Source organism: Talpa europaea (assembly GCF_964194135.1).
Source record: "Talpa europaea genome assembly, chromosome: 14".
In the NCBI taxonomy this organism is placed as follows: Eukaryota; Metazoa; Chordata; class Mammalia; order Eulipotyphla; family Talpidae; genus Talpa; species Talpa europaea.
In genome coordinates this window covers 296047-566480 of record NC_140082.1, presented here as the reverse complement: position 1 = coordinate 566480, position 270434 = coordinate 296047, and the positions used below count along the sequence as shown (strand labels likewise).

At 67.8% G+C, this 270434-nt stretch overlaps 9 protein-coding genes across 13 annotated transcripts; 7 read left to right on the top strand and 2 right to left on the bottom strand.

The window, feature by feature from the left end:
• Positions 1–30963: 30963 nt before the first annotated feature.
• Positions 30964–60620, top strand: SFSWAP (splicing factor SWAP; the record flags this gene model as incomplete). Of its 2 annotated transcripts, none has more annotated exons than XM_084253446.1 (18): positions 30964–31178; positions 32862–33031; positions 33614–33745; positions 37309–37394; positions 39559–39784; positions 40450–40556; positions 41948–42086; positions 43341–43596; positions 44239–44370; positions 44703–44788; positions 46882–47070; positions 51298–51525; positions 52093–52283; positions 53689–53954; positions 55806–55931; positions 59588–59752; positions 60223–60295; positions 60555–60620. In XM_084253446.1, the coding sequence occupies 18 exons, from the start codon at positions 30964–30966 to the stop codon at positions 60618–60620; spliced, it is 2853 nt and encodes a 950-aa protein (XP_084109572.1). The 2 variants fall into 2 exon arrangements, with proteins under 2 accessions (XP_084109572.1, XP_084109573.1); XM_084253447.1 differs by having other exon boundaries at positions 44703–44796; positions 46899–47070.
• Positions 60621–68655: 8035 nt separating this feature from the next.
• MMP17 (matrix metallopeptidase 17) lies at positions 68656–76154 on the top strand (the record flags this gene model as incomplete). The annotated part of the gene is made up of 9 exons (XM_084253373.1): positions 68656–68695; positions 69135–69261; positions 69835–70118; positions 70274–70450; positions 71021–71120; positions 72079–72161; positions 72247–72399; positions 73941–74198; positions 74587–76154. The coding sequence occupies 9 exons, from the start codon at positions 68656–68658 to the stop codon at positions 74904–74906; spliced, it is 1542 nt and encodes a 513-aa protein (XP_084109499.1). The 3' UTR covers positions 74907–76154.
• Positions 76155–87169: 11015 nt separating this feature from the next.
• Positions 87170–100852, top strand: ULK1 (unc-51 like autophagy activating kinase 1). The gene is made up of 28 exons (XM_084253239.1): positions 87170–87332; positions 87500–87592; positions 87686–87727; positions 92490–92522; positions 92730–92766; positions 93405–93578; positions 93663–93736; positions 93821–93922; positions 94336–94394; positions 94482–94564; positions 94931–94981; positions 95181–95269; positions 95604–95754; positions 96321–96381; positions 96540–96629; positions 96894–97019; positions 97259–97407; positions 97505–97591; positions 97808–98076; positions 98286–98479; positions 98566–98675; positions 98757–98900; positions 99225–99418; positions 99495–99667; positions 99755–99873; positions 100000–100157; positions 100589–100724; positions 100791–100852. Exons 1-28 carry the CDS (start codon positions 87222–87224, stop codon positions 100844–100846), a joined length of 3165 nt encoding a protein of 1054 aa, XP_084109365.1. The 5' UTR covers positions 87170–87221; the 3' UTR covers positions 100847–100852.
• A 4920-nt stretch (positions 100853–105772) lies between these two features.
• On the top strand, positions 105773–111267 carry PUS1 (pseudouridine synthase 1; the record flags this gene model as incomplete). Its single annotated transcript, XM_084253159.1, has 6 exons — positions 105773–105855; positions 105925–106144; positions 107178–107315; positions 108599–108701; positions 108850–109541; positions 111019–111267. 6 exons carry the CDS (start codon positions 105773–105775, stop codon positions 111064–111066), a joined length of 1284 nt encoding a protein of 427 aa, XP_084109285.1. The 3' UTR covers positions 111067–111267.
• Positions 111268–121829: 10562 nt separating this feature from the next.
• On the top strand, positions 121830–176086 carry EP400 (E1A binding protein p400; the record flags this gene model as incomplete). Its single annotated transcript, XM_084253538.1, has 53 exons — positions 121830–123146; positions 124340–124450; positions 133072–133162; positions 135056–135163; positions 135856–136241; positions 137701–137991; positions 138577–138762; positions 139194–139334; positions 139684–139762; positions 140228–140277; positions 140528–140585; positions 141267–141356; positions 143699–143806; positions 144157–144347; positions 144499–144676; positions 146801–146937; positions 147565–147734; positions 147896–148070; positions 148144–148280; positions 149016–149202; positions 149524–149690; positions 150471–150634; positions 151226–151462; positions 152910–153074; positions 153981–154136; positions 155132–155226; positions 155531–155787; positions 158864–159066; positions 159146–159315; positions 160250–160446; positions 161660–161771; positions 161885–162028; positions 162945–163079; positions 163811–163891; positions 164169–164303; positions 164540–164584; positions 164661–164814; positions 164919–165160; positions 165242–165415; positions 165508–165644; positions 165732–165788; positions 167267–167345; positions 167430–167690; positions 168475–168523; positions 168622–168731; positions 170069–170276; positions 170382–170560; positions 172101–172319; positions 173373–173568; positions 173828–173952; positions 174679–174825; positions 175282–175359; positions 175817–176086. The coding sequence occupies 53 exons, from the start codon at positions 121830–121832 to the stop codon at positions 176084–176086; spliced, it is 9339 nt and encodes a 3112-aa protein (XP_084109664.1).
• Positions 176087–180321: 4235 nt separating this feature from the next.
• On the bottom strand, positions 180322–184395 carry DDX51 (DEAD-box helicase 51; the record flags this gene model as incomplete). Its single annotated transcript, XM_084253158.1, has 14 exons — positions 180322–180348; positions 180451–180585; positions 180658–180721; positions 180808–180909; positions 181021–181331; positions 181407–181596; positions 181675–181820; positions 181896–182004; positions 182130–182236; positions 182309–182380; positions 182451–182596; positions 182689–182839; positions 183970–184077; positions 184132–184395. 14 exons carry the CDS (start codon positions 184393–184395, stop codon positions 180322–180324), a joined length of 1932 nt encoding a protein of 643 aa, XP_084109284.1.
• A 128-nt stretch (positions 184396–184523) lies between these two features.
• Positions 184524–187971, top strand: NOC4L (nucleolar complex associated 4 homolog; the record flags this gene model as incomplete). Of its 4 annotated transcripts, none has more annotated exons than XM_084253752.1 (15): positions 184524–184631; positions 184742–184862; positions 185161–185267; positions 185553–185660; positions 185900–185992; positions 186071–186170; positions 186260–186294; positions 186414–186464; positions 186560–186671; positions 186753–186813; positions 186933–187043; positions 187195–187355; positions 187435–187517; positions 187636–187749; positions 187836–187971. In XM_084253752.1, the coding sequence occupies 15 exons, from the start codon at positions 184524–184526 to the stop codon at positions 187953–187955; spliced, it is 1485 nt and encodes a 494-aa protein (XP_084109878.1). In that variant the 3' UTR covers positions 187956–187971. The 4 variants fall into 4 exon arrangements, with proteins under 4 accessions (XP_084109878.1, XP_084109880.1, XP_084109877.1 ...); XM_084253754.1 differs by having other exon boundaries at positions 185843–185992; positions 186620–186671; XM_084253751.1 differs by having other exon boundaries at positions 185843–185992.
• A 1207-nt stretch (positions 187972–189178) lies between these two features.
• GALNT9 (polypeptide N-acetylgalactosaminyltransferase 9) lies at positions 189179–208256 on the bottom strand (the record flags this gene model as incomplete). The annotated part of the gene is made up of 11 exons (XM_084253667.1): positions 189179–189715; positions 190630–190797; positions 191051–191146; positions 192028–192165; positions 192859–193044; positions 193578–193695; positions 195849–196046; positions 196946–197120; positions 197381–197547; positions 199522–199702; positions 208028–208256. 11 exons carry the CDS (start codon positions 208254–208256, stop codon positions 189569–189571), a joined length of 1803 nt encoding a protein of 600 aa, XP_084109793.1. The 3' UTR covers positions 189179–189568.
• A 15255-nt stretch (positions 208257–223511) lies between these two features.
• Positions 223512–231992, top strand: FBRSL1 (fibrosin like 1; the record flags this gene model as incomplete). The annotated part of the gene is made up of 3 exons (XM_084253371.1): positions 223512–223790; positions 229957–230169; positions 230698–231992. 3 exons carry the CDS (start codon positions 223512–223514, stop codon positions 231988–231990), a joined length of 1785 nt encoding a protein of 594 aa, XP_084109497.1. The 3' UTR covers positions 231991–231992.
• Positions 231993–270434: the final 38442 nt, after the last annotated feature.

Below are 270434 nucleotides of genomic sequence, written 5' to 3'. Positions count from 1 at the left end.
TCAGGCTGCTGTGGGCCAGCCCTGGCCGGCGAGCGCCGCCCGGGAAGGCGGGGAGCGGCAGGTTGACCAGGGGTGCTCGCACTGGTGGGGGGCTCAGCACCAACCCAGCTGGCCCGCGTCCCGTGGCTGCTTCAGGGGAACCGTGCCTCGGCCTTCACGCCCTGTCACCCCCGAGACACCCCGCCGCGCAGGGTGTCGGACCCGCGGGCCAGGCTTCCGCGGCCCCTGTGATGGGGACAGCGCAGGTGCCCACACTGGCCTCTGCAGTGACCGGTGGCGAGTGTCCGCCGCCCCTCCGCCCCTCTGCCCTGCCGATCCTTACGCTGTTTTCCAGGCTGCGAAGCCAAGAGGGGTTCCTGCACCTGCGATCCCCCGACCGAAACACTTTGCCAACCTGCCAGCCGGAAGGGGGGCCGGCAGGTGTCACCCCAGGGGACATTGTTGCTCCTGCCACGCCTCGCCAGGAAGCGTGTCAGCAGCAACCTCAGCGCCAGCCTGACCCGGGGCTGCCGCGACCGCTGCTGTGACGCGCTGAGGCTGCGGGGGCTCAGGTGTGTCTCCCTGGGGAGCCGGGTGTTCTGGGAGGGGGCGTCTCCTTCCTCTCCGGCCTTTCCCACCTCCCGGGGTGACTGCTCACAGTCAGGTCACCCTGAAAAACTCCCCACACCTTGGTGCACAGCCGTGGCCCTGGGCAGACAGAATGCCGTGGGGGTAGGGGTGGGGGGTGGGGGGACTTGGGACCGCCCTCGTGCGAGGGCTCGAACTCCGGGGGGTGCAGCCATGGCCAGGGCTGCCTCCCTGCCACCCCCTCGTCCTGCCCCTCACCCTCGCTCCCCACAGCCTGGGGCGAACCCCCCAGGAATGTGCTTCCTGCCTCAACCCGGTAGCTGGGCCCTCTCGGCCAGAGGCAACCGCTGCGCTGCTCCGTGGCGCCCGGCTGGCAGGTTCCGCCTCTTTCCCCGTCCCGCTGGGCCCAGGGCTCCTCACGGAGCGGGTCACGGGGGCGGGGCCGGGGCCGCCTGCTGGTGGGGGCGCAGGAGACCAACGGGGCTGTTGTCGGGTGGGGACAGGGCGTGGCCCCCTGGGGTCGCCGGTCACTGCCAGTGGGACAGAGGGCCGGCCAGCGCTGCCAGGGCGTCCGCCGTCCCCGTGACGGGTGGGGACCATGGTGATGGCAGAGCCCAGCCCCTTAGACCACCGCTCCCACCGCCCTCTGCCTGCATGGGCACTGCTGCCAGATGGGGAGCAGCGCAGGAGCAGCCGCCCCTCATGGAAGCACTTCGGGCCTCCAGGTGACCTGGGGCAGCAGGACGTGCCAAGACGCTGGACACCGCGAGGCCTGATGGAGGGGCTGGGCTTGGGGGCTCCGTCTGCCAGAATGTAAGGGCTGTGCCCGCCGCTGACAGGGCCAGGTGGCAGGGATGAAGGCCGCCCCTTCTCCGGGCGTCCCCACGCACAAGTGGAGGAAACGGGGAGACACGTCCCAAGGAGCCGGTCCCCAGCGCTCACGGGGACATCAGGCAGCCGCCCGCCCGCCCACTCACCGTCCCTCGGGAGCCGAGACAGGTTAGGGGCGCAGGGGCGCAGGAGCACAGCTCCCTGGGGGCCGGGACTCCAAGGTCGTGGCCGCGCAGGCCAGGCCAGTTGGCTCCTGGTGCGCTAGGGACAAGGTCGAGTGCCAGGCGGACAAGCAGCTCCGGAGCGCGATGAGACCCCGTCCTGGGCGCTGCATGGACACAGCCGGGAGGCAGACGTCTGGTCCGGGCGGGCTGCTGGCAGGGGGCAGACCTGGCACCCCCGGAGAGCCGGGCGCAGGCGGGAATCAGCCTGGGGCTGGGGATGCACGGCCACGTCTCGATGGGGCGCGTGAGCCCCGGGTGCAGCCCTGCCTGCAGGCGTGCCCGAGACCCCGGGCCTAAGCCGGTCACTCCGGCCCGCAGCGCCGCCGCCGGTCGTGTGTCTGTCGCGTGGGGCTGCTTAAGGCAAAGTAAATCTGCCTCGTGTGTTTCAACCCCTCGCCTGCGTCTGGCTGGGGCTTGGGCGTGGGGAGGAAGCCCGGGCCTGCTCTGGGCCAGCGTTCCCGGGGCTGCCGCCCGCACGGAAAGGGCCCTGCGCCAGGAACAGCCGGGGCCGGCCTGGCCGGGGCCCTGTCTCCGGGTCCCCGGCTTAGAGGCTCTGGGAGCTAATGTGCTCCTGGCCCCGTCGGGAACAGGGATGGGTCCCCGCCCCAGCGCTGGGGGCTGCTCCGGGCCACACACGGGGCCGGGCCGCGCACGCTCTGAGCGCCGGGAGCCTGGTCCTGGTCTGCGGCCCGCTCCGGCTGCGAGACACCGCGTGGGGAAGGGGGGGTGGAGCCCCCCACACTGCACCCACCCCAGGGGCTGCCAGCCTGGCCCATCACACGTGGTGACCGCTGGGCAGGACGCGGGCCCGCACATCTTGGTCACATCACCCCAAATGCAGCTAGTGCAGCAAACAGATGTGGGGGGGACAGACGGACGTCTGTGGTATGACGGGGCCCCCACGGACCCAGGGCAGGGCTACCCCCCGGCGTCCCCCACATCAGAGACACCCTCTGACCCCACACGCCCTCAAGCTGCCTCCAGGTCTCTTCCTCACCCTGTTTCGTGATTTCTAGAAGAAAGAAACCTCAGCAAAGAGAAGCCGGGTTGCATCGCAGCAGCAGCCGCGGCCCAGCCGACCACCCCCCTCCCCGCGCTGGGGACCAGTCCTCACCTCCTCGGCCTTTATCGCAAACGTCCTGCCGCCGCTTGGCCTAGCTGGCTGCGCCCATGTGTTGTTTCCAGCCTGGAAGCTTCCGAAGGCTTCTCACTGCAGGAGGCGCCTCCAGCCTCCCGTCGGGCGAGACCCGCGCTGGCCGGCATCCAGGGTGGCAGGCGGGGCCGCCAGGCAGGGGACCTGGAGCTGTTCCCCGTTCGCTGGGGGTGAGGGGGTGGTGGGCAGAGCTACTGTCCCCTGAACCCGCTGGCGTGCCCCCACCTCCCTCGCCTAAGATTCCCAGGCCCCCTTAGGTGCGGGCCCTTCTGGGGCCACTTCTGCTCACAGGACCGTGGAGGCTCCAGGAGGGGTCCTCAGAGCCGGGGGCGCAACACCTGGGTCCCCAGAGATCACCACTGCCCTTTGTTTCTGGTGCCCGGTCAAGCTCTGAGGAGGCTGGCGCCTGAGGCTCCTTGAAGGGCCGGTGGCCGTCCCGGTGCTGACCGTGGCCCTCGCCCGGCTCCTTGTGCACCCCACAGGCTGCAGAAGGGCCAGCAACTGGCTCCATGTGAGGAGCGTTTACGGGATCGGGGGCCAGGGGCTGCCTGAGCCATGGCGGGCTGGGGTTAGGGTGGCTCCCGGGGCAGGGGCAGGGCTGCTGAGTGGGCTGCAGGCGCCTTCCCTGGTCCCGCCCCGCCCCATAGGGAAGACAGCCAGGAGGCAAAGCAGGCCCAGGGCCCGGCAGTGCAGGTCAGGGGGCGGGACCCCAAAGCTGTAAGGGAGCGGGGCCTGACCCCCCTCCCGGGGCCACCGTGAGAAGCACCAGGAGCAGCAGCATCGCTGGTCGTGCGGGGGAACCAGGGCAAGAGCCTGGCCGAGCCCCGAGAGGCCCTGTGGACATGCGAGGGGCCCCGCCGGCGGGTCTCTGCTAAGGGTCCCCGAGACCATCCCTCTGAGGGTTCCCCAGGGTTCACAGGTCGCCAGCCCCAACCCTGACCCCCGGAGCCGGGGCTGCTGCGACTTGGTCTCCCTGCGGGCTGCTGGCTACGGCCGCCATGCGTCCTGGCCTCTTCCCAAACTCACAGGTTGGGGACACGGCAGGTGAAGACGACTGCGGGGCTGGACGGCGAGGCCTGGCCGGGCTGGGCCTCCACGGCCCGCCCCACCTCAGGGCCTGTTCTGACCTACAGGACCCTGTTTTGGGTGACCTCGGTGACCTCGGCACCCGAGATACCGGCCTGAGTCAGTCATGGTGTTACAGGGCAGCCCCGATACCAAACGGGGTGCCTGACTGTGGGTCCCCACCCGCGCTTAAAAGGACTTGTCCACGCTCCACGGCAGGCGCACGCGGAAGGTTCATAAAAGGTTTATTCACAAGGGAAGGGGAGATGAGGAAATGCACAGCTCAGGGACCAGAGTGGGAGACAAAGTTGTTTTTTTTTTTAATTTTTTTAAAGATTTATTTATTTATTTACACAAGCACTGGGTACAGTCAGAAGCGCGGGAGGCTGAGAGAATCCACCAGAGCCAGAGCGGGGAGCAGAGCAGGCAGAAAGACCGAAGGACACTGCTGAGGGGAGCAGTGGGCAGCAGGAGAGGTCTGCGCGCCATGGGGGACCCTCCTCCGGCGGCCGGGGAGCAGCCGGGGATCGAACCGGCGCCTCAGAGGCCGCGGGCAGCTTCGCAACCCAGCGCTCAACCGCTGCGCCACCGGGGAGGCCCTGGGAGACAAAGTCTTAAATGCGTCCTACCCGATCCGCCGATCAGGAATCCCAAACGGCACCTGAGAGCTGCCCGCGAGCCAGGAGCCGTGAAGCCAGGAGGCGAGTGAGAGAGCGAGACCCCAAGGCCCACGTGTTTGGTGTTTATACCCAACCTGGCTGCTGCACCCCACCCTCAGGTCCCAGCCACCTTCCCTTGGGTGGGGATGGGATGTGGAGTTCCCAGTGTCTTTGGCTTGGGCCTGGGGTGGGGGTGGAGTCCACAAAGCCTGCGTGGAATTAGCTCAGGACATCCTCTCCCCCTAACAATGGCACCCTAGTTCCTTTACGCGGGCGCGTCCCAGCATGCAGCATTCAGAAATGAGGCGGTCGGGGCACAGCCCTCTGAGGGATCCTGGCCCTGCAGCGGCTCCCCAGTGCCCCAGCCCTGTTGGGGTCCCCTAGGACTTGGCGGAAGTGCCCAGGGCCCACTGTGCCCGCAGCTCCTCAGCACCCTCGGGGCCCCAGCCACAGGGTGAGGGCGGCTGCCCTCCTGGCCTCCCCGGCGCTGGGGTCACGGTCACTGCGGCCGCCGCAGCTGGCCGGGGCGCCCCGTGAAAGGCCCTCAGAAGCCACACAAGGCGGCCTTGTCTGGGGAACAGCCTCCCCCGCAGGGTCTCCTGACGTGAGCAGAAGTCGGGGACCCCGGGTCAGATGGCGGCTCTGGGGGGGGGGGTCACAGCAGTCCTTTTCCAGCTCAGCCTCACCCCGAGGCCTGGAGGGCAGCTGTTTGCCAGGAAACATCCCCGTGGCGCCCCCCCACCCCACCCGGGCCTCCCTGGGGCAGGGCTTCTGGGGTGCAAGGCGGTGGGGTAGGCTCCGCCTCAGCCGAGCTGGCCCAGGGTGTCCACACCCTCCTCGCTGGAGGTCTCCCTCCCTCCCACCCTCAGGCTTGCCCCACCTCCCCGCAGTGGGCCCTGAGGGTCAGCTGGGAGGCTGCGCCCCGAGGCCAGTCAGACCCCCACGGCACCAGGCGTGGCTTTGGGGCCCCTGGGCTGGGGTCCTGCTCTGTAAGGTGGGGAGAGCCGCCCGAAGGGACCTGCTGTAAGCGGCTGCGCACCAGCTCCAGGCCGTCATCTGTCCCACACGCCGCCCCAGCAGGCTTGGGGCTCCCCACCCTCCCTCCACAAGCCTGTGGCTCCACCCCGGTGCCCACCTTCGGGCTGCCCCCCATTCTGCCTGGGTCTGGGCACTCCCTGCTCTGCGGGTGCCTCTGAAGACGCGCCCCCGCAGTTCTCAGCGCACAGAAGCCTCTGCACCCCACCGCGGTGCCGGGCGTGGTCAGCTGCAACCTCCCCGGCTCTGAGTGGCTGAGGGGCGGGGGGAGCTCAGAACAGCCCATCCCCCGCTCAACAGACAGGCGGGAAATTCGCATTTTCCTGGTTCATCTGCCATCTCCCCGCTTTCAGGCCGCCCACGCGGAGCACTGAGGCGCGAGCCCTGCACTCGGCCTCGTCCCCGGCTGCGCACCCGCGTGCCGCCCTGTGCAGCAGAGCGATGCTTGTGTCTAAAGTTCTCCAAGTACTGAAAGTTTTCTGGGCGGGTGATAATCGTATTTTAATAGTAATCAATTCATCCAAGAGAAGCACAGTCATTGAAATAATCACTTAAAAAGTTAAATGGGAAAACAGGCCTTTATGGAGATGGGGGGCGTTCAGAGGCCTTCCTGGGGGTCTCTAGCCTGCCCAGGGCTGCCTGCGTGGTCTTTGTCCCCTCCCAGGGCAGCACTGCCGGGCTCTGGGTGCGGGGTCGGGACCCCGAGACTCCGAGCTCACCCCGTCACAAAGGGTCCCTCTCCCTTAGGGTCCCTGCCCGCACAGGCCCGGTGCTGCCTGCAGGGTTGCTGTCAGGGGCTGAGCGATGCCCGCCGCGGTGCCCACGGGGAGAAGCTCTCACCACCAAGTCAAGGACCACCCGAGCCTGGGCACCGCCTGCCCCCCAGGCCTCCCGGCCGGACCAGCTCAGGGATTCTCCCTCCGAGCTCGCTCCCTGGCGGGTAAACAAGAGGCCACACGCCGGGGGCCTCCGGGCCCAACCACTGCCACCATGACTTTCCTGGGCCCACTGTCGAGGCTTCCCATCCGGCGCGGGCTCCGCAGCTTGTCCCACGCTGCCGTGGGAAGGGCAGGAAGAAGACAGAAGAAAGGGGGGTCGGACTTGAGACCAGGGGCTCCACCCGGAGCGGGGGCTCAGGGCGGGGGAGGGTCCCCGGGGCTCTCCCCCAGCTCACAGTGTTCAAAGCGGCTGCCTCTGCTTTGCCGCACGGAAGGTCTGTCCCCGTGTTTTCTCATTTTTCAAACTGGGCCTGTTTTCTGCCGCGGTGAACACGAAATGCAGCATTGACCGTGCGTGCGTTCTGGACCGGCCCCTGCCAGGTATCTGAGCGCAGCTGCTTCTCCCCCGCCCCGGGCTGGTCTTATCTGTGCTCAGCAGTGTCTTTCGCAGAACAAAAGTTTACATTTTGATGAAGCCAAATCTGCCGCCGTCTCCCTCCCAGGCGGCGCGCTCGCATTGTGGAGGCCCCGCACAGGGTTCTCCGCGGCTCCGCTTCTAAAACAGGAGGCTCAGCAATTCCAGGCGACAGGGACAAGCACACAATCAGCTTATTGTTCACTCAGGACATGGGAATTAAGATTCTCAAAGACAGAAAAGGGAAGTCGCACCCAACACCGACGCGGACAGGAGCGTTGGCTCATGCTGCCCCGCCGGGCCGAGGGCGTCCCCAGGGAAGGGCTCCTGGACACCAGCCGGGCCCGTGGAGGCCAGGACAGACACCGCAGCCAGTCTGGACGGCTGTCTCTCCGGGGAGGGGGCAAACGGGCCACAGTCCCGCTGGGCTGCAGGACAACGGGCCGGGCGCGGGCAGAGGTGGGCCCGGGAAGCAGGAGACAGCACACGGCTCCTGGAGGAGGGAGGGCCCGGCGGCCGGCCTGGTCCATGCTCCAGGACTTGTCAGAACAAAGGGCTTTGTAACCCGGAGCCCCGGGCCCCCCAATGCCAGCCTGCGAGGGGCGGGCGGCAGCGTGGGGGAGTGTGGGGGCCTCAGGGGGAGGCCACTGCTGTTAGCCCAGCAGGGGCGGAATGGGGGCTCCGAAACAGGCGTGTGGCCCCAGCTGCAGAGCCATGAGGGCAGCCCCTCCCCGGGGCACCATGGGGCTGGGGACAAGCTGGCAGCACCTGCGGGGAAGCCTGTGCAGCCCTCCTGGGGGCTCCAGGCCCCGTGGCACGGCCTCAAGAGTGGGGGGCGGGGAGGTGCATGAAGGAAAGTGCGTGGGGTGGGGTGTGGCCAATGAGGTATATCTGGGTGCTGGGGCTCCAGGTGGTAACCAATGGGGGGCAGCAGCGCAGTGTCTGTGGGGCCCCGGGGTCTCTGGTGTGGGGCCCTGTGGGCGGAGGCAGAGGCGCTGGACGAGGGCTCAGGATGCCGGGCCAGGCCCAGTTCTGTGGGGCCGGTTGAGGTCCAGATGTTCACTCCAGGTCCACAGGCAGCCCCTCCAGGAGCGGAGGCCCAGCCTGAGCAGCACTGAGCAGTGGCTCCTGTGTTGGGGGCCAGAGGGAAGAGCAACAGAGACCAAGCCCATGGGGCCAGCTGCCAGGCAGGCTGTACCTCACACTGGGACCGTCTCCTCCAGGCAGACTCTGTCCCCAGAGGTGGGGGGCCTTGGGAGGGGACAGGAGCCCAGCGGGGAGGCAGCTGGGGAGGGAAGGGAGGTGGAGGCAGGGGTGGGAGAGTGCAGGGCTTGGAACTTGCAGATGAGGGGAGCTGGGAGAAACCGGGGTGCCCCCAGTGGGAACAGGCCTGTTGGTGCTGAGATACAGATTTCCAGGGAAATCCCCTCTGACCATCTCCAGGCCCTGATCTGGGGGATCCTGAGGAGGCCGGCCCCAGGCCTGTGTGGGCCTGAGACCCTCATGGGCCCCCAGGGGGGGACAAAGACCATGAGCCCAGGGGCAGGGATGAGACCCCCAGGAAGCCTCAGAATCCCCAGACCGTTTTCCCCTTTTAAAATACTAATTTATTTTTTTTTAATATTTTCAATGCACAAATACATCCTATATGCTCAGTGTTTATCCCGCAGATGATGTAAAATCCGTCTCTGTTATGTAGACATAACACGTGTGCCGTAGAAATAGCCGCGTCCTATAAACGTTAGATTTAGGTCACCTTGAAGAATTATCTGCGGCTGGAAGTGCAGTTACAGCTGAAGCCGGGAGAATACCGGATCACTTGGCGCCTTTCAGGCCCAGAACTTGTTCCACGTAACCGCAAGCGCGGGCGTGGGGCTGCCGTCCGGGCTGCCGTCGGGGCTGTGAGCGGCACAGCAGTGTCAGGAAGACGCTCTCGGGCCCAGAGGCCGCGGGGAGGGGCCGTACAAGTCTGGGTTGCGGCAGGAGGACCCATGGCACCCCAAGGACATGCACCCCCACCCTGCCCTGTGTCCCCTCCAGGGGGGCAGCCCAGGGGCTGCTGGAGGGGGCTGGGATTAGAGCAGGTGCTGGACAGGGTCCTGGTGGGGCCGCCTCAGCGGGGCGGACGCCCACTCTGCCGACCCTCTGGGCTGCGCAGTCAGAAGGGCACCCACAGACCCCAGGCAGCAGGGCCTAGGAGGGTTAAGCCCCCCGCACCTTTAGGACGTCTGTGCAGCAGGAAAGGGCTGACACCGCAGGCACTGGTCACATGTGGGGGCCCCTCCTGGGCCCGCCACCCTGGACAGCAGGGCCGGGCCTCACCCCACTCTCCAGGCGGGAAGCGGAGGCCCTACCGCCAAGGCCGGCCGGCTTGCTGGCCCTCTGAGCCCGCCGCCGCTGCCCCTTGGAGGCCGTGACAGGCAGGGCCTGCCTGGCCTCTGACCAGCCTGGCTGGAGGCTCCACGGCCCTGGGGGCCGGCTCCCTCCCCCTCCCGAGGCTGGGGGGCTGGTGCGGAGGGGCCCTGCCACCGAGGACCCCGCAGGCGGCCACCAGGGCAAACCCCGGAACCCAACACGCCGGCCCAAAGGTCTCCCGTGCGCCCCGCGCAGCCCTCTGCTCCTGGGTCAGAACCCGCCCTCCCGAGTGTGCCTGACAGTGACCCCGCCGGCGCCATCAGCGGGGCCTGGCCGCGCAGCCCCTCGAGCACAGCTGGGTGGGGCCAGAGCCACCCGCAGGCGCCACCCAGGGCCCCCACCTCACAGGGCAGGACCCCAGTCCGAGCGCCCCCACACCCGCAGCGGCGCCCCGTGCCCTGGGGTCTGGCTGGCCTCGGGGCGCGGCCTCCCGCTGACCCTCGGGGCCCACTGCGGGCAGGTGGGGCGAGCCCGAGGGGAGGGGGAGAACCCCAGTGAGGAGGGCGTGGGCACCCCGTCCAGCAACGATGGGGCGCTCGGCTGAGGCGGAGCCTGGGCAGGTCCGCGCCCACCGCCTCGCACCCCAGAAGCCCTGCCCCGGGAGGCCCGGGGGCGCCACCGGGGTGTTTCCTGGCAAACAGCTGCTCTCCAGGCCTCGGGGTGAGCCCAGGCTGGGAAAGGACCGCAGTGACCCCCCAGAGCGGGGTCCCCGGCTGACCCGGGTCCCCTGCTCTGCTAGTGCTGGGAGACCCCGCGGGGGAGGCCGTTCCCCAGACAAGGCCGCCTTGTGAGGCTTCTGAGGCCCTTTCACGGGGCGCCCCGACCAGCTGCGGCGGCCGCAGTGACCGCGACCCTTGGGGGGGGGCAATGGGGCGGGGGCGGCCCCCAGGAGTCCACCGCTGCCCTCATCCATCCCGTTCCAGGGCAGGGGTGTGGGGTGGTGGGGGACTCGGGGGCCGGGGGAGTCGGGGGGGGGCGGGGGTGTCCCCTCCCCGCAGGGGGTGCGCGCAGCAGAAGGTTCCAGCAGGCGGGCCTCCCCCTGCGGTCTCTGGCCGAGGCGGGTGGGGCCAGGGCGGGCCCCTCGAGGCGCCAGGCCAGACCTGCACGGCCCCACGGGGTGTGTCGAGGACTTCGTCAGTGACAGAAGCGCGAGCCACGGTATTTTGAAGCAAAAGTGGTTTATTCTGTGGCCCACGTGCTGTGACAGGTCCGCAGACCCGCGGCTTCAGGGGCGCTTGGCCCGGCGTGCAGCCGCCTCACCAGGCGTAGCCTCCGCTCTGGGCCAGGGCCTGCCGGCCACCACCCCACCCTCCACCCCCCACCCCGCACACAAGCGTCACCCCAGACCGTGTCTGGCCGGTGCCCAGGAGGGAGAGCGGGCCCAGCGGCGCCACCGGCACCGGTCGGTTCTCGTGCCCTGAGCAGGCGCCGCCAGGCAAGCTGCCGGTCCTCGGGGCCTGGCTGCCCAGCTGTGCCCCCCTGGGGTGGTGCCCGCGCCCCACTGTGGATGGCAAGTGGGGGGGCCCTGGAGAGACACTCAGGCGCCTCGAGAGGAAAGGGCGCAGATGCGGGCGGCAGGGCCCGCGCTGAGGTGAAACGGCCGCCGGGGTAAGGACGATTTGGGGCCGAAGGCAATTCTGAAGGAACGCTTGCCAAGAAAAGGTCTTCACCCGCTGCCTGTTTGCCTGAAAAACAGCACCTGGATTTATGAAAGCTCCTGCCCGCCCCTTTCTGCCGGGAGAGACAGACGTCAGTCGCCAGAGAGAAATCCAGAGGCCCGCACGGCCTGGCCCCAGAGGGGTCTATGTGGCGAAATTCACCCTCTAGGCCTCTCTGCCAGGAGCCCCGGTGTGTTCACTTGCCGCCCCACAATTTGCCACCCCAGAACCTCAGTGTCCTCGTCTTTCGTCCCTTCTCTCCGCATCGTCCTTCTAGCCGAGATGCCGTGCGAGCCCCGGGCCTGCTTCCCCCTGGAGCTGCCGGTCCAGGGAACGCGGAGGCACAAGCGCATCACTTCTGCCCTTGTCTTGTTTGGTCTCACCGGCAGGACGCACCCTTGATCTACGATGCTGTAAGGGCAGGAACAGCCACGGAGCGGGTTTTCTGACCCAGCAGACCGGGTGAAGGAGGCGTCAGAGCCCTCAGTGGCTTTGCGGGTCTCTTATGCAGACTCACCAGCACACGGCAGGCAGGGGTGCCGCGGGGCCGGGGTCTGGCAGGCCTCCCAGCCCCCCGCCAGTCCTCACTCTAGCTGGGCTCTCCGGCCTGCTCGCTGCTTCTCTTGGCTTCTTCTCTCGGCTTCTCCTTCTCTCGGCTTCCGTTGGTTCTTGGCTTCTCTGCTCCTCTCTCGGCTTCTGCTGGCGTCCCCGTGACGCCGCCCTTGAAAGCCCAGGCTCAGCCCAGGTGAATCCCATCTCCCTAGGCCCACCCCCCGCTCCAGGAGTCGCCATCAGGCCTGCAGTGGGGACCGCAGGTCCCTCATCCATCCTGATGGCGGGAGGGCAGGGAAGCCTGATACTTTTACCTCACCCTACAGATGTGTAGAGAAGAAGAGCCCCCCAGCACCGCCATGCTGCTGTGTATCTCGCCATTTTAGAGTTAGGGAAATTAAGATTCAAACAGAGTAAGGGACCTCCCCAACGTCACGCGGCTGGTCTCACGGCCTGCTGGGATTCTGCTCCCAGGTGTTCTGACTCTGCCTTTATGACCCTCTGTTAGGGGCCGCTCCGGGCCACCTGCTGGGCCGCAGCCAGGTGGGCTGATGCTTGGGGGCAGGGACGGCCGTGCTGCCCTCGTGGCTCCTGTGCTCCCCGGAGGTGCCAGCAGCCTTAAACAGAGTAGGGCTTAGTAAGAGTGGGAAGCTTATCCAGAAGGGACCATGCCATCATTTGAAGTTGACTGTTGAATGTCAACCCTGTCTTCTAGCTGAACGCCCTCCCTTGCGATTCCCTGATGGCGCCCCTGATGGCGCCCCTTTCGTCTCCAGGGATCGCCGTGGCAGTGACTCTCAGAGGCGCCGGTGCCCGCAGCCCGCCGGCAAACTTCCTGGAGGAGTCGCCGCCCCTCTCCGGAGCGCGCCTGCCGCCGCCAGCCGTCTCCCGTGGGGTAGGTGCGCTGCTCTTTGCTTCTCCGCTGGGAAAGTCACTTTCCCTGCGATTTTCAAGAGTCTGTGATGGCGGCGGGAGCTGAGTTGGCATCTTCCCCCAACACACATCCCGCCCCCCGCCCCCCCCCCCCGCCTTTCTGTGCCCCCTGCAGATAAGCCCCCCGAGGGCGGTGGCCCTGACCTCACACGCGAGTCCGCTGCGAGCAGCGAGGGGAACGTGTCTCTGAACAAAAAGTCAGGAGTTTTTGAGGGGGGTGGCCGGCCGGGGGGATGGACAGTGGGACAAAACCTTTGCCGTCCGTGGAGCACTTGCTGACTCTGAGCTGGTGGTGCCGAGACAGCTGCTCGGGGGAAGCCGGTGCTTTAGGAAGGGAACGCCGTGTTAGAGGAGAAGCCTTGCCGAGCGCGCAGAATGGAGGGCAGGGCTGAGGCCGGGACAGGCCACTGGGCAGCCGCACCCCTGCGCGCACTGGCCTGGCGAGGGCACCGGCTTGGCCACGGGGCTGTGGCAGAGGTGGGGTGGGAGGAGGAGAGGGGCAGGGTGTGATCTCCGGCTTCCCAGCAGAGGCCCCGCGGCCATCCGGGCGGCCCCGGGCCAGACGGCACCTGCGGGGCGGGCGGGGCAAGCGGCTGCCTCTGCTACGGCTCCCGGAGGCCCCACGCCAGGCCCGCTGTGGCCAGCTCTGTGGGCCCCGCTCGCCGGCCGGGGAGTGCTCAGCGGCGAGGCCGGCGGTCAGGCCAGCGGAGGACGGGGCCCGGCGCCGCAGCTCCGCGAGGTCTCCCCGGCTCCTCCTCCAGCCGAGGTCCGGGCGCCCTCGTGCCCAGGCTGCCACCCTTTGAGCCTGATGGGCCTTAGCTGGGCGGCCCCGTCGCAGCTCCAGCTTGGAGGTTTGCTGCCCCGTGTTAGCATGACTGCCGGGGCGCTCCCGTCAGGTGGGACGCTTGCTTTCTCTTTTTTCTTTTTAAGATGTATGTATCACGCATAAAGGACTGGTGCGGTTGGAAGCTTTGTGAGCCTGTGCTTGCGTCACAGCCCAGGAGGGGCCGGGGCTGGGAACTGCGCCAACTGGGAACCCTGAGGGGGGTCCAGCCCAGCTGTCTGATCGTGGCTGGTCAAGCTCTAGTTTACTTGGTCCCTTTGTACATGCGTCCTGGAGCCTGGCGTAAAAGGGGAACCAGCCCCTGCGCAGCCTGGAGCTGCACTGAGGTCGGCAGGCCCCTGGGCTGGAGGCAGACTGCGCCGATGCCCCTAGGTGGGGCTGGCTTTATGATTTGGGGGCCTCTGCTTCAGTTCCCCACTTCCAGATCACGTCACCAATTCTACGGTGGTGATTTGGCAAGGCCCTTAGTGTCGTGTCCATAAACTGCGATATTTTACAACACAAAGGGAAAGTTATATAATCATACAACATCGGTTAATAAACAGACTTCTCAGAGTTTTATCAAATTTAATCAACATTTGACAAAAGGAGAAAGATGAACCTTTCTCATTCTCTTTTTTTTGCATGTAGAAGAGCTGGGGTGCAGGCCAGAGGTGGGAGGTGAGAGGACTCCCCAGAGACAGAGCGGGGAGCAGAACAGGCAGATCCACTGAAATCCACTGCTGAGGGGGGCAGCGGGGAGACAGGTGAGGTCTGCTGTGCCCTGGGGTCACTCCCTGGCCGGAGATGGGCTCACCGCTGTGGTGGTAGCCTGAGACTTAAACCCTGCCCCCCCAGGGAGGCCTGACCTTTGTCATTCTTTTAGACAAGTAAAATGGGCAGTACAGCAGGAGGCTGGGATGCCAGGATAAGCCAGCAGGGCCACAGTGCCCACATGCCTGGGCTCTAGGACAAGGGTGGCCAAAAAGCCCCAGAAGTGGAAAACCAAAACCGAGGGCTATCGCAGTATGATCCCCACACAGCAGGGCCTGTGGACTGTCGCTGAAAAAAGGACAGGCCCCGGAGAGGACAGGGCACCATCTGTGGGCCTCACCTGCGCAAAACTGCAAGAGACCTCAGGCGCCGGGAATAACTACTTTGTAAACGGGAAACAAAGAGCTTACTGTGGCCGCAAGTTGCCGGCCATCTCCCCCAGACGGTGTCCACCAGACGCACAGGCCGAGCACTGGTCACCTGTCGACAGAGCTGGACCACACTGACCGACAGTGGCCAACAGTCACGGCCACTACTGGTGCCCAGAGGCGGTGTCGGAGACTCCCCGCGTCCGCGGCTCTGTGAGTTGCTGGGCGACACCAACAGCTCTTTGGGACGCCAGGGGGGGCCTCTGGGGCTCCCTTCAGGGGCTGTCCGAGACGGACCCAGTCTCCTCCCTCCCGGGAGGCCGGCTGCCGGCGGCCGCTTCTTCCGTCCTCTTTCTCCGGAGGCCCGGAGCGGATCTTGCCTTTCCTTCTGAGGCTGGAGCGGCGTCCCTCGGCGCCAGCCGGCCCCGGCTCCCGTCCTCTCGGGGAGCCCCGCCCACGGTCTGCCTGGACCGTTCCTCCAGCCTGCGGCCGGCCGGACCGTGAGCACCAGTCGGCTCAAGCTCGCACCTGACCGGTCCACCCCGCCTCCAGGACGAGCACACGAAAGGGGGGTTGCTGGGCTCCAGGGAGCCACTCGAGAACCGGCCTGTGGGGGAGCCGCACATGAGAGGCCAGCCTGCTGCTGCCGCCCCCGCTGAGGCTGCCGGTTCCTGGGACACTTGCCCACTTTCAGTTTTTGTCACCGCGTCTATAGTGATGGGTCTGCTCGGCCTCCGTTGTCTGACCCACAGGTCACGGCCTCGCACAGCACGGACGGCACGGCCCGTGCAGTAGCGGTCACGTCGGCTTTCAGCTCAGCTGGTTGCAGATCCAGTCCACCTTTTCCAGCGAGAGAGGCCGGGCCCCTTTCCTTCTCTTCAGCAGTTACTTCAGGTCCTCGGCAGGTCCACAGGTGCGGTGAGTTCTGGTCTCGGGTCACCCTGAAGCAGGGGCGGAGGCCATAGGCTCTCTGAGACAGGAGCCACCAGAGAGCCCCAAAAGGCCCAAAACCACGAGCTCTAGACTGCCCAAGGACAGGCCGGATGAGAGGACGGGCCTCTGTCTGCGTCTCCTCCGCGCTTACAGGAGACCAGGGACGCCAGGAACCACCACCCCGGGCTTCGTCTCAAGCGGGGTCAGCGAGCTCGCTGTGCCCGCACGTGGGGCTGCTCACCGGGCACCAGCCGCAAACAGCTCTTTGAGGCGCCAGGCCCGGGGCCTCTGAGGTCCTCAGGGAACATCGGGGACAGCCCCGAGCCCCGTCCAGCCCGAGCCCTTCGGCTCTGGCCCGCCTCAGGGGCGGCCGCTTCTGCTTCTCCTTCGGAGGCCGGGACCCTCGTCCTCTCCTTCGGGGCCCCGGTGCTCCTCTTTCGGGCTGGGGGGGTCGTCTCCTTCCTTCGGGGGCCTCCCTGGTCCTCTTCTCTCTTCGGGGGCCCCGCAGCTCCCTCCAGCCCTGGCTCATCTCCTCTTTCACCCGCGGGTCTCACTGGACCGCTCCGCTCACCGCTCGCCCGACGGGCCCGTCACAACGGCAGGAACTGCGCTCTGAGGAGCAGCGGCCACAGCCGACTTGTGGCGGGCGCAGGGCGAGCAGCACCCCCGTCCTGCCGCCCCGCCACAGAGACCGCAGGTTCCCGCTACACACTCACCGCCCGGGCGTTTGCTGGAGCGTCCGGGCTTACGCCGTGTGTGTGCCGCACGCCTGCGCCACGCGTTCAGGGAACTCAGACTCTTGGCTCACCTTTGCTGTGCCTCTGGGGACCCCCTGCCTTAGCCCCGCCGACAGGCCCCTTCGGTAGCGCCCAGCATTTCCATGTCTCCGATACGGGGGTCCCCGTGAGGGTCTACCAAAGGCACAGCCTCCTCCAGTCCTGGGTTCCCTGTCCTCCGCGTGGAGACGGCCCGCGCTTCCCCAGCCTTCCCGAGACCGCCCCTGCGCATCACACGCGACAACAGTCTCATGTGGACTGTGGGTCTGCCCGGCTTGGCCGCGGGCGGCAGAAGTGAATGCAAACCAACCCCCCACCTTTGGAGGGCCGGCCGGTACGAAGGGACAGGGTTGTCCAATGCAAGAGCTCCCCAGGGACAAAGGGACGAGTAAACCCAGCGGCCTGAGCCTGTGTGTCCAGTCTTCCCGCTGCGAACCGGCAGAGGGACTGGCCGGCCCCAGAACAGCCGCTGTGACCAGCCTGGCCCTCGCCTGCCGAGAGGAGCAGGCGTCCGAGTCACTGCTGGGGCGTGGGGCTGTGGAGCCTCCGGCCTCTTGAGGCGCGCGCTGCCTGCGTGGAGGGGCTCTCCACTGCTGGGCTCCACGCTGCCGTGGCGTGGCTTCCTCTTCTGGTGCCTCTGGTACCAGCGAAAGGGCAAGGCTGGTCCGCTCTCCTCTGTGCCATCAAGTGGGTGCCTACCATCCCCAAATCCAGTTTCCGGAAGGCCGCCCGGATCTGTTCTTGCAGAGGCCGAGGGAAATCCTCCTGTCGGACGAAATACCACGTGCACCAACACACCCGCAAGTTCCCCGGGAGCATAAATCCAAAACGTAGCTGTAGACGAGGCCCAGCCATGTGCCCGTGCAACCTCCAATGGCGTAAACGTGGGCTGGCTTACCCCAGACCTTACGAACCCGGGACGCCCAGCGGTGGGAGCCAGCGTGGGTGCAGCGCCTTCGCCAGAGTTCCCTCGGGCGCTCCTGCCGGCGCCCTGCGGTTGCCTTGGGGTTTAAGGTGACCACGGCGAGGAGAGGCCCCCTGGGCTGGTCAGCCCCGGTGTCTGGTCCTGTCGCGGCCACCAGCTCCCGGAGGGACCGTCCCACACGCTCGTCCATTCTTTACGGCCCTCCCGTCCTGCTCCTGGGCAAAGGGCCCGAAGACCAAGCCCAGCTCAGAGCTTCCCTCACCCGTCTGGTCCTCTCAGCCGGGAACGAAGGGGCTTTGGAGCAGCAGAGCCAGAAGGTGACTTGCCGAGAGGATGGGGGCGCGGCCAGGGCTGTGAGGGGGGGGTGGGGGCCTGGCGGATAAGGCCGGAGAGATGCTCTGACCCGCTCAGGATTCAGCCCCAGATGCCCCCACTGGGGCTCCAGCACCCGGACCCACCCGCGGGGCCCCCCTGCTCCCACCCTCCCCTTCACTGGAGGGGGCTGGGTCTGCGCTGGGATGTGACTCACCGTGGAAACTGCCAAGTCGCCCCCAAGTTGCTTAAAAGTATGATTTCCCGAGAGTTTCCTGGACTTTCTACAGAACATTAAATTCATGTATTTTGCATAAAATGTTAATATTGAAAAAGGATGCTAGAATTGTTAAAATTAAGATTTCCTAACAACCAAGAGAAGCTAATTTAAATAATTTAGTGGGAGGCAGGGACATCAAGCAGGAGATATTTCTGCTTCAAGTCAGCATATTTAAAGATTTATGGATTATTTATTCCTTTAATTTCTCCTCAAATGCAGCCATAAATCCACTCACTAGGTCTCCCGTGAACACTAACTTCCCGGAGCCCGTGTGGGGCCGGGGCGCCCTCCGTCCCCCGCAGGTGTGCGGGGCAGGGACTGCCGAGGCGTCTTCAGGACCACAGCCAGGCCGTTATCCCGCCGCCCCCTGCAGTGACCACCTTTCCGGAGAGAACCGTCGGGCGCCCCCAGAGCTTCCCCAGAGCTTCCAGCAGGACTGCGGCGCGCTGGCCCGGCCGAGCTGCGGTGCTCAGGTGTGCGCTGGCCCTCGCCCTCGACCATCCACCCGCGCCTGAGCCCGGCCCCAGCCTGCTCTGCGCTGCGCCTGCCGTCCCCGCAAGACGCCCGCGCTGGGCCACGGTGCGCGCTCCGGCATCCACTCCCCGCCGCAGAGCACGGGGCCTCCCGTCCTGCTGTCGTGACCAGTGAAAAGGGACCCCGGTCCTGTTTGCACCCCTCTGGGCCATGGCGGCCGCCTGGCACGGATGCTCCTGGCCGAGGACCCTCCGGGCCACGGTGCCCCCGGCGCCCTCCACGCTCCCACCCCTTGCTTTTGGGGGTGGCCCGTCTAGCAGGCGCTCGGTGCGAGCTCACTGTGGCTTTCACACGGGTCCCCCAAGTGACGATGAGCGTCTGGCAGCCTGTGGGCGCCGGTCTGCTCTGGAGACGGTGGGCGCTGGTCCTCCGCCTCCTTCAGTGGGCTGGTCCCAGGTGTGCTTTATATTGTTTGGACACTGACCTCTCGCTCCATGTTGGCGTGTTGCAGATCTACCCTCCACTCGATGAGCTGCCTTTCCGTTGCGATGTCTCGTTTCGCGCTGCAGGAGCTGCTTGGTTTGACGTCATCCCATTTGGTGGTTTTTGTTTGTTTCAGTTTCTCTTGCTGTTGCAGCTGAATCCCCCCAGCCCCAGAGGAGGCCAGTGTCAGAAGGCCCCGCCTGTGTTTTTCTCATCTTACAGTTTCAGATCTTACATTTAAGACTTTAATCTATTCTGAATTAATGTTTGCATATGATGCAAAACAGTGGGCTCGTTTCATGCCTTTGCAGGTGATTTTCCAGGTTTTCCACCCATTGGAGAGATTTTCTCCGTCGTCTGTGGCTCCTTTGTTATGAATTAGCTGTCCATATGTGTGGGTTAATTTCTGGGTTCTCATTTTTATTCCATTGATCTGTGTGTCTGATTTTAGTCCTGTGCCATGCTGTTTTTATCACTGTAGTATTGTGCGATAGCTTGAAGTCAGGGAGCGTGATGCCTCCATACTTACTCTCTTCTGTCGGGATTGCTTTGGCTGTTCACTCTTTTTTTGGATCGTATAAAATACACAACAGTCCGTTGTGTTTCTATATGCAAACAATAAGCTACCAGAAAAAAGAAAATAGGATGACAATCCCATTTTAAAGCTCTTTTTTTTTTTTATAGAGGCATGTTTTATTTATTTATTTGTTTGTTTTGTTTTTTGGTTTATACAAGCTGTGGGTACAGTCAGAAGCGCGGGAGGGTGAGAGAATTCACCAGAGCCAGAGCGGGGAGCAGAGCAGGCAGAGGGACCGAAGGACACTGCTGAGGGGAGCAGCGGGCGGCAGGAGAGGTCTGCGCGCCATGTGGGACCCTCCTCCGGTGGCCGGGGAGCAGCCGGGGATCAAACCGGCGCCGCAGAGGCCGCGGGCAGCTTCGCAACCCAGCGCTCAACCGCTGCGCCACCGGGGAGGCCCGACAATCCCATTTTAAAAATACCTAGAAATTTACCAAAGGAGGTGAAGCACTTGTACAGTGAAAACTGTAAAGCATTACTGAAAGAAACGGAAGAAGACACACAGAGACGGAGGGATAGTCCGGATCATGGGTTGGAAGCATTAACGTGGTTAAAAGAGCCATTTTCCCTGAGGTAAGACACACATTTCGTGCATCACTCTCAAATCCCATGGCATTCATCACACAGCGAGAACGGAAGTTCCGACACGTGCATGAAACCACAAAAGATCCCAAGGCGTCGAGGCAATCCTGAGGAAGAAGACAAATGGAGGCCTCGTGCGCCTTGACCTTAAGGCATACGCCCCAGCGAGAGCGGCAGAGCGGTTCAGCGCAGAGGCAGAGCAGAAACAGACCCGTGGAGCAGGGTTCGGAGCCCAGAGACGGACGCGCACACGCGCACACACACATGCGTGCACACTCACGCGCGCACAGCTGGCGTGGAAGCAGCGGCCCCAACAAACGCTGGACAACGAAATTCTCTTCAGTGTGGTGGGGGGGCCGTGGTAGTGAAGCTGGGGCCCAATGCGAGGTGGGGTGCTTCACAGGCTGGCCCTGGGCTAGGATCACAGCCCCCAGCAGCACCGCCCATCAGGGAGGGCAGGAGAAACGACCTCTCCGCGCCCTATGACGGGGAAGCCCCCCTCGGGCCCTGACACAGGCAGGAGCCAGAGCGCCTGGGTGGCGCGTCCTGGGTCATGTCAGGGGACGGGTGGAGGGAAGGAGGGTCTTGCATTGGAGGGACAGCCAGGGTGCCCCCAGGCCCCCTGCAGACAGAGAGGGTGTTGCCCTGCAGGCACGTGGGGCCCTGGGGCAGCGGACCCCCTGGCAGCGCTGGCCGGCCCTCTGTCCCACCGGCAGTGACCAGCGAAGCAACCCTGCAGGGCCACGACCTGTCCCCACCCCAACGACAGCCCTGTTCGTCTTCTGTGCCCCCACCAGCAGGCAGCCCCGGTCCCGCCCCCGTGACCCGTGCCGCCGTGAGGAGCCCTGGGCCCAGCAGGAAGGGGGAAGAGGCGGAAACCTGCCAGCCGGGCGCCACAGAGCAGCGGATGCCTCTGGCCGAGAGGGCCCAGCACCGAGGTCACTGTCCCCACCAACGCCACACCCACAGCTCCAGGACAGTGTGTCTGGCAGACCCCAAAACAGCACGTGGGAGAGTCCTGCTGGGGAGAGCCTCTGGCAGAACAATCTCATTTCAGAAAGTGCCTGTGTCCAGGCTGGGCTTGGTGGCCGTCCAGGGGCCGGCCCAGGGGGCAGGGGGCAGGGAGAGGCAGCAGGGGCAGGCGCCCGAGCAGAGCTGGGCCCTGCAGCTCACCCCATAGAGCTGGAGAGCAGCTGGCTGTGGGGTGTCCCTGGGGCTGGCGGGACAAGCCTGGCCATCCCTACGATGAGCCCTGACCCCAGCTGAACACCCGCACCGGCTCCACAGGGGCGCACACCCCCACCCCCAGGCTGGCGTGAGCCGTGTCTGCTGTGATTGACCCCATCCATCCTTGGGCCCATGGCGCTGAATCTTCAGGAGCTTCTTGGCCACCTCAGCATCTTCTCGAAGCGATGCCTGTTGGAGGCCGCTGCCCGGCTTTGATTTGGCTTTTGCCTTGAGCTGTGGCAGCAGTGCTCTGGGCGTCAACCCCTCCCGACAGGGACCCAGGAGGGCAGGCGGAGCGCGGCCCCTGAGGGGTCACCGCTGAGGGGTCATCACCTGCACCTCCAAGCCCCCCAGGCCTCTGGCAGCGGGTCCCCTTAGGACCCCTCCCGGGAGCAGTGAGAAGTCAGGGCGCGGTGTACACATGGGGGAAACCGGGCAGTCCAGCCCCACCGCGCTCCGGCCAGCTGCAGCCCAGACAGGGTGCTCGAGGCATCAGGGGCCGCTGCCCTAAGGTCCCCCCCGGCCACACGCCTCAGCTGCAACCTCTGCCCAAGACAACCCTGCTCCTGAAACCGCAGATGTGGGGGGCTCACCCCACTGTCCCCTGCACCCCACCTCCCACCCTCGCCTCACCTCTGCCAGCCCCTGCCTCCCGCCCCCTCTGGGCCCGCTGCGACCCCACAGATGCTGACCGAGCAGGAGCTGAGAGCACCCAGGCCTGACCCAGGGCCTGGCCTCTCCCTGCGAGATCAGAGCCACCACGTGCTTCCCGTGAGAAATTAATAGTCATTAAAAACCTAATAATAAGGATTTATGATTGCATGTGGGGGGAAATTGAAGAATAAATAATCCCTAAGTCTTTGCGTTGTTGCTCTTAAGCAGAAATACGTCCAGCCTGACTTGCTGCTTCCTACTAAATTATTTAATTCTACTCAGTTATTAGGAAATAGTCTTAATTTTAATAATTCTAGCGTTCTTTTCCAATATTAAATTTTTATGCAAAATACATGAATTTAATGTTCTGTAGAAAGTCCAGGAAACTCTAGGGAAATCATCCTTTTTAGCAACTTGGGGGTGAATCACATCTGAGGCCTGAGGGTCACTCCTCAGCGGGTGCAAGTGGCTGGGCTGGCGGGCGAGGGAGGAGGTGCTTGCTAAACAGGGCCGAGGCGTGCGCCTGCCACCCTGGCGTCCTGCCCCCTCCCGGGTGGGCACCCAGGCCCGTGGGGCAGGGCGGGGTGGGTCTTTGTGCCCTGCTCCTCAGAGCGTGGCCAGTGGGTTCAGCACCTGGGCAAGGTGGCCCCGGGCCCGCCCCGCTCACTTCGTCGGTGGCCAGGGCTGGGGATGACAGGACCCCAGGGGGGCGGCGAGCTGGCAGGGCGGGCAGGTGTCAGGACCGCTGGGCCGAGACACGACAGGGGCAAGGAGTGCGAGGGACCCACGTCCCTCTGCAGGGGTGTCCTGAGGCGCCCCCAGGGAGGGGCCCGCGGAGCAGCAGCGGAGCTCAGGGCCCGAGCTGGAGGCCCTGTCCCTCCGCAGCGAACTCTGAAACACGCCTGTCACCCCACACTCACGCCAGGCCCTGCAGGAAGGTCATGGGGCCGAGGGCTGGGTTCCCCGACTGTGCTCAGTCCTGCATGGCCGTGTGGATGATACAGGGACCAGCTGATGGACAGGCAGGGAGACAGGTCAGTGACCACTGATGACTGGCAAGGTGGGCTGCGTTGATGCCCGTCCGGCCACCCCCGCCCAGCATGAGCCATGGGCTGTACACAGAAGAAGGGTGGGCAGCAGCGCGGGCCACTCCACCAGCCACTGAGTGGCCCGGCTCGATGCACAGGCCACATGCTGGGGCCTCCACGGGGCCTGGGGCGCCATCTGCAGCGTGGACAATTCCAGCCATTTGCAGCCGCTGCCCCCCCCAACACTGGCGATGGTCTAAGCCTGGGTCACCTGCGCGGGGTGGGGGGTGAGCCACTGAGGCGGGAACGCCTGCGTGACCTCCGTGCAGGGACGGCGCCTCCTCCCACACTCTCCCGGGCCACCTCCCGCAGCCCCAGACCGCTGCCTGCCAGCCCACAGCCCGCCCAGGGGGCAGGCGGCCGGGGGAGGCCTCCGTCTCGCAAGGACACCACACCCCCGTGCCGGAGAGGCAAAGAGCACCGGGCACAGGGACCCCCACTCCTGCCCCTGCCAGCACCCCAGGAATGTTCCCAGCCTGAGCCCACGCGACGCTGTGGGCCCTGAGCCCTCTGGCCTCCAACTTCCCTCCTGGCCAGCGCCCCGACGGGCAGCAGGGCGGGCAGGCCCCTGGGCTCCTCTCGTGAGGCCTCCCAGGCCCCTCTGGGCAGGGCAGCATGAGGGGTCCATCCTGTCAGAACCGGCCTGGCCACGCCCCGGGGTGCGGCTCCTCCGTGGGGTCTCGTGCTTCTTGGTGCCCCTGCCCGGGAGCCTTTTCATCTCACAGACCCCAGCCCGAGTCTCCCCTCCGTGACGTCGCCCCCGAGCCCCCAATCTGAAGACACCCCACCCCACTGCTCATTGTGGAGGCTCCGCCGGCATCGCTCCATTCTGCAGCTGGACCGCGCGGCGCCCCCTCAGGCCGCCCCCGCCCCGCTGCCCTCCCGCCTCCCCCCCAAGGGTCGCGGTCACTGCGGCCACCGCAGCTGGTCGGGGCGCCCCGTGAAAGGCCCTCAGAAGCCGCACAAGGCGGCCTTGTCTGGGGAACGGCCTCCCCCCCGGGGTCTCCCAGCACTAGCAGAGCGGGGGACCCGGGTCAGGTGGTGGCTCTGGGGGGGTCACTGCGGTCCTTTCCCAGCCCGGGCTCACCCCGAGGCCTGGAGAGCAGCTGTTTGCCAGGAAACACCCCGGTGGCGCCCCCGGGCCTCCCGGGGCAGGGCTTCTGGGGTGCGAGGCAGTGGGGGCGGACCTGCCCAGGCTCCGCCTCAGCCAAGCGCCCCATCGTTGCTGGACAGGGTGCCCACGCCCTCCTCACTGGGGGTCTCCCCCTCCCCTCGGGCTCGCCCCCACCTGCCCTCAGTGGGCCCCGAGGGTCAGCGGAAGTCCGCGCCCCGAGGCCAGCCAGACCCCAGGGCACGGGGCGCCGCTGCGGGTGTGGGGGCGCTCGGGCTGGGGTCCTGCCCTGTGAGGTGGGGGCCCTGGGCGGCACCTGCGGGTGGCTCTGGCCCCACCCAGCTGTGCTCGAGGGGCTGCGCGGCCAGGCCCCGCTGATGGCGCCGGCGGGGTCACTGTCAGGCACACTCGGGAGGGCGGGTTCTGACCCAGGAGGAGAGGGCTGCGCAGGGCGCACGGGAGACCTTTGGGCCGGTGTGTTGGGTTCCGGGGTTTGCCCTGGTGGCCGCCTGCGGGGTCCTCGGTGGCAGGGCCCCTCCGCACCAGCCCCCCAGCCTCGGGAGGGGGAGGGAGCCGGCCCCCAGGGCCGCGGAGCTCCGGGTCCCTCTCTGCACCGGCTCCTCCATCCTGACGGGCGTGAGGTGGGTTCCTCTCGGCCTCAGCCTGGCCTCCCTGGGGCCCTGGGACGCTGGAAGCGCCTTTCCCGGCCGCCGCCGTCTGCGCGTCCCTGGAGAAATGTCTGTTCGCAGCCATTGCCCCTTTTGAGCTCAGCGCGTTGCCCCTCGCTGTGGCCTGAAGCTGCCCGTGGTGCTCCGGCACCAGGCCCTCACCAGACGGTCCGGCGCTTCCCCACCCCGAGGCCCCTCGCCCCAGCCCCAGGGCAGGTGGACAGGCAGGCAAGCCGCAACCCGGGCTCGGCCACTCCTGCCCACTTACCCCCGCCTTGTCCCCTCCCTGCGTTTCTCTCTTGAAAGGTTCTTAGGTGGATGCGACGTTCTCGAGGCCCTGGCGCGGGCGCGTGTCTGTGCCCGGCTGGTAACCGCGGGCGTGTGGCTTGGACCCGCCGGCGCTGGAGGGGCTCCTGCCCGGGGCTCCGCGCCGCGTCTCACTCTGTTGCCTGTGCTTTGGGATCTGAAACGCCTTGCCAAGTCCAAGGTCATGTGGATTTTCTGGGGTTTCTTCTGTGAGTTTTATAGTTTCAGCTCTTCAGACACTGGGTCTTTAGCCTGTTTTTGCGTGTGGTGAAGCTCAGGTCCAGCTGCACTGCTTTCCATTCTTTCTCGAGAGGCTGTTCAGTTCTCCAACTCCCTTTCCTGAAGGTTGTTCTGTCCCCACTGGGTGGCCCGGGTGCCCTTGTCAACCTGCTGGTCAGTTGGCCTGTCAGTCCGCTGCTTTGGTCTTCATGGCTCCCTCCCTGTGATGATTTCTGAAGCTTCGTGGTAAGTGTTGGAATCAGTCAGTGTGACCATCCACTGTGTCCTTTTTTTTTTAAGATTGTTTGGCTGCTCCGGCTCCCTGGCGTCCCCACAGGCATTTTACTTTATTTAATTTTATTAAAGATTTATTTATTTATACAAGAACCGAGGTACAGACCAGAAGTGCGGGAGGGTGAGAGGATTCCCCAGAGCCAGAGCGGGGAGCAGAACAGGCAGACTGACGAAATCCACCGCTGAGGGGAGCAGCGGGGAGACAGGAGAGGTCTGCTGCGCCGTGTGGGTCACCCCCCTGGCCAGCCGGGGATCGAACGGCACTGCAGAGGCTGCGGAAAGCTTCACAGCACTGTGCTCAACCCGCCGCGCCTCGGGAGAGACCCCCCCACAGCATTTTAGAACCAGCTTGTCTGTTTCCGTAAGGAGAGAGTCAGAGTTTGATAGAGATTGCATTGAATCCGTAGATTGCTTTAGGGAATAGTGACATCCCAACCACAGAACCTTCCAGAAGCAAGTAGCCTCTCCTCTCTGGATTCTGACAGCTGAGGGGATGTTCAAGCAGTGGAGCAGAACCTCACTTAACATAAAAAAAACGGGCCTTCTGGGAGACACAGGCCTCATTACCAGAAAAGAATGCTTCCCGCAGAGGGTGAGACAGCTGGCTCTGAAGAATCTGTAAGTTAAGGGAAACTCTGGGATTTAAAAGAAGCATGAACTTGAGCTCCTCATAGTCCCCAGTCTCTTCCCGAAATTTTTCTCCCGCAGAAACAATGGAACATGCCTAGAATGTGCTTACGGACACAAAATCCTTGACTGGGAGTGAATCACCACCGGAACGGGGCACGCGGAGGTGACAGGGTGCAGGGGGCATGAGGCTCTTCCCACGCCAGCGAGCCGGCGCACACCGGGGCCCGCTGCCAGGAGCCGGCGCCATCAGCGGGAGCCTGGCCCCCCGTGGGGTTTGGGCAGAACGCTTCAGATCCCTGGTGCTTCAGAAGGTCCTTGCCAGGGACCCGCTCAGACACCAGCTGAGGACCTGCCCGGTGACACCTTGCTCGTCCTGCCACTGCCGGGAGGGGGTCGGGAACAGGCACCTCGGGGAACCCGGGAGCTGGAGCTGGTGCTTTCTTCTCTCGCCCCTCGCCCCTCGCGCAGAGTCTGACCTTTGTGAGCACAAACACCGGCCACCACCGGCACCCCCAGGCCCAGGCCCTGGCCCTCAGGCCTGTCTGGGAGCTGCAGGGAAGCAGGCGGTGGCTGTGCAGAAAGTCTGTCCCTATGAATGGGTCCATGACCTCTGCCGAGTCCCTCTGGGTAGTCAAGGACAAGCCATGGAAGCCTGCGTGACGCCAGGGCCCCCCGTGGTGGCCGGCACCCGCTGCGCCACCCCTCGCAAGTGCCTGCTGATTCAGGCCTCAGTTTCCCCCTCGGCTCCCTCCAGACAGCAGCCCCAGCCAGAGGGACACTGTCCCTGTCCAGGGTGCTGACACCCGCAGGGCCTGGGAGGTGCAGCCCCACTCCTGAGCCGCGTGGACACAGCGGCAGAACAACCCTCACTCTAAAGCTCCCATTGTGCCTCAAACCCAACACAGAGCAGCTGGAATGTTCCCGATGGGCAGTTTCCTTTTCTGAAAGATGCTTCTGAGTTGAAGCTGAGAGCGTGCTTTATCCTGAATAGCCTCGGGACGAATCCAGACTGCGAGACTCGACACACCTTTAAGTCCATTCAGGTGCTCGCAGATGTGCGGCCGTGGCGGCGGGAAGACTGGGAGCTGATGACCAGTCACTCAGCAAATGTTGATCAAAATTGTTCCCTAACATGGGGCCTCCCCGGTGGCGCAGCGGTTGAGCGCTGGGTTGCAAAGCTGCCCGCAGCCTCTGCAGTACCGGTTCGATCCCCGGCCGCCGGGTAAGGGTCCCACATGGCGCGCAGACCTCTCCTGCCGCCCGCTGCTCCCCTCAGCAGTGTCCTTCGGTCCTTCTGCCTGCTCTGCTCCCCGCTCTGGCTCTGGTGAATCCTCTCATCCTCCCGCGCTTCTGACTGTACCCAGTGCTTGTATAAATTAATAAATAAATCTTTAAAAAAAATTGTTCCCTAACATGGCATGCTGGGCACCTGGGCCTTGTCAGGAGACAGGCTGTGGCGACAGTGTTGGCAGTGGGGAGGACAGTGCCAGTCACGACGGTGGTGACGACGGCGAGGGGCCGTAGTGGTGCTCACAGAAGAGCCACCGTGCTGGGGGTGGGGGTCTTGGAGACCTTCCTGGTGGTGATAATGGCGATGGGGGGGATCCTGATGATGACGGGCCTCCTGCCAAGGACAGGAGGAGATGGGATGAGGTCACGGCCAGGCTCGGAGCAGTTTGGGGCTCCTTGTACAACAGATGCGCAATAAGCTGTGCTGTCATCACTGCTCTCACGACGGCTGGCCTCTCCTCTCCCAGCACCACCCTGTCCAGCACCTGAAGGGCCCCCCTTAGAAGGCCAGGCCAGACCCGCCCCCTCCAAGAAGGCTCCCTCCCCGGTGGCTCCTCCGCAGCCTCTCTGCAGAAGCTTAGGGGGGGACATGGTGATCCCCAGACCCTGTGCCAAGGGGCCCTGGTACCACCACGTGCTGGTGCCCAGGGGCGGCTGGGAGCACAAGGAGCCCCGTTTCCTGGCAATGGATCACCATCTGCTCCCGACGGGCCGGCTGAGGGCAGCCGGGTGACGTCAGGGGCTGGGGCCGGAGCCAGCTCTCTAGCTCACGCACCTCGGGACCCCTCGCACGCCGCGGAGCTGCCTCTGGCCGGGAGTGGAGCTGTGTCGCCCCGGAAGCACATCCGCGCAGACTGGAGGCCGAGCCGCAGACCCGCTTGGTGGGCACCGCTCGTGTGGAGCGGGACTTGTCTTTCCGTGGGTGCTGCTGGCCATGCCATCCGCGTGGCCATGGGGTTTTCTCGCTGCGTGTAGGCGGGGAAGTCCGAGGCAGCGGCACACCACCCCTCTGCGACTTGGACTCAGCACACAGGTGCTTCCCTCGTCTCTCGGGGAGGGCTTGGGGCTTCCCGAGGGTCTGCCAGGATCACCAGCCTCAGGGAAATTCGCTGGCACCTCAACCTCCTCTCTGCTTGCCAGCCGCCACGGAGACTGCCCAGGGCCAGGCTCTGCACACCAGGAGCACCGCCACCCACTAGAGCAACCGTCCTGCAGGTTCCGCTGGAACGCATGTCCCCGGGGCCCGCTGTCTTAGTAGGTTTGGGGTGGGTCCTTGCCGTGGGCACCTGGAGCGCTTCCGGCGCGGACTGCCCGTGGGGTGGCTGGGATCTGAGAGTCTGTGGAGCAGCCAGACCACTGGGAAGGGCAGATAAGTGGCCTTGAGAGGTGCCTGAGGCTGAGCCTGTCTGCTGGGGCCCGTCCCTGAGCCCCAGGGGCCTGCCCGGGTAGTGCAGCTCCGGCGGCTTTCCCTGCGGCCGTCCCTGTGAGGGGTGGTGTGGGCAGAGCAGCGGTGCTGACGGTGAGTGATGCCCTGTGCCCACTGCACCCTGAGCCGCAGAGAGCTAGGCCCCCGGGGCGAGGACCCGTGGGTCCCTGGGGAGGAGGCGGCCAGCCGCCATGTGCAGTCGTGCTGGGCCACAACACCGCCCTGGGGCCAGGCTCGGGGTGCCTCCTGCCCAGCGCGGCTGACGGAGGGAGGACTCAGTCAGGCCGGACGGCCGAGGGGCCAGGTGGGCAGCAGGGCGCGGAGCAGCCAGAGCGGGCGTGGCAGACGGCGTCGCCCAGGCCGGGTGCAGGGAGGGGCCGCCCGCCGGGCTGCGGGGCCCAGTCTGGAGTCAGCAAGAGCCGTGGCTCCGTCCGTGGCTCCCTCCACGCGGCGTGGAGACTCTCCCGGAGCCCCCCGGGGCTTGGTGCCCAGGCGACTCGGGGCGGCCGTGCCCCGTGCGGCACACGCCCAGACGCCAGACCCCGGCGGGGCAGCGCCAGCCGTCCACAGCCAGCCGTCCACTGCCGTCCACAGCCAGCCGTCCACTGCCGTGCACAGCCAGCCGTCCACTGCCGTCCACAGCCAGCCGTCCACTGCCGTGCACAGCCAGCCGTCCACTGCCGTCCACAGCCAGCCGTCCACTGCCGTCCACAGCCAGCCGTCCACTGCCGTCCACAGCCAGCCGTCCACTGCCGTCCACAGCCAGCCGTCCACTGCCGTCCACAGCCAGTCCGTCCCCGCGGCGCCAGGGAGGTCGTGGGGCCCGCAGCCCGGCTGCCGGTCCTGCGCCGCCCGGAGGGCGCCCGAGGGCAGAGCGGCCGCAGCCGCCACGCGGGCGCCGGGCGCGGAGAGGCGGCCTGCGGGGGGGGGGGGGGGATACCCCCGGCCTGTCGCGCTGGGGGAGGAGAAGGCCTGGGGGGGACCAAGGGGGACCGGGAGGGGCGGGGCCTGGCGGAGAGGGGCGGGGCCTGGCGGAGAGGGGCGGGTGGGCGGGCCTAGATGAAGGGCGGGGCCGGGGGGGCCTAGATGAATGGGGCGGGGCCTAGTTGAACGGGGCGGGGCCTGGCGGGCGGAGCCTAGATGAGCGGGGCGGGGCCGAGCGGGCCGGGGGCGGGGCCGAGCCCCGGGGCGGGGGCGGGGAAGCCCCGGCGCAGCTGCGCGGGTCCGGCCCGTCCCGGCGGGGTCGCGGGCGTCCGGGTCACCACCCGAGCGAGACGCCGCCCCCGGCCCCGTGTGGACGGAGGCGCCTCTGAGGCCCCCGCGGCGCCTCGGCGAACGCGGTGCGCCCCTCTGAACTGGGGGTGCCCCCTCTGAACTGGGGGTGCCCCCTCCGAGCAGCGGCCGCAGAGCCGACCAGGACGCCGTCCGGGGAGCCACCGGGGGGCTCGCGCGGCGCAGCCCCAAGTCACCCCGCAGCCGGGGCCGGGGCCGGGGCCTGGCAACGCCCCCCGCCCCCCCCGCCCCCCGCCCCCGCGCTCTCTCCCGCGAGGTCAAGACCCTGGGGCTCCGGGGAAAGGAGCGACCGCCCCGGGAAGAGCCAGCCCGCGGGCCCCGAAAACTCCAGCCCCCGACATCCCCGGCGCCCGCAGCGCCCCACCTCGGAAGCCCCCGACGCCCGAGCCTCAAAAGCACTGGCGTCCCCGGAACCCCGCCCTGAGCCCCCGCGGCGCGCCCCCGGCCCCGCGCGCCCCCGAGCCCCCCAGCCCCAGCCCCCTGCCCGCGCGCCCCCGTGCCCCCCAGCCCCAGCCCCATGCCCGCGCGCCCCCGAGCCCCCGCCACGCGCGCCCCCGAGCCCCAGCCCCTAGGCCCCGGCCCCGCGCGCCCCCGAGCCCCCAGCCCCAGCCCCCTGCCCGCGCGCCCCCGAGCCCCCGCCACGCGCGGCCCCGAGCCCCAGGCGCGCGCACGCCCGGGCGTGCCCCGGCCGAGGCGCCGGTTCGGGGCTGCGCTTTCGCCACCGCCCGGGCGGCCCGGGAGCCCCGCGGCGGGAAGAGCGGCGCGGCCGCCCCGACGAGGCGCCCCCGGGCGGGGCGGGGCGGGGCGGGGCGGGGCGGGGCGCCCCGGGCCGGGCCCGCGACGCCGCCGAGGCCGCGAACCTGCGCCGGAAGCCGCGGGCCGGAAGCGGCGGCGCCGCCATTTTGTGGCCCGCGATGGCGGCGGCGGCGCGCTCGGGGCCGGGACGCGGCGCCCGGGACTGAGGGGCGGCGGCGGCGGCGGCGGGACTGCGGACGCGACGCCGCCATGTACGGCGCGAGCGGGGGCCGCGCCAAGGCCGAGCGCAAGGGCGGCGCGGAGGAGGCCGGGCCCGGCGCGGCGGGCGCGGGCGGCGGCCGGGCGGAGCTGCTGGTCTTCGGCTACGCCTGCAAGCTCTTCCGCGACGACGAGCGCGCGCTGGCGCAGGAGCAGGGACAGCACCTCATCCCCTGGATGGGGGACCCCAAGATCCTCGTCGACAGGTCGGTTCCTCCCCGCGCCCGCCGCTGCCCCCGCCCGCCCCCGCCGCTCGCCGGCCCGGACAGGCTTCCGGGCCCGGCCCCCAGGACCCGGCCCGGCCCGGCCCGGCCCGGAGGCGTCGCCGCGGCCGGCGGGGTCCGGGCGGCTCCGCGCCGCGGCCAGGGGCCGCCCTCGCCGGCCCTGCGCCCCCGGGCCCGCCAGGCCGCGGCCCGAGCCCCCCGCGCCCGGCGAGCGCGGCGGCGGCCCGAGCCCCCGGGCCGGAGCGGGGCGCTGCCGCCCGAGGCCGGGGCTCCCGCAGGCGCCGCGCGCGGAGCGGGTCCAGGGCGGCCTCGCCGGCGCCCCGCGGGCTGTTCGCGCCCGGAGCCCCGCCCCGCGCTGGGGACCCCGCCGCCCCGCGGCTCGGGCCCGGCCCGACGGCTCGCCCGACGCCCGTCTCCGCGGGGGGCGCCCGGCGGGGCCGCCCGGGGGCCGCCCGGGGGCCGCCGGGTCCCGGAGCGCGGGCCCGACCCGGCCCGGGGGCGCCGCTCGCCCCGCCGCGCCCGGACGCGCGGCCCCTGCGCGCTCTTGTCCGGGGCGCCCCGGCGGCCGCTCGCGTCCGACACGCCGCGGGCGCGCGTGGGCCCGGCCGCCGGAGCCGCGGCTGCTCGTCGCCGAGCTTGTGAGTTAAGGAGGTTTACGGCGGAGTGAAAATAAAATTGACGCTTAACGAAATCCGTCGCTCGTGTGCCCTGGACTCCTGGCCTGCCCCTCGAGGGCGGGCCTCAGCCCTGTCTGCCAAAGGCCGCAGGAAGGACGAGGCCGGCCGGGTCGTCGCTCCTCGTTTCCGCGACCCTCGATCCGAGCGTTACTGAGAAAACCTCGCCGGCTCGCTCGTGCGGGGCCCGACGGGCCCGACGGCTGTGTCGAGTCGTTCGTGTTCAGAGCAGCCGCCAGGGCCCTCTGAGGCCAGCTCGGCTAAAGTGCCGCGAGCCGGGCGGGCACACGTGCGCGGCGCCCTGGGTGTTGTCCTGGGCTGCCGCCTGCGGGGAAGCGTCCCCTGCCTCTTCGAGGGCGCCGCTCGTGCCCAGTGAACCTCCTTAAACTGCATGTCCATGTCGCTGTTCCGATGTATGTGTGTCTCTCTATCACGTAACCCAGCACTTATTTCCTCAGCCAAGGGGCTAGGGGCGAGCCTAGCCAAGATTTTACCTCCCATGGACGCGAGTTTCTTTGGTGAAGATCTCTCCTGAGAGTTCGGGACTAGCAGAAAGAAGCGAGGAAATTTCGACCGTTGGGTTCTTACGGATAGGTATTTATGTATTCGGTTTGTGTGAATGTAAGCTATGATATTTGACTTTTCAGAAAAAAAATTTTTTTGTTTTTTTATTTTTCTGGCAAATGGCATTGAATGGTTGACCAAACCGTAAACGGTAAGAACTGCCGGCGAAGTGGGCGCCGCTTGCGCGGCTGCGCGGCTGCTTACCTTTCTCGGTCTCATGTCGTGTGAAGGGATTGAGGCTTTGCTAAGAGAACTCCAGTTTAACAGTAGGTGAGATGTGACTAGCCGAGTTAAATGTAAATTTGAGAAGAGGTTTTCTGTTTGTTTTCATGTTTTTCTTATTTTAATCGGTAAGTATACCTCTCAGACCTCACACGCCCAGCCGCGTGTCGCGTTCTCCCCACTGACCAGCGTGTTCACATTGCAGATACGACGGGCGTGGTCACCTGCATGACCTCTCTGAGTACGATGCCGAGTATTCCACCTGGAACAGAGACTACCAGCTTTCTGAAGAGGAGGCTCGAATAGAGGCCCTGTGTGATGAAGAGAGGTATTTAGCCTTGCATACGGACTTGCTTGAGGAGGAGGCAAGGCAAGGTACTGCTCAAGAAAAACTTACTTAAGCAACAAACTTTAAAAAATTTTTTAAGTATTTAAAAATTTACTCCCATTCATTTTTTTATACTCACTCTTTCTGATATTATCTTGACAGTACCCAGTGGATTGGAAAAACAGGAGTCTTTGCGTTCTGAGAGGACCTCAGGATAGTTTATATATAGAGCCACAGAGAATTTTCCCAGCTTTTGAGGGCAGACTGGGATTTGAAAAAACAAAAACCAAACTCTTTAACTGTTCTCCTTTAACAGTATCGTATAAATTAAAATCGATGTTCTTGTCTTTGCCGTAACGATCTTTACTACAGTTCTTAATCCCCAAGTTTCTCAGCAGGACGAAATTTTTCACAAAAGATGTGTATTCTGCTGTCTGTGGGTAAACATGTACTGGCACGAGTACATATTGGTAGATGTGAAGTGTGAATTTTACAAAGATTTTTGCCTCAAAAAGAGGCTGACAAACAAATGCGTTGTATGCTTTACTGGTAGCAACGACTTTAGCAATATGTAAAATTTTTCTCAGTAAGTTTCCGTTTTGTTAATAAAGTTCTCGTTTTTATTCAAGAGGAAGAATACAAGCGGTTGAGTGAAGCCCTGGCAGAGGACGGGGGCTATAACGCAGTGGGGTTCACCTACGGCAGCGACTATTACGACCCGTCAGAGCCGACGGAGGAAGAGGAGCCTTCCAAACACAGAGGTGAGAGGCCGCAGGCGGGCGGGCGGGCCTCGGCACACTGCACCGGACGCGCGCGCGCCCTGTGACCCGGGCGCAGCGGTCTCCTCCCTGCAGCAAGACGGGACTGGGAGCCAGTGGAGGCGCCGCTGCTGGAGATGAAGCGAGCCCAGACCTCAGGTTCTGCATTGGATCTAGACACCTCGCATCGTCTCTCACCCTGGATTCCACTGCTGGGCTGCTGTGTTTGCACGGGGTCCTCCGGCCCCGGCTCGGGGCCCTTGCAAAGCCAGGCCTTGGCTGCCCGGTGCCGAGCGGCTGCGGCTTCCGGCTGAGATGACGACGGGTCCCCGGAGTCTGGTCACCGCGAGGAAACAGCACGAGCCGTCCTGCTCAGGCGGGGGGTGCGGACACATCCACATCGGTACTTTATGATGCGCGATGAGAGCGTTTACCTGGCTGCTTCTCCGAATTAACTCTCTGGGTTTTGAATGTTAAGAAGATAGCGATGGGGCGGGCATGTCGTCTGAGCTGTTATGGGCAGCGAGCAGCGTGCGCCCGCCGACAGCGGGTCAGCGACAGCGTCCTGTGGCGGACGCAGCTCGGGGCGGCCGGCACAGGCAGCACGTCCCACACCCTTCGGCACGCGGTGTCCAGACAGCCCTTGGATGAAGCACTGCGCTGAGAAGGTCAACTAGGTGGACGCGGGCGCCTGGGCCACCTTGGTGAGCCTCGAGCGCCTTTCTTACATCCCGCAGATGGCCCGAAGACGGATAATCAGCAGCAGTGGCACGAACCTAACTCGCTGGGGCTGGAGCACCGTAGTCGGGGGTTCCATTTGAAGAGCAGCGTGGAAGGAAGGACACTGGCGTATCTAGACTGCCGCGTCCAGGCATCTGTCTCTCCGGCTCACTGATTGCGCTGTTGGAACTTTTTTGGTTTCTCCAAACAACCATGAAGAGCTTCCTACAGTTTAATGGCAAAGCCAGATGCTGCCACCCTGTATCTTACAGCTAGCTGCTCTGGGCTCCCGTCCCATGAGCGGGGCTCGGGGCTGACTACCCAGAGGCGCGCCTTGTTCTCTTCAGCTCCTTTCCTCGTGGGTGGAAGAACCCTCATTCGCCAAGCTTCAGAGCCTTCTCAACGGTCACTTGGCAGCGTTGGGTGGAGCCCTTGTCACGTCCACATGTGCACCTCAGTTTGAACCTGACTATTCCCCACAACGGAGGTGCTCTGGGAATGTTCTCGAAGGTCTGAGAAGTGGCCTCTCGTTCCTGTGACCCGATTCCGTTAACCACGCTAGGTTCTGCTAGACCGCAGCTGGGGTCCTGTGACCACCTCTCTGCCGTGTGCGTTCTGCCAGCTCACATGGGCAAGCGTCGGGCCAGGAAGAAGGCTCGCGGGCCGCCCCCACCGCACTTGTGGACTTGAGGTCTGTGACAGCCAGCAAGGTTGAGCCACACTGGGAAGATCCACAGTGTTAATCCCTGAACTCTGTACAGGTTAGGGGCGGGCCTTGTGAAGCTGTGTGGGCACACCCCCGCCAGCCAGCCACTTGCTTCTGCCCCTTGGTGGCAGAAAGCATGCGGCCCCGAGCACTAGAAATATTTGCCACCTGGCGCCTTCCAGAAACAAGTGGACAGCCCCTATTCTAGGCGTGGAGCTGTTGTCTCTGTGTAGTCGTGCGCTAAGTGACGAGAGAGGCCTCGTTACAGCCTTGGACCACTCCTCTTGCCGGTGGCCGCCCAGGGCGCATGTTCACGGTGGAGTTGGGCCCCCATCAAATCCACGGCTTCACCTTTCATGTCTAACTTCCACTGGCACGTGTGAATTGTGTGTGCACGCAAAACATTGTGCACGTCCACGTGTACACACGCCCCATCTCTGTGCACACGTGTGATAGGGCTCAGTTGTGCGCCCAGTACCGCTAGCGGTCAGATGGCATCTGTCTAAAAATTGGGCTCTACTGTTGTCCTCCTGAGCCGTCGCTGTGTTTCTGAATGTCCCTTGGCCTTAAACTCCCATGTCCCCGCAGGCTTCAGGACCCTGAGACCTCGCGAGGGCCGAAGCAGCCTCCGGCACCTGCGTTTCTGGGAGAAAGCTCCTCTTTCGGCTTACCGTTTTCAGGCTGGCTGCAATCCTCTAGGCTTTCGTGAATTGTCACCATTATTACGGGTTGTTTTCTTTTTGCAGTGAGAAAAGGTCACTAGAAATGGTTTCTATCGCTGCTGCTAGGGCCATTTGTGTGCACGTGCGCGCGTGTGAGCCAGGAGACAGCGGAGGAGGGTGGGCTGCCTGGCCCCAGGACGCCTCTACCTGGGGGTGAACCAGGAAGGGCCTCGGCGCATTGTTTTAGGAGGCGGCAGTGAAAGTGACATTTTTACACACGCGCTCTGGGCGTCCCCAGAGAGCTTTGAGGGGATGAGTTGCTAGCGAATGTGTTGCACGTCGGTGTGGCTGGTCTCCCCGGGTTGCAGGGTGGCGCTGTCCCCGGGGGTTTTCGGGCAGCAGTGCAGCTGCTCCCACGTTCACCCCAGTTCTTCAGTGAGAGCAAGGTGTGCTTGGCAGCTCCCACCGCATAACCTGTGAGCCTCCGCCCAGCCCCCGCTGCCAGGCGCTCTGTCCTGGCCTCACGGAGGACCAGCTTGGCAGGGGGCGGGAGTTGGTCTCCTCAGCGGCCCCATTGTGTGTGGTGGGAACATTTGATGCAGGTTTAGTTGATTTGGTGGTTTTTCTTTAGGATTTATTTTGTTCATGCATGCAAGAACTGGGGTGCTGGCCAAAGGTGTGGGGCTGAGATGACTCACCAGAGGCAGAGTGGGGAGCAGAACAGGTGGACTGACTGAAATCCACTGCTGAGGGGGGCAGCGGGGCGACGGGAGAGGTCTGCTGCGCCCTGCGGGTTGCTCCCTGGCCGCTGAGGAGGAGGATAGAGCTCATGCTGCAGCGGCTGGCGACAGCTTGATAGCACAGACTTCACCCCTGCGCCACCAGGGAGGCCCACACGTCATGTCTTTTGAAGTGAAACCCGTGTAGATGTTGAAGTCCCTTCAATTGTCAGCGTCACAGCATCCCCTCAACCGGTGCACATCTCGCTGTGTGTTTAAACCGGTCGGCTCCTAAGCAGTTTTGGCCCAGAGAGACACCTTAGGAGCCGGAGCTTAGAGGGCCTAGTGCCTTGCCTGGCTGTGGTGGGAGGTGTTCTGATGCGCGGCTGGTGACCAGGCCCCCCGGCGTGAGCACACTAGTACAAGGGAGGTCAGCCTTGGGGCATCTGGCAGTCGCTCCTGGTTACGACTCACCGCGACGACGGCTGGTTTTTGTGGAATTAGGCGCCTGTGCTCTGCCTGGTGCTGGGGGCGGGGCGGGGGGGGGTGCAGCGCGCGGGCCTGGATGCACTCTGCGCAGCGAAGGGACGGCTGGCCGAGCTGAGGCCTGCCTGAGCAGGCGCCGCCCGCCCCGCCTCTGTGCGCCAGTGCTGGTGTCACCCCCGAGGGTGGGGCAGAAGCCCGGAGGCGGTGCTGGGGTCTCGCCAGGCCCTGCACGTACTGTGCTGTTCTCAGGTCCTGTCTTTCTTTTTCATTCAGAAAAAACCGAGGCTGAAAATTCAGAGGAAAACGAGGAGCCTTTCGTTGCCCCTTCAGGATTGAACGTGCCACCTGACGTGGAGCTGGTACGTGCGTCCGCGTTGCGCTCCCAGGCCTCGGTTATGTCATGTTGCGTGCAGCCTGTGTGGGAGCCATCGCCCCACAGCTGCCCCCGGGGCTATGAGAATTGCTGCGATGGGGTCAGATTTGTGGGGAGAGTTGTGCCCGCCAGCTCCCCGCTGACCAGGAAGAGCTGATGCTGGAGATCGCTGGGCCGCAGGCCAGGCGGCATGCCTGGGGGACACGCCAGCACTGGTGCTGGGCGGGCTCTTGGCTATGTGGACCGAGGGCCACCATCAGCCCAGGCCCTGGGCCCTGCAGTCAGGTGTTCTGGCTTCTCCTCGGGTGACTCTGTGGTTCTCAGCCTGTCATCTTCTGCTTGGTGTCCTCCTTTTGGCCTGGGGCCTGGCGACCCCCCAGACCCTGCGCCGATGGGAAGCCGGGCGGGGCCTCCCTGCCCGCCTGCTGCAAAGTGAGCTGGAATTTCAGCAGGTGCCCTGGGCTCTCTGCGTCCCAGGCCACTCCTCGTCCTCTCTGTCCCTGCTGGCGGCCCCACGCGGGAGCCCGAAACTGCCCCTGTCAGGATAAAGGCCGGGGCCTGCTAGGACATGCAGCCGGACTCATCCCGGCACCCTCTGTGGCACCCGGGAGCCCCCTCTTCATGCGGGTCTTTATACTTCTTTTTGCTGCGCGAGCGTGTCTGGGAGGGCCGCGTGCTCGACATGAAGGGTTTTCCTCGGCATGTTCTGGCTGGACGCAGGCCCCGGGGAGGTGCGGCATCTCTACGTGAGGGTTGTGTCAGTCCCCAGTCCCTTGCATCTCTGTCCCCTTTGTGAGTGTGTGTCCACCCCGGCGCACACCCGAGCCTGGCCGGGAGGTGGACGAGCCTGTCACGCCGCCCTCTGCTCCGCCTCTCCCCGCACTGAGGCCACCGCTGGGCCCTGGCCCCGGCCCCAGGCCTGCTTGGTCTCCCATCCGACCCCAACCACCAGATTGCCCCTGCTCCACAAGCCTCCAGCCCTGTTTTGGAGGGAAACTGGCTGCTTTGGCCACATCCTGTGGACAGGGAAAGGCGGGCAGGACACCAAGCTCAGCCCCCGGGCGCGTGCCCCTCCCTGCGTCAGCTGAGTGGTGGCAGCACAGCAGCCCTCACCCACGACGCCCCGTGAGACAAGGGCCTGGGGCTGAGAGGCCGAGTGGCTGTACCCCCCGGGTTACGACCCGGTGAGGGGCTTGACTCCGGCCCCAGGCTGTCTCGCCTGGTCAGGGCCGCATGGATGGAGAGCGCCCCGGGCGCGGGGCCTCCGGCTGCTGCTGCCTTGCCGGCCTGTGAAGCACCCGGTGTTGCTGTCGTGCCCGCGGGCCTGGTGCCTGGGTGCTGAGGACGCCTGGGGTTCGTGTGCGTGTGGCGTGCCATGTTGCCAGGGAGTGACAATCGCACGGGGTGTGGGTCTGTCCCTGGAGCAGCATTTATTTGGGGGTCAGTTCATTCTCCTCTAAGTGCGAGGACGACCCGCGTTCAGGAGCGAAGTTGGAAAGTCAGGGCAGCTCTGTTCTGTGCAGGCTTCATCCTGGACCCTTGGCTCCCTGTTTTTTATGAGGAAAACTCCGCGCCCGCCCCCCCCCCCCCCCCATTCACTGATGTCTCGGTGTTGCCCTCTCCTGTGGCGTGGAGACGCGTAGCTGTGGCACCATGGGGGTGCGGGGTGCCTGAGGTCAAGTTGCCCACCAGCGGGGGAGGCGGCCTCGATTCCTGGTCGTGGCCCCCGTTTTGGCCAGCCACACAGGAGCTTGGTGAACTGGAGCCCCGTGTTCGGTGGAGGTGGGCGCGGGAAAGACGGCGTGAGCTCGCGGCCCAGAGGGCGGTTTCCCGAGCCTGTGTCGCTGCTCCCGCCTGAGAAAAGGCAGGAGTGACTCTTAGACCCTTGGGAATCCTCCTGGGAAACGCGAGCACACACACGAAATCTGGGGGTCGCGCCCGAGCCCCTCTTAGAGCCCAGATGAGACCCTGTTATGTGGAATGTGCTGATCCCCCCTCCGCTCTCCTGGACCAGGCTGGAATGGCCGCCCCGGGAGAGGGTCGGGTTCTTACTTCCAGTCAGCAGCAGCAACCCCGGGTTCTCTGACAGCCTTATTAAGCCCTATGGCGGTGGGCAGGGAGGCTGACCCCGCCAACGTGTGTGCCCGCAGCCGCCCACGGCCAAGATGCACGCCATCATCGAGCGCACCGCCAGCTTTGTGTGCAGGCAGGGTGCGCAGTTCGAGATCATGCTCAAGGCCAAGCAGGCCCGGAACTCCCAGTTCGACTTCCTGCGCTTCGACCACTACCTCAACCCCTACTACAAGTTCATCCAGAAAGCCATGAAGGAGGGGCGCTACACGGTGCTGGCCGAGGGCAGGGCCGACGAGAGGAAGAGTAAGCGGCACGGGCGGGGCGGGGCGGGGGAGCGGGCAGCCTCGGAGGGAGCTCCTGCCTCAGGGCGGGCACACGTCCGCACACCCTCATGCGTGGGCTCGAAAGCCTCACAAGTCTTATTAACCTGACATCTGCGGACGGGGCAACGCTAGTGCTGTGTGCTCAGACCGCACAGCCAGGTCGGGCATTTTCCCCGCACTTTGGCTGCGGGGGACACTCGGAACGTCTCTCTGGGTGCTCCCTGCTCCCCGCGGCTCCCCGAGGGCCCAGGCATGAGTGATGCTAACTGCTCTCGGCCTGGCCGGCACTTTGCCACCACACCTGCCTCTGGAAGGGTCCGCGCACAGAGCGGCCTCCCTGGGCGGGCCTGCGGGCGGGTCTCCTCGGCCAGAGTGGCTTCCAGCTTGCTCATGCCGGTCCCACCACAGAGCTCAGCTCCCGCGGTGCTCGTTCCGGGTTGATGGAGAGCTCTGCTGGCCTCTTATTCTCACGGGGCAGCTGTGACTTTCCCTCTAAGGACAGACACACCGGCTCCCTGCTGAGCGGGAGAGGCCGGGAACCATCTGGGGCGGTTGGGACAGCAGCGACCGCCGGCTCTGGCCTGCCTGCTTGCCCGGGTTTCCGCCTTGGCTGGCCAGGGCCCCAACTTGTGCTTTCGCTTCCAGAGCCAGGGCTCAGCTCGGATGAGGAGGACGAGGAGGACGATGGGAACTACCTGCACCCCTCGCTCTTCGCCTCCAAGAAGTGCAGCCGCCTGGAGGAGCTCGTGAAGGTCTCGCCTTGTCCCGTACTCGCTGCCGCTCTAAGCTGTGCCCCCACAGGGCGGGCGAGGGAGAGAGCCACGGAGCCGCTCCCATGGGCAGCTGCCCCTGGGGTGTTCCCGCTGGGGTGGGGGGCTCGGCGGCAGGGCCTGCCGTCTCGTGGGCCGTTTCGTAACCCTCACGAGCAGGCTGCGTCCACCTGCTCTGACTCCACGGGGCTATTCAGGATGAGCGGGACGGTGGGCAAGGCTAGGAGACTGGCCACGGAGACTGTGGCTTCACAGGCCCTGCGTGTTCAGGCAGCAAGAGCATGTGCGGCGTGAACTCCCCCCTTCTCAGGTAGCTCTGTGTCACCCCAAAGTGGGAGGTTTCCCGGCTCACTCCCCCTGGGGAAGGGCTGACCCAGCACGGCCGGCCAGCCGGCTGACCACAGTCGCACCTGCCTTCTCAGCAGGTCTGGGGCGTGGTGTACTCTGAGGGCAGGCTGCTGACAGGCGGACTTAACCCTTAGTGGTTAATGATTAGAAATAGCTGGGGGGCAGAGGGGCCTCCCTGGTGGCGCAAGGGGTTAAGACGCAACCTATGAAGCAATCCGCAGCCTCTGCGGCACGAGTTCGATCCCCGGCCAGGGAGCTGACCCACATGGCACAGCAGACCTCTCCTGTCTCACCCGCTGCTCCTCTCAGCAGTGTATTTTGTCAGTCTGCCTGTTCTGCTCCCTGTTCTGTCTCTGGTGACTCCTCTCACTCCCTGCACCTCTGGCCTGTATCCCAGCTCTTGTATCCATAAATAAATAAATCTTTTAAAAAAAAAAACCAAATACCTGAGAGGGGGCCTCTGTGGTGGCGCAAGGGGTTAAGCACCGCACTATGAAGCAACCCGCAGCCTCTGCAGCACGAGTTCGATCCCCAGCCAGCCAGGGAGCAACCCACATGCCGCAGCAGACCTCTCCTGTCTCCCCGCTGCTCCCCTCAGCAGTGGATTTCAGTCAGTCTGCCTGCTCTGTGTTTCAGTCTCTTCCCTGCTGTCTCTGGTGGATCCTCTCCCCCTTCATGTCTGGCCTGTACCCCAGCTTTTAAATATCTTTAAAAGCAAATATCTTTATTTGCTATTAAATATCTCTGTTACACGTAAGTAAATAAATGTTTAGGAAAAAGAAATAGTTGGGAGGACAGATGCCCCAAAGCCCGATGAGCTGGTAGCTGCCAGGGCCTGCTCGCCCTTGTCACGCTCAGTGGGAAGCGTCAAGTGGGAGTGCTGAGTCCCTCCAGGACTCCCCTAGCTTGACTCACCACAGTTTGAGCTCCTGAGGGGTCAGGGGGTTGTGCTGGGCCTGCTTGCCATGGGAGAGCTGCGTGTGGCTTAGACGGTGAGGCCGGTGTGAGCATACCCTCTCTTGCAGCCTCTGAAGGTGGTGGACCCAGATCACCCCCTGGCCGTGCTGGTCCGGAAAGCCCAGGCTGACAGTCCAGCCCCACCCCAGCCCGCCGTGGAAGGCGGCGCCGCCGCACAGCCCCCTGTGGAGGAGTACGCGGCTGACTGTGAGTACCTCGACCCCCCACACACACACTGGGCGGCAGCTGCAGGTGTCCCCTGAGGTGCCTTGGCCGGCAGGGCAGCTAGCAAAGAGGCTGCCGTCCCAGGCCTCCCTGGCCTGCTCTGCGGCTGGGCGGGGGATGGAGTGGAGGGCGCGGCAGGGAGCTGGGCCAGCTGGTGGCTGCGGTCAGCGCGCCCTTGTTGAAAAGAGCTGCTTCGGAGGGGCCAGCCCAGGACCTGGTCCACTCTCCAGAGGCCGTGGGCTGCCCTGGGGTGGCCCCTCAGGCCTGGTGGCAGCGGTTTCTGGGAGAAGCCACGCCCAGAGCTTGATTATGGGGAGGGGCGGGAACCCCATGCTTTCCAGGATCACGTGGTGCCTTCCACGAGCGTCTGTGCTTGTTCAAAGGCCCAAGCTGGTCAGGGGCAGCTCCTTTTTGAGCACAGAGCTTTGTCCCTCGCCTAGGGCCGGGCACACCCCGACCCCACCACAGAGAGGACCGGGCACACCCAGACCCCACCGCAGAGAGGGCCGGGCACACCCCGACCCCACCGCAGAGAGGGCCGGGCATACCCCGGCCCCACCGCAGAGAGGGCCGTGACTGATGGCCGTGGAGCTGGCGGCAGGGGCAGAGCCGGATCTCGCATGGCAGTAGTTGGGCACCGCGCAGCCAGCAGCCAGGGGGGATAGGGCGGAGGAAACAACCCTGACCCCTGGGACCCGTGCACCATGTCCTGCTGACGGCCCCGGCCCGGCCACGGCGCTCCCGCAGCCCTTGGCCAGCCCCCGCTGAGCGTGGGCGGGTCTGTTCCAAGTGAATTAACTGAAAACCAGAGTAAGGATTTTAATTAGAAAATCATTTCGGTTTCTCCGCTGGCGAGGAAATGAAACTTCTAGTCAGAGCCAGTTCATGAGAACTTAAAAGGAAAAGGTCTCAACCGGAGCACTGAATTTTGTGTGACTTCTTTGCTTTTAAATATCTCTGTTAAATATCTCTGTCCCAGAAAACATGAGTAGACCTGAGGCCTGTGGCTGTGGGGAGAGCGGCTGTGGCCCGCGGGCTGGCGTGGGTGGCCCACACGTGTGGGGACCCTGGGCATTGCCGGGGCCCTGGGGCGGCGTGGCCCCACCGGGCGGTGCCTGCCTTCGTCTCTCGGGCCAGGAAAACGCAGAGCCGCGAGGCCCCACAGACGCCTCCGCGCTGGCCAACTGCGGCAGAGACCCTGCCCGGCCTCGCTGCTCCAGCCCCCTTTCTCCACAGCGACGGTGGCCGCCATGTACTACAGCTACTACATGCTGCCGGACGGCACCTGCTGCCTGGCTCCCCCCCCGCCCGGGGCCGACGTCACCACGTACTACAGCGCCCTGCCTGCCGGGGTGGCCGTGTCCGGCTCGGCCGGGGTGACGGCCGCCGCCCCGCCCCCTCCCGGGACCACACCGCCGCCACCCCCCACCACTGCGGAGACCAGCACTAGCGGCGGCAGTGGCGCAGGGACCCCCACCACCATCACCACAAGGTGGGTGCTGTCCCAGCCGCCGGAGGGTCTCTACTGTCCCAGCTGGCAGGGCCGCGGGAGTGGTCAGGGCGAGGCCGTTAGCAGAGGCCGGAGCACTCACAAGGCCCATCCGCCCCTGCCGTCTCGGTCAGGCAGGGCCGGCGGCAGAGGAGCCGTGGGGTGTCCGGGGCCTGGCCATGGCTCTCCGTAAACAGCGCCCGTGTCCAACCCATGAGTCCTGGGCAGGGGATCGCTGGGAGGGGATCCCAGCCCACACCCCCGCTCCCTGACTGGCCGCACAGAGGCTCTGGGGAAGCATGTGGGAGCCCCCGGTGTCCCTGCTGACCCAAGCACGCTCCGATCCCCAAAAGACAGGCACCGAGCTGATAGGAGGCACCTCCCATCAGGCACCTTCTCTTACCCTAAACACACCCAGCCAGCGCTCGGCTCGCTGAGCAGGCTGAGAGCTCGCGGTCGAAGGGCATGTCGGGAGGAGAGCAGGCCCGTCCCCGTAACCTCGAGTCTCGTCTCCGCGAAGCTCCCCTTCCCCCTGGCAGCCTCTGGGCCCTGCTCAGCGGGTGCTGCCCTTGGCCCGCATGGTAAGGGCCTGCATGTGGCGCCATGCGGGGGCTGAGACAGACCCTGGTGCCCCTCTCCCCGCAGTGCCCTTGCTCCCGTGGCAGCCATCATCCCCCCGCCGCCCGACATCCAGCCGGTCATTGACAAGCTGGCCCAGTACGTGGCTCGCAACGGCCTCAAGTTCGAGGCCAGTGTCCGCGCCAAGGACGACCGGAGGTGAGTGGAGCATCCGAGCGGGCTCCCTGGTTCCCGCGTCTGGTGCTTTTCTTCCCTTTCCTGCATCTTCGGGTTCAGGGTAATCGTCTTGTTCGGTTGCTCAGAGCTAGCAGCGTTTTGTGGCCGTCTGGGTGTTTGGTTGGGTCTTGCAGGACGAGCGCGGGGCCCTGTCCTGCAGCTGGCCCTGCAGGTCCTGAAGGTGGTTTTAAGTGGGGTGTCCCACAGTGGGGCCCGCCTGGGTCTCCCTCACTGGTAGGACGGGGCCTGGGGGTGGCCCTCGGTGGGCCGCAGGTGTCCGGAGGGCGGCTCACGCCTCCGCTCCCTCATCACAGGTTCGAGTTCCTGCAGCCCTGGCACCAGTACAACGCCTACTACGCGTTCAAGAAGCAGTTCTTCCTCCAGAAAGAAGGGGGCGAGAGTGCACAGGTACACGCCTGGGGCTGGGCTGTGGCCTCACACTGGTTCGAGTGTGGGGTGTGTCTGGGCTCGGCTCTTTGTCCACCTTCAGAGTTGAGGCTTGTTCAAATATGTGGAAAATTCCCTCCCGGAAAATTCCCTCCCTCCTCGATCGTTAATGACCAGTTACCACCATGTTCTCTCCCAAAATCCTGTGTTTTCATATATTGGATGTTTTGTCTATCAATTTTTTTTTTTTATCTAAAGATGTATTTATTTGTGCATACAAGAGCTGGGGTCCAGACCAGAGGTGGGGGGTTGAGAGGATTCACCAGAGACAGAGTGGGAAGCAGAGCAGGCGGGTCCACTGAAATCCACTGCTGAGGGGAGCAGCGGGGAGACAGGAGGGGTCTGCTGCGCCCTTTGGGTAGCTCCCTGGCCGGGGACCAAACTCATGCTGCAGAGGCCGCGGACAGCTTCACAGTGCTGAGACTAACCCTGCACCACCAGGGAGGCTGTCAAATTTTTCATTTTTCTATTTTTTTTTAAAGATTTATTTATGCAAGAATTGGGGTACAGGCCAGAGGTGTGGGGGTGTGAAAGGACTCACCAGAGGCAGAGTGGGGAGCAGAACAGGCAGACTGAAACACACTGCCGAGGGGAACAGCGGGGAGACAGGAGAGGTCTGCCACGCCATGTGGGAATCTCCCTGGCCGGGGATCGAACCTGCATTGCAGAGGCTGCAGACAGCTTCACAGCGCTGTGCTCAACACGCTGCACCTCCGGGGAGACTCTGTTGTCAATTTTTTTTATTTTTTAAGATTTATTTATTTATACAAGCACTGGGTACAGTCAGAAGCGCGGAAGGGTGAGAGGATTCACCAGAGCCAGAGCGGGGAGCAGAGCAGGCAGAAGGACCGAAGGACACTGCTGAGGGGAGCAGCGGGCGGCAGGAGAGGTCTGCGCACCATGTGGGACCCTCGCCGGTGGCCCGGCGATCGAACCGGCGCTGCAGAGGCTACGGGCAGCTTCGCGGCCCAGCGCTCAACCGCTGTGCCACCAGGGGAGGCCCTGTTGTCAAATTTTTTAATGCAAAATGAGCCTAAACTTACAAACAGTAAATCACCTGGTTCTGTTGTGACGTAGCAAAAATAGGAAACAACTTCCTGGCAGTGTCCGTGAGCCACGTGGGGGCCGTGGCACAGCAGCGTGCGGGGCGCAGGTCCCCAAGGGGCACCAGAGCTCGTCCTTCACCCCAGCCTGGGAGTGGGGTGGGCCCTGGTCTCCCTGTGTGTGCCACCCAGCCCTGAGCTCGGCTTCTCAGCCCCAGAGAGCCAGACTGGCATGAGGCTGGCGCTCTGCAACGGGGCGGCCTCCACCACATTGCCCATCACCCCGGAGCTGGCCCCGCAGCTCTCACGTGTTGTTCTCCCCTGTGGGGACTGGGGCCCGGGTGTGGAGAGGCGTCCCTCTGCAGGTTGGTGTCACCTCAGTCCTGAGGTCTCCCAGTGGGCGAGAGGCGCACGGCCGCCCTTCCGGCCTGGGGCGGCTCAGGCCATCCTGAGGACGCAACCCGCCCCGCGGGGGCCTCTCCACAGGTGCTGCTGCCAGAAAGCGCCATTTCCTTCAGACCCCTCCGTCCCGGGCGCTGGTGAAGAGTCCCCGGGGTGTGCGCTGCAGGGGCAGGCGGGGTCCGCACCAGGCTGTGCACTTGGGGTGGGAACCGGAGCTGGACTGAGACCCGGGGGTGCGCCTGTGTGGGGGGCAGGCGTCTCTGCATGTGCGGCACCCGGAGGCTGCTGCACAGGGTGTGGAGGTGCCCCCCACGCCCGCTGCGCCTGTGGGGTCTTCAGGCCTCTGTCTCTGGGGGCTCAGCCTGAAGGAAACGGTTCCTCCGCTGGCAACGGGAGGACCAGGTTCTCTGAGGACGTCGGGTCTCAGTCTCCAGGGGAGGGCCTGAGCCGCAGTCTGCTGCTCTAGAAGGGCCCCCTCCAGCCAGGGGAGTGGGTGGAGCCGGTCTACGTTTGGGCGGAGGTGCCACAGCCCGAGAGCCCCTGCCGGTCACGTCTCCCTTTGGGCCTCGCAGGGCGGGGACTGCTCCTGGGGCGCTCACAGCTCGCTCCCCTCTGCAGGCTGCTCCAGCCCCCGAGGAGACCCCCGCGGAGGCGGCCCCCGAGCAGCTGGGCGAGGCCGGGGAGGAAGGTGCCCCCGAGGACCCGGCCGACGGGAGTGGGAGAGGCGGCACTGGTGGAAAGAAGGAGGCGTCTTCTGCCAAAAGCCTGGCGGACGGGAAGCTGGTGAAAGGTAGGGGCTGCCGGCCTGGCCCTGGTGCCTGCGTCCGGGCACCGGGTCATTCGGTAGCACCTGCCCCTGGTTGTCTTTCAATTTTAAGTTTTTATTTATTTAATTTTTTAAAGACTTATTTGTTTATGCATGCAAGAACTGGGGCGCAGGCCCGAAGTGCAGTGGGGGGAAGGAGGTGAGAGGACTCCCCAGAGACACAGAGGGGAGCAGAATAGGCAGAGCCACAGAGACACACTGCTGAGGGGAGCAGCGGGGAGACAGGAGAGTCTGCCGCGCCCTGTGGGTAGCTCCCTGGCAGCAGAGTCCACGAACAGCTTCATAGTGCTAAGATTTCACCCCTGTGCCACCAGGGAGGCCCAATTTTAAGTTTTTATTATAGAAATTTTCAAACATTTGCCAAATCAGGCAGAGTAATCTGTCTGCCACCCCGTGTCCTTAGTGACGGCCAGCTGTGCCACGTGTTCCCTCGGGCCTCACCCCAGCTCGTAGGAAGGGCCCAGCACCCCGTCCTAACTTCATGGGTGCCCTTGGCTGCTGAGGGGAGGTTTGCTTTTGACATAATCACTTCATTTTCACAACTAAAAATACTTGACATCAGACGCTTAGATTTTTCTATCTCTAGTTGTTTCTTAAGGACAAATTTTTAATTTATTTCCTTTTCCCACGTCAGTCTTTCAGTCTTTCAGCGCCTGTGTGGCTTAGAGGCCTGGCGTCTCTCCTGCTCAGATGGGGCCTCCCTCCCCCGCCTCTGGCACCTGCAGGGGCCCGTTGCTCCTCTGGGCCCCTCCCCGCGGGCCCCTCCCCTCCGGTGGCCTCAGTTCCCCAGACGGGCCTCTGGGGTTTGAGCCAGGCCTCCCTGGTCACGGGTCTGTTTTTCCACCTTCCACTGTCACAGCCCCGCTGGCCCCCCTGGTCCGTCTCGCTGGGCATTCTCCCCTCCAGTTCCAGCCACCTTGCAACAGGCAGCAGTGTTTCCCCTGTTAGCAGCCGGGGCAGGTTCCCGTATGTGCAGCTGGCCCTGAACCCACGCCCTGGGCATGTGGCTGCCGTGGCTGGCGTGGTGGGAACCATGCGGCAGCCCTGGGGCGGGTGCACCTGCGCCTCCCAGTAGATGCAGCCACGGGGTTGCTGGGTGCCGGGGACGATGTGTGCTTAGTGCTTGGAGGAGCTGCTGTGCTGTTTTCTGGGGACCAGCCCGCCATGCCCCCAGACGTAAGAGGGCCGCCTCCTCCATGCCCTGCCAGCGCTGGAGCCCGCAGCCTGCTTTTAGGTCTGTTTGCGTAACAGCCCGTCCTAGCATCTTCCAGAAATGTTTGCAATACTCTCAGTGATCTTGCACACCCCCGTGCTTGTAACACTATTTCTGCCTGGAGGGTGGCTTTCCCTGTTCAGGCGAGCCCGAGGCACCCTGGCAGCTGTGCTGCTCGCTCCGTCTCATCGCCGCTCATGCCTAGCCAGGCGCTGCTCATTCCCCAGGAGCACAGACAGAGGAGAGGCGGCGAGCAGGACAAGGAAAGGCTCTGTGGCCAGGCCAGAGCAGGGGCAGCCCCTGCTGACAGCTCCCGGGGGCTCTGTCCACGGGCTTGGGCTGAGCTGCAGGGCCAGTGGAGGCTGCTCGGTGCTGGGACCACGACCGCCTGGCACAGGCCCGGCCTCCCGCAGGCCAGTTGAGTGGCCCTGTGGAGAGACTGAGGTGGTGGTTTGGGCGGGACCCGGGCTGGGGGCTGTGAGTCCCAGGAAGGACGGAGCAGACCAGCATGGGGGCTGGGGTGGCGAGGCACCTCTTCTCTGCACTGGATGCCATGTTGACGGCAGGCGATAAGGAGGACCAGGCCCCAGAGGAACAACTGAGCAGAACAAGGGATCTTAGGGACATTCACCAGACCGCCTCAGCCTTGTCCGCTTCCCAGCTGCTTCCACCTCTCACTGACATCACCGAGTTTCTGAATTAGAACGGTGTTGCTGCAGAACAGGGGTGCTCCTGTGTCCCAGAACGCACCTTGGGTGTTGGCAGTGACCCCAGAGTGTGGACGGGCTGCACAGCACCCCCCGTCCACCTTCTCATCAGGGCCACGTGGCCTGCACCTGTCAGGAGGAGGAACAGACGCCCCTGCAGGTTCAGGAGGCCAGAAGGGCACCCCCTGCAGCCTCGGAGTTGGGGGTCACCTCTGGAACAGTGGCTGAGTCACGGAGGCCGGCGGGTGTTTAAAGCTCAGTTACAGTGTCACTGACCGTCGGCCTCTGGGAAAGGTCGCTTTGAAATAGGTCGCATCTCTGAGAAGCAGCGAAGGCCTGAAGGTCAGTCTGCAGAAGAACACGATTCAGAATTCCTCTCAGGCCCCGGAGGCGGCTCGAGGTGGATGAGGACACGCCGGGGGAGGAGCGGGCGGCCAGGCCCAGGTCACGTCGACTGGGGGCACGTGGACTGGCGGCCCTCCCAGCGGTCTGGGGGGCGGCGGGAGGCTTGCGGCCGTGGCGAGAACACCGCTCGGGGCGCCCGCGGCGTGCGCGCTCACGTCTGTAGGAGGAAGAAAACGCGTCCAGCACGAGAACTGAGGGAGAGACGGTAGCGGGTCTAGGGAGGCACAGGGGCCGTGACGGGGCAGTCGTGGGGGCCGGCGAGCAGCAGCCCAAGCCCAGCGTTCTCTAGAGCACGAGGGGACGCGTGTGACTCTGCTTTGGAATGAACTGGAAAATAATCAAAAATTCTTAAGAAGATACACAGGAGAGGTGCTGAGACGTGTATCTGCGGGCCTGGGTCAGGCTGCGAGGCTGCGAGGCCAGCCACCTCGCTGGGACGGCCCCTGCGGCCCGGCCGTCCTGAGACCAGCCCCAGGCGTGGCCCTCACCTCTGACGGAGCCCAGGCAGCAGCCACGTGAGAGCTGCCCAGAGACCCTCTGTGCTCCGTCAGCGGACGCCGGAGCAGCAGCGCCATCGCCCGAGGATTTCATGATAAACCCTGCTCAGCACGGCAGGAGCTGACTTTGGAGAAAAAGCTCTGCTTGAAAAGAAGTGACTCGTACGTCACCCTGGCGGCAATGCTTGAAAAATTAAAGCATGACAGAAGGCAGTGGGGTAAGGGTTACGGTCTCGCCGTTGGCGGGAAGGCTGGCCGGGCTCGGGCAGGCCCGACATGAAGCTGAAAGACCAGGGTCAGCGTGGAGGCGACTGCTGACCTGGCCGAGGCCAGCGCCGCTGTCCCCCTGCAGAGAGGGCTGCTGCAGCCGAGACCTGGGACGTGGGAAGCGCTTGCGAAGAGGACAGGCGTCGCGTGAGCCTGCAGAGCACGTCCTCAGCCACGGCGTGCTCGCCAGGAGGCCACACGTCGGGCCGGGGCAGCGCAGCTGCAGGGCCCGGCGGGTCTTTGGGAGGGTCTTGGGGTCGCCCCCGGCATCTGCGCAGCGCCCACCAGCCTTTAGGACCCGGGAAGCAGCTGCGGGAGATGGGTCGGCACGCCAACCCCGAGGCTGCTGTGGCCGCTCTGGTCCAAGCTCCTCCCGATGGGGACGCCCGTCTTGCCACGGAGGGACGTTGCCGTCTACGGGAGTGTGGCGGGTCCGTCGCTGAGCCAGGGTGGCCGGGCCTGGGAGCGGAGGTGCGGTCCGGGTGGAGCCAACCCTGACCCAGATCCTGTCGCCCCACCGTGGGGAGCCTCGCCCCTCCCAGCCCAGGTGTCCGTGTCCGTGGTGGGGCCCTGGGAGTGTCTGCTCTGGGGCTGTGCCTGGCGGCCAGGCAAGGCCTGAGGGCGGGGGCCTGGGAGCTGGGTGCACGTGGCATGACAGCAGCTGCGGTGTCTGAAGGCGCCTGGGCAGCAGGCGGCATTTGCGGTGCTGGACACTGCAGCCCACTGCACCCCTGCTGTCCCGAATCGCGGGGGGCGGGGAGGGCTGGGCCCGACTGCTCCCTGGGGGTTGTGTTGTGCTGGGCTGCCGTTCCCCAAATCCCCCTGGGCAAGGGCGGGTTCTCTTTTGGTGAAGTGACCCCTTCCAGGCTCTCTTTTCGGGGGGCGGTTGAGGCTGGTGGTCCCAGTGGAGCCGCCGTCTCAACGCACTGTGCTTGTGTTACTTGCTGAGCCCAGAGAAAGAAGGAAAAAAGAAAATAATTGGCATTGTGAGAACTCGGGGCCGGCACCACGCAACGCGGCTCATGGCGGCCAGGGCCCTGCGGCGCTGTGCGGGCGGCGTGGGGCGGGGCCTGACCCGGGTTGCTCTTCTTGCCTCCCACAGCCTCGTTTGCCCCGATCAGCTTTGCCATCAAGGCTAAAGAGAACGACCTGCTGCCCCTGGAGAAGAACCGCGTGCGGCTGGACGATGACAGTGACGAGGACGAGGAGAGCAGAGAGGGCCATGAGGGAGCCAGCAGCGCCCCCAACCCCAGCCCTGTCACCCCGCCCTGCGCCACCGCCGAGGAGAAGCGGCCGCAGCTCACCCAGGAGGAGCTGGAGGCCAAGCAAGGTCTGTGGTGCCCTGCCAGACGCCAGTCCTGCTCTCTGGGGGGGCTGTGGGGCAACCTGGGGTCAGGCACCCCGAAAAGGCCTTGGGGAGCCACTCCCAGCAGAGCCGCGTGGCCTTGCTGCCCTGGCATGTCTTGCCCGGCGGTTGCTCTGCGCATTGGCCCTTCTGGCCTGCTCGTCCCTTGTAGGCCCTCCCGGCCAACGCGCTGAGTGAGCAGCTCTGTGCTGTCCGCCTGCAGGGAGGTGACAGCTGCCGGTGCGTGGGACGAGGCCCTTCTGGCGCTTCCCTGCGTGGTCTGACATGTAGGCCTGCATGTGAGAGGCCCTGTCCCCGCTTCCTCCGGGTGGGGTCCCCGACCTGACCAGCTCTGAGAGGGAGGCGGAGACATGAGCGCTATACAGGGGCCTCGCCCCGGGCTGCCTGTGTGTCCGCCTGCCCTGAGACGGCTCCTGTGCACCTGCGCAGCGGCCCCGCCCTGCATCTGGGTGCTCTTTGCCTGCACGTGACGGCGACAAGGAAGAGCATTGCTTGCTGCGAGCTCATGCTTGTCTGCGCTTATTCCTGAAGCCAAGCAAAAGCTGGAGGATCGGCTCGCCGCCGCTGCCAGGGAGAAGCTAGCCCAGGCGTCCAAGGAGTCCAAGGAGAAGCAGCTGCAGGCTGAGCGCAAGCGGAAGGCGGCCCTGTTCCTTCAGGCCCTGAGGAGCCCGCTGCCGGAGGCGGAAGCCGGGAAGGTGGAGGAGAGTCCCTGCAGCGTGGAGGTGAGCTACCCCTGGCCGCCAGCACCAGGGGGCACTGCAGGGGCGGGAGGGGGCCCCGTGCCCGCGGGCCAGCCCGAGGGGACGAACTCGACAGGAAAGCACCGTCCATGGGCTCATCTGTTGGCAAGCGCTGCAGGACCGGGGCCAGTTGGCCGTCCCAGCGCTGGCAACGTGGCAGGCAGCGGTTTCTAGAAACTTGTGGCTCTTTCTCTGTTCCCCAACATTGCTAACGCCAGCCCGGGCCTGCCCCTCCCATGGGTCACGTTTTGAGCATTTTTGCCAGAAAAGCGACAGCCCCGGCGAGCAGGGCCGGGGGTAGGGGGGAGCCTCCCTGGCTCGGCCAGAAAATGCGTGGCCCGCACACAGACGTCACTGCTTTCCAGACGTGCCCTCCTTGGTGCTCTCGGGTCTAGTTGTGGGTGTTCTAATGTCCCTTCAACGCTTTTACGGCCAAAAGAGTCCACGCAGGAAGTACCTCAGCGCAGCCGCAGAGGCCGCGCCAAGCCGGTCCTCGCCCCGCGGGAGGGGGCGTCTTCTCCAAGCAGCACTCACGACTGGTCACGAGTTGTGTGTTGAAGGTCGATCCCGTCACCCCCAAGCGCAGTACCCCGCGTTGGCTGCAGCGGTCTGGCCGGCCTTTCACAGCTGCCCGCGGGGCCCAGGGTATCCGTCCCCCCTGCAGGGCACCTTGCCTGGATACCCCAGCCTGGTGTCTGCAGGGCTCCCGGGCGCGGAGCTGGGGAGCGGCGGCTGTGGCCTCATCCCAGCCCCACCTCGCTTTGTGGGACTTGCGTTCCCGGCTAGGAGTTGCCGCCAGCAGTTTTTGAGGCGTGAGCAGAGCTGGTGTGTAAAGCACACGTCCCTGTCAGCTCGGCTGGTGGGGAGGGGCGGGCACGGGCCCTCGTCCCTGAGTGTGGCGGCAGCGCACGGGCCCTGGACTTGCAGGGGCAGGGAGGGCAGCGGGCGGGCAGGCGGCTGAAGGCAGACGACACGGCAGGGCTCGGGGCTCAACTTCATCTTTCCCTTGCTCGAGAGCACCGCCTGGTTTCCACAGTGGGAAGGCTTCCCTCTGTCGGGGGCCCCGGGCTGCCCACCTGGGGACTGCTTCCTGGTGTGGACCCCCTTCGGGGCATCTGCCTCACCTGGACAAACGGCCCTTGCATCAGAGAGGAGCCGCCTCTGGCTTCCGCCTAAAATGTTCCCAGAGCGACACTCCCCTGGGGCTCGTGACGGGCTCCCTGCCCCGCGACATCTGGGAGGACAGTCCCCCCAGGGTGCTGGGCAGACCTTCACGAAGTGAGGTCCAGGCAGGAGGCTGGGGTGTGCCCCCCAGCTGCAGTCCACAGCAGCATCCGGGCACCTCACTTTCCGGAAACCGTGACCCCCGATGTTGCTCTGTCTACAGGAGTCCAGTGCCATGCCCGGCCCTGTGCTGAGTGGAGGCCGGCCTATGCCGGCTGCTGACATGAAGCCCCCGGAAGGGCCGTCCAGCAGGAGCAGAGACGCCCCCAGGGAGGAGGAGCGTGAGAGGAAGAAGAAGAAGCACAAGAAGCGCTCACGGACGCGGTCGCGCTCCCCCAGGTGCCACGCGTCCTCCCGGCCCCGCTGCCGGTCCCGCTCCAAGGCCAAGCACTGCCTGCCCAGCGCCTACCGCACAGCCCGGCGCTCCAGGTGGGTGGGCCGGCAGGCACCCGGCCCCGCAGCAGGACTGGGGTGGGGCGCAGGGGGAGGGCGATGTGCTTCCTGCACCCCAAGGGGGTCCTTTCAGCTGGCTGAGCTGCGAATGTGGCTCAGTGGTCAGGTGTTTTTGGACTGGACATGTGAGGGTAAAGCTGCAAGCTCAGTTTCCGTGCCGCTGGCCCGCGGCCCTGGTGTGGGCCTGGCAGGTATGGGGTCCTCACAGGCCGTGGCCTTGTGTCCAGCGTCCGGCCTGGTGTCTTCATCGACGTGTACGTCGCTTTGCGACGTGCGCTCCGAGGGGTGGCGGGGTGTTCGCCAGACCTTTCTTTTTTTTTTTTTTTTTTAAAGAGGCATGTATATTTATTTATTTGTTTGTTTGTTTGTTTGTACATGCACTGGGTACAGTCAGAAGCGCGGGAGGGTGAGAGAATTCACCAGAGCCAGAGCGGGGAGCAGAGCAGGCAGAAGGACCGAAGGACACTGCTGAGGGGAGCAGCGGGCGGCAGGAGAGGTCTGCGCGCCATGCGGGACCCTCCTCCGGTGGCCGGGGAGCAGCCGGGGATCGAACCGGCGCCGCAGAGGCCGCAGGCAGCTTCGCAACCCAGCGCTCAACCGCTGCGCCCCCGGGGAGGCCCCGCCAGACCTTTCTTGACAGTTTTCTTTTTCAAAAGATTTGTTCATCTGGGCCTCCCCGGGGCGCAGTGGGTTGAGCGTTGCACTGTGGAGCCGTCTGCAGCCTCTGCAGTGTGGGTTTGATCCTGGCCGGCCGGCGAGGGTCCCACATGGTGGGGCAGACCTCTCCTGTCTCACCTGCTGCTCCCCTCAGCAGTGCTTTCGGTCCATCTGCCTGTTCTGCTCCCCGCTCTGTCTCTGGTGAATCCTCTCACCCTCCTGCGCATCTGGCCCGTACCCCGGTTCTTGTATAAATAAATAAACCATTAAAAAAAAAAAATTTACTTATCTGTGTACGAGAACTTGGGCCCAGGCCAGGGCGCGGGGGGTGAGACGTGCAGGCGTCTGTTGGCCTCACCGTGTCCCTGTTCTGCAGATCTCAGTCGGCAGCAGTGCCCTGGGGAGACCCTCTGTGCGGGGCCAGCGCAGGTCTGGGGCAGAGTGGGGGGAGTGGCCTGGGGGACCGCAGCGTGTGTGGTGTTTTCACAATGAAAATTACGCAATATGTAATTTTTAATGGCAAAATCAAACTGCTCTTCCCGTTCCTGTTTTTGGAGTGGGTTGTTATAGAAACAGAAGAAGAAGAAATTGTTGTTTTTCCCCCAATTTCTGCTTGTGGCGTCTTCCCACAACAGCCCTTTCACCGCAGGACAAGCCCGGAGCAGAGTCCTTTCCCGCGGTGCAGGGACCTGCTTGAGGGCCTGGACCCCGGTCAGCCCGCCTGCGCTGGACCCGTTTGGGGACCCTGCGGGGTCGAGAGGGAAGGCCGAAACACTCCGGGCGGCTCTGCGTCCCCGCGGCCAGCACTCAGAGCCTCAGGGACGCCTCCCACAGGGCTCTACGCCTCTCCTTGCCTCGCTTGGAAAGACGTCCCGATAAGCTGGGGTTTTATTAGGACAAGAAAGTGGGCAAAAGCAGGAGGGAGGAGAAGCCGCAGCCTGGGTCTGCTGGATGCCGGGCGCTCAGACCCGACTGCGGGAGGCGGCTGCCGGCCACTTACTGGCCACACGCTCTGGCCTCCCGTGCCCTGGGCCCTGGCTGGGAGCAGGGCGTGGGCGGAATGGCCCGGAGGGACAGCGCCATCCTGGCTACAGGCTCAGACCAGCGCTGCCCCCGCTAGTGGAGGCCCCTGCCTGCCAGCCTGTGAAAGGCCTGGTCTTCTCTGCCCAGGTCCCGCTCCCGGTCCCCTCGGAGGAGGCCTCACTCTCCAGAGCGGCGGCGGGAAGACAGGAGCGTCCCCACCGCCTACCGGATGAGCAACAGCCCCGGCGTCAGCCGCAAGCGCACCCGGTCCAGGTAGGCACAGCGCCCAGGGGTTCCCGGGGTGGGGGTTCTGCAGGCTCTGACCCCAACTGCAGCGCCCCATGCCCTGGGCCTGTGCACACAGCTCCTCAAACCATGGGTGCACGGAGGCCCTGTGCCCACTGCGGGCATCAGGGCTTGGGTTAGAGCCCCTGGAGGAAGGCCGAGTGTGAAGCCTTGCTCCTGCACAGACAAGCCGCCGCCTGCACGCCCTTGCCGAGCTCACTGGGCAGGTGTGGCAGGTGTGGCCCCTACTTGGGACAGAAACCCAGCAGAGGCCTGCAGAGCTAGGGGTGTCCGCTGAGGGCTCCGTGCAGTCTCGGCAGTGGGGCTTTGTCCCCAGTCCCGGCACCGGCCAATGTCTGCTCTGCGCACTGGTCCTGCAGCCAGTGTCCTCGGCGCCACAGACTCAGATTCACCCTCACCTGCACAGTGCCAGGGCGCCAGGCGCAGCTCCATGCAGAGACCTTCGAGCGCAGGGCTCTGCCCTCCTGCGGTCAGCCCCGGCACTACAGACCCAGGAGCGGTGGCGACTGTTGGGACCGTCTCCCGGACCCGACAGCCACCCGGGCGAAGACTCAGTGGAGTGGCCAGCTCCGTCCCTAGGGCCCTGCGGCTGCACTGGCTCTGGGGCTCAGGCGAGGGTGGCCCAGCTGGTGCCTGGATCGTGTCTCGGTCATCTGTCCAGGACACCCTCTGTAGGAGCCACGTCCACCTGGCGCTCTGCCCCACCCTTCCCTCAGGCGGCTGTGGGCCTCTGCTGCAGCCTCTGGCCTCCCCCTACCCGGCCACCACCCTGACTGTCTGGCCACTCCAGGAGGCGCTACTGGGTCCGAACGGCTTCTGCGCCGCCCTCACTGACTTCGCAGCGTGCCACTCCGCTCGGACGAGGCCTGCGGGCACCCCGTGTGCCGTGCTGATGCTTGCGCTCCCCCGCCCACGGCGAAGGCCGAGGGGGCAGGGGGTTGCTGCTGTCCCTGTGGACACCTGCCGTGGCCCCATCACTGGGGCGCTGAGTGTGCCCACTGACACGAGGTTGCGCCAGCACATGGTCACCAGGTTTCGGGGTGGTGCTGAGACCCCAGCCTGTTCCCAGCAGCCACCTCTCCTGTCCCGTCACCCTTGGGTGTCTTGACGTCTGTGAGGCCTGCAGGTGTGGCTTCCGCCTCTGCCCCCTCCAGGGGGCCCTGCTGGCGCGGGCCCTGGGCCTGGCATGGGAGGTGCCGGCGGTTCTTCCTCTCCTCCAGGGACACATCTCGGGCCTGTTGAGGCCGGCGCGTCTCTGGTTCTGGACCTTGGCTGCTTTTTGCTGCGAGGGGCCACCCCAGGCTTGGCTGGTTCCTCCCCCACCCCCCATTTCTCTAGGGAACCTCAGCTCTTCGCAGCAGTGACTGTCAATCAAGTGGTGCGTGTTAAGATTTGTATGTAAGAGTAAAGCCTGGCTCGGTGTGAGGGCAGCACAGACAGCACAGGGCGTCTTGGGCACAGACACTGGATGTTCGGCCCTGTCCGGGGCTCAGTGCCTGGAGTGACCTGGAGCCTGGTGCCCGCACCGCACTGGCCCCGCAGACTGCTTCTGCCCCGCGGCGCCAGGGGCAAAATGGCAGATATAAGCTAGAGCCTCAGTAGTGTTTCCACACCAGGGAAGGCAGAGCAGCAGGGAGGGCAGGGCGGTGGGCGGCTGGAAGCCCGGACGGCGGGTCCACTCCAGCGCCAGAAGGCAGAGCCTCAGCCCGGAGGCTGGGCGGGGGCACGGCCCAGCGAGGGGGGAACTGCAGAGGGCGGGGGATGAGGCCCGGTGGGCATGGGGGGGGTGCTGCGGCCCGAGTTCTGTGTCCCTGGAGCCGGAGCTCGTGGACTGGAGGACCAGGGCTGCCTGAACCGTGCCCGGTGGTGAGACACCGTATAAGGCACACAGAAGCACCCGCGTGCTCCCCGGGTAACACATGAACTACCTCCAGCTCAGGAAAAATCACAAGAGAAAGTAGGAAATATCTGGAAATGATGGCAGCGCGGCGTCCAGGCTGCGGGACAGCGTTAGGGGCTTGTGAAGGGGTCAGGCCGAAAGTCAAAGAAACTGGAACGTGAAGAACAAGTTAAACCCAAAGTCAGTAAAAGCCAGGAGCAGAGCAGGCGACCTCGGAGTGGACAGCACAGGAAACAGACAGCGGGAAACCGCGAAGGGTGGTTCTTTGGAAACAAAGAAGTCGAGAAATCTGTGTTGACCCGCCAGGAAGGAAAGGCCTGCGGCCGCTCCCGGGGCGCTGCACGCAGGAGTCTCGCTCCGGTTAACTTGGCGACTCGGTGAGCCGGACAGATGCCCTGAGAGGGGCAAAATGCCAGCCGAGCTGACGGCACAGGAAGTCTCCGTGATGTCACGTCCGCTGCGGAAACTGAACTGATGGTCTGAGGCCTGGCCTGGCCTGGCCTGCCTCGCAGGCACTGGGCCGCCAGAGCGGGGGCAGGAGCGGGCGTGCTTGGGCGTGCTCGGGAGAACTCTCAGGACCGGTGTGAGAGTCCTCACGGCCCAGGAGGGCATTCGAGGGTGACAGCTTGGTGGTGGCGCCTGTCTCGGGAGGGCAGCAACCCCAGAGCCGGCTGCTGGGCTTCAGAGCAAAGCAGGAACATCTTGACCGACGCAGCGACATGCGCCAGGGCCCAGGACGTGTCTCCCTAAGAAAAGCTTTCATCTTGGAAGGCGGGCAGGGCGTCCGGGCAGCTCCGGGAACCCACCGGCAACGGCACCCCGTGGTGTGCTGGCCAGTCCCTGGCGGGGCAGGGGCCGCCACACTGGAGGGGGACACGGCCTTCTCAGGAGGGGCAGAGCATGGGTTCCCGGGTGTCCCGCCAACAGCTGGGGATGGGGCAGGGCGGTGTCAGGAACGCAGAGTGCACGTGGGCAGGCGGGGCAGCGGTGTGCGGGGGCCGGGGGCCCGGGCAGATGGGCGGGTGGGTGCCGGCCTGGAGGGTGGCGCCGCAGAGCCCCTCCCAGGTCCGGCGCTGCTGTTTTGACAGTGTCTGCTCAGAGACGCGCTGCCCGAGGGCCGTTTGTGTCCAAGGGTCCCAGCAGCTCCCGGCACCCCTGAGGGCGAGCCCTGGGGGGCGGGCGCAAAGATCACAGTGGAGCCCAGTGGGGGACCCGTGGAGTCCGCCCAGGATCCTCCGAGAGCAGGGCCGGGGGCCTGGCGGGTGGGCGCGGCCTGTCTCCACACGGGGTGTCCTCTGCAGGGGAGGGGCCTCAGGCCTGGTGTGGGTAGGTCTGTGGGGTCTGGTGCTGTGGGCGGGTGGGGCTGCCATGCAGCCCCCAAAACCCCGCCAGGCAGCGAACTGCCGAGCTCGTGGGGGCTTGCGTTTCTGATTTTCCGTCTCTGCCTGGAAACCCTCGCTGAGTCGGCCTGAGCCAACAAGCACCTCGGCGTTTCAGGTGCAAAGTGCTGGTCAAGACCAGTGTCCCAGAGGCTGTGGGGGGCAGAGGGGCCTCCAGGAGGGCCGTGCGTGTCCCTGCCCGCCTCCGGCTCCCGACACCCTGCGCTGGGCCGTGGCGTGTGGCGTCCTCCCTGCAGAGGTGACGTCATCCAGCCGCCCCTCAAAATCCCCGGAGCCTCCCGCACAGCCAGCCGGGGCCCGTCCTGACCCTGCTCTCCTCCCAGAAGCCCCCACGAGAAGAAGAAGAAGAGGCGCTCGCGGTCCAGGACCAAGTCCAAGGCCAGGTCCCGGTCGGGGTCCCCGAGCAGGCAGGCGGCACGCCGGCACTCGGCCCACTCGGCCAGCGTCTCTCCCGCGGAGAGCCGGGGCTCCAGCCAGGAGCGCTCCAGGTAAGCCCAGCCTGCGCCCACGCCCCTCCCCAGGTTCGCCCTGCTCTGCAGGCCCTGAGGGGCCCGGCACCCCACCTCCCGTGCAAACGGCAGGGCCCAGCCGGCACTCCCCCACCTCGTAGGCATCCCTGCGCACCCCTCGGGAAGCAGATGCCCCCACAGATGGGGTGGGGGCAGGGGGCCGCGTCCAGAAGCCTGCCCAGTGTGTAGGGGCCAAGCCCGGCACGGGGGGCTGCAGTAGGCTTCCGCCTGGCGTTCATGGACGTGCTTGAGTCTGGCGGCGTTTAGAGAGCGGCTCGGACGCGCAGAAAACCGCAGGCGGGAAGTAGGTGTTGGGGCGTCGACTCCCTGTAAAGAGATGCCGCCGCTGTCGGCACCCCGGTCCTGCCAGCACCGGCTCCCAGCTGGTCAGGGCTGGCTCGGCTTCAGCCTCTGACCGCGCTCTCGCTCTCGCTCTCTCCCCGCCACAGGGGGGTTTCTCAGGAAAAAGACGGTCAGATCTCTTCAGCGATTGTCTCTTCCGTGCAGAGCAAAATCACTCAGGTGAAAGGGCCACTCCCTCCCCATGCCCATGACGGGCGCTGCCTCTCCCTGCTCCTCTCACCCGCCTGCTCGCAGGCGGCCCCGGGGTGGCTCTGCCCTGGCACCCCCCCTTCCCAAGTTCCCAAACCCCTCAGCAGCGCGCAGTTTGGAGCCAGCCCCGCCCTTTGGGGGTTCCCAGCCACACCCCACAGGGCCCTGGGAGCAGCCTGCGAGTGCCCCAAGGCCTCTGCAGCTCACGCAGCTCCGTCTCTCCCGACAGGACCTCATGGCCAAAGTCAGAGCGATGCTCGCGGCTTCCAAAAACATGCAGACCAGCGCCTCCTGAGGGCGCCCCGGCCCGGGCCGCCTGCCCGGCTCCCTGGGCCGCCGCTGTTTTGTAAATTAACTTTTGATGACATTTTCAGTTTAAGATTTTTGACCAGCAGTCTCTTACCTGTATATTTGTAAATAATATCATGTTTCTGTGAAAATGTATTAACAAATAAAATGGGGAAAAAATATTTTCTAGCCAGGGCTCCGGCGCCTTCGTCCTGGTCTGGCTGGTGAGTCTTTCCTGGTGGGTCGGCAGCTGCCACGTGGGCATCGTGGGAGCCGGGGGCACAGCTGGGGGGGCTCTGGCCAGCTAGGCTCCCCCACCAAGCCCCAAGGAAGGGTGCCAGATCTGCACCCTTCTTGGGGTGACCCTACCGACACCCCATCCATGTGCCTCCGCACTGAGCCCCTCGGCCACGCATCTAGTGACAAAGATGCCTCCCAGGCCTGGGCGCGCTGCCGTGAGGCGGGGCACATGGTAGAGGCTGAGGCTCTTCCAGCTGCGCCCCATGGGGCTCAGGCCTACACCCAGCCCCCACTTCGCTCGTTTTGAGCGGCCATTAACACGCCCTACAATTCGCCCTTTGAAAAAGTCTGTGGTTCGTTGGGCTTTATGTGGGGTAGAGGGTGTACCTGCTGTTCCAGAACATTCCCTCACTCCCAAGTCAGCCACCGACACCGCCAGCCCGTCCCCAGCCGCTGGCAACACCAGTTCTTGCACCCCCGTGTCTGCACGCGCCAGCGGCCTGGGTCCCTGCTTCCCGGAGGACCCCCTGCTTCGGGGCAGCGCCACCCCGCTGCCCCGCGCACCTCCGGGGGGCTTCTGCCGGGCAGCTGCGAGGGACACTCCCAGGCCGGGGCTGGGTGGGCCCGGCCTCCGCCGACTCCCCGCATCAGCGCGCGGAGCTCGGCATCGGGAGGGGAGCTCCGGAGGGGGCGGGGGGAGGGGAGCTCCAGAGGGGGCGGGGGGGAGGGGAGCTCCGGAGGGGGCGCGGGGGGAGGGGAGCTCCAGAGGGGGCGGAGGGGAGGGGAGCTCCGGAGGGGGCGGGGGGAGGGGAGCTCCAGAGGGCGCGGGGGGAGGGGAGCTCCGGAGGGGGCGCGGGGGGAGGGGAGCTCCAGAGGGCGCGGGGGGGGAGGGGAGCTCCAGAGGGGGCGGAGGGGAGGGGAGCTCCGGAGGGGGCGGGGGGAGGGGGCGCGGGGGGAGGGGAGCTCCAGAGGGCGCGGGGGGGAGGGGAGCTCCAGAGGGGGCGGGGGGGAGGGGAGCTCCGGAGGGGGCGCGGGGGGAGGGGAGCTCCAGAGGGGGCGCGGGGGAGGGGAGCTCCAGAGGGCGCGGGGGGGAGGGGAGCTCCAGAGGGGGCGGAGGGGAGGGGAGCTCCGGAGGGGGCGCGGGGGAGGGGAGCTCCAGAGGGGGCGCGGGGGGAGGGGAGCTCCAGAGGGCGCAGGGGAGGGGAGCTCCAGAGGGGGCGGGAGGGAGGGGCGCTCCAGAGGGGGCGCGGGGGGAGGGGAGCTCCGGAGGGGGCGCGGGGGGGAGGGGAGCTCCGGAGGGGGCGCGGGGGGGAGGGGAGCTCCGGAGGGGGCGCGGGGGGGAGGGGAGCACCGGAGGGGGCGCGGGGCCGAGGCGCCTGAGGCTGGCTCACCCCGCCGGAGCCTGCCCGCCCCGGGACGGCTCGGCGGGGGGGGGGGGGGGGGGACGCGGGCGCACAGACCCGAAGGCCGTTTCTGGACGTTTTCCCCCGTCCCTGCGTCAACCCGCTCGCGCGAAGCCGGGCGGTGGTTGTCGGGCGGGCGCCCACCGCGGAGCCCGGCCGCCGCCGAGGGGAGCCCGCCCAGGCCCGCGCGCGGAGTTCAGGGGCGGCGTGGGGAGGCGCGGCCGCGGCGCCTGCGCCCCCCGGCTCTGGGGCGCCCCGCTCCCCGCACCCCGCCACCTGCGCAGCGGCTCCCGAGGGCGGGCTCGCCGCGGAGCCTCCAGGGCGCCTCCCAAGGCCCCGGGGCGCGCGCGGTCAGCGCCTCCGAGGGCCCCCGGCCCGGCCCGGCCCGGCCCTGGCCGCCGCGCCCCTGATTCCTCACGGGCGCCCCTCCCCGGCCCCGCGGCCGCCGAGCCCGAGGCCGTGGGGCGTTCGCGGGGCGCCCGGGACGGCGGGGGCGGGGGGGCGGGGGCGCCGTCGAGGCCCGCGGCCCGCCCGGCCGGTGCGCGCCCCACACGCGCCCGTCGCCCCACGCCTGGGCCAACTCGGGGCGCGCTGTCCCGGGCGCGGGCCCCGAAACGGGGAGCAAAGCCCGGGAGGGCGGCGGGGCGGGCTGCGGGCGCCTCGCCCCGGGCACCCACCCGGAGTCCGCGGGGCGCGGCGGGCCCTTTAAGGCGGGGCGGGGCCCGCGCGCTCATCAGCATAGATCTGCATGCCCCGCCCCCGGCGGCGCGGCGCGGCGGCGAGCGCAGGGCGCGGGCGCGGAGCTGCTGGGCGCGCACCGCCCGCGCCATGGGGCCCCGCGCCGGCCCCGGCCCCGGCGCCCCGGCCCCCCGCGCCGCCCCGGCGCCCGGCCCGCCGCGCCCCCGGGCCCCGCCGCCGCGGCTGCCGCTGCTGCTGCTCGCGCTGGCGGCCCGCGGGGGCTGCGCCGCGCCCGCGCCCGCTCCGGCTCCCGCGCCGCGCGCCGAGGACCTCAGCCTGGGGGCGGTGAGTGCGGGCCGGGCGGGCCGGGCGGGCCGGGCCGGGCCGGGGGCGGGGGCGGCGCGGCCGGGGGGCGGCGGGGGCCGGCGGGGTCGGGGGGCGCCCGGGGGCGGCGGGGTCGGGGGGCGCCCGGGGCCCGGGCGGCGGGGCGTTCTCCCCCCCGGGCGCGCAGCCGAGCCCCGGGCGGGCGCCCCGGCTCCAGACCCGCGGGCCCGAAGGGTCGCCGCGCCCGGCCGGCCCGGGAGGGGCCCCGGCGGGCGGGGGGCGCCCCGACCGGGGGCGGGCTGCGGAGCGGGGCGCCCGGGAAGCCGGCGATTCTCGCGCTCGCGCCCGTGGGGGTCGGCGCCGGCCCTTGGGTCCCGCGTCTCCCGCGGCCTCCGGGGGCGGCGCCCCCGCCCGCGCCCCCGACGCCTGGGCCGGAGCCAGCCGGGGGGCCGTCGGGTGCGCTCGGGGTCACCCGCGGCCCCGGGATGCGGCTCGGCCCTGCTGCGGGGTCCCGCCTGCGGCTGGGGCTCCCGTCAGACTCAGACTGGGGCGCGCGCCCGCACTGCTGGGGTCTCCGCGCCCGGGTCGCCTGCCCTGGGGCCTCGGGTTTGCGGCGGGCGCCCCACTCCTGCCTGCGGCCCCCAGCCCGGCCACTGGCCGCAGAGGGCCCGGCTCTGGAGGTCCGTCCGGGGGCCGCACGCCTCAGGCCTGGAGCCCACGCGCCTCCGTCCCTTCCCGGCTTCCTGGGCCGCATCCCGGGGCCACCCACCCCACACTCTGGCACGGGCCAGGGACGTGGCTCAAGCCCCTGCCAGACGCCCCCACCTGCTGGGGGGAAGCAGCTGCCTCCAGCCGGGGTGCGGGCGGCCTCGGGGGACAGCGCTTCAGCCTCAGCCGGCCCCCGCCCCAGGGCCCCCCCACTCAGGTCTGGGCGGCCACGAGAAGGGCCCCTTTGTGCGCCCCGCTCGGCCAGACAGAGCCAAGTCGATGGCCCTGAGGGGGGGGGGCGGCCCCAGGGGTCCTCCCAGCCCTCGAGCAGCCACCCTAGAACAAAGGGCGGGATTGAGCGCAGAGCCCGGCTCAGGGACTGGGGGGGGGGCGAGCGGGACAAAAGAGCCCGCGCTGTGCGGGGACCGGCAGGCTGAGCCGCCCTGCTGCCCGCGCTGCCCCACGCACGGCGCTCGCCCACGCCCGGAACCCCGCTTCCTGCACGGGCCTCCCCCTTCCTGCACGGGCCACCGCTGCCTGCTCAGCCCCCGTGCCAGGCCCGCCGGCTGCCCTCGCACCCACACCTGCTGCCCCGCACAGCTCCTGCCGCACGGGCACCGGCTGTGCCCGCAGCCCGGAGCTGCCGGCAGGCTGCTCCCCGCGGTGTGGGGCTGGATGCCCAGGCAGGGCCGACACCAGGCTGGGGGGTGGCCGACTCTGCCGCTACAGTGCCCTCCGTTTCCACCCAGAGCCGGGTAGTGTGGGCGGCCGGGCGGCCTGGGGCTGGGCGGCGGGGGAAGGAGGACCGGCCGGGGGATGGGACCTCGCCAGGCGCGGCAGCCCCGTGCCCCTCCGGGTCCCGACCCTGGTCCCTGTCAGCGGCTTCGGGTTCCTGCCCCTGGCCCGGCTCCCCACTGCCCACGGGGGCCCGCGCGGGCTCAGGACCTCAGACCCGCCCTGGGAATGGCCCAGAGCCCAGCCCTGGCCCGCGCCCGGCGAGAGCTGACGGCGAGTGTGAAGGCCCCGGGCCCAGCCCCTTCCCGGCCGTTCTCACCCCCAAAGCGCTGGGGTCCCGTCTTGGACAAATGAGCCCTCCCTGGGCGTGCCCTTCTGGGGTGGCCGGGCGCCCGCGGGCAGGTGGGGCGGGCGGCAGGGCCCTGCGGGCCTCCTGGCCTCTGCCCAGGCACCATGGCGGCGACTGGCCCCACCGCGCGCGGGTCCTGCTGCCGCTGCCCCAGTGCCTGGCGGCGCCCGCCCGGCTGTGCCCCGGGGCCCTGAGAGGCGGTGGCGGCTGCAGGGCGAGGCTCTGACCTCAGCCCACAGCACCCGGCAGGAGCGAGTGCGGGAGGCGGAACGGGGGGGCACGGGCGGCCCCAGAGGACTTGGGGTCCCGCAGGGCTTGGACCCCCACGGCACAGAGTGCAGCGAGTCTGCCTCCCGGCAGCGGGGTCGGAGACCTGGGTGCCCTCTGGGCACACCTGAGGGCGCCGCCTGCCAGCTGGCACCCCCACCCAGGCACCCCCACCCGTCCCGGGCTCGCGCCTGGCTGTGCGGCTCCCAGGAGGGCCTGGCCCTGCCCTCCCCCTCCCGGGTCCCCAGCTCCCCTCCCAGAGCTCCCAGCCGGCCCGGCCGGCCAGGCGGCGCCCCCCACCCCCCCAGACAGCACCCCAGCCCCCCAGCCCCTCCTTCCCAGTCTAGACCCAGCGCCCCGGACGGCCGCCCCCACCCCTCTCCCTCCCGGGCGGGCAGCTGGGGCGCCGGCCGGCCCTGCCCGGACGCAGCGACCCGACCCGGCCCGGCGAGTGTCCTGCCCGCCCGGCCCGAGCCCCGCCTGCCCGCGTCCCAGCCAGCGGCCCCGCCTCAGACCGACCACGCGGGGCCTGCTGCGGGGGGGGCCTGCTGCGGGGGGGCCTGCTGCGGGGGGGGCCTGCTGCGGGGGGGGCCTGCTGCGGGGGGGGCCTGCTGCGGGGGGGCCTGCTGCGGGGGGGGGCCTGCTGCGGGGGGGGGCCTGCTGCGGGGGGGGCCCTGCTGCGGGGGGGGCCTGCTGCGGGGGGGAGGGCCTGCTGCGGGGGGGGCCTGCTGCGGGGGGGAGGGCCTGCTGCGGGGGGGGGGGCCTGCTGCGGGGGGGAGGGCCTGCTGCGGGGGGGGCCTGCTGCGGGGGGGGCCCTGCTGCGGGGGGGGCCCTGCTGCGGGGGGGGCCCTGCTGCGGGGGGGGGGCCTGCTGCGGGGGGGAGGGCCTGCTGCGGGGGGGAGGGCCTGCTGCGGGGGGGGGCCCTGCTGCGGGGGGGGCCCTGCTGCGGGGGGGGCCCTGCTGCGGGGGGGGGGCCTGCTGCCGGGGCCGGGCGCCTCTGTTCCCGCGCCCTCCCCGGGACCCAGCCCTCGCCCCCGTCCTCCGCGGGCGCACCGCGCCCCCGCCTGCCCTGCGCCCCCAGGCCGGTGAGGTCCAGCCGGGGGGGGGGGGGGGGGGGGCGCCCCTCGGAGCCCGTTCTTTCCCGGGGCGCGGCGTCAACGCCGCCCCGAGGAGCAGCCGGCTCGGGCCTCAGCGGCCCCGTCAGCGCGGGGCGGGCGCGCGGGGCGCCACCGGGGCTGTGCGGGCTGGTCCCGGCGCCCCCGCCCCCCCCTTCTGGAAGGTTCCCCGCTGCTCCGCCTCCACCTCGTTGCCCTAGAGACGCCTTCGCCGTGGCGACGGGGGGGGGGGGGGGGGCGGGGGGCGGGGCGGCCCGGCCGGCTCCCCAGCGGGCTTTGGGGGGGGGGGCGGGGGGGCCGCGGGGCCGGGCTGCGGAGCGGCCTCCCACGGCCAGGGAAGCGCGCCCCGAGGCCCAGGCCGCCCCAACGGCCGCGTTCCTGCCCCCATGGGGCGGGAAGAGCGGCACCTCGGGGCGCCCCCCCCTCGCCGCCCCGACACCGGGGCCGCTGCGCCCAGGGCCGGGCTGGGGCCGAGGGGAGCGCCGGCTGTGCTGCGAGGGCGGCCCAGCCTGTGGGGGTGGCAGGCCAGGACCTGCCGGCTTCCCCCCCCCATTCCGAGCCTGGAGGGGTGCAGGGGTGCCCCTGGGCCAGGCAAGGGGAGCGGCACCGCGGGGGGGGGGGGGGGTGGGCCCTGTCCAGCGAGTTCGCACAGCCCGGCCGTTCCGGCCTGCAGCTCAAGGCCGGGACACTTGGGCAGCCCCTGGGTGCTCCTGTGGCGGGGAGCCAACCCCCCCGGGGCCAGCCGCACACGGCCCCAAGGGGGGCTCCTCCTGGGCCAGGGCTCAGCATCCTCCCCTGGAGCCACACGTGGCCTGGGGGACTCCGAGGCCTTCCTGGAGGCGGGCGCCGCAGCTGCACCCCCAGTCGGGGCCTCCTCCCGGTTAGGACCGTGCGGGGTGCGGGGTGCGTGCTCTGATGCGCGGAGGAAAAAACCTCAGAATCACCTCAGAATCAAAACTTTACGAATTTTGTGCAACAGAGCAAAGCGCGTCGCTGCAAATACACGTGTTGAAAGCTGAGCGCCCCTCCAGGACTCCAGGGCCCCCGGGCCCCGCTGGGGACCCCTGGGGGGGCCGTGTTTGAGTGCTGTGACGGCGCCTCCCGGAGCGAGGGTGCTGGGTGCCGGCGGGCTGGACCCCGAGAAGGCAGAGCCCAGAGTGAGCCGCGGGCCTGTCCTGGCCGGCACCCGCCTCGCCTGCCCACGGAGGCCCCCCAGCGTGACCGCACCCCGATGATGCCCGTCCCTGAGGAGCAGGTGTCCATCCTGTTCTCCAGCCTCATCAGGACCCCCAGACCCGGGGCCTCTTGGGCTGGGGTGGGGGGCAGTAGGGGCTTGAGCGGGGACGGAACAGAGAACCCAGAACGGGCTCAGTGCTGCCTGGAGGGGCGCCCAGCGAGTTCTCTACGGGGGCATGCCGAGTGTGGGGGGCCGTCCCCGGCCGCGAGGGGCTGGGGCCGGGCTGCGGGGGCTGGGGCTGGGGTATTGCAGGCAGCTTGGCTGAATCAAGCATTTCTCAACCGCGCACGCACCCGGGGCTGCCAGTGCAGGCGTGATCCGGGAGGGGCGCTGCTGAGGGACCTCACCTCAGAAACTGCCCTGCCACCTGTGGGTGCTCCTGGGCGGGCCCGCAAGCCCCCCGACACCGCATCCCCGGGGCCGTTCATGGGCTTGTCTGGTCGCCCGGGATGTGGCTCGAGCGCCCCCTGGTGCTGGAGAACCAGCCTGCAGGTCTCCCCAGCGGCACCCCGCCCGGCCTGCGGGTGCCCAGCGCTGCGGGGAGCAGAGGGCTCCCGTGGCACAGCGCAGAGGCCGGAGGTGGGAGCTGAAGCCTGTATGTGCAGCTCACGGCGGGATCCCCAAAACTGCAGCCTGTGCGCCTTGCCCTTGGGTCAGATGGACCCCCAGCTGGCAGCTCAAGGCGTCCTGGGCCTGACACTGGCGCTGGCCTGTTAAGAACCTTGGCAGAGACCGGGGTCTCCTGGGCATCTGCTGCCCCGTGCAGCGGGCGGCTGCGCACCGCACAACTCCCTCCCTCTGGGGCGTGGAGCCGGGGCTCCCCGGAGGGCAGCGGGCGACCAGGATGGGGGACGGGCCTCTCCACCCGCCCTCACTCTCCCCTCTGCCCGCAGGAGTGGCTGAGCAGGTTCGGCTACCTGCCCCCCGCAGACCCCGGCACTGGGCGGCCGCAGACGCAGGAGGAGCTGGCGCCGGCCATCGCCGCCATGCAGCGCTTCGGAGGCCTGGAGGCCACAGGAGTCCTGGGTCAGTTGTGGGGGAGGCTGGAGGCCAGCACTGAGCCCTCCCCAGGCCCTGTGCCCCTCCCACCTGCCAGTGGACCTCGTGGCGCCCCCCACCCCCGCATCCCTCACCCGGGGTCCGGCTCGGTCTTCTCTCCAGCTGTGCATGGTGCTTCCGGCCCTGCCCCTGGGGCCTGCCCGCCAGCAGGGGTCTGGTCCCCCACCAGTGCCAGCAAGTGGCCAGGACCCCACTCGCCGAGAGACCTGAAACGTGGGATGTGTGGGCGGCCCAGGCGCGCGTCCCACAGGGCCAGGGTTCATGCCAGGGCAGCCAGGAGGGGTCTGGGCGTGTACCCATCGTGGCCTAGGGCTGGCACTGAGCCTGGTGCCAGCTCTCGGGAGGCTATGGGGGCCATGGGGAGGGGGGCGCGCTAACCCAGCTCCTGACACACCCACCCTTGCAGACGAGGGCACCCTGGCACTGATGAGAACCCCACGCTGCTCCCTCCCCGACCTCCCGGTGGCCTCTGCAAGGCAGCGGCGCCAGCCCCCAACCCCCACCAAGTGGAACAAGAGGAACCTGTCATGGAGGTGGGTGGGGCAGGGCGCCGCCTGGCCTGGCCCTCCCCGGCCTGCAGCCTCCTGGGGCTGCCGAAAGAAACCCCCACACACGGGGCCCCAGGACATGGGGTGGGCCCCCTCTGCAGCCCTCTCTCCCGAGTCCGCTCTGCCCTCCCACACCCTCACAAGGACGCCCCCGGGCGGAGGGTCCACCTACCCAGGCGACCTCCTGGCAGGCCTTACTGCTGTCCACTTGCAGACACCCCCGTCCACGTGAGGCCGCGCCTGAGCTCCCCAGCACCCAGGAGTTTGGGGGAACACTTTGGCTGACCCCAGAGCCTTGCTGCTAGTTCCTGGGGTCGCCACCCAGGCACCGGGCCCCGGCCAGGGGGTGTTAGCAGGGCAGTCGGGCGGCCGCAGGCGCCTGGGGCTGCTGGGAAGGGACTTGGCCATCGGGCCCCACTTCCATCCACTGTCCGCCCCTCCCAAGTGACCACTGGGCTCTCCCAGTCAGGGCTCCAGGCGCCCTTGTGCGCCAGAGGGGCTCACTCTGGGGGCAGGGGTGAGGGCACCCTCCGCACGGTGATCACCCGCCGCCCCCAGGGTCCGTTCTTTCCCGCGGGGCTCGGCCCTGGGCCGCGACACGGTGCGGGCGCTGGTGTACTACGCGCTCAAGGTCTGGAGCGACGTTGCCCCGCTGGACTTCCACGAGGTGGCCGGCAGCGCCGCCGACATCCAGGTGGCCTTCTCCAGGGGCGCGCACAACGACCGCTACCCCTTCGACGGCCCGGGCGGTGCCCTGGCCCACGCCTTCCTGCCCGGGGACCGCCTGTCCCCCGGGGACGCCCACTTCGACGACGACGAGGCCTGGACCTTCCGCTCTGCCGGTAGGCGGGCCGCGCCCCGCGCCCTGGGCCAGCCGGGCCTGCGGCGGTCACTGCGGGGGGTGCGGGAGGCGCCCATCCCGGGAGGGAGCGCAAGGCGGGCCCCGGGAGCCCCATGACAGCCCCGCCCGCCCCCGCTCACGGCTCCTCTTGCCTAGATGCCGGCGGCCCGGACCTGTTCACGGTGGCCGTGCACGTGTTCGGCCACGCCCTGGGGCTGGGCCACGCGGCGGCGCCGGGCTCCATCATGCAGCCCTACTACCGGGGCCCGGCGGGCGACCCGCTGCGCTTCGCGCTGCCCTACGAGGACAGGGTGCGCGTCTGGCAGCTGTATGGTGCGTGTCCCCGCCCTGGCCGGGACCCCAGACTAGGGCCCCGGGGAGTGGCCCGGAGGCCCCTGTGTGTGGAAGGCTTCCGGGGGCTCGGCCTGCTGCCGAGGGGAGGAGAGGCGGGGAGGGGGGCTCCCCGCCCTGCGGCAGCGCCACACCCGCTGGTGTGAGGTCCTCCGCCCCCCTCCCCACCCTGCCCGGGCACCCAGATGGGCAGCCTGACCCTGCACAGCCGTCTCGGCCCCCCCACACCGCCACAGTCCGGCAGCAGCCTCTCCCCGGGGCTCACAGCGAGCCGGGCACCCCACTGCGCGGGGCCAGACCTCCTCTGCACCCCACGGAGGCCGCCCTACCGGCCCGGGCCCACCAGGCTCGCTTCCCCGCCGATCCCAGGGAGTGAGGGCTCAGTGGGGTGCCCCGCCCGCCCAGGGCTAGAATGGGGGGCTTGCGCACTGGCTCGCTTGCGAAGCCCCGGAGCCCCCGGGCTGGGGAGGGTGGGAGAGCAGGGCGGGACCCCCGGGACCGGGGCAGGGGGCGGCGGTGGGGGTGGGGGCTGGAGGCTCCTTGTCCCCGCAGGCGTGCGGGAGTCGGTGTCGCCCACGGCTCAGCCGGACGCCCCAGAGCCCGAGGAGCCTCCTCTCCTGCCGGAGCCCCGCGACAATCGGTCCAACGCGCCGTAAGCCGAGCCCCCGCCCGCCTCCTCGCCAGCAGCGGCCGCGGCTCTGGGCCCCCAGGCTGGAGCAGCGTTCTCGGGCCGCGCCCCCAGAGACAGACCCCTTCCGAGTCGGGAAGCCCTGCTTCCCCCTCTGTCCCGACGTCTCCTGCTGCGTGGACACCCCGGCGCGCGGGACGAGCCCTGCTCTAGCTCCAGGCCCCGCGGAGGAGAGGGACAGGGCTGGGCTGCCCGCGGCGGGGGGCGTGCCCCGGGGGCTGGGCGGCGCACGGGCACCTGTCTGGGCCCACCTGAGGTGGTGTCCCAGGAGGGAGTGACCAGAGGCCGGCAGGAGCCCCAGGCCCGCAGAGGCCACCCCCCGACCCCCGTGCAGGCCCAGCCGCGGCCTCCGCGCCCCCCGGAGACTCGGGAAAGGCTGCACTGCCCTCGGCCGCACGCGGCTGCTTCAGGGGGGCGGCTAGCGCGCCTCTTAGCTGTGTCCACAGTGTCTGCCCTCGGGCTGGCCCTGGCTTGAGGGAGCGCCCCGGGAGCACCCACCGTGCTGGCCGAGCTCACCGCAGCCCTTCCCGGGCAGATGTGGGGTCTGGGGGCTCTGCTTCTCGGAGAAAACAGCCCCAACCTCCCACCCGTCCCAGGGGCTGCTTCCCTCTTGGGTGCGGGTCCCGGGGCGCCCCACACTGCGCCGCCATGGCTGCGTGTGGGCTGTGGCTGCTGGGCCTTGCTGGGGTCAGCGGAGATGGCCCCCAGCACCTCCGAGGCTCGTGTGCACTCCCCCCTGGCTCGCCGCTGCAGGCTCCAGCCCTGCCGCCCAGGAGGGATCTGGGGCCCCCTCCTGGCGCTTGCCCGTTGGGCGGGGGTCCTACGGCCATGAGGCACGGCCCCCCCCCAGGTTTACAAAGCCCAGCTCTCCCTGGGCACTCGGGGACAGGCCGGGCAGCCCACCAGGCTCTCTCCGCCCCAGGCCCCAGGGGGACGCGCCCCATAGGTGTGACACGCACTTTGACGCCGTGGCCCAGATCCGCGGGGAGGCCTTCTTCTTCAAAGGTAACCCGCGGGGGTGGAGGGGGGGCGGGGGGCGGGGGGGGGCACTGCCCCACCCTCGGGCTCTGAGTGCCTCCCTCCCCCGCAGGCATGTACTTCTGGCGGCTGACCCGGGACCGGCACCTGGTGTCGCTGCAGCCGGCGCAGGTGCACCGCTTCTGGCGGGGCCTGCCGCTGCAGCTGGACAGCGTGGACGCCGTGTACGAGCGCGCGGGTGACCACAAGATCGTCTTCTTCAAAGGTGGGTGACCCGGCGCTGGCTGCGTGGCGAGGCTGTGCGGCTCAGGGGCCGGGGAGCACCGTGCACGCGGCGCCGGGCCTGCGGCTGCCGTGAACACCTGCTGTGCGCCCCATGCCAGGGCAGGCCTGGCAGTTACCCGGGGGCAGGAGACTGTCCCCGGCCGCGGAGCACACGTGAGCACACATGACTCTGCCCCCACCTGAGCCGCACGGTGCTCGAGGGAGACAGGACCCGCCCCGGCCGAGCGCCCCACGCAGGCTCCCCCGTCGGCCCTGCCTCCCCAGCCCTGTCACAGCCAGCCCATGCAGTGCGGCTCCGAACGGGGGTGAGTCACCCACATTTAAACTCAGGGACCTGGGGCCTCCCTGGTGGCGCAGGGGTGACAGCACCATGAAGCTATTCGCAGCCTCTGCAGGATGAGTTTGATCCCCGGCCAGGGAGCTACCCACAGGGCGCGGCAGACTCTCCTGTCTCCCCGCTGCTCCCCTCAGCAGTGTGTCTCAGTGGATCCGCCTGTTCTGCTCCCCACTCTGTCCCCAGGGCGTCCTCTCACCTCCTGCACCTCTGGCCTGCGTAAATAAACCAATCTTTAAAAAATTAAAGACATAAATTTGGGGACCCCCATTAGAATCTCCAGCCCCCGCCTTGGGACGGCCGACCAGCCACCTGGGCTGCCCTGGATCCACACCCCCAGGGGATCCTCAGTCCCTGTGGCCAGTGGCCTGGATGGCTCCTTCCTCATCCCGGAGGGCAGCAGCTCCCGCTGGTCTGTCTGCGACTCCGGGGTGCTCCTGCCTCCCTGTTCATGGGGCCGGCCGGGCCGTGAGCTTCCCTGGCTTCGCCCGTCACCCTCCCAGGCATCTCCCCTGCTCCAGTCCCAGCGAGGGTTTTCCCGGTGTTTTAATTTACTTTCAATTGTGGTTAAAAAGAAAATAATCTAGAGCTCATCACCTCAGGGCCACAGCCCACGGCTGAAGCTCACCCCGTGGCTGCCCGGCCCCGCGGCCATCCCAGAGCCTGGTCATCTTCCCCAGCGGACGCTGGCCCCGCCGGGCTCTGATGGGGACCCCAGGGCTGGCGTGGGCGGGGCCACACGGTGTCCCCAGGGGCGCCTGGGGCCGGGTCCAGCCTCTTGGCCCCTGGACAGCTCCCCCTGATGCTGCCCTGAGCATGGGTGCAGCTCCAGGGGTGTGCCTGGAGGTGGGTGCCCGGAGCACAGTCTCGGCTCCTCCCCCTCTGGAGCACCCGTGCCGTGCCCTGCAGGTGGCCGACCCGGCCCCGCGGCCGCTGCCTCGTCTGGCCTCACTGTTTGTCCTGCTGCCGCGAGGCGGCTTCTGCGCGGTTCTGGGCCGCATCCCCTGACGGCGAGGGACGGCGGCATCTCCTGCCTCTGACCCGAGCCAGCCGCATCCCCCCCGGAGACGCCGAGACGGGACAGTGGCTCTCCGGGGCCCCAGGCCGCTGCCCGATGCCGGGGAGGGGCCCTGGGAGTGGGCAGCGCGCTGGGGCAGGCTCGCCCGCCCACGCTCTCTCTCCCGCAGGAGACAGGTACTGGGTGTTCAAGGACAACCACGTGGAGGAAGGCCACCCGCGGCCCATCTCCGACTTCGGCCTCCCGCCCGGCGGCATCGACGCAGCCTTCTCCTGGGTCCACAGTGACAAGACTTATTTCTTTAAGGACCAGCTGTACTGGCGTTATGACGAGCGCACGCGGCACATGGACCCCGGCCACCCCGCCCGCAGCCCCCCCTGGAGGGGCGTCCCCAGCACCCTGGACGACGCCATGCGCTGGTCCGACGGTGAGTGCGGGCCCGGGCTCGCCTGCCCTCCCCCCAGCCGCAGGCCCCACGGGTGCCCACCCCCCCAGGCTACCCGCCCCGCCCCTCCCCGCACCCCAGGCCCCAGCCGTCTGCTGCCCCTCGCCCCTGGGCTCCCACACCGGGAGCGGCCCTCTCCCCGGGGTGTCCCCACAGGGACTCTTGCAGCACCTGGGACAGCCGCACCCAGTGGCTCCTCTTGAACAACCAGGAAGGAACCTGGGGGCCACGTGACCGCCTCAGGCGACTGCCCACCAGGCAGCCCCCGAGGCTGGGCGTGACCCTCAGGCAGGAGCTTGGTGCCCCCGTCCTGCTGCCCAGCCCCAGCCCAGCGGCCCCCGCCCCGCGCTCAGCCGCCCGCCTCCCCCAGGTGCCTCCTATTTCTTCCGGGGAAAGGAATACTGGAAGCTGCTGGACGGGGAGCCGGAGGTGGCGCCCGGATACCCGCAGCCCGCCGCCCGGGACTGGCTGGTATGCGCAGACCCCCAGCCCACCCCCGAGGGCTCGGCCGTGCCCGGGGAGGCTGGGGCTCAGGCGCAGCCGGGCCAGCGAGGGCACAGCCGCTCCGAGGACGCCTACGAGGTCTGCTCCTGCACCTCCCGCGGCCCCCCGGCCCCCCTGCTGGACGCTGTGGTGCTGCTGCTGCCGCCAGGCCTGCTGTGGACAGTGGCCCGGGCCCCGGTGCCCTGACGCTGGGGTTGGCTGCCTGGCACGGCCTGGGCCACAGCGGGGAAGGACAAGGATGCGGGGCGAGGGCGCCCGCTGTGGTCAGGGTGACCCCAGCGGCGCCCCCTGCAGAGCGCATGGGCGCCCCAGCTGTTCTGTCTCCTGGTCCGGCTGTGAGTTGGGAGACTGCTGGGCAGGGCGGGGTCTGGAGCACTCAGGACGGGACTGATGAGCTGAGCGCGCCCACCGGCCTCCCCGCCCGGAAGGACAGCCCGGACGCAGATACCGCCTCTGTCCGCTCCCCCCCCCCGGGGCCTTGGTGCCCGTCCAGCTCCCGTCGGGGGGTCTTTGGGGCCCCCACGCTGCTGCCCCACTTGCAGACCAGCCCGAGGGGCTTCAGCCCACCCCCCCACCCCGCACCCCTGTCTCAGACGGACCCCACTTGTCCTCTCCCTGTTCTGAGAGCTCAGCGCAGCCGCGGCCCAGGTCGCCAGCCCTGACTCCGAGGTCTCCCAGCAGGCCGGGCGGGGGGCCCTGCTCCCCGTGGCTCCGTGCCGCGGGCCAGGCCTCCCGCCCCGCACACCCCCAGCGCTGGGCAGGGCGCCTCCCTGAGGAGGGGGCCGCTCAGGCTGCCGGACCCGACCCATGACGAGTTGCCTCCGCTCCGGGCCGAGCCACGGCCGCGCCCAGAGGGCCCCACAGGGGGTGCAGAGGCGGTGGCTGCCCCCGCGTCCTACCTGGGCCGCCCTTTGCTCAGCGGCCCCCTCTGCTTGTCCACCGCCCTGGCCGGCGTCTCCCTGAGGTGTGTGGACGTGGGGCCCCTCGCAGGTCACCCAGGCCGACCCCGGGATGAAAAGCGGCCGCCCCTTCCCGCGCCCATCTGCCTGCTGGTGCCCGAGCAGCAGGGAGCAGCTGGACGCGGCCTCCAGGCCAGGCTCTCCGGGGGGCCTCAGGCCCGGTCAGGCCAACTCGCTTCCAGCGCCCCCGCGGCCGCCCCTCCGTCCCGCTCAGGTCTCAGGTCGCGGGTGCGGCAGCGAGTCCTGAGGGACGCGGCCGGCCCCCCCCTGCGGCCACGCCCGCCCGGGGCAGCCTCCACGCTTCCTCCCCGGCGCCCCCGCCACGGCTCTGCTGTGCCGCCCGCCCACGCTCCTGCCCGCACGCCCTGCCCGCTGCTGCCCCCCCAGGCCTGCGAGGGCGGCCCCGGGCCGCGGGCCGCGTCCTCACGCCAGCCCCATCTCTCTGGGGAGGGCGGGGCCAGGTGGCGCCATTGGAACAGCTGGAAATTCATGTGAAATTCTTCACTTTCTTAGTGTCTGTCTTCGTTCTGACATGCTGGGGGGCGGCTGTGCCCCCCACCACAGGGGCCCCCAGGAGGTGGCGGCGGGCGAGTCCCGGCCTCGGTGAGCCCAGCTGCGTGCTGACCACCACGTGACCGGCCATGAGCGTGGACGCCTGGCCCCGCCTTGCGGATGGGGAAACGGGGGCGCGGCCCTTCCGGTGTCTGAGACCAGCCACAGACCTGAGTCTCAGGGGCGGGGCCCCTCTCTGGTGGGTGCAGGCCCGCAGCCGCGCAGCTGCTCCTCCAGGGCCCACAGCCCCTCCTCACCCCTGCCTGCCCCTCGGGGCCCTACTGGCTCTGGCCTCCCAGCAACCCAGAACGTGCCCCACCAGCCCAGCCTGAGTGTCCTGTGGCCCCCGTGCTGGCCTGTGGGGTGATGTGGAAAGCTCCCTGAGACCAGGGCCCTCTGGGCTCAACGCCCCCCTCACCCCCGGAGCCCGGCCCCTATGGCCTTGGTGTGCAGACCAGCCCTTCCCACCCAGCTCGGCCCCTCGCCCAGCCCCCTCCACGTACCCAGCAGCTCCTGCCTCAGGACCTTTGCACAGTCCAGTGGGTCTCCTTGGAGCAACGCCTCTGCCCCCTGCCAAAGTGGCAAACGGCACCACCGCCTGACACCCCAACACCCCGCCCTTGACACCCCAGTCCCCTGACACCCAGCTCCCCCCACGCCCCAGCCCCCCGACGCCCTGCCCACCCGCTCCACCAGCCTGGACTCTGCGCCCAGGCCGCCTCACCCAGCCTTCAGCTGCCCCTTTCCTGGCCTGCTTCCATGTCAGTTTATTCAGGTTGGTGGCTCCAGCCCCCAATTTTTTATGGCAAGTCGCGTGTGTGAGTTCTAGGTGCACCCCAGCCCCCTGCTCCCCCGCATCTGGCCTGGAGGGCCAAGGGGACGGGTGGGGGGACGGAGAACGGGCCGCAGGGTCTGAACCCTGAGAGCGTCCAGGCGGCCAGCGTGTCCCGGAGGGTGGAGCAGGGAGGAGGTGCACGGAGGCGGTGCAGGCGCCTGTGGAGGCTTCACCGTGAGGTCAGGGGCGTGGGGAGCTGCGGGCGGGAATGAAGAGGCGTGGGGTGCCTGGTCTGAGTCACGCGGGCGTGAGGCTGCCGCGGCCCGTGACCTGCTGACGCGAGCGGCGTGGCCGGCCCGTGCAGTCACAGCTGCGGGCCCTCGGAGGACATGGGGTGCTCCCGGCCCAGCTTCAGCCCCCAGCAGCAGGACGACTGACCCCCGAAGCCCAGAGCTGGGAAGCGGCCAGCAGCCGGCTCCGGGGAGGGACCCCATGGACGGGCAAAACAGCTCCCAGGCAGCACCTGGCCTGGGGCGGGCAGACGCCCTCTGACCCCCCACCCCCAGGATGTGGGGTGTGGCCGCCTGGAGGCCCCCGAGTCTGCAGGCTGGGATGTGCCTCTGCACACCTGCTCCCTCAGCCCCGCCTGCCCCCGCCCTGCAGACCGGGCCTATGCGAGGTGAGCCAGAGCCACCTGGACCCCAGCGTCTGCTTCTCCCCTAGAGGGCCGTCCTGCTGTGCCCCCACACGCTGCCCCTGGAGGCCCGGATGCCCCTGAGGCCCAGCTTTGTGGCTCAGCCAGGGGAGGCCCAGCTGGGCACCCCCCAGGTCCCTCTGCAGGGGCAGCCCCAACTCCCCGGCCAGTGTCTGGGGAAGGAGGCACCGTCCAGGGCCTCCACGCCGACTGCTCGCGGGCCGGGCTGGACCAGGTTCTGAAGGCCCTTTCCTGCTGGCCCGTGCAGGGGCGATTACCTGACGAGCCGTGCGGAGGGCGCCCCAGAGGGCTGTGGCCGCGGCATGTTCTGGAGGGGGCAGAGAGCAGGGCCGGGCCTGCGCGGGTGGCGGTGCCAAGGCCAGGGGCGGCCATGGAGGACCCAGAGCCCCTCGGGGACAGGGAGACTCCGCAACCCCAGGCGCTGCTCCGACCGCGTCCGTGGGCTCGTGCAGACGGAGGGCGCGGTCCCGGGGCAGCGTGGCCTCCAGAGGAGAGGGTGCAGTCGCAGGACACAGCACGGACTAGGGGCGCAGTCGCAGGACACAGCACGGACTAGGGGCGCAGACACAGCCAAGGCCAGGGCGCCCAGAGCCGGGCGGGGGCGGGAGCGCCCAGACACCTCCGGAGCGGCATGCGACCGCCTCTGGCTGGCAGCCCCACGCTCGCTGGCTGTCGTGGCCGCCGGGAAAGGGCTCCAGGCGGTCAGCTGGCGGCTCCGGCCCCATGAGTCGGGGGTGTGGGCTCACGGCCGCCGCCTGACGCGGGTCAGCGGTGCTGGGCAGCTGGAGTGCAGCCCCTCGCGGCCCAGCCGCCCGGCCCCCAGCCCGCCTCGAGGGCACTGCCCCCCAGGAAGCCCCGCCTGAGCTGCCAGCTGTCGGCACACCGCTCAGCCGCTCAGCCGAGGGAGCGTCCCTCGGGTGACTTCCAGGGGGCAAATGAAAGGGGGCGATGTCGCCCCAGAAAGTGCGCGCAGCCCTCACAGCCGCCCCCGCCTCTGGGCTGGGCCCTGGGGCCCACTGGCCTCTGCGCCCCGCCGGCCCCGCCCCGCTGCGGTCTGTCCCCCGCTCTGGGAGGAAACCCGCGGGCCGGACGCGGCCCAGCATCCCGCCGGACTCTGAGCTGAGCCAGACCCCGGTGGGCCTGCAGGGCCGGCTTCCCGCCGGGGAGTCCAGGTCAGACGCCCCCGAGAGGAAGGCGCAGGCCCTGCCCTCCCAGCCGCGCCCAAAGGCCCCCTGGGTGACACCACCCCGCGTGTGACCCCGGGGAGCGGCTGGGCGGCCACAGCAGCGCCCCCTTCCATCGGGGGCCCCTGCCCTTGGGTGCCCACGGACCCGTTGTTGGCTGGAGGTGGCTCCTGCTCGCCCGGGCACCCGGGGGACAAGCCTCAGGCAGAGGAGCTTGCTCGGCCCCCACCCCTGGGGGCTCTGCCGTGGGCGCCCGTGCAGTGGGTGGTCCCCAGCCCGGAGCTGGGCAGGCGCCGGAGACGGCCCCGGGGCTGCCCCGGGCTCCTGCACCCGCCTGCCGTGAACTGGCCGCTGTCCTGGCGAGCGAGCCGCGTGCGCCTGCGGGTCCTCAACCCTCCCCGGGGTGCCCCGCTCCCGCCCTGCTGCCTTGGTCTAGGCGGGCGCCGGACCCCATCTCCAAGCCTGTCCGCGGCCGAGACCTGCTCGCCTGCGGGTGCGAGCGGGACTGGCCGGCAGAGACCAGGCTGTCCTGGGAGAAGGCCGGGCCCCTCCCCCCTCCTCGGGGGCTGGACGGCAGGTGTGGCGGTCGGAGCCGCAGCACGACGTGCAGTGGCGGGGGGAGGCCCCGTGAGGGCGGCGGAGCGGGATGCCCGGTGGCCCTGGTGTCCGAGCAGCCCCGGACGGCCCCGCGTCACGCCTCGAACAAACGGCTTAGGCCGCTGTCGCCAGGTTCCCGGGGTCTCGAGCCGGACCAGGTGCCAGCCCGGATGGGGGGGGCTTCCCCAGCTGCCCCCCTGGCAGCCCAGAGAGAGCCACCACCCCCGGGGCTTGGTGTTTCTCCCCAGAGCTCTGCCAGAAGACCAGGAGCCGCCTGACAAGGGCCGTTCCAACACCCTTAGCCGCGCAGGGGACGCACCGGGCCCCGACCCGGGCTCGGCCCCTTCCTGGGTGAGGGAGGTCACCTGCAGGGCGGCTCGCGTCCGCAGGAAGGTGTGTGAGGAGGAGCCGCCCGGGTCGCAGAGGCCCCCCGCCCGCGCCCTCAGCCGGCCTGGGTCTGGAGCCCACCCGGCGGGCGCCTGCACCCACACGGCACGGGCAGCGCGCAGGCCCCCGGCCGGGACCGGGCAGGGGCGAGGGCAGGACCGGGAAGCGGGGGAGGGCAGTCCAGGGCTGCTGGTGGCTGGGAGGGGAGGGAGGGCGGGGGGCGCCCCACGGAAACAGCCGGGGGCGCTAGAGCGAGAGCAGGCGTGCCGGGCCCGCAAGCAGGGCCTGGTTCTCGAACTGGGGCAGCTGAGGGCGCCGGGCTCCTGGTGGCCCATCGCTGGGCAGCCACCGCCGCCGTGCCAGGCTGAGTCACCCACGGGCAGGGCCATCCACCGCGGCTTCTGCAGAACCAGTCTGGCCGGCTGCAGGCTCGGGGCCAGCGTGGGCCTCGCACAGCAGCTGCTCCAGCTCAGGGGCTGGGGCCTTCAGGGTGGAGGCGGGACCCAGCCCTGCCCCCTCCTGCTCCCCGGCTGGGGGGCTCTCCTCCGCCTGGACTGGAGGGGCTGCCAGGCGGCCTCCCAGGCCCGCAGCGCCGGCACCTGCACCTGTTCTCCGTGGGCTGGCGGGGCCCAGAGCTGGTCCTGGCAACAGCCTCCTGCCTCTCCTTCCACCCTCCTGGGTTCGGGGGGGCACCCGGCATGCGGGCAGCTCTGCAGGGCGGGCAGCGCGGTTGGCGCGGTGGCCAGTCGTGCCGGCACCCCTCGCCCCAGGCGTTCTCACCACGCAGAGGAGCAGCCGCCACCGCGGGCCCGTCCCCGGGGAGGGCCGGTCTGGACGGCCCCCGGGGAGGCAGACACCGCCTGGCCTTTGCGCCCGACCCCTCCCGGCCCGCGGGCAGCCAGCTCCTCTCCCGGACATGGACGTCACAGGCCACACCGCGCGTTTCAGGGCGCCGTCCATGGGCTGACTGCCCGCCCCGCCCCGGCCCCTGCCCCAGCACAGGACCTACAGGGCTCTGTCGCCCGCACCGCGGGCAGCCTTTCGGGGCCCCCACGCTGAGGCCAGAGGGCAGCAGTGTCCACTGGCCTTCATGGCCGCGGACCAGCACAGCAGTGAACGATGAGGCCGTCTCAGGGTTGAGAGGCCCCGCAGGGTGCTCAGGGATTCGGCTGAAGAAATGACACACACACTTCAAGAGAGAGTAAATCTGAGTGCGACTGTGTTTGAGTCCGTGGCCAGTGTACATGTCTCCAGAAGCACAGAGCAGGGAATGGCTTTAGCTTATCGCTGAGTGATTTACCTCATTCCTAAGTAGACAGACCTTTAGTTTTGTTTTTAAGCTGTATGGTCGCATTTTCTGTTTTACTAACTACTTTTTTCACTAAACCATGTTTTAATTATTACAGGGTTTAGTAACGTTTCATGGGAGTCAGCCTTGTGTTAAGGATTCATATGATTTTTTAATGAACAAGCAATGACCTTTATAGAAGAAAGAAGGAAGTTTAGAAAGACAATGAAGGGATAAAGTTTGTAGTTCTAGAAAGACGAGATAAGGTTTCAGCTCCTGGTGGTCGTCATCCTTTGATAGGCTTCTGTCTTATCTGTCTTCAGGGAACTTTGCTGTACTCCCCTGCCTCAGGCAGTGTTGCTGTTCTCCCCCTGCGCGCTGGTTCCTTGCCCGGCCCGACCTAGGGACCTTGGCGAGAGCCATTAGCCCTAAAGGTCACTGCAGGGGGAGGTGCAGCACTTCATGGCTCTGGCCCGCTAGGAACTGGGCATCAGCATGGCCTCGGGGTGCCTTTGTGTGGCTGCGGGGTGCTGGGCCCCAAAGTGAGTTCACACTCAGGGTCCTAGACCGGGGCCTGGCCGGGCGGCGGGCCGAGCCTCCTGTCACGCCCCAAGCTTCCTGGCGCGGGCAGGGGTTCCCACCACCCTCCCGAGGGGCCGGGGCCAAAGGCGTCCTTTTGTTTGAACTAAAACTGCAGCTCCAGCCCTGCGGCCGAGGACAAAGCCCTCCAGAAAGGGCTGGCGGCTCTGGGCGGCCTCTCCGGGGCCCGTGCAGGCCTGGGTGGGAGGCTGAGCGGCCAGGTAGCCTGGCCCCCAGGAAGGGGCGTCCTGCTTTCTGGTAACGCTCTCCTTTCCCAGGAAGACAACACCCCCCAGTTGGGGGTAGGTGGGCCTCCCTCCAGTCCCTGCCCACCCACACCCGGGGAACCCTCTCCCCACACAGCCAGATCTAGGGGGGACCCGGGGGCCCCAGGGGCCCCAGCGCCTGCTGTGTTCAGGGCCCCTAGGAGGACAACCCAGGCCTGTCGTGCAGGCCGCAGCAGCACTGCCCGCCGCCCAAGGGGTGACCGCCACATGTCAGGCCCCCACAGCCTCTGCTGGGACCAGCACGTGGCAAACCCCCCAAAAGCGGCCGACGGATAGGCCAGTGAGGCCGGGGTCAATAAAACTGTATTTGCTGAGACAGGCAGGTGCATCCAGAACCCCTGAAGAATCACGACTCCACGAAAAACACCGTCCTGGCTGCAAACCAGTCAGGGGGCTCTGCAGACAGAGCTCCAGAAGCGGGCTTGGTGGCCAAAGGCCCAGGAAAGGCACCCCACACCCTGCACCCCCCACACAGATGCAAATGGAGCCACAGGGAGAACCACTTCGCACGCACTGGGAGGGCTATTTTTAAAAAAGCAGAGAATAACAACTGCTGGGATGGCGCAGCCTGGGCTGGGGCGCTCCTGAGGGGGAAGAGCCCAGACTGCGCACGCACGGGACCGCTTCCGGGCACACTCCCAAGGGGAGCTGCACCCACACTCGGGAGATGGGGGAGGGGCCCCCGGTGGTGTCCACACCGCACCAGGCACATCCAGCCCGGGGGCGCCCCGTGGGCTCCGTGGGGCCCCGCCCACGCCAGCCCTGGGGTCCCCATCAGAGCCCTGCAGGGCCGGGGCCGGGGCCCGTGTCCGCTGGGGAAGATGGACGCATCCGGGGTGAGCTTCGGCCGTGGGCCGTGGCCCTGGGGAGGGGAGGTCCAGGCCGTGTGCATTTTCCACAGTTCCGAAGAAAGCAGAAGACCGGCTCCGCCCTCCCCCGGCCTGGTCTGCAGCTGACCGTGGGGGAAGGCTCTGGGTGCGCGGGGTTCTCTCCAGGTGAACCAGGAAACCGCCCCCGCCCGGGCCAGGGGAGCTCCCTGAGGGAGAAAAGCCGCTCGCCGCGGGGAAGGGACGTTTATCCCTCAGGGCCGGTCCCCAGAGCTCTGCTGAGAAGCAGCCCCAGACTCCACCCGAGCCGCCCTGGCCTCCCAGGGGCCGCGCGGGCCGGTGAACCCTATTTGTGGGCGTTAAGCTTCAGCCTTTTGAAGATCGCACCCGAGTCGCAGGCACGCGGGAGAGCCCCAGGCACCAGCCTGCCCCGCGGGCCCAGGTGACTCGGCCGGGCCGTCCCTGGGCACAGGGCGCGCTTGCAAGGGACGCCTGCCGGCGCGGCCGACAACCCTCCGCTCCCCGGCTCCTGGGCCATCTGTAGAAGGCTTAGCACGCGGCCCACCCATCATCCCTGCCCATCCGGGGCGTCTGCCCCTGTGGCCGCCAGCCTGACTTTCTCTGCTCCCGGCTCCCACCAGCCTGCCCTTGCGCTGGGGACAGACTCTGCCCTCCACAGACCACCAGCCTGGGGACCTGGGGGCGAGGGGGGCTGTGGCTACGGAGCCTCAGCTCTGGGAGCGGCAGGCTTGCCGGCACCTCCTCTCCAGGGCCCTCAGCAGCTCCTCCAGGGAGGGACAAGAGACAGACCGGGCTGGTGGGGCCCGGGAGCCCCTTCCTACCATGCGGCCGCCCTCCCCGCGAGGCCCACCGCAGCCTTCTGCTCGGCCCCGAGGCCTCCAGCTCTGGGCTCAGGTCTTTCTAAACCTGCGTCTGCCTCATTGCTCCCTGGGCTTGGGGGCAGGGTCCCTGCGGGGGACCAGGCCCAACATGGCAGGTGCCCACCCATCCTCCATCCTGTCCTCACTGAGCCAGAGTCTCTTGGAGCAGAGAGGCCTGGGGGATAGGCGTCCAGTAAGCATTGTGGGTAAACAGGACTGGACCTGTAACAGGGGGGTCCCCAGGAAAGGGGGAGGTTCCAGGCTCCCTGCCCCACCCAAAGGAGGGTGGAGCTGAGCAGGGAGAGAAGAAGCTGCAGAGGCGATGGGAAGGGAGGAGCAGGATGGAGCCAGAAGGAGCCCTGGAGGAGGCGCGTGGAGCCGAGAGACACGTGGAGAAACTGTGCTTCCTTGTGGGCGTGGACGGGGTGACACAGATGTGGGTGAGACCCGTGGGGAGGGGACCATGGCGGTTTTTGTCTTGATTTTGATTTTGCTCTTTTCCTCCCAGACTTGCCTGGTTGTTTCTGACCCTTTTCTGTGGGTCCCACTGGAAGGTGCTTCAGACTTAGGGCAGCTTTCGGGCCTTGCTCTGGGCCAGTCCTGCTTGGGTGGACTTTCACCCACGAGGGGACGGGTCACTTTGGGTGCTTGATTTGGAAACCATATTCTTTGCCTTTCCTGTATTGTTTCCTAATTCTATTAAAGTTCCTTTTCATAAGAGTCTTATTTGTTTCATGTTGATGCAGCGGATGGCAGAAACTATTTGGAGCAGGCAAGTTTGGGGGCTCTGGGGTGCCCCTCTCCCTGCCCTGTAACACAGGTGAAGGAGGGCCCCCTGGGGACTGGTGTGGGGGGCCTCGAGTTTCCAGTCCCCTCCTAGCCCTGGTGGGCTAGGCCCTGGCCAGGACAAGCGCCCTCCCTGCTTGGGGCTGGAGGAGAATCTGGGTGCAGGGAAGGGCCTTCAAGAGTTGCCAAGCGGGGTTCTCCCCAGAGAAGTTGGAGGGGCCAACGGGGGACCCTGGCCAGACGGCCGCCTGCACTCATGCGCCTGATGGAGAACAAGACTGGAAAGGAGGTGCCCCAAGACCAGAACCTGACTCACACAAGGAGGTGGGGGTAGAGGGAAGTAACACGACCATTAACCCAGTGGCAGAGGTCGGACCCTTGGGCACCAGTGCCCTATCATAAGGCATAAGGCCCAATGCTGCACCTCCCCCTGCAGTGACCTTTAGGGCTAATGGCTCTCGCCAAGGTTCCTAGGTCCGGCTGGGCAAGGAACCAGCGCGCAGGGGGAGAACAGCAAAAACTCCCTAAAGCAGGGGAGTACAGCAAAGTTCCCTGAAGACATGGATAAGACAGAAGCCTATCAAAGGATGACGACCACCAGGAGCTAAAACCTTATCTCGTCTTTCTAGAACTACAAACTTTATCCCTTCATTGTCTTTCTAAAACTTTCTTCTTTCTTCTATAAAGATCATTTGTTGTTAATTAAAAAATCATATGAATCCTTAATACAAGGCTGACTGAAATGAAACGTTACTAAACCCTATAATAATTAAAATATAGTTTAAGTGAAAAGGTAGCTAGTAAAACAAAAAATGCGATCATATAGCTTAAAAACAAAACTAATGGATTCTCTACTTAAGAAAGAGGCTAGGTCCAGATGTAAACCACTCAGCGATAAGCTAAATCCATTCACTGCTCCTGTATAGATACTGGCGACTAACTCAAATAAAATGGCACTCAGATTTACACTCTCTCTTGAAGTGTGCCTGTTTGTCATTTCTTCAGCCGAATCCCTGACCACCCTGCGCCGTCTCTCAACCCTGAGACGGCCTCATCGTTCACTGCTGTGCTGGTCAGCAGCAGCCCAAGCAGGACCAGATGCTCTAGGGAGTGGAGCGCAGGCCTGAGGGGAAAGACAGGGAGACTGGGTCCATCTGGAACCTGTGGCCCCTTCCTAGTTTTGCCAAGTTATCCAACACCAGCAACAAACAGGCCACTCCACAAAGGAGGGCGGCCTCCCGAAGAGAAAAGGAACACAGCCGCGCAGTCTCTGCCCTGGCGAGGGGCAGCGGACCCTCTGCCCACCCAGGACTGTGCAGGTGCTTCCTGTCGCAACTCTCTCCTCTGCAGGGCAGCAGCCTCCTGCCCGCCTGTGACCCGCACCTGCTGGGGTCTCTCCTCACTGACCCCCTCAGCGGAGGCCGCTCTCCTCAAGGCCGCCTGCCTGCAGCCGTGCAGCCCTCTCTCCGCAAACCTGCTCTTTCTGGGCAGCTCTTCCTGCCCGCGTGTGTCTGTGCAAGTCTCTTTTACTCTTTTGTCCGTTTCTCTAACAAACCTGCTCTTTCAATACAACCAACGTCTCTGCCTCCTGGAGAAACTCGCCGGGAGAGTCGCCGCGTGCTGCCGAAACAGGATCTCTGGGGAGGCCTTTCCCAGCGTGAACCCCAGGACCCCACATTAAGTCCACAAAAACCTCGACATGCCTGCCCCAGTGCCTGCCGAGCGCTGCGGGGCCAGGCGTGTCCAGAGAAGGCTCTCAGGCCATAGCTGCAGTGACTAGCGCACCCCAGGGCAAGGTGCCCGCGCAATGGCCACTCCCGAAGCCACCCCGGCCTTGCCGAGGGCCCCCCAGGCCCTCCTGGGCTGTGGCTTCAGCGCAGCCCCTGGCTCCTGGGGCCTCCCTGCGCTCCCCTGTAAAGCGGGGCCCAAGCCCCTCGCGGGTCCCTGCGCGGAGCAAGGGGCCAGTCCCGGGAGGCGCTGGCGGCGGGCACCCCACCAGCCGGGGCACACTGGGCCGGGCACGCCCGCCCCGCCGCCGGCTCCTCTGCCCTCCGCGGCGCGGCCTGTCGGGCCCGACTCACTCCAAGCCGAGGCGGCCGGGGAGAGCCCAGCGCGAGGCCGCGGGCTGTGCCCGGGTTCGGGCGCGGCTCGGACGACAGCTGGGTCCCCCACCGCACGGCTGGGGCGCAGCCTGGGACGCAGCGTCGTCCTCCCAAGGTGCTCGGGGCAGCGCCCTGCCCTGCGGGGCACGGGCCGCGAGCAGGGGCCGCCCGGCCGGGGGCGCGGCAGGACAGACGGCTCGCCGGGCCGCTGGCCGCCCCGGCCCCGCCCCTCCCGCCGGCCCCGCCCCTCCCGCCGGCCCCGCCCCTCCCGCCGGCCCCGCCCCTCCCGCCGGCCCCGCCCACCGCGCCGATCCCGCCCCCGCCGCCGCGCCGCCCGGCCCCGCCCCGCGCGCGCTGCGCCTGCGCGGGCGTCTGGGCTCCGGGGCCGGCGGCCGCGGCTCTTTTGTTTCCCCGCCGGGGCGCGTCGGAGCGTCGGGGCCGCCGCAGCCGCGCGACCGCGATCGGCGCCGCCCGGGCCTGCGGGACGCGGCGCGCGCCCACCGGGACCGGCGGGCAGGCGGGCCCCGCCGCCGCCCCCCCGCCCGCCATGCGCCCCCCGCGCGCGCGCCGCGCCTGAGCGCCATGGAGCCCGGCCGCGCCGGCCTGGAGGCCGTGGGCAGCTTCGAGTTCTCGCGCCGGGACCTCATCGGGCACGGCGCCTTCGCCGTGGTCTTCAAGGGGCGCCACCGCGAGGTGAGCGCCCCCCGCCCCGCCCCCCCCGCGGGACCCCGGGACGCCTCGCGGACCCCGGCCCCAGCCGCCCCCGCCCCGACGCGCCGGCCGGCCGGGCCCACAGCCCCGCGGGGCGCAGCCCGGCCCCCCCCCCCGCCGGCGCGGGGCCTGAGCCGCTCGTCCCGCAGAGGCGCGAGCTGGAGGTCGCCGTCAAGTGCATCAGCAAGAAGAACCTCGCCAAGTCGCAGGCGCTGCTGGGGAAGGAGATCAAGATCCTCAAGGTGCGCGCGGGGCCGGGGCCGGGGCCGGGCCGGGGGCGGGCGGGGGCGCGGGCCCGGCTGACCGCCGTCCGTCCGTCCGTCCGTCCGTCCTAGGAGCTGAAGCACGAGAACATCGTGGCGCTCTACGACTTCCAGGTGAGCCGGCGGGGCGCGGGCGGCACCCGGTGTCTGGCGGCGGCCGCTCGGGGCCTGGGCCTCCGGGGCCGGGCCGGCGCCGCCTTCGGGGTGGGACTGGGGGGCGCCCCCCCCCCCTCGCTGGCGCCCCCGGGCCGGCCGCAGCGGGGTCCTGGGGCAGCGTCGCACTCAGCGGCCCCGACCCCGGTGCTGGCCCAGCGCGGGCAGCACCTGCGGGCGGCCGGGCCACCTGTCGGGCCTGTCTGTTGACACGGCCGCGCGGGCATCGGGCCGCCGCGTCGGGTGGGGACGGCAGGCGCGGGCGATCCTCCTCCTGGCTGCGCGCCGCCCGGGGCCTGGGGCAGAGCCGCGGCTCTGCCTGCCGTCCAGCCGGCCCCGGAGGCCCGGGCCGCTGCCCCTGCCACCCCCAGGCTCGGCCCAGCCAGGGTCTGGGCCCCGCCGCGGGCCTGGGGGCTGGGAGCCCGAGGCAGCTGATCTGCCGGCCAGACTGCTGACTAATGGTTTTGAAACCTGTTTACTGAGGCCACGGGACCAGCCCCTGGCTGGGGGGAAGTTCCCGGCTGGCCGGCCGGCTGTGTTTGGGTGGCCTCCTCCCTCCTCCTGCGGAGCTGGGCCGTGGCCTTGGGGACTGGGGCATGACGGGACGTGATGGGGAGGACCTGGCCCAGGGTGGCAGCTAGTACCTGGAAGTCTCGGGGGCGGGAGGGCGGCCCTGTTCTCCCGCCTCGCCGCCTCTGTGCGCCCTCCTCCGCCCCACCCCCTGGGCCGCACACCTGGCTGTGGGCAGCTGGCTGTGGGCACCTGGCTGTGGGCAGCGCCGCTTCCTGCCACGGCTTCCTCTGGGGAGGAAGTGCTGGGAGCCAGGCCCGCCCGCCAGCTGTTCCTGGGGCCTTGGATTCTCGTCCAAGACTCTGGACCTGGGACGCACGGCTTGGACGTGGGTTGGGTTGCAAACGAGACGGGACAGGGTGGAGGGGATTTGCATGAGACACCTCTGCCCGTCGGGTGGAGCCTGCACCCAGGCTGGTGGCTTCTGGGTCGGCTGCCCCTGTTTGGCCCGGGGCCCGTGGCACCGCTCACTGCGGGGCAGGGAGGAGGCCTCCACCGTGGCTGCCTCTTGCCGCATTGCACTCTGAGCAGGGAACCCTAGGCCCCTGGAGGCTGCCCCTCCAGGCGCAGCGGGCCAGCCAGGGCCCTGAAGCCAGACCCCTCGGCCATCAGCGTAGGTGCGGAGCCCCAGGTAGGGCCAGCCGGGTCTGCGCAGGCTGAGTGCCCTGGCTCCTGGCTGTCCTTGCTCACACCCGTCCTGGGCACAGGCCATGTCGTCCTGCTAAGGCTGCTGGTGGCGTGGGCCTGCCTCTCCCCATCCCTCTCCACGGGGATGTTCCCGGTGCCCGCGTCACTGTGCGGCTGCTGTGGGGCAGTCATGTCGCCAGCCTGGGCGCCTGCACATGGTGTCATGTTGACCCGCGGGCCCGTGTCGTGGAGAGCTCTGGGCGCTGACGCCTGGGCGTCCCTGTGCTGGGGGCTGTTCTGTGCCTGTTCGTGGACTGTGTGGAGCAGGAGTGTTCTCAGGCCAGCGCGAGGCTGTGAGGCCTAGCACGGTGCTCTGTTCTGATGCCAGGCTGGGACGGCTGGGCCTGGGCCCTGGGCCCCTGGGCGAGAGGGGTGGGCTCTGGCCCTCGCTGGGCAGACCTGCACCGGCCTGGGAGGACGGGCCTGCAGGGCCTGGCTGACAGCCCCTCCCCTGCAGAGGCCAGCACGCTGTCTGGCCGGTTCCTGCAACTGGACGTGACTCGCGCCAGCCCTGCCCGCAGCAGCGCCTGAGTGACGGCCACTGGGGCCGCCTCTGCTGCCAGCACAGGGCCCTCTTGGCCTTGCTCCCAGTGACAGGTGACGGGTGATGCCACAACCTGCTTCCCCTCCCCTGGGGCCCCAGGGCAGTCCTGGCGTTTTGGAAAGGCCTGCACCTGGGTGGCGGTGGGTGCGCCTCATTAACATGGGGCTGCTCAGTGTGGGTCACATGCCAGCAGTGGACATGGTGGGTGGGGTCAGTTCACTGTGAGGACTCAGCGCCCCCAGAAGTGGGACCCTGCCCTGCCCTGCGGTGGCCCCCCGCCGCCCACCTGGCTGGGCCCTTGGTGTCGTGGCGGCGGCTCCCTGCAGCCTCGCAGTCGGGTGCAGGCAGCATCCGCCCTCAGCACCACCGTGGTGCGTCTCGAGGGTGAGTGGGGCCTGGGTTTCCCTGAGGGGCAGGCGTTGCAGCTGCCCACACTCCTCACCTGAGGGTGTCCCCTGCTTGTCCTGAGTCAGGTCACTGGAGAGGGCCTCCCTTCTGAGGGTGGGCCGGCATCCCCCGTGGCAGTGTCCGGAGGGCTGGCCCGCCACAGCAGCTCTGCCCAGCTCGGTGGTGGCTTTGTCACCGTCTGGGCCAGCATGTCAGCTGGCCAGCAGGGAACTGGGTCGGGGCCCGTCTGCCTGCACGGCCGGCCTGGGCATACCAGGCAGGAATGGGCTGGACGGCGGTGTGGCTGCCGGGTCCCCTTAAGGAGAGCTCCTCAGCTTGGGGTAGGGTGGCTCCCATGTGCCCAGCTGCCCGCGCCGGGCTGCCCTAGCCCAGTCCTCGGGTGTGCTGCAGAGAGCCTGTGTCTCCTTCCTGGGGTCTTGCAGCGCAGAGACCAGGGCTCTGCTTCCAACCCCGCCCCATCGCTCCCCACCCTCCATGCCCTGTTACCAGGCCAGCTCCACGCTGGCCCGCGGTAGGGCTGATGTGAGGCCCCGGTCTGGCTCCTGTTGCCCTGGAAGCCCCGTGCAGGAGTGTGCCCCCGCTTCCACGCACCCCCTCGCTGGGGCTACGTGCAGACCTGGCCACCTCCAGCGTCTGGGCTGACCCGAGACCGACCCAGGCAGCGGTCTGACTCCTGCACCCCTCGGCCCCCCGAAGCATGTGAAAAGGGGGGCTGTTCACCCAGGTCTGGGTGGGCGACAGCCTGGCAGGGGAGGTCACCTCCCCAGGGGTCCAGAGACAGAGCCACCTTCCCTGGGGAAGGGGGGCAGGGCTAAGGCACCCAGCCCCCACCTGCCCTGGCACTCGAACCCCCGCTAGAATGGTGTCAGGGCCACTGCTTCCGGGACCTGTCTAGCGCAGGCTTTGGCACAGGGGCTTCTGCGCCGTTTGCTCCTCTGAAATAGCCGCCGCTGGACCTCGCGGACCTCCCTCCCATGAGGCAGCCCTCTCTCCCCGAGACGGGGCCGCCTCCCAGCACAGCCTGTGCCCTCCGCAGGCCTGGGAGGCCCAGGCAGGCTCCAGGGTGGCCTTGGCAGGTGACCTGCAGGGAGCACTGGGGAGCGAGGCTGTCTCAGAGGCAGCAGGTGGGGAGCTGGGGCGTGGGGTGGGGTGCGGCAGGTGGAGGCTCGGGCCTGGAGCGGGGTGGGGAGCAGGGCCTTGGCGTGGGTCTTGAGCGATCTTGGCACAGAGGAACCTTGTCATGTCTGCAGGTGCACCCCGTTTCTCAGGACTGGGGGCCTGAGAGCGCATTTAGGGGCGAGGCGGGCTCATGGTCCTGATGGGAGACTCAGGCGTCCTCTGTGTCCTTGTGATGTGGTCCCTGCCTCTCCCGGCCCCATGGGCGAGTTGGGCTTTCTCGGGGTAGGAGCTACGGTTGGGGAGAGAGCTGGGCCCGGGCCTGGCCGGGTGGCGGAGAGACGGACGTCCCGGGCTGGCTGGAGCGGAACTGGGCTGGAGGTGGCCACGGGGTCGGGGTGTGAGAGCAGTGGCCTGGGCGCCCCGAGGCCCAGCTGTTGTGATGTCCTGGGCGCTTGTCTCTGGCGAGGTCCTGTCAAAGCGTCTGCTGACACGGTCCCCGGCTGTCTCCCTGCTGCTGGCCGGCCTGCCCTGCCGACGGGGTAGCTGGGCGTCTGCCATGGGGCCCTGTGGTTCTCTATCTCTCCCTGCAGCTGGGGGCTGGCGGGGCCGGAGCTGCGCACGCCTGCCTCTGTGCTTCTGTCCCGCCCCGGCCTGCCCCGCTGTGTACTTGGAAGGGCTGGGCTGCTCTTGGGAGCAGGCCTGACAGCCTCATGCTAGGGGCCGCCCCTGTGCCAGGGGCGGCCTCCCCAAGGCCACGGGACGTGAGTCCCCCCCAGAGGCTGATGCCCGGCCCCTTGGCCCGGCTTCCAAAGGAGCTCTGGAGACAGCTGCCCTGGGCGCCCCGCTGGTCAGCTCCGGTTCCTACTGGCTGGAGCGCTGGTCCCTCCCGGAAGGCCCACCAGGGCGGAGCTGGGGGATGCCGCGGGGGAAGAGTGGAGAGGGTGAGGCCCTGCAGCTCCACGCTGAGCAGAGGAGCCCTGCCGGGCGGGGCACAGCATGGGCGCCCAGGCCCTGGGGTTAGCATCTCTCACTGCAGCGGGGTCAGGCCCTCAAGCCTTGGCAGACTTTCCTCAAAGGTGGGCTGGCTCAGCCAGGACCCTTCTCAGGAACACAAGCGAGTCCGAGGAGGCCTTGGGGCAGGGCTGGCCTCACTGATCTGGGCAAGATGCAGGCCCTGGGGCCACCCTGGGGGTGCTTCTCGCCTGGCCTCACCCGGCTCTCAGACACACACGCTCGTTACCCGGCCTCTGAGAGACCAGCTGGTGTCCTGCCCAGGTGTGTCTTGAGGGCACCTGTGGGTGCTGCACACTCGGGATGCTGAGGCCCCAGCATGGGCTCCCCAGGGGGCTGCAGGGGCTGGCCCTCCCCGCCCTCATGGTGCTTTGTGTCCCGCAGGAGATGGCCAACTCCGTCTACCTGGTCATGGAGGTGAGTCCCGCGGCCTCGCCTGGACGGGGCTGGCGCTGGAGTCCCGAGGCCGCAGCAGGTGCCTGAGGGTGGCGAGGCTGACGGATGCCATAGGCCCTGTCAAGCGCAGATTGCGGGGGACCCGCCCTGGGGAGGAGGGGGTCCCGGGGGTAGGTGTCCAGGCAGGGCCTGGCCCTCGGGGCTGCTGACATGTCTTGGTCTCGGCAGTACTGCAACGGCGGGGACCTGGCCGACTACCTGCATGGTGAGTGGGCCCGAGCGGGGGCTCAGGGTGTGCCCGCAGCTGTTGACGAGTGCGTCCCGCAGGGGTGGAGCCGGCGGGAGGAGCTGGGGGCGGATGTCTGCGCGGGCTGGAGCGGGGTCTGGCTATCCCAGGTGGGCTCAGCCAAGTGCCGGCTGGCAGCAGGCACTGGGTGGTCTCAGCCACAGGTGTCCCAGTCGGGGTGCTGTGGTGCCAGCAGGGACAGCCTTGAAGGGCAGGCGGCTGGGCTGCTAGGCACTCTTGTCATGCCCGGCCCTCGGGGTCCTGCCGCAGCTGGCCAGCTGCCCCCCCGGTGCTCATGGTTGAGGCCCTACTGCAGGCGGGAGACAGCCCCTCACACCCCGTCTGTCTGGGCCTCAGGGCTGGGCGAGGGCTCCCTGGGCAGCTGGGCCGCGCTTGCCTGCGGGGTGAGGGAGGCGCTGGGAGCGTGGGTGGACACGGCCCGGGATGGGGGAGGGTGTTGGAGAGCAGCCTGAAGCAGGGGGGGTCCTTGGTCACAACAGGTCCTGGGGTGTGAGCGAGGGGGCCGCAGCCGAGAAGCTAGGGCAGGGCCGGGCGTGAGCGTGGGTGGTGGGGGCAGGCCTGGCCGAGCTGCGCCCCTGAGCGCCGTCTCCCCGCAGCCATGCGGACGCTGAGCGAGGACACCATCAGGCTGTTCCTGCAGCAGATCGCGGGCGCCATGCGGGTGCTACATAGCAAGGGCATCATCCACCGCGACCTGAAGCCCCAGAACATCCTGCTGAGCAACCCTGGCGGGCGCCGAGCCAACCCCAACAACATCCGTGTCAAGATTGGTGAGCCGGGCGGGCGGGTGCTGGTGGGCCCAGGGGCGGCCTCGGCTCCCCGCTCACTCCCCGCTCACTCCCCGCTCTCCCCAGCCGACTTCGGCTTCGCCCGCTACCTGCACAGCAACATGATGGCCGCCACGCTCTGCGGCTCGCCCATGTACATGGTAGGTGGGCTGGGGAGCCAGTAGGGCCTGCCTCCGGGGCGCCCCGACCTACTCCCGCACAGCACGGCTGTCCCCTCGCTGCAGGCGCCCGAGGTCATCATGTCCCAGCACTACGACGGCAAGGCGGACCTGTGGAGCCTCGGCACCATCGTGTACCAGTGCCTGACGGGCAAGGCACCTTTCCAGGTAGCTGCCCCGCGCCGTGCCCGCCTCCCGGCCCTCTCCCACCCCCCAGCGCTGTGCCCCCGCTCCACAGACACCGGGCGTTCCCCACGTTGGAAGGCAGTGGCTGCTCTGCATGGGACCTGGAGCCCAGAGTCCGGCCACGCTGCCTGCCTGTGGGGCCGCCTCGCCTGGGCAGCCCTCCCGGTTGCCCTGCCTGCTGCATGGGTGAGGGACACCGTGCCCAGGAGGGCAGCCCGGGCGCGTGCACTCGGCTTCCGCTGTATCGCGTCTGGGACAAGCACGTGCAGGCTCCGCCGGCACCCCCAGCTGTGGTGCCCACCCGCGGGGCAGTCCCGTGAGGGCGCTGTTTGGGCAAGAGATGGCAGGATACGGACACTGAGTGCGCGGAGGGCGGGCACCCTGTCTTCCCCCAGGCCAGCAGCCCTCAGGATCTCCGCCTCTTCTATGAGAAGAACAAGACCCTGGTCCCCATGTGAGTGCCCCTAGCCCCAGTCTCTGCGCCATGACCCTACCCCAGCCAGGCGGCCCTGGCCAATCTGAGGTGGTCTTCTGCCCCCAGCATCCCGAGGGAGACCTCTGCCCCGCTGAGACAGCTGCTCCTGGCCCTGCTGCAGCGAAACCCCCGAGACCGCATGGGCTTCGGTGAGTGGGGGGCTGGCATCCCGCGGCACCGGTCAGGACCAAGCCCCGCTCGCTCCCCTTTCGCGGCCTTTCCCCGCGCCCCCTGCTCCGCCCGCAGCACCAGCTCCTGAGGGCCCTTTGGTGGTGCAGCACGTGGGCCTCCAGGGTGCCTGGAACCCCGTCCCTGCAGCGCAGCCTGTGAAGCCCGTTCCACAGTGGAGAGCTCCGGAAGCCGCCGTCTGGGCGGGCAGCTGGTGCGCTGCAGCGGGGCCGGCTCCCTGGAGTGAGGCCAGCTGGCACCCAGGTCCGGCGAGGCTGGGGTGGCCTTCATCCTGAAAACCTGTGCGCTAGGGCCCTTTCTCAGGCCCTGCCCTGCTTGCTCTGCAGATGAGTTCTTCCAGCACCCCTTCCTTGACGCCAGCGCTGCTGTAAAGAAGTGTGAGTTGCAGGCCCTGGACACGGTGCCACAGTCTTGGGGGTTGGGGGCTGGCTCCCTTCCCGGCCCTGGGGTCCTGTCGCCGGTGGGTAGGCGTCTGCTTGGGGGGAGACCTCTGCCCTGACCGCTCCCCACTCCAGTGGCGGGGCGGGTGGCGTCTCCTTGGGGGAGCCCTGGCCCTGACCATCCCCCGTCCTGTAGCGCCGCCCGTGCCCGTGCCCTCCTACCCCAGCTCGGGCTCCGGCAGCAGCTCCAGCAGCAGCTCCACCTCACACCTGGCCTCCCCGCCGGTGAGTCGCCCGCCCAGGGTGCGTGAAGGGGAAGCTTTTCTGTACTCATTGTACTGCCCACTACCACATCCACGCCCTGTGTGCCGGTGCCCTGCCTGCAGGCTTTGCTGTGGGGCAGGGTGGGGCCTGCCTGGGCGAGGGTGATGCCTGAGTGGCCTGCAGAGCAGCAGCCCCCCATGTGCTACCGCTCTGGCCTTCCCAGCACGAGGGGCCCAGTGGGGTCTTCCCGGGGTCTCTGGGTGGCGACCACATCCCGTGACGGACCCTGTGCACTGGGCCTGGCCTGGGGCTGCCGCTTGTTCTGAGCCAGGCCTTAGTGGGTCTCCGCCCCCAGTCCCTGGGGGAGATGCAGCAGCAGCTGCGTAAGACGCTGACCTCCCCGGGCGAGGCTGCTGGCCTCCTGCAGGGCTCTCGGGACTCCGGTGGCAGCAGCAAGGACTCCTGCGACACCGATGACTTCGTCATGGTCCCGGCCCCATTTGCAGGTGGGTCAGCACGGCACGTGTGTGCGTGGGTGCCCTCTGTAGCAGAGCCCAAGCCGGGTCCTGCCTGCTGTCCGCGGCCTGGCTGCCTCCTGTCCCTGCCAGGCTCTGAGCTCTGCCCTGGTCTGCTTCTCGGGAACCGGGGGCTGTGCAGGCTCAGGGGGTGCCTGGGAGGGCGCGGGTCTGGCCTGGGCCCTGGTGGCTCCCACGCTTCCGCGGGCCTGGGCTCCGCTGCTGGGAGAGTGAGCCCTCGCCCAGCCCCTCAGCTGAGCTCCTGGCCCCACACAGGGCAGCTGGGGCCCAGGGTCCGGGCGTGGGCCCCGAGCAGGGCTATGGACCCTCAGCCTGGAGGTGGCTGAGGCGGGAGCACGGGGAAGAACCCAGCCTCCCCGGAGGCCCTGAGGTGCAGGCAGGTCAAGGGCCGCCCCCGTACAAACGCCCCGGGGATGTAGGCTCGGGGATGTAGCCCGCCCACCCAGGAGGACGAGCCTTGGTCTGGGAGCCACCCCCTTGGAGCGTCCAGGTGGGGTGGCCCCGGGAGGCAGCGGACAGTCCTGTTTCACGCACAGGTGACCTGGTGGCCGAGGTGGCTGGGGCCAAGCCGCCGCCCGACAGTCTGATGTGCAGCGGGTAGGTGCCTCCTGCTGGAAGAAGGGGTGGCTGTCGGGGGGGTCTGCTGTGCCTCAGCCCCCCACACCGCCCTCCTGCTTCAGCCCACCAGTGGGCGTGGGCAGGGCTTGGTACCAGGACTGGCTAAAGCTTCAGTCCACCTGTGCCTCTGCCCCCAGGAGCTCACTGGCGGCCTCTGCTGGCCTGGAGAGCCGCGGCCGGACTCCCTCTCCCTCCCCGCCCTGCAGCAGCTCCCCCAGCCCCTCAGGGTAAGCCCTTAGCCTGCTGCACCCAATGGGACCCTGCCCTCAGGTTGCGGGGGAGTGTGGGGGGTGGGCTCCTTGGACCCGGTGTACTGTCCAGGTCTCTCCTGCGTGTCCCATGGCTGCTGCCACCCCAGAGCCGCCAGGGCCTATGGGAGGGCGGGGCGCACACCCTCCTGTGCCTCGCAAGCTGGTGGCCTCAGGGTTCCTCTGCGGGCTGTGGCCTGGCTCGCCCTCAAGGCCGCCTGCAGTGACCTGTCCTTTCTCCAGCCGGGCCGGCCCGTTCTCCAGCAGCAGGTGTGGCGCGTCTGTGCCCATCCCGGTGCCCACGCAGGTGCACAACTACCAGCGCATCGAGCAGAACCTGCAGTCCCCGCCCCAGCACCAGGTCCCCCGGTGAGTGTGCGTGGCTGGCCCTGATCCCGGGACAGTGCTGGCTTTGTAGACGTCGCGGCGGCAGAGCCTTGTGCACAGTCATGTGGGCAGGTGTCCCCGGCGGGACGGCAGCCTGAGGCCGCGCTGGGGACTTTGAGTCTCTGCACCCGAGTTGTACTCCAGGCAGAAAACGGGGGTCGAGCTTGGTGGCCACGCTGGGCGGGGCCAGGCCTCACCTCCCCGGCTTGCTGTGTCCCCAGGCCCTCCGCCATCCGCAGGTCTGGCAGCACCAGCCCCCTGGGCTTTGCCCGGCCTAGTCCATCGCCCCCGTCCCACGCCGAGCACGGAGCTGCCCTGGCCAGGAAGCTGTCCCTGGGCGGGGGCAGACCCCACACACCTTCCCCGCAAGGTGAGCTACTGCTTGGATGCAGTTCAGGGTGGGCGGCAGCTCCAGGGCTGGGCGGGGCACTGCTCGCCCAGAGCTGACCCCGGTCTCCTTCCTCAAGTCGGAACCATCCCTGAGCGGCCGGTTTGGAGCCGGACGCCCTCCCCCCAGGGAGCTGAGGTGCGGCCCGGCAGGTCTCCGCGTGCAGGTGGGTGCTCGGGCTGGGGGCCGGGGCTGGGGGCCGCTTCCTGACCCAGCTGGCTGTCGCGGGCAGCGCTGCCTCCCTCTGCACTGTGACCTGGGGCTGGGTTGCAGCTCCTGCCCGTGCCTGGCACAGGGCCCGGGGCGGGTGAAGGGGTCGCGGACAGATGAGGGGCTGCACTAGCCTGTTGTCCGGTGAACGTCGCCTGGCTGTCCCACGCAGGCTCCTCCGTGCCCGAGCACGCCCCCCACGCCGCTGGGCTGGGCTGCCGCCTGCACAGCGCCCCCAACCTGTCTGACCTGCACGTCGTCCGCCCCAAGCTGCCCAAGCCGCCCACAGACCCCCTGGGCACGGCCTTTGGTCACCCGCAGGCCAGCCCACCCCAGCTGGCCCCCGGGCTGCAGTCCTGTCGGCCGCTGCGAGGCTCGCCCAAGCTACCCGACTTCCTGCAGCGGAACCCCCTGCCCCCCATCTTGGGCTCTCCTACTAAGGTACGGGCCCCGGTGTGGCTGCGTGAGCTGGGTGAGGGGGGCATTCCTGGAGAAGGCCAGAGCTGAGGCCCTCGACGCCTGTTTCCTGCCTGGAGTGGGCCGGAGCTGGCTGCTGCCCGTGGTGTCTGAGGGCCAGGGCCAGCCTGTGCGGGGAGGACCCGGGCCAGTGTCCGGGCCAGCTGTTCTTAGCACCCCACTTGCTCTTCTAGGCCCTTCCTGCCTTCGACTTCCCCAAGACCCCCAGCTCCCAGAACCTGCTGACCCTTCTGGCTCGGCAGGGCGTGGTCATGACGCCACCTCGGAACCGGACATTGCCGGACCTGTCGGAGGCGGGGCCCCTCCCGGGGCAGCAGCTGGGCCCTGGCCTGCGGCCCGCGGAGGACACCAGGGGCCCTTTTGGCAGGTGGGTAGGCGAGGTGCAGCGTGGGGCCTCTTGCTCTGAGCTGGGGCCTCTGGTCCCAGGGAGCTCAGCGCTCCCTCGCCCCACAGGTCGCTCAGCACCGGCCGCCTCACAGACCTGCTCCTTAAGGCTGCGTTCGGGACGCAGACCCCTGGCTCGGGCAGCACGGACAGCCTGCAGGAGAAGCCCATGGAGATTGGTGTGCTGGGCGGGCGCCGCTGGGGGGTGGGGGGCAGGGGCCTGGGGAGGAGGCCTGAGCTCCTGTCGCCCCCTCCCCCAGCACCCTCCTCTGGCTTTGGAGGCAGCTTGCACCCGGGAGCCCGCGCGGGGGGTGCCAGCAGCCCCGCCCCTGTCGTCTTTACCGTGGGCTCGCCCCCGAGCGGGACCACGCCCCCCCAGGGGCCCCGCGCCAGGATGTTCTCAGGTGAGGTCTCGGGCGCAGAGGCTTGGCGCCCTGTCTCCTCCGGACGCCCTGGGTCGCGGCGGCGCCTGGTCTGCAGCCTCTGGGCCTTTCTGTGGGGCAGACTGCCAGGCCGGCAGATGCCCTATCCGCTTGGTCTGGCCTCTGGACTGGCGTCCTGGTCAGGAGGAGGGCCCTGGTGGGGCGCCGGGTTGGACTCCTGCGGCTCTGCTCGGGGAGGGGCAGAGCCGGGTGAGCCGAGGCGCAGCTGCCGGGAGGGAGGCGTCCCGGGTGGGGCAGGGTGTGTGTGGCCGGGCGGCATGTCCAGACGGCGCGTCTGCCCTGCAGTGGGGTCTTCCAGCTCCCTCAGCTCGGCCGGCTCTGCCTCCACCCGCCCCCTGGCGCCCGGGGCCTGCGGCGAGGCGGCCCCTGAGGTCCCTGCCCCCGGGCACTGCCGCGGCTTTGCCGACCCAGTGGCCGCCAACCTGGAAGGGGCCGTGACCTTTGAGGCCCCCGACCTCCCCGAGGAGACCCTCATGGAGGTGAGGGCAGCGGGGCTGGGGGTGGGGCGGCCAGGCAGGTATGGTGGGTGTGAACCCCTGGCTGCCCTGCCCCCAGCAAGAGCACACGGACGCCCTGCACAGCCTGCGCTTCACGCTCGTGTTCGTCCAGCACGTCCTGGAGATCGCCGCCCTCAAGGGCAGCGCCAGCGAGGTGGCCGGCGGGCCCGACTTCCCGCTGCAGGAGAGTGTGGTGGCCGACCAGATCAGCCTGCTGAGCCGCGAGTGGGGGTGGGTGCCCCAGGGCCAGGGCGGCGGCACGGGCCTGAGTGGGGGCGCCAGGGCTTCTGTGCCCCTCACGTGCCCACTGCCCCGCAGCTTTGCCGAGCAGCTGGTGCTGTACCTGAAGGTGGCCGAGCTGCTCTCCGCTGGGCTGCAGACGGCCATCGAGCAGATCCGGGCTGGCCGGCTCTGCCTGTCGTCTACTGTGAAACAGGGTGAGGCAGGAGCTCTGGGAGGCAGCGGGAGGGTAGGGGCCATCTGCACCCCCTGGGGTGGGGCGGGGTGGGAGCCTGGGGCTGGGGACCCTCGCGCCCTGGAGTGCTGACGGGCTGTGCCCGCAGTGGTGCGGAAGCTGAACGAGCTGTACAAGGCCAGCGTGCTGTCCTGCCAAGGCCTGAGCCTGCGGCTGCAGCGCTTCCTCCTGGACAAGCAGCGGCTACTCGACCGCATCCAGAGCGTCACCGCCGAGAAGCTCATCTTCAGCCACGCGGTGCAGACGGTAGGTGGCCTGGGCCGGGGCCGGGCCCGGGCCCTCCCCCACCTGAGGCGCCGTCCCTCCTGGGCTGGGACCCACAGCTCATGCCCCCTCCTGCGGTGATGGCAGGGCCTGGGCGCTCCCCTGGCTTCGGGTGACGGCCGGGGGAGGTGTTGTAGCTGCTCTGCCCCAGACTCAGTGTCCCCGGCTGGAGAGCCGGAGGCCTGGTGCCGAGCTGCTCAGCAGAAGGCTGGGGGCCGGGTCCTGGGCACCGGTGAGCTCCCCCGAGGTAGGCTAGGATCCTCGCGTGTGCGGGGATGGGGCTCCCTCTCCCTCGGCCCCCAGGGTGACCGGGAAGTGCAGCACTAAGGGTGCTGGTGGCCCCGGGCCGCACTGTTGAGGGCACTGCCCGCGGGGCGGCCAAGTCCTCACCCAGAGCCCCGCTGTCCGCACAGGTGCAGTCGGCCGCCCTGGACGAGATGTTCCACCGCCGGGAGGACTGTGTCCAGCGCTACCACAAGGCCCTGCTGCTCATGGAAGGGCTGCAGCAGATCCTCACGGACCAGGCGGACGTGGAGAACATCGCCAAGTGTGAGTGCCGCCCCGGAGGGGAGGCTGCCGGCCAGGGCCGCCCGCTCACACCCCTCCCTCCTGCAGGCAAGCTGTGCATCGAGCGGAGACTCTCGGCCCTGCTCACTGGCATCTGTGCCTGACCCTGGAGGCCCGGGCACCAGAGCTGAGGCCAGACCCTCTGACGACCCGGAGGGAGCCAGACCCTCGGCTTGCTGGCTGACTCGGAGACGTGCCTGCAGCCTGGACACTGCTCGCTGGCGCAGAGTATGCCGCCTGCCCTGGTCCAACGGGAGCTTTGGAGACTCCAGGGAAGACGCCAGGGCGTGGGGGTCCTCACAGAACCTCAACTCTGGCCAGTCCCGGCCTGGCTGACGGGTCAGTTCCCGCCAGGACTCAAAACGCCCTCCCCCCGGCAGATGGGGCCTCAGGCGCCACCAGCCCTGCCGGAGCCTGTGCCAGAGCCCACCCAAGCCAAAGCCGCCAGCTCAGCCGGGGCTCCGCCCAGGAAGAGGCTTTGCCGAGACCGCCCTTCGCTTTGTGACCACCCAGCACTTTACAGCGGGCCCGGCCGGCCGCCTTGGCCCTGGCCGCTGGTGCGGACGCCTCAGCGAGGACACGTGGCAGGGACAGTGGGCGGGGCGCCTGCTCTGCCCAGGGCTGGGGAGCGGCGTCCATGCCGCTCCTCAAATGTGTCTTACTTTTTGTAACTTCTTTTTTTAAAGAAGAAAACAGCTGGTGTTTAGGGTGTTTAGTTGGGGAGAGGCGGGCAGGATGTGGGGATGCGTGTGGCGCCTCCCGTCCGTGGCAGGCGGGCGAGGGGGCGTTTCACGTGAGCCCCACGGCCAGCCACTCCGCAGCCGGTGTCAGCCCCTTCCTGGCTGCCACTGCGGGTCAGCGGATGCCCCGGAGCCGCCCTCTCTGGTCCGCCAGCCCCACAGACACAGCAGGACATGCAGGAAGCCGCGTGCCTGGCCCACGTGGCCTCGGCGCGAGCCAGTGTTACCACTTAGGTCAGGCTGGAGCCAGCGCTGCCGGGAGGCTGGTGCCACCGAGGGGCCCCCTGGACCTCCGGCCCTTTGTCACGTGCCAGGCGTGGCTCGGCCCGGGTACACACGCCACCCCAGTCCACTTCAAAGAGACAGTGAGCGGCTCCCCCTCCCACACTGACTGTGACATGACTTCAGGAAATAAACCCGGCGCCGCGCGCCCCCGGCGGGCCTCGTCCGCGTCTGTTGCTTCCTCCCTCTGGGGCGGGCCCCTGTGGCCAGCTCAGGGCCCCAACTGGAGTCCTGCGCCCCAGCGCTGGGGGCAAATGCACAGGGTGAGACTGGGTGTCATCTGGATTTCCCTGGGCCTCTCCTTGCTGGGGTGAGCTCCTGGGCACAGACGTGAGTCGGTAGCAACTCCTGACTAAGCCACCAGGGCCCGGGCACCCCACCTGCTGCCCTTGCACTGGCCCTCACGCCCGCTGCAGCTGGCTGGCTTGCGCTGCGTTTCCCTGATGCAGGCATCCCCACATGCCCGGAGGTTTCTCTATCGTTGAGTTGTAAGGTTTACATTTCTTACTCAGGTGTTTTGAAAGTAGTCACTAAATGGACCGCTGGGAAGAACTAAGCACAGAAGGCAGGGCTGGGGACCTAGGTAGCCGCCCCCCCTCCCCAGCCCCTCAGGCCCCAGGAGACGCGGACATGGCGTTGCTGTCCCCGAGTCTTTGAGAGCTGCCTTGCATCACAGAAAGCAGGAGCAGGGCTCCTGTGTCCTGCCCACCATGGTGTGCTGCTGCCTATGTCTGGGCTAGAGGTGTCGGGACCCTCAGGGTGGGGCTCTCCCTCCAGGCCCCTCGGGGCCGAGAGCTCCTTCCCGCTCGCCCGAGCACAGGAACAGCTGCTCCTGGAGTTGCTGGACAGCCCAGTCACTCTGCTCGGGGCATCTTGAATAAAGCTGCTGGGGTGGGGGGTGGGGGTGGTGTGGCTCCCGCATTGTAAGCACCTCATGTTTCGGGCACATTCAGGCTCCCACCACGGTGCCCAGGCCCCAGGGCTCCTCAGGGAACCCTGGGGGCCTGTCCCAAACCCTGGGCCTCAGTTTATCCTCCACGGGAGATGCTCAGAAGCGGGTGGGTGCGTGTGGTGGTGGCTCCCAGCACCTCGGCAGGAGCTGCCTCAGACCTCTGGCCCTCCCTCCCTCCTCGGGCTGACCCTTTACCTGGCTGCACGACCTGCAGGCAGTTTGCTGGCTGGCTGGCGCCAGGCTGCCCCCACAGCCTGGGGCCTGTTTTGGCCGGATTCTTGCCACGTTGGGGTGGGCACAGGCCCACTCCCTGCCCCTGTGGGGTCCGCCGCCTCACCAAGGAGTGGCTGCACTTTGTAAAGCTGCTGCACTAAGAGGGTCACCTCCCAGCTCCCCTCTGCAGTAGGCGGGGGTCCCGTGGGTGGTCAGCCCAGCCACCCACCCACACAGCTGGCCCAGGGATGTAGAGGGGCGACCCCTCACATCCTCTGTTCCCATCTCACTGGAGATCAAGTCCTACCCCCCCAGCTTGGCGCCCCAGGGCAGGCAGCTGGGGAGGGTGAGGAAGGGGTGTCCCAGCTTTGCAGGCTGAGGCCCCACTCATTTCCCTGGCTTGTTTCTCTGCGTCCGCAGCCCCCTCTGCAGGCAGGCTCCTGAGCACGGGGGTTCTCGGGTGTCTGCCCACCCTGTAGGTTGAGAGCCCTTGGAGCGGACAGGGGTGTTAACATGTGCTAGCGCCTTCGGTTTCAGACGCTTGTCCTGAAAGCTCATTTCCGACAAAGCTGTGGTTTGAGCTTGCTCTGAATAACCTGTTTAGATGATACTGTTTTGAAGTTGGACCGAATCACACTCCTGCATCTGGAGGGCCCATCTCCTCACCAACCGGGTCCCGGCAGGGGGGCCATCACAGGAGGGCAGTTGAAAGGTTAAGGGCCTAGAGGTGTGACCAGCAACCTCTCTGCTGCTCCAAGCAGCTCTTCTGAGCACAGGTAAGCAGAGCGACCCCATGGAGACCCTTGGAGAAATCCTGCTTGAGCCAAGAGCTGAAGCTGAAGGGCAAGTGTGGCCTTGGAATGCACCCTGGCCGAGGTCTGCACCTGGCAGCAGGTGAAGGGGCAAGACCTGGGCAGCGAACCTTCCCCGATGCCCCCCCGCGGAAGACGGAGCAGTCAGTTCTCACAGGGCCCTGCAGACCTAGGCCTTCCGGCCGGCTGGCCCAGTCCGTGGCCCCGGCTGGCCCCCAGCGAGGCGACGACGCGTCTCCACCGCCGCCCCTGGGCTCGCCTGGACCGGCCTCCCTCCCGGCCTCCCCTGGACCGGCCTCCCCTGGACCGGCCTCCCTCCCGGCCTCCCCTGGACCGGCCACCCCTGGACCGGCCTCCCCTGGACCGGCCTCCCTCCCGGCCTCCCCTGGACCGGCCTCCCTCCCGGCCACCCCTGGACCGGCCTCCCCTGGACCGGCCACCCCTGGACCGGCCTCCCCTGGACCGGCCTCCCCTGGACCGGCCTCCCTCCCGGCCTCCCCTGGACCGGCCACCCCTGGACCGGCCTCCCCTGGACCGGCCTCCCCTGGACCGGCCTCCCCTGGACCGGCCTCCCTCCCGGCCTCCCCTGGACCGGCCTCCCCTGGACCGGCCTCCCTCCCGGCCACCCCTGGAACGGCCTCCCCTGGACCGGCCTCCCCTGGACCGGCCTCCCCTGGACCGGCCTCCCCTGGACCGGCCTCCCTCCCGGCCACCGGGCGGGTGCGGCGCCCGGCCCAGGCCCGGGGGGAGTTCGGGCGCGTCCCGCGGCTAACGCGGCACCTGGCGCCTGGCACCGACCCGCGAGAGGCTAGACCCGCCAGGGCGCCGCTCGCCCCAGCCCGGCGCTGGGGCGCCAGGCCCCCTCCGCGAGCGCGGGGCGCAGCACGGCGCGCCCCCGCCCGGCCCAGCAGGCGCGCAGGACAGCCGGCGCAGGCGCAGACCCGGCCTGGAAGCCGCGGGCAGCCCCGCCCACCGCCGGCCGCCGAGACTTTTGTCCTCGCGCGGCCGCCGTACGGCAGCTCGCTTCCGCCTTCGCCCACGTGGTGTGTCCGTCTCAGTCCGCCGCGCCGTGAGTGGGGCCGCGGGGGGCGCGCCCCTCTGTCCGATCGGGGGTGGCCGGCGTCTCCCGACTCTCGAGGGAAGGCCGGTCCGGCGGGGCGGGAGGACGAGGGGCGAGCAGCAGGGACTGGGGAGGTCAGAGGTCAGCGGGGGTGTCAGGGGGCCTCGGAGGTTAGGCGAGCCTTGAGCGTCGGGGGGTCTCTGGGGAGACCCGGGTGCGGGAGGGGCGGGGCTGAGCGTCCCCCAAGGGCAGCATTCGGGACGCGCGGCCCCGGGGGGGGTCAGCGTTCAGGGGGCGCGGGGCCCGGGGGGGGTCAGCGTTCAGGGGGCGCGGGGCTCCTGGGGGTCAGCGTTCAGGGGGCGCGGGGCCCCGGGGGGTCAGCGTTCAGGGGGCGCGGGGCTCCTGGGGGGTCAGCGTTCAGGGGGCGCGGGGCCCCGGGGGGTCAGCGTTCAGGGGGCGCGGGGCCCCGGGGAGGTCAGCGTTCAGGGGGCGCGCGACCCCGGGGGGGTCAGCGTTCAGGGGGCGCGGGGCCCCGGGGGGTCAGCGTTCAGGGGGCCCGGGGCTCCTGGGGGGTCAGCGTTCAGGGGGCGCGGGGCCCCGGGGAGGTCAGCGTTCAGGGGGCGCGCGACCCCGGGGGGGTCAGCGTTCAGGGGGCGCGGGGCCCCGGGGGGTCAGCGTTCAGGGGGCGCGGGGCTCCTGGGGGGGTCAGCGTTCAGGGGGCGCGGGGCCCCGGGGGGTCAGCGTTCAGGGGGCGCGGGGCTCCTGGGGGGTCAGCGTTCAGGGGGCGCGGGGCCCCGGGGAGGTCAGCGTTCAGGGGGCGCGGGGCTCCTGGGGGGTCAGCGTTCAGGGGGCGTGGGGCCCCGGGGGGGGGTCAGCGTTCAGGGGCGCGGGGCTCCGGGGAGGGGGGTCAGCGTTCAGAGGGCGCGGGGCCGGGGCAGGTCAGCATCCACAGCCCAGCCCGGGCGGGAGCCATGTGGCCTCTGCGGGCGGCGGCCAGGGCCCTGCGGAGCGCCTGCGGAGCGTGGACCGCGCGCCCCGGACGGCGCCGCCTCTGGTAATGTCGCCGCGGCCCCCCGGGCGGGACCCGCGCGCCCGGCGCTGGCTCACGCGTGCATCTCTCCAGGGTGCCCCGCATGGCCGGGACTGCCCCCGCCCCCGCCCCCGCGGGCGGGCCGCCAGAGCAGGCTCGCAAGGCTCGCAGCTGGCCCGGGGCCCGGACCTGGGAGGAGCCTGAGCTGGCGGCCAAGAAGCTCAGGAGCGAAGGGGAGCAGCCCCCCAAGCTGCCCAAGCGCAAGGTGGTGCTGCTCATGGCCTACTCTGGCAAGGGCTACCATGGCATGCAGGTGAGAGCCCCTGGCAGGGGCGGGGTCAGGTGGGTCTGTGAGCCCAGGTCAGGGGTATCCCCTCAGCCACCCCGCAGGCTGGCCTAGGCTGCTTCCCGGTGAGCCCCAAGTGCCGGCTGTCCCGGGGCGGTCACAGCTGCAGTCTTTGCACTCAGGTGCTTCACCTTCAGGCTCTGCCCAGAGGCCCCGAGCAGAGTCCCTGTCCCCCACATTTAGGTGACAGTCCTGGGCAAGTGGGCACCCTTTGGATGGCCTGATTGGGTCATTTTCTGGAACCGAGCCAAGGCGTGTGGTCTTGCTGCCGCTCCAGCAGCTCAGGGCCAGACGCGGGGTTCCCGTCCTGTAAACTTAGTCACCGCTGTGGAGCGTGCACCGCAGTCCCCCTGACTGGGCGCTGCAGCAGCCTGGACAGGAGGAGTGGCCAGAGGCATCTTCCTCTTTGCTTCCTCAGATCATAGTTGCACTCCAAAGCTGACTCCTGCGCTGCGGTGAACGGAGACAGCGCCCGGAGGGGGTGTGGTCCTGGGCCGCCCTAGGGGGCCCCTGGTGATTGAAGGGCCTGGTTGAGGCTGCCGTTGAGAACAGGTGTTTGTGCCGAAGCTGCTCCGGTGTCCGCCTGGCTCCCCAGCAGGGCGGGTTAGCGTTGACGGCAGCCCACAAGGCTGACCTGTTACTCTCTCCGCTGTTACTCTCTGATCCCTGAGGAGTACTGACACCTTTGTGCAGGGGCACCAGGAGGACTCTGGTGGCCTCTCCCCGGGGCCCTCTGGTCCCCCCCTGTGGGGGTTTCCCAAGGAGGGTCAGGACGGATATCCCATGACGTCATAGTGTGAAGTGGGCTGCCGAGGCAGAAGCTCTGGGCTGTGTGTCCTCACGCCCATTCTTGGCTGTTTCCGGGTGGGGCTTCCGAGGCGGGGCCCTCGGCGGCCCCTTCACATGGCAGCAGAGCTGCAGGTCTCCCCATGGACGGCGTCTCCCTGGGTCCGTGGGAGGCGGTGATGCTGCAGAGGCTGTTTTCTCGTTTCTTCCTCAGAGGAACTTGGGGTCCTCACAATTCAAGACCATCGAAGACGACTTGGTGTCAGCCCTGGTGAGGGCGGGCTGCATCCCCGAGAACCACGGCGCGGACATGAGGAAGATGTCCTTCCAGCGGTGCGCGCGCACGGACAAGGTGGGCCCTGGCGCCCCTGCCCCGGCACATGCGGGCCTTCTCTCCCCCGGCCCCGATCCTCAAGGCCGGTGGCCGTGGAGCGTGTGGCCTGTGTTGGGCTCTGCTGGCCACGTCAGTGGGCTTGGGAGTCAGAGTGGGAGTCATTGCTGCCCCCCAGCTCCAGTGGGAGCCCTGCTGTCCGGCTCGCTGGGGCACCAGCCCAGTCACTGCAGGTGGGACAGGCGCGGGCAGGAGGGTGTCCCCCAAGGTGAGGCCCGGCCTGGCAGGGGCTGCCGCAGCGCTCAGAGTGGTCTGCCCTGGACAAAGCTTCCAGCAGGCGGGGCCTGCAGTCCTCTTGCTTTCAGAGACGTGACCCCTGGCGGCCCCGTCCAGGCACAGCGTCCTACTTGTGTGCTTCGCGTGTCACCCCTTGGCTCTTGCACCTATAGTTCCTGCTGCTTCTCAGGCAGAAGAATCACAAACATTTGCCGGCACCCATGAGGAGAGTGTGTCAGACGTCCTAGCGTGCGCTTGAGCGCCGCTGTGATCAGAGACGATTCTGTTCTGACACGTTTTCCTCCTTAAAATCCAGAGAGCCTAGAGATAGAAAATCTGCAACATGACATCCCAGCCCCTGGGCGGCCCCTCCCTCTCCCGTCCACGCTGCCCGCTGTGCCCGGCTGCCTCAGCCCTTGGGCATCAGTCTGCCTTCCCGCCGTGCCCCTGCGCCTCCCAAGAAGCCTGGCCACCGCTCAGCTGCAGCCTCGCCTTGCGCTGCCTCGCATCTGGCATCTAAATTTTTTTTTTTTTTTTAAAGATTCATTTATTTATAGAAGAACCAGGGTATAGGCCAGAGGGACTGGGGGAGGGTGAGAGGATTCACCAGAGAGAGCGGGGAGCAGAACAGGCAGACGGACCAAAGACACTGCTGAAGGGAGCAGCGGGTGAGGCAGGAGAGGTCTGCCGTGCCATGTGGGCATCTCCCTGGCCGGCTGGGAATCAAAACTGCGCTGCAGAGGCTGCGGACCGTTCCAAAGGCTGTGGCCAACTCGCTGTCCGACTGGGGAGGCCCTAAGTTTAGTTTTTGTGCCCCGAGTCCTTGGTCTGGCCCAGCAGGGCTGCCCGCTCTCTATGTCGCTGTGAGTTTGTCTGCTCCTGTTGCTGCACCTGCGCTTGCCTGTTGGGGCGCTTGACCCCTCGGAGCAGGGCTGACCGCTCTCCCTTAGGCCCCGGCTGCCAAGTGGGGCCTGTTTAGATGGTGCATGTGGGGTGCGTGCACCGCTGCCTATCTGTTCCCTCCGCAGGGGGTGTCTGCGGCCGGCCAGGTGGTGTCCCTGAAGGTGTGGCTAGTTGAGGACATCTTAGAGAAGATCAACAGCCACCTCCCGTCTCACATCCGGATTCTGGGTGAGCCAGTGTGGGGCGCGGGCGCCAGCCTGGTGAGGGGTCTCTCACCTCTGCTGGAAGCTGCCACGGCCCAGCGCACCGCGCAGGTTTGTGGTGCTGGGGGTGCCCTCAGCGTGGCTCCCCAGCCTCACCCGCTCCTCTCCACCAGGGCTGAGGAGGGTCACGGGCGGGTTTAACTCCAAGAACAAGTGCGACGCCAGGACCTACTTCTACATGCTGCCCACCTTTGCCTTCGCCCACAAGGACCGCGACGTGCAGGACGAGACCTACCGGCTGAGCGCTGAGACGCTGCAGCGGGTGAACAGGCTGCTGGCCTGCTACAAGGGCACCCACAACTTCCACAACTTTACCTCACAGAAGGGGCCCCGCGAGCCCAGCGCCCGGCGCTACATCCTGGACATGTTCTGCGAGGAGCCCTTCGTGCGTGAGGGCCTGGAGTTCGCCGTGATCAAGGTGAAGGGGCAGAGCTTCATGACGCACCAGATCCGGAAGATGGTGGGGCTGCTTGTGGCCATCGTCAAGGGCTATGCGCCCGAGAGCGCGCTGGAGCGCAGCTGGGGCGAGGCCAAGGTGGACGTGCCCAAGGCGCCGGGGCTGGGCCTGGTGCTGGAGCGGGTGCACTTCGAGAAGTACAACCAGCGCTTCGGCAATGACGGGCTGCACGAGCCGCTGGACTGGGCGCGCGAGGAGGCGGGTGCGGCCGCCTTCAAGGAGCAGCACATCTACCCCACCATCGTGGGCACCGAGCGCCAGGAGCGCCTCATGGCCCGCTGGCTCAGCACCCTGCCCGCGCATGACTTCAGCGCCACAGCCCTGGCGGCGGCCGACCGGAGGCCCCAGGTGGGTAGGGCTGGCGGGCTGGCTGGGGTGGGGCGGGCTGGGCCCCCGGGGACCGCTGTGACTGTGGCTGCAGCTGCACCTGCACCGGCCCTGCTCCCGCTGGTGCCACCGCACCTGGAGGACCGAGCCAGCGGAGCCCAGGGAGAGGCCTCTTGCCCCAGATGCGTGTACAGAGGAGGCCTGGGCGGGCTTGGGGCCTGGACCTGCGGGCTATTCCCTGCAGAGCACGAGGCACTAAGCGGGCCCAGCACACCTGCTGCCCGGCATCCTCCCTGAGGACATACTGTCCAGCCCCACGGCCCCTCCATCTGGGAAGGCAGGCTTGGCCCATTGGGTGCCTGCCCTGTGGGTGCCCATGTGCTGCCCGCTACCTGCCTGGCCCCAACTCCCAGCACAGCTTGCTGTTGGAGAATGGCCAGCATGTTTTAAGGGGAGTGTTGGGGACCCGAGGCACTGGACCCTAAAGCACTCTGTGGTTGGACCTTTACTTGTGTCTGGTTGGGGTGAGGCCTAAAGCTGGACTGGTGGGTTTGCAGAGGGTGAGATACCCTCCTGGGACATACACAGCAGATAGACTAGTGGGCGGGCATGAGAAAGCAGGTGGTCAGGTCCAAGAGTGACCCGCAGAATCTTCGGGAGGCGATAGGGACTGGTGGGCGGCAATGGTTGAGTCTTGTTCCTTCAAAAGCAGGGTGCTGCGGTGCGGCCAGTAGTGGAGCCACACATATTTTCTTTTTTTTTTTCAGAGTTTTGTTTTGTTTTTTTTTTTTCATATAAGAACTGGGGTGCAGGCCAGAGGTAGGGGGGTGAGAGGATTCACTAGAGACAAAGTGGGGAGCAGAACAGGCAGGCCCACTGAAACACACTGCTGAGGGGAGCGGCGGGGAGACAGGAGAGGTCTGCTGCGCCCTGTGGGTAGCTCCCTGGATGGAGCTCAAACTTGTGCTGCAGAGGCTGCGGACAGCTTCACAGTGCTGTGCTTAAGCCCTGCACCGCCAGGGAGGCCTGCGCATATTTTCATAAGAAACTGACGTCCCAGAACTTTCTGTTACTTTTGTTCTCTGTCACTGCTGGCAGCTGCCTTTCTCCTCAAGCACGGTGAGGCCCACGGAGCACTGCTGCAGGCTCCATGCAGCCGGACCTGGCCCTCGCCTGACTCCTCAGCAGGCTTCTGCCTGCTCATTCCACTTTTTGTCCTTTGTCGAATGCTTTCTCAGCATCTATTGATATTATCATACGGTTTTTATTTTTCTTTCCACTTTTCGTCCTAAGGTCACTGCAGCCTCTGGGAGTTGAAGGAGCCCCCAGGGACCCCCGTCTTGTCCCCAGCCCTTGGCCTTCCCAGCTCATGTTAGGTTCTTGAACCAGTTGAGAAAATAAGGGTTCACCTTGATTTCCAGTGGGGGCTCCGGGGCCCGCGGTGGGCTGGCCTGGGAGGGCAGCACAGCCCCTGTGACCACCTGTTCTGCTTCAGCAGGCCCCCGAGCCCCTAGACGGCAGTGAAGGGGACAGAGACAGCGATTGAGGGTGGCCACCCCTGGCCTGTGGCAGCCACCGGAGCCACCCCCACTGCTGTGGGCCGCCTTGCCACGATGGGGGGCCGAGACGTGGCCTTGGACCTCAGGTTTCCCTTTGAGAGTTGACCGGGGACATCCTGCTGCAAATCCGATACCGGCTCACACATGACGTGCTCACGCTCGGCTTGTCAAGAAGCTATTTTTTTTAAAGGAGCAGTTTTCTTACTCAATAAATACCATTTATTCCTTGCACCTTGCTTTGGGGCGTTTCCTTCACCTTTCGTTGAGGTTAGTGGGGCTCCATGAAATGTTGGGAGCTGGCTTGGACCCCCCGCTGGGAGGCGGCGTGACCTGGTGTGGCCAAGCAGCAGAGGACAGCAGGACACAGGCCCTGGAGGACCACCCTCTCCTCACCTGGTCCTGTCCACACCCAGCTCTGTGCGCCCTGCCACCAGGGAAAGGGCTGGCTTTGTGCATGCCCCCAAGGGACACTCCTTGGAGCCCCGGCAGCTGTTCCTTGGCCCAGGCCCAGGCATGCAGACCCTGGTGCAGGAACCCCTGGGAGCAGAGGACTGGTCTGGGAGGGGTGGCAGGCGACTACGTGGGGCAGCAGCAGCAAGGGCAGGAGGCTGGAGGGGTGTGGGGCATGTGAGGTGCGTGGGTGCATGGGTGCATGTGTGGGGTGGGCGATACCTTCCTTTCCTGAGCAGAAGGGGCGAATAGAATCAGGGCCTGTTTGGAGGGCAGTGGTGAGGTGCGGAGGTGATGAGGGCTTGGGTCAGAGACCAGGAGGGGGTTGTGGCTGACTTGGCCTTGGGTTTGAAGAATTGATGAGCTGGGCCATCCGCAGATGGGGCTGGGAGAGACGGGAGGTGGGTTTTAAGCACCTTAAACGCCTGTGATCAACAGGGAGGAAGTACCCACGGGCTGGGCCACCTGGTTGTCCCAGGAAAGGCTACGGTCTTGGTTGCGGGGTAAATTGAGGCAAGTGCTGAGCAAGTCCCCACTTGCACCTTTCCCGAACAGGAGGGCGGGCGGAAGGGGGGAACCTCCCCACCCGGTGGGTTTAATGGGAGACGGTTCCTTTGGAGATGGCAGCAGGGACAGCCAGCTCAAGACAACCGCAGCCCTCTGTGCGGCGAAGACCAGCGGGCCAGGAGCAAATGCAGGAAAGCCCAGCGGGAGGCAAGGAAAGACGGTGACGGCTCTTCCCTCACAGTTCAAGACTCGGTTTAGCCAGGGGCTTGCCCTCACCTCACTTCCCCGCATGGGAGGCCACAGCACCGCAGCGCGGCTGGCTGGGGCCCAACCTCGGCGCGCCACGGGCGGGAGCAGAGCAGCCGGCCCTGCGCCCCCGCCCGCCGCGGCCCAGGCCCGCAACGGCCCGGTCCGCAGGCGCGGAGGGCACCGGCCGGCTGGTTTTACGCTCTCCCCTCTGCCCAGCTCCTACTGCCAAGCTTCCTTCTGGCTCTTGCAGGCAGCGGCCTCCGCCTCCGGGGGCGCCCCCCGCCCGGTCTCGCGCCAGCAGGTGGAGCACCTGGCGAGCCCGAGCCGGGGCTCGCGTGCCCGAGACTCAGCGCCTTCACCCCGGCGGCGGCCACGGGGCCCACGGGGCCCACGGCCGGGCCGGGGCCGGCGCCGGCGCCCTCCGCCTCGCGGCCCCTGCCGGGGGGTGCAGGCGCGTGTCCGGGGCGCCCCGCCGCGCGCCCCGCCGGGAGTGGGGCGCAGCCGTCAGGGCGCTCCCCGCGTGGCCGCTGGCGCCGCGCCCCCCGCGGCGGGGTCCCGGCGGGGCGGTCGACCCTGCCCGGGGGCGGGGCGCGCCCCCCCGGCCGCCGGCGGCTCCCCGCGGGCCTGCGGACGCCGCCGGAGCCGCCCCCGGGCCGGGCTCCCCGCGCGCCCCGCCCCCGCGCGCCCCGCCCCGCCCCGCCCCGCCCCCGCGCGCCCCGCCCGCCGCCGGCCCGTCGGCCGCCCCGGCGCCGCTCTAGCCCGCGCGCCTCTCGACGCCTCCGCGACGTCACCCGGCGCGCGCGTCCTTCCGGCCGCCGTACGCGCGCCGCCGCTCCCTCCGCGGCCCCGGATGCGCCGAGCGGAGGCGCCGCCCGAGCCCGCCGGCCTCGACGCCCGAGCGGGTAGGTGGGCGCGGGCGGGCGGGGCTCCGGCGCGGCTGGGGGGCCCCCGCCGCCGCGGCCAGCGCGCCCCGGGCGTCGCGACGGGAACGGGCCGCGGCGGCCGCTCGAGCGCCGCGGGGGGGGCGGGGGGGCGGGGCGGGCCGGGGCCGGGCGGGCGGGCGGGCGGGCGCCGCGGCCGGGGCGCGGGGGCGGGGGCCGGGCGGGCCGCGGGGGCGGGGGCGGGGGCGGGGGCGGGCGGGCCGGGCCGGGGAGGCGGGGCGGGGGGCGGCCGCCCGCGGCGCTTTGTTTGGCGCGAGCGCGCGGCGGGCCGACCCCCGGGCCGGGCCGGGCAACGACGCGCCGGGCGCGCGGCGCCGCCTCTGTCCGCCTCTGTCCGCCGGGCGGGCGCGGGGCGGGGCCTGGGGCGCCGGTCTCCGCCCGCGGGAAGTGCCGCCTCCCGGGCCTTTGTTCGCGCGCGGGGCTCCCTCCCGCGGCCGCGCCCCCCCCCCCCGCTCGCGGCCCCCGCCGCCCTCCCGCGCCCCAGACCCGGCCTCCGCGCGCCCGGCCCGGGGTGCCTGGCCGCAGCGTGGCTCTCCCGCCCCCGCTGCCGCCCCTCCTCCCGCGCGTCGCGGGCAGCGCCCTCAGAGCTGGCCCCGGCGCCGGCTCCAGGGTCGGGCCCTCAGCGTGGCCCTTTGACCCGGGCTCTCGGCCGCCGCTTCCCGCGCCCCGGCCCGGTGTCTGCCTCGTTTCCAGCCAGCGCGCCCTGGTTCCGGCGCGGCGTGCTGTGGACACGCGGGCCGGAGTCGGTTTCTGTTCTGAGCGGAGGGGAGCGTCTTCCCAGGGCCTCGCCCGCCGGCCGGCGGCGTGCTTCTCCCTCCCGGCGTGCTTCTCCCTCCCGGGGTGCAGTCGTGGCTTCAGCTTTTTTGGGTTTAGCGTTTGGACACGTGTGCGATTTCCATGGCAACCCCGGCAGGAAGTGGTTCCTTCGGGCCCGGTGCCCTCACGCTGCCCTCAGCCGCGTGCTGTGTCCATCTCCAGGGAGGTCTGCCGGGGCCTCTCACTGCTTCGCTGTTGCAGCACCTGCCTCAGTCGTTTCTCGGGGTGGGGCGGGGCGCCAGGCACACGCATGGGGATGGACCCGTCCTTCTCTCCAGGACGGCCCCCCAGGACCGACACCTGCCACCTGCACATGCGTGAGAGCCGGTGTGTGTGTGGGGGGGGTGCAGCATCTCCCGCGGTTGACTAAACCCCCCAGTGGTTCTCACAGAGCCTGTGGCGCTGGTCATGGCAGCAGGATTGGTGTTTCCTGGGAGATGGCCAGGAGAGGAACCCCAAAAAGGGCTGCCTAGGGGACATGGGAAGAAGGTTGAGCGCCCGCAGGGTGTGCTTGTCCGTGTGCCTGGGGAGGGGCCCGTCAGCCAGTCCGGGAGACCGTCCTGGCCTTTGCGGCGCCCCCTGGTCTGCCTGTGGCCCTGGCCCGCAAGTCAGGACCCGCGCCACCACATGGGCCTCCCGGGGCGTTGCCACTTGTCCTAGAGGAGGGGCTTCAGGGACAGCGGGGCCGCACCCCTCTCTGTGCTCCTGGCAGGCGGGCGCTCGGCCTCCCAACGCCCTTCCACTCCCCTTACCCAGCTGGCCGTCTGGAGCCTGCGCCTTCAGGAGCTGGCGAACCTTCCTGCTCTGCCCCGCTGGCTCGTGGTGGTGCTTTTTCTTCGGTTAACAGGGTTTTGCACCCTCAGCACTTGGCTTATGCAGCCTGAGCTGTGGCAGCGCAGGGTCTGGTGGGGGAACACCCTTGTCTCAGCCCCAGATGGGCCGCCGCGCCCCTGCTTTCTGTCCTCTTGGCCACTGGAGGCCGCCATCGTCTTCTGGACTGAATGGGGGGGACCTTTAGGAGATGCAGGAGCGAGCCCCTTGCCTCATGGGCTGCCCGCGCGCCACCCTGTGCCTCCCAGGACCCCCGTTGACAGGGAGTCGACCGGGGCGGGTTGGGCCGGACGCCCCTTCCCCTCCTGGGGCGCATGTACTGCTGCGAGCGCTGGCAGAGCTCCACAGGGCAGGGCGATCACTGTGCGCTCTGGCTCTCACGCGGTCCCTTGCTGTGTCCGCCACCTCCTGCCTGCGTCCAGCCGCCTCTGGTGCCTTTCCTGGGGGGCGGATGTCTGTGACTCGGGGAAGCAGTTTGTCAAAGCCCTGGGGCGGGGTCCCTGGGGGAGTGGAGGGAGGTCCTAGAGGGGGGAGGTGCTTTTTGGGGAAAAAGGAGTTTTCACGTGGCTAGACCTGGGGTGTTGGGGTGGCAGAGAAGGTGACGAAGGTCCCGGTGGCTACTGCCTGAGCGCAGCAGGCTTCTGCCTCCAGGCCCGCCTCGCTCACCCCGCTGCCCTCTGCAGGAAGGCGCCTGCCTGCCTGGCCCGCGCGCTTGTCCAGGCCGCTGTGTCCGCTCCTGGAGGATGCCCACCTATCTGTGGCCCATGACCTGTCGGTCTGAAAGGCAGAGGGCGCTAGAGGAGGGGTGGCTGCTCTGTGCCTCTCCTCCGGCCCGGCCCGCCGGCCACCTGTGGGTGCTGCGGGAACGGGCCCCCAGAGTTCTGCCCCCGTCTCGCACCTCTTTTTGCTGGAAACCAGCTTTCTTGGAACTGCCTTCCGCAGGGATCGTCACCCCAGACACCCATGTTCCAGGTGGGCAGAGCTGACAGGGAAGCGGTGGTGCCCCTGCTTTGTCACTCAACGCTGGAGTCGGCGCTTAAGGCAAAAGATGTGGGTGATTGAGCAGGGTTTTTCAAAACAGAAAGCGAATTTGGTTGAAAAACACATTTGTTCACTTTTTCTTTTTTCTTTTTTTAAAGATATGTTTACTTATTTGTACAAGCACTGGGTACAGTCAGAAGCGCGGGAGGGTGAGAGGATTCACCAGAGCCAGAGCGGGGAGCAGAGCAGGCAGAAGGACCGAAGTACACTGCTGAGGGGAGCAGCGGGCGGCAGGAGAGGTCTGCGCGCCATGTGGGACCCTCCTCTGGTGGCCGGGGAGCAGCCGGGGATTGAACCGGCGCCGCACAGGCCGCGGGCAGCTTCGCAACCCAGCGCTCAACCGCTGCGCCACCGGGGAGGCCCTGTTCATTTTTTCTTTTGCAATTCCAAATTCTTCTGCGGTTTCAAATCTCTAGGAGCTGGTCTTTCCTCTGAAAAGCTTAAGCTTGCTGGGCCTCCCTGGTGGCGCAAGGGGTTAAGCACCACACTATGAAGCTGTCCCCAGCCTACAGCACGAGTTCGAGCCCAGCCAGCCAGGGAGCTACCCACAGGGCGCAGCAGACCTCTCCTGTCTCCCCGCTGCTCCCCTCAGCAGTGGATTTCAGTAGATCCACATGTTCTGCTCCCCACTCTGTCTCTGGTAGATCTTCTCACCCCCCGCATCTCTGGCCTGTACCCCGGCTCTTGTGTGCATAAATACATCTTTAAAAAAAACAAAAACGTGAGCTTGCTGAGAAGCCACGGAAACACCTTTCTCCTCGAGTCCTGTGTAGCAGTTGCCGTGTCTGCCAGCTGCCTTGTTACCTGCTTTCCCTGCCGTGTGCGAGTCTGTTGTGGCGCTGTCGCCACTCCTCGTGTGCTGCGGGCATGGGGCCGCAGTGCTGCCATCAGACACAGGGTCTAGTGCCTTAGTGGCTCACCTGCCCCTCCCCCTTCCCCCTCCCCCCTCCCCCGTGGTGTTTTTGGCATTCCGTGCCACCGTGGTTCCTGCCTGTCCTGCGGTCCTGGGCCATGCTGGTCGGGGGCACTCGGGTGCATGTGGAGGCGCACGGAGTGTCACTTGCCTCTGCGCCGGCCCTGCGCATGCCCGCGTGGGCGGGTGTGGCTCTCCAGTGTTGCTCACGGTGCGCGGCCTCACGGTGCGTGCACATCCTTGCTGCTCTCCAGGGGCTGCCTCTGCCGTGCTCTCTCCCGGGCTTCCCGAGCCCCTCGTTGGAGGGCGGCGTTCACAGCGCCATGCTGTCTGCTGCTGGGCGTAGCGTGGCAGGGCACCGGGACTGCTCTGTGCGCGTGGTTCCACTCCCGGGAGTGGCGTTCCTCGGCCCCTGCGCCATGGAGTGGCAGGCGCTTCCGGGCCGCCCCCTGGGAAGCGAGGGCTTCCCTGCCCGCCGCCCGCCCGGCTGCTGGGCGGCATCGCTTGTGTCTGTGAGGAGTTGCGCGTTTCTGACGCCCTCTCCGGCTGGCGCCTTGCGGGGTGACAGCTTTGTCTTCCTCTCCGGGCACTTGACTGTGGTTCGTGGGAAGCCGTGTTCGGGAAGCCCTGCTCCGCCCTGCGCTGTTCTCCCGCGCACTTTTTTTTCTTTCTATGTTGGAAAGGGAGGGACAGGTGTGTCGGGAAAGGGGAAGGGAAGAGAGGGGCCCCGCGTCGTCTGGGGCGGCCTGCTGCCTCCTGTGCGCCCGGCGCCTCTGCGGTGGTGCCCTCCGGGGCGAGTGTGTGAGCCTCGCGGCCTCGGTGCTGGAGCTCGGCGGGGGGGCTGGACTCGGAGCGTGTGAGGTAGGAGGTGGGTTGGCCTGCTTCTCCAGGGTTACCGCGCGCTCTCGAATGACCTCTCAGCTGAAAAACACCTCCCTGGCAGCTGGAAGCTTCACGGCAGGCTGTCGTTGGGAGGCAGCTTTCTCTTGGGTCTGCAGGTCTTGGCGAGGTACAACTCTGTGGACCCCACAGAGCCCCTAAATGCTCGCTGGGTGAGCAGTGCTGCGCGGCGCGGGCAGGCACAGGAGGGAAGCAGCCTCACGGGCGAAGGCGCCAGCTCCTCGCAGTTGGCGCCCTGACACTGGGGAGCCTGGCTCTGCCGCTTCCCAGATCCAGTGACTTCCAGCTGGGACTGCGGTGCTTAGGGGTGCGGGTGGGGCCTGCATGCCGCACTGTGGCTGGAGGACCCCGGGATATTTGCCAAGCAGCACGGCCAGGCCTGCCCAGGCGTGACTAGGAAGCAGAGGTGGGTCAGCCCGTCTGGATTTGGACCTGATGCCCGTGATGGCCACAGCCGCCTACTCGGTAGCTGCTCCCCTCACTGGGGTACCCCGCCCTCCCCTGGGGCCCTGGCCGGTCGGGTTCCGCTGCTTCTCTTGGAAGGAGGCCCCTCGGGGACCCAGCACCGTGGAAGCAGCTGGACTGCGGGGCTTTTTCCCCACGTGTCTCTCCCCGGCACACAGGGAGGCCCCGACTTGCAAGCGTCCACCTGGCTCACCTCAAAATAGACCTCCTCCCACCCCGGCCTCGCCTTTCTCCTTCTGAAGACGCTGTCCTCGCGGCTGCTCCGCTTCCTCCGTCCTCTGGCTCTCAGCCATTTTGGGTTAGGAGCGCTCTCGAACCCTGGCGCGGGCTCCCAGCGGGTTGGCGGGCCCCAGGGCTGCTCCCGCCTCCCTGTGAGGTGGTAAGATCCCTCATTTGCACACACGGGGGTGCTGTCCCATGGCTGCTGCCCCCCTCCAGGCCGCCACCCTTAAACCCTCTGACCCTTGACTTCAGAAGCCTCATTCGTTTCGCCTGTCAGTGCTGCTCCTTCGTTAGCACTCGCGTGGTCGAGGCCTCTGCTGCGAGGACCTAGGCTGTCCTCCCGCCCTCCGGCCCCCATCCCGCTGCGGAAGCCACGCTCCCTCCCTCCGCCTGGCAGAGTGGCACCCGTGGCCCGACGCCCGTCCTCCCGCCCCGCTGGACCCCAGGCACACAGGCCCACGTGCTGGCTGCGTGACCGCTGCTGAGGCAGCAGCGTGTTCTGGGGTGGGGGGAGGCCTTGTCCTTTGAACACGTGGACCCAAGACAGGGCTCCCAGGCCTCGTGTTTCCACATCTGATTTTTTGAGGTGAACCGGATGCTTCCAAGAGGGCTGCACCTGCTCTCGTCCCTCTGCAGCGTAATGTGCCTCCTTTCGCCCCGTCCTCCCCAGCCCTTATTGGGGGGCCTGTTTGACCGGCGCCCTCGTGTGGGCCTGAGCTGGGGTCTCGGCCCGATCCCAGCATCTCCCTCAGCCGGTGAGGAGCGCCCGCGCCTGCCAGCCCCTGGGTCTCCTCACAGAGGGTCTGTTCTGTCTGCCCGTACTGATTGGGGTGTTTGTTTTGTTGTCGGTAAGTTGAATAAGTGTTTTGTGTATCTGGGGTATTAATCCTGTGTGTAGCGTGTGAACATTTTCTCCTACTCAGCGGGATCTGTTTCTTATGTTACGTTTTGCCGTGTGAAAACTTCCTAACTCGAGGTCATCCCAGTCGTTTGTTTCTCCTTTTACTTCCCTTTCTGCGGGGGTTGAACTCCCAAAGGCATCTTTACCGCTGCCGTTGTGAGACGTGGCCCCAGTGTTTTCTTCTGTGTAGCTGCTGCAGGTCTGGTATGAGAGTGTTTGATCCACTGAGAACTTACTTTTTTGTGGGGCTGAGCCAGCCCCGTCCGTCTTTCCAGCATCGTTTGTCCCGGCGACCCTGCGGCCCTGCCCAGTGGTCACGGCTCCTTTGTCAGGAGGCTCCACTGCTGCATGCGTGGCTTAGTGTCGGGCCCTGTCAATGTTCCGTGGGCCCACGTGTTTGCGCCACACTGTCTTAGTTACTGTTGCTTTGCTGTGTGGTTTAAAGTCATGCATGCTGATGCCGCCATTTCTCTCCTCTTCTCTCAGGATTGCTTTGGTCACTTGAGGCCTTTTATGGATCCACGTACACTTTAGTGGCAGTTGCAGTGTGTTTGCGTGTCGCTCTTGGTGGAATCTGTATGTTTACTGAATTGGTTCCCCTGTCCCTCAGTGTGGACTGTCCAGCCAACCCCCTTGTGTTGTGACCTTTACCTTTTATTTTTTAAAGATTTATTTACTTAATTGTACCAGAACCAGGGTACAGGCTGGAAGTGTGGGAGGGTGAGAGGATTCATGAGAGACAGAGCGGGGAGCAGAACAGGCAGACTGACGAAATACACTGCTGAGGGGAGCGGCGGGCACGGCAGGAGAGGTCTGCGCGCCATGTGGGACCCTCGCCGGCCAGCCGGGATCGAACCGGCGCTGCAGAGGCTGCGGACAGCTCAACTGCCTGCGCCACCAGGGGAGGCCTGACCTTTGTCTTTTAAAAGTGGCTTGTGGTTTTCACCGTGAAAGCCCCTTGTCTCCTTAGCTAAGTTAGTTCGTAGGATTTGATTTTTCTTGATGCAATTGTGACTAGAGTTGTTCTCCAAAATTTTTTTTCTGTTTGTTCTTTGCATCTAAAAGCACAACAGGTTTTTGTATGTTGATTTTGTCACCTGACATTTGTCATGTTACTTGATTCTGATGACCCTCTGGTAGGGTCTTTCAGATACCGTGTCATTGTCTGCAGATGGTGGTTTCCCGCCTCTTCCAACCTGAGTTCCTGCTATTTCCTGTTGTCTGGCTACTCAGGCTGAACTCTCTACTGCTAATTAAACAAGAGGCGGTGACAGTCTTGTCTTGTCCTTCATGGGAAAGCCTTCCATCGTTCGGTGTTACATCGGCTGTGGGTTTGTGGTGTGTGGCCTTAATTAAGTCCAGGTATGTCCTTCCGTTCCCCTCTTGTTTAGACTTTTCATCATAAATGGGCGCTGAGTCTTAGCAAATGCTTCTCCACACTTTGAGTCTAACCGATTTTTATTTTTCCTTTTGCTAATGTATCCCATTGGCTAGGTGTACTGCGCCATTCTTGCGTCCTCGGGACCCAGCCACGTGGGCTGGCTGCATAGCCCTTGCACTGTGGCGCTGGGCCCGGCTGGCTGGTGTTCCGTGGCCTCTCGCATCAGCATTCTTTGGGACCGCGGGGCTGTGGTTTTCTTGTGCCGTCTTCGTCTGGTTCTGGTTGTTGGGTAATGCTGGCGTCGGAGATGTTAGGGCACATCCCCTCTCCTTGGAGGGTTGGAAACGCTGCGAGCCAGCTGGGCGTCCATCTTCTGCAAAGGCGCGGTGGAACGTGCTTGTGCGGGCTGCTGGCCCTGGGCGTCTGTGTCAGGGTCTTTTTGTTACGGTCTCAGTTTCCAGGGTCGTGCTGCGTTTACTCAGCTCTGCTGTTGCCTCCTGGTGTGGTGAACTGTTGCTTAACTGTGTCCGTTTTGTCAAGGTTCTCGAACTGGTCGAGGTGTAGCTGTTCATTCAGGTTGCCACGCGTTGTCCTGCTTTCTGTGACAGTCCCAGGCCGGCCCTTTCCACGGAAGCAGAGGCCTGTGCTGCTGCTGCTCGGTGCATATGCACTCAGGTCACATGGCGGCGGCCAGGGGCTGCGAGGCTGAGGGCTTCCTGGTGACTGCTGTGCTTCGCGGGTGTGTGCTCGGCCTGGCTCTTGGGCGCCCCGATGCTGCCCCTCCCCGGCAGCTGGCCCTCAGGGCAGGCCGGACTGGTGGAGGCCTGGGAGCGTGGACAGGCTGGACTTGGCGCTAAGTCCTTGTGGGGCTGGCTGGCGGCCCCTCTCCTCAGGCAGCAGTGCCCTGGGAAGGGCCACCTCCCACCTGCTCTTGGCTTCCTTTCCCGCACAGCCGGAGCTGGTTGCCCCCCCCCCCCCCCGGAAGGGCGTGGGGTGTGCGAGGAACGGCCGGTGGCGCTGCCGAGGTAGCCCTGGTGAGTGGTGATCGCACGCTGACATCTGCCTTTCAGTAACTTGATTTTAACTTTGATTTTTCAGGAGGACATTAAGTTGGATTAAAAAGGGGGGCGATAATGCACCATGGCAACGGTCCTCAGAATGTCCCGCATCCGCTGCAGAGGTCCAGGGCCTTCGTTGGCAGCGAGGAAGAGCAGCAGGCCCACCCAGTGCCACCCCAGTCCCCTGCCACGCCCTTGGCGCCGTCGGCGAGCCCATCTGCACCCCAGTCACCCACTTACCAAGTCCAGCAGCTGATGACTAGGAGTCCTGCGGCGGGGCAGCACGTGAACATCTCCCTGCAGAACGTGGGGCCAGTGGTGGCGGGGAGCCCCCAGGTCACACTCGCCCCTCTGCCGCTCCCCACCCCCACCTCTCCAGGGTTTCAGTTCGGCGGCCAGCAGAAGCGCTTTGAGCACGGATCGCCGCCCTACATCCAGGTGACCTCGCCGCTGCCCCAGCAGGTGCAGACTCACAGCCCCACGCAGCCCAGCCCTGGGCCGGCCCTGCAGGGCGGGCGGGCAGGTGCCCCAGGCCCGGGCCTGGGCCTCTGCAGCAGCAGTCCCACGGGGAGCTTCGTGGACACCAGTGTGCTGGTGCGGCAGATCAGCCTGAGCCCGTCCAGCGCCGGGCACTTTGTGTTTCAGGACAGCTCAGGCCTGGCCCAGATGGCGCAGGGCGCCCAGGTCCAGCTGCAGCACTCGGGGGCTCCCCTCGCCGTCCGGGAGCGGAGGCTCTCCCAGCCCCACGCACAGTCTGGAGGGACCGTCCACCACCTGGGGCCCCAGAGCCCCGCCGCCGCAGGGGGCGCCGGCCTGCAGCCCCTGAGCGGCCCAGGCCACATCACCACGGCCAGCCTGCCGCCCCAGATCAGCAGCATCATCCAGGGGCAGCTGGTCCAGCCGCAGCCGGTGCTGCCGGGGCCACCGCTCAGCAGACCGCTGCTCTCAGGGGTGGGGGTGGGGGTCGGGGGGACGTCGGCGTTCGGGATGACATCCCCGCCGCCTCCCAGCAGCCCTTCCAGGACAGTGGTGCCCCCCGGGCTCTCTAGCCTCCCCCTCGCGCCTGCGCCGAGCGCGGGGCCGAGAAAGGCTCCCAAGAAGCTGGAGGAGGTGCCCCCGGCCTCGCAGGAGCTGGCGCAGATGCGGAAGCGGTGCCTGGACTACCACCACCGCGAGATGGAGGCGCTCAGGGAGGCCTTCAGGGAGTGTCTGATCGAGCTCTTCTTCCTGCAACACCTCCAAGGCAACATGATGGACTTCCTGGCCTTCAGGAAGAAGCACTGCGCCCCGCTGCAGGCCTACCTCCGGCAGAACGACCTGGACCTGGAGGAGGAGGACGAGGAGGAGGCGCCGGCCGCGGAGGCGGAGAAGGCGGAGGTCATCAACGACGAGGTGAGAGGCGGCTGCGCGGCTGCGGTCTAGGCCTGGCGAGGCGCGCGGGGCCCGGAGCCCGACGCGAGGCCGAGGACCCTTCCGCCCCCCTTCCCCGGGCAGGGCCGCCCGGGCGCTGTGGGCGGTGCAGGTGCGGAGCCGGAGTCTTCTGGGTGCCCAGAGCCGGGCTGCGCCGCCGGCCCCCCGGACGCAGCGCGAAGCCAGAGGCCCGGCTCCGCCCCCTGCTCGCCTCGGCCGCTGTCCACGTCAGCTTTACGCCGGGGCATTCGCTCTCTGGCCGTTTTCAGTTTCCCATAGTTGCAGATTCCCGGATGCTCACGGGGCACGTTAGTGACGAGCCTGTCGTCACGGCGGGATGTGTCTGAGAACGTTCTCCGTTTTCAGACGTCATTTTAGATGTCAGGTCGCACTTGCCACTCTCGCTTCTACACAGGCCTGTTAGGTGACATTTCGAGTAGACTCTCGCAGGCAGATTTGGGGCGCCTGCAGCGGCGCTTGGCAGCCCCCAGGCGAGCCTCCTCTGCACCCGCGAGGCTCCCTGGCCCTGCGCCTGGGCTCTGCCTGCGGCCCTGCCCGCTGCGCTTCGTGCCTTCGTGTTTGTGGCGTGCACTGTGTCAGCCCCTCTGTCTCACGGCGCTCAGTACCGGGTCCTTGTCCGTCCTCCCCGCAGAGAAAGCAGCCTTGGGAGAACCAAGGCTGGTCTCTCTGCCACGCCGTCCTCCCTGGTATTTATGGGCGTGTCTGTGTGGCTTTCCCATTTTGTGTTCCTCAGCACCCTCGCCAGGATGACCTTTATTTTCCAGAAGGTTGCTAGGATCATTTTGAGGGGCGGCCCGCATGGCCACGCAGCGGGCAGCACGGGTCTCTGTCTGTGCCCATGCTGTGGGGGTGCCCGCCCCGTTTCCTGCCGGCTCAGCCGTCGCCCTCCCGAGCGGCAGGCAGGGCCACGCTGCCCCTGCGCTCAGGCGTTCCTGGGGCTGCCCCGTGCTCACTGTTTCCAAGGTGGCGCCCCTGCCAGCCCACAGTCGAGTTCGCTCGGTAGAGTCAGTTCAGCGTCCAGATACTGGATTGGATGCGAAGACCTTCCATTTTAAAAGCGCAGACGGCAGTGAGCTTTCAGCAGTAAAATTCTAACAGGATTTTGAGCAGTCTTAAAAATTGTTACCTTTTTTTCTCAAAATATTTCCTCTCAGGTAAAGGTTGTGACAGGAAAGGATGGGCAGACTGGTACTCCTGTTGCTATAGCAACCCAGCTTCCGCCAAATGTTTCTGCTGCTTTTTCATCCCAGCAGCAACCATTTCAGGTACTTTTTGATGGTTCTAAAATGTAGTCTCATCCCAGACTTTGCCTTCATCGGATAGTTGACCCTTCAGTTCACTATTTGCTCTTCAGCGTTTTTTTCCCAGAGCCCATTCCTTGTTTTTAAGAAGCGCAAGTCTTCCCGCATAAGCATCGTGAAGTTAAATTGCATGAGTGCGCGGCCACGCGGCCCTGAATGCCTCGCCGGGTCGCCCGCGCGGCGCAGCCTGCATGCCCCCCCGCTCTGTCCAATGTGTGCCAGGCCCGTGTGCTGCGTTTTACATGTTGGTTCTCTTGTGTCTTCTCTTTGTGTTTCTGAGAACAGTGCAGAACAGAGCAAGAAAAAGAAAGAGATAAGCTGACGGTAACTTGATGCTTTCTGTAGCTAGAAGCACTGACGTGACGGCCTGGAAGCGGCAGGACCTCAGGCCTCTGAGTGGACGTGGCGTGACTGCACACTGGCCATGTTTAACTTGGGGACAGTCAGTCAGTCACGCCGGGAGCCTGACGGTAGCGCTCGAGCCCACTGCCTTGGGGGTGGGGATGGTGTTGGGTTCTGAAAGCGGGATCTTCGTGGTGATTTTTTTTGGGTGTTACTTTCAATCTCCATGAAATTTCAAACGTGTGTGGAAGTGGTGACAAGAAGAAAGCAGAGCTCGCCCCAGAGCCTTTGCCCAGGCGCACAGCTGTTCCCTTTTTGCCCCATTTGCATTGTTTTCATTCTCTCCCCCTGTCATCTTCACACACACACACACACACACACACGCTCACGCTCGCTCTCTCTCCTCTGCCCCCCAACCTCCCCACCAGTGTGGCCTGCGGCCTCCGGTAACCACCTACACCCCAGGGTGCGAGCTGGGTGCTGACCTGCCCGCAGTGCCCAGAGTCCACACCTGGAGATTCTCAGCCACACCACACTGGCCGGGACCACGCGCCCATGCACGCCGGGCCTCTCCTGGTGCTGCCTGGGGCTGTGGCACCGGGTCTCTGGCCCTGTGGGGCCGGCCCCACGGTCTCGGGACCACCTGTCCTCGCGGCACTGGCCGTTGCGGGCGGGACCCCCTTTGATGCTGTGGTGTCGGACGCGCCGCGGGCCCCTGCTTCGGAGTGGTCCCGTGGCGCCGGCCCCCCTGTGGGTGCCGGGCGGTGAGGCCGGGCCCCAGCCAGTGGGGTGGGCGCTGCGGCCAGTGCTGGGCGCGCTTTCCTGCTGCGGGTGGTAAGTCCCAGGGATGAGACTCCGGGACCGTGTGGACATCTTGGTCCTCCAGGGACTTTCCACCTAACCCTTGCCCCGCTGCCGGGCCCCGAGGCGCTGAGTCTGCAGACCCGTTGTCCCCCAGGCGTGCTGCCTGCCGGGCTGCGGTGGCTGCTCTCCTGCCCGCACGCCTGTGCGCACGCGTGCCCTTCCTCGTGCTCGTCCTGCCGCTGCCCGCTCGGTGCAACTAACCTGTTCCCTGCGGTTGCGCTTTCTGCCCGGCGCTCGGGCTCGGTGGACGCCGGTGCGTGAGCACCACCCGCGGCCGCGTCGCCTCTTCAGTCTGCCTGTCGCCCGCTTGACCGGCACTTCTGGGCCCCCAGGGCGTCGCCTCCCCGGCGTCTGTTTCTGCCGTCACCGAGCGGTGTCCTCTGCTGGGCAGTCGGGTCAGCCGTTGTCCCTTGGAGACCGTGCGGCCGGTTTCTGGCTTGGGCCCCGCGGAGTGAAGGTGCGGGGAGGGTCGCGCCGGTTTCGCATGAGCGCTGGGGCTCACCCGTGCGTGATGCGCCGGCCGGCGGCGTCGTGCTGGGGGATGTCCCCCCTCATGGGGCTTGGCGGGAAGGCCAGGCTCCCGGTGGCCGCCTGCGGGCGTGTGCGGGGCTCGTCCTGCCCTCCGCGCCCCTCGCCTGGCTGTGCCGCTGTTCCGGCCCGTGGCCCTTGCGTTTCCACTGGGTTGCTTCATGGCCGTCCGCTCAGGGATCGCACTGGTAAATATTTCCCTTCCCGGCCATGGCTTGTTTTCCCTTCTTTTGATACTGTCTTTCACAGAACGAGAGTTTAAAATTTTTACGGTCTGACCTCTCAGATTTTTTTATTGTAGATTGTGCTCTTGCCTTCACACCCGAGAACTCTGCTTATCCCGAGGCCACCAGGTCCTCGTTCTGTTCTCTAGAAGCGTCTAGTTTTGGGTTTCACATTGCGATCGCGCCCGGGGTTGCTTGCGAGGGAAGCTCTGTGAACGTGGCAACCCTGAGGGGTTTGCGTCTTTGCCCGTTGATGCCAGTTAGTTGTCCAGCGCCGTTCTTACGATGACTGTCCTGCGTCCATTGAATGGGCTCTGCGGTGGCCCCGTGTGGGGCCTCCCCAGCCTGTGTGTCTGTCTGCCTGCTGCGGCCACGCAGGCTTGGGGTGCCTCTGGAGCCCACCCTCTGAGCGCCTGGACTGTTCACTCTTGAAATTGACTTGGTCGTTCTAGCACCTTGCCCTTCAGGTGGGTTTGAGAGCCGCTTGCTGACAGCTGCAGAGCCCCGCAGAGCTGCTGGGGTGGACCGAGGCCCTGCGCTCAGGGCGATGTCCTGCCCCCAGCCAGCCACCCGTCACGGATGTGGCGGGTTTCCTGTGGCGGGTTTCCCGGTGTTTTGTAATTTCGAGCGTGGCATTTCTGCACGTCTTGTTAGGTTTATCCCCATGTGCTCCCCTTTCCTGCGGGCATCAGTGGTGCTGTGAAACACCCGGCTACCCTGCAGGCGCGCGGGAATGCGCTGGATTCTTTGGATCTCTCTTTTGCAACCTTGCTAAGCTCGTTTATTAGGAGTTTTTTCTCACAGATTCCATGGGACTCTAGAGAAACATTTCTGCAAGGAGAACAAGATACAGTTTTTTACTTCTGTGCTTTTTAATTTTTTTTTTTTTTGTGGCCTCATTGCGCTGGCCCGGTCTTCGGGCGTGATGCGGAAGAGCGGTGGGGGGAGCAGCATTCTCGGCCCTCAGGAGGTCAGGGTGAAAGCAGTAAGAGGCTTGCTGAGGATTTTGTAGGTGTCTTTTATTTATTTTTTTAAGGTTTATTTTTTATTTATTTATGCATACAAGGGTGAATCCCCTCACCCCAGGCCAGAGGTCGGGGGGGTGAGGGGATTCACCAGAGACAGAGTAGGGAGCAGAACAGGTGGATTCACACACTGCTGGGGGGAGCAGCAGGGAGACAGGAGAGGTCTGCTGCGCCATGTGGGTGGCTCCCTGGATGGAGATCAAACTCGTGCTGCAGAGGCTGCAGGCAGCTCGATAGCGCTGCTAGCCCTTGCGCCACCAGGGAGGCCTCTGGACGTCTTCTATCACGTTAAGGAGCTTTCTTTGTTCCTATACTATGAGTGGCTTGTTCGTTGCTGTTTTTGTGTCTGTGCACGTGGTCTTTGGTGTGTGGAAGGGGGCATCCTGTCACGTGGAGGTGCAGTTTATTAAAAGGAACATCCTTCATCCCCTCCCACCCCCCCCACCCCCACCCCCCCCCCGCCGTCTTGCTTATGTTGATGCTCAGGTTTGCTGTGATCACACCCGTGGAGCCCCTGCGCTGGCTCTCGTGTCCTCTGGCCCTGTCTCTCTGAGCACCCTCGCTGTCTGGCACTGGTCCCAGCGCAGGAATCAGTCAGTCTCCTGGGAATCTTGGCACAGAGTAACCATCTGAACCTGATATGTGAGTGCAGTTGAGGAAAAGATTTCTTAAACTGGATGTTGTCAGAGGTTGGTTAGTGGGGTGTTTCTGCTGTCACAGCACAGAGGGATGGGTGCAGAGTGTGTGACAGTCCCCACTGACGAGTGTTTCCCAGTCACTGGCACAGGAGGCCGCAGGCTACTCGCAGAGACGCCGCTGCGCAGGGCACGCCGCCCCGTCCACCCGCACACGCAGCAGGGGGCACAGAATCTGTAGGTGCAGGTCACCCACTTTGCTTGGCACGAGCTTGGGGACACTTGTGGCCTCCGTTCCAGTTTTTCAATACGATGAGAAGAGAGCAAGGGCACCCCTGGACCTGCACCCCTCTGGGACGGGTCGTCCTGGGCACCAGCAACCACTTGCCTGCTGCTTCGGCAGCTTTGTCTGTGACGGCCCCGGGCTGGAGGGAGCCAGACGCTCGTGGGCTGTGGTTCCCACATAGAGACCGTGCCCAGGAGCGGCCCCAGCACCCACCCAGACATGGGCCTCAGTAGCACCTCTTGGGGTAGGAAGCCACAGGGGAGCACAGCTCCACTGTAGAGCATGGGGGGGGGGGCGGCCAACGACCCTGGTGGAGGGGAGGGCAGCTGGCAGGCAGGGGTGGGCGTGGGCACGTGTGCGGGTTCGCCTGTAACCCGGCACAGTTTCCAGGACGCAGACCTGCCACGCATCAGCAGATGGGACCTGGCGTCCACCGTCGGCAGGTGGACAGTACGTGCAGAGAGCCGCAGGCGCCTGTGGGGCTGGCCCAGCCCCGTACCTGGGTCTGCGTCCTCCCACTCCGCTTTGGACATGTTCTCATGAAAAATTTTGAACAGAGACGAACAGCGCGCTCGGTAAGCACCTGTTGCCCTCTCAGTGCCGTGGTGGCGTTCACTGTGCTTGTTTTTTAGCCTGCTCGTGTTTTGAAAGGATAGGCCAGTTGGAGAAGGCGGGGAGGGGCGCCCAGAGGTGCGGGCAGGAGGCCTCAGGGCTGGGCTGGCTTCGTGCTGGCACCTTCCCAGCAGACGCTTGAGGGGGAACCAAGGCCTCTGCAGATCGCAGGCGTCAGAGGAAACGTGAAAATGGAGTCTGTCAAAGAGTTGAAATGAAAAATCATTTTGTTTTTTGGGGGGGACCGCGATAAGTTTTACTCCTGACAGCCGGTGGCAGTATTTTGAGGGGGCTGCGTGAAACCGCGGGAGGGCCGGTGCAGGGGGCCCCGCCGGGCTGGGGCTTGTGCACAGAGGGGCTGCGCGAGCCTTCTGTGGAGAGGGTGGGCCCTTGTGCTCACGGTGCGCATGGAAAAGGCTATTTCATTCGCCTTTTTTTTTTTTTTTTATAGAGGCATGTTTTTATTTATTTATTATATTTGTCTGTTTGTTTTGTTTATACCAACACTGGGTACAGTCAGAAGCGCGGGAGGGTGAGAGGAGTCACCAGAGCCAGAGCGGGGAGCAGAGCAGGCAGAAGGACCGAAGGACACTGCTGAGGGGAGCAGCGGGCGGCAGGAGAGGTCTGCGCGCCATGTGGGACCCTCCTCCGGTGGCCGGGGAGCAGCCGGGGATTGAACCGGCGCCGCAGAGGCCGCAGACAGCTTCGCAACCCAGCGCTCAACCGCTGCGCCACCCGGGAGGCCCTATTTCATTCACCTTTAAAGGCTCCCGATTTAAGGACAAGCTCTTGATAGCGCATCGTGTTGAGAAACCAGAACGCAGCACCCCGTGGTCCTGGCTCGGGCCGCGGCTGCTGTTCTGGGGCCTGGGCGGCTCCACTCTGGCCTGCTGGTCTCAGACACCTTCTCGGGAGCCGTCTGCCCTCTGCAGCCAGTTCGAGGACCTTAGGACAAACGGGTCTTTGCTGACGGACGCCGACGTCCAGATCCTCTGCGTGTGTGGGTTTTGCTTCAGGCCGCCCCTGGAGGCTCGGAGGTGCTGCGTGAGCGCAGTTGCTGTCTGCACACCCCCAGTGAGGGTCACGTTAGCCCAAGCGCCCTGTCCCGTGCCCTGCCCAGCTCGCTCTTTCTTCCCCATCGCACGCGGTGTCTGTGCTGGTGGTTCACCATCCGCGGCGGGCGGCCCAGCCAGGGGCAGGCGGCAGTCTGGACGGCGCGCGGTCCACTGGGGCTGCCTCCCTCCAGATTGAGCCTGGGGCCTCCATTGCAGTCACCTGCTGGCGAGTCCTCCGCTGGCGTCAGGCAGGGCAGCGCGTCACCCCGGCCAGTCCCAGCCTCCAGGGGTGGTGCGCACTGCGCTCGCTGGTTCTGGCTACTTCAGCTGGGCAGCCTCACCCTGGTGACTGCCCAGTCCCTGCCGCCCTTACCGCGTCCTCCAGCATGACGCCAGTCGCTTCCTCTTTTAGGCCTTCTTATTTTTTTAATTTGAAAGGGCAGGTTTATCCGAAAGGGGAGGGGGGGGGAGGGCGCTGCAGACGCCGGGCGACGAGCTGCCCCGAGAGGGCAGGTTTGCCAAGAGGCTGCACAGACCCAGGGGCTGGCTGCCGGCCCAGCCTTCTGAATGGCCCTTCGGTGGGCTGCATCCCTGGTTCCCTCAGCTCTTCTCTTCCTGGTGGTGTCTCTAGACTCCCTGCACATCACGTCGCGCCTTCTGTCGGTGAATTCTTCCTGATCACGTCTCTCTGAGAGGGGCCAGAACTCAGAGCCGTGTAGCTCGACTGGGACTTGGTTCCCGTCATAGAGCATAGAGCAGCCTCTACTCTGAGTGCTTTTTTCTTTATGAGGAGCTTTAATAAATGATTGCGGGGGCCTCCCCTGGTGGCGCAGCGGGTTGAGCGCAGCGCTGTGGAGCTGTCCGCAGCCTCTGCAGCGCGGATTCGACTCCCGGCCGGCCGGGGAGCTACCCACATGGTGCGGCAGACCCCTCCTGTCTCCCCGCTGCTCCCCTCAGCAGTGGATTTCGGCCAGTCTGCCTGTTCGGTTCCCCGCTCTGTCTCTGGTGAGTCTTCTCACTCCCCCCACCCCCCCCCCCACACACATCTGGTCTGTACCCCAGCTCTAGTATAAATAAATAAATCTTAAATAAATAAATGGTTGCGGGTGAAATTGTATTTTAAGGTGACATCTTCCTTCGACGTGCTCGTGGGAGCAGAAGTCAGCGTCTGTCTGTCGCGGGTGGGGCCCCTCTGCTGGTCCTGACGAGGACCTGTGTTGCTGACGTCGTCTGCTGGGCCAGGCGCCCGCGCGGACGGCCGGGCTTCACGCACCTTTCTGTTGCAAAGGCTCTGTTCTCCTCGGGGTGGGGCCCTCAGGCCTGCCCTGAGCGTGTGTTCTTGTGAGGCTGGTCCTCCCACGTGCCCTCTCCGGACACAGACCTCGCAGCTCTCTCCGGAGCCCGCTCTCCCGGTACTTTCTCTGACTCACCGTGGGTTGTCATCGGGATTTCCTCTTGGCCCTCGTGACCACGTGCGTCTTTACACCCTGGGCATACTCCTCAGCTGCCGCGAAGCCCTTGCTGCTGGCCCCCGGCTGGGCCACCAGGCCGCTGCTGAGGACAGTGCAGACCTTGTTTCTTTGTGTTCTGGGGCGATTTTGAATTGGGTTTCGGACGCTGGAGGCCAGGCGGTGGGGACCGTGGGCTGCTGCTCTCCTCTGGAGAGCACTGATTGTTGTGCGCCCACGTGAGTTGGCTCAGTCGAGGCCGCAGCACCCGTGGTGCGTTGACCCTGGAGCCTGCGCGTGGCTGGGGCAGGTGGGGGCGCAGCGAGCCCGCCGTGTGCTTCGGCGAGTTCTCTTCTCTTCTTCTGAGCGGTTGGCCTGCTCCCTCCTGGCGACTCTGGTGAGACTCTGCTGGTAGGAGCAGCCCAGATGAGGCAGGCGCCTGAGGCCAGGCCTCGCCAGGTCCCACCCCCTCGAGCAGGTATCGGCTCATCCTATAACCGCCGGCTGCTTGACCATTCTTGCATGCAGAGTGCTTTATCAATTTCTTCTATTAAAATCCTCCTTTTTTTGGTGTTTATAACTGCTGCATGGTCGCCATGGAACATTTGGACACTAGAAACACGCGCACACGGACACAAGTCACCTGGGACCCTGTCCCGAGACCAGCACGTCACTCGCTCTGTTCTCATCACTCTCTCCCCTTCCTCCCGCTCCCTCTGTCCACACCTGCCTCCCTCCTTTCCCATCTTTGTTAAATGTGAATGGGGGTGCTCGTTCTCCCTTTCAGTTAGCTAAGCCCCTTCCCCTTCTGAGGCACCACTGTGGCTTGGCCGGCACGGTGGTGTCATGTCCATCCTGGGGCCTGTGCTCGAGCTGCCCTCCTGAGCAGACACTGCGTGGCAGCTCTTATGCCCGGAGAACACTGCTCTGGTGCAGCGGCCGCAGCCGAGTCCCGTAGAGCCAGCGCTGAGCTGAGCACCCCCCAAGCGTGCTGCGGCACAGTGCAGGGCAGAGGCCGGTCCCCTGCCTCCGGCCCTTCTGACCAGTAGCTTCTCACCACGTATGACCGGGGATGGCCCGCCTCTCTGTGCCATGTGGGGTGCTGACACTTGGGGATCCAGAGAGGGGTTGTTTTTAATTGGGGTTTAGCATCATTTTCCAGCAGGATGACTAACCCTCCTTTGTACCCAGTTCTCTGCCTTCTGGTAAGTGGTGAGTGGCTGGCAGCAGGCTCAGCAGCACCTGAGCCTCGACGTGGCCAGAGCTCGGGCCCCTGCGCTGGTCCGCGCGCACAGCCACATAGTGTCTGAGGGACTGTAGGTGTGCATTGCTCAGAAATTTCATTTAAAACCAGAAAAATATCTTTCCAATTCCCTTACCCTTCCAGAGGTAAGTTAGAGCTTCACTTCCTGTGTGTAGTGCACGTTCTGACGGGTGTGCCCGCCGCCAGGGCGCTGCCTTCTCTCGTGGAAGGAAGGAGGTTGGTGTTCGGGCTGACTGGGTGGGTTTGGCTCCTGTTCATGCTCATAATGCACTTAGGTTATCAGAATCTCATTTTCTTTCCAGCAGCAAGCCCTCCCAGGAGCCCTGGTGGCGGGGGCCACGGGTGCAGTAGAAACGGACCCCTTTAAGAGGCAGCCGGCAGGTCCCCCGGCAGGTATGTCGTGGCCCCGGGGTGCCGTCTCGCTTGGCTGGGCTTAGTTTCTTCTCCTTTAAGCTTCGCTTTTCTTCTGGGTGTCAGCCGAAGAGAGTGTTACGTCAGGCTCGGAGTCTTGTCTTGAAGTCAGAGGTTTGTCCGTTGGGTGGGGGATGGGGGTGTTTTATTTTGACCCCCTGTGCGTTTGCAGGCTGCGTATGCTGGCATGCTCACGTGGGACACCCTCTGCTCTGTCCAGTCGTCGTTCATTTTTCAGTCAGACTGAATTTTTTCTTCAAATTATAAACGACACACGTTTAATGTAAGAGATTCAAACAGCCCAGAAGGGTAGAAGTCAGTGTACCCGTTTGGGGGTTACCTGCCCTCTCCCTGGCCACAGAGCTGGCTGTTACTAATGTGTGTTTTCAGGGTCCGTCTTCTCCACACGCAAGCATTGCTCCGTGTTATTCTGAAAAAGTTAAATTTTGATCACATGCACATTTTTTGTGTTTCTGGAACAGTGACTTGTTAGGCGCCTTCCGAGCACAGGCCTTGCTCTTTTTTTTTTAAAGTTTTTTTTTTTTTTAATTTTATTTATTTTACACAAGAAACCAGGGTACAGGCCAGATGTGCAGGAGGGCGAGAGGATTTACTAGAGACAAAGCGGGGAACAGAACAGGCAGACTGACAAAATACACTGCTGAGGGGAGCAGCGGGCGCGACAGGAGAGGTCTGCTGCACCATGTGGGATTCTCGGCTGCCAACCGGGATCAAACTGGCTCTGTAGAGGCTGCGGACAGCTCCACAGCGCTGTGCTCATTCGCCTGCGCCACCAGGGGAGGCCCAAGCCTTGCTCTTTTTTTTTTTTTTTTTTTTATATAGAGGCATGTTTTCTTTCTTTCTTTCTTTCTTTCTTTCTTTCTTTCTTTGTTTTTGTTTACACAAGCACGGGGTACAGTCAGAAGCGCGGGAGGGTGAGAGAATTCACCAGAGCCAGAGCGGGGAGCAGAGCAGGCAGAAGGACCGAAGGACACTGCTGAGGGGAGCAGCGGGCGGCAGGAGAGGTCTGCGCGCCATGCGGGACCCTCCTCCGGTGGCCGGGGAGCAGCCGGGGATCGAACCGGCGCCGCAGAGGCCGCGGGCAGCTTCGCAACCCAGCGCTCAACCGCTGCGCCACCGGGGAGGCCCCCAAGCCTTGCTCTTTTTGACAGCTGCCGTGTTGCTCCTGCTCGAGCAGCCACTTTATGTGTTTATTCACCAGACTTTTGCGTTGGTTTATCAGCGCCCCTTGTTCTGTAATAATAGGCACAAGCTAGATTGGATATGTTTTCATGGGTAGCATTTCCCACAGATGACCGGCACCAGCGTGCTAGTCTGTCCTGAAGGACAGCTTCCTAGAGGCGCACGTGCTAGTGGTGGTAGGAGGGTAGGGCCCTTTTTCACACCAGGCGGCACTTTCTGCTTCTCTCCCTTTTTGGCCTTTTTATTAAGCATGGTCAAGCCTTAGTCTTTGCTGGTCTCGTGAAAGATTAAGACTTCTGATGTGGTTATATCAGTGCTGAGCAAGGCCACAATGTCTTTGCAGTCTGTGGGCACAGGGAGGTGCCCTGAGGGTGCTGCTTGGCCGCTGCTCCTTGGGGTGAGGCTGCTGTGGGTCGGCTCTCCGCCCTGGCTGCCCGTGCGAGGTGCTGCTTGTGCTTTGCCTTTTATGACACCTTTTCTTATGTTCGCAAGTTGTTAATGTGAATGTATTTTTAAAAAAATATATCAGCCTTAACCTTTCAAGGCTTCTGGATTTTGATTCACACACAGAAGGGCATCCCTGGTCAAAGATTGTAAAAACTCACATTTTCTCTATGATTTTTGTGGTTTCATTTTCCCATCAAATTACCCCTTTTCTGAAAATTATTGCAGAGCCGCCTAAGAGACCTCGACTTGAAGTGGGCCACCAAGGCGTGGTTCTGCAGCACCCGGGGGTGAGCACAGGCGTCCCTCTCCAGCAGTTGATGCCAACAGTCCAAGGTAATACGAGGGCCAGCTCCACTCTGGCTCGCGGGCAGGGAGTGTGTCAAGTCCTGGAAGCCAGAGTCCCAGGGTGTGGTTGCAGGAGGGTGTCTGCTTGGCCTTCTGGAGGCAGGGGTCTCTCCTTGCCCCAGCTGGTGTGGGCTCCAGATTCCGAGAGATGCACCAGCGCACGTCTCTCTTGCCCAGAGCTTTCCAAGCCCCGCCTCCTGGGTTTCTGAGTCACCCTGTTGAGGAGGGCCCCTCTGTCCAGCACACAACTTCCCGAGGACAGCCTGTAGGAGAGCCCCTTTTCTGCCCTCGCGTGCTCGTCGACAGGTGTAGCTGGGCTGGGTGGTATGATGGCGGCCCGCGCCGAGTGCAGGCCTGGGCTCCGCTTCTTCCTTTTTTTTTTTTTTGAATATTTACTTATTTGTACAAGTGCTGGGTACAGTCAGAAGTGTGGGAGGGTGAGAGAACCCACCAGAGCCAGAGTGGGGAGCAGAACAGGCAGACTGATGAAATACACTGCTACGCCATGGGGGACCCTCGCCGGCGGCCGGGGATCGAATCGGCGCTGCAGAGGCTGCGGACAGCTTCACAGCCCAGCGCTCAACCACTGCGCCACCAGGGGAGGGCCTTGGGATCCGCTTCTTGCTGGGTGGGCGCCCGGGCTCTGTGGTCCAGCGCCGGCGGTGTCCCCTCTCTTGCAGGAGGAATGCCTCCCGCCCCGCAGGCCGCGCAGCTGCTGGGGCAGAAGCAGAGTCAGCAGCAGTATGACCCATCCACGGGGCCACCGGTGCAGAACGCAGCCAGTCTGCACACCCCACCTCCCCAGCTCCCCAGCAGGCTGCCCCCTGCTGGCCTCCCTGCTGCCCCCCTCACGGCCACGCTGCAGTTCTCACAGCCACCGCAGATGGGGGAACCCCCTCCGCAGCTCCATATCCCAGTGAAGACGCAGCCACCTCAAGCCTCTGTCTCTGCGCCCCCCACCAGCCAGCTCCCCACCCCTCCTGCACAGCCCACCGCGCTGGCCCACCATGGCCCAGTCCCCGGGAAGGCCCAGCTGCAGAGCCTGCAGCTGCCATCCCAGCCCCAGGTACTGGGCACATGTGCTGTTTGGGGGCTGGGAGTGGAGGGAGGGCCAGCTGTGCCGTGGCTGCCCGTGGTCCAGGCAGTGGTGGCTGCCAACTCCGGCTCTGGCCCAGGCACCATCCCCAGAGAAGCCCAGCACGCGCTCCTCCCTGCTGGCCCCATGCGGCCGAGGCGCGTTGCCCATCCCCACGCGACGGTGGGCCCCGCTCTCCTGTGGCCCCTCCGCGTCCCGGTGTGTGGACAGTGAGCCATGGATGGCGAGGGGCTCGACCGTGGAGGGGTGCTGATAACCCCTTCTCCGCCAGTGGTTAAATTTATGCAGCAAACTGCTGCCGTCCCTCAGGTGTTTGGGTCCCTGCCACCGGGGCTGCTGGGGCAATGTGGCCAATCCTCTGGGTGGGATCTGCTGGGGCCCACCCCAGAATGCCTGCCACCCTCTTCCTCAGCTAGGGTTTCCCTGGTGCACGTGAATTCAGGTTTTTTCTGGTTGCTTGAGACTTACGTAGAAACAGGAGGACAGCTTCCTCTGCTCACTGCCCACTGGACACCGGCACCGTGATCCCTCCGCTCTGCACTGTCTCTGCCCTGCCTGTGACAGCAGTGCGGGGAGCGGGGTGGGGGGGGTCATCTTCACTGTCCCTGAGACCCAAGCTCAGAGACCAGAGAGGATAGACAGCAGCCAGGTCTCCAGCCCATGTAGGGGCTCTGTGTGCTGTCCGCAGCCGCCTGGAGGGGTCGGCCCCCGCAGCAGTGGGCCCCCAGGCCACTGTGCTCGGGTTCTGTGGACCTGAGTCTTCCTTGGAGCCACCCTCCTGCGCCACGCTGGGTTTCGGGTTAGCTGGTCTGCCTATGTTGCTCAGAATCTGCTGGGTGGGCTTGGCAGGCTGCAAAGACCTCAGCAAGGGGGTGCGGGAATACTCGAGGCCCTGCACCCGCACAGATCTTCCGAAGTGAGAACTGAGGAGTGACTCCAGTGCAAAGCAGGAAGCCCTTGGACACAGTGGGCCCTGCTTGCCCCACACCTGCCCCCCAGCAGGGTCCCCTCTGTGTGATGGAGCGTTCTGTCCAGGACAAGGGAGGGGATCCTCCGACCTTGCCTGCCCGCGCCTGGCCAGCACCCGAGGGGGTTCTCGCCAGGTTCTGCCTGCCCTGTGGGCAGAGCCCAGAGCCTGCCTTTGCCCATCAGGGAGAGGCATGGGGTGGCCTCGCTGTGGATCCCTCGAGCAGGGCCTCCTGCGAAGACAGCCCTGCAAAGACCTGGAGGAGAGCTCCCTTGGCCTCTTGGCTGAGGTGGAGTGTGGAAACATAGCAGGGAAAAGAGAAAAGGCTGATCCGCCTCAGGCCACCCGTGGCAGTCTTGGGGGCACCCTCTGGGCTTTTTGGGGGGTGGATTCCAGGACGCATGCGCCCTGACACTGGACCAGGCATTGGGTGCCCAGCTGAGGTCTCGTTTCACCCTCCAGGTGGTGGCGTCCAGACCACCAGCAGACCCCGCTCAGCCCTGCCAGCGCCCACTGCCCTCCTCTTCTGCCTCGTCCACGGCTCCGGGGGTTGGCGCCAGCCAAGGACCCACGCCCGCAAGGGCCTCCCCAGTGAGCAGACCCTCTTCTGCAACCAATAAGTCGCTGTCTCCAGTTACCTCCCGGTCCCTGGGGACAGCTGTATCTGCTGTCCCGAAGCCACAGAGCCCAGCCCAGAGTGCCGCCCCGCCCCAAGACAACTCTCAGGACAAACTGGCAGAGCAGATAGCGCTGGTAAGTGCGGCGGCGGGCCAGGCACTCGTGGGCGTCCTAAGGCACCTCCGGCAGTGAATCGTCTGAATAGTGGGGGAGTTGAGCGTGTTGGTGACAAGTGAGACTGAGGTGGCGGCTGGGTGGCCTGTCCTGACTGGGGGCTGGGGGGACGTGCCCTTCCTGGTGCTGAAGTCAGCGACCTCGTGCGGCTTCCCAGAGCTACAGGCAGGCACGTGCTGACAGCCACAAACTAGAGTGAACGTCTGCAGAGCCCCTGGCGCCCACGTGCCTCCCTAGGGGCTGGCAAGCAGCCTCTCATGCCAGGTGTGTCCGGCAGGCCCCTGCCTGGGCCTGACAGTGGTCAGCTCCGGCCTGTCTCACTTGGCCTGTGCCCCCTGACTGTCCCCTAAGTGCCCAGGCGTGCACCCTGGATCCTGCATGCGCGGGTCAGGGCTGTCATTCCAACTGCTTCTGGGATTCCAGGGAGAGTGGCCTGCCCCCGCCTTTGGGTCGTGTCTCTCTTGCCGAGACTGCACCTGTGCTGCCTGCATGCGTGGGGTCAGCCTGCAGGGCGTGCACTTGACTGATGCATGGGACACCCCACAGGAGAACCAGACACACCAGCGCATCGCAGACCTGAGGAAAGAAGGCCTGTGGTCGCTGCGGCGGCTGCCCAAGCTGCAGGAGGCCCCGCGGCCCAAGTCGCACTGGGACTACCTGCTGGAGGAGATGCAGTGGATGGCGGCTGACTTCGCCCAGGAGCGGCGCTGGAAGGTAGCTGCAGCCAAGAAGGTGGGTCAAGGTGCAGGGCCCCCGTCCTCGTGCTGGCTCAGGCCTGGGGCATGGCGGGTGAAGTGCGCGGGTAGACGCAGCCTTCACACCGCAGCGGGGCTGCCCTCGGGCTGCCTCGGGCCACATGCTATCGGGGATGCGGCTCACTGCAGCACCCCAGGCCAGACTGGCACCCAGAGGTTGGTGTGGGGGAGGGCGAGCCCTGGGAGGGGCAGAAGCCACTCAGCTTGGGGTGACCTGGGAGCCCAGCTGGGCCTGTGCCGCCCCTGCTGCCCTGGCCAGAGCTGGTCAGGGCGTGCCCTGGGAAGAAGGCAGAGCACCGTGCCCTTCTGCCGCGGCTGGGGAGGCAGTGCTCACCAGAAGCCAGGCCGCATGGGCCGTGTCCCGTGGGTGCTGGCCATGCCTGAGCTCCCTCCACCATGTGTCTGTAGCTGGTCAGGACCGTGGCGCGCCATCATGAGGAGAAGCAGCTGCGCGAGGAGAGAGGAAAGAAAGAAGAGCAGAATCGGCTGAGACGGATTGCTGCCTCAACCGCTAGAGAAATAGAGTATTTTTGGTCAAATATTGGACAGGTGAAGCCCGTTTCGCGGGTCCCGCATGCCACCTGTGAGCTGGGCATGGGGTGGTGGGCCGCCATGGCCAGCTGTGCCCGCACTGGCCGGCGGTGGAGGGTGTGGGGCCTCCCCAGGGCTCCTGGGCTGGCTCCTTACTTCCCGATGGCTCCTCTGCCTCGCGCTTCCTTTCAGAACAGTTCCCCTCCCACTGCCTGCCGGAGGGGAGGAGCTGTGGCCAGGAGAGAGTAGCCGCTGAGGGCCGCAGGGCAGCGTGCACCCGCGGGCTGCTGATGGGTGTGGGAGCCTCTGACGTGCGCTCGCTGCAGCTGTGTCTTCACCAGCGTCTCGTGTGACTCTTTGTGTTTAGGTCGTGGAAATAAAACTGCAAGTAGAATTAGAAGAGAAAAGGAAGAAGGCCTTGAGTTCACAGACGGGCTCCAGGAGAGGTACGCAGGCCTTCCGCGGCCGCCAGCGCCGGCTCCTTGGGGCATCGCACTGTGCTCCGGGAAGCTTTCCCAGCTGTGTGTGGACTTCTTTTGGCGTTTGCCCAGATGAGTCGGCGCCCCGGGCTGATGGACCAGCTGGGGCTGCTCCGGGGAGGAAGGCTGGGCCTGCACCTGTGGCCCGTCCCAGGCGGGGTGGTGGTGACCCCCGTAGCCCTGGGTGCAGGCTCTGGCAGCTCCATGGAGATGCCTTCCTGGGGCGGGGGGGAGGGACGGTGGAGGGGCGCCGCTGGAGGCCTTACCCACGAGCGCAGGTGTGTCCTGGAGAGAGCCCTGTGTCGTGCAGCTGCACCCTCCCTGTCGGCCAGGCCATGGGGGCGTGGGCAGGGGCAGCCTCTGCAGGCCGGGGTGCCCTTGAACCAGCCCCCTGGACTCCAGCGAAGACGGACCCAGTGACCTTCTCTTTAGGTAAAGACTCGAGACCCAAGGGACTTGACGTGCTGCCAGAGAATTTTTTGGTGAGTTGGGGACTTAACTGTGTGCAAAGAGCGGCACAAGCAGCACGCTGCGCCAGGAGCAGGCAGGGACTCGTTCGTGCAGAGACTGGTTGGTGTCAGTCAGCTCTGGGAGGAGAGTGACCCTGGGCTCATGTGGGCGTCGCAGGCGGCCCAGCCTGCCCCGCTGGGTGCGTTAGAGGCACGTTCCTCCGCTCTGCTCCCTGTCCTGTGTTTAAGGTCTCATGGCTGCAGTTTTGGTCCTGTGTTTCAGGATTCAGGAATGTCTGTGAGAAAAAGAAAAGCCAGCACGTCTCTGACTGATGACGAAGGTCTGTCCTGCCCTGTGCGCGCTGAACTTCCTACCCCTGGCCCCTCTGTCAATGTCGTTGGGGCTCCTGGGCCTGCACAGCTGGCCTTGGCCAGTAGCCCGGGGTCGGTGTCCTTGGGGGTTGGTGCCCTGGCGGGCACTGGGGTTTTGCAGTGAAGAAGTGAGGCGTGGGAGGTGGGTGGGCAGATAGGCAGTTGTGGGCACCCCTGTGTAAGGGTGGCCGGGAGGGCGGTGCCAGCGGGAGACATGCTGAGAGGCCTAAGGTTGCAGAAAGTGGGCATGTCCGCCTGGTGAGACCCTGGCAGGGCTAATGCTCAGAGTTGCAGGGGAGGGCAGGGCGCAGGCAGAGCTGCTGACCAGACAGGAGGGCCAGGGGCTGGGCCCTGGAGTAGGCAAGGAGCGCTGAGCTCGGCCATGAGGAGCTGCTCCTGGGGCCTGCCTGGGGCTCGGCAGGTGGGTGGCTGTGCAGCTCCAGTGTGAGCCTCAGCAGGCCTTTCGTGCCGCCTGAGGGGAGAGGAAGGGCCCGTCCCCACCTCCTGCCTAGTGCCACTTCCCTCTGCCTGAGAACGTGGCAGGCTGAATCGCACCTCTCCAGCGGCCGGATGGACTGCGTCCCTGTTCCCCTTGGGGCCGTGGCTGCGAGGCAGGCCTGGTGTCCCACAGCTCTCACTGGTCATTGCAGTGGAGGACGAGGAGGAGACCATCGAAGAGGAGGAGGCCCGCGAAGGGGCCGTGGATCACCAGACAGAACTGTCCAACCTGGCGAAAGAAGGTGGGCTGCTGTCCTCGCTGGGAGCTGGCGACCGCAGGGACGCGTGCAGGCCGTGTTCTCGCCACGTCTGGGCACACACGTCGGGCTTTGCGTCCCGGGATGAGCTGTGGGGCAACTGGGCAGCTGGGGCGGGTGCGGGGGTCCGCGTCCCAGGGCGCCCAGTGCTTGGGATGCGGTGAGCGTGCCTCCCGCCGGGGCCCTGTGGGCTGCCGGCCACTCTGTCGGGCTCCCGGGCCTGGTGACGGCAGGCGCCCGGCCGTCTCAGAGTGCAGTGCCCGGCCAGCAAGCCCTGCCTGTCTGCTGCTGAGGACGGTCGGACTGGGCCCCTCCCCGACATGTAGGCGTTCTCACGTAGCCGGACACGCGCTGCCCACCACACGCATGGGAAGGCCACGGGCTCCTGACCCCCGTGTGGCTGCCCAGCAGGCAAAGGGCGCCTCTCCTGCTGTGCTGCTGCCCACGCGTGCGGGTCTCCCCGCGTCGGCGGACGTGCGGTCGGGCCTCTGGTGGCCCGTCTCCAGGCTCTGTGCTGCTTGCGGTCAAGGCCAGGGGCGGGTTCTCCCGCTCCTTGCGGACTGTTGGGGTGGGCGGCGGACGCGCTGCCTCCTGGTGCTCTCCTGCCTTGGCGCGCCGAGCCCTTGTCAGTGCCTCTGCGACCTGGGGCCTCCCTTAGCCCCGGCACCTCCTTCCTTCTTGCTGCAGAGCCCGGCCGGAGGTCAGCGGCGGGCGCCGTGGGCCGGCTGTTGGATGGGGGACGCTTGCAGACAGTGGTTGGTGGCCGCCCGCGGCTGCCTGGTTCCCACCTGGGCTCTGTCTCCCGGAGCCAGTGACCTGCAGGCGAGCTGGCTAGCCGCTTGCTCGCCTCCCAGCCCCTGATGGTCATCTGGGCGCCGTGGGTCCTCCTGGGAAGGCACTCCCTGAGGTGGGGTCTTGGCCTGTCCCCAGCTACCCCGCTTTTCCAGCTCCCGTCTCTCCCTACTGAAGCGCCTCACCACAGTCACTGTCAGTTGTTTCCGTTCTCTCTGCTGTGCCACCGCTGCATGGGGCGAGGGCGCCTCCTGGCTCTGTGCTGTGGGAAGCCGGCGTCCGGAGCCCCGGGGCTGCACCCAGGTGCGCCATTGGCGGCTGCTGGCGTGAGGCTGTGCATCTAAGAGCAAGTCGGTTCGCGGCGCTGCTGTCCGTCACAGGCCACGGCCCTGGTCATGTTGTCGAGGGACAGCCTGGGCCCTTGCCGCTGGCGTGTGACACAGACACAGAAAGGTCAGCAGCCTCAGGGGCCTCCCGCCATGCTGGATGCGGCTACCGCGAGGGGCTGTGGCACCGCCCTGGGCCACATCTGGCCATTCCCCCGAGGACAGACAGAGTGGGGCGTGTGGAATGTTAAAGCTTTGTTTAGGTTTCCAGAAAAACTAAGCCAACGTGTGCCGTTTCCCTGCCGTGACGGGGGCGGAGGAGGGGGCACGCAGGTCGTGCACGGCCTCATGCTCTGGCCTTGTTCCCCGGCCTTTCCTGCTGCTGGCGTGGCCGTGCCTCTGTGCCCGGCCCAGTGTGTCAGTGTCCGGGCCTCGGGCTGCGAGCCTAAGTCTTTTGTTGTGCTTTTTATTTTTTATTTTATTTTATTTTATTTTTTTTTTTTTTTTATAGAGGCATGCTTTATTTATTTGTTTGCTGGTTTGTTTGTTTGTTTTGTTTATACATGCACTGGGTACAGTCAGAAGCGCGGGAGGGTGAGAGAATTCACCAGAGCCAGAGCGGGGAGCAGAGCAGGCAGAAGGACCGAAGTACACTGCTGAGGGGAGCAGCGGGCGGCAGGAGAGGTCTGCACGCCATGTGGGACCCTCCTCCGGTGGCCGGGGAGCAGCCGGGGATCGAACCGGCGCCGCAGAGGCCGCGCGCAGTTTCGCAACCCAGCGCTCAACCGCTGCGCCACCAGGGAGGCCCTGTTGTGCTTTTTAGTCATTTACTTCTGTCGTGTTTTTGTTTGAGTCGTTTGCTGGTCTGTGTCCGCATCCATCAGTAATTTTCTATAAATGGTATTTTAGGATTTTCATTGGCCTACAGGTTTTACTACATGTTTATCACATGATGTCGGAAATTCTTGTTCGTTCTCTGTGTCAAAGTGGAGCGTCGTTTAAAGATCCCCGTGTTTATCGAGAGACAGTTTAGGCCTTGTTGGTAAATGGGCAGTTACTAGCTTTTAGGAAATAAATAAATGTGCTTTTGGAAGACACACGTTTTCCAAGGAATCATTTAGCGCCAGGAAAGGCGTATGCGAGAGAAGGGCCTCCGTGCGCCTGCGGCCGATGCTCCTGCCCGCGCAGACACGCTCTCTCCTGCCCCAGCGGAGCTGCCCCTGGCCGACCTGCTGAGGCTGTACGAAGGCGCCTTCCTGCCCGGCTTCCAGTGGCCCCAGCCGCCCCCCGGCAGCGAGGACACCAGCGAGGAGGAAGGTGCGGCCGCCAGAGCGGTGCCTGCGGGTGGGGGCGAGCCCGTCACGTCCGCCCCTGCGGGTGGGGGTCTGCTGCGGGGACCTCGGTGCCGTCGCTGGGGCCTGCGGGCAGCATGCCGGTGCCTAGGGCTTTGCTCTGCTTCTCTGTTCAGCATCCCGCCGTCCCCTCTCCCGGGGAGGGGGGCGCGTGCCATGACCGAGTTCGGTCGCAGTAGGCACTTCCTGGTCTTCCCCGTGGCTGCGCAGCGCGGCCGGCCACCACGGGTGGCCAGCCGCCCGCCAGGCCGGTGCGGTCAGCTTAGGCAGCGGGTGGAGCGGGGCTGACTGCTCGCCGCGGCGCGTTGCTCACAGAGGCGGAAAGCTGCCCTGGGGACCGCGAGGGCCGGAAGGACGTGGTGCTCATCGACTCGCTGTTCATCATGGACCAGTTTAAAGCCGCGGAGAGGATGAGCGTCGGGAAGCCCCACACCAAGGACGTGGCGGAAGTGACCGCGGTGGCCGAAGCTGTCCTCCCCAAGGGCAGCGCTCGCATCAGCACCGCGGTGAGCCGCTGCCCGCGGGCGCCTCCGTCGGGGGAGCGCGCCGGCCTGCCGCCCCGCCCCACCTGCTTCTGTGGCCTCCGGGCGGCCGCACTGACTGTGCGGGGGCGACGTGTGACTGCTTGGCTAGAGCGTGCGCTTGGCCCTCCCGCAGGTGAAGTTGAGCGTCCCGCCCCTGCTGTACGGCGCGCTCAGAGACTACCAGAAGATCGGCCTGGACTGGCTGGCCAAGCTTTACCGCAAGAACCTGAATGGCATCCTGGCCGACGAAGCAGGGCTCGGCAAGACCGTGCAGGTCATAGCCTTCTTTGCCCACCTCGCCTGTAACGAAGGTAGGCCCTGGCTTCCGTCTTCCCCGTCAGCCCGCGGCAGGCATTAAGGGGAGGTGAGAGGGAGCGGGAGTGGCGCCTGCACGGCGGGCAGGGAGCTGCTTTTTGTAGGAATAAGTTGAAGAGAGAGACCCGCGTAGATGCAGACAGGCAGGGTGTGGCCATGGGCTTGCCAGACATCCCGTGTGGGGCGAGCTCAGCGTGTTGCGCTGCCGCCTCCGCACGCAGCATCACACCTGCCCTGGGTCCAGCCCGGCCTGGCTGTGCTGCAACAGTGGCAGCTCTGGCCCCTCTGCAGGCGGCCTGCTGCCCCTGCAGCACACCGTGCTCCCGCCGCAACCCCCTCAACACCCTCTGGGGGCAGTGCAGGTGCCCAGGTGATATGCAGGGTGCCGCGTTGCCCACAGCCCTGTGCACTGCCAAGGTCAGGGTCCCACCCGTCCTGCTCCAGGCTGGTGGAGGAGGGTCTCCCGAGGGCCTGGGGGTGTGGCTGAGCCTCACACCCCAGAGCCAGGGGCTCCTGGGCCACATGGGGAGAAAGGACCACGTCCATCTGTGCAGGGGTCTCAGGGTGAGGAGGCGGCACTGGGGTCAGGAGGAGTCGGGTAGGTGGGTGGAGTCAGAACACTACACCGTGGGGAGTCGTGGGGTCCTCCGTGGGTTCCTCCACCACCAACGTTGCTGTGCTGTTGTCTTGCGCCTCATTTGCCTTCCACGTGGAAACGCGTCATCAGACTCGTGATCGATTTTAAATAGAAATAGAGCAACATTTGGGTGCCTTGTTTTCTCCATTAGTTTATTTCTGTTGCTCTAATACCCCAAAGTTTTAAACGTCGTGCTTCCAAATAGGTCACGACCCACAGAACAGGTAGAGATGGGAAAACCGCTTACCTTGCCTTCCACTTTACTGTCGAGGGGAAAGGTGTTCATCAGGCCATAGCAGCGAGGCGGTGGAAGTAGCCTATGTGTCCCAGCACTTGAGAGAACGATGATGGTTCGGGGACTTGCCTGGCGCCACCCCAGGCACTGTTCTAGGTGCCGGGGCTGCAGCCGTGAACAGAGCCAACCTCCCCACCCCCCGCCATCCCGCCATCCCACCTGGAGGAAAGGGCCTTGAAGGAAATCGCGGGCGGGCAGGATGTGGGTGGGGAGCCGTGCTGGCTGTTCGCATGGTGCGCCCCTGTGGGGGAGCTGAGGAGTGGGTGTCGGAGCGGGGCCTCTGGGCACATGGCCGGGTGCAGCGTTTGAAGAAGTTGGAGCCGCAGGCTGCTGCCCGCTGCCCCTCCAGGCCGCTCCCCATGCTGCACACCCAAGCTGCCGCTTCGGAGGAGACTCGGCCCACCCACCCACATGGAGGCTCCTCCCCATTGCAACCGGGGAGCCAGAGCGCCCCTCCCAGAGCTAGCTCCCACATAAAACAGAAACTGCCCACAGACTCATCCCATTTCAAGTAAACAACCAGCCCACCTCTACCTGCCTGCTCCCCTGGTGGGCACGGATGGTGGGGGATGCCGCTCCCCCTTGGAGGCAGAGCTGACGCCCCTGCCTCGGCTGGGCCTGGCTTTTCACCGGGGTCAAGATGGCATCTGGGCATGTGACCTTCCCTACTGGTGAGGTGCAGCCTTTGAAGAGTGTGCACACTGGCTGCCCCTGCCCTTGCTCACTCACGCCCCTGCGCCGTGTCCTCTAGGGACAGGGAGGCCTCGCGTGTGACCACGGGCATCTCCCCATGTCTGCTCTGTGCTTCTGAGCTTGGCCTGTGTGCGTGCGATGCACGGTTGGAGTTTGTGCCATGTGATTGCTGTAGCGGTTGTGAGTGAGTCCTCAGAGGGGTGGGATCGCAGCCGTGGGGCACCGTGGTGCCTTCTTCCCATGCTGGCCCTCTGCCCGGGGTCGCTGCTCAGGTGCGGCTGCAAATCTCAGAAGCACACGTCCGCTGCCTGGGGTGACTGTGCTTCCACACTGTTTTGTGGAGCCCCTTTGAGGCCTCACCCAGCCTGGGCTGGCCTGTAGCAGAGCGTGAATGGTGGCTGCACCCTGGACCTCGAGGAGCCTGCCTGGCACTCTGCTCAGAAGCAGCGCTGGCCCCGCCCCACGGTGGAGGGTAACAGCCTCTTTCCTGCACAGGCAACTGGGGCCCGCACCTGGTGGTGGTGCGCAGCTGCAGCATACTCCGCTGGGAGCTCGAGCTGAAGCGCTGGTGTCCCGGGCTTAAGATCCTCCTGTATGTCGGCAGCCGCCGGGAACTCAAGGCAAAGAGACAGGTACCTTGTTGTCAAACGCGACCAGTGCCCGAGCCACTGACCAGACGCCGGCCTGGCACTCAGGTGCCGGCAGCCCCACTCCCTGCGCGGCACTGCCGGGGGCCCTCCAGCGCTAGAGGGCTCCGTGGAGACACATGAGAGGCCCCCGGCTGGCCACTTTCTGGGGAGCCGCCCCACCTCTGGGTCCACCCAGCACCGGAGCACCAGGTTCTTGGTGACAGCAGCCGCAGACCCAGCCGGCCAGCTGTACTGCGGTTCTTGTGCCGCTTGCGGGGCCTGTCTTCCTTTCACTGTGCCTGGCTGTGGGTTTGTTTTTTAAAGACCTGGAGTGAGGTCGATGGTGGGGTGGAGCTCCATACCCCACCCGCCGGCGTCCATTCTCTCTGCCCAGGGTGTGCAGTGCAAGCCCCTCCCGGCCTGCGCACCTGGCCGTCTGCCTCCCAGAGATTGTGTCCGGGCAGCCCTCCACGGTCTCCAGGCCCCGAGGCAGAGAGAAGTATAAACCGGCCATCTTCTAGGCGGCAGTGGCAGCTCCTTGGCAGGGCCCGGCGGAGCCCCACCCCACCTCCCTGCGCCCTGGCATGGCCTGGGGGCTCCGCCGGTGCCAGCCTGGTATCTGTGCTGCAGGGGTGGGCCGAGCCTGGCAGCTGCAACGTCTGCCTCACGTCCTACAAGCAGCTCTTCCGGGGCCACGCGGCCTTTGCACGGGCGCGCTGGCGGTGCCTGGTCATGGACGAGACGCAGCGCGTGAGGGCCATGAGCGAGCGACACTGGGAGGCCGTGTTCGCCCTGCACAGGTCTGCCCCTGTCACGCACACCCCGACGGTCTGGGGGGTGGTTTAGGGCCCCAAAACCACCTCAGCCGTGACCCTCCCTGTGGCCGCGTGCTGGGCTGTAGGGGCTCCGGGCTGCCCAGGCTGTCCCGCGGCGCCTGGTCACCGAGGCCCTCTCTCCGCAGCCAGCAGCGCCTGCTGCTGATGGACGCGCCCCCACACAACACCCTGGCGGAACTATGGACCATGGCGCACTTCCTCATCCCCGGCATCTCCCGGCCCTACCTGCACTTCCCGCTCAAGGCCCCCAGCGAGGAGAACCAGGATTACTACCACAAAGTGGTCATCCGGCTGCACCGGGTCTGTGGCGCCCCGGAGGCTGGGCGGGCGCGGCATGCACAAGGAAGGGGAATGACGCGGCTCTGTTTCTCAGGTGACGCAGCCGTTCATCCTGAGGAGGACTAAAAGGGACGTGGAAAAGCAGCTGACCAAGAAGTATGAGCACGTCTTGAAGTGCCGTCTGTCTGCGCGGCAGAGAGCCCTGTACGAGGATGTGATCCTGCAGCCCAGGTGAGCGTGGGCGCGGGGCTCGCGGTGCTGGCCTCCAGGAGACGCGGGATGGCCCGTGCCGGCTTCTTGGGGCCTGCCACGTGGCTTGTCCGGCTTTTCCACCACCCTATTTCCTGGTTGAACACACGAGAGTACAGGCCCGAAGGCAGCGTGTATGCGTGTGCGGTCCTTAGACCGCGGGTCTCCTCGTGGGCCCAGTCTCACACGGCCCCGTCCCTGCTCCCAGGCGTCACCTCGCGCCAGGCTGTGGGACTGCGCAGGGTGGTGGCGGTGCTGCGGGAGGGCCGGCGGGCGCAGCGTGCCAGGAGCCACATGGCGGTGGGGTGCATCCTGTTGTCTGTCTGCACCTGACCTCAGGTGGGCCTGTTGGGGCTCAGGCTTGTTCTCGGGGCAGTGCTCAGAGACAGCGGCACAGAGGCATCACGCTGCCCTCCTGTGGTTTTCTGTGCCTGCTGTGCACAGGGCCACCTCCACTCGCCACAGTGCCCTGGGGCTCCATGGGCGACACGCAACACTGCCCAGCGGGGCCCGTGGTGGTGCTGGTGTCCAGTGTGCTCTCTGGAGAGCATGTCCTCCTGCTGTGGAGCCCTCAGCTGGCCTGCGGTGGCCGCTTGCTGACTCCTGGCCACTGGCCTGCAGTGGAGTGGCCTGAAGGTGTGTCCAGGCAGCTGTAGTGCTGGCTGCCCCAGCAGTCCTGCCTCGGGGGCACCCAGTGACCCGCTGTTCCCTTGGCAGCACGCAGGAGGCATTGAAGAGCGGGCACTTCGTGGACGTGCTGCGCATCCTGCTGCGGCTGCAGCGCATCTGCAACCACCCGGGGCTGGTGGCGCCCCGGCTCCCGGAGTCGTCCTACACGGCGGGCCCGCTGCAGCTCTGCATGGCCTCCCTGGTGCTCAAGGCCCTGGATAGAGACTCCTGGCAGGTGAGGGTGCGGGACCCTCTGCTTGGGCGCTCTGCAGACTCGGGCAGCAGCACCCATCTTGGAAGGCTGATGCTGGGCAACTGGTGCTAGTGTCCACGCCCCTGGTTTCTGGGCAACCCCCTCTGTTGTGCCAGCCGGTCCCGCCCCTCCCTCCTACTCACCCGATGGCCACGCGCCTCTCCTCACTCCCAGTGGGGAAACCAAGGTGCGCCGTGGCCACATGAGCATGAAGTGGCAGGGCTGCGTCCTCCCGCCGGTAGTGGGTGGGGCTTGGTCAGGGCCACTTCCTGTTACCTGGTGGTGTTTTCTCTTCCTGCCCAGGACACCGATCTCTCCATGTTTGACCTTGTTGGCTTGGAGAACAGAATGACTCGCCACGAAGCCGAGCTGCTGAGCCGGAGGCAGGCCACCCGGAAGCTCTTCGAGGAGCTGCTGACTGCGCCCCCGCCGCCCGGCAGGCCGGCCGCCTTCAGGCTGAAGCCCAGCAGGTATGTGGGGGCCTCACTTTGCTCCCCAGGGGACTGGCTGGGCCCCCAGGACAGGCACACAGCCCCTCAGCAGCAGTGGCTTGGGGATGCTGGGTGTGTGGGTGCCTGAGCTGGGTTATGAATGTGCTGGTGAAGTGCTGGAAACCCCACTGACCTGAGGTAAGTCCAGCATGTTAAAATAGACAGGACTGCCTCAGGCAGCCTGAGGGGAAGCCAGGGAGCAGGTGCTTCCTAGGGAACAGGGCCGACTGCCTCGCCATGGTGCCATCAGTGGTTCCTGGCTAGCCAGGGAGCCCACACCCCTAGCCCCTGCTTGCTGGGGCCCTCAGCCTCTGGTTAGACAGGGAGGGGCGGCCACGCTCCATCCACTCTGCGCTCTGTGCCTCCCCTGGGGCAGCCTCCCGTGAGCCACTCCCTGCTGCTGCACCCCCCGCTGTGCCCAGGCCACGCTGCGCCCGCTTTGCACACTGCCCGCACGCCACTGCCCTCCTTCCTGGAGGAGGCAGCCCGGGCTTGGTGTTAGAGGTGCTTTTACCTAGTCCACGCTGGGGACGGAGCTGAACCGCGCCCAGCTCTCCTGCCCTCAGTGGAGGAGGTGCGGCTCACAGTTGTCTCCTCCATTCTCTGCCAGCCGCACAGTGGGGGTCAGCAAGCCCCCGCCCTCCGTGAGCCAACGTGGGAGTGGGACCCCCGCTGATCCCTGCAGCCCCCTCACCCATCCCCAGACCACACAGGCCACGCCCTGTGACACGCACCCTCTCCCGTACCACCGGCCTCTAGGTTGTTCCAGCCTGTGCAGTATGGACAGAAGCCCGAGGGCCGCACGGTGGCCTTCCCCAGTGCACACCCGCCCCGCACGGCCGCCACCACCGCCACCACGCCCCAGGGCCATGTGCGAGGACGGCCCCCCATCGCCACCTTCTCTGCAAACCCAGATGCCAAAGGTAGGCTTCCTAGGGGTGCCCTTGAGACCGCGGGCACAGGCTTCCTGCGCGGGCGGGGCCGTCCGCCCGTGCTGCGTGAGCGTCAGGCTCCTGTTTGTTTAAAGAGGATTCGACCCTGCACATTGTCACCTTGCCGGGTCACGGTCACACAGTGTGACCAGCAGCGGTGGCGTCTGCTCACAGAGGGACACACGTGCCCGCCGTCCCCTCGCCCCGCAGCTGTGAGGGCCACACAGCCGCGCTCTGCCCGAGCGGTGGGGCCGGTCCTGTGGTTTCTGCACTCAGCCTAGTGTCCCATGGGGGAGGCAGCTCTGCACGCCACGCTTAGGAAGAGCTTCTGACGGCGGCTCACGGGCTGACCCGGCTCCCACTGACCTGAGAAGTGCTGGCTGCGGCTGGTGTGGAAATGAGTGCCCAGCTGTCGAAGACCCATCATCCATGGGCACCGTCGGCCCCGCCTCCTAGAGAGGGCGTCTCGGTTGAAAGACTGCGAAGTCGTGTTTGTTTAATATTTTTAAAATTTGGTTTTGAACACTGCACTTTACGAGGACCCTCTAACAGCTTTGCACAAACAACCCTTATCGATTGCAGCGGCCCCGTTTCAGAGCTCTCAGGCGTGCACCAGCGCTCCGCGACACCCACCCGCCTCGACCTTCAGCCCAGCGCCTAGCCCAGCCCGTCCTGCGAAACTGCGGGCACAGACCACTGCCCAGGCGCCGGCCCCAGGCCCGTCCCAGCCCCAGCCCCAGGCCCCCCCGCTCCCGACCGGGCAGAGCGCACTGCCGCAGGGGCTGGTGCTCACATCGCAGGCCCAGGCGCGCCTGCCCAGTAAGTGGCCTCCATGTGGTTCTGCCGCCTCTTTACCACGAGACCCGGGGCAGCACCTCTGCTGTCCGCCCCACCCCCGTCTCCCGCTCCCTGTGCTGAGTGCTGCAGCCTTCCGGGAGGGGCCTCTCTGAGCCCCACGTCCAGCCCTCCTGTCTTTTCTCTCCTGTGCTTCCCGCCTTGCTCTGCCTGCGCGCTCTCGCGCTCACTCTGCCGGCCCAGGTCTGTCCACCGGCCACAGGCGCAGCTGGAACAGGGGAGGAGGCACATGGTGTCGGGGAAGGTGGCCGCCCGGCGTGGAGAGCCAGATTTGGGCTGCAGATGCCGTGGCTGCTGCTTAGTCTCTGTCACCTCCAGGTTTAAACCCTGAACTAAATCCTGCTCAGCCCAGATGGCTTGTGGCAGCGAAAGCGCCTGCATATAGCCCCTTTCCTGCGGCTCCGCTTTCCCCGGGACCGGTGCAGCTAGCTCCCCACTCCCGCCCCCACCCCAGGCCTCCTCATGCCTCACTCCTGGTCCCTCAAACACCATGGGCACAGGAGCCGCTGTTCAGGCTGATTCTCTGCCGACAGAGCTCCCTGGTCAACTGCCCTGCGGCCACTCCCTAGCTCAGGGCTGTGGCTGGGCCCACGTGCAGGCCGCACTCCGCCTAGCCACTCCTCAAACGCCCTCCTCTTCCCGGTGCCTGTCCTGGTCACGGCCATGCTGTGGACAAGATCTCTGGGTGTCTTTTCACCTCTGCTAACTGCTCTCTCCAGTAAACCACTAACGGCGCATGCACTCTCGGCGCCTCCGGACTCGCGTGCCGACCCGCCAGAAAGGCTAGCCAGGGGCCCGCCTTGGGGGCCTTTCTGAGCCGGTGTGTCTGACTCCATTGCCATCAGCGTCACGTGCGGTCACAGCAAGTGACGGGGATGGAGTGTCCCACGGTGCAGCTGAGTCACCGTGGGGCTCTCTTCACGTCACCTTCTGTGATGTGTGTGCTGAGCCGCGTCCCCAGACTCTGGGCGGTCGCGGGTGTGACGGCACGCGCTGCCCTTGTGCCGCGGTGGTGAAGCTGTCTTGTCTCCCACCGAGGGGTAGACTGGACGTGCGCTTTCTCACGTTTTGGGACTTTCCTGAAGGTGGATTAGTGTTTCAGAGCGTGTCAGGAGCAGACTTCGGCCGCTTAACGACGTTGGCAAGGCAGGCGACACGCTCCTCGGTGCGGTTGGCTAATTAGCACCTGGCACCTGCGCTCTCCCGGTTGGGGGTGGGCGAAGCGGCTGTGAGACCTGATGTCCGCGCCCTCGTCCCTCGCCCCGCAGCGCCTGTCGTCTTGAAGCCGTGGGGCGGCGCCGTTTCCGAGACGGCGGTTCACCCACTCAGTCCTGCAGGCTCAGGCGCCGTCACGCCACAGCGGCCGGCTTCTCCCAGGATGGTCACGCGCCCTCCCTCTGCCTTTCTGCAGGTGGAGAGGTCGTCAAAATCGCCCAGCTGGCTTCCCTCTCGGGACCACCGAGTCGCGTGGCTCAGCCAGAGACCCCCGTGACCCTGCAGTTCCAAGGGAACAAGTTCACCCTGTCTCACAGCCAGCTGCGGCAGCTCACGGCCGGCCAGCCCCTGCAGCTCCAAGGTAAGGCGGCTGAGGGCGCGTGCCCACTGCTCTCGCTGGGAGCGAGGCTTGCTCGGACTCAAGCCAACTGGGAGTGCAGGCAGCACCACCCAGCCCTGTCCCCGGGGCCTGCTCCGCAGCTGCTGCCCATTTGGGGGTTATTTCTTCCCCTTGCAAAGAGGTCCCTTTTTTAAAAATCGCTTCGGAGGCCCCGGGATCACTGTGGCGCTGGCCCCGTGTCCAGGAGAGGTGCTGTCCACGTGCAGGCTGTGTCCCGGCAGCCCGTGGGCCGCTGGTGAGAGCTGTGTGTCCGCTTCATGTCTGCCTTGAGGCCCGCGAGGGCGCCTTGTGAGTGCCATCAGGGCGAACCCTGAGTGACGGCCAGTCTGCTTGTCCCCACCGCGCTCAGCTGTAGTGCGGCGTCTTGTGAGGGCGCCTTGTGAGTGCCATCAGGGCCAGTCTGCTCGTCCCCACCATGCTCAGCTGTAGCGCTGGAGGTGGTGCTGTCAGTGAGGGGTGCCGGGCACGCCTGACCTGTTTGGACCCGCGTCCCTCTGTTGTGGGGCCAGGCCTGCGAGCAGACGCTCGAGCCGGGCCAGCCAAAGCCTTTCTCCATCCTGCCTGGGCACACGGAGCGAGCGGCCACACCCGATGGCTCGTGGCAGGCCGCCTCCGCCTGTTCCAGTGAGGGCCATGAGGAAAGGTGACCTGAGGCCAAACAGGCGTCCGTCCGAGCGGCCGTAGCGCGCGCGGGCCTTACGGCTGAGACGCTTCAGCTTTTCTCCAGGTGGCCAGACCTTGGCTTTGCTTGGCGGAGCACAGCAGCCACGGGTTTCAGTGCGGCACCTGCTCTGGCTGCACGTGGGAGGGGAGTGAGGTCCCTGGGAGGGCTCGCGGCTGCACTGGTCCTCTGCCCTGTGCTTGCAGGCAGCGTCCTCCAGATCGTGTCCGCGCCCGGGCAGTCCTACCTGCGCCCTCCGGGCCCTGTGCTGATGCAGACCGTGTCTCAGGCGGGCGCCCTCCATGCCCTGGGGAGCAAGCCCCCCACCAGCGGCCCGGGCCCCACCCCCTTGGCCCCACAAGGTAGGTGCCCGAGCAGCAGGTGTGACGGGAGGCATCCTGTGGCCCCAGGGAGGGTGGGTTCTGCCCCCGAGCTGCCCAGGCACTCGCCTGGCTGCCTGGCTTCCCCTAGGCCCCCGAAGGTGCGACAAATATACTTCCTCTCCACAACATTAGCCTGGTCCTCCTGCAGGAGACTGGGGATCACGCCCTTTGGCTTATCAGCGTCAGAGTGGCTGTGCTCACCAGACTCCTGGGCAGGCCTTCTGGGGCTCCTGCTTCCAGCTTTGCTCACGGGCCTCTCTGCTGGAGGCGGGGGTCAGATTGGCATGTGGAAACAGCAGGACCCAGAGCAAAGAGACCCCCGCTGTCCCCAGCCAGGCCCTGGTCACCAGCCCCCCAGCCCTGCCCTGTGCCGTTGGCCATTTTGACGGCAGGCCCTGCACCCACCCCCTCGTGGGGGCCCTAGCCACAGCTCTGCCCCCGGTGGCCGCGTCCCTGCCGCGGCTGGCCCCTATTCCAGCTGTGCTCCCGCTCCCAGGATTGCAGTCGCCCTCCCAGGGGTGTACGCCCTGCTCTGCTCCCTCTGGACTTGGGGCCCTACCCCTGCACAACCACTGGACTCCCACCCAAAGCCTCCACTGTGGGCTCTCAGGCTCAGGTCCCTGTGCCCGGAGCCACCGGGACCAACAGCCTGGCCCTGGCTGTGGGGGCGGGGCGGGGATGCCTGCCTTGGTGCTCAGCCATGCTGCATCCTCGCAGTGGGCGGGGGTGCTCAGGGGCGCCGGGAGAGGCACGTGCCCGCACCGGCCTGGTGGGGAAGGGCCCTCCGAGCACGCTGGGGGTGGACCAGGGGATAGCAGGAGCCAGCCAGGCCCGGCTGGGACCCCGCCCAGGAGTGGGGGACCCCCTCGCTGGTGGCTCTGGCCGCTGAGCTTGCGTCCACAGGTTCTTGTGGAGGCTGGCTCTCTAGGCGGGGCAGCCCTGCCGTCTTCAGCTCCCCATTTCTGCCTCTGTAGGTGGTGTGCCCGGTCGGGTGGCAGTGAACCCCATGGCTGCTGGAGAGCCTGGAGTGGCCCCCAAACCTGCCTCGCCGCTCGGCGTGCCTACCCAGGTGCGGGGCTGGGCAGGCTGCAGCTCCTCCTCCTGGGGGTCAGGTCCCGGCATAGACTTGCCGGCCTCTGAGTGCGGCTCTGAGAGACGCTTTCTGTAGGAGGAAAGGAAGCTGGCTCCCGCAACAGCCCGACCTCCGCCCGGCCTCCGCCTGGGCCACACTGGCTGGGTGTGTCCTGACCACTGCTCCCCGCGGAGGCCAGGGATGGCATGGTCCCATCCTGACTCACGGGGCCCGTGGCGTGGGAGGGGCCGCTGCTCTGTGCTTCCCCCACTGACGTTCTCACCACTTGTTTCTGATAAAGGAGGACAAGGCCAGGCTTCTGAAGGAGCGGCTGGACCAGATCCACCGTGTCAACACACGGCGCTGCGCCCGGGCCCCTGTCTACGGCCGAGACCTGCTGCGCGTCTGCTCCCTCACAAGGGCGGGGGCAACACCCTGGCTCAGGCCCGTGCACAGCAGCCGGGGCCGGGGCTGTGACGTGCTGCCTGCAGACATGCGGAGGGGCCTGATCCTCACGCTGGCAGAACGGCAGGAAGCCCTGCGAGACGTCATGGCCAGGCGAGTGCTGCGTTCTGGGGCTGCGCTGCGTTGCCATGGCGCCTACGCCCCATGTCTCTGGGAAGCCTGTGCTGGCATCACATCCTGGGTCTTGGGTCCTGGCACCACATGGGCTTGCGGTCGGTGTCTGCCCTCCAGGAAGCCGGCCAAGACCCAGGTTGAGTTCTTCCCTGCAGCCCCGGCTCTGGGAGGGCCTCGTGCCGGCTCTGCCCAGGGGGTTGGCGTCGGAGGTGTCGACTTTACTCCTTAGAAACAGCATCTGATGAAAACCCGCACGGGTCGCTCAGCGTTGAGTGATAAGATGCATGTCTAAGATTTGAGCTCAGAGACCAGCTGTGTGGGCGGGAACACCCAAGTCCAGATGCGTGGAGGCGGGAGCCGGCTTCTCTGCTCCGGGAGCGTATGGGGCCCTGGGGCTTTTCCTGCTCTCTTCTGGCTGGAAACTTTCTCCAGGCACGGGAAGCTGCTTCTCCTGCTCTGCTTCAGCCAAGAGCGGCAGTTCTCCTACCTTCCACGCGGGATGGGGTGCGGGGGTGTGGAGATCCAGGCCTGCCGAGCTTCCCTGTGCACTTGTGAAGGCCCCTCGGGCCTCCGATGACTGATGGGGAAGGCGCCCGGCCAGCGTCGTGGATGATGTGGAGGGAAGACTCGGGCTACAGAGCAGCTTCAGAGTCACAGCAGATCCCCAGACAGCCCCTGCCCCCACGCACGCTCCCTCCCCATAGTCAGCACCCCACAAGGGGGGGCTGTCGCGTGGAAGCACCTCATGGACACGTCTTCGCCCCCCCAGAGCCCAAGACAGCTTCCGGGCTCGCCCTGGGACTGACCTCACGTGGGTCTGACTGTGTCTGGTGGCCTGTGGCCCCCGCCCTGCATGCCCTCCCTGCAGCCCGTCCCTCCCCCGCCCACACCCCGCTCTCTGCTGCTGTGGTCATGGGGTGCCCTTTCAGAACGCTGTGCAGTTGGAGCAGACGGGCTGGGGCCCCCCGGCCTGGCGTCCCGTCCTTGCGGCAGTGGCGGGGGCCCCTCCGAGTCGTCGCGACGCCGGTGCGTTCCTGGGCGTGCTGGTCCCAGGCCTGCTGTCCCTTACTCCTCACCTGTCGGCTGTTTCCAGGCTTTGGCAGTTTGGGGTTCATTGCTGTGAACATCCTTGGGCCGAGTTTTGGGTGGACCCAAGCGTTGGCCCCCGTCGGGAACCACAAAGAGCACAGCTGCCGCCTCGAGGTGGAGCGGGTGTGTGGTGAGGCGCCAGCTGTCTGCAGAGCCCCTGGCACCCTGCACCCCCAAGCATTGGCTCCTGAGGCCCCGCGGCCCCGCCTGCGCTCTGGCCGCCGGACGGGCTTGTGGGGCATCTCGTGGGGCTTGACTTGTGTCTCCCTGGCAACGCGGCGGGGCCCGTCCTCCATGTACTTCTCTGCCCCCGCCCCCACGTCGTCCACGGCAAGGCCGCTGTGACGGTCTTCGGGGTTTGTGGCTGACTGTTGGGTAGGGTTCTCGGTCATCAGGTGTGCGTTCTGCCAGCATTTGCTCCTGTGCTGTGGGCTGGGTTCTGGTCCTTCTGACAGTTCAGCTTTGCAGAGAAGTTCTTGCTTTTAACAAGGTACGGTTTATCGAGTGTTTCTCCCTTGCTACTTTGGCTAAAAAGTCACTGTCACGCCCGGGGTCATCCAGGCTGGTTAGCTTGTAGGGCTGTGTGGGCCTGTGTTTGCCTCTGGGCGAGTGACCACTGTGAGCCAGGGTTTGTGAAGGCCCCTCCCTCACGTGCCCGTCCAGGTGTCCAGGCTCCCTGGTGCGCGGGCTCCCCGTGCCCCCTGCGCCCTTTGCTCCAGCACCCGGGCCCTGGACTCGCGTGTGTGCGGGTCTCCTCTGGGCTCTCTGCCCGCCCCGCCTGCCTCACCAGCCACCCCTTGGCCGCTGTGACTATGGAGAAACTGGAGGCTGTGCCGGCTCGGCTCTTCCGTGCCTCGTCAGCTGCGCAGGAGGGCCTGGGTGTCGACTTTGTGGGCCCCGTGGGAAGCACCAGCCCCTTGGTGCTGTTCAGCCTTTCTGCCCATGGTCGCAGAGTGTTTCCATCTGCCCAGTGGATGGAGGCGTCTGTCGGGGCTGCGTGGACTGCCTCAGTGTGTGTGCAGTGGGTAGCAAGTGCGGGAAGCAGCTTCCATAGGCTCTGGGATGGGCGTGTGTGCCTAGGAGTGAGGGGTCGGGTGGCGTGAGGGCGGCGTGCCACTTTCCACAGGCCCCTCGCCCCCAGGTCCCATCCTGGAGGTGCGCTGGCTGCAGCAGCTCTGGGGTGCCCACTGTCCCCAGCCACCAGGAGCCAGCGCCCCATCCCCACCTGTGCTCCTGCACCCAGGCACCCCCTGCTGGCTCTTCCTCTGGCGGCCTTGGGGCCTGGGGCTGGGCTGGGCAGTGTGGCCAGGTGGCAATGCCTGTGCTCAGGGCTCTGTCCTCCTCCTGCTGGCCTCTGCCCATTTTTTTTTTTTAAGATTTATTTATACAAGAACTGGGGTACAGTCAGAGGTGCAGGAGGGTGAGAGAATTCACCAGAGACAAAATGGGGAGCAGAACAGGCAGACTGACTGAAACACACTGCTGAGGGGAGCAGCGGGGAGACAGGAGAGGTCTGCTGCACGCTGTGGGTTGCTCCCTGGCCAGCCGGCAATCGAACCAGCACTGCAGAGGCTGCAGACAGCTTCTCAGTGCTGTGCTCAACCCGCTGCACCACCAGGGAGGTCCCTGTTTTTGTTTTATTTTTTTAAGATTGATATATTTATGCATACAAGAGCTGGGGTATGGGCCAGAGGTGTGGGGGGTGAGAGGATTCACAGGAGTGGGGAACAGAACAGGCAGACTGACCGAAATCCACTGCTGAGGGGAGCAGCGGGCGAGACAGGAGAGGTCTGCTGGGCCATGTGGGTCAGTTCCCTGGGCGGGGATTGAACTCGCGCTGCAGCGGCTGGCGATAGCTTGATAGCACCATCTCTAATCCCTGAGCCATGAGGGAGGCCCTTTGCCCAGTTTTGAACAGGTGGAGAGGCCATGGAGCCAGGTGGTGACGGTGACTTTCTGCTTCCAGGGTGGCCTGTGTGATCCCTACAGTGGTGGCTGCGCCCCCGTCTCTGTGGGTAGCCCGGCCGCCCCCCATCTATAGCCACAGAATGCGGGTGCTCAGGCACCGCCTCAAGGAGCACATGGCCCCCCACGCCCAGCAACTGCAGCGCCTGACTGCCCCACGCTCCCTGCGCTTCCCGGAGCTCAGGCTGGTCCAGTTTGACTCAGGTACCAGTGGCGCCGGGGGTGGGGGGTAGGGGAGGGTATGCGTGTGTGGGCAAGGGGAGACGCATGCTATCGCCCGCAGGGAAGCTGGAAGCGCTGGCCGTGCTGCTGCAGAAGCTAAGAGCGGAGGGACGCCGTGTGCTGATCCTGTCGCAGATGCTGCTGATGCTGGACATTCTGGAGGTGTTCCTGGACTTCCACTACCTCACCTACGTGCGCATCGATGAGAACGCCAACAGCCAGCAGCGGCAGGTCGGGCCCTGTGGCCCTGCAGGGTGGGCGCTGGGCCTCGCGGCTGCTGGAGCAAACAGGCCATACACCGCGCCTTTCCGGGCTGGGGGACAACTTTCTCGTGTCCGCGCGAGGCTATCTGGTCCCGCCTGGTTCGTCCCTTGGCTCTGGCAGGACGTCCAGGTCACACAGGCCACCTGAGCCCTCAGTGCCCGCGGGAGGTGGCTGTGCCGAACCCGAAACACAGGCGGCCCCGTGCCTGCCACCATGCACCCAGTGCTTGATGCCCAGGCGCAGCCCGCAGCCCCCAGCGTGGGGCTGGTGCAGGTGGGCGCCTCTGGACACCGCCGCCACAGGCTGTGTGTGTCAGTGCCACCCACACAGGCCCACCTGGGAGCGGCCGGCCCAGGGCTCTGCCACAGGCACCGCTCAGGGGTGAGACGTGGGCGGCGTCCACCTGCCGGGCACAGGCCTGCCCCATCCAGGCACTGGCAGAGACAGCTGGCGGGCGTGGGCCACGCGGTCTCTTGAGGGTGCTGGCACGCGTGTGCGTGGAGGCCAGCGGGAGGACCCCAGCGCTCGCGGTGACAGGCGGCGATGGCATCTGGCCTGGAGGGATGGTCAGCCTCATAGTCTGCTCGGCGCCGCCGTGACGCGTGGGAGGGTGTGGGGCAGGCCGCCCGTGCGGTCTCGCTCACGCCGTGTCCCCTGCCCCTCAGCCTTACTCTGGGGGCTTTTGCCGTAAAGCGCCCCGGCATTGCCTGAGGGTAGAGGAAGAGCACTCATCCCTCCCCGGGGAGCCCGTCTTCCTTTGGGGCCTGCAGGCAGGGCTGACAGCTCAGGCAGCGCCTGGCATTCCTCGCCGGTGCCCACGGTTGGGTCACAGGTGGGAGGCAGGGCGCAGAGGCGGGGAGCGGCGCCAGCCGTCCTCAGGACTCGCTCTCGCCGCCCTCAGGAGCTGATGAGGAGCTTCAACAGGGACAGGCGGATCTTCTGCGCCATCCTCTGCACTCACAGCCGCCCCGCGGGCGGGAGCCTGGTGGAGGCCGACGCGGTGGTCTTCTACGACAGCGACCTGAACCCCGTGATGGACGCCACGGCCCAGGAGTGGTGTGAGCGCATCGGGAGGCGCCGGGACGTGCACGTGTTCCGGTGAGGCCCGCCCCACCGCCCCGGCTGTCCCGGTGCCCGTGGTGTGTCTGAGCCCAGCCGCGCGCCCGACCCTGGGTCGGTCTCTGCTGCGCTGCTGGCCCAGCTGTCCTCTCGGCATGCACTCGGGCCTCATCCCGGGAGCCGCTTCCCCCGAAGCTCACGGGGCTTCTGCTCGCACGCGCCTCTAAGCCCAGGCGCAGGACGGCCCGAGTGTGTCCCTGCGCAGCCTGCCCGCCTCCCCAGCCTGTGGGCGGCACTCACAGCGAGACTGCGCCTCCTGGTGTGACCCTGCCCCCGGGGAGGGCAGGGCCGGTCCAGAACCGGGCCGTGGGCCCTGGCGCCTCCTGTGTTCTCGAGGCCGCGATGCTGTCGCTGCACAGATGCTGCGTCGGGCAAGCTCCATGCCTGCCTGGTTGTCGACACGTTGCCTGTTCCTCGGGAGGAGAGAACAAAAACATGCAGCCTAGTTGATGTGGGCCCCTCCCCCGTGGCGCTGAAGGCTCCCTGTGTGACCCGTCCTGTCACCGGCCTTTTGGCCGGTACTGCCTCAAAAGGGTCACACTTCCTCCTCGGTGCCGACCCGGCTTAATGGTTCAGGAAGTCGAGCTGGTTTGTGGGGGTCTGGGTGGGGCGCAGCCTGAGACCTGTTTCCAGGAGCTGCGGCTCCCGGCCGTGCTGGAGCAGGTGAGGCAGCAGGGTTTCAGAACAACGCCGCGCCTCGTGGTCGGAGGACCCGCCTCAGCTGACAGGCCCCGCAGAGCAGAGAGCCTGTGCTGGGCGGGAAGCGCGTGCATTTCTCACGGTCACGCGGAAGAGTGGCTCATGAATCGGGGGGGGGGGGCCTGCAAATACAAGCGGCGCTTCCTCGTGGCCGAAGCTGGGCTCGGGGGTGCCAGCAGGGCCAGTGCTTCTTGGGCAGCAGTGCGGGGAGGCGGGGCCGCACCCAGTGGGGTTGCGTGCCAGGCCAGCATGGAGGACGACGGCACACGATACCTGGGGGTGCAGAGTAGGCCTTGCCAGCTGGCGGCAGTGCAAGAAACAGAACCCATGTGGGGTGCCCAGGCCCACCACATGCCGCCCGATTGGCGGGTGGCTCCTGAAGCAGCAGGCAGGGCCGTGGACCCCTGCGGAGCCAGCGTGGGGCTGTGAGAACTCACAGGGTGGGCGCTGTGGCCGGGTGCCCACCGCCCGCTGAACCCGCGTGTGCCTGTAGGCTTGTGAGCGGCAACTCCATTGAAGAGAAACTGTTGAAAAATGGAACCAAAGACCTGATCCGGGAAGTGGCTGCCCAGGGCAACGACTACTCCATGGCCTTCCTGACGCAGGTACCTCTGTGCGCGTCCCAGGGGCTGCTGGCGTGGCGCGGGCCCCGCCTCGTAGGCCTCAGGCTCACCCAGGCGGCCCTGGTGCTCACCTCCCCGTGCGCGTGTGTGTTTAGCGGACGATCCAGGAGCTGTTTGAGGTTTACTCGCCCATGGACGACACGGGCTTCCCGATGAAGGCCGAGGAGTTTGTCGTCCTTTCTCAGGAACCTTCCGTCACAGAAACCATCGCGCCCAAAATTGCTCGGCCGTTCATTGAGGTGAGAGCCTGCAGCCCGCTGGCCTCGTGGCTCAGCCCAACGAGAACGCTCCCTCCTCTTCCCCGGGGTCTCCGGCTGCAAGGAGGTGCAGGCTGCAGTGGGGTCGCAGGGGCTCTCTCGGCATCTGTGGGGCCTTGGTGGGGGGCGCCAGCATGGCGCTGCAGGGAGAGAGCCAGCCTCTCGTGGGGCTCCTGCCTCTGGGAGCTCCACGTATGCGCCCCTCGCTCAGGCCGCCACAGCTCCCATGCCGGGGCGCGGAGACCTGCCGTCCTCGTGAGAAGCAGCTGGCCGTGCCAGCGGCGCAGCGGGGCCCAGGGCAGGCTGCCGGCCGAGGGGCTCCTTCTCTGCCTTGGGTCCCTGGAGGTTGCGGGCGGGTCTTCTTTACTCCCCGTTTCTGGGTCCGTCTGCCCACCCACGAGTCCATCTGGCAATTGTTTCTGCTTGCGGTGCCAGTTTTAAACTTTGGCAGATTTTGCCAAAGGGCCCTGAAGAGAGGTTGCACTACCTTGAGTGGGGAGCCTCTAACCGAGAGCCGCGTCTGCGTGCGAGCATCTCTGCCTGTGTCTGCATGTCTTGGCTCCAGGGATGGGCACGTGGAGCTGCCCGCTCTTGGCAGTGCCGTCCGGGGCAGGTGTCCTGTTGGCCTGTGGCGGCCGCCCGGCCAGACTATTTGGCTCCCGGGTCTCCTGCTGCTGGCATGTGGGGGGTGTAGTGACTCCCGTGCATCTCATTCAGGCTCACGGCCTGTGACCTTTACTTGCCAGTGACGTATCTGTGGGTCGTGGGTCCCCATCTCTGGAGACCTTGGGGCCTGGGAGCGCCAGGGATGGCGGCGCCCAGTAACTGCAGCGGGGCTCTTGCTCAGAGCCCGTCCACGCAGAAGACAGTGGACATCACCTGCCCATCGTTTCTTCAGGCCCTCAAGAGCATCGAGTATCTGGAGGACGGTGCGGATAGGCCCACAGAGGAAGCAGTGCCGGGGGGCCCTGACAGCCCACCGGGGGATCCTGAGCCCTCGCCCTCGGAGGAGTTGGCTGACTTCATGGAGCAGGTTTGGGGTTTTCTTCTCAGCATGTTTTTGTGGGTTTTTTGCCCAAAGGTTTTTTATTTTTTTAAGATTTATTTATTTATTTATACAAGCATTGAGTACAGTCGGAGGTGCGGGAGGGTGAGAGGATTCACCAGAGCCAGAGCGGGGAGCAGAGCAGGCAGAAGGACCGAAGGACACTGCTGAGGGGAGCAGCGGGCGGCAGGAGAGGTCTGCGTGCCATGCGGGACCCTCGCCTGACGGCCGGGGATTGAACCGGTGCTGCAGAGGCTGCGGGCAGCTTCACAATCCAGCGTTCAACCGCTGCGCCACTAGGGGAGGCCCCCCTTTTTTTTTCTTAAAGATTTATCTATGCACGCAAGAGCTGGGGTGCAGGCCAGAGATGCGGGAGGAGAGAGGATTCACCAGAGACAGAGCCGGGAACAGAACAGGCAGACTGACTGAAAGCCACTGCTGAGGGGAGCAGCGGGGAGACAGGAGAGGTCCATGTGGGTAGCTCCCCGGCCGGCCGGGGATCAAATTCGTGCAGAGGCTGCTGATTGCTTCATAGTGCAGTGTTTAACCCCTTGTGCCACCAGGGAGGCCCTCACATGTTTTTTACGTAATTTTTATTTCAGACATTTGCTCCTTACAAGATACTTACTTCCTTAGACTGGGGCGGGAGGGCAGTGTATAAAGAACTTAACCTTCATTAACTTGCTGTTAACCCTACTCAAAAAATACTCTTGGAACAGCTTACACCTATCGAAAAGTACGCTCTGAACTACCTGGAGTTGTTTCACACAGCCACCGACGACGAGGCCCAGGGCCGGGAGGTAAGTGCCTGTTCCGTGGGGTCTCGGCCTCGGGGCTTCCTTCCTTCCTTTGCTTCCAGGTCGGCGGCACTTGCCCAGAGTTAAAGGAACAAACCCGGACTCAGCAGAGTGGGGTCTCGGAGGCCCCTGTGTGGGGAGGGTTGCCTCCCTGGAGCCCCCCCGTGGCTGGGGGGCTGTCTTTGGGCCAGCAGCTGGCCCAGGAGCTGGCAGTGGTGCCCGCCCCTCTTGGGCGCGCGGGGCCCCGGGCGCACCAGCCCGACGCGTGCTCTCCCGCCAGGATGCGGTGGTGAGCGCGGTGCGCGCGTGGGAGTGCCAGAACGCCAGGGCCCTGCGGGAGGAGGCGGCCAGGGCACGGCGGGAGCGCGAGCAGGAGGAGCTGCTCACCTACACGCGGGAGGACGCTTACCGTGCGGTATGTGCCAGCGGCCAGCACTGGAGGGCCATCCCCCAGTGCTTTGGGTGCTTCGGGGTGGGGGGGCAGCCGCCCATCGTGTCCCCCAGCATGGCTGCGCCTGGGGCTGCGGTGCGCTCAGCCCGTGGTGGCGCTGCTGTCGCTGCCAGAAGACCTGAGAGCCCGGGGACGGAGGAGGGCGGCCCTGCAGGCGCATGAGGCTGGGCCGGCTTGGAAGCCTGCGTCTCTCCCCGCAGGAGTACGTGTACGAGGGAGCCGATGGGCAGACAGAAGCCATGCCGGTGAGCGCCATCCCCTCTGCGCGGGGCTCAGCTTGCTGTGGCCTGTGCCGCTCACCGGCTCCCCTTCTTGCGGCAGCTCTGGACCCCGCCCACACCCCCCCAGGACGACAATGACATCTACACCGACTCCGTCATGTGCCTCACGTACGAGACCACCCCCATCCCGGAGTCGAAGCTGCCCCCTGTGTACGTCAGGAAGGAGCGCAAGCGGCACAAGACGGATCCCTCAGGTATGTGCAGGCCCCGCCGCCCCCCACCCCCGTCACCCCACTGCCCCCCCACCCCGTGCCGAGGGGCCGTGTCCCGCGCCCCAGATGGACACCTCTCTGCTCAGCTGCAGGCAGGAAGAAGAAGCAGCGCCACGGCGAGGCGGTGGTGCCACCCCGCTCGCTGTTCGACCGCGCCGCGCCGGGCGTGCTGAAGGTGCGGCGGGAGGGCAAGGAGCAGAAAAAGAACATGTTGCTGAAGCAGCAGACGCAGTTCGCCAAGCCCCTGCCCACCTTCGCCAAGCCCACGGCCGAGGCCGGCGCCGACAACCCCGAATGGCTCATCAGCGAGGACTGGGCGCTGCTGCAGGTGAGGGGCGGGCCGGCCGCCGTCCTGGGTATCCCCTGCCCCTGCCAGGGCCCGCCCCTCACCCGCGCCGGCTCCCCCCAGGCCGTGAAGCAGCTCCTGGAGCTGCCCCTGAACCTCACCATCGTGTCGCCGGCTCACACGCCCAACTGGGACCTGGTCAGCGACGTCGTCAACTCCTGCAGCCGCATCTACCGCTCGTCCAAGCAGTGCCGGAACCGCTACGAGAGCGTGCTCATCCCGCGGGAGGAGGGCAAGGTGCGGGCGCGGGCGGGCGGGCGGGCGGGCGCGGGCGGGCGGGCGGGCGGGCGGCCCCGGCACCGTGAGGCGCTGACCCAGTGTCCTTGCAGAGCAAGAACAACCGCCCGCTGCGCACGGGCCAGATGTACGCCCAGGACGAGAACGCCACGCACACCCAGCTGTACAGCAGCCACTTCGACCTCATGAAGATGACGGCCGGGAAGAGGAGCCCCCCCATCAAGCCTCTGTACGCCCCCACCCCTGGGCCTGACGGAGGTGGCAGGACCCGCCTGCTGCCCCTCGCTGAGTGTCGTTCTCCCGCTTTGTCCTGCAGGCTTGGCATGAACCCCTTTCAGAAGAACCCCAAGCACGCCTCCGTGCTGGCCGAGAGGTACGCCGCGTGCCCCCGCTCACCCCCCGCCCAAGCTGCCTTGCGTCTGACCCGCCCAGAGCCATAGCGCTTGTGCCGAGGGACGGCGTGTGTGGGCTGGGGTGCGGCCTCCCTTCCGCGCTACCCGGGGCACTCGTCCGCGGGGGTGCCCCGTCTGCTTACGGATGTGTTGGTCCTTTTAGGACTTGATGAGCTGCTTTGGGATTGAGCAGAGAGAGCCAAGGATGCACGGTGGGGGCAGGGAGACGGGGTGTGGGCAGCAGCCCTGGCGGGGGCTGGCCCTGTGGCGGGAGGCCCTGAGTGCAGGCCTGGGGCGGGTAGGGGAGGGCAGCCGCCCTGTGGGTCAGGCCTCGTCTTCACCCAGCCGGGCTCGTGGGCACCGGCCCTGCAGCCCCTCAGGATGCCCTGGCCTCGCTGGTCACTGTGGCCTCCCGGCCCCACGCTGCTGCATCGCAGACGCGCTGGGTGGTCTCCCTAGGCTGGGGGCCGCGGGCGCCGCGATGCAGGGCTCGAGTCTGGACCCAGAGCAGGTGTTGACCGGTGCCTGCCCCACAGGGGCGCACCCTGAGCAGCCGGTCCAGGAGGGGGCGGCTCTTGTCCTGAGCACAGAGGCTGCTGAGGGTTCAGGGAGAGGGTCCGTGAAGGGGTGGTCAGAGCAAGCCAGGTTGCGGCTTGATTCTGGCAGAGCCCAGGCAGACAGTTCCAGGCCTGCTGGTCCAAGCTGGTGGGCCAGGCTGGGCGGGGTGGGGGGGGTGGGGGGGGTGGGGGGGCCCCTATGGGTCTGTTGCTCTGCCGCTTGGGGGGCCAGGCTGCGGGCCTCAAGAGTGTGGAGCAGGGAGGGCTGCCAGCAGCCTGTCGCAGGGCGGGAGGAGGGGCGAGGGAGGCGGCTGCTCTGAGTGTATCTCCAGCCTGCAGTGCTGGGTGTTGTCTGGGCAGAGAGCGGAGGCTGGAGCAGCTGGGGGTGGGGGGGCGCGTGCGCAGGTCTCTCGGTGCCTTGGACTGGTGTCTGTGAGAGAGACGTGTTCCATGCCGGGGGCAGGATGGAGGTGGACAGCTGGCAGGAGGGAGGTCCTTGGCCGGCAGGAGAGGGATCCCCAGCCAGGTGAGAGGGAAGGAAGGTGGAGCCTCACGGAACAAGAGCCACCTGCAGGGTGGGGGTCGTGCTGCCTCACGGCCCAGGTGGCTTTCCCTGCAAGGCCCTGCGGGGCAGGCGCAGGTGGGGTGGAGGGACAGGCCAGGGAGTGGGCACAGGGCAGGCAGGAGTGAGAGGCGAGCACCGCGTGGCTGGGGCCCTAAGTGGACCGGAGGAGGGTGCGTGGGCATGGCAGTGGCCGTCGTGGTGGGATGCAGAGCCTCGTGGGGCAGGGCACGCGTGTTCTTGCTTGCCGGGTGGGCGGGCCTGGAGCACATTGGGCAGCAGTGGTGGGAGGCTGGTGGCGCCGCGGGTGGCTCTCCTCAGTCCCACTCATGTCTTTCAGCGGGATCAACTATGACAAGCCGCTGCCCCCCATCCAGGTGGCCTCGCTGCGTGCAGAACGCATCGCCAAGGAGAAGAAGGTGGGGCCCTGGGCTCCGCCTCTGCCGGGGAGGTGCCGGGGCGGTGAGGCCTGCCCCGGACAGCCTCTTCCTTCCCACCCACAGGCGCTGGCCGACCAGCAGAAGGCTCAGCAGCCGTCTGTGGCGCAGCCCCCGCCGCCGCCCCCGCCACAGCCGCAGCCCCCGCCCCCGCAGCCGCCGCCGCCACCGCTGCCCCAGCCCCAAGCGGCGGGCAGCCAGCCCCCAGCCGGGCCACCAGCCGTGCAGCCCCAGGCCCAGGCCCAGGCCCAGGCCCAGCCGCCGCCCACCCCTGCCCCGCCCAAGGTGCCGCCCGCCATCACCACAGTGGGCAGCGCTGCTGTGCTGGTGAGACGCCCCCTGCGGTGGGCCGGCGGGCGGGCAGGGGGCCCCTTGGGGGGGCCCCATTCACGGACTCACAGCCGGGTCCTGCAGGCGAGGCTGAGCCGTCTCCGAGAGGGAGGGGCTGCCTGGAGGGCCCTTCCCATGCACACCGACCTGCGCCCCAGGCGGCTGGGCTGGGCTTCTCCAGCGGGGGCAGGGGCGGGACCGCTGCTCTTGGACTGGTGGCACAGAGCGGGCAGCACCTGCGACAGGCCACCCCAAGGGCCCCACCTGCCCTCCTCGGAGCCTTGCCCTGCTCAGGCGTGCCCCAGAGGAACGTGCTCGTGTACACAGGCGCGTGTCCTCTCGCCCAGGCGCGCCCACGTCACCCCTGCCCCTGGGACACCAGCTGGGCAGGCGGCACCACCGCGAGGGGTCCGTGCACCCTCCGCTAGAAAGCGACCTCACTCAGCATGGGCTCAAGGAAATACTCTTCTTCCCGGGAGGCTCTCCTATGGGGTGGGGGCAGCTGACCAAGGGCCTCTCTGCAGAGCCAGCTTTGGCCAAGGCCTCCTTGACGGGAGTCACCAAAAAAAAGAGTGAAACAGCAGAGGCCCCGAGCTTGGCAGACGCGAGGGGCAGGGGGCAGACCCTGGTGTCCAGGGACAGCCAGGGTGGAGTGGAGTAGGGCTGGAGAGGCCCAGGTGGCCAGTGCCCTTGGTGTCAAGAGCTGGGATTTGACAGAACTGGGAAGCCTGGAGGCCTTGCTGCGGAGCGTGGCTGCAGCTGACAGGGCTGCTTTCTTTAGCAGGCAGGTGCCATTAAGACGTCCGTCCCTGGGTCAAGCATGCCGGCTGGTAAGGCCTCGCCTCAGAGAGCCCTCTTGCCTCCTCCCCGCGCCCCCGGGCAGCATGGGCAGCCTGCCGGCCTCATCCTCATGGGCCTCTCCCTACAGGCACCGTGAGTGGGAACGTGATTGTGAACACCATCGCTGGGGTGCCCGCGGCCACCTTTCAGTCCATTAACAAGCGCCTGGCTTCACCTGCGGCCCCGGGGGCCCTGACCGTGAGTTGCCCTGCTCCTGGCCCTTGCTCGGTGTGGGGCCCAGGGCACTGGGGGGGCTGCTGCTTTCTAAGAGAATTCTCTGTCGATAAAGAAAGCGTCGGTCTAGTTCGAGCTGCGTGAAGTGAGGTGAATGTTGGGAGCTGTCTGCAAGGGCGCCACACCCCAGCCTGCACAGACCAATCACGCACTTGCATCCAACCGGGAGGGTCCCTGCGGGCCCCAAAGACGGGATGCGTGTCCGCACTGCGCCCCAGGTGCGTTGGCTCTGTGCATGAGGCGCAGCCTGTGGTCGCTGGCATTTCGCTCTCCGTGGGGACCAGAAGAGAGTTTTGAGAGTCTGTGGACAACAGGAAGTTAGATTTAAAGGATGCTGCAGACTCTGAGAAATACCAAAAAGTCGTCACCAAAGGTTCAAGCCACCTGGCACACGTCTGAATTTACGCACAACTGAAGAGGGGACACGTGAACTGGACGATAAGCCAGAAGTTGTTACCCAGGCAGCAGGGGTCCTGGACGACTCTCCCGAGAAGGGAATGGGGGGGGGGGGCGCAGGTGTGCACAGCGCTCCGGGTGGCACAGGCAGGACCGCCGGGCCACGTGGGCCGCAGACAGGCCCAGCCCCCCGGTCAGGGCCGCCCGCCCAGTGGGGTGAGAACTGACCTCGGGCCACAGCAGCCTGCGGGGCCGCAGAGACAGCCTGGACCCTGGGTGCGGCAGACGCGGCCTGATTTCCCAGCTCTCCGTTCAGGAAGAATGTGAAATGCCCGTGGCAAAGTTCCCGTACAAGTGGCCAAGGGAAGGAGGTCAGAGCGTTTCCCTCCCAGGCTTTGGGGAGAGAAAAGACTGATCTGAAAGAAAGCAAGAGAGGAGCTTCTGAGAGCCCCCAGGAGAAGGGGCTGGGCTTGCACCTGGCTGTCTGGAGACCACATTGACATGTGGAGGACGTGGGATGGTCTGCCCCGGCGGCGGGGTGGGGAGGGGAGTGCCAGCCCGGAGCTGCCCTGCAGAATTGGGGGATGTGGGGAAATCTGGGGTGCATGGGGTAGGCGCAGTATCCAAAGAAGAGTCACACATCTCAGAATGTTCCTGGGCGCCAAATTGCTTGAGGACAGGCTGGGGCCTGGGGTGGCAGTACCTGAGGGGCTGTGTCCTCTCCTCGGGGTGCCCTGACGATGCTGGGGCTTGCACAGGGGTTGTGAACGTGTGGTGAGGCTGGCCCTAGCGCCCCGGTGTGTGTCCTGGCATGTGCCCTGCTTCCTGGCTTCCTTTGCCCTCGCCTGGCGCTGCAAAAGGCTTGGACCCGCTGCAGAGCCCGACAATCCCTCCCTCCCCTCCAGGCCTCCGGAGGCGCCGCTCCTGCGCAGGTGGTGCACCCACAGCCGCGTGCGGTGGGCTCCCCAGCCACAGCCGCATCCGACCTGGTGTCCCTGGCGCCCACCCAGGGTGTTCGTGCTGTCACCTCTGTGGCCACCTCGGCCGTGGTCACGACCAGCCTGACCCCCGTGCAGACGCCAGCCCGGTCTCTGGTGACTCAGGTGTCCCAAGGTAGGGGCAGCCTTGAAGCAGGTCAGGACGCCGGTCTCGGCTGTCTGTGGGTGGAGAGGGAGCCTGTGTTGCGGGCGAGCGGACTGATGGGGCCTCTGCTTGCAGCCCCAGGGGTCCAGCTCCCCGGGAAGACCATCACCCCCGCACACTTCCAGCTGCTCCGCCAGCAGCAGCAGCAACAGCAGCAGCAGCAACAGCAGCAGAGCCCTCAGGTGCAGGTCCCGCAGATGCAGGCCCAGGCCCAGGCCCCCACGCAGATCAAGGCCGTGGGCAAGCTGACGCCGGTGAGTGCCGCCAGCACACCGCCCTCGCGTCTGCGGTGACGCCATGGCGTCCCGCGCTGCCCCACACGGGTCTCGTCCCTGGTCCCGTAGCCCCGTTTCCCGACGGTGTCCCCCGAGTCCTTGTGCTTCTCGGCACTGTGGGTCCAGACAGGCCCCAGGTGCCAGTCCTCTGGTCCCAGACGGGCTCTGGTGCCATCTCCGCTTGGGCGCCGGTGTCCGGACCGTGCCTGTCAGCCGTGAGCCGGCAGCGGCGTGCGTGGTTGTGATCCCTTTAAAAGGAAGCGTCACGTTCCCGCCATGGAAGGGTCATGTCGGTGCTGGCGCAGAAGCGGCCCGGGAACACGCGCTGAGCGCACACGTGGGCTCCCGGCCGCCTGCGCCTGCCACCGCTGCTGCCTGCACACGGCCTCCCGCGGCCACCGCCAGGGCCCACGCCCCGACCGGGGTGGAACGCAGCCACAGAGGCAGCCATGGTCCTCTCGGCTGTGGCGGTCGCCGGTGGACACGGCCCGCGGCGCCGGGGCTGGAGATGGCGAGTCAGCTGTGCAGCCCGGCGGCGGCCACGGGCAGGCCCTCGTGGGCGGAGGCCAGGTGAGAGGGCACCCGGTGTGCGCCTCACTCACGGCCACCGTGCTGGGCAGCCTGGATCCCCAGCAGGCCGCTCCGCAGACAGCGCTCACAGGCGCACCCGTGGGCCCCACAGAACCGGGTGTCAGGAGCCCGAGTGGGTCTGCACCCCCAGGCCGGCCGCCCTCTCGCCCCCTGCCTCCCCGCCCAGCACCTGGCCCCTCTGCACGGGCCAGCCCGCGGGGGCCCTCTGCCTAGGGTGGGCCAGGTAGGGGCAGCGCAGGGGGGGTTTTCTGTGACACAGCGTCTACCGCACAGTTTCTGTGGTAAACGGAAATCCGTTCCAGCGTCTTCTCAGGCTCTGACTCTGCGGTCGTTACTTGGCCGGAGTTGTTCCTCGGGCCGCTGCTGCTAGGGGTGGTTACTTCGCGGTTACCGGTAGGAGTGACGAGCACAGGGTAGGCCCAGGGCGGGAAGTTGAGCCGAGCTCTGGAGGCTCGCTTGAGGGCGCAGAGTCTGCCCTTGGCGTGGCCCTGCGCCTGGGGCTGCTGCCCTGGAGGCCTGATGGTTTGACTTGTAGGGATGCAGGGTTTTTTTTTTTTTTTTTTTTTAATTAAATCTTCATCTGGGGACAGTTGGAGTAAAACGTTGAGCCGATTTTAAGTGTTCAAGAAGGACCGTGATTGTTAACACTCTAGATCTAACCTGACTGGTTTGCCAGGACAGGAACCCAGGAGTCTTGCCTCGGCGGCGGCTCAGCCAGCTCAGGCTCTGTCTGGCGGCGGCGTGCTCCTGCTCGGTGGGGGCTCGCCGGCAGGGTTGCAGACGCCAGGACACCCTGAGGGTGGGTGCAGGCGGCGACGGCTCACTTGGGTGTGACACTAGCAGCAGAACGGTGACTCCCCGCCCCCCCGACGGTGTGTCGGCGTGAATACGGTCCGTGTGACGAGAAGCTACTTTATTTGGGTTTTAGGAGCACCTGATCAAAATGCAGAAACAGAAGCTGCAGCTGCCCCAGCAGGCCCCCCCACCACAGGCCCCACCGGGGCCCCCGCCAACAACTGCTCAAGTGCAGGTGCCGCCCCCGCCGCCCTCCCAGCAACAGAGCCCCCAGCTCACGACGGTCGCGGCCCCGCGGCCCGGAGCCCTGCTCACAGGCACCACCGTGGCCAACCTGCAGGTGGCTCGGCTCGTAAGTCCCGCTGGGCCCTTTGCTTTCCAGAGCTGGACTGCTGGCTCGGGGTCCTGCCGGGCATCACCCCCAGCCCACGGGGGAGGAGACGCCACAGCTCCCCGTGGCTGTAGCCCTGGGGGGGGGGGGTGGAGCTCGGCGCGTGGGGCACAGGGCAGCACTCAGTGCACCGACGAGAGCCGGGCCCATCCTTGGCTCCACCCGGCCCTGGCTGCTGCCCTGTGTTCAGGGGCCACTTTGCGTCATAGGTGCGGAGACCGGGGCCATCCAGATCCCCCAGTCCTGTGCCAGCCCCTGGCAACCTTGCAGCGGGGTGGGGGGACGGGGGCAGGGACTCTGCCCCGCTGCGAGTGTGCTTGGCCCCTCTCCACCCATTAGGGAGGTGGGAGCGAGACGGCTGCCCCCCCAGTCTGGTTGCCCCCCAAATTCACACACATGCCCCCTCGCACCAGCAGACACCCCCTCGAGGCACCAGTGCGGGGGCAGCGGTCCATTCCCCACCTGCTGGGTGGGAGATGGCCGCCGCGGCGGAGTCACCGGAGTGCCTGTGGGATGCACACCCCTCACCCTGCCACTTGCCACCCGTCCTGGAGAAATGCCTCCAGCAAGTGCGAGGGACGGGTGTGCGGGCCGTGGCCTCGGGCGGGTGTCCAGTGCTCTGCGGGCACCGTGCGGGGTCCTTGCCCAGGGCCATGCAGGAGGGCCCGCCTGGGGGGCGAGGCACTGGTCACACGTCCCGTGGATGGTCCTTTCTGGGCTATCACGTGCACAAAGGTGGCTCATTTCCACGTTTTCACATTTTAAAAGGGTGGCGTAACTGGACCAGCCACGTGCTGTGTCGGTGGGTAGTGAGGGCACCACAGCGGGCGTGGGGTTGAGGGCCTTAGGCCAACGGTGCCCACGGGGCAGGGGCTCAGGGGAGACTCCAGGCCCAGGCCATGCATGCAGGTCACCGGGGTGCACCGCACTTTAGGGGACTCCCTGCTGGCCCCCTGGAGAGCCCCTGCAGATGCGCCGCCCGAGCCCTGACTCACTCCTTGTCTCCCTGCTCAGACTCGAGTGCCCACATCACAGCTGCAGGCGCAGGGGCAGATGCAGGCCCAGGCGCCCCAGCAGGCTCAGGTGGCCTTAGCAAAGCCCCCGGTGGTGTCTGTGCCCGCGGCCGTGGTCTCCTCACCGGGCGTCACGACGCTGCCCATGAACGTTGCGGGGATCAGCGTGGCCATCGGGCAGCCGCAGAAAGCCACAGGTGCCAGCCGCCTGCCCACTGGCCCCGCATGTCCTGGTGGGAGGTGGCAGGTGTGCCCGCGGGACTGCCCTTGTGCACACTGGGCACCACCCCCACCCACTCATCTTTTCTGGCCCAGAAACCCCCGTATCTGCCAGGGCAGACACGTCATTTCTGTGCAGGAATCTGGCCCCTGGACCGGGCCACTCAGGGACCCCAGGTGGGTGGGTGCCCTGGCCACTGCTGCCCCGGGACTCAGCACCTGCGTCGGTGTTCACAGGACAGACAGTCGTGGCCCAGCCCGTGCATGTCCAGCAGCTGCTGAAGCTCAAGCAGCAGGCCGTGCAGCAGCAAAAGACCATCCAGCCCCAGGCCGCCCCCAGCCCGGCCACTGTCCAACAGAAGGTACTGTCACCCGCCTCTGCGCTGCCGGGCTTGCTGCCAGCCATGGGCTGCCCGGAGGACACCAGGGTCCTTCCTGCACCCGGGTGGGGGTGCGGGAGGCCATTGCTTGGTGTGCGCCACCCGCGGGCCCTGGGCTGTGTTGGCAAAGGGCTGCCCGGCCGAGCGCCGGGAGGGGCGGGGAGCTGTGTCTGAGGGCGCGTGTCCTGGTGCCGTGTGCCCAGGTCTGGGCAGCTCTGAGCTGGGTTAGGTCCCACGGGGACGCGCTGCATCTCCGGCCTGTCCTGGTGACGGCTGCGTGGTCAGCATGAGCACGGCCCTTGGCTGGGGCTGTGTTGCCGCCTGGCGAGAGGAGAGGCCACGGCTGCGGTGCTGCTTGCCGTGCGACACACGCGAACGGAGCTCCCGGGACATCCGGTGCTCGGCGAGCACAGGGCCCTGCTCTGGGCCTCGGTGCTCCTAGCAAAGGCCTAAAAATCACGCTTACCGCAGAGGCGCTCCTGGGCTTCTGCTCCTCGTGCCGAGTGTGCGTGGGTGTTTGCCATCTTGACGGTGGGGTCGAGAGAGTGGAGGGGAGCGGAGTATGTCCCGGCGCCGGGCTGTCTTGGGAGGAGAGGGGGCTGTCTGGCAGCCCAGGCCATAGAGGAGGGCGGGGTACTCAGGTGATTGGGTAGTCAGGGGCCCTCCAGAGAGGGCGCTGGGCCTGGCTCGATCCCAGTGTCTCCCCAGATCACGGCACAGCAGATAGCTGCTCAGGGCCAGCCTCAGAAGGTCACCTACGCAACCCAGCCGGCCCTGAAGACCCAGTTCCTCACCACGCCCATCTCGCAGGCCCAGAAGCTGGCCGGGACGCAGCAGATGCAGACCCAGATCCAGGTGAGCAGAGGCCGGGGCACCAGAGCCCCCTGTGCATGGGGAGGTCGGGAACATGACCCGGCGAACCCTTTAAAACTTGGCCCCTCCAGACGGGCCTGAGGGGTCCAGCCGCCTGCAGTCTTCCTGGCTGGCGCTGGGGGCGGCACCTCCGGCGGAGGGGCGTTGCCCTGAGAACTGTGGGGTGCTCCGTGCCTCCCTGTAGCCTCAGTTCTCACGCCACCTTGAGGCACTTGTTTTTCTGAAGCACGGGACGAAAAAAAGCAGCTTTGGATGCAGGTGGTCGTAGACTCGGAGGGCGTGGTCGTTTGGGTTGGGGGGGCCCTCTGCGTCCAGGGGAGCAGCTCCAGGAGCTGCCTTGTCGCGTGGCCGCTGTCTGCCCTCTCCCCACTGCGAGGGGGGGCGGGGGGAGGGCAACCTCGTCACGCCTGAGTTCTCCCCGACTCCGTATGGTCCCAGGTGGCAAAGCTCCCGCAGGTGGTCCAGCAGCAGGCGCCGGTGGCCGGAGTCCAGCAGGTCGGCGCTGCGCCCCAGCAGGTAGGCCGGGGCCGGGCGATTTCTGTAACAAACCAGGGAATTTCCTTTGAGGGAGTCGCTGGATACTAGGTGAGCAGGAGGAGGCCGGGAGGGGAGCCCAGGCGGGGCAGCCGTGCTGGCGGGGCCATGCCCGCTCGCCCAGGCCCCCTGCCCGGGAGAGCCCCGCAGACAGGGCGCTCCCTGGAGAGCGGGAAGGAACAGTCCGCGCCTCCCTGGCCGCCGTCCGCTCTGCAGCGCAGCCGCACGGCCGTCTCTTCCTCCTGCTCAGGGCCCCGCCGCCCTGGCTCTCAGGCGGCCTGGTGGACCAGAGGTGGCTTCCGGTGTCACAAAAGTCTTTGAGCTGAGGAGGTTTCTAGCCCCCCCACACCCCAAGCTTGCCGTGAGGTGCACTTCTGGGTGGGTAACGTGTGGGTGTGTTTGGGGGAGCGAATGTTCATTTTGGACTGTGTCACTTCAGGCCTCCCCACAGACAGTGACCCTCACCCAGGCGACCTCGGCCGGGCAGCAGGTCCAGATGATCCCCGCGGTGACGGCCACAGCACAGGTGGTCCAGCAGAAGCTCATGCAGCCGCAGGTGGTGACCACGGCGGCCCAGCTGCAGGCGCCAGGGGTGCCCAGTCCCGCACAGGCGCCCGCCAGCTCCGACAGCCCCGGCCAGCAGCCCAAGCTGCAGATGCGCGTGCCGGCCGTCAGGCTGAAGACCCCCACCAAGCCTCCGTGTCCCTAGCCGGGCGGCGGGCATCCGCGGGCCATCCCGGCGTCCAGGCAGATCAGGCCGACGCTGTCCTCCGAACCGTGGGCCGGTGTCCTGGGGCGTGCCAGGCGGCCGTGGGCCCCGTGCTGTGGCGCTCGTTAAAATGCGCCCGCGCCGTGGGGCAGCCTCCTCTGCGGCCGACCCCCTCCTGTACCGTGGCGCGGGAGGCGTGACAGTGGCCGCGTCTCTGCTCTTCTTCCCGCGGCAGTGGCGCGGGGCCCGAGCGCCTGCGGGGTGTCGGCGTTCCCTGCCCAGCCCGCCCCGGTACCATGGGAAGGGCCGCGTGTGGGGGACGGGGCCGAGGCGCTGCCTCCCGCGCCTGCCGAGGCCCCGCCGCGCCGTGGCGTTAGGTCGCAGGTGTCCCTGCCGCGGGCAGGGGCGCCTCGCTCAGAGCCGGGTGGCGCGCCCCAGCCCCGTGTCCCCCCTCCCCCCAGGGCCCCTCACGCACCCGCACGTCCCCCCGGCCTCGGGGGGGTGAAGGGCCGCACCCTTGCTGGAGGCCTCGCGGGCATCCTATCCTGGGGCCATGGGCCCGCCAGGGCAGCCCGGCTCCTGCTGCCTCCGTCCACTGTCCAGAACCACCCCGGCAGCGTCTTACTGGCTGGGCGTCTTCTCCGGAGGCGTCCCCGGGCCGGGAGGGCCCCTCAGCCGCCTTAGCCCGGCCCGAGCGCTGCCCCGTGCGCCCGAGCTGCGTGGCGGCGCCCGCCCTGCGGGAGACTCACTTGAGTCCTCAGAGAAACCTGGGGAAAGCGCAAATGGCCGTGCAGGGGCGCCGCCTGACCCTTGTCCTTGGGGAGCTGCGCCCCAGAGGCAGACGTGGGGGGGAAGGGACGCCCCTCGGGAGTTTTCAGAGGAGCCTGTCTTGGGGGGGGTCGTCTCGTGCCTCACACGCCCCCACAGCGGGGCGGGCGCTCGGCCGTGACCCGAGCCCCCCGGCCACCCGGGGTCCTCCTGCTGCCGGAGGTTACGCTTTGCCAACCTGAGAGTTAGGGCGCGCCTGGGGCCACGAGGGCGCCTCCCCGCCCCGCGCCCCTGCGGTCAGCTCGCCGCGTGGACTCCCCGGGAGCAGGGCCGCGGCTGTAAATACTTTGTAAACGACCGTTTGTACTTGAACAGTGGTTTTAAAGCGCGCCGACGTCCCGCCAGGCAAGAGGTGTAATAAACGGCCTTTTTATAGACGCGCGCGCTGGTCGTCTGCGGAGGCGCGCCGTCCCGTGGAGTGTTGGTCGTGGTTATTCCATGGGCGTGAAGGAAAAACGAAAGGGGAGCCAGTGGGTGGGGCGGGGCGCCGTGGCCTCCCTGGGGGGGGCGGCCTCAGCTTCCCGCTGCCTCCACGGTTCCCTTTGAAGAAAAACGCTCCCGGTTGCAAGGCGCCGGCCTCTTCCAGAGCCGTGGACGGCGCCCAGTAGGTGGTCTGCCTGGAGGAGCGGTCGGCTGGTCTCTGCGTTGACGGCAACGTGGCCAGGGGCCTGGGCGCTGGGGGGCCTGCCTGGCAGATCGCTTACAATGCTGCTGTTTTGAAAATCAGCTTTTCCCCTTTCGTGGTTTGCGTGCACACTTTAATTATTTGTGCATACAAGAATCGGGTGCAGGCCAGAGATGCGGGTGGTGGGGAGTGAGAGGATTCACCAGAGAGAGCGGGGAGCAGAACAGGCAGAGGGACCGAAGACACTGCTGAGGGGAGCAGCAGGGAGACAGGAGAGGTCTGCTCGCCATGTGGGTTGGCCCGCGGCTGGCGGGGATCGAAGGGGCGCTACAGATGCCACGGACAGCTTCACAGTGCTGTGCTCAACCGCCTGCGCCATCAGGGAGGCCCCTGCACGGTGTTTGGACACTGGCAACTCAGCTGTCCTCGCAAGGCCACCGTACCCCCTGACCTTGGACACTGGCCATACCCCAGGGGCACAGGCAGGCAGGGCCAGTTCATGTCTGTAACCAGCTTCCCAGCTAGAGAGCAACGCCCTCATCCCAGCAGCACCCACCCCCACACAGGGTCGGCACCAGGGCCCCGGGCTCCCCAACCCGGTGTCCATTAACAGGCAGCTACCCTGCAGGACATGGACCTCCCCCGGTGGCACAGCGGTTGAGCACTGCTGGGCCCACAGCCTCTGCAGCGCCGGTTCGATCCCCGTCCACAGGCAAGGGCAGACCTCTCCTGCCGCGCCCGCTGCTCCCCTCAGCAGTGTACTTGGCCAGTCTGCCTGCTCTGCTCCCCGCTCTAGCTCTGGTGGATTCTCTCACCCTCCCGTGCTTCTGACTGTACCCAGTGCTTGTATAAATAAATCTTTTAAAAAAAAACCCACGGGCCTCCCCAGTGGCACAGCGGTTGAGCGCTGGGTTGCGAAGCTGCCCGCAGCCTCTGCAGCACCGGTTCGATCCCCGGCCACCAGGTGAGGGTCCCACATGGCGTGCAGACCTCTCCTGCCACCCGCTGCTCCCCTCAGCAGTGTATTTCGTCAGTCTGCCTGTTCTGCTCCCCGCTCTGCTCTGGTGAGTCCTCTCACCCTCCCACACTTCTGACTGTACCCAGTGCTTGTATAAATAAATATTTAAAAAATAATAATAATAAAAAAAAAAAAAAAACCCACAGTCGGGCCTCCCCGGTGGCGCAGCGGTTGAGCGCTGGGTTGCGAAGCTGCCCGCAGCCTCTGCGGCGCCGGTTCGATCCCCGGCTGCTCCCCGGCCACCAGAGGAGGGTCCCACATGGCGCGCAGACCTCTCCTGCCGCCCGCTGCTCCCCTCAGCAGTGACCTTCGGTCCTTCTGCCTGCTCTGCTCCCCGCTCTGGCTCTGGTGATTCTCTCACCCTCCCGCGCTTCTGACTGTACCCAGTGCATGTATAAACCAAACAAACAAATAATAAATAAATAAATAAGAAAAAAAAAAAAAAAAACCCCACAGTAACAGGCAGCTGCCCTGAAGGCCTGGCCTGCTGCTGGCAGTGAGACCCATGTTGCAGGCGAGCACCCATGCTGCAGTCCTGGCCAGAGCCAGGACCCCCTGCAGCCACAGGTGTGACTTGGAGAACAGCCAGGCACTGCCCACCCTGCACCCACACGGCCCCTCCCACCTCCGCCCCAGTTAGTGGGCAGCAGCAGCGAGAGTCAGGTTTATAGACGCGCGTCCACCCTCCGCCCTCTGCAGCCCCTATGTCGTCCCATCCACATAACTCACTGGCAGTGCTGGTTTTGCTGCAAGGGCCCAAGAGCCCCGTCCATCCTGGGACCCAGGGCCAGCCCCTAGGGGTGGGGTCTCCAGCAAGACGTCGCTGGTTCCAGGCTGCACCCACCAACCCACCAATGTGCAGCTGGCACATGCCTGACGGGCCCTAAAGGCGCCAGGCCAGCCGGGCTGCAGCGTGGGTGCTCGCCTGCAGCATGGGTCTCACTGCCAGCAGCAGGCCTGGGTGGCAGCAGTGATCATCCCCGCAGACGGTGGCCTAGGCAGGCAGAAGCTGCCTGGGGTCCAGCCAAGGGAAGCAGCCAGGGACACAGTGGTGCTGGCCCGTGGCCCACAGCATCCGGGCCTGACCGGGCACCCTGGCTCCCCAGGGCCAAGAGGCCACCGGGCCAACAGGCCCCGGACCCGAGGGAAGGCCCTGCGGACAACCAACCGCCTCTGCTCGGGTGGCCATGCCCCCACGGGGCACCGCAGCTTCCGTTTCTCTGCTGGGCAGGTGACGGGGGGTTGGGGGGGAGCAAGGGCCACGGCGCCTGCCTGTTCTGTACGTGTTTTATTTAACATCCTCATGCGAGCCCTGAAGGCGCCTTCGTCAGGTCAGCAGTGGAGGCCCCAGGCCCACGTCACCACCCATGAAGATGCCCTGGGGTGGCAGGACCCACAGCAGGGTCTCGGGTCTGCAACACCACGCGCGGAGGGCACACAGGGAGCATGTGGTCCAGCCGGTGCCCCCCCCCTTCACATGCACCGGGGAGGTCCGGGGATTCCAGCTGACCCCGCTGCGGCTAAACACCCACCAATCCTGGGGTCGTGCTGAACAGAAAGCGCAGTCCTGCTTGAGGCTGACCCGCCTGTCCCCGACTGGCAGGAGCCTGGATGGCGGCCCTTCCCCCTCGGGAAACCGAGGGACTGCGGTCGGCTCCTCGGCCAGCGCCCAGCAAGCAGGGCTTTCCTGAAGGGAAGATGGAGGCGCCACCCTTGGGGTGCAAAGGGCCAGCTCCGTTCTGGCCGCCTGTCCTCTGAGCCCATCTAGGCCGCCTTCTGAGCTCGCTCCTCCTGTGTCGGGTGGGGAGAGGCTCAGCTCCACAGTTGTCCCCCGCCCCCACCCGCGGGGCCCTGACTTCCCTGGGAGTGCCTCCCGCGACACCCGGCTCCCACCTTGACAGCCTGCTCCAGCTGGGCCAGGGCCGCCTCGTAGCGCGGGGCCAGTGGCTGCAGGTCCTGGCTGGGGACCTCGTGGCGCGCCAGCTCGGGCACCCCAGCTTCTGCCAGCATGCGGAGGAACCGCCTCTCCTGGAAGCAGCACACGTGTGGGCGGGCGCCCCAGCAGTGCACCCTGAGGGCCCGTCCCAGGCCCGGCCTGACCTGCACTTTGAGGAGCAGCGTGAAAGCCTGTCCGCTCTTCCCGGCGCGCGCCGTCCGTCCGACCCTGAAACCAGCACAACGTCTCTGGGCACTGCCCAGCCCCCAGGGTCTCCCACAAGCCCCCGAGCTGGTGCTCAGCTGGTGCCCTACCGGTGCACATAGGTCCGCAAATACTGGGGTGCATCATAGTTCACCACCAGCTGCACGCCTTGCACGTCGATGCCACGGGCCACGGCGTCTGTGCTGATGAGACTGCGGGACACGAGGGGCTGGGCCAACAGCGGCAACAGCGGGACCCCCTTGCTGCTGCTGCTGCCGGCGCCGCTGAGGCAGGAGGCCCACCCGGGAGCGCCCAGCACTCACAGCCGGATCTTCCCCTGCTCAAACTGCTTCAAGATGGCCTTCCTCTGGCCAGGCCCGTAGCGGGAAGAGAACTCGGCCACAGTCACACCCCCGAAAGCCTGGGCGAGCAGGAAGAGCCTGTGGGAGAAGCCAGCGCAGGTGGGCAGGACCGGAGCAGCCGCCCGCCCACCTGCACCTGCCAGTGGGAGTGCCGACCTGTGGGAGTTCTCCCGCGAGTTGGTGAAGCAGAGGACCCTTGAGAGGTTCATCTCCAAGATCAGATGCAAGACGATCAGCGGCTTGAAGCGGAGACGACAAGGCACGTAGTGGTGCTGGGGGGAGAGGGTGGGATTGGCGCCGCCCCCCCAGCACCTGGGCGCCCCACCACACCCCAGGCGCCCCCTCACCGTGAGCCCTGTGGGGAAGGCATACTTCCCCCCCAAGTCCTTGTCCCCGGTGTCTCCGGGGGCACTGCCTGCCAGTGCAGCAGAGAAGAGCCGAGGCTGGTAGAGGCCAAGCTGCTGCAGCTTCTCGGGGTTCTGGGTCAGCGTGGCCGAGAAGAGCAGCTTCTGCAGGGGCATCTGGGGGCAGCAGGAGCTGAGAGAGGTAGGTGAAGACCTGTCACCCCAGAGCAGGTCTGCCTGGGGGGCGGGGGCGGGGGACTCCGGTGGGTACCTGGCAGCAGTCACAACCGGGGTCTGCCTTCGCTGCAGCAGAGCCAGGGAGTCCTCGGCACCCGCACTCGGGAAGGCTGCAGCTACCACCCGTGGCAGCCAGGACTGGTGCATGCTGTCGAGCATGCGGTCGGCCTCGTCGATGACCTGGGGGCCGGGGAAGGGGGTCTGGAGGCTGCTGAGGGCAACCTGCTCCCCTCCCGCCTCAGACGCGTGACCTACCAAGAAGCGGAGCTGCTGGAGGCTGAATCCTGGGGTCTGGTCGATGTGGTCCACCAGGCGGCCCGGCGTGGCTACCACTATGTCGGCCAAGCAACGGAAGCCGTCCACTCTGCAAGGCCGAGCTGGCTCAGCACAGCCGCCCCCAACTCGGGAGCCGGCAGCGGCAGCGCCCCACCACCCACCCTGGCACGAGCCGGGTGCCTTCCAGAAGAGCCCAAGGCTGGCAGGACCTACGTCTTCTGGACGAGGCTCTCTTGCTCCCTGGCCAGTGACTTCTGCCCGGTGACCAGAGCAACTCGCAGAGGGGTGGCGTCCGTGTAGACATTGAAGACTTTGCTCACCTGCGGAGGAGCAGCCGTTACCACCGGCCCGTCCACCGCGGCAACCAGGTCCAGGCCGCGCCAGGCACCTACCTGCTGGGCCAGCTCCTTGGTCGGCAGCACCACCAGGGCGCGGACCTGGCACACAGCACGAGGCAGCAGGGCCTGCGGGGAAGGTGGGTCAGCCGGGCCGGCACCCCACCTGTGGCACCTATGTGCAAGGGGTCACACTCACCTGCACCACGGGGAGAACAAAGGTCAGCGTCTTCCCGCTGCCGGTTGGGGCAGAAACACAGAGGTCGCTGGGCCTGTAGCCACCCCTGCCCACCAGAAACCCGCCGGCTGCAGTCTGCAGGAGCACGGGGATCACCGCTGCCTGGACTGGACGGAGGGTGGGGAGCCGAGTCAGCCAGCACCGCGCCAGCAGCCCGGGCCCGGGCCAGACATCTCCCAGCACCCCCAGGCCAGAGCACCTGGAAAGAAGGATGAGATGCCCTGTGCCCGCAGCTTCTTCTGCAGCTCAGGGTGCACTTCGGGGACGTCCGCCACAGGCACCAGGCCTTCGGTGACGCTCTTCCCCACGCAGCTGGGCTCGGCCAGCCATGCCGGCAGGAAAGGCTGGACCTACATTCCAAGGGAAAGCAGAGGCTGGTGAACGTTCCTGGGGCTGCCCACCCCCCCCCAAGGGGCAGGGCTCCCAGAAACCCACAGCAGGGCCTGCCCAGGCTGAAGAGGCTATGAGCAGGAAGCACGCATGCAGCTCCTCCTCCGGCCCGGCACCCTGGGCGAACCCCCATCCCACCCACACCCCACTGCTCACAGACTCACTGCCAGATGGCCTCGGCAGGAGTCCCCACCACCCCTGCAGCAGCTGTTTCTTCACCGTGACCCTGCCACCAGGTTTAGTATCATTTTTTTTTTTAAGATTTATTTATGCACACAAGAGCTGGGCTACAGGCCAGAGGTGTGGAGAGTGAGAGGACTCCCCAGAGACGGAGCGGGGAGCAGAACAGGCAGATCTACTGAAATCCACTGCTGAGGGGAGCAGCGGGGAGCCAGGGGAGGTCTGCTGCGCCCTGTGGGTAGCTCCCTGGCCGGGGATGGAGAGGCTGCGGGCAGCTTCATAGGGCTGAGACTTAACCCCTGCGCCACCAGGGAGGCCCCTAGTATTCTGAAGGACACAAGAGCTTTTGGAACCAAGATCTGCGGCAGGGTATTAATTCAACTCAAAAGTTAGGTGAAAACAGTAACCCAGGCACAATCAACTTCTTTTTAAAAACCGGAGTCGCTATCAGAGCCACCCTAAAAGCAACGGCCCGTCAAGCGTTCAGACGCAACAAACAGCACGTCTGTGTTCCTCCCCGAAACGTCCACCGAGTGCGAACTCAGCGCCGGACAAACTTCAACAACCAATGAGCCGCTCGCGGCGGGCCTCCTCTCTGCGCAGCCCCGCGACAAGAGAACGGGTTCGGCCGCATCCCCGCCCAGAGCCGCGGCTCGCGCGGCCCCGGCGCTGCCAGGGGAAGGTCCTCAGAGCACAGGGAACTCGGGGCGCCGGCAGACGCTCCCGCCGCGCGCCCCAAGTCAACACTGAGGCGGCGGCCGCGACAGAGCGCCCGGCCCGACCCCACGGAACGAGGCTGAGGCGCGGAGGGGCAGGAAAGGCCGGGCCCCCGCCTGAGGCGTCCGCCCCGGCCACGCGCGCAGCCCGGCCCGCCCGAGCCCGCCCGCCCGGCCCGCGCCCCGGCGCTCACCCTGGGCGCCCTGGTCCGCCCGAAGCCTCCGAGCACCGGGCCGGGCGCGGGCCCCGGCGCCTCCTCGCGGCTCTCCGCGCGGCAGAAACGGGGCGGGCGGCGCGTGGGCTCCGCGCGGGCCGGGCCCGGGTCCGGGTCCGGGTCCGGGTCCGCCCCCGGGGCCCCCGCGCCCCCGCCGTCCGCCCTCGGCCGCTTCCTCGGCGGCGCCCGCGGGCTCCCCGGCGCCCCGGCGCCCTCGCGGCCCCGCGCCCCGCGCCGCCGCCGCCGCCGCCCCGCCGCCGCCGCCGCGGCCGGCGCCGGCTCCCGCGGCGGCTTCTGCCGCTCCCGCTCGCGCGCCCGGCTCTGCAGCCGCTCCAGCAGCGCGCGGGCCCGGCCGGCCGCGCCCGCCTCGGGGCCCGGGTAGCGCGCGACGTGGAACAGCGCCATGTTGCCAGCGCGCCCCGGCCCGGCGCGGGCGTGACGTCGGGCGACGCGTCGCGGCGGTGCGTCGTGGCGTCACGGGCGCGCCGAGCGGAGCCGCGGCGGGGCTTCCGCGTGGGGCGGCGGCGGGCGGCATGGAGCGGGGCCCGGGCGCGCGCCGGGCGCTGGGCCGCCTGCTGGAGGCGGTGCTGGCGAGCCGCGCCGAGGCCAACGCCGTGTTCGACATCCTGGCGCCGCTGCAGGTGGGCGCGCGGGGGGCGCGGGGGGCGCGCGGGGGGGGGCGGGGGCCGGCGGGGGGCGCGCGGGGGGCCGGGGCCGGGCCCGCGCGCCACCCCGACCGGCCTCCCCACAGGCCGAGGACGAGGAGGAGATCCAGGAGGCGGTGCGCGCCTGCAGCCGCCTTTTCGGGGCCTTGCTGGAGCGGGGAGAGCTGTTTGTGGGCCCGCTGCCCCCCGAAGAGACGGTCATGGCGGGTGAGCGCCCGAGGTCCTCTCTTCGGGAGACTTTGCCGTCCTGGGGCGCCCCCCTTGCGGGCTGGCGGGCTCGGCCGCGGTGCTGGGGGCGGGGGCAGGAGCGCCCCTAGCCCGGGCTTCCGCTGTTGTCTGGGGCTGGCTCTGCGCATCCCGGCCTCGGACCGCCGGGCCTTGCAGCCGGGAACCCCGTCTCTGGGGCAGCACCTCGGCCCCGGGCCTGGGCCCGCCCCACTCCTTTTCCCATGAGGCAGCGGGAGGGGTGGGCCTGTGGGGGAGCTGCCCAGCCTGCTGCCCACAGGGTCTCAAGGAGCCACGCGCAAGTACAGGGTGTGGATGAGGCACCGTTACCACAGCTGCTGCGGCCGCCTGGGGGAGCTCCTGTCCCACTCCTCTTTCCAGGTCAAGGTGGGTCTGGGGCCCTGGGCCCCTCCTTGTTCTTGCTCCTCGGGCCTCCCTTTTTCCTCCACACGACAGAGACCAGGCTGTGTTCAAGGCCCCTGTCCCCACCTCTCCCCGGGTGTCTGAGGAGCTTCCGTGCTTTCGGCACCTGCCAGTGGGCGACTCCATTCTGCTCTGGCGCTGCTAGCAGCATCACCTGGAGGGCAGCGGCCTGAGTGTGGGGGCGCCCGGAGCCCCTTGGGGGCCTGCTGCAGGGAGGACACCCGCTCCTCTGTGCCGTCCTCCTCCCAGGAGCTGGCTTTCGGGACACTCATGAAGTTTGTGCAGCTGGAAGGGGTGCACCCCCTCGAGAAACCCAAGTGGGAAGGCCAATATTTGTTCCCCCGTCTGCTCTTCAAGGTGAGGCGCCTGGGTGAGTCCCCGCGCTCTCCTGGGTCAGAGCCAGTGGGCCCCGCCCCCACGGCACTGGGTCACCCTGTCCTTGCCAGCGTGGAGCTCTGGGGGCCGGGGGGGGGGGGGGGAGGCTGGGCCGGAACTCGGCTTACCCCCCAGGGAGGTGCTCCCTCCCGCTCTGCGCCCAGATGGTGGTGGGAGGCCTGCTCTCGCCGGAGGAGGACTGCTCGCTGCTCCTGTCGCAGTTCCGGGAGTACCTGGAACACGATGACGTCCGCTACCACACCATGCGGGCTGCCGCGGAGGTCGTGGCCCGGGTCACTGACGGGCACCCCGAGGTGAGCCAGTCAGCCTGGCGTTGGGGGAGGGGTGGCTGCCGCCAGCAGCCGCCCAGGTGTTGAAGCTGCCGCTGGCAGGTGCCGCTCCCCTTCTGGAACAACACCTTCGCTCTGCTCTCTGCCGTGAGCCTGCCCCGCCAGGACAGCGCCATCTCCAACTTCTACGTGCAGCGACCAGGTGAGCATCCCGCAGGGGGCTTTGATGTAGGCGCCCGGGCCTCAGGCCTGTTTGAACACTGAGAGGCCCCATGTTCCTTCCTTCCACAGAGCTGTCCGACAAATGGAAGGTCGTCCACCTGAAGGTGAGGCCCTCAGGGGGTGGGTCCTGGAACAGGCCACGGTTGGGGGGTGGCGGGGGTTCCGGTCGTGTGCAGCCGGGCACCCTCCCCTGGGCCGTCTCTGCAGCCTCTGCGTCCCCCAGGAGCACAGGAAGGCCTTCCAGCACATGTGGCTCAGCTTTCTCCAGCACAAGGTAGGGCTGTGCCGGGCAGGTTGTCCAAGGTAGGGCTGTCCCCAGGTTCGGGGGCGTGGCCGGCTGCTCCCTGACCTGCTGCCTCTCCACCCCAGCTGCCCCTCAGCCTCTACAAGAAGGTGCTGGTGATCTTGCACGATACCATCCTGCCACACCTGGCCCAGCCCAGCATCATGATCGACTTCCTCACCCGGGCCTACGACCTGGGTGAGTGCCGGGGCCCGATGCCAGCGCCTCTGGTGTGGGGGGGCGAGGCTGGGCAGGACTCAGGGTGCTCTTTGCCTGCAGGGGGGGCTCTCAGCCTCTTGGCCTTGAATGGACTGTTCATCCTGATCCATAAGCACAACCTGTGAGTGCCCCCACCCCACCGGGTCCCTGCCTTGCCCAGGGCTATGGGGGGGCTCCTCGACCTGCTCGCATCTCTTCATGTGCACCCTGTTCCTCGTTGGCCTCCACTGTGCGCTCTAGGGAGTACCCTGACTTTTACCGCAAGCTCTATGGTCTCTTGGATCCGTCTATCTTCCATGTCAAGTACCGGGCCCGCTTCTTCCACTTGGCTGACCTCTTCCTGTCGTCCTCGTGAGTGTGGCGGGCTGGGGCAGCACCCCGCTTGGCTCCCGAGGGCAGGGTTGGCGACCTGTTTGCTGAGTCTGTCCCATCCCGCTTGGGGGTTGCACGTGCGGGTGCAGGGGTGCTGGTGTGCGGGCAGTGAGCCTCTCCCCTCGCCCAGCCACCTGCCGGCCTACCTGGTTGCTGCCTTCGCCAAGCGCCTGGCCCGCCTGGCCCTGACGGCACCCCCCGAGGCCCTGCTCATGGTCCTGCCCTTCGTCTGCAACCTGCTGCGCAGACACCCGGCCTGCCGCGTGCTGGTCCACCGCCCGCAGGGCCCTGGTGAGTGCATCCGTCCCGGGAGCCCGGCCCCCCGAGCCCCACGCCACCTGTCACAGCGCAGTCGTGGTCTTGTCCATAGAGCTGGACGCTGACCCCTACGACCCTGGAGAGGAGGACCCCGCCAAGAGCCGAGCCCTGGAGAGCTCCCTGTGGGAGCTACAGGTGAGGCCCTGAGCCTGGTCTCCGGCCTCTCCCAGAGGCCCTGCCCTGCCCCCCCCAGTCCCCAGGGACTCTGCCGTCCCCTGCCTCTGTGATAAGGGGTGGTGTCCCCTGTGCTCAGGCCCTCCAGCACCACTACTACCCCGAGGTGTCCAAGGCCGCCAGCGTCATCAACCAGGCCCTGTCAGTGCCCGAGGTCCCCATCGCACCGCTCCTGGAGCTCACGGCCTTTGAGGTGAGGGGTAGGGCCGGGCGAGGGCAGCCTAGGGCAGGTGAGGCGGGGCCGAGAGCAGAGCGCATCTGTGCATCCGCCCCCCGCAGCTCTTCGAGCAGGACCTGAAGAAGAAGGGCCCGGAGTCGGTGCCCCTGGAGTTCATACCGGCCCAAGGCCTCCTGGGCGGGCGGGACGGCCTCTGCGCCCAGCACTTCACGCTCAGCTGACCCCGGCACCTGTCCCACCACAATAAACAATTTTGTGGGAGACTGACTCTTTCTTGGGGGCTGTGCTGGGCCTCGGGTCGGCTGGGCTGCCACCCTCCCCAGCAGCTCATGTCCCCTCCGCAGCCCCCAAGCCCACCTCGTGGTGACCTTTCCCGGGAGGGAGGGGACCCCGGGGTAGGGGCTGTTCTGGATGAGCCTTGGCAAGTGGGCCAGACGGTCCTGCTCGGGCCTCGGTGGAGGTGGCACCTGCAGCCGCAGGCTGGGAGCTGGTTCTGCCCTCAGTGGGGTCATTTCTGGAGGGGCTCCTCCTCCCTGACAAGCCCAGTGTGTCCACAGCCGGATTGGGGGGGCGGGGAGAGGGGAGGCCTCCCACTGCAGCCTCCTGGCCCAGCCGTGAGCCCGGCACCCCCTCCCCCAGAGCCGCGGGCGCCCTGCTGTCCTTGGCCCAGGCCCGCCGTGCCCACACTCCTCGGCAGCCGCGCTGCAGCCCCGGGCAGGGGAGCTGCGCGCAGAGAGTGTCCAGCGGCCAGGCTGAGCACGGCCACCCCCTCCGCCCGCCCTTGGACGGCGCCGAGGGAAGCAGGGCCCGGAGCGGGCCGAGACGGGCCCTGCGGGAGGACGCGGCTGCCCCGCAGTGTCTCGTGGCTGGCTTACCAGAGCGGGGCCCCCGCCTTCCCGCCTAGGAAAGGGGGGGTGCGAAGGGCGGGGCCCCGGGGGAGAAGCAGTGGGGCTGGGGTCGCAACCCTGGGGACTGGGGCTGGGTAGCCGAGCGACGTGTCCTGGGCCTGGAGCCACGAGGTGGTGGGCCCAGGCGCTCCTCTGAAGTTCCCGGGGAGCCCCTGCCGGCACCCACGGGCGCTGCCGGCGTCCTACAGGTGACTCCTGTCCTGGGCAGCAGGGGGCTCCGTGGGGCCTTCCTGCTCTGGGCCTGGGGTGACGTCAACCAGTGTCTGGACACGGCAGGGGTGAGCCTGATCCCGGCCGCCTCCCCGGCAGGGCATCCTGCTGCCCGCAGAGCCGGGCCCGGGCTGGGGAGGGTGGGGGGCCCCCCCCGCAGAGCTGCAGCAGGACGTGGGTAGATTATGGAAGCCAGTTTGGGGGGCGGAGCTCAAGTGCGTCAGGGTCAGGCGCGGGGGCACTTGGAGCCGCGTGGCCACAAGCACGGCGCGCAGACGGGTGGCCTGTGCCAATGAGCCTTTATAAAAACGGCGTGGGCCGGGGCTCCCATGTGCTGACCCCTCGGGATGCAAAGCCCTGGGCTGCCCGGGGCGGGGGGCAGGTGGGCCGCAGGCCCTGTGGATGTGGCTCCTTACCCGGGCCCCGGGCCCTGGGCTGTCTGAGGCCGCAGCCCCTCCCCCCGTGTCCTCCTGGCCCCCACAGGCCATGTGAGTTCCCACCGGGGTGCCGGTCGGGGCGGCCACGTCCCAGTTCACGGGCGCGGACAGGCCCGCGGCACATGCAGAGTGGGCGCCGGCTCCGGCCCGAAGTCCATAGAAAAGGCACGTGATTTGGAGCCGGAGCTGACTGTCCCCGCGGGCCCTCCCAGTAGGCGGGCGGACGTGTGATGCCCCGGGGCCGGGCCTGCCCATCCTCTGGCCTGGGGGGCGCGGGTGTCAGCGCCGCCCGGGCTTGACCCAGTTCCGGATGGTCCACTTCTGGCCCGAGCACCGCTGCACCACTAGGCGCAGCCCGAAGTTGGCGTCCCGGGACAGCTCCACCTCCAGGCACCGGCCCGTGTCCCGGCTCACGATCGGGCCGCCCTGCGGGGCCAGAGTCGGCGTGGGCACGGGGCCTCCGCGGCGGGGGTGGGGCGCCGGCCACGCAGTCCCTGCCAGGCCTAGCTGAGGGCAGCCCTTCTGTCCTCTGGCCCTCCCATCAGCCCTCTGTCTCCCGGGGCCAAAGAGGGGTCAGGACCCCAGGTCCATCGTGGGCTGCTGAGGCAGGTGCCCCTGGTCCCCCGGCAGGGGCGGCCCCCCACCCGCCCCGGACAGCGCAGGACAGTGTCCCGGGTGTCCTCTGCCCTTCTCCAGCCAGCCTGCCCTCCCTGCAGCCTGCCCCGCAGCTCCACGGGTAGTGGCCGTCCCTGGTGGGAGGGCGGGGGTGGGTGCTTCAGCCGCACACGGGGCACTGCTTGAGCCCGCGGCAGAGGGACCCGGAGTGGCTGGCGCCGTGCCCGCCCCCCAGAAGCAGCAGCCGGAGTCTGCGCTTGGCCAGAGGACTGTGCTGATGTTTCTGGGGGAAATAAGGCTCCCGGCACGCAGGAGATACGGGTGGGGGGGTCCAGGTGGGGGCGCGGCCACAGCCCAGGCCTCCAGGACTCCGCGAGGCAGCCGGGAGAGGCGGGAGGGCCCTGCCCAGCCCACAGCGCCTCTGGGAGTTCCGGGCCGGGCTCTCGGCCACCCGGGAGACTGCCGGGCGGGGTCTGGGCGGTCAGCGGGCGAGAGGCGCCAGAGGGGAGGGGGCGTGCAGGAGGCGGCTAGGGGCTGGCAGGCGAGGGCCCAGGTCCGGGGTCCGGGGCCCGGGGCGCTGGTGTCCACAGCCTGGAAGGAGATGCGGTTGGCCACCTGCCCGCTGCCGACGGAGGCTTCTGGGGGGGGGCCCTCTGCCCTTCCGCAAAGCTCCACCCAGGGAGGCCAAGGACGGGTCCTGACCGCGGCGGCCCTGCCACACCCACCTGGGTGAAGTCCCACAGCCGCTGCGAGGGCCTGGCCACGTCCTCACACCTCCTGAGCGCGGGCGCGCGGCCGCGGCCGTCGTCCACCAGACACTTGGAGTCGGGCAGGAAGGCGGTGGAGCCCAGCGGGCCGAGCTGCAGCAGGCCCTCGGCGCTGTAGCGCACCAGCTGCGGGGCGCGGGCGTGAGCGGGCCGCGCCGGCCCCCACGGGCCGCCCCAATGGAGACCCCGGCTCTTTCCCGGAACTTGGCTCAGCCGCGGCTGAGTTCGCGCTGGCGCAACCCCCGGGGCGCCCGCACCCTGGCGGGGCGGGGACCAGAGCCGCCCCCGAGCCCGCGCAGGGGGTCCCCCCGCCACCCTCCGCGCACCCGCCCTTTCCACACGCGCCAGCCGCCCGCCCCCGGGGGCCCGCGGCGCGCACCTGGGAGGACATCCCGTGGCAGGGGTACAGGATGGCCTTGTCGTCGTCCTCGGCCCCCTGGTCCAAGCAGTAGCCGCTGGCCTTGCTGTTCCTCACCTGCGCCGCAAGCCAAAGGGGACAGCCGTGGCGCCCATGCCGCGCCTGGGCCAGCGGAGGGTCCCCTCTGCGGCCAGCTGGCCGGGCGCGCGGGGCGCCCATCCCCTCGCCACGCGCCGGCCCCTGCCTGCCTCCCCCGCAGAGGCGGGCCTGGCAGCCGGGGTGTCTCCCGCACCCTCGCTTCCCTCGTCTGCGAGCCCGGCTGCCCCGAGAGCCAGTGGGCAGCACCAGCGCCGGGGGCTCCTGGAGCCCGCTCGGGCCCGCCCCGGACAGTGGGCCCTTGAGCAAGGCCAGGCGGCTGCGCCCACCCCAGCTCGGGGCTCTGGGGCCCATGAGGCCCGGGGGCAGCGCGGGTGCCTGTCCCTCCAGCCCAGGGGGCTCTAGGCCCCACTGCGGGCTGTGCGTCGGCAGCCATGGCCGAGGGCCGGGCTGACCTGGACGCGCAGGGAAGTTCTCGCGGGCCCGGCGGACAGGCCGGAGCCCAGGACCCGGTGAGGGCAGCAGCCCCTGCGGCACAGCCCGGCCCGGGGGAGTCTGGCTCGGGGTGGGCCGGGAGCGCAGGACCGGGAGGCCGGCCAGGACTGCCCCCCGGGCCCTCCCCTGGCTCACAGGGAGTGAGGGGCTGCGGGGCCCGGGAGGGCCCTGGTCGGGAGCACCCCCCCAGAAGCCCGGGCAGACCGTGCACTCGTTAGCGCCTGCTCGTGCGGGGGGCGGGCACGCGGGGCGTGGGGGGACGAGGGTGCAGGGGCGCTGGTGCGGGGGGTGGCGTGGGGGAGCGCCTGCATCTGCCGGACTCTTCGCTGTGGGTGTCCAGCCCGCACAGGGGGCGGGGGTGGGGGGAAGTAGTGGCCCCTTCCCCGGCCCTCAGGCGGAGGCGGTACCTCTCCGTACGTGAGGGTGTCGTTGTAGGTGCGCATCTCGGGGTACACATTCTCCAGGTACCACTGGAAGCTGCGGCACTTCAGCCTCTGGCGCAGGGCCCGCCGCTCTGACACGTCCCCGAAGTCCACCCCGGGGTTCTGCAGGGCAGTGCGGGCAGGGAGACTGCTGGGTGCAAGTCCCGCCTCTGCCCAGGACCCCGCTGGCCCAAAGGTGCAGGCGTGTTCTGAGGGGTCCTGCCTGGCCCCACAGCCCGGGCCCCCAGGAGAGGTCACTGCAGGGCGGCCCTGGTGCCAGCCAGGGCGCAGCCTGGAGGAGAGGCCCGGGCCCTGAGGGGCCCTGCCCCACTCTGGCTCCCTGAGGGGCCCTGCCCCCCCTGGCTCCCTGAGGGGCCCTGCCCCCCCTGGCTCCCTGAGGGGCCCTGCCCCCCCTGGCTCCCTGAGGGGCCCTGCCCCCACTCCGGCTCCCCTTAGGGGCTCTGCTCCCCCTCTGGCTTCCTGAGGGGCCCAGCACATCTGAAGAGGACCTCGCAGCGGGGCGCCCACGGGCTACCTGGTGGCCTCTGCCTCGGCTCCCACAGGTCAGTGTGGACGTGGGGCTGTCTGGGGCCTCCCTGCTGGAACCCCAGAGGCTGGCTCCCCGAAGGGGCTGCGCCCTGGTAGGGGGCCCTGGCTGCCGGCCCCCCAGCTCCCAGCAGTCTCTGGGGGCGCTGATGCTTCCGGGCCGGGACCCCACTCGGCACTGGTGCCCTGAGCCGCAGACCTGCCCAGGCCTTGCGGGGGCCAGGCTGCCCGGCTGTGCGTCCAGGACCTGCCGCCCGGCCCCCTGCGTACGCTCATGGGGATGTTCCAGGCCATGTAGACGTGGGACTTGAAGCCGTCCATCCACACCTCGGCCGCCCGCAGCGCGTTGCGCTTGGCGTAGTAGTCGATGTCGTTGTTGTAGGGCTTCCTGGTGCGCTCGATGTGGGCCACGCGGGAGCAGGGCAGCACCTCCATGCTGCCGCCACACTGCCACACCTGGGGAGCACAGCACGCCCGGGGGAGCACGACGCACCCGGGGGAGCCCCAGCACACAGCGGGATCTCCTGCCAAACTGACGTCCCTGCCGGCTACGTGGTAGAAGGACTGACTCTCCCGAGGAGCCGCTCAGACCCCGAAAGCTCTGACTAAACAAAACGGGTGAAGCGACCGACCACCCCGGCCCGGGTGGCTCAGCCCTAGCCCGCCGAGGGGCGTCCCGGCAGCCTGCACCCCGGGGGGGAGTCTCAGGCGGTCCCCAGCGGCTCAGAGCAGGAAGACGGCCACCGTGAGCGGGCAGACGCCGGAGCCCACGTGGGTCCAGGGGCCCCCGGTGGCCGCCTGAAGCCGGCGTCCTCCCAAAGACGTCGGTGGACAGAGATGCTTTCCCTGCCAGCCGCAGGTGGCCCAGTGGCCCGCAGGTGAGGGGGGCCAGCAGCAGGCGGGGGCTGCGAGGGCCTGGACATGCAGGTGCGCCAGGTGCAGCCCCGGGGGCTTTCCTGGGGAAAGCGGCCCCCCCGCCGGGGACTCACCCGCATGCCCAGCTCGATGTTCTCCCCGCCGTACACCTCCATGCCCGGGTCCAACAGGCCGATGTCCCCGAAGTACTCGCGGTCCACCACGAAGGAGCAGCCGATCATGGCGGGGGTGCTGGGGAAGCAGGCTGGTGAGTGGGGCGCGGGCGCCCCGGCCAGAGGGCACACTGCCCCGCTCCCCGCCACCCCCTGCCCTCCTCCAGGGCCGGCCACCCGGCGGCCATGCCCGGGGCTCACGCTGTCGCTCAGCTGCCAGGACACAGGCCCTGCCGCGCTCCGGGAGAGGCACACCCAGGCCGGGCGCCCCCCAAGCTGCCGCCGCGCCGGCCTCCCCTCCCAACCCCGCCCGCAGCCAGGACCGCAGCGGGCAGCTGCGCAGGCTACGCCCTGCACCCCACTGGCCCTCGCTGAGCGCAGCGCCTGCGGGGCGGCCAGGGGTGCCCAGGCAGCTGCGGGGCCGGTGTCTCGGCAGCGACTCTATCTGCGCACGGTGGGGCTGAGCGCAGGGCCCCGCAGGAGCCGCCCGGCCTGCGGAAGACAGCTCCGACTGCCCCCCGCCAGCGTCTGCGCCCCGCTGGGTCCTCACCCCTCCATGGGGTTCTCCCAAGCCCTGAGGCCGGCCAGCGGATGGGAGAAGAGAGACGCCCCCAACGGGCACCGGCGGAGGGAGGCCCCGCGGAAGGCTTTGCTTCCAAACCGAGGCGACCCCCTGCGGGGTGCCGAGGGTCTCTGAGCTCCCAGCGAGATGGCGGGGTCCAGCGCCCGGGGGGTGCGGGGGCCACGCTGCCCCTGCTTTGCCGGCTGCCGCGGGCACCAGCTCCGTGGAAGCCGGGGACCGCGCGGATCACAACCTGAAGGCTGCGGGCCGCGGGGACCCCAAGGGCGACTGTCCCGTGCGCGCAAAGCCTGGCGTGTTCCGTCCTCGTTTCTGGCCACAAATCCCGTGTAGCAAAAGTTTAAAGTCGTGTTGACGTTTTACAGCCGGCGCTTGACGGGCGGGCCGTGGGTGCCGAGGCGCCTCCCCGGGGATTCCTCTGCTGTCTTAGCCGAGGGTCCTCCGAGCGCGGCCCCGGGCGCCGATCGCCGCCGGCTCTGGCGCAGCAGCGCGATTCCCGCGCGGCCGCCTCCAGACAGACCCGGGCTCCGCGGGGCGGGAATCTGGCCGCTGGCGGGTCTGGGTTTCGGGGGCGACCTGGCCTCCTGGGCGCGCTCATCTGGAGGTCCCGCCTGCCAGAGCTCCGGCCCGCCCCCGCCCCTCCCGCCCCCCAGCTCTCCTCTGCCGCGGGTGTGGGGCCGAGGGGTGCAGGGCAGGGGCTGCCTGGAGGGCGCGGGCCGTGGGGGGTGTAGGGGGGCAGCCTCCCTCCGACAGGACCAGTCTCGCCTCAGGCTGTGTCCGGAAGCCCCTCCACAGGGAGGGGTGAGCGCGTTTGTTACGCTCAGTCTTGGGAACGTCCGGATCCCGGAGCGAGTTTTTGGGGGTCCACTCCTCACCTCCCAGAACCAGCCACGTATGGCCAGGTCATTTCCTCGTCTTTGATGCAAGGCTTTAAAGGGAAACAGTGCCTGGGGGGAGGGGGCGTCCTGAAGGAGGGGGGCACCCTGCAGGGACCCCAGCCCCCCGACCCCCAGGCCCTCCTAGGCGGGTGCCCGGGCGGTGCTGCGTGAGCGCCTGAAGCAGGGTGGGCCGGCCTCGGGGGGGGGGGGCCGGGAGGCCACTGGGGGTCCGGCGGGGTGCTCCGGTGAGCCGTTCCTCCTGGCTGGCAGGGCCAGGCTTGGGCAGGCCCCTCGTCTCTCACCACCCTCTGCGTCCGCCCGGTACTTCCAGCCCCTGTGGACGTCGGGAAGCCCCGGCGCTGCTGACGGGTCCTGACCATCGGGCTCCCCAGGCCTCTGGGCCCCGACCACACCCCGCTCGCGTGGACGCCATCCAGGCCGGCCGCGGGCCTGTCTGTCCCCGGGCTGGGCGCCCCCGCCCCGGGCACGCTGGCCGCCTCCTGGGACTCGAGTCTCCGCCGGTTGTTTACTTGGGGCTTTGCGTGGGTGATGCTGCGAATCGCGGGGTCCCCGCTGGGCCTCCTGGCTGCCGGCGGGGTTCACTGTGCCAGGCTGTCCCAGCGCCCCTCCTCGCTCGGCACCTGGGCCCCTCCCCCTCGGAACCCCCCCCGCCCCCGTCTGCGCATCACGTGCTCTCCCTCCTGGGGGTCTCCCCTTGCCCTCGAGCCAGCCCGGCCAGCCGGCCGGCGCCCCCCTGGCGCCCGCCGCGCTCACCGGATGGGCGCGGCCTCATCGCCACGGTCCAGCCAGTCCTGCGGCGGGATGATGTACATGCACCAGAGCCCCCAGTTGTAGCCGTGCGCCGCGCTGGCGTACTGCTGCACCTCGAAGGTGTCGTACTTGATGTTGTCGATGGCGGGAAGCACGATGCGCCGGCGGTCCTCCCGGATGCGCGCCAGGGCGGGCTCGGCCCTGCGGGAGCACCCCCCGTGAGGGGGGACACGGCCAGTGAGGGGGGCATGGCGGGGCGGGCATGGCGGGGGGCGGGGGGCGGCCCCCCTCCTAGCAGCCCCAGGCCCACTCTCCTATGCTCCCCTCTGGGAGGCTGGGCCGCAGGCGGGTCTCAGGGCTCCAGACCCTCGGGCGCCCGCAGCTGCTGCTGATGGACCGGCCCACCCCGCCCTGGCCCGGGGAAGCCGGTCCGTGGACAGTGGTGGAACTGGAGCATGAAGGCCCCAGGCCCGGGGCCAGATGCGCGGGGGGGGGGGGGGGGGGGGGGAGGCGGGGGAGGGTTGGCGCCTCCCCCACAGCCCCTGCCCCTGTGACCTCCCACTGGCCCAGGGCCATCGGGGAAGCGGCACGGAGCCGCTGCGGGCAGAGGCTTCAGATGCGCCTTTTCTGCCCTCCCTGAGGCCTCGTGGTGCCCTTGAGTGGCGGCCTTGCCAGGGGCCCAAGGCGGCCCTGGGCATGCAGTGGACCCAGGGCGGGGGTCAGCCGACGCCGAGCCCCGCCCTCGCCACACCTGGGGGCTGCGGCGCCTCTGGACGGCCACGGCACTCGGGGCCACAGGTCCCTGCTCCAGGCCTGTCCGGAACCTCTCCGGGCCTCACCGTGAGCCCTGGGGCCCCGGCCACACCCCCAGGGGTGAGAGCAGCGCGTGGACTCTGATCTAGACGTTTGGGGAGGAGGAGGGACGGCTCAGCCCTGTGTCTGGCGCTCAGGCCTCCCGTGGCTGACGCCGGTGGATGGACGTCGAGCCTGGGCACCTGGTCTGAGGCCGCAAGGGTCCTGGGGGAGCAGGCGAGGGAGTGTGCTCCCCGTCGGGGGGAGCCGCCCTGGACCGGAGCCCCCCACCCGCCGGCCGCCCTCACCAGCCCGCGCTGAACTCCACGTGTGCGTCGAAGAAGCCCACGACGGGGGCGGTGGCCGCCTTCCAGCCCTGCAGCCGCGCGCGGATCAAGCCCTCCCGCCGGCTGTTGCGCACGATCCTCACCAGGCCTGGGTACCGCCTGCCCACGTACTGCTCCAGGCCGGCCTTCAGCTCCGCTGCGGGCACAGGCAGCCTCACCAGGGGCCCCAGGCGCGCCCGGCCCCTGCTCCTTGAGCGGCCACGTGGCCCGGCAAGGCCCGGGAGGCCCCGGGGCCAGCCCCATAGACCGCGAAGGAGCCGACAACTCGGGCAGCGGGGCTGGCAGGGGCGGGGGCCAGGCGGGGGGTGCTGGGCGCATGGGGGGGGCTGGGGGCATGGGGGCGGTTGGAAGTGCGGTGGGGGGGCGGGTCCTGCGGGCGCCAGGCCACCCACTCACCGTTGTCGCTGTTGTCGTCCACCAGGACCACCTCCTTGAGGAGCTGGGAGGGCGTGTGGTTGACCACGCTGTGGACCGAGCGCAGGATCACCGAGAGCGCCTCGTTGACGAAGATGAAGACCACGGAGATCTGGGGCAGGTCGGCCGAGTAGGTGAGGTGCCTGCACCTGCAGGGGCGGCAAGCCCTGCGGTTCGGGGTGCTGTACAGGCCCCCCTGCTGTGGCCCGGGGAGACCGACAGACCGCAGCGGCTCCTGAGGGGCAGGACGGCCGCTCTGCCTGGAGGACCGGGCTGTGGGGCCGTCCTGCCCTGAGGAGGGGCGTGTTGTGCGGTGCGGAGCGAAGCTGAGCAGGTGCTGGGAGGCCGGGTCGTGACGTCACAGAGCGCCGGTGAGCACTCTGGGCCCCCCAAAGCCTTTGGGCCCCCCCACCTGTGGGTCTTCAGTCTGAGCCAGGAAGCTCTGGTGTTGCAGCCACTTCTGAGAACGCTCTAGGAACACAACACCTCCATCTCTTTGGGGGGACCCCACTCCTGCTCCATATGTCACCCAGCCCTTGCACCCCCAAATACGAATATCAGTGGGGAGGGGGTGGACTTTGCAGCCTCGTGGGCCGAGGCCCCTCCCAGCCCAGATGCAGCCAGCGCCGCCGGGAGCTGGGCTGTGCTTTTGGACCCCGGGAGACGCTCCACTCCCCGCGCCCCCGGAGGACCCCCACAAGCCCCGCCCCTGCCTCCAGCTCCCTCCCCGCGTCCTTTAGCAGCAGCTCCAGTGCAGGAGCGGGGCAGGGCCCTGAGCAGTCACCAGCAGGGGGCGCTTGCGGCCTCCTGGGGCTCCTGGTCAGCGCTGGGGCTCCCTGCAGACTGGCCGGGTGAGCGCCAGTCACCCCTGGGCTCTGCCCAAAGAGGCCCCGGCCCGCAGCCCCCAGGCCGGAGAGCCGAGGATCACACCTGCCAGAAGCAGCGGCCCGAGAGGCCGCTGGTGACCCACAAGAGCTCGGGCAGGCGCGTCCGGGGGCCTCCTGGGAGCGGCCACACCAGCAACCCTGGTGGAAATTTATGGGGACGCCCTCTATCCCCCCAGGGAAGTAACCGCAGGCTGGAGAGAGAAGGACGGCGGTGGCCCCCCCGGGAGCCGGGCCTCAAGCCGGGACAGCAGGGCCACATCCATCTCCCGCAGGGCCACCGGGAGCCCCCGCCAGGGCCGGGAGTGGCAGTTCTGGGTGCCACGGGCTCCTGCCCTCTGGACAGCGCTGCCCAGACCCCACACCCCCCATGGGCAGCCAGCAGCTCCAGAGCAGGCCCACCGGGCCGCCCTCCCCGCACACACCCGGAGGCCTGGAAGGGCCCGCGGGGGAGGAACCGGGCCTCCGCCGCAGTCCCTGCACGTGACGGCGCCCCCCAGACCCCGCGCTCACTCAGACGCCCGCTGCGTCCCACAGGGCTGAGACCCAGGGAGCAGCCCCGGCCGCTGGGCCCGCGCCCAGGCCAGCCCGCAGCGCGCAGCGACAGTCAGTCTGCTGAGGGCGCCAGCAGCACCGGGCACTCTGCGCGGAGCGGGCTGAGTCTCGGGAAAGGCGTCCATTTTTGTGACGCTGTTTAATTTGGAGTCGCTCGACTTCCCTCCCGTGGGCCGGTCTTGTGTGTTTGTGGCTAACCGAGCGCTGCCCCATCAGGAGTGCTGCCCTCCGGGGCAAAGGGAGGCCCGCGGCGCATCCGGGAGGGAGGTGGAGCGCACGCTGGCTCGAGTGGGCGAGGGCGCTAGTTAGGGCGGGGACCGGTGTGCACAAGGTGTGTGCAGCCACACGGGTCCACACGCGCACGTGTGGTGTGCACACACATACACACGCTACCCACATGCACCTGTGCGTATGTGGCACACATCTCCCAGGCCCTGACACGCGTCTGAGGACACGTCTCTGGTGAGAGCTCCCTGGCCAGCCCAGTGCCACCCGCAGAGCTTCAGCCCCGCCCCTCCTCCCTCCCCATCCTGCCCTCCCACCCCGGCCAGGGGGCTCCACCAGAGTCTGGGCCACCTCTCTGCCGGGGCCACCTCCCCCTCCCCGGACCACCTCCCCCTGCTGGGCGGTGGGTGTGTGAATGTTCGTCCCGGGCCCCTGCTGCAGGGGCGGAGCCACACTCACTTTTTGGGCCTGTAGTCGGGGATGGTCCGGTCCAGGGAGATGCGGTCGCTGAGCTGCGCGTTGTATCCATACTCCTCGAACTTGCTCTCCGCCTCCAGGCTGTCGTCCCGCAGTGTGGCCGCCACGCCACCCTGGCCCAGGCCGCCCGGCCCCTCCACCAGCCCCATGGGCTTGGCGAGGCCTGCGGACAGGACGGTCAGCAGCCTGGGAGCCCAGCACCCCCCGGCCTCTCCCCAGCCTTTCCACAAGGCTCAGACGCCGCAGACCCTCCCCTGCAGGACTCCCGCTTCCGGCTCCCAGAGAAGCCAGACCCGGTTGGGAGGCAGGGGAGGTGGAAGGGCCCAGGCTCTGGCCGGAAGCCGCTCGGCGCCGTACTGCAGGGCGGGCCGGAGCCGCAGAAGGCGCGACATGGTGGAGCCTAGTTACAAGTTTCTCATCAGCTGAACCAAAGCTGCCACTTGGCGCTGCTCCCGGTGGAGGAAGCTGTCAGGGGCTCTGCTTGCCCCACCTTGTTTTTCCATAACCCCCAAGCTGCTCTGAGAAGTGCAGCGCATTAATTTTTAAAACAGAAAATAAAAATGAAATGAATTTTAAAATGCAAAGCCGTCCTCAGGCCGCAGCCCAAGGCACCTGCTCGCGGGCGGTGTCCCTGGGGCAGGCGACGGCCCCCACCCGCGGGGCCCGCCGCAGCCCAGCGCCTCCCGGCTCTCGTCCGATGTTAGGGCTGTTTGCTGAGGCTGGACTTGAAGTGCCGGACACAGATCCCGCCCGGGCTCTTCCAGGCCCGCTGCTTCCAGGGGCCAGGGTTGGTTCTGTCGCGGCCGGCAGCACAGCCCTTGTCTCCTCACTGGAAGGGCCTTTCTCGCTACTGGAAGGTCACACGTGCCCACTGCAGGGCACTCGGGAGGCCCAGAGGACCCTGGGCCCGCCACGAGCAGCCACACCAGGTCGGGTCGAGCGGCAGGACGCGCCTGTGGGGCCGCCACGCACGGCCCACGTCACGGAGGGGGACGAGGCCTTCTTGGCGCCCGCGCGAACTTGCCCGCTGGGCTGGGCCGTTTCTTTCTTCATGTGCTCGTGAGAATGTGAGGCGCCCCCTGGGGGCCGAGGCGGGGGGGGGGGGGGGTGAGGCCGGGGCGCACGCATCTCTTTCTCCGAGGGCCGGGCGGCGGGGGCTGCGCGTCTTCCTGGGGACCCGCTTCCGCCATCATCATTTCTATCCTTAAAGTCACCTTCGTCCTGAACCCTCCCTCCCGCGGACGCCGACGCAGCCTGGCAGGGCCCGGGCCGGGGCTCCTAGGCCCTTCCCCATCTTTTCCCTTCCGGCCTTTCTGCCTTATGTTTGCGGCGCCCCCACAGGTCAGCGGTCAGTGCCCACCCACCGCTCCCCGGGCCCTGGATTAGCCCTGTCTGAAGCCCCCCGCTGTCCCCCACTACAGCCACCCCTAGGAGGCCCACACCCTCCAGCCCCCCCGGCCAGGTGTCCCTCTGTCCTGCCGCCCCATCCCTGCCAGTGGCCTGCTCTGGGGTCCAGCGGCACGCTTGAATTGCCATTGCCCACCCCTCTTGGGGGGCTCCAGGCCAAGGCCGCGGCCTCCTCCCACACCAGCCCGGCCCTGCCCTGTCTCCTGCCACACCCACATCATCGCCCTCGGCCCCAACTCCCTCCGGGTCCGGTTTTCTTCCCAAGTTGCCCGTGGGGGCTTCTCCCAGGACCCCGCGGCCGGGCAGCACCTCTGGTCTCCCCTCCCGCTGGGCCCGTCTTCCCTCACCCCCTTCGTGAGGTGAGTTTTTATCCCCCGCCGCTCGGGTCATGGCATCACCAAGTGCTGAATTCTAGGTTGACAATTAGCTCCTCATCCTTCCTTGCCTTTCCTTGCCTTTTCTTTTTTGTATAGAAGAGCTGGGGTGCAGACCAGAGATGCGGGCGTGAGAGGACTCCCCAGAGACAGAGCGGGGAGCAGAACAGGCAGAGCCACTGAAATCCCCTGCTGAGGGGAGCAGCGGGGAGACAGGAGAGGTCTGCTGTGGCCTGGGGGTCACTCCCCGGCCGGGGACAGGTTCAGGCCCCAGGGGTGACAGCCTGAGACTGACTCTCAGGCCAGCAGGGAGGCCCCGCTTCCTTGGGGTTTGTAAACGCCCCCGGGTGCTCCACTAACAGCGCAGGCTTACAAAGAGTTAAACGCTCTAGGTGCTGGCCATGTGTGTGGCCTGCTGAGGCGTGTCCACCCTGGCCCAGGAGGGTGGGCGCTGGGCTGGCAGAGCAGAGCTGGGCTGGCCAGGCTGCTCCGTGGCAGAGGCCTGTAGGGGGCTCACAAGGGTCCATCTGGCTGGGTGTCCAGGCACGAGGGGGGGGGGCAGCTCAGGGTGTGGGGAGCAGTTGACAAGGTGGGGAGGAGATGCAAAGGCCCCGAGGACGCAAGCACGTCTCCAGCGCCCTGCAAGTCCCGCCTGACCCAGCCCTGTCGCACCCAGGGTACCTGCCTCCAGAGCAGCCTCAGCTCAGGCCCCAGGAGACCCCTCAGGAGGCACTGGCCCATGGGCAGCTTAGGGGGGCTCCGGTAGCCCCCATGCTGTTGCCCGAACGGGAAGGGCTTCTGTGTGCAAAGACCACTGTGCCCACAGCAGTTCAGCTTTTCTGCAATTGTCATTTGAAGTCCTCGCCCGCGACTTGAGGGAATGCACTTTTCTAATGACAACAGACAGTGTGGAGGGCGCTGCCGGGGGAGACTGCGGCGGGGGCCGTGAAGGGCGCGGGCGGGCCTGGGGCAGGCTCAGCTGGAGGTGAGGGCGAGGGGACGGCCTGGGACAGGCTCAGCTCTCCTGACACTGTCTCTCCAGGGCCTTGAGGGACGTGACCTGGACGTTTGTGATAAGCTGGGACTGTGCTCGGCATCTGTGCGGGGGTGGGTATGAGGCGATGGGGCATGGTGGGGACTGGGGTAACGGGCGCACTGTACCCCTCGCCGGGGTCACTGCTCCAGACACGATGGTCAAAGAGGCAGAACTGCCTTCCAGGGAAGGCAGCGCTTCGGGTTTATGCCCAGAGGCCAGAAACTCGCTCGCCACCAGGGCCTCCGCTGCTGGCCAGCCCAGCGGGTGTAGACATGGCTCCAGGGGCGTCCGGCTCGGATCCCTGGCTCTGTAAATGGTGACAGCTTTGCAGGGCACATTGATGACCCAGGTGAGAGGGCAGTGCTCGAGCTCTGGTGCAGAGGTGAAGGGGGGCTGGCAGGGAGGGGCTGGGCCCTGCCGGGGACACTGCGCGCTGGCCCCACGCTGCCTGGAGGCGAGTGCAGCATCCTGCCCGCTTCACAGGGGAGGGAACGAGGCCGGCCCTACTTGCTGCCCCCTTGGCCATGTCAGGGTGAGGCCTGGTGTCGTCTTTGGGTGAATGTGCCCCCCGCGGCCTCACCCGGGTGGGCCTGTGACCTCCTGGGCAGCCGGTGCCCCAAGAGCGTCCCTGTGTCTGGACGTGGAGCCGCAGCAAACTCACTCATGAGGAGGGAGACAGCAGAGGGAGGGGAGGCCGCAGAGACCCTTGGCGGGCACTCTGCTGCTGCCCAGTGCCTGCTGTCCAGTGCCTGCTCGCTGGACATGCGAGCAGCCCCAGTGCCCCCGCCGCGGGCCGGGCCTGGGGCTAATATCTGCTCCGGAGCACTTAGTGGAATTGGCTGGGTGGAGTTTCTGAAACGGGTCAGAAGGCGCAGACCTGCCGGCACACGGGGCTCCGTCTCCCCTGTCTCGTCATGGCGCACCCCGCTCCTTCCTGCCCGGACTGGGATGCAGTGCCCGAGGGATGCAGTGCCCGCCGAGGCAGCCACTGCGCGGCCATGAGGCCGGAGGCCACACGGGGGACGGGCCTGGGTGGAGTTCAGAGGGGCAGCTCCCGGGGCTGGGCCCCGCCTCCGGCGTTCCCCGTGCAGTCGGGCACATCCACGGCTGCGTCACCCTCGCGTTCTCTCCGCCAAGGAAGCGGGGAGGTGAGAGATGAGGGGCGCCCACCGCTGCGCGGCCCCGCCAGGCAGGAGGCCCCGGAAGCAGGCACAGCTGCCCATTCCTGGCGCCGCCTCCCCCAGAGCCCCGTGGGCGGCTGCGATGCTTCGGGGAAGGAAGTGCAGCTCCCGGCTCCCGGCTCCCGCCGAGCCCCGTTTCCATATGTCACGGGGCCTGAAGCCAACTGCAGGGGCCGGGGGCTGCGGTCAGAGGCCTCTGAGAGGCGGACCCGGCACAGCACCCTCGGCCTGGGCTGGGCCTCTGGCCGCCCAGAGAGGGGACTCGCTGCAGCCGGGGCCGACCTGTGCCCCAAGACGGCTCAGCTCCAAACAACAGCCAGATCAGCTTCCAGGAAGCCGCAAACCCTGGCCAGGAGGGTGGGGTCACCAGGCTGGGCGTGGGGGCTGCAGGGGCCCTGGGGGATCCTCTCTCCGCGGGAGCAGGCCTGGCCCGCCGCCCCCCAGCCTCAGCCCTGAGCGGGCGGGAGGGCCGCGGACATGCAGAGGAGCCTCCGGAGCCGACGCGAATCTCGTCGGCCCCGGAGGACGCCCGGTCACTCGGGACACAGGACACAGGCCCGGGACGAGACAGGCTCTGCCGCCCGCCCCGGCATCCTCCACCTGAGACCGCTTGGCTCATGTGGGCCAGGCAGCGGGGGCCGGGCCCGATGCGTCCTCCCTGCGCCTGTGACCTCGGCGGGGCTGGGGCCCCACAGAGCAACGCCCGCTGCCGAGGCCGCTTCCGCCACCAGGACACGCAGGGCGCCGACTGCCAGCATCCACCCGGCGTCGCAGGGCACGGGGGCGGGCACTGTGCGGCGTGTCCCCCGCCAGCTCCTCCCTCTGTGTGCTGCAGGCGCAGCCGCTGACCGCCCCCCACGCGGGGCTCCACGCCCCCAGCGAGCAGCAGGAAGGCTGCGACTGGACATAGGTCAGGGGAGGCCGCGGCGCCGACCCGGCGGGCATAGCCTACGCTCGTGCTGGCCATTGTGGGGGTTCACGGCCCTGGCCGGGAGTTCGGGAGCTGCTGGACACACCGGGCAGCCCCACCTAGGCACCTCCTCCCACCTGCGTGGTGGTGCAGGGCCTGTGGTCTGGGCAGGCCTGGCTCAGCATGGGGCCCCGCCCTGCCGGCCCCTCCCCTGTGCCCCGGCGAGCCCTCAGCCAGGACAGGGGGAGCCACAAGAGCCCACAAGGGGACAGAGTGAGGGTGCAGGGAGCTGAGGCTCTGGGTGCCCAGAAAGTGGGGGCCAGGTCATCCCAGGGGGTCCTGTTGGGCGGGCCCAGGGCGGGCCTTTCTCCCTCTTTCCTGGCTTCTGAGGACAAGGGCGCCGTCACTGCATGCTGAGGCCCCTGATTCCCAGCAGGTGCTACGAGCAAACGCACGGGGGGGGGGGGGGGGGCGTGGGTATGGACAGACGGATGGATGGACTGACGGTGGGTGGGAGGGGCTGGGCCCTGCCACCGAGGCCCTTAAAGTAGCCAGGACAGGAGCTTCTCTTTCTGGGGAGGTGATGGCGGGGGCATGGCTGCCAGGGCCTTGCAGGCAGCAGACGACCAGCACACAGGGTGGCGGGGTTCCCGTGTGAGACGCCCCAGCTCCGCAGGGTCTCAGAGCTGGGACCGGCCTGGCCCCTCCCGTCCTTGGTCCCTGGGGCCCTGGGCACAGTTTCAGAGAATAGAACTGAGCACCGGCCGGCTGGGGCCACGGCCTCTGTAGGGGACCTGGCTTCGCCTGGACATCAGATAAGAGAACGCAGAGACTTATTTTTGTGGACTTTCCCGTCAAGGAAGGGCAAGGCGTCCTCAGGAAACAGCCCTGAGCCTCTAAGTATGCAGATTGCTGAGCTGAACTGTAAATGCAATCACCAGGGCCCCGGCTGGCGACTGCCCCTGCACGCCTGTCTCCACGGAGCTGCGACCCCTGCCTGGCCCACCCCCCAGACACAGCCCCCGCAGACGCAGCCCCCCAGATGCAGCCCCCGCGCCCACCTGCATCCCCCAGTGGAGCAGGTGAGGGCGAGTAGCTGGTGTGAAGCTGTTCTGCCCCCCAGGTCTGCACAGCTGCCCTCTGGGACAGGCCGGCGGGCCCAACTCATCTGTGGTCTGACGGGCCGGAGCCAGCCCGGCCAGCGGAGAGGGACGAAGCCAGACTCAAAGCTCGGGGGTGCCGGGCGGGGCGGGTCTCTGGGGCTGCACAGCTGCGGGTGCGGGGCGGTGACCAGTGGGCAGCCCAGCAGGGTGGCGGGGCGAGACGTAGCCCCGTGCCCCGCCGTGGGAGCTGGGGAGGCCGTGGTTCTGGGCAGGACGGGGGCAGAAAATGGGCCCAGAGCTCAGCCCCGTTGTCTCGTGTGCTCGAGACCCCGACGTCCTTGAAGAGAAGCCGGCCTGCCCCTGCCAGCGCCCCTTAGTCTGCCCTCCGGGGGACGCACAGCCTCTGGCCGAGGTCCAGGCCCGGTCCACGGGGCTCAGGCTGCTGCCCTCACCGCAGGGCTGATGGGCACAGCGGGGGGACGGCTGCCGCCTCCCAAACCTTCATTTTAAGGCAAAGCGCTGACTTCAGAGAAACCTCCACGTGCAGCCAGTGTCGCTCGAGTGTCGGCGAGCACCGGCCGAGGCTGCCTGGCCCGAGGCCCCGCGTGCAGCGGCCCAGGGCGCCTTCCGGGGCAGCCGGCACCGGCCTGCAGCTCGCCCGCCTGGAGCCCCCACAGCAGAGCCTCCCGCGGCCCGCGAGCCGCTGGCCATTCCCTTGGGGGGGCAGGGGGACCCGGAACCGCCTCCGGCTCCCTCCGCAAGCCGAGGGGCCGGAGCAGGCGGCCGGAGCAGGCGGGGGCTGAGCTGGGAGGCTGCGCCCTTGCCCTCGGCACGCCCGAGCCTTGCCCGCTCACCGGCCCCCGCGCAGGGCCCCGGGATGGCCAGGAAGTGGGGAGCCCCCCCCCGCTGCTGCGACCCCCAGGCTGCTCCTGCTGCGCAGCCCTCCGGTGGGCAGTGGGGCCGGAGACGCGAGTGGGAAATCCATTCTGCCCTGGCTTCCTCCCCGGCCCTCGAAACTCAGCGGGGTCAGGTCAGGCGGAGACTCCAGGAATCAGCCTCACGTGTGGAGGCTCAACCGGCCGGGGCCCAACCGGCACCCCGGGGTCCCTGCGAGGACCCTCGCCGCCTCCAGCGCCACTCGCAAGGGCTGCCGAGCCCCGGCCCCCTCTGGGACCAACCCGGCCCGTTAGGGGGCCTCGTGTGTTCCAGGAGCGAGTGCCGGAGGCTCCTGCATAGAGCGAGGCTCTCCCCAAAGAGGCAGGCGGGGAGGGGCGGGGGAGGGGAGACACAAAGGGGAGCAAAGTGAAATGGGGGACACGGGAGGGCGAGCAGGGGCGCTGGTGGAAGGGGTGTGTGGAGCAGGGGAAGGGAGGAGAGACACTGAGGACGCGAAGCGATTTGGTGAGAGGGGAAAGACTTTCCCAAAGGCAGGAGCAGGGGCCGGCGGGGAGGGAGGGGCCCGTGGGGGGCTGTCTGGGGCCGTGGCCTGCGATGGGGCCGGGGCAAGGCAGGGGCCACATCCCCTCCCTGGCAGAGGCCAGCTCCCGAGAGCCAGGCTGCGACCCGCCGAGGCCCGACTGCCAGCGTCCTTCTGTACCCTCGGCCGCCCCCTGACGCTGGCCACCGCTGCCACAGCCCCGCGCGCGGCCGAGGGCACAGCTCCGGGGGGTGGCGCCGGCTGGAGGCTGAAGGAAACTTTCTCCCTCCTCTGCTGGGCTGGGAGGGGAGAAGCCGGCATGCTCAGACCCCCGGAGGGGGCCATGTGCTCTGGGAGAACCCGGAGGCCCGAGGCAGCGCTGCCCCCCAGCCCCACTCCGAGCGGCCCCCACCCTCCTGCTGGAAGCCAAGACGCCCCCGGGGTGCCGCCTGGGCCAGAGGAGGCTTGCAGGGGTGCCCGGAACAGCCAGGGCAGCAGGAGGAGCCCACAGAGGGGTGACTGGGTCTTCCCCTCTGCACGGAGAGGGAGGCCAGAGCCCTGGCCCTGCCCCTCACACCAGAGGGCACACCTGCCGCGAGGCCAGACCCTGCCTGGCCCCAAGCTTGTCCCGGGGCAGCTCCCTGCAGAGCCCGGAGCCCGGGGGGAGGTGTCCAGGTCGCAGTGGTCACTGGCTCATCCCCTGCAGAAGCGGCCACAGGCCGGGCAGCTCTCTCCACCCACGCCTCTCCCAGGAGGCTGAGGCTCCCACCCACAGTGCACCCGTGTGCCCCACGGCGGGCCTGGAGCCGCTCCAGAAGCTTCTCAAGTTCCCTCTGGAAGGCTGGAGCCGCGGCCGCGGGGGGGGGGGGGGGGGGGGGCCATCCGGCGCCCCCAGCCGGACCAGCCGTCACCCTGGCAAACGCCTCTGCCCAGGCCTCCTCCCTCCTGGCTGCCCCGGCCTCTCCCTCCCCAGCAGCGGCTTGAATTCCGCCCGTGGCCACCGGGCCCCTGGGGCGGGGGGGCAGCGCACTGTGGGGTCCCGGCGCCGCCGGCCACTCACCGTTCAGCTGGCGGTAGACCACCTCCTCCAGGTGGTCCAGGCGCTGCAGGATGGCCTCGCGCTCGCCCGGGGCGCCCCCCTGGGCCGGCCGGCCTCGCGCCCCGGGGTCGGCGCGGCGCCGCGCGTCGGGGCGGCCGTGCAGGCGGCAGCACACGGAGAAGAGCACGATGCCCGCGAACGCCAGGATGTTGACCGTCAGCAAAGTTCTGACCCTCCTGGCCAGCGCCATGGGCGGCGGGCGGCGCGGCTCACCCGCGGGGCATCCCGGCCCGGCCCGGCCCGGCCCGGCCCGGCGCTGTCCCTTCAGCACCGCCGCTCGGCGCGCCCGGCCGGGGCGGCGCGCGGGGGCTGCCCGGGGCGGCGGGCGCGGGGGGCGGCGGGCATCCTCCGCCGAGGGCGCCGCCGGTCTGGGGCGCGGGGCTGGGCCGGGGCGGCGAGGGGCGCGGGGCTGGGCCCGGCGGGCGCTCGGGTGGCCGTGCGGCTCCTGCCCCCCGCAGCCACCGCGCCGCTGCGGAGTGACGCGGCCGCATCAGCAGGCGCGGGCCCGCCCCGCACCCCGCCCCGCACCCCGCCCGCCCGCACCCCCGCCCGCCCCCCGCGCCCCCACCCGCCCCCGCCCCCCGCGCCCGCCCCCCGCGCCCCGCGCCCGCACCCCGCCCCCCGCGCCCGCCCTCCCCGCCGCCCCGCACCCGCCCCCCCGCGCCCGCCCCCCGCGCCCGCCCCCCGCGCCACTCGGGGCGCAGCGTCCGCAGCGCAGGGTCGGGGCGGGTCCGGCGCGGGCTCCTGCGCTCCCGGGCGCGGCGGGGGGCGGGGGGCCGGGGGCGGGGGGCGGGGGGCGCCGCGCGCTCTGGGGACCTGAACCAAGGGCGTCCTCGCCCGCTGGGCGCCGGCACCTCCTCCCCGCCCCTCCCAAGGCTCCAGACCTGAGAGAGGCGCGGGGCCTCGGGCGGTGGTCAGGCGGGTGTCCGGAGCGCGCAGGGGGGGCGCGGGGGGGCGGTCAGAGTCCCCTTCTCAGCCCAGGGAGCCGCGGGCCTCCCGCTCCCCTCTCCGGCCGAGGCTGAGGCCGCGAGGCTGATTCAAGGGCAGGTGGACAGCAGGAAGTTGGGGGGCAGTGGGCCACCTCCAGCTGAACCCCACACCCAGCCCTGGAGGGGAGGGACCTGCCCTGGGCCTCAGATCCGCCAGGGCTTGGGCCGCAGACCTGGGAGCCGTGTGCGCCGCCACACCAACCCCCTGCAGCCCCCAGCATATTCCACAGAGGAGAAGCCGCCGCCCTCCAGGGAGGGCCAGGCCAGAGCTGCAGGCAGGCTGGCGAGCCTGGCTCCCGGCCGGCCAGGGCGGGCTCCCCACTTCATGACACACTCGTTGGGTCGGGGCTCAGCGGATGTTTGCTGAGTGACTAAAAAAGGAGCGTTTATTGCACAGAGATGAACACAAGGTCCGCGAGCCTCGGCGCTCTGGGCCGCGGTGTGCACGTCCCCGTGCCCGTGTGCGTCTGTGTGTCTGTGCGTGTGTCTGGGGGCGGCACATCAGGTCTTCCAGCCACCCGCCCCCAGCCCAGGATGCTCCTCCAATGCCCCCTCGTGGCTCAACCCCTCATCCGGGCAACTCAGCATCCGGCACCCCGGGCAGAGGCTGGAAGGGCCGGGACGCCCGCTTCGCTCTGCCGCCAAGACGTTCTTTTCTTTTTCAGGACATTTGTTGCAAGACGCTCAGGGACCTGCCCTAGGGCGGGGTGGGTTTGGGGCTCCCGTGCTCCCTGCAGGAGGCCGCGCCGGCCTGTGACCGGGAGTCGCTGCTCGGCCTGTCCCGACGCGGGGCGGGCAGGCGGCCGGCGCCCTTCCCAGCCGGGGAAACCCAGGCAGCAGGCGGCTCGCGCCTTGCTCAAGGTCCCGGCGGCGGCCAAGCCTGGGTCTGGCATTCAAGCCCAGGCATTGGGGCTCCAGAATCCAGTTTTTTAGCCAACGTTGCTCGAGGAAAACCAGCTCTCGCGCGAGTGGTCGTCGGAGCGGGCGGTGAGGTGGTTTTGCGGGAGAAGGCGGGGTCTCGTGTGCGTTGTTGTGCTGCTTCTACATGCAACAGGCTATTATGTACCTCGAATTTGCCTAAACTTCATTCCAAGAACAAGCCCGCTGACCTGGGGAGATCTGGGGGTCTCTGCGGGAAAGGGGGTGCGTCAAATGTCCAGCAAACGGCACGTCTGACTCCCCAAGCACTCTGGGAGCAAGAGGCAGCCCCTCCGGGCCCCACCTCCTCCCTTGACAGAGCCTGCTCACTGCCCCCCGCCAGCCTGCCACGGGCCTGGCTGGAGCTGGCACCCTCTGCAGGGCAGTGTCGCTGGCAGCCAGGGCTGGCCCTGGGCTGGGGCTACACTCTGGGGAGGGCGGTCAGCAGAGGCGAGAGAGCAGGACCCAGCGCCGGGCCACCCCGTCATCAGACCGCCGTGCCCGGCAGCCAGTGGGGAGCACTGGGTCACGGCGGAGCCCTGGGCCTGGCCTGGGCGTGTGATACAGTTAACAAGTTTGTCTTTCCCCCATTTTTTGCAATTCCCCTTATCTAGCATTAACAGGATTGATGACTTGTCTTTCCCATTTGTTGCAGCTTCCCCTCCCCTTGGGAAGAAAAAACAAGCTGGCGCCCACCGGTTTCCCTGTAGACCCTTCCCCCTCGCCCTAAGGAAAACAAGTTGGCGACCACCCGTCTCTGTGCCTTGACACCTTCCCCTTCCCTTAAGATGAAGGAGCTGACGCCCATCCAGCTCCCTGTTGAGCTGGCGCCCACTTGTCTCTGTGCGGACCCTTCCCCCTCCCCTTCGCGGATGCCTACCCATCTCCCCCTGTATAAATACCCCTGCCCGCTGCCAAAGAAAAGGACGGTGGTTTTTTGGACATGAGTCCGCCTCCCTCCTCATTTGTCGACAAATAAAACCGCTTTCCTTTTCCTCAAACTTAGTTTCCTTTTATTGGCTGAGGGAAACTGAGGCCGGCATTCGGTAACACGTGGACGGCACCTGGTCATGACGGCATCCTTGTCCCGCAGGAAGGAAGGCCACGTCTCCAGGGTCTCGGCAAGGACATGCCCTTGGGCAGGCTGGACGCATGGAGCAGCCTGGGGCCAGGCAAGACTGCCTGTCCATGCCCCCTGGGGCCAGCGGGGAGTGTGGGTGGTGGGGCCCAGGCCAGGGGAGAGCAGGAGCCTCAGCGGCACCAAAGCTCACCGCCTGGCAGTCAGACCCGCGACCCCACCCCACGTGCCTCGGGCCAGCGCCGCTGTGCCGTGGACCGATTGGGACGGCGGGGTGGGGTAGGGCGTGAACCCTGCATGTGCCTGCGGGGCCTGAGGCTGCTCTGGGGAGTGGCGCTGGACCCCCTCAACCTCCAGGAAATCTGAAGTATCAGACCTCCCTTTACCAGGCCCCAGGGAGCACCCTGACTCTATCAACTGCCTCGGCGCAAGCACTCTAGGGAGACACGATGCCTGGGGGCACTCAGTGGAGGTTCTGGGGTGCTGCCTGCTCTCCCGAGTCCAGGGCCTCGCGTGAGACCCGCTCAGGGTCACGTCTGTCCCCCGCTCCGCTGCAGGGAGTGGTCTGAGTCTGAGCAGCGGGTGTCCACAGAGCTGTGTGGGGTCCATTCACTCGCAGAGGGGCCTGCGTGGGTGACGCCTGGTGGCCCACAGTTGCCCACCCGCAGGGTGTCCTGGGGCGGTGGCGGAGGGCAGAGAGCTGTGGCCAGTGCCACCCGCCCCCTCTGGCAGGAGAGGCCGGCCCAGCGGGTAAGGGGGTTGGAGGGGAGGGCCAGAGAGGACATCAGCGTCAAGGGGAAGCGAGAGAGACAGAGACAGGCAGAGGGAGGGAGACAGGCAGAGAGGAAGGTTTTCATGGTGTTGTTTTCTGCTCTTTTCTCCCCAAAACACCAGGGGCCACAGACCCGCCTTCCTGGGTACGAGTTGCCCAGCTGAATGTCCCCTCCCCGCTGCCGCCCGGGTGTCTCAGGCCCATGTCCTGGAGGAGCCCGAGGCCAGGGCTGGCCGGTCTGCCCCGCTGGCCTTCCAGGGTGCCCCGGGCGTGTCGTCCCCACCCTGACAACCCCGCTGCCCTCACCACTTGTGTCAGGGCCCTCGCCCCAGGCAGAGGCGGGGGTCGCCCGCAGGTGCCCCCAGGACCGGCTCTCCCACGCCCCGCAGCAGGGAGTGCAGCTGGGCCCCTGAAGCCGCGTCCCCATATACGTCCAGTGGTGCTGCCTGAGGCGGGGCCTGGGCCGGAGAGCGGCCCCTCCTCCACCCTGGCGGGGAGAACGCCCTGGGGACCTGTGCTGTGGCTCCCCCCACCCCAGGGCCTCCCGCCCGCGGCCTGAGCGCTGATGTCCGGTTTGTCGTGGCTCTCCTGCCCCAGCAGAGGCGCCTCCACCACCCACCCGCCCGAGTCCTGGGGGTCCCACCTCCTCCCCATCCCTGGCTCCGGCACGCACCTGGGGCAGGGAGCACCTGGGGGGAGGAGCAACTGGGGGAGGAGCACCTGGGGCGGGGAGCATGGGGGGGAGGAGCACCTGGGGGGAGAAGCACCTGGGGGGAAGAGCACCTGGGGCGGGGAGCCTCTGGGAGGGAAGCATCTGGGAAAAGGCGAAAAGGTGCACCTGGACGGGGCAACATGGGGAAGGGGCGAGTGAAGGAGGTGGAGCGCTGCCCCGGCTGGCGGTGGCCGGCCTCTGGCTCCAGGTGCAACCCGTGGCCTCCCACGCGAGTCCAGGGCACGCTCCTCCTCTGTGAACGGATGGGCCTAGCTCGGCCGCTCGGCACTGAATCCGCACCTCTGGGCGGGTCTCACAGGCGATTGCACTCTGCTCCGGGGAGGGGCAGCGAGCCCCTGCTGGGCTGACCTGCCCCGGCCGCCAGCCTCTGCACACACCTCAGCCAGACCCCGGAATAACCCACGACAACCCGGCTTTTAAAAATCTGGGCTGCTTTGGGCCCCGGGGAGGTGGGCTCCGTGAGCTCGAGGCCGGGGCCCCTGCCAAGTCTCCCTGCTATGTAATTTAATCTAATTGATCAATTAAATCCAAATAATTTTTAAACAGGCTATAATAACAGTTATATAACTTGGACGACATATAATTTTCTTAATGACCTTATCAAAGGAAATTGCTCCTGGGACTCACTGTCGGGGACCCGGCGGCCCCCCAGCTTCACAGGCGCACAGGGCGGAGGCGGCCGTCTGCCTCACGGCCGTGTCCCTGGCCTTCCTCCCTGCCCTGACCGGTGCCCACGCCGTGCAGCTGCGGCGCCGGGCCGGGAGTGCCTGCGCTCCTGCTGCGGGGCCTGGCGGGTTGCGGGGACAGCGCAGGGGGCTGGCGGCGGCCGGCGCTGGCCTCTGTGTGTGGCCAGGGCGGGGCAGGGAGGTGCAGCCCAGGGACCAGCCGTGTGCATCAGCTCAGGAGAGAGCTGCCCAGCACCGGGTGCCCCACCGGACGCGGGTGCTGAAGGCGAGCGTCAGGAGGGCGGGGCCCTGAAAGAAGACCCAGGCCTGGGGGGGCAGGCAGCCGGGGCCCCCAGACCCCCACTGTCTAGTCTCCAAAGAGGAAGGAGCTTCCAGCAGCCGAGCCTTGCAGGGCACCCACCAGCCTGGGCCTGCAACTAGCCCCTCCTGGAGCATCTCCCTGAGCTGCTGGTTGCACCCCCGGCGCTGCCTCCTGGGGCCGCTGCCTCCACTGCCGTCCCCTGCGGCGTCTGTGCTGACCTCGCCTGGCCAGGGCCGCTGCGCTGGTCTCAGTGGCCCCGTGGGGCCTCTGGCTGCCACACGGTCAGGCCCCCGGGCGGGGCGGGGCCCTCTAGGAAGAGGCCTTTGTTCGGGTCCCCTGGATGCCAGGACGCTGTGGGGAGAGGCAGCCCCCGCTGCGGCCAGAGACCCCTCGTCCCCGCGTGTGAAATGCGCGCTGTGCTGCTGCCCCCTGAGCCCGAGTGGCCTGGCTGTCGTGCGGCGGTGAGGCCCGCAGTGACCCCGCCCGCCCACGGACGCTCTGCCCCCTGCCCTGTTTCACAGCGACCCCGTGAAGGGGGGATTCGGGCCTGGAGACACACAGAGGGGGCCAGGGCCCCCACAGGAGCACGGAGGCCCGGGAGGCTCTCCCCAGCCCTGCCCCGACCACGGCCTCTGAAGACGCCGCCAGGTGGGGCCCCAGAGACCGTGGGGAGCCTCACCCCACAACCTCGTCCCAGAAGCCAGTGACCAGCTCCCCCACACCCAAACCCACGTGGCTCCCAGGGCGGGCTGGACCACACCCTCCCCGCGCCGACAGGGGGTCACAGCCAGACTGTGCCCCCAAACACGTGGCTCCGCCCAGCACCTCGAGAAGGCAGTGTGGGCGCGGGGGCCCTGACCCCCCGGGCTGGGGGGTCGTGAGCCTGTTGCTCCCTCCCCTGCTCCGTCCACAGCTTCTCCTTCAAGCCTCTTAGGAGGCCGTGCGTCACTTTGGGGTGCATGAGGCAAAGGTGGCCTGGGGGCGCGGCTGGGAAAGAGATTTTTACAAACTCCATGAGATCCTGGAGCTGCCAAGCAGCTGCTCGGGGGCCGTGAGAGCAAGGCCGGGTCAGCCGGCGGGCAGAGCCCTGCGTCCCTCCCGCTGTGGCCACGACCCCCCGGCCCCCGGCCGGGCTGCAGCCGCGGGGACAAGGCCTGGCCTGCGCGGGTCTCCCCAAGCAGCTGGGCGCTGGAGCGGGCCTGCAGCGTGGGCAGGAGGGGCCGCGTTGCAGGGCGGCCCCGGGCCTCGACCTGGGGACTCGGGGCCCAGCTGTGCAGCGGTGACACCAGCACACGGGCAGCAGCTTCGAACGACACCGGGAGGGGCGGCCCCGTGTCCCCTCAGCCCCGCGCCCCCGAGCCCCGCGCCGAGGAGGGCGGCCACGCGTAGGGGAGCCTGCTCTGGCCCGGCCCCGGGCCCTGGGCGCCAGCATCCATGGGGCGGGAGCGCCAGCGCCCACCAGCGGCGAGGAGCGGGGCTGCAGGGTGGGGCAGGGCGGGACCCCAGGCCTCAGCCCCAGGCGTGCCAAGCGGCTCCGGAGGGGCCCAGCCGTCCTGTCTGCGGCAGACACCAGCGGAGCTGCCAGGAGGGCGAGTGTGAGCAGAGGAAGCAGAGTCGGGGCGGCACAGGTGCTGTGAGCACCAGCTGATACCTCAGCCGGAGGCTGGCACTGTGGAGCGGTGGGGACTGTGGCAAAGAATTAGAAAGCCCGCGGAGAGGTAGTGGCTCCAGGCAGATGTCACTCCCAGTTTTCAAGGAAAACCAGAAACACTGGTTTTTGAAATGAATCCTGACTAAATTTTTCGCGCGAACATGCTGTGCACACTGAGAAAGAAACACACGTGGGTCCGGGATCCGACCTGCGCTGGCCGTCCTGTAGCCAATTCCCAGAGCCCGTGGAGCCCCCCGAGGCCTGAGCAGGGCCCGCGCCCTCCCAGGGCCTGAGCAGCTTTGGCTGAAGAGGAGTTCGAGGTGCACTGGGGAGGGTCCAGAAGGCTGTGAGCCCCGAGGTGCTGGCCCCACAGTTAAGGGAGAGGAGTCTGGTCTTGCCCAAGTCCTTCCTGGCCAGTGTCGCCTGGGTGGATGAGCTTGGCTGGACGGCAGGCCCGGCCCCGGGAGCACCCTCCGCCCCAACCGCTGCCGGGAGCCCAGGCAGGAGCAGCGGCGCTGCAGGGACTCCTGCTCTCTCGCCTGAGGGCTCTGGCAGCCTGGGCGGGTGGCCCTGTCCTGCAGCTCCCTGCATCCCTGCCCCAGAGGCGCTCCTGTCCTCTGGGCCCCTCTCTGAGCGTGGACATTCCCAGCAGCTCCTGGCGGATGCCCCCGTCCCCCAGAGGGTGGCCAGCACTTGGCTCTCCAATCACAGCCAGCTGCACCGCACGGTTGGAGGAGCTGACGAGGAGAATCCCCCGGGGCCCTGGCCAGCACGTGACCGCTGCCTGAAAGCCTCACAAAACCGGGCTTGCTTGGACAGGGGGAGGTTGCCTAGGCAACCAGCGGTGACTGCCACCTGCAACCGCTGTCTCAGCTGGAGGCTGCCACAAAGGTCCGAGGGCCACCGGCCAAGGGCAGGCCCAGGGCCACATGGTGGCCACCCCCAGAGGCCCTTGGGGGCACACAGGGCCCAGCCCCTGCAGGCTGCACTGTGTAGTCAGCCTCTGTCCCGGAGCAGAGTCCGCACAAGCTGCCACGCTGGTATGCCCAGCCCCGGCCTCCTGAGGCCCAATCCTCGCCCACCCTCCACAGCCCAGAGGCCAGGCCTGCCCCAGCCACCAGGCGGGCCATGAGCACACACGCATGAGCACACATGCATACCCACGGCTCAGCACACACGCTGCAGTCCATGCACATATAAGTGTGTGCACCCATATGGACACATGCACAGCAGCCATGTGCTGTGTGTCTCTGCACACATGTGCACAGAGCATATGGCACATGTACACATGTGTGCACACCGTGCACCTGCCACCCCGCATTTCCATGCAGCCTCACAAAAAAGCCGCTAATTTATGCTTCCAATTATAAATATAATCACTTTTCTGCCTCCATTAGCAAGCGCCTCCGCGGGCCCCAGACGTGCTGGTGCAAACGGAGACCAGATTCTTGACTGCAGAGGAAACTGCGCTGGGAATTTTAATTTTTACTTTACTTGAAATCCAACGCCAAATACTAACAGCACCGCCTGGACGGAAGGCACTTCCACGCTCTCTCAGCAGAGAAGGGAGGGTGTCAGCGGCCGCGGGGCAGGCAGCGCTGGGGGATGGGGGCAGGGGAGACACTTATGCTGGGGCCGGGGCTGGGGGCCAGGCGGGTCACCTCTGGGCCTGGTGCCCGCCTGTGTTTCTGGGCTCCGTGGAGTCCACCAGCACCCCGTGCAGATGGGAGGGTGGAAGGGGAGCCTGCTGGCCAGGGAAGCAGAATGGGTGTGAGGCACCCCCATCTCCTGAGGCCCAGGGCCGGGAGCCATGGGCTGCATCCCCCCAACAGGCTCCTTAGCACGGCCATGGGCTGCCGCTGGCAGAGCCCCCAGCTCCAGGCCAGCAGCTCTGGCCAGTTGTGCTCAGGGACACCCCCACCCAGCAGCAGGTGTCCAGTTAGTGCCAGGCAGCAAGTGGGGAGGTAACCAGGCAGTGGGCCCCCTGGGCTGTGCGGGTGGGTGGGTCCTCTGGTCTCCGCTGATGTAGATGGCCTCCACGGGTGTAGATGGCCCTGGCTGGTGTGTGGGTCTGCTAATCCTGAGCGGCCTGTTCAGCCGCCATTTTTGCAAGGTCAGAACTGCCCAGTCACTCAGTCACAAGAGGCCAGCCCTATGAGGGTCCTTTCAAACCAGCCAAGAGCAGAAAGCGGGTCACCCTGGAAGGGCGAGCATCACGAGGCGTTGGCTGAAGTATGACAAGGGCGCCCAGAAGCTGCTCAGTGGACGCCTTGATGAGATTGAAACCAGGGCTGGGATCTGGGGCTTGATCTCAGTCTCAACACCGAGTCCCCCAGCAGCTGGGACGTGCCAGGGCCGACTCAGGACCCCTGACACCGCAGATGACAGAGCAGCTTCCCGCCAACCCTCCCTCTCCTCTCTGCCCTCCTGCCCCACTCAGCTGGTGCCGTGCGATTATTCCAGGAACCAAAAGGCCCGGACGTGCCTTTCAGCAGCACCCTGCACGTGACAGCTTGCTCCACGACACCCGTTTCTCAGCGCAGTGTTGTTGATACGACACTGGTGTAGACAGCCCCGGCTGGTGTAGACGCTGGAAAGGCAGCGCCCCCGTCAGCACCACAGACAGAACCGAATCCCCAGGCCACACCCGTCTCATGCAGCCTACGAGGGCGGCACCTGCGGCGGGCACCTGACCACTCTGAGCTAGCTCAAGGCTACATAAGAAGTGAGGGGAAGGGGCGGCCCTGCCGGCTTGGCCATGTTGCGGGGCCCACTCCAGAGAGTGGTGCAGGTGGCAGGGATGCCCACGATGGGCTGCACTGGCTGAGGGCCTGGCTGGGGCGCACGGCGGGGGCGGGGGCGGGGGGTGCCCTGTGCGCAGAGCCGGCCCAGCTCCCTGCCACGCTTTCCAGCGGCCACTGTCCGTCTGCGGCTGCCCCCTCCCGAGCGGCTGGGCCAGAGGACCTTCCTGTGGCTGGAACCTGCCGCCATGGAGGGCTGTTGCCCAGCAGGGGGGGAGGTGAGGACGGCCACCGGCTGGGTCACTGCTCTCGCTCTCCGGCCACAGTTGAGAATTGTTACTTTTTATTTAATCACTCAGTTAAATCCCTTCTCTTGGAACCTCTCATTTGCCTGGAGACAACCCTGGTAACAACCCTCAGCCCCCGCCCTGCTGGGCTTTGGGAAGGCTGTGCGGGCCGTGGGGCGCTGCTGCCACCTGCTGGGCACAGTCCTGCAGTCAGGAGGCCCCAGCCCCGAAGCCCACAGGAGGCTCAGGGAGGTGCACCGTCCTGGCCTCAGGATGGCACAATTCTAAAGACCTGGGCCTCCCTGGTGGCACAGTGCTGTGAAGCAATCCGCAGCACAAGTTCAATCCCCGGCCGGCCAGGGAGCAACCCACATGGCACAGCAGACCTCTCCTGCCTCGCCCGCTGTTCCCCTCAGCAGTGTTTCAGTCAATCTGCCTGCTCTGCTCCCTGCTCTGCTCTGGTGAACCCTCTCACCCCCGCACCTCTGGCCTGTACCCCAGCTCTTGTATGCATAAATAAATAAATCTTTTTTAAAAATTCTAAAGACCTTGTCCTGGGTTCCGATTTTGCCTTCTCTGTCCCCTAAGCCGCCTCCCTCCTTCACCCGACTGTTCTGCCCGTCGCCCTCCCACCAGACGACCACCTCCTGAGCGGGGTGCTGACCCCACCCCGCGTCCCAATGCTGCTCCTTGGAGACCCGTCATCCCCAGTTCACCAGGCTGCCTGCCCCACACATGAGGAAACGGAGACCATTGTGGGAGCTGGTCAGGCGCTGGCCCCGGTGTGGGCAGGCTGGCTCCTGATGGCAGCAGACCCCCAGCCTCCGGCCCAGCCTGGGGGGACCAAGAACGAGTGGCCCTCCCAGCAGGCCCCTGTCCAGGGTCTTGTGGCCTAGGGCGGCCGCACAGGCAGAGACCTTGCTGCTGGGGCACAGATGCGTGTCCTCCCGGGGCAACCCTCCATGCTCAGGGCAGGGCCCGTAGCTCCAGGCCATGGCTCTAGCCCACTGCACTGGCCAAGCCAGCAGGGCCCCACGGGCGGGCGGGGGTGCCTGCCGGACAGGGCCTGCGTCTCCAGGTGGTGGGGTCCAGACACGCGGGGCTCACCTCTGCCCCCGAGGGATGCAGATCACCCCTGCCAGTGCCGGGGCTCAGTGAAAAGGGAGGGGGCAGCCTCAGGGGGAGAAAGAACTAGGGGAAGGGGACACAAGGGACAGAGGCACCCCAAATTTCAATCAAGAGACAGATTTAATTCCAGGAGCGGACGCCTGCTGGTGGGGCCTGGCTACCCGTGGCGAGGCCGGAGCAGCCGCAGGCGCCAGCAGCCCCAGGTGTCACTCCTGGCGCCCAGTCAGTGTCTCTGGCACAGCAGCCCGGCCCGGAGAGGCTCCACTCCACCACGGAGGCCCGGCTGCATGGCCGCCTGTCCTGGGGGCTGGTGTGGCCCGGGGTCCTGCAGAGAGGGCCTGGCTCCCGGTGTCCGCCTGGCACCGGCGCCTGCGTGGTCAGCCTGGCGCTGGGACCGGCTGGACCTGGCTGGACCCTGCCTGCAGACCCATTTTCTGGTTGTCACTGGAAAAGCAGAAAGTGTGTTTGAACCCAGAGGAACAGCGGCCTCGGAGTTGTAGGGCCTGACGGGTCTGAGCACCCTGAATTGTGAGTACAGTTTTCTGCTGAGGCTGCAGCGCCCTGAGAGCAGCGCCTGGGCAGGAGGGCAGAGGCGGGGGGCCGGGGGGCTACAGGGAGGGGTGGCAGGGAGAGGCTGCGCCTGGCTGGGATCTGTGGGCCTGGGAGGGAGCCGGTGGACAGCCGCGGCGGGTGTGGACAGAGTGAGGGGGTTCCCTTGGAGGAGGGCCGGCTGGGGGTTCCCTTGGAGGGGGGCCGGAGGCAGAGTGGCGACTGAGAGCCGCTTACTCGGCCCCAATCATGGGCCATGGAACCTGAGGTTCCCGAAGGGGGGGCCCAGAACTGCAGCTGCCAGGGTTTGAAGTGCAAATTCTCCCCTTTGGTAGGACTGGATGAGTCCAAGCTGGAGTCCCCGCCTGTTCCCAGCCCTGCCCCCAGAGGCCCAGCCTCCAGCCCGGACCCCCGGAGCCCGGACACCCCGACCCCTCAGCGAGCTGCCCTCCCTCCCCAGCCCTTGGGTGGCTGGGGTCACGCTTCCCAGTGTAAGAGCCCCCGTGGGCTCCGCCCAACCTCCTCGGCCAGCAGCCCCAGCAGCGTCAGCCCCTCCCAGCCCCTCCCAGCCCCTCCCAGCCCCTCCCGCTCCTCCAGGTGGTCTGGCCAGCGCCCCAGGGTCAGCGCGCCTCCCCAGCACCGGCCTGAGCGGTCAGGGCAGCAGCCGCGGGCGACTTTGTTCTGGGCTGAAATTCACGAGCAAGCGTCCCCTCTCAGGGGCACACGGCTTCCAGTGGCGGGAGCCGGGTGGGCCAGCAGAAATCTAGAAGGTTCTCAGCGCCGGACAGGAGGGGCCTAACCCAGCCAGAGCCCCCAGCCCCTCCTGGAAGAGGGCAAAGGTCAGCACCAGTGGCCAGCACGGGGTGGGGGGGCCCAGCCTGGGAGCCTCGCAGGTGGAGTCAAGAGGCCCAGCTCCAGGCAGGCAAACCGGCTGCTGCCCTGACCCCTCGGGGAGGCGCGCTGGCCCTGGGGCGCTGGCCAGACTACCTGGCGGAGTGGGAGGGGCTGGGAGGGGCTGACGCTGCTGGGGCTGCTGGCAGAGAAGGTTGGGCGGAGCCCAGGGGGGCACTTACACTGGGAAGCGAGACCCCCGCGACCCCCGCGACCCCAGCGACCCAAGGGCTGGAGACCGGGGAGCAGACGGACCTCTAGCCCGGAGCGCCCGGCCCCCTGGAAGCCCTGTGCCCACGGCTACCCCGTGGCCCAACACAGCTGCGGGGCCCTGGGCAACCTCTCCCACCTGCTGGAACCAGTGCTCAGGCCCCAGGGCCTGCACGAAGAACCCACCCCCTGCCCGCCCCCGCCCTCTGGCCAGCCATCCTGGAGGGGATACCGCAGCATGCCTGCAAAGAAACCATCTGTTCTGGGTTTTTTTGTGAGCCTCTTAAAAATCAAAAGGGATGATAAGAGGTTTTATTTAAATTTATTTATGCTATAAGAGCTGGGGTGCAGGCCAGAGGTGCAGGGGGTGAGAGGATTCACCAGAGACAGAGTGGGGAGCAGAACAGGTGGATCTACTGAAATACACTGGGGAGGGGAGCAGCGGGAGACAGGAGAGTCTGCTGCGCCCTGTGGGCAGCTCCTTGGCCGGGGACTGAACTTATGCAGTGGTAGTTGATGCTGATGCTTAACCCCTTGCACCACCAGGGAGGCTTGGATAAGAGTTTTCATAACAAAACCAGGAATGGGGAGGGCAGGAGGGAGGGCCCTCATCCTGGGGAAACTGGGAGAAGGCAAAGGGCTCCAGCTGGAGCCTGAGTGCCTTCCCACCCCTGCATCTCAAAGTGCTGGCAGCTGCCTCCCGCACTGTGCCAGGACAGCCCTGGCCTCCCACCACGTAACATACCGTCCTCTCCCACTTGGTGCTGCTCGCGCCCAGGGCCAGGGAGGTGAAAGGCCCAACCCCTCTGAGGAAGGGGATGGGCAGGGGCCCCACTTGGTGTTGGGCCTGGCAACACCTCCCGGTCAATGGGCACCTTCCAGAACTGTCTTCTGAGCAACACCCAGGAAGCCGCCGGGCCTTCCTGCCACAGGGCCTTGCACAGCTGTGCCCTGGCAGGGAGGTGGCTCTCCTTTCCAGGACCACAGCCACTCCTCACCGGGGTCTCTGCTCCTGGAGAGGCTCTGGGGCTTCCAGCCAGCGTCCTTCCTGCCAGTGTCTCATTTCTTCTCATCGCAGGCATTGCCTGGACGGAGGCCCTGGCAGCCAGCTCAGGGTGCAAGGACAGGGGTCCCTTCCACTGTTGGCAGAGGGGCTGACCTTGTGTCCACCTTCCACTTACCAGGGGAGGGGCAGGAGATCACTCTGTGCCACACATCCCCCAAGACTAGAGCTGGAAGTCCAGGGGCAGTGGAGAGGGGCAGGACCCCCCCTGCAGGGCAACCCCTGGGGAGAGGGGCAGGGAGTCCCGGAACAAGAAAGGGGGTGAGGCCTCCTCGGCAATCTCCCAGCCCCCCTCCCTGCAGGTGGCCCCTCCCCCAGCCACACACCTGATGGGCAAGATGTCTGAGGGGTGCCAGAGTGAACCCCACTCCTGCCCTGAATTGAAAAGGGCCCACACCTCCACACTCCCTCCACACCGGGCCCCTCATCAGGAGTGCAGATCCCGAGGCCCCACCTGCGCCCTTCACACACCCCTGCCAGCCCCCAGCTCGCCCTCCCCCCACAAAGTGTGCCAGGAGGCTCCACTTTTCAGCTCACATGCGCCCATTTTAAAGGCCCTGGGGGGGGGGAACGAAACATTGTTAAAATGAAAGAGGCCCCCTGGTGGCGCAAGGGGTGAAGCACCGCGCTACGGAGCAATCCGCAGCCTCTGCAGCACGAGTTCGATCCCCGGCCGGCCAGGGAGCGGCCCACACGGCGAGCTGACCCCTCCTGTGTCCCGCTGCTCCCTCAGCAGTGTGTTTCAGTCGGCCTGCCTGCTCTGTTCCCGGCTGTCTCTGGGGAGTCCTCCCACGCCCCCTCATCTCTGGCCTGTACCCCAGTTCTTGTACGCATAAATACATCTGCTTAAAAAATGAAAAACAATGATGTCAAAAAACAAATACACAAAGGTCGTTTCGGAGGGAGGCCGCGGCGGGCGCGGCTCCGACGCCCCGACCCGCACCCCCAGGCCGCGCGGGGTCCCGCCGCCCCGCCGCGCACGTGGAGGGGCGCGGGCCCGGGGCGGGAGGGGCGCGGCCTCCCAGGCCCCGCCCAGGGGCGTGGCCCGCGGGCGGCGGGCGGGCGCGGCGCGGCGCGCGTCACTTCCTGTGGCGCGGGCGTCCGGCCGGAAGCGCGTCAGTTGTTATCCGCTCGGGGCGCCGCGGCCGCCGCCTCACGAGCCCGGCGCCTGGGCCCGGCCCGCCGCCCCGCCGCGCCGCCGCCGCCGCCGCCGCCCCGCCGCCCCCGCCCCCCATGGGGCGCGCCCCCCGGGCCGCTGAGCGCCGGCCGCCCGCCAGGCGCGCGGCCGCCCGCGCCGGGGCGCCCCGGCCGCGCCGGGCCCGGGGCTGAGCCCCGCGGCATGCCCGGCCCGGCCCGCCGCCCGCCGCCCCGGCCCCGCGCCCGCGCCCGCCCCGGCGGCGCCGCGTAGCCCGGCCGCGAGGCCGCGCCGGCCGCAAGGTCACCGCGCCATGGAGGCCAAGGCGCGCCAGAGCCGGCGCTCGCGCGCGCAGCGGGACCGCGGCCGGCGCCGGGAGGCGGCCCGCGACGCCCGCGACCGGAGCGCGTCGTCGGGCGACGAGGCCGAGCCCGGGCCCGGCAAGGAGAACGCGGGGCTGCCCCGCGCGCCCGCGCCCCGCGCCGCCGCCGCGCGCCCCCCGCGCCGCCGCCGCCGCGAGTCCAGCTCGCAGGAGGAGGAGGTCATCGACGGCTTCGCCATCGCCAGCTTCAGCACGCTGGAGGCCCTGGAGGTAGGCGCCCGCCCGGGGGTGGGGCCCGGCGGGGTGGGCAGCGGCCGGCGGGGCTGCCCGGCCCGCGTGCGCGCGGAGGGGCCCAGCCCGGGCCCGCCCGCTGGGCCCCTGTGGGGAGCTGGGGGCCACCAGCCCGGGGTCCTCCCGTGCGCCCGGCGGCGGGGGAGACGGCTCCCGCCGGGCTCTGTGTGGGACGCGAATGGCCCGAGGTCTCGCCGGCCTCCCGGCTGGTCGCGCGGCTCCGCGTGCCGACAGCACCCGCCCTCCTTGGGAGGCTCCTCCAGGGGCCTCTCCCGGGCACCCTCCGGCGCGCGGGGCCTCTCCCCAAATGTCACTCGGCCTCCTGACCCGGCGCTGGTCAGCCCTTCCTCCCCAGCTGTCCCTGCCCTGCTGGCGCCCCCAGGACCTGTCGGCTGGAGGAGAGCGGGTCCTGGTGGCCTGTGTGGCCCGGCCGGCCCCTTGCTCCCTGGAGTATCAGGGAAAGGGAGTGAGAGGAGAGCCAGGGTTCGGGGAGCAGCCTGGAGGGCACCCCTGGCCCGGGTGGAGTGGGCTGGCCGGCCTCTTGCACCAGGGACCTGAAGGGCAGCCTCCGGGCGGGTTGCTGTAGGTTGGGCCGGCCTGCCACCTGGTGCTGCTGCCCTCCTCGGCCCTGGAGCTGCCGGCTCGTCCCGACTCACAGTTGTGCCCGGGAGTGCCTCCTCTGGCCCAGTTTCTTACTGTGGTGGATGTGGCTGCCTCGGCCTGCCCGTCCCCCTGCACAGAGCAGGCGCTGGGGCCAGCCTGGCTCTGCCACACTCTGGGGAGTGTGTGTCGGCAGGTCGAGTCCCTGCCTTTGGGGCCGCAAGAGATGCCCCAGCCACTGGCCAGCACGGAGGGTGCCACAGGCGCTCTGTAGATGTGGAGGCTCTGGCCTGGCTGGGGGGGCTGTCCGTAGCCCAGGGGTGAGTCGTGTCTACTCGGTCTGGGTTGGGTGGCCGGAGCATGTTGTCTGAGTGGGAGGCGTGTAGAGGCCACAGAGGCCCCGGCCCCTGTTGAGTTCTGTTGGCAGGTGGGGACAGCGAGCAGGTGGCCGTGGACAGCGGGCTTGTAGTGTGGAGCTCTTGGGCTCTCCCCACTGCTCCTGTTCTGGGCGAGGACCCCTGAGCCATCTGGAATGGACAGGCGGCTCCCGCTGCCGCTCTGCTCCCTGGTACGTTGACCAGGGGTGACAGGAAGGCCCTTGGGGCCAAGCTGGGGGTCTCTGCCCGGTCCCCGCTTCCCTGGTGCCACCAGCTGCCCGTGGTCACTGGGCAGGAGGTGTCAGCCCCTGGGTGTCCCTGGAGACGTACCCGTGTGCTGCATGGTGCCCCCTGGAGCCTCCTGGGCTGGGCGGTGGCCATCTGCAGGGGAGGCCTCTGCGCCCCAGTTTCCCTGATTGCCCTGTCCTGGCTCTGCAAGCGTGGCCGGCTTGCCCCTCCCCCGTACACTTCTGTGCTCGCCGCTGCATCTGCTGTGCGGAGGGGCCTCTGCCTCGGGGCCGCCACCACCTCCGCCCTGAGCGCTGGGTGCGACGAGGCTCCCAGGCAGGAGGGCGTGTGTGCGCGTGTCCGTTTGGTCTTGGGGCCCCCCCAGCCCCGTTTCTGTCTCCCTCACTTCCCCGGCCTGCCTGCCTGGCCCAGCCCACCCAGACCCCAGCTAGGGACGCCGATCGGGGCTGGCTGGCAGGTGTCCTGAGGCGCGTGGTCAGGCCTGCCGGGGCCCAAGCGTGCGGGTGGAGGGCCTCGCGTCGCCGCTCTGGGCTGCGCCAGCGCCTGTCCCTGACCCCCCAGCTGCTGGGGCCGTCACTTCTGGGCTCCCGGTTCAGTCTGGATCCACATGGCCCCAAGGGGCCCAGGCCCTCTGTCTCGCACAGCCTGGATCAGCTGTGCGCCGCTCCCTTCCTGACAGGTCAGTCCGTCTGCCCCTTGCCCCGGCGAGGCCACGGTGGTGTCCACGCGCTCCCAGGAACACCCCTGCCCAGACGCCTCTCCCTGGGCTGGGCTGCTGTCGTGGGGGCACCTGCTCTGCCCACCTCTTAGCTCCTGGGCAGTCTGTGGGCCTCCCTCTCTGTCCTGACCGCTGGCGGCTGGGTCTGCACGGCTGCGCTCTGCCCAGTGCTGCCTTGCTCCTGGGCCGGCTCTCTGCATGCTCGGCCAGAGCTCCCGGGCCCGGGCCCCGCTGGGGAGCCTCATTGGGATGTGGGGCAAGGGACTGCCCTTGCAGGCGGGGAGGCCTCGCTGTGTTGTCCCAGGAGCACTGCTCTGCAGGAAGGACGGGGCGCTGGAGGCCATCACAGCTGGCGGTGGGTGCAGGGGCCAGAGTGGCCACCAGGGGGCCTCGCCCCGGCCTGTGCTTGGAGCCCCTGCTGTGGGCCAGGCGCTCGGCGCCCCGCTGGTGCTGGGGCTTATGTGTGGGGCTGCCGGGCATCTGGAAATGACTGCTGGTCAGCAGGAGGGCCCTGACCTGTCCCTTCCTTCTGAGCGCACATGCTCTGGTCTCTAGACTGCCCCTGGGACTCAGGAGGGGGATGCTCGCTTGGGGCTTCTGGGAGGAGGGGCTGCTGGGCGGGGCAGGGGCACAAGGGCACGAGCTGCTGCCCCAGGATTCAGGCCGGTGCATCAGCCTCCTCTGGGTGCATGGGGTGTCCGGTGCCCTGGTTTGTCTGAGAAGTTCCTGGCATAAAACCCGCTGTGGAGTTGCTGGCTGTGCTCAGGTAGAGCTTGACCGGCGCCTCCTTGGCCGGTATCCTCCGCCCTGTCTGTGCCTATGCGGATTGTGGGGGGTCCCCCGACAGTACCCCTGCCGGGCCCACCTGGAGAGGGTCTTGGGGCCTCGCTCTGCTTCTTTGTAGGGTGCTGGTGGGTGGGGCCCACGGGCTGATCGGCCAGGGGTCAGTGGGCAGCTGTGGAAGCAGAGCGGCCATCTGCAGGTGCACACCTGACCCTCAGGGGGGCCACTCTAGGGAGAGGAGCCACCTGACCTGTGGTGACATGGCATCAAGCCAAGGCCAGGTGGGCTCAGGGTCCCCTACAGGCTGTCACGGGGTGGGGGGAGGGTGATGCCCAGCGCAGGGCAGCTGGAGCTGGGGCTGGGGCTCTGCGCCCCAGGGAGCGGCGGGCCTCCCAGCTGCTCTGGCCACTGGCCTTTCCTGGCCTTGAGGCAGGCTTAGCATCACGCAGAGTCCAGAGTCGATGCTGAGAGCCCACTAGACTGTCTGGTTCGTGGCCGCCATTCAGATCAGAGATGCAATTGCATCTCCAGGGGCCCTGGTCCCGTGTGGCCATCCCTTGCCTGAAAGCCCCTCTTTGTGTCATCCTGCTGGTCACACTGAGTTGGACAGGGCAGCCCCCTGCGTTTTTTCTCTGGCCACTCCCAGTCTAGCTGTGGTCCCGGGACACCCGCCGCCAGTAAGAGCCAGAGTCCTGCAGGGCCCGCGAGGTCCTCCCACAAGTCTCCTCACCCCTGGGGCCCCGGGCTGGCCCTGTGTGCTGGTCCTCGCATCCAGCAGCCTCTGAAGCTCCAGGGCATTCATTGAGGGAGGTGCCTGTGGCTCGTCTCAGGCTGACCGGGGCACCTGGCTCCTGGGATCACGTGTGGTTGATCTGGTCCCCAGGGCCCCGTCTGCCACCCACTGTGAGGCCTGTCCCTGCCTGCCTCCCACCCGGGTCCCGCGCCCATGCACGCTGCCCTGGGCCCCTGCACGTGCCCCCCCCCCCCATCCCCAGAGCAGACTCAGGGCGTGTCCTCGAGGCCCTGTCCAGATCCACTGTCAACTTGTGGCCTTGGCCATGCCTGCTCTGTGCCTCAGTTTCCCCGTTTCTTGGCAAGTGAGGAGACGGAGGCCACGGCGTCAGGCAAGGCTAGCGACAGCTGTGGGCAGCAGCTGCATCGGCCCAGGATGGCCTCCCACGGCAGCCACCCCTGCTCTCGGTGTGGGGCCTTCCTCCAGCATCTCCTCCCGCCACCCACAACGGCTGGGCCGTGGCCCCAGCTGCTCTCTGAGCCTGCCCCTCTGGGAGCTCCGACCCTGGGGTATGGGGATAGATGTGAGGCCAGGTGGGCTCAGCGGGAGGAAGGGCCCTGGCAGCCCTGAGGCACCTGGACTGGCCAGTCCCCAGGAGGGTGTCCAGACCCGCCTCCACGGGAGACCCAGCCCTGCACGGCTGTCCGCTCGCCCTGGGCTAGGAACTGGGGGCAACACAGGGGACCCAGTTCCAAGCAAACTGAGGTCCTCAATGCCCGAGGACCACAATTCAGAGGGACTCAAGGGAACCTTGGCGTCCAGGGTCCTCCTTCGGTCTAGCCTGCACCCCACCCCTTGGAGGCTGCGCGGTCGCCCAGATCTCAGCCTGTGGGGGCCCGGTCTGGGAGGTGTGGAGACAAGACCTCGGCCACCCCAGCCCCTGAGCTCGGCAGAGGGGCGCTGGGCTTGCCCTTGTCCAGGGGGCGTGGGTCAGGTGGTGCCGGTGCACACCTGTCTCCTCTCGTGCTCAGCCTCCTGGGCGCCGTGCGGCCCTTGGCCCTGCCGGGGAGCAGCGCTCGGTGCGGAAGCATCTTGGGGAGAGGCTGTGGGGCTCGTGGGCCCTTCTGCAGGGGGCAGGGGTCTGCGTGGCCCCGTCTGCCCGTGGGTGCGTGCTGACCAGGGGGGTGGCTGGTTGTGTGGGGGACAGTGCCTGAGGCCCTGCCTGGAACCCCACCTGCCACCCGCCAGGCCTGGACCCAGAGTCTGAACCCTGGAAAGGAGCCAGCTCTGGCGTCTCAGGCTCCCGGGACGCATCGTGTCTCAGGCCATGCCCGCCAAGCACGCCGTGGGGTGAGATGGCGCTGCTGAGCCCGGGGTGCCCTGTGTGGCCTGTGAGCGCTGGTGAGGGTGTGGGAGACGCCGCGCCGCACCGCACCCCTGCTGCTGGCTCGGCTCTGTCCCCCCGAGAGTCCCTAGCCCAGCAGCTGGGTCTGCAGCGCCAGGGCCGGCTGAGCTGGGCCTCTCGAGACCGGCTGCTCCCTCATGGGGCTGACAACACAGGGACTCAGAAGCCTGGGGAGTCAGCGGGGCAAGCTGGGTCCTGCCGGCCACAAGAAGGTCAGCACCCATGGGTGCTCAGGAGTCACCCACCCGCCCGAGGTCAAGACACCCTGCTTGGTCCCCCCACCCCCGGCCACAGCTGGCTGAGCCCGTGGGAGCATGTGCCGCGCCACGTGGGGGCCTTGGCTGCTGCTCCACAGCCTGTGCACCCCCGCTAGCCTGTCCCTCGAGCCTGGCCTGCACCCTGACTGTCTCCTCTCCGGCCGCTGGCCCCCGGCACCATGGGGCTGGCCAGTCAGCGAGCATAGGGGGCTCTGGGCCTCACTGCTCCCCGGTCAGTGGGGGTTTGGCGGTGCCCACTGAGCTGGGCCATGCCTGCACCGAGAGCCCTGGCAGCGCCGGCGGGGCCTGAGCGTGGCTGGGAGGTGGCAGGTACCAGGATGCGGCGGAGGTGGGGGGGCTGTCCCCCCGAGCAGGGAGGTCTCTGCCCCGTGCCTGTGGCTCCTGCGACCGTGAACCACGTCCGGGCGCCTTGGGGACCTTGTGCCTGGAGGGCTGTCCCCGCAGGAGGGGCGTGGTCTGGCCTCAACCAGCTGCCGCTCAACTTGCGGAGACCCACCTGGCAGCAGGACATAGGTCCCTCCTGCCACCCGCCAGGTGGGCCAAGGCCACGCCATTTTGCAGCCCCAACGACCAGCTCCTGGGGGCGCCCCTACGTGGGGAGCGCCTCAGATGCTTCTGAGCCTTGTTCTTCCTCCTGCAGTGAGGGCCACTCTGTCCCCATGTGACCCCAGTGCAAGCTGGTGGGTGTCTCCCGCCCTGCGGGCAGGTCCAGGTGCCTTGTCACAGGGTCACGCGGCAGGTGGGGCTGCGCCCCAGGGGGCAGCACGCGCGCCCCACGGCCCGGTCAGGAAGCCGCACTGGGCTTGGCGGATGCTCTGGGGGCAGCCTGGGTCAGGGCAGCAGGGTGCGTCTGCGGGGCCCTGGGGAAGCTCGGCCACCACCTGCCCCCCCCCCCAGCTCTGAGGGGCGCTCCCAGGCAGGGCTGAAGAGCTCGGGTGTCGGCTCTCCCTGGGGATCCCCTGGCACTGTGCCGGCCCCGCTCACTGGCTGTCTCCCCCGCAGAAGGACATGGCCCTGCAGCCCCACGAGCGCAAGGAGAAGCGGGAGCGTCGCCTGGTCAAGAAGCCCCGCGAGTCGGAGGGCTGCCCGGCGGCGGGAGCCGCGGCGGGGCCCAGCGAGAACGGGTGGCCCCCGGAGGTGGGCGGCTCTGCGCGGGACACGGAGCCCGCTTGTGAGCGGGGCCCGAAGAAGTCGCCCCTGCAGCCCGCCCAGCAGGTGAGACTGGGCCCGGCCCTGACCACTGCGGTGCCTGGACGCCACTGGGCACCAGGCTGCCGGGCAGCGAGCCCATCGTCGTGGGGCCGGGCGTGGGGACACGCAAACCCGCCCGCTCCTAGCCGACCGGGCCCGCCAGGGCGGGTGCCCACACGGGGCAACGAGCGGGGCCGGGCGGTGTGCGCTGGGCTCGGGCAGGAGGGCGTAGCTGGTAGGCCGGCCCCGTCTGCGTGCGTCTGTCAGCTGCGCCGACTGCGTGTCCAGTGTCTGCGCAGCAGCACGGCCCAGGTGGCCGGTGGTGCTGGAGGCTGGGAGCCGCGGTGCGCGGGGTGCAGCGTGGGGCCTGGCCCTGCCCGCTCCCTCTGGACTCGGGCACACGCCTCTCTGCGGGGCTCCTCTTGGTCTCGCTCCTCCCTCTCCTCGCTGGGGATCGGGCTGCTGGTGAGGGCAGCATGTCTCGGGCCTGGGCTGGACGGGGGGCTGTGGGCGCACCTGCCCAGGTGGACACGTGCTCTTTCTTCCATGCAGGTGTGCTCCCCCGAAGGGGGGCCGCTCCCAGCCAACCACTGGGACCAGAACCGCCCGGCCCAGCACCAGCAGCAGCTCCAGCCCAGCCCGCCCCAGGGCTCACTCCCAACCCCGTGTCGGCGCTGCCAGCCCCGTCAGGCTCTCCCGGACCCCGGGCAGCCCTGCCCGCCCCAGCGGCCACCCCCAGGTCAGCGCAGCTGGCCCCAGCGGTCACTTCCGGGCCCGAGACGGCACTGCCAGCCCCGGCGGTCACTTCTGGGCCCAGGTCAGCCCTGCCGGCCCCAGCAGCTACTTCCAGCCCCAGATCAGCATTGCCGGTCCCAGCGGTCACTACTGGCTCAGCCCTGCCGGCCACGCTGGGCACTTCTAGGCCCCCGGCAACGTTGCCGGCGCCTGCGCTCCCTCCTGGGCCCGTGCCACCTCTACCGGCCCCTGCGCTCCCTCCTGGGCCCATGCCACCTCTCTCGGCCCCTGCGCTCCCTCCTGGGCCCGTGCCACTTCTGCTGGCCCCTGCTGGCCCTCTGGCACCGCTGCTGGCCCACACGGTCATGGGGGTCTCCGTGTCCCCGTGGCCAGCCCAGTAGGGCATCCTCAGGACAGAGGCGCCGGCCCCTTCGGTCTCTGCTAGCGCAGTGCCCGCGGTGCCAGCCCCCACGGTCACTCTTCATGCTTTGCCCACGTCGCCGGCCTTCCAGTCCACTCTCAGACCAGTGCTGCTGCCCCCAGCGGACACTCCCGGCCCCCAGCCAGCCACGCAGGTCCCTCCTGGGCCAGCCCAGCCGCCCCCGGCGGACGCTGCTGGGCCTCCGTCAGCCGCAGCAGTCAGGCGAAGCCCCGGAGCAGCTCGCGGCTCCCAAACCTTCACTGCTGGGCTGTGCGCGGCCGAGCCAGCCAAAGCGGCCGCTCCTGGGCCGAGGACATTCCCACCCGTCCAAGCGGCCGCTCCTGGGCCCAGAACAGCCTTGTCGGCGAAAGCGGCCACTCCTGGACTCAAAACAGCCCGGCCAGCCCCTGCAGTCGCTCCTGGGCCCGGGCCACCCCTGCAAGCCCCAGCCGCTGCTCCCCCTCCCCGAGCGCCCGTCGCTGCTTGGGCGGCCGTCCCTCTCCCGCCGGCCTCTCCTGGGGCCCCCGGGCCAGCCACGGCGGTCCCTCCTGGACCTGGGTCGGGGTCATCAGCCTCGGCTCTCGCTCCTGACGCTGGGCCGGCCTGGCCGGCTGCTGAGGTCCCGACGGACTAGATCCTCCACCCCCGCTGCGGCCCGCCAGGCCCCATCCGTGAGCCCTGGAGCCTGAGGTCCGCTCTCGGCCTGCCCGGTGTGGCGGCGGGGGCCGGGGCCAGGCCAGGATCGCGGCCCCGCGGCCTGCCGTGTGCCGGACCGGCTGGCGGCCCTGTCCCTGCGGGCCTGGCCGCTGGCAGTGCAGCCGAGGCTCTGCGGAGGAGGGCTCCAGGCTGGGGCTGCCGGACCCCACGAGAGGAGAGGACCCTGGCAGGACCCCTGCTTTACCCGCCCGCCTGTGCCTGCCCGGCTGCGGCTGGGCGAGCTGGTTCGGGGGCGTGTTGTTCACACGCCCTGGCCCTGGGGGGCCCGCCGGGTGCGCTCCAGCTGGCTGTGGCGGGCCAGGTCTCACCGGTGGTGTCGCGCCCCTCCCCCTGCCTGGGCCGAGCTCAGAGTGGCCCCTGCTGGGGGCACCGGGCCCACCTAGTGCACCTGGAATCCTGGCCCCGGGAGGGGCTCAGCTCTGACTGCGGACCTCGGGGCCTCTGGGGCTGCCCTCTCCAAGCGCAGCGCCCCGCCTGGCTCCGTCAGGCTCGGCGTGCCCGTCCCTCGGGGGCAGCACTGCCCTTCCGGAGGACGGCGCCTGTCCCCTCGCCCCAGGCGCGCCGGCCCTCTTCCCGGGCCCCCAGCAGCGCGGCGGGGTTACTTTTCTGATTAAAGGAAATAAAAAGTGCCGTGCCACGTGCCACCGTGTCCGCAGCAGCGCGGGGGTGGGGGGGGGGGCGGGAGGGGCGCGCGTCCTGCCGTCTCCCAGGATGGCGGCTGGGGAGGGGCACAGCCCGGCCTGGGGGGCGGCGGCCTCGAGGGCCCATCTGGAGCTGATGGGGACCAGGCCGTGCCTGGGGCTCGGGGGCGGCTCCTGGTGCCGCGGATGCCGGGAGCTCTCCTTTCTCCGGGGGGGGCCGGTCTCGGTGCAGATGGCTGGGGCGGGCCTGGGGCACCAGGGCCTCACTCCATGGCCCGCGCGCGATCGAGGGCTGAAGGGGGTTCGGGCTCCGAGGGCCGCGCTTCAGGGCAGCAGCGCCTTGCGGTGGGAGTGGGGGCTGCGTCCAGGGCCCCACCACGCTGGGGGCTGTAGGCACGGGGGCCTGCGCCCAGTTTCCTGAAGGTTCGGGCGCCTGAGTGAATCTGGCTGTGGGCCGGGGAGCCCAGTGGTGGAGCTCAGGCATGAGGCCGGGGTGGGGGTGGCCCTGCCTGCAGCGGGGATGGCGGGCGTCCTGGGTTCTGGGGGCGGCCTCTCCTGCTGGGGACCCGGGCCGCAGGCCTGTCCCTGCAGGCTCCGGCAGGTCTCAGAGGCTCGGGGAGGTAGGCGACCCCGTGGGCTGGCAGCTCCCCGTGCCGGAAGGGCCTGGGCCGTCCAGAGCGCCCAGGGAGAGTGTGTCCGCGGGTGCGCCCGTCCGGCGCCCACTCTCCTCTTGCCCCGCAGGCAGCCCTGTCGGGAGACCCCTGGGGGCGCGGCCAGTGCAGGGCAGAGGTGCGGGGAGAGAGGCCCTGCCGACTCTGGCCTCTTGGGCTGCCCTGGACGGTGCCTGAGCAGAGGCTGCGCTCCCGGGGGCCTTTCTAAGGAGCAGGGTGCCCGCGCCCCGCGCAGGCCAGGGGTGAGGGGTGCAGTGGCTCGGCGCCGCTGTCGGTGTCCGGGCGCTGCCTCAGGGAACGCGTGTGTGGTTTGGAGAAGAAAAACGAAAAAAGCAAAAAATCGCGGGAGACCAAGCTGCCCTTCCCAGCATTCAGCGAGCCCCGGGCGCGAGGAGACCACGGCCCCTTGATTCTCTGCCCACCAGCAGCGCCCTGTCCCGGCCCGGCCCGGCCCGCCCCGCCAGCCAGTGCCGGGCGGAACAGGACTCCGCACCTCCCTGCCGCCCGGCAGCCCTGCGGCCTGCGCCTCACCACAGGGTGCTCCGAGCTAGCCCCGCCGGGGGCGCCCCGTGCTCCCCGGCCCCGCCAGGACCCCCAGCCCCGCAGGACCCCCTCCCCAGCCCCGCAGGACCCCCTCCCCGTGCTCCCCGGCCCCGCAGGACCCCCTCCCCGTGCTCCCCGGCCCCGCAGGACCCCCTCCCCATGCTCCCCGGCCCCGCAGGACCCCCTCCCCATGCTCCCCGGCCCCGCAGGACCCCCTCCCCGTGCTCCCCAGCCCCGCAGGACCCCCTCCCCGTGCTCCCCGGCCCCGCAGGACCCCCTCCCCGTGCTCCCCAGCCCCGCAGGACCCCCTCCCCGTGCTCCCCGGCCCCGCAGGACCCCCTCCCTGTGCTCCCCATCCCCACAGGACCCCCTCCCCGTGCTCCCCGGCCCCGCAGGACCCCCTCCCCGTGCTCCCCGGCCCCGCCAGGCTGCTTCCTGACGTCGTCTGGACAGGACATCAGCAGGTTATTCAGGCACGTGAAGGTGCAGGTTGCTCCAAGCCCCAGCCGTGCCGCGGAGAAAGGGGGCGACGCAGGCAGCAAGGGCAGAGTGGGCCCCAGGGTGGGGGCACGGGCAGCAGAGCGAACAGCGCGGCCAGCGTTGTCTGCAAACAGCAGCTGAGCGAGAGGGGCGCCCCGCGTGGGCAGTGGAGGGCGCGCCCTGATCATTACCCTGGGGCGGAGTAGACGGGCCCTCGGGGCACGGCCCGCACCCCCCAGCCCCGCCCTGAGGCCCCTCCGTGCTGCCTGCACTCCGGGGCCGGGGGCGCTGGGCTCTGCTCACTCGCTCAGGCCCCGCTGGGCCGGGCGGTCCTGTGCTGTGGGCGGGAGATCAGACCCCTGGAGCAGGGCCCTCCGGAGCAGTGGGGTCGCGCCGGTGCTTCCAGGTTGCCGGCCGAGCCTAGGTCACACCGGCTGCATCTTGGCTGAGGCTGGGGTCAGGCCTGGGGCTCCCGGGTCACTGCCACCCTCCCCTCGGCCCTGGGGCCGCCTCTCCTCTCGCGGTAGCCTCGGGATGGCTCAGCTGCCTGTGTGTGGGGCCTGTAGGCGTGAGGAGCGGAGGCTGGGTTGTGGGGCACTGGAGCCCCACCCGCACACGGCCCAGCGGTTTGAGTGTCGGGACTGACTGCCCGCCTGGGATAGGGTGGCTGCCTGCCCCTGCCCGCCCTGCCGCACGCTCCCCTGAACCCATCAGCCCCGCCCCTGCTGGGCCCCAGCAGCAATCCCTCAGGGAAGGTGAACCCCCTTGGGAACCGGGTGGGAGGTTGGGGGGCTTTCTGGAGCCCAGGGGTCAGGCCCCCCAGGAGGCACTCTGGAGCCGAGCCCTGCTGGGCCGCAGAAGGCAGTGCAGGTGCCAGAGGGGCCCGGCCTGGGGCCACTGGGGTCGGTGCTGCTGTTGGGAGGTACTGGGGGCCGGAGGGCCCGGGCACCCTGGAAAGCCGGGGCAGCGGGCGGAGGGGCCCAGCCAAATGCCGCTGGAGGGAGCCGGGCCTGAGGCCAAGCCTGGCTTCACTGCAGCCCCAACCCGGCAGCCCTGCACCCCAACCCCAGCAAAGGGGTCCACGCTGGGCCCCGCCAGCGCCCCGCACAGCCTGTGTCCCAGGAGCCTGCTCGCCACCCCTCCTGGCACGCAGCCTCGCTGCCCATCGGCCCCTCACCAGGCACCCTGGGGTCCACCTCGGGTGGCTTGCCCCGACCCTGTGGGCCGTGCTCGGTCAGCCTGGCCCTGCCTGACCCCTCTGTGCCCGCCGGGTGGAGAGGGCTGGTTCCTGGCAGCAGGCCCCCGGCCTCGGAGTGGAGCGAGAGTCCAGGGGCCTCTGGAGGGAGCAGGCCCAACTCGGAGCCCGAGCCTGCACCGCAGGGCAGCGCAGGGCCTCCTGCCGTGCTGGCAGACCGTGCCCACGGCCCCCTCACCCACCGCCACGCAGCACCGGCGTCCCCAGCAGGGCAGCGGGCCGGGCCAGGCCAGGCGCCTTTGTGGGGACACCCAGCGCTGGAGGGAGGGACTGGGAGGCTCCACAGGTGCTTTGTAGGGCTGGGGAGGGGCACCCCAGAGCTGGAGGGCACACTTGCCCGGGGGCACGCTGTGCCCCCTTGTGGGGAGGGGCCTCAGAACTGGGCCCCTATTGCCAGTACAAAGAGCAGGTAGTCAGGGACCAGGGGACCCCCAGGGTTCCTGGGCGGAGTCAGGTCTCCAGCTGTGGAGGTAGGGGTGCGGCCAGAGGGCGCTGGGGGCAAGGACTCCCACAAAACCTGGGCCCTGCACTGGGGGCTGCACCCCCACAGCTGCTGGACACCTGCTGCCGCGGTGAGGAGGCAGGCACATGGGACACGGGCCACCGGGCAGAGCAGCCTAGGCTCCCCGGCCAGCGGGCAGAGACCCCCTAGGGTGCCCCTGGCCTGTGGCCAAAGCCAGGCATCCACTGCAGGCCCATGGGGCCTCCTGACTGGTGGGGGAGGGCTTGGAGCTCCTGGGCCCACAGTTCAGGAGGGCGAGGCGGGGCTTCACCAGTGCCCTGGCACTGGGGGCGCATTTGTGAGGGTTTGCAAGGCTTCCTGGGGTCTGCAAGGCTCCCGGGTCTGTAGGGGCCAAGCCAGTTCCTTCCTCGTGCCCATGGCCTGGCGAGGCCAGTGTCAGTGACCGCTGGCTGGCCTGGAGCAGCGCACACGCCACGCCCAAGGAGGCGGGTGGGGGTGTGTGGCAGCCACCGCTAGGCAGGCGGGGCCCGGGGGTCATGGGGGAGCCGGCTGGGCATGTGGCAGGCGTGTGGCGAGGAAGGCACCTGTGCCTGTCTGCACACCGGGTGGGGCACGCCAGGGCCTCCCCTCATCCGAGTGCCCTGTGGGTCTTCTCTGTCCCCCAGGCCTGGCCCCAGCACGCCCCAGGCCGGCGGTTAGGAGGGAGCGGGTGAGTCTGGTGGCCCCCAGGCTGCTGGCCCTGAGCGCAGGCCCCTTCAGAGTCACCCCTGCTGCCATGCTGGCCACACAGCACGGGGCCCAGGACAGGGGGGGGGGGGTTGGGCTCGTGACTTGGGCTGTCCTGGGAGCGGCCTGCTGAGCCCAGCAGGGGTGGGCAGAAGGGCCCAGCAGGGCGTGGGCTTCCCAGGCTCAGGATGGTCCCCGAGCGGTTCTGGGGTGCACCTGGCAGAGCCACTCTGACCACCTGCAGGCCCTGGGTGGGGCGGCCTGGAGCTGGGCAGGTGTCAGGAGTGCGCGGAGCTGAGGTCAGGGTGTGTCTGGAGTCAGAAGGCGGAGCCGCAGGGACCGGGCGGGGGCGGCAGCCCAGCAGGTCCTGTGGGGAGGCCGGGAGGGCAGCAGGAGCTGAGGAGGCCGAGGGGCGTGGCGAGGGTGTGCGTGCCCCACGGCCCCGGGCGGATGCCAGCCCCTCCAGCCGTCACTCACCGCTCAGCCCCCTCCCGGCCGGGCGGGGCCGGGCTCTGGTGTGAGGGGCCGGGGCCTCTGCAGGACGGGAGGTGTGGCTGCCGCGGCCCTCGCGCCGCTCTGTGGAGGCCACTCTGTGCTCCTGGCCGCCGCCCGCCCGGTGGGGTCTGTCGCCCGCGTCCCTGCCCTTTCCTCCGCGGGGCTTCCGCTCGGGAGGCCCAGCCGCCCCAGGGCTGGGGCCGCGGCCAGGGCAGGCGGCGGGGTCGGGCTGTGCTGAGCCTGGCTCTCCTGTCCCCAGATGAAGGTCTCCGTGTCCAGAGGGGGCGGCCGCCACAGTGACGACGACAGCGTCCACGAGGCTACCAGCTCCCAGCGCAGCAGCTCCCGGGACCGACTCAGCGACGTGAGTGCCCCGCCTGCTGCTCCTGCCCCCGCGGCCGCTGGCCCACGCTGAGGGGCCCGGGCGGGCGGGAGGAGACGGTGGTGGGCAACGCAGCGCCCCCCTGGGGGGTTGGCAGGGAAGGCCGGGGGAGGAGGAGGGGCCTGGCAAGGGCTTTGTCCCCACGGCCCCAGCTGCGGAGGCCTGAGCGGAAAGGGCTCCTTCGGGACCGTCCAGGACCGAGTGGGATGAGTCGTCCCTCGCTGGCACTTAACGTGGAGGCCCTGGGGGCGCCGCCTGGAGGGGCCTGATGGCTGGGCTGTGGTGGGAAATGGGCTGGTCAGTGCCAGAGGCTGCCCTCGTTCGCCTGCCCACTGTGCAGTGCAGCCTTCCTCCGGGCCGGGCCTCCGGGCCACACACAGCCAGCACCCCCACGCCGCCCACCCCCTCGGGGGCCTCCCTGCACCCTCCCGCCAGCCTGTGCCTGGGTCGCCCAGACACCCGAGGCTTGAGGGAGTGCATGGCACGCGGGGTCGCCCCACGGAACCCCCACAGTGACCTGTCCAGCTCCTGCAGGAAACCTCTGCGAGGCCCCCAACACAGTGACCCTGGGGGCTAGAGGGTGGGCTCCCGGTCTCGCCCCGCTTCCCAGCGTGAGGGCCCCGTGGACACACCCCAGGGCTGGGCTGGCATTTCCGAGTGTGGGTCTCCAGCCCCAAGGCTCTCGGCTGCCCTGTGTGGCTTCAGTACTGTGGTCCTGAGGTACCTGCCTGCCTGGGGCCGCAGCGCCCCACTGCGCGGGTGGGGAGTCCTGGGGCAGCCCCGTTCTGACGGCCTCTTCCTCCCGCAGAGCTCAGCGCAGGCCCTCTCAGGCAGAGGCTACTCGGTGAGTGTGCGCCCTGGCCCTGCCCTCTGGCCCTGGCTCTGCCCTGGGGGGGGCCTCGCCCCACAGGAACCCCTGCGAGGCCTTTCCCACCATGGTGCCACCCCCGGGTCCGGCCACTGGCAGGCCTGCTGCCCGACCCACACCAGGGAGGGGCCGGGCCGGACCGCCTGTCTGTGCAGTGGGGCCCCCATGGCGTCCAGCCTCCCCGGTGTCCTGACCCCCACACACGCTCGACCGCCAGAGGCCTGGCTTAGGCTGGACGCGGGGTGAGGCCTGGGCTGCTCGCCCCAGTGCTGGGTCTGGGGACCGAGGGCCCCCAGCATGGTGGGTCCAGCCCTGGGGGAGCGGCCCTGGCCCCTTTTCGTGTCTTTATCCATTCCCTGTGAGCGCCAGAAGCCCCCAGCTCCATCGAGGCCCTCTGCAGCCTGACAGCCGTGGGGCTTATCAGAGGGAACCTGGCCCTGCCTGACCGCGCAGCCTGATTTAGTGGCGCTCCCAGGCCCAACGGCCAGCTCCCTGAGCCGCAGCTGCTCTCACGGGGCGCCACCCCCCTGGCTCCCCTTTGGGGGGACTAAACTGGGTTCTTGGCCTCACCTGAGCCCCAGGGTCCACCAGCCCAGCCCTTGAGCCATTGACCTGGGCGCTGTGCCCCCGGGGGGCCTCCCCGCAGGGCCCTGCTCCTGGGCAGCACCGGTTCTGTGGTCAGCACAGTGGCACGGGCCTCTCTCTCCTGATGAGGGGCAGGGTTTAGGGGGCTAGACTGGACAAGATGGCAGGGGGAGGGGAGAGCAGGGGTGGTGCCATCCCCCAGGAGCAGGCCCTGGGGCAGTGAGGGTCTCTCTGCCGAGTTGTCTCGCCAGGCCGGCGAAGCCACTTTTGCTGCGAATCCCCGCGTGTCCTGTCTTCTCCCCAAAGCTGCGTTCAGGTATCTGGGGAGGAGCCGTGGGGTGGGGCTGGCTGCCTGCCAGCACAGGGGGGCAGTGGAGGCCGAGTGTGGAGGTGACCCCTGCCCAGGACCAGGCGGGACTGGGGCCAGGCGTGGGGGGCGGACAAGGCGGCACCCAGCTCTCCACCATCGGGTCCCTGCTGGGCCGCCAGCTCCAACCACCTCCCCCTGGAGGCCCGCGCTGGGCTACGGCGGGAGTGGTTCTGCGGGGTGTGTGATGCACTGGGCTCCCTGCCCGGCCGCATGCCCTGCCAGGGGACATGTCATCTGACCTGGGCTGAGCGGGGGGTCATCCCACCAGGACACTCCCCCACGGCTGATGCTCACGCCTGTCGGGAGCCCGGTATGGCCAGCAGCCGCCTCGGGCTTGTGTGTGGAGGGTCGCTGGGCCACGCCCGCGGGACTCCCCCTGCCGCCCAGACCCGCACCTCACACGTGGCCCTGGGGGAGGGGTGCTGGGTGGGGCAGGAGCCTGTGGATGCCCCGTGACCCCTCCAGCCTGTGCGGCACCCGCCTCACGCCAAGCCCAGGACGTGGACCAGGGCGGGGAGCATGGGGCCCTCCCGGGGGCGGGTGGCTCAGAAGGTCAGGAGTGAACCCCCTCGCCACGCGCCCCCAGCGCCTCCCAAGGTGGCCCTACAGTCCCAGCGCCCTGCCCGCACAAGGTTGCTTGACCCAGAGTGCTGAGGCTGCTCAGTGTAGGGGTCCCGGCTGGCCGAGGCCAGTGCCGCTGGGCCCGACGAGACCCTCCCCCCAGGCCGAGGGCAGTGAGGCCCGGCGCGGCCTGCATGCACGTGCGTGCACAGGTGCACGGGCACCTGGCGTGGAGGCCGGGGACGGGGCCTGGGCTTGCTGGGCGCTGAGGCGGCCGCACTGGGCCCCACCGGGCAGGGTCTGCTCCTGAGTGGAGCTGAGCGCGGGTGCAGGGAGGCTCCCAAACGGGCTGTACTCCGGCACCTCCCACAGCGGCTCCTGCGAGACAGACCCCCGGGCCCCACACACGCACCCCCTTTCCTGGGCCATGTGGCCTCTGACCGCAGAAAGCGCCAGCACATTTGCTTTCCCTGCGAGGCCAGGATGGCGCTGGGGGCATCTCCTGGGACTTTGCAGTCGTGGGGTGCAGATGGTGTGTGGGGGCGCCCCACGCCCTCAGACACCGGGGCCTGCAGCAGAGTGTCCAGCAGTGGCTGCATCGGGCTCTGGATCTTGGGGCTGTGTAGTCTTCCTTCAGAGAACTGGGGCGAGCGGGCTGGTGCAGCACCCCCAGCTCCTCAGGAGCCAGGCGGGCAGCGGGCAGGGTCGTGGGAGCCGCTGGGTCCCATCCAGCCCTGGAGGGCGCGGGGGCAGAGGCCAGGCCCCTGTGTGGGGTTGTGGGTGGTGGCCGAGAGCCACGTGGCCGATGCAGGACTGCAGATACAGCGTGGGCTTCCGGAGGCCACTCTCAGCCATGTGCAAAAGTGCAGGAGGCGCCCTGGGACTTGGGGGCAGGGATGCCACCCCGTGTCCCTCAGAGCACCCCACAGAACCCCTTTTTCTCAGCTGGGTTCCGTGGCCATGGCAGGGCCATCCCACTGCCGGCCAGCAGCTTCCTGTGGGGCCCAAGGCAGGGAGGAGGGTGGGCACGGGCTGCAGGTCCCCCATCATCCTGGGGCGGGCGCCCTCTCTGGGGGAGCCCCGGGCAGTGGGGCCTGTGCCTGTCCGTCCACCCACTGTGCCCCGCCGATCCATGCTGGGCCCTCTGGGCTGGCCGTGCATCCTGCTGTGTGACGTGTTCCCAGGCCTTGGGCTGTGGTGACTTAATTGCTCCTTAATTGGGTGATTCCTGCTTTGCTTTGCTTTAAAGCCCAAACGCTCATAAAAAGCAAATTAACTGAGTAAACAGAAGTGAAATGGGCACCATCCTGTCCTGACCAGGAAATTGATCAGGCTCCAGTGAGTACCTGGGCCCTGAGGAGGTGGCAGGGCCCTGGTCCAGGCTCAGCCGTTGCAGTCCCACCGGCTCTGCCCCGGCCCCAGGCTGCAACTCCAGGCATGAGGGGCCAGGCAGGTGGACATGGCGCTGAGGGCTTGGACGCAGCTCTCGGCCCTGCCCACCAGCCAGGTAGCCACCCACAGTGCTGGGCCCGCGTCACACAGGCCGCCTGCACTGGCCCCACGGCCCCCTCCCCGAGGCCCATGCTGCCAAAGGCTGGTCGGGTGCTGTGAGGAAAGGGAGTGGCAGTGATGGTTTTTCTCTAGAGCAGCCGCCTCGGAACGCTGTGATGACAAAGCCTGAGCACCTGTTTCGGGGGGCGGGTGGCACGGCTGCCATGCCCGGCTGGGCAGCACAGCCTCCTGAGGAGAGCGCTGGGGGATCTGCCCTGGCGGGGCTATCCCTGGAGTCATGTGTCTGAAACGCTCCTGACGACTTAGACTTTTAGCTAAAATTCTTAACACGTGGGGAGAAGCTTGGCGAGCTGTGGGGGCAGCAGCAGAAGGGGTGGAGACGGCCAGGCCGCAAGGCAGCCCGAGCCGGCTGGGGACAGACAGCTGCGTGTCTGCCGTCACAGTGGACACGACTTGCCTCAGAGGGCAGAAGGTGTGAAAGGGCAGGCAGGGGGGCGGCCCCCCAATCCAGTTTTGGGGGATTTTTATTCCAGGCCACCTCCCGACTTGGGGAATCCGGCTTGGCAGCACTCAGGTTGGGCCGGCTCTGCCGAGCGGCAGCAAAGACACTGGACACACAACAACAGAAAAAAATTTTCGTCTGAAAATCAAATCAAGATTCGTGCAGCCCGCGTGCCAGCGCCAGCCCCGAGAGCGAGTGACGCCAAGCGCTGAACCCAGGCCCCGTGGCTGACAAGGCTGGCGCTGCACAGTGGAGGCGGCATGCATGGGGTGGGGCACAGTGAGGTGCAGTGAGCCCCGCCCCGGCGGCTGGCCCGGGAGCAGGAGCTCAGGAGGCCGCTCACACCAGAGACAGGAGTGGCCTTTCGTGGCTGACCCCTGACACCCGGGCTTGCTCTGGTGGCCCTGTGGGTGGCATGGCCCCGGGGCTGAGCTCTGCCTCGCCCGACCTCACAGGGCCCTGCCCGCGTGTGCCTGCTGGTCGCCATGGAGGGGTGGCAGTCACCCCGCGCCCCAGGCTCCCCGGCTGCGGTCTGCCTGGGCAGAAGCACGAGTTGAGCACGGGGAGCGGAGCTCCTGCCCGGGAGGCTCGGCGAGGTGGCTGTGCAACTCGGGTCCAGGGCCCAGCTCCGGCCTACTGGATACCCAGGGCCCAGCTGAAGCCTAGAGGGGCCCTGGGCTCTCCAGATGAGGGGCCACCAGCTCAGTGTCCGCAGACGGAGAGTAACCTTGGGGGAGAAACGGGGGTGCGGCCCAAGGTAGGGCCAAGGGGCTGAGCTCCCTCCTGGGCTCTGTGTCCTGACTGGCAGGGAGAGGCCTGGGGAGGGGTCTCAGCGCTTATGTGGGTGGCGCTGGGCTGTGCCAACTCGCCTCTCTCTCCCCACAGTGCGACAGTGAGAGCGGCGGGGACGACGAGGTAAGCCGGCGGGCAGGTGGGCAGGCGGGAAGGCAGGATGCGCTTCCTGGGGTGGGGGTGCACAGCAGGCCTGTCTCTCGCCCGCACTGCCTGCTGCGTGCCCGCTGGGGGTGCTGTGAGCCGGGGGCGGCTGTTGCCCCAGCCCCTGATTAGCGTTCTGCTCCCTGTGGCCCACCCACCTGGCAGGGTGCGGTTGGTGCAAAGCAGCAGCGGGGCAGGGGCCTGGGTGGGGTGTCCCACAGGACAGGCCACTGAGGCACCATGGGCACCCGGGTCCAGGCTCTGCTCTGGTGGTGCCGCTGACCTGGGTGTCGCCGGCTGCAGGCGTGAGAGGCCCCCGGCCGCAGGCGTGAGAGGCCCCCGGCCAGCGGCCAGGAGGGAGAGACAAATGGGCCTCAGGTCCTGGTCTGTACTCACTGGTGTGGCCACATGGCCACGGCCCCTGGCCAGGCTTCTGCAGCGGGGCAGCCAGAAGACCCAGCTCCTCCTCATTGGCCAGCCGGCTCGCCCCAAGCCCCCCCACTGCAGCTCCCCAGGTCCCCTTCCCTGCTCCCGCCCTACGGCCAGGGTCCTGGGCACTGCCACCGGCTCTGTGCTCCTGCAGACAGGCCAACAGAGGGCCCTGCGCCCCCCTCCCCTGCCCAGCACCTTGTGGGGCCCACTCCATGGCCTGGGGGTGGCCGTGCCTGGTTGGGGCCCGGGCTGCGGGCTGGTGGCTTCTCTGCGGGTGTGGGCGCAAAACTTTGGGTGGGTCGTTCTGTACCCGTCTGGACCTTGCTGCTGCTTGTCCAGCGGCCTGGTGGCTGGCTGCCACCCTCCTGCAGGGGCTGTCTCCCTCCCACCTGCTGGACTTCCCACAGGGGGCCCATCCCTGGCTCTCACAACAGGGACAGGCGGGCGGGGGCAGCCAGCAGCAGGTGGCCAGGAGAGGCCCCGGCTCTGGAGAACGCTAAGAGGCTGAAGCTGGGATCCCGTGGGCCTATGCCTGGGGGCGCAGGCACAGCTCTCCCCTGCAGACCCCGGCACTGCCTCCGTGCCTGGTGGGCCCCACCCACTGCCACGGCCAGGTTGGCTGCCCGTCTCCACCTGCTCACCTGCTCACCGGCTGCCGCTCTGGGCCCTGTGGACGGCCCAGTAGCGCTCAGGTTCTGGGCTGCCAGGCGGCCCTCAGGGCCCTGGGAGGCTGGAGGTGCCCCAGCCCTCCCCCACGCCATGCTCCAGCCACCTGTGGGCAGGCCCCACGGCACAGGCCTTCCCTCCCGCCAGCGCTTGCTGGGGTCCAGGCGGACGGTGCTGCCCTTGACTGGTGCGCCCACCCTTCCACAGCCACAGCCTCTGGCCCAAGGAGCCAGGCTCCTGCCTGGCAAGCTGGGTGGGTTCCATGTCCCCCAGCCTCGGGCCTCAGCCTCATGCCCTGCGAAGCTCTGCCCCAGCTGCTGACCCCTCTGGCCAGGACGCTGCAGTCGCACGCTGGGCAGCCCCCGCTGCCTGCTGGCCCGGCCCAGGCGGGGCCCCATCACTGCCTGGGCAGGCTCCCTGGGGCGTCCCTGATGCCTGCCCTGGGCACTGCCTTGCGGCCTGTTCACGCCCAGGCCCCACTCCCAGCCTGGCTGGGACTTACAGGGGGCAGGCTGCCCCGTCCCATGCCCCACCCCACACATGCCCTGTCGGGGGCCGCCAGGGGACACTGTCTCTCACATGCGGTGGCTGTGGCATGGCCGGGCGGAGTGCTGGGTGCCCCCTGCCCGCAGGTCTGGTTTGGAGCTGACATTTAGGGTCCCTGGGTTCCCGGCCTCGGGTCTCTCATCACCTGGCCGCGCGCCCTCTGGACTTTGATCTCAGCTGCTGTCCTCTCTGGGCAGAACCTGCCTTCCCTGGCCCGGGAGGCGGGGCTCCGAGCCGCTGGTGAGGCCTCGGTCAGGCCGGGGCTGTGCCGTCCCCACAGCTCTGCACCCACACTGCCGCCGGAGCCCCTGCTCCTGGGGGGGCAGCCCGCTGGGGCGGGGGGACGCCTGGTCCTGCCGAACCTGAGGCTGCCAGTGGGCTTGGCCAGGCCAGGTTGGGTGAGGCCAGCCCAGTCCCAGTCCAGTCTGGTCTGCCCCCGCCCCGACCTGGCCCCTTGCGACCCTGCTGCCCGAGGAGGGTCCCCTTACAGGCCTCCTCTCGCCCCCACCGCACCAGAGACCTTTCCTGTTAGTGGACAGACGCCCGGGCTCCCCGGGCCCAGGGCTCTGACCCTGAGGCTCCGCCCCCCAAGGCTGGCTGGGCTGAGTGGGCGAGGGCTCTTCCCCTGCCCCGGCCTGGTCCCGCTCCTCCCAGGCTCGGCTCAGCCACCCCTGCTGGAGGACCGCACTGCCCCTCTCCCTCTGCCCGCCCCTCCAGGCCCTGAGCCTGACCCAAGCCCTGATGGGCACTCGGGGGCCAACGTGGGGCTGCTGTGGGCGCCCAGCTGCTCCTGCGTCAATGGCACCGGGGTGTGGAGGGGTCTGCGTGTTACCATGGTCGTGTCTGGGCTGGGGCCAGTGGGCACCGGCCGTCCAGGGACGTGGGCTTCTTCAGGCTTCTCCGGGCACCCAGCTTCTGGCCCTTTCTGCTCCCTCCCACAGCCACCCCCCATTGCCCCTCCTCCGCTGGCGGCCCCTGACACAACTGTCCCCCAGTTCAAGGTCAGCACATGAGCGGCCACAGGCCCGCCCTCTCACCTCACAGCATGCAGGTGGGGCGCTTGGGCTCTGCTGGGGCCGCGGGTGAGCACCCTGCCCTCCACTTGGAGGCCCTGCGGCCTACGGCCAGGGGAGACCCCAGCCCGGCCCTCGGCCCTCCCCCAGGATCCCTGTTCCCAGCCCCGGCGCTGAGGCCTTGCGGGAGGACAGGTGTCCAGCGCCCCGCAGGCCCTTGCTCCTGCGTCCGCCGGTGTCCTCCAGCGGCCTTGGGTGCGGGGCCGAGCTAGTGTTTGCTGTTTTATAGCAGAAAGCGGCCGAGGGCTTGTAGAGAGGATGCGTGTTTGGGGGTAACCCAAGCGTAACGAAGGGCCAGGCCCACTGCTCTCCTCTGCCCGTGAGATGCCCTGGGCCCGGCAGGGGCACCCTCTAGCCCTGAGATCCGCTTGGACATACCCCTGCCCCACCCTGCCCAGGACGCACCCCGCGTGCGCCCGCCCCCGGTGGCCTGAGGGGCTCGCGTTCCCCCGCCGCGGCGCCTGCGGGGCTCCTGGAGGCTGGCGGCCGGGAGCTGCCTGGAGAGAGGCGGCTGGGGGCGCCGGCAGCCCCCGCCTTCGCGCCTCTGCACTCGGCTTCCCCGCAGAGGAGCCCGGCCTCAGGGCGCGAGGACCCGCCCCCGCCCCCGGGGGCCTCGCGCGTTGCTGACGGTGAAACTGAGGCGGGGGCGGGCGGACTCGGACAGAAGCGGGGCTTCTGCCGCGGCGCCCGGCTTCTCGGGGCGCCCCTGCCTCAGTCTCCCCGGTGTCAGCCGGCGTAGCGTCGCCCGTAAGTCGCGGCGGCGAGGATGGGGCGTCGGGGGCCAAGATGGCCCAGCGCGCGCGGACCCCACGCCCCTGGCCCGGGCGAAGCTGGCCCCGGCGAGGCGGCCCGGGCGGAGCTGGCCCCGGCGAGGCGGCCCGGGCGGAGCTGGCCCCGGCGAGGTGGCCCCGGCGAGGCGGCCCGGGCGGAGCTGGCCCCGGCGAGGCGGCCCGGGCGGAGCTGGCCCCGGCGAGGTGGCCCCGGCGAGGCGGCCCGGGCGGAGCTGGCCCCGGCGAGGTGGCCCCGGCGGGCGGCCCGGCAGATCCGCGCCTCGGGGCTGGATTAGTCGGGGCTGCGCGCGCCCCGCCCCGCCCCGCCGCGCCGCCGCCCGCCCCGCCGCGCCGCCGCCCAGGCCCAGCGCCCGCAGCCGCCCGCAGCGCCCGGCCCGGTCCGGCTGGGCAGGCGCCGGGAGGCGGCCGGGGACCAACGCGACCCCCGCGGAGCGCGCCGCGGCGGGCGGGGCGGTGAGTGCGCTCCGGGGGCCGCCGCCCGCCCTGGGGGGGCCGGGCGCGCTGCCCGCCCAGTGCCCCCGGGAGCCGGGCGCGCGCAGCCCCGGCCCCGCCCTGCACCCCCGGGCGCACGTGGCGCCGGGCGGCCGCGGCCCCTTCGAGGGGCCCGGCGTCGTGGGGGCGCCTTCGCCCGCGCCCCCCGCGCTCACCTGCCGAGCCCGAGTTCTTTGTCTGCGGCCCGCGGGGTCCGCCGCGTGTCTGGCCGGCGCCCCGCGGGGCCAGCGCGCACAAAGCCGCCGCGACTCCACCTGCGGCCGCGCCGCCGCCCCGGGACGCAGTGGGAGCCCGGCGGGCCCCCGCGGGCCCGAGCCCCGAGCCCTGTTGCGCCCGCTAGTGCCTCGCGCCCCCGCCCCGCGCGGGGCCCGGCCCGTCCTCCCCTGATCAGGGGCCTGCGGCCCTGTCCCCCCGCCGGGGGCGGCTCCCCTGGGGCCCGCAGGCCCCTCCTGCTGGAGAGAGCTGGAGGGACCCCCTGCCTTTGGCGGGGTGCTGGAGGCTGCACTGCTGCCCTCCCCCAGCCGGGGTGCCTTCCCCAGCAGGTGTGGCCTGCAGCCCCCGGGGTGCCCCGGCTTCCCTGGGCGAACCTGAGCCTGAGCGGGGTGTGGTGCGTGTGGGGCGGGATGGACCTGAGCGCTTTCTGCCCGGGCCTGGGAGGGGCTCCGCAGGGTGGGAAACCGCCCCCCTCCCCGGGGGCAGGGCCACCGCCGCCTCCTCCTGGGGGTCGCCCGCGGAACCGGCCCTGGGAACGTGGAGGGGGGCGGGCCCGGCATGGCAGCCCCGCTGCAGCCCCCCCGCCCGCGCACCCACGGGCACCCCCGCCGCCCGCCAGGCCTCCGGGCCGGCCCCCCGCGGCTCCTGGGGCGGCTGCCGGCCGCCCGCTCCGTGGGCAGGGGTGAGGGTCATCGCGGGTGGGAGCAGAGCGGGCCCCGACGGGGCAGCCGCGGAGCCCCTGCGGGCAGGAGCCGCCGGGCAGGCCTGTGCCCGGACACCCTCGCCGCTCCGCGGAGGGGCCGTCCGCCCCGGGGACGCCGCGCGGCCGTGTCCGAGCGCAGCGTGGACTCCCGGCGCTCAGGGCAGGAGACGTGCCGGTGTCCGGCGAGGGCGCCCGCCCGGAGCGCCTCGGGCGTCTCTAGTCCGTGTTTGATTTGCTCCGGCGAGACGGTCCCCTCCGGCCGCCTCCCCCGCGCCCATCTTCCCGGACACGCTCCCGGCGCCCCCCCCCCCCCCCGCTCCGGGAATGGCCGCGCCCGCACGGGGCCCGCCACGGGGCCTCCCTCGGCGGGGCCGGCCCGGGCCGGGCTGCTGACCGCGGCGAGCGGCCCCTGCAGGCCCTGCCCGGGCGCCGGGCTGGGCGGGCGGCGGCGGGCACCGCGCACCCCTCCTGTGGGGCGCCGGCGCTGTGGCCTCCGGAGCCGCGCGAGTCCGCCGCCCGCGGCGCCCTGGGCCCCTGGCCGGACGGGTGGCCCCGTGCCCGGCGGGACTTGACCCCGCCGCCCGCCCCTCTCTTCCAGGCGTCCGTGGGCTCCGAGCGGCTCTTCGGCCCCGCAGCAGCCGGCGCAGGTAGGCGGGGCCTCGTGGGGCGGGGCCTCGTGGGGGCGGGGCCTCGTGGGGCGGGGCCTCGTGGGGGCGGGGCCTCGTGGGGGCGGGCAGTCGCCCGAGTTCGGGCTCCAGGTGCGGAGCTGAGGCAGGTGCTGCCGCGACTTGCCGCGGACTGTCCCGCGAGCAGCCCACGAGGGCAGCAGGAGAGCCGGGGCCTGGCCCGGAGCGGTGCTCCCCAGAGATGGGGTGGGCGTCATCCGGACTCCCGGCCAGGGGCCTGCCGTGCGCAGCGCAGGTGCCGCTTGTCTGCTCCCAGAGGGCACTCGGGCCAGCGCTGCCCAGGCCAGTGGGCGCCCAGCCTGCTGGGTGCCAGGCCCCTTGCAGAGACCCTCTGGCCCAGAGGGCCGCGTGGGGCGGGCAGGCCTGCCCCAGTCGGCATCTCACTGCAGAGTGGGCCCTTGTCCCTGGGGCAGACACCTGGGGAGAGGCATGGCCCGGGACTGTACCGTCGGGGAGTGGCCTCAGGTGGGCCCCTTGAAGTGACCCCCCGCCCGGAGCCAGCTCTGGGGCACTCCCGCCTCCCGGCACCTGCCCTCCCCCTCGCTGCCTCCGGGTGTCTTGGCCTGGTCACTTCTCAAAGGCCCTCTCTGCTGAGCGAGGTCACTGCGCAGGTCCTGAGGGGACACGCCCGCACTCCCAGCCCAGCGCAGAGAAGCAGCCGGGTGTGCGTGCAGACAGCTGTGTGGACGGTGGGGAGGTGATGGGGGGTGATAGGCAGCCATGGCCACCATCCCCCCAGTTGGATAAACTGAGCAGAGGGAGGGACAGGCCCGGAGACCACATGAGGGGCGAGGCCGGCCTGCGAGCTGCTGCCCCTGCGACTGTCCCCTGGGCCTAGGGTACTGGAGTGACCCGCGGGTGTCCATATGGTGGCCTCCCAGAGGCGGGCTCGCCCCGGCAGCCGTGGCCCCGTCCTCGGCTGGCTGTGTGGATGCTGAAGGTGGTGCTGCAGTGGGAGGGCCCCCAGGCAGGGGCTGTGTCCCTCTGCTCAGCCGCCGCAGCCACACTTGGCGCCAGGATCCAGCTCCGCTGCGCGCCAGTGGGTGGTCCTCACCAGAACACCCGGCCAGCCTTCCAGCCCTGACTCCTTGGACATGTGACCTGAGGCCCTGCTTGTAGCAGCCTTGGGGACCCACCTGGCAGGGCCCACTCAGAGCCGCTGTGAGGAATGTGGGTGTGGAGGGCCTGGGTGGCTGTGACCCCAGAAAGTCTCCCCCAGGGCCTGGGTCCAAAGAGGGCTGAGGTCTCCTGGGCCCTCCGGAAAGAGCCCTGCGCCAGGAGTCACTCCCGCAAAGCCCCTGCAGAGGGGGCTGGTGACAGACACCACACGCTGGGGGCCTGCGCCTCGCCCTCCCTGGCACACCTGGTGTGCCCCAGGAGGGTTAGGAGGCCGGGCGGTCCCTCCACAACCCGCGTGCTCCCCATCGCAGCCAGTGGCACCTGGGCACAGGGTCCAGGGAAGTCCCAGGCTCACCCCACCCCTGTCTCCGCAGGCCCCACGCCGCGGGAGAAGCTCGAGGCCAAGGCTGGGGCAGCACCCAAAGTCTCGGGCCTGGAGCGCAGCCGCGAGCTGAGCACCGGGCCGCCCTTCCCGCCCTCGGCGCGCAGCCCAGCGCCCCCCGCCAGCCCCCTGCTCAAGAAGGAGGCCCCCACCCCGGCGCGCCGCGCCCCGCTCCCGACGCACGTGCCTCTCCCCGCGGGCGCCCCCCCAGGCCCCGGCCCCGGCCCCGGCCCCGGCCCGGCGGCGCACCCGGGTCTGCACAGCCTCAGGTGGGCGCGGGCGGCGCGCGGGGCGGGCGGGCAGGGCGCGCGCAGGCACTGAGCCCCCGTCCCCCGCAGGAGCAGCAGCGCCAGTGGCGGCGCCGGCCTGGGGCTCGCCAAGGCCGCGTCCCTGGCGCCGTCCGGCCCGCACCTCTCTACCTCACACTCGGCGCTCCGCTCGCAGGCCCAGCACCAGCACCCCGCGGCGGCCATGTTCGCCGCGCCCCCGACGCTGCCCGCGCTGCCGGCCGGCGGCCTGGTGCTCCCCGGACACCCCGCGGGTAGGTCCGGCCGGGGCCCCGCTTCGCCGTGGCGGTCAGGAGGGCGCGCCCCGCCGGCGGGGGAGGCCCGCGCGCTGCTGCGGGCGGGGGGCGCGGGGCCGGGCGCGCGCTGACCCCTCTCTCCGCAGACGCCAGCCTGCTGGTCCCGCTCGGCCCGCCCGTCGCGCGCTGCCAGCCCCGCGCGGGGATCCTGATTGGTACTTGGGCGCAGCCGCCTCTCCCCCTCCTCCCTCGGGCCCCCGCCGCGAGCGGCCCCCCGGCCTGGCCTGCCGCCGCCGCGAGTGCCAGGTGACTACCCGCCTCGCCCCCGGGCCCGCGGCCGACGCGCCCCTCTGTCCGGCCTCTCCTCTCCCGTAGACCGCGAGCTGCTCAGGCAGGAGCTGGACGCGCGCTTCCTGGTCCAGAGCGCGGAGCGGCCGGGCGCGGGGGCGCTGCTGCGCGCCGAGTTCCACCAGCACCAGCACACGCACCAGCACACGCACCAGCACCAGCACCAGCACACCTTCGCGCCCTTCCCGGCGGGGCTGCCCGCCGCGCCCCTGCCGGTGCGTGGGCCCGCCGGCCGCCCAGCCCCCGCCCGCGGGCTCCCAGGGCGGCCCCCTGTCCACGCGCGCTGGCCTGGCCTGGCCTGGGCCTCGGGGCGTCCTCGGCGCCCAGGCGGGCCGTGGGGCCGCAGGTCCAGTCTCCAGAGAGGGCTGGCCACGCGCCTGGCAGCCCCTCCTGGCCTGGCCCCTCCTGAGCCGGTGGCCGTGGGAGGAGGAGTCCCTGCTCCCCTGGGCTCTGCCTTGGGGACCGCCAGGTGCCGGGTTTGGGGTGTCCCCAGCCCGGGCTCCGGGCCCCTCGGCTTCAGCTCCCTCACCCCAGGGCTGGGCGCGTCTGTATCCCGGGCAGGATGCCCCCCGCGGCGAGGGCTGGCGCAGGCAGCGGGTGGGGCACTGCCTGAGCCGGGGCGCCTCACTCCGGCCTTTCATTGCAGTTTGACAAGTTCACACCCAAGCTGGACAGCCCCTACTTCCGACATTCCAGCGTGAGTGTCGAGGCGCAGGGCGGGCAGGGGAGAGGGAAGGGGCTCTGCTGCCCCCGCCCCCGCGGCCTCCAGGCCGGCACGGGTGTGTCCCGGCACCCGCCTGGCCCCTGGAAGGCCCCTCTCCTTCTCTTACAGTTCTTCCCGCCCTTCCCTCCGGCCCTCCCAGCACTGCCCGCCCTGCTCCCACACCCAGGCCCCTTTGGGTCCCTGCAGGGCGCTTTCCAGCCCAAGGTACCTCTGCACGGGAGGGGTGCCGCGTGCGTGTGTGTGCCTGGGCCGCGTGGGCCTCTGCCCCCCGTGGGGGTGGGCGGTGGGCGTCCTGGGGGGAGGGTTCCCTGTCCAGCCCGTCTCCAGGGAGACATCACAGGCCCTCGCAGGCCCCAGTCTGGGCGGCCTTCCTGCCGGGCTAGCCCTGCACTCCATGGGGTCGCGGAGGTGGGCGGCAAGGAGTCTCCCAGCAGCGGGCTGTCCACACTGCGAGACCCGGCGCAGGGTCTCGGGGCCGGGCCTGCTGGCAGGCCCCCTGCAGGTTCTGTGAGGGACTGGCCTCGGGGCGGCGGGCACGGCCCGGCAGCTCCTGCGCTTGCCGCTTCTCCAACGCTCGCACTCTCCCCTCCCAGACCTCAAGCCCGATCGAGCTGACAGGCCGGGCTAGCACTGTCCACACGCTGCTCCCGAAAGGCCCCGCGGTAGGTGTCAGCCCCTCCCCCCAGGCGTCGGGTCCCCGCTCAGGGCGCCCCCGGCCTGAGCGGAGCCTGGCTGAGCGCCCTCCTCTGCTGTGGCAGGTGCCTGACACATACAGGACGGCAGCCATCAGGGTGAGCAAGATAGGCGGAGCGGCCAGGCGCCGGGGGCGGGTGGGGCTCCGGGGTGGGCGGCGCTGAGTGTCCCCCCACCCCCACGTGCAGAAGCCGGGCCGGTGGTGTGCCATGCACGTGCAGATCGCCTGGCAGACCTTCCGCCACCAGCAGAAGATGAAGGTGAGCTGGGGCTTGGCCAGTGGCCAGGGCGGGGGCCTGGGTGGACATGGACGGGGACCACGAGGGCCCTCCGCTGGGCGTCGGAGCCCTGGGGGCAGTGGGCTGGGGCTCTGGTGGCAGGCAGGACCCTGAGGTGCAGCACAGAGTCCTGAGCCCAGCCCCCGATGGCGGCGGCGGCGGCGGCTCTGGCCCGTCCAGGTGCTGCGAGGAGGTGGCTGGGAGGGTCTAGTAGACCAGCGCCGTTCGGGGGCAGGCAGGGCTGGCTCGTGCCGGGAGGGGCTCGGGGATTACTGGCACTGGAGGGAAACGCAGCAGCTGCTCTGGACCAGACTCCCGAGTCCACAGGGTGGTTGCCTGCCCCCCTGGACACGTGCCCTGGCTCGGAGGGGCCCTGCCTTTGCTGCTGACGAGGGCGGCTCCCGTGACTGGTGAAGGGAGCCTGGAGCAGAACAGGGGTCCTGATCCCCGGCAGCCCCTCGACACCCCGTCCCTCTCAGCAGATGCAGCTGGGCCCACACAAGCTGGAGATGGGCGGCAAGCTGGACCTGTTCAGCAGGCCCCCTGCCCCCAGTGTGGTCACTGGCTTCCACTACCTGCAGGACTTGGCCAGGCCTCTTTTCTCCAGCTCCGGTAAGAGGCGGAGCGGGTCACACCCTGGGGAGATGCCCCAGCTGGCCTCCAGGCCCTCACTCGGGGGCCTGCCCCCTCCCACCTCCTGAAACTGCTCCCCCAGCTCACTCCAGACACCTCGCACCCCCACCAGCTGACTGGGGTCCAGTGCCACCCCGGTTTGAGTTGTGAGGAGCCCTCCCTGGACTTGCCTCAGCCCTGAGACAGCTCTCCGGCTTGTGTGTGGGGGGGGAGGGGCAAGCCGCCCCTCAGGGCGCCCCAGGGGCTCTGGTGGGGGCGGCCCTGCGCACCCCCAGCCCTGCAGGCCCCCACAGCCGGCTCCGAGCGGGCTTACCGAGGCGGCTGGGCTCCCGCGCCTGCTCCTGCCTGCACGCGGGGCCCCACCTGGCCGGCCTCCGGGCTCCCGGTGTCCCGAGCTGGCTGGCCTGGTGTGGTGCGGGGATGGCTGTGTCCTGGGCTCGGGGTTGGCCCCAGGCTGTAGCCATGCACTGCCCCAAGGGACCTATGGCAGCAGGGCTGAGGGCATCATCTTCAGAGACCCAGTGTAGGGCGCAGGTGTGTCCACGCCTCTGGTCTTACCAGATGTCTGCACACACCCGCCCGCCCACCCGCCCGCCCTTCCACCTTGGGTCCTGGCGGTAGGGGTTCCCAGAGGAAGCTGGGGCGTCCCCACTGGTGAGTGCTTTAGACGGGGACCCCCAGCAGCCCGCCTCTTACCAGGTGCCACCCACCCTGCCGTCACCACGTTTGGGCCCTCCGTCCATCCCAGCAGCTTTCTGCCCGCCGTCCGCCTGGCAGGTAGGTGCCCTTGAGGTGGGTGCAGGCTGGCTGGCCTCTTCCAAAGACCTCAGGGCTGGGGGTAGGGCACCCCCAGATGGCAGAGAGGGCTCCTGCCAGGCTCAGGAGTCCCAGGGGAGACCCAAGGGCAGGTGGAGGTCCGTGGGGGCCACTGAGCCACAGGCCCCTGACCCTGTCCCCCACAGACCCTTTTGGCAGATCCAGCACTTTTGGAGGCCTGGGGAGCCTGGGCAGCAACGCCTTCGGGGGCCTGGGCAGCCCGGCACTAGGTGAGTGACCGCGGCCCCACGCGGCCGGTGCTGTGGAGCTGGCCCACCCTCGGGCAGGCCTGGTCCCGTGGGGCTGGGCAGCCGCGGCCTCACGCGCCCTCCCCCCAGCTCCAGGTGGCAGCCTCTTCGCCCCCAAGGAGAGCTCCGGGCTGCCCGGCCTGCCCAGCCCCCACGAGGCCTGGGACCGGCCCCGGGCACTGCCCTCCTTCCCCACGCCACCCCTATGGCCCAAGCCCGTGGATGCCGAGCGGGCCTCAGCCTTGACCAGCCCTGACCAGGAGCCCGACAAGTGCAGGGAGGAGCGTGAGCGGTGAGTGGGCCCGTCCACTCCTTGCCCACCCGCCCTGGTCAGGCCCCGCTCCGCCCAAGGGGCGCCCTCAGTGTGGGGCAGGGCCGTGGGGGGACACCAGCCCCTGCACTGCCCTGGGGAACCCGAGGGACAGGAGCTGTCCAGGGCGGGCGCTTGTCCACCACACTGGGCAATTCTGGGTGGCGAAGGGGGTGCGGCAGGCGCAGGGGGTGCTGCACTGCCCAGGTGGGGACTGCTGGACCACCAGGGGCCCAGGCCGGGAGGGGCACCAGTGGGGAGCCCCCCCAAATCGGGCTGGGGAGGCAGGACTCCTATTCGGGGGTGCCAGGGGCCCCGGATCCCACTCCCTCCCCAGCCCAAGCTGGGACACAGGAGTCCTGGGTGTGGCCGTGGGCCTGGCTGGAGGGGCTGTCACAGGCCCGGGAGGGGGGCACCGGGAGGCAGGCACCCTGTGGCCCTGCCCGGAAGTTGTTGGGGGGGGCAGTGGTGCCCACGGGAGCCAGGCTGCTGAGGGGCCCCACCCCTCCAGGGCCAGGGGCTGGCATAGTGAGGGGGGCCCTTGGGTGCTGAGCTGGGAGTGGGGAGGTGCTGGGGTCCCCCCTTGGGCTGAGCGGGGCGTCTGTCTCGTCCCTCCCCAGGGACCTCCTGGAGAAGACTCTGCGGCTGAGTCGGGCCTCCCCGGCGGGCCACCCCATCTGCAGTCGAGGCCAAGGCGAGCCTGCTCCGCCCGGGGTGCCCGGCGAGCGCGAGGCGGGCGCCCGCGCCAAGGAGAGCCGCTCTCCAGCCCGGGACGCGCCGGGGGCCGCGCGTGCGCCCTCGCCCTCGGGCCTGCGCCTGGCCGGCCTCCTGGCCGAGCGGAGCGACGCGAGGGTCAAGGAGGAGCGCCGGGAGGGCGGCGACGCGCCCGAGCCCCCGGGGGGCGGCCTGTCCCCGGCGCTCGGCCTGGGCCCCGCGGGCCGCGAGCGCCCGGCCTGGGAGCCGCCGCGCGACCCGTTCCGCGGCCCGGAGCCCCGCGAGCGCGCCTACCGCGAGCGCGGGCCCCTGGCCCGGAGCCCCGAGCGCCGGCGGGACGCGCGCCCGGACGGCGGGGCGCCCCTGCCCGCGCGGGGCGCCCCGCACGGCGCGCGCCCGGGACCCGCCGCGCCGCCGCCCCCCGCGCCCCGGGCCCGCGCCCCGGCCGCCGCGCCGCCCCCGCTGGTGGCCGCGCCGCCCGCGCGCGCCAGGACGTCGCCGCTCGGGGCCGGGCCCGGCGAGGCGCGCGACTACCCGGCGCTGGGCGCCCCCGAGGTGGAGGCGCGGTAGCCGCGCGCGCCCGCCCCGGCGCCGGGGAGACTCGAGCTCGCGCCTTCCCCGCAGGTGAGGAGCGTTTTTAAGAGATTTGTATTTTTTTTAATTCTATGCTCTGTAGACATGCAGAGGAAAGAGCTTTTTGCTTTTCCGTTCGGGCGGGCGCTGGGGCCCGGCCCGGGCCTTGTTGATGGAGAGCCCGGGCGCCGCGCGCGAGCCGGAGCCGGCCCCGCCCCGCCGGCCGCAGGCGTCGGTGGTTCTTGAAGACACAGTGACGCGAGTGGAAGAGCCTGTTGACATAAAGCCACGAGAAGGCCGAGTGCCTGGCCCGGTGGACTCACTCGGCGTCCCGAGAGCCCGCGGGGCCGCTGGCCCGCCCGGCCCTCCGAGCCCCAGCCTGCCGGGCGCGGCGCGGCGCGGGGCGGGCCCGGGGGCGGCGCCCTTCCCTGCCGCGCCCACGCCCGCCGCCCCGGGAGGTTTCTCGCGGGCGGGGCGGCGCCGGCCTGGGTGGAGACGCGCGTGGGCGAGGCGAGGCGAGGCGGGGTCCCGGGGCCCGTCGGGGCCGCGCCCGCCGTCGCGCCTTCCCCCGCGGGGGCCTGGCCGCCCGCCCCACGGCCGCGGCGCGGGGCCTGGCGAGCGGGGCAGGGAGCGCGGGGCCGGCTCTGCCCGTGACCGAGCAGCGGGGCCGCGCGAGGGGGGCGCCGCCCCTCCCAGGAAGGCCGTGGACAGGGCGCCTGCGGCTGGCGAGCTGCCCTCCGCGCGGGGAGCCCCCACCCCGGGGCCCCCCAGGCTTCATTCCTCCTTTCTGAACCCCAGGGGACCCCGGCCCTGACGCCTCGGGCCTCCCCAGAAGACGCGCGGCCTGGGGCGCGGGGCGAGGCCTCCAGGCGACCCTTTGGGCGACGCCCGGCCCGGGAGCCCCGCGCCCGCGTGTCCTCGTCGCCCTCCCCAGCGCGCCCCGGGACTCCCGCAGGGGCGCCCTCGCCGGTGCCCGGACCCCGCGCAGTCAGGAGGGGCAGGTTGGGGGTCCCTGAGTCGCGCGGGGGAAGGGGCTGCGGAGCCCCCGGGGCTTTCCCGGCCCTCATGGGGCTTTCACCGGTGGGCAGCGGCCAGCGCCCGCGGGCGGGGGTTTCGGGGTGCAGGCCCCCAAGGCCCCGCAAGTCTTCGCCCTGAGCTCCCCGTTCTCTCCCCCTTCTGTCTCCCGCCTCGGCTGCCCCCGCCCCGCGGACGCGCCCCGCTGGGCCGCGGCCCCGGCAGGGCCCCCCCCAGCCGCGCCCCGACGGCGGCATCGCCAGCGGGCGGAGCCCCCACCCCGCCGGGCCCGCGTCCTGGCCTCGCCCCCTGAGGAGCGGGCGCAGCCCCCTCGGCTCGGGCGGGTCGCCCGGGACGGGGCGGGGCTCCGGGGGCTGCGGGAGCGGCGAACCAGGGCGACACCGAGGACACGAGGCCGGCCCCTCGGAGGCCCCGGCCCGGCCCGGGAGGAGGCTGGGCAGGAGACCTGACCCCCGCGGGCGCGGCGGGGGGCGGGGCCGGTGGGCGAGGGGCGGGGCTGGCTGACGAGGGGCGGGGCGGGGCCGGCGGGCTGAGGGGGCGGGGCGCGCGGAGTGGGGCGTGGCGATGGGCGGTGCTAGCGAAGGAGGGCAGGGCTGGCGAAGAGAGGAGCAGGCCCAGTGTGCTGGGGGGGGGGGGCAAGGCAAGGGGGCCGGCCAAGGGGCGGGGCGCGGCGGGGGGCGGGGCCGGCGGGCTGAGAGTTGGGCGTGACGGGGGCGGAGCTGGTGGAGGGGCGGGGCCGGCGGGCTGCGGGAGGGGCGGGGCTCGTGGCGCAAGGGCGTGGCTAGGGGCGGGGTTGGTGAATGGGGGCGGAGCCGGAGGGCTGAGGGTGGGGCGCGGGGAGGGGCGGGGCTCGTGGGGTGGGGGCGCGGCTGCGCGTCCCCGGGAGGCCCGAGGAGGCCGGTCACCCCCGAGCCGGCGGGGAACCGCAGACGCCGCGGAGAGCCGGTGACCGGGAGGCGCCGGGACGCCCGGGCCGGGCCGGGCCGGGGGCGAGGGCCCGTCGGGGCTGGTCTGGGGCGCGGGAACCGCTGCCCCCGCGCGGGGCCGTCGCCCGCCGGGGCCGGGCTCCCCCCGCCGCCCCCGCGCCTCTCCGGTTCCCTCCGGGCCTCCCGGGCGCGGCCGCCCCTCGGCCCTCCCGGCGTCCCTGCCCGTCTCCGCCGCCGCCGGCCCCGCGGCCCCCGCCCTCCCGCGCCGGGACTTGCCGCGGCGTCCGCGGGCACAGCCGCACCCCGAGATGGGGGCAGCGCGGGCCCGGACGCCCCGTGGCTCGCCGCGCGATGGTCGCCTCCCGCGCCGCGGACGCTGGGGGCGGGCGGCGGAGCGCGACAAGCCCGGCGGAGGCGGAGCCCCGCGGCCCGGGGCCGCGGCCTGGGTCCGCCGGAGAAGCCCCGGGGGCGGGCGGCGGCCGGGGCGCCCCTCCCCGCCGCGGGGGAGGCTCGTGGGGCCCCAGGGCCCGGCCCAGAGTTCGGCCCCGCCGGGAAGAAGCGCCTCTTCCCGCGGCCGCGGCCCGCGCGCCAGGCAGGCGCGTCCCAGGACGGCCGGGGCCTCCGCGGGGCGCCCCCCAACCCCCCGGCCCCCCCGCGCCTGTGCCGCGCCCCGACGGCGCCCGCGGGGGGCGGGGGGCGGTGTCCGGCGGCCGCGGCCATCGCGGCTTCGCAGACGCGGCGCCCAGGGAAGCGGGCTCGGGGCCCGCGGGACGCGCCTCCCGGGACGGGGCGGCGGGAGCCGCCGGCCGAGCCCCGCGCGGGCGGCTCGTTCTGGGCAGAGCGAGGGGGCGGCCCAGGCACGGTGCTGGGCCCGAGGGCGGCACGAGGCGGGCCCCACGGCCGGCCCCGGCCCGTGTCCAGGCGCCACGTCCGCCCGGGGGCGGGGGCGGGGGCGGGCGGGGGGGGGCGTGCTCCGGCCCTGGGGACCCCCGGCCGGCGCGCCCCGCCCGCCCCTCACCCCGGCGCGTTGGTCGCCGCATTCCCGGCTCCTTCGGGTCCTCCTGGCCCGGCCCCCGCAGCCCGGCGGCCCTGGGCGACTCCTGTGGGCGGGACGCGGCCCGCCGCGGGGGGCCTCGCGCTCCTCCCGCCCCGGGAGCCCGGGCGCCGCCTGCCCGGCGGGTCCTCGAAGCGGGGAGCGCGACTGCCCCGGGCGGGCTTCGCGGGCCGCGGGGACGCGAGGGCGGAACGGCGGGCGGCAAGGGGCGGGCGGGCGGGCGGCCCCCGGCCCGGCTCTCCCGGCGGCGGCGCCCGCTCCGGCTCCGGCCTCGGCCTTCGGCGCCTCGGGAGGGCGGGGGGCGCGTGGGGGGCGCGGCCCGGGGGGGTGGAGGCGCCGGGTCGGTGACGACGGACGCCTCGTGTGAAATAATTCAAAAATCAAAAATAAAGGCGGAAATGCTGCAAATCACGCCGCCCCCGCGGTCTGTGAAGGGAGGCGCAGGCGGCGGCGGGCGGCGGCGGGGGCGGGGCCGCCGTCGGCAGCGGGTCCCGCGGGTCGCCGGGAGCGGGGAGTCAGTCAGGGCCGCCGCCTCGCCACGCGGCCGACCGGCTGACGCGGCTTCTCAAAAACACCCATTTGCAGAAACCGCGAGCAAACAACAGAAACGGTGTCTTGATGGCAGACGGGGCTCTGCCCGTGGACGTGACGACAGAAATGTCGGGGCCTCCCCGGGGGCGCAGCGGGCTAAGCGCCGCACTGTGGAGCTGCCCGCAGCCTCTGCAGCACGCGTTCGATCCCCGGCCGGCCAGGGCGCTGACCCTCGTGGCGAGGGAGCCCCTCCTGGCTCCCCGCGGCTCCCCTCAGCAGTGGGCTTCAGTCCTGCTGCCTGTTCTGCTCCCCGCCCCGTCTCTGGGGAGTCCTCTCACCCCCCAGCTCTTGTGTGCATAAATATTTTTTTAAAAAAGACCCCAAGTAATTAGGAATAACCTGTGATCTCACTGACATCTGCATGACCCCCAAGTCATTAAGATTGACCTCTCTGTGAACTCACTGACCTCTGCGTGACCCCAGTGACTAGGAGATCCAACCCAGAATTCAGTGCGGGCGCTCCCAAGCTCACTGACCTCGCCGTGAACTCACTGACCTCTGCATGACCCCAAGTAATTAGATTTGCTCTCTCCGTGAACTCACTGACCGCTTCATGACCCCAGAGCAGTTAGGACTGACCGCCCGGGAGCCCGCTGACCACTTCATGATGCCTAGTGCTTAGGAGCGCGCTGCGTAAACTTGCATAAAATATTTTCTCTGAAGTATTTTTTTCATCTTCCAGTATGTCTTATTTTTCCTATCACCTGGATGCAGTTAACTCAGCACTATTTAAGTCTCACTTTAGGTTCTTTTTTTTCACATAAGATTTTTTTCCGTTTTTTTAAAATGATATGCTCCCCCCCTCAGGGTGAGTCCCCGTAGAATTTTTCGCCAGGGCCCCCGGGCACCATCACCACAGTCGCTTGTGCTCCTCCCTCCTCCCCTCGGATCCCTCTCCCTCCTCCTCCTCCTCTGCAGTATGTCTCTGGTTTATAATTACCTGTTTTTGCTTTGTTGTGTTTTGTACTATTTTTTTTTTTTACACTGATGGATTTGGTTTCTGTAAAGGGTCAGAACTGGACACGGTGCAGGTTCTCTGATCCCATGCAGACGGGGTAATGGAGGAGTCAGAGTCCTCAGTGGCTTTTTTGCAGGTCTTTTATTGGGGTTCACCAGGCATATGGCAGGCAGGGGTGCTGGCTGGGGGGCTGGGAGGCTGACAGGCCTCCCAGCCCCCAGCAAATCTTCACTCTATCTGGGCTCTCTGGCGTTGGTTCTGCTGCTTCTCGGCTTCTCTTTCAGCTTCGGCTTCGGCTTCTACTGCTGCTGCTGGCGTCCCCGTGACGCCGCCCTTAAAAAGCACAGTCTTAGCTCAGCTGAATCCCATCTACCTAGGCCCACACCCTACTCCAGGTGCCGCCATCAGGCATGCATTCAGGACAAGGATCCATCATCTCTCCTGATGGCGGGAGGGCAGAAAAGCCTGACATTTTCTTTACCCTACAGTTTCCCTATATTCCTGTTACATCACTTTAGGTTCTTTATAAACTGTTTCACTATTTGTGGGGATGCACATTCTAGTAACTGAGAAACTAAAAGTGGACACTATACCAACAATTTACTCAATATTGACGTAACTACAAAAAAATTTAAAAAAAACACATGGCATTTAAAAAAAAGGGGCTCCCCTGGTGGTGCAGGGGTTGAGTGCTGGGCTGCTTAGCTGCCCGCAGCCTCTGCAGCGCCGGTTCAATCCCCGGCCACCAGCAAGGGTCCTACATGGTGCGCAAACCTCTCCTGCCGCCCGCTCCTCCCCTCAGCAGTGGATTTCTTCATCAGTCTGCCTGCTCTGCTCCCCGCTCTGGCTCTGGTGAATTCTCTCACCCTCCTGCGCTTCTGACTGTACCCAGTGCTTGCATAAATAAATAAATCTTGAAAAAAAAATGGCATTTAACAATATAAATGTTGGCCGCTCCTGAGCTTATATATAAGCAAAGTTACTCGATTCATTTGTCCTAATGTGCTACCACTAAAAGCAGTCAGCCCATAATTTAACTCTATGGCGGATGAGACATCAGGACTTGGAGCAACTCTTATTGAAAGCTTATCTTAGTCCTAGACTACAGTGTTAACCAAGAGAAGACACGGGGTCTCATTAAACTGTTTTAATGTGTCTCAAACTTCTGACAGGTTTTGGGTCAAGTTGCTTCCATTAAAAAATAGTGATTTAGGGCCTCCCTGGTGGCACAAGGGGTTAAGCACTGCTCTATGAAGCAATCCCCAGCCTCTGCAGCAGGAGTTCTTCGATCCCCGGCCAACCAGGGAGCCACCACATGGCGAAGCAGACCTCTCCTGTCTTGTCTGCTGCTCCCTTCAGCAGTGTATTTCAGTCAGTTTGCCTGTTCTGCTCCCCGCTCTGTTTCTGGGGAAGCCTCTTATCCCCCACATCTCTGGCCTGTACCCCAGCTCTTGTCTGCATAAATAATTTTTTTAAAGATTTATATATTTATTTATACAAGCACTGGTAGTCAGAAGCGCAGGAGGGTGAGAGGATTCACCAGAGCCAGAGCGGGGAGCAGAGCAGGCAGAAGGACCGAAGGACACTGCTGAGGGGAGCAGCGGGCGGCAGGAGAGGTCTGCGCGCCATGTGGGACCCTCGCCAGCGGCGGGGATGGAACCGGCGCTGCAGAGGCTGCGGGCAGCTTTGCAGCCCAGCGCTCAACCGCTGCGCCACTGGGGAGGCCCCTAAATAGATAATTTTTTTTAAAAAAATAGTGATTTAAATAACAAATAGCTTAAAGCTACCACACGAAAGAAACCAAATGGTCCACAAAAATATTCTTCTTTCCTTGTGAAGGTTTTACAAGACGTTATTATCATTAACTGCTGGAGACCAGTGAGCAGGGTTAAGGTGAGGAACCCGAAAGAACCTTGAAATAAATGACAGACACAAAATAGGGTTTAAGAGAAGCAGGACCAGGGCCTCCCCAGTGGCGCAGCGGTTGAGCGCTGGGTTGCGAGGCTGCCCGCGGCCTCTGTGGCGCCGGTTCAATCCCCGGCTGCTCCCCAGCCACCAGAGGAGGGTCCCACATGGCGCGCAGACCTCTCCTGCCGCCCGCCGCTCCCCTCAGCAGTGTCCTTCGGTCCTTCTGCCTGCTCCGCTCCCCGCTCTGGCTCTGGTGAATTCTCTCACCTTCCCGCGCTTCTCACTGTACCCAGTGCTTGTATAAACAAAAACAAACAAATAAATAAAACATGCCTCTATTAAAAAAAAAAAAGAGAGAGAGAGAGAAGCCGGGCCTCTCATTCCGAGCTCAGGCATCCCTAGCGCCCGGTGCAACTCAATTTTATTGCTACAAACCGCCCCCTCCCCTCCTGGCTAGTTACTAGACAGTGAAGCATTTTCTCAGCGTTTGGCCGGTCCAGGCACACATTCACCGCCAAGGCTCTGTGTTATCAGGTATATTCTACTCCCTGTCTAATGTTGCCTCCCTCTCAGGCTTAGCTTTGCTGACACAGGAAAGGACATTGTGGTCTGGACTCGGGCCAGTCTTCCAGCCACGACCCCGACATTCTCCTTGTCTCAGCACTTCCCGCCTTAGGGATCTCTAACATTCCCCCCTTCTTTGTTCTTTAATGCAGCCTTGACAGTGAATATGGCGGCGGCGTTCAGTTATTTCCGCTCCCACAGCTTCTTCGTTTGCTTTTGTACTGGACTATGCAGAGTCACAGATGAGAAAAAACAAGGGTTAGTATAATGAATGATAGGGTGGCCCCCTTTTACAGGGAGATCAGCCTGGCCTCAACACAAAGAGTTTTCTGCAATAGGCAGACAGGGCTTTTAAAATAACAAGAGTTGGGCCTCCCTAGAGGCGCAGCAGGTTGAGCGCAGCGCTGTGAAGCTGTCCGCAGCCTCTGCAGCGCGGGTTTTATTCCCAGCCAGCCAGGGAGCTACCCACAGGGCGCAGCAGACCTCTCCTGTCTCCCCGCTGCTCCCCTCAGCAGTGGCTTTCAGTCAGTCTGCCTGTTCTGTTCCCTGCTCTGTCTCTGGTGAATCCTCTCACCCTCCTGCGCATCTGGCCTATACCCCAGCTCTTGTATAAATATTAAATAAATCTTTAAAAAAATCTAAAGTAAATAAAACTTTGTGAATAGGTACCTAGGGGCAAATTATCCTCTAGACTCCCCCTTTGTTGTTTTTCAAGTGCACATTCCAGGATGGAGCCTTAGGAGACAGCTTTTTGCAGGGTTTCAGTGTATGCTAGAGAAGAAACAACCAGTCACCAGTATTGTCCATGAATGTCCAGTGTGACAGTCCTTCATTCCTGGGAGTTAGTCTATTAGTCCATGGCGAAAGAAAAAAACACCAGGAGGCATTAGCCAAAACGAAACAGCAAATATATCTCAATTACTGTAAGAAAAAAAAATCTTGAAACTGGTTCAATCTCTCTGAAAACAATTTCTTTCCACTCTGACCTCAATTTTATCAAACAGTCCAGCAAAATATTTGTAAACTAAATCTACTTTCAGACCATTTTACCTATTTTTGCATAAACCCCCAGGGCAGAATAACCAAAGAGCAATTTTAACTGGCTTTGCTAGAATACTCCATACAGGATCAGAGTGAACATGTGACAGCCAGTCCTCGCAGGCTGCTGCAGGAACAAAGTCAGTTTCATCAGCTTCACCTGGGGTTTCTTTTTCTTGAGGTTACCAAGATTTTTTCTTTTTCTGGGTTGTCCAATCCTGCCCATGGGGGCAACCTCCTCATTCTCTCCGGAGGCTTCTGGAACCCACAGACAAAGCAGCTGGTTCTCCTCCTCTTGGTTCAGCTCAAATTCAACTTTACGGAAGAATTCCAACCAAAGTCACCAATGAAACATGTTTCCAATTTTCTAGGTGAAGCAGACAAAATTCCCTATTGAAGTTATGCAAAAATACTCTGCCATGAGTAATAAAAATTACTACCACTTTTCCATATGTGTTGGCATTAAGGGGAGAGGAAATGCAAACACAAGTTAGCTCTGCTTATCAAAAAAATCTAACATTGCTACAGAATCCTATCCTAGTCAGTTAAAACAAGGAAACTTCAACTCAAGACAAAATGCAAAAAAATCACCTGTATTATGTCAAGGAAAATGTGTCAAAATCAGGTTTATCTCTATTTAGTCCTTTGCAGGAAATTTTCTTTGTCAAAGGTCTATCAAGTGGACTCAATTGAGGTCTCCTTATAGAAACTTTTTTTTTTAAGATTTATTTATTCATACAAGAACCTGGACACAGGCCAGAATTGAGGGAGGGTTAGAGACAGAGCGGGGAGCAGAACAGGCAGACTGACTGAAATACACTGCTGAGGGGAGCAGCGGGTGAGACAGGAGGTCTGCTGTGCCATGCAGGTATCTCCCCAGGCTGGCGGGGATTGAACACGCGCTGCAGAGGCTGCAGACAGCCTCACAGTGCTGCGCTCAACTGTGCCACCCTAGAAACTATTTCTTTAAGAAACAATTTTTCCAGCTATTAAACCATGAAGTATATACTATTGCAGGACAACACTCAAAATTGACAATTTGTATACAGATCAGGTACTGAAAGATTTTATACAAGTTTCAGAAAACCAAATGCTTGCCTTTTAGTTTTACTTTACCAGGTAAACCAAATAGGACAAATTTATCTAATGCCTTTCCCAGGAGGAAAGGGGGAACCTCTTTCAATTGTCTCAGGAGCTCTACTGAGGTTTCACAAAATCCCCTCTGATCAACCAAGCGACAGACTACCAAATTATGCTTTAGATTGTTGGGAAGATTTGTCATAAGTATTAGAAAACAGCAGCAACAACAATATTTAATCATTTTTAAAAGATCTATTTATGCATATAAGAGCTGGGATGCAGGCCAGAGGTGGGGGGTGAGAGGACTCCCCAGAGACAGAGCGGGGAGCAGAACAGGCAGGCCCACTGAGATCCACTGCTGAGGGGAGCAGCGGGGAGACAGGAGAGGTCTGCTGTGCCTTGTGGGTCAGCTCCCTGGCCAGGATAGAAATCAGGCCTGCTGGTTGGTATTGGTGAGACTCCACCCCTAGGCCACCAGGGAGTCCCCCTTGGAATCTTAGACCAGCAATCAACCAGATCCAGAACTGGAATGGAAAACGTGCCCAAACAAATGATGTAGCCACAATTTACCAACAGCAAATCATTGCAAATGCAGACAAAGTCTGTTTAATTTTTCTGATCCAGACCTTGCAAAAACCCAGGTTATCTCCAAGTATGCATTATTAGTGCTGCCAGCAGTTCCCAGTGACTCTGAAGGCTCTTTGACCTTGCAGCCAGACAGACATTTGCTATTCTAAATGCTGTTGTTCCATTGTTGGCTTGCAACCCCCCACTTAGGCAGAGATCACAGTCAAAAAGCCCAAAGTCAGGGGCCTCCCCGGTGGCGCAGCGGTTGAGCGCTGGGTTGCGAAGCTGCCCGCAGCCTCTGCAGTGCCCTTTCGATCCCCGGCTGCTCCCCGGCCACCAGAGGAGGGTCCCCCATGGCGCGCAGACCTCTCCTGCCGCCCGCTGCTCCCCTCAGCAGTGGACTTTGGTCCTTCTGCCTGCTCCGCTCCCCGCTCTGACTCTGGTGAATTCTCTCACCCTCCTGTGCTTCTGACTGTACCCAGTGCTTGTGTAAATAAATAAATAAATAAATAGATCTTAAAAAAAAAAAAAAAGGCCCAAAGTCAGCCTGGGCCTCCCTGGTGGCTCAGGGGTTCAGCGTAGCAGCAGCCACTGCGGGCGCGTAAGTTCGATGCCCAGCCAGGTCTGCTGCGCCCTGTGGGCTGCTCCTGGGGTGGGGGAGTGGGGGGCGCGGAGGAGAGGTGGAACTCGCGCTGGTGACAGCTTGACGGTGCTGTGTTTAACCCTTGCGTCCCAGGGAAGCCCATGGGAGACACTTGAAGTGGTCACCAGATTCTTGTCAGGAAGCTGAGCACAGCCTGAGCTGCATGAGAGATGTCGCTGCCATTGGAATCATGATGCAGAGAACAAACTCAAGGCAGCGTCCTCCTGTCCACCAGCTCCCCCTCCGTGGGCAGTGGCTGCCTGCCTGTCTGAGACCCACCCCGGGCCGGGGCTTCTCTTGTATGCATGAATAAATAAACCTTGAAAAAAAAACCAAAAACCCGTAAGGCAACCCCCAGAATCGAAAAACGTACCTGCACAGCGTGTGTCCGACGCGGGCGTCACCCGCACCCTCCGCGCACACTCACCTCCAGGAGCAGCGTGAGCCCCGAAGACGCCGTGGGCAGCAGCCTGACGTGACCGCGCCCGCTGCCAGGAAATTCAAATCCCCTCCAGACACCCCCACTCCGAGGCGCAGGCCGCCGGCACCCGTCATGGGGAACAGGCCGCACCTGACGGAGCAGAGCTGAGAAGCCGCCAGGTGCAGCCCCAGGTGCTGCAGACCCCCCACCCGAACTGACGCTTCCAGAAGCGTTGGTCAGATCCCCAGGGCGAACCCCGGCCCACTGGGGGCCCCTCCAGGCGGGCCAGCCGTCTGCTCAGGGGCGCCCCAGCCGCACGGCAAGGGGTTTAGAGTGAACCCCAGCCGCTGGGGCCCCCGGAGTGGGGCTGGCCGCCTGCGCAGAGGCGGGCCCTCTGCACTCCCAGCCCCCTGCGCGCCCTACATCCCCCTACTGTGGTTTCAGGTGCTGCCCACCGCATGGTCCTCTTCTGCTCCCCTTTCTCTGTCGCAGCCCTCATGTCCTCTGTGGGGTTCTCCGGGGCTACCCAGGCCCACTGAGAGTACCCACACGACCTGGCCAGCCTTCCTGAAAGCAGCCTTTCTCGTGCTAGCGCAGTGCCACAGTGTTGCTGCCTGGACCCTCCAGACTATGAAGTGACCTAGGGTTGGGGGGTGGTCAGTGGGGTTGGGGGGCCAGTAAGGGCACCCTCCTGGCTCCAGCCCAGCGTTTCTCAATCAGGCAGAGAAGTGGACTTGGGGGCTGGGGCACCCTGCTCCTGACCTCCTGGAACCAATTCTTTGCTTCCTGCCTCGCTACCCCCAAACAGCATTGGTCAGCTCAGTGTGATTTTTATTTATTTGTTTTCAAGATTTATTTATTCAAGAACCGGGGTACAGGCCAGATGTGCAGGAGGGTGAGGATCCACCGGAGACAGAGTGGGGAGCAGAACAGGCAGACTGATGAAATCCACTGCTGAGGGGAGCAGCGGGCCGGACAGGAGAGGTCTGCTGCGCCATGTGAGTAGCTCCGCGGCCAGCGGGGATGGACTGGCACTGCCGAGGCTGCGGACAGCTCCACAGCCCTGCGCTCAACCAACTGCACCACAGGCAGGCCCAGCTCAGTGTGATTTTTAAAGGAAAAGGTCCCTTCTCAATAGCTCCACAGGTCTGAAAATTACCCAAAACGACTTGGCTGATTTTTTATGAGATGATCGCCAACTGCTACCAAAATCTAAAAACAACAGTAATAAAAAACCAGCTCTGGCCCAGCTTCCTTTATAAATGAACTTGTAAAACTTCCCAAAAAATGTTTCCAAACCATGCTGCAGGAGGGATCCCAGGGAAAGGGGAGGGTGGCCCCAGCAGGAGGAGAGAGAACCCGGAGGGAGGCTGCGGAGAGTAAAGCAGCAGGAGGCAGAAGGCCTCTAACTGGCCCCCGGCGGAATCCAGCGGAGCCCGGAGGAAGCGCAAGGCGCAGCAGAATTGAGGGGCCTCAGTCGGCAACCAGGTCCCCCGTGGTTCAAAGGAAAGACCATCTTTGTCTTCATTCTTTTCTTTCTTTAGAGTCCGGCTTTGACCTGGACTAGAGCCCAGGCGGGTCAGTGGGACCCACTGCTGGCCCAGAGGACAGGCAAGGCCGAGACCACACCAGGACTCTGCCCGGGCGCGGGCGGCCAGGCCCTGCCTGCAGCGCCAGGATCCAGGAGGCCGGGCTGGACCTTGCTCAGATTCATTAAATAAAGGAAAAATCATGAAGCCTCCGTGTCCCCCCAGGGGGCCTGCAGGGCCACCACCGGGGCAGGGGGAGGCCTCTGGCCAGGGACGGGGGCAGCCTGGGGTCATGCACCTACCTGGCTGTGCCCTCCCCACCGCCTCAGTGGACCTGAGGGTCTGGCAGGGGCCCCTGAGGCGGGCGCCACGCACACCGTGTCAAGAGCACTGGCTGCCGGAGGCTGGGAAGAGGCACCAGGTGCTGCTTGACCACCTCTGGCCACCAGGACCCGGCGGCCTCCAGACCAGGGCTGCCCCCACCCCAGCCCTGCAGGCCCGCCAGGGGGGCAGGCAGGCGCGGCGCAACCGAACCGTGGGCCTCGTGGCACCCAAATCTGCTCAGTGACTGCTGCAGGGGGTGGGGAGGGCAACAGGCCTCATCCACAGTCGCGCTGTGGCCAGGAACGGCTGGTGGCCGCCCGCTGCAGGCCGGTGACGGGTGCACCCGGGGCAGGAGCCCCCACAGGGCCACCGCCCCTGCTGGGCCCCTCGGCCTCACCCCACGGGGGGACAGGCCAAGCTCCGTCCTCCCTGCCGGGCCCTCCTCTCGGGTCCAGCCGCAGGGCCCAGCGCCCGCCCGCGGGGAACTGGGGCTCCGGGTCCTGCCCGCAGGCTGGGGCTCGGGCGGCGCGGGGGAGGCCAGCGCGGGAGGGGGCGCCCGCCACTGCCCCTGGGCCCCGCGGGCCAGGCCGGGCTCGCCCCCGCTGCCCACGGACACCGCGGGGGTGGCAGGCTTCCCCAGGCGGGGGCGGGGCGGAAGGGGCGCCCACCCCTGTCCCCGCAAACCCCAAAGCCGGGCCGTCCCGCCAGGAGGGGCGCAGGAGAAGGCGGGGCGCTCGCAACATGGACTTTAATCAAGCAGAACATCGCGTCACAAACAACGCTGGAGCCCGGGGGAGACCCCGTCGGGGGCCCGCGCGCCCCCAGAAGCGCAGGGCGGGAGTGTGAGCTCGGCCCGGCCCCCCCAGCGTCTGTCAAGGGCTCCCCCAACAGCGGGGCGAAAGCAAACTTGAGCCGGGGCGGGAGCGGGGCGGCGCTCAGTCCAGGCTGCCCCCCGCGAGCGCGAGCAGCATGCGGGCGCCCCAGAAGGCGTCGCTGGAGGCCTGGCCCTCGGGCCACCGCACCTGCGGGGACGAGTCCGTGAGGCGCCCGCAGCCGGCCTGCCCGGGTCGTTCCCCCCACGGGCGGGCGCGGCGCGGCTCACCTGGCCGGCGGGGCTCACCTGGGCGGCGGGGCTCACCTGGCCGGCGCGGCTCACCTGGCCGTTGTGGCTCACCTGGCCGGCGGGGCTCACCTGGGCGGCGCGGCTCACCTGGCCGGCGGGGCTCACCTGGGCGGCGCGGCTCACCTGGCCGGCGGGGCTCACCTGGCCGGCGGGGCTCACCTGGGCGGGCGGCGGCGGCGGGGTCGGCTCCGCGGCAGACTCGGGGCGGCGGGGGGCGGGCGCGGCCGGGGCCAGCGCTGCGGGGCTGGAGAAGGGCCGGGTGGGGACAGGCCCGCCGCCCACCCCACGGGCCCGGGCGCCCTCAGCCTGCGGCGCTGCGGCCACACTCTGGGGGCCCGTCGCGCGGGCAGCGAGGCTCGGGCAGCGGCGGGGCCGGAGGGCGGAGCCGCGCCCAGGAGCCTCCACCGGAGCGCGCGGGCGGCCGGGCGCCCCAGCACCGAAGCCCCCTCGGGCGCAGGACGGCGGAGCTGCCGGGGCCGCCGGGGCCTGAGCGTCGGGCACTCGGGTCTCCCGCCCGGGGCGTCCGCAGGTGAGCCGCGCCCCCGGCTGCCGCCCCCCGCCCCGCGCCCCGGGGGCCGCGCTCCCCCCACGCCCGGGAAGGCCGCCTCCCCGGGGCGCCAAGCCCGAAACCGCGGGGCTCACCTCGGGCCGGGGGCGGGTCCAGGCGCCCCCAGGAAGGCCCCCGTCTCGGCCCCGGGGCGG

What these genes read in the sequence shown, in the direction of transcription:
- ULK1 (XM_084253239.1), top strand. Translation starts at nt 87,222, where the DNA reads ATGGAGCCCGGCCGCGCCGGCCTGGAGGCCGTGGGCAGCTTCGAGTTC. An exon ending in AGGAGATCAAGATCCTCAAG is followed by an intron (nt 87,593 to 87,685) that starts GTGCGCGCGGGG and finishes CGTCCGTCCTAG; the next exon opens with GAGCTGAAGCACGAGAACAT. An exon ending in CACACCTGGCCTCCCCGCCG is followed by an intron (nt 95,270 to 95,603) that starts GTGAGTCGCCCG and finishes CTCCGCCCCCAG; the next exon opens with TCCCTGGGGGAGATGCAGCA.